The following is a 288,358-nucleotide window of genomic DNA, read 5'->3' as shown; positions in this document are numbered from 1 at the left end:
CCTGCGTCTCCTGAGGGAAACCCACACCCTGAAGAATCAGCCAGAGGTAACAATGCCCTGTTCCACTGGGAGCACCGGAATCATACAGACAGTCGTTCATCACGGGGGGGGGGGGCCACGCCAGTGTTCTCAGCTCCGTCAACAAGAAAGATTCACACCTTCCAGTCCTGGCATGTGTTTGGTTCAGCCAAGTTCTTTTCATTGATGTGAAGCGATTACACACGAGCCAGGATGGGCAGCATCCAGGAGGCAGCAGATGGAGGTTTTCCCAGCCTGGCTTCGGGCACACGGAGGAAGATAAACTGGGAAACAAATTTGGAAGCTATTCAAGTTTAATAATTCAATCTTACCACACTCTTTTTAGAAAATTGAACGCTAAGTGCCACCTGTGCTCATGAATTGCTGGGTGCAAGGATGGAAGTAACTTAGCTCTCAACTTCAAAGGCTTTAGTTTTTGAAGAAAAAAACATCCAGAAAAAGAAACAATCTTTTGATGAGTGACTTACAGTGTTAGGTCACTCTAGTATTGAAGCAGTGCCCTGGGACATTACTGTCTCCCATCTGCTCTGCCTCCACTTGGAAACCGCACCACAAAATCCACTGATGTGAGTTATAAGCTGATCTTGTCCACAGATTTCTAGTGTCCTGTAAATTCTGGCATCCACAAAGCCTATTCCTTCCCCAGAGGCCAACTCCGCCATGCGCCTCTCCCTGGGAGTGTGTCCGCGTGGGAGGGAGGCAGAGGATGAAGGTCCCGTTTCCTCCAGCTGCGAGCCTGGATTCTGAGTGTGGTCTCACATCCCTGCGTCCCCAGCGCTCCGATTCCCCAGGGCCCCATGGCCACAAATCCCATCTTTGATTGGTTAAAGAATGAGGAAGACCCCTTTTCCACAGGTCAGAATCAAAGGGGCAAGCAGACGGCATTATGAGTACGCTCCTGTTCTAGGTCGGACTAGCCACACCAGCCTGTCAACTACGGTACCAAATGTACACAGGAACAGATGTTTAGAGAAATGGGGAGCTACAGTTAACATGAAAAATATATTTAATTTTGGTATTTTATTTATTACCTTTTTGTTCTTAACTACAGTGTTATCAGGAGAGCTGATACTTTTATTGAGAAAAAACTGAGTTAATATGATGAGTTATTTGATAGGTATTACTTGTGATAGGACTGAGTGAACCATAGCAAATACCGTGTTTCCCCGAAAATAAGACCGAGCCAGACCATCAGCTCTAATGCATCTTTTGGGGCAAAAATTAATATAAGACCCAGTCTTATTTTAATATAATACAAGACCAGGTATAATATAATATAATATAATATAATATAACATAATATAATATAATATAATAATACGATACCAGGTCTTATATTAATTTTTGCTCCAAAAGACACATTAGAGCTGATGATCCGGCTAGGTCTTATTTTTGGTGAAACACGGTAGTACATTTAGTTTTCCTGTTACCAGTTTGATGGAAGTGAAAGCTAAAACATATATAGTTTAAAAAGCTGTACAAGACTGAATGGAAGATGGTGTGATATGTTTCTAAGCCATGATACTCCTTTCCAACCTCATCTACCAGTTCAAAATACTTTTTTTTTTGGAAATTAACTCTTAAGTTTCCATCTTTCTTAATATCAGTCAACTTTTATGCAAATAAACATGAGTTTTAAATATTTTAATAAATGAATTCAATATCTGTGGAACAACTTTGCTGGAAAATTTTTAAATGGGTGAGTAGGTTTTGTGTCCAAGATTTCAGAGAGACGGCGGAAAGCCACATACAAACCCGCATGGACTGACCAGCAGAGAAGTGTGGCTCCCTCAACTGCCATCAAAGAAAGTGAAAAAGTAACCGATTCAGAGAGCTGTGGCTGAAGAAGGGACAATGGCAGCAGTAGCTGCAGTGTCTTCCACACTGTCACTCGAGTGTCCAGCTCAGATGGCTGGACACACTGCTACCTGCCAAAATCACAATCAGAAAACATTTTCCTTTTTTTTGCACATTGTCTTTGTCATGAAAATGGCTTGTTTATAAGGCAATTGAGAGTGAAAACAAATTTAGACGAGACTTCAGAAACAATAGCAAAACTTTCCAGAGACTTTTATCAATGAGTTAGGAGTTAATGAGAAAAATTGTATTGCTTTTGGCAGAAATAATAGAAACAGAAATTTGGGCAGATATTTGTATTAAGGTGCAAATAACGTCTATGGGAGTTGAAGCCAAACGTGCGTGATGCTCTGGGAGGGGCTGGCAGCTCTGCCCGTACCCCCTCATGCCACTCAAACACCATTTGATGTCCTTCCACAGATTTTGAAGTCATGCCCTGTGCTGTTTTATTTCAGGACAAACGGGGTTAAACTGAGCGATTAACAGACTTTCGTAATTCTGTTGGCATTCAGTGTTTTTCAGTTCTTTTGCATTCAAAACCCCAATGGCCCCTATACAAATGCAGCTGACAGGATCTTCATTTTACTTGAAGCCTAAAACCATAGTTCTATTCTGAGGAATAGGCTCCAGCAATTCTTGTTGGCTTGTAAAACAACCCTTTGGGTGAAACTACTTATCTTCCTTCACATTCCGTGTTATGACTTTTGCAGTGGGATTCCCCAGGTGGAAATGCTGTCAGGGAAGCGCTCCAGTGTTTAAAGGAACTTGTTGAAAGTGGTGAACAAATAACTGATGGCAGGAGAGTCCTGTAAGCATCAAGAACGCTCTGAAATGTCCACGAGGAGCAGAGACGTGACGTGAAGCCGGTGACGCCAGTGGCTCTGGCACGCCCAGCTGTGGACGGACGTCACCCTTTGATGAATCTGGTTCCCTGGCACGTTAGCAGGCACTCCCCCGTGGGGGCCTCTGGGACCAGCAGGTGTACTGGCTGAGAAGATGAAACAAAATGTGACGACAACGCTTTTGTCCTCAGGGGACACGTCATAAGCTACTGATCACGAATGTGCAGCTCTGGCAGACAGAGAGCGAGTGGTGCGGGGAACCTGGTGCCTCGTGTCCACTCCAGCATGTGGCCTTGGCAAAGCGTGCACAGCGGGCCGGGCAGCAGAAGGGAGAAGTGAGGACTGCGTTAGTCTCAGCAAGAAAGGATCCTGCTGCCAGAACGGTGTCAGCGGAGGCTGGAAGGAGTGGAGGTCGATGTTCGTTCTCTGGAGGCCTCTGAGCAGCTGGTGATGGATTAGGGCTGGACAGCGAGGGCACGGGTGGCCAACAGGGCGGGGTCTGGGCCTCGGTGGCCGATGGCACGCTGCTCACACTGGCCCACCCCTGCAGGGTCCAGGCCCGCGGAGTGTCCCCGGCGGCCTTTGCTCCCAGAGCTGCCATGGTCCGTCTTCCCTCCAATAACTGCCTGGGCCAGAGGTTTCCTAGTTGCCGGAAACCACTGTATTTATCCCCGATGTGGTTCTCACATCCTCTCGCCACAAATCAGCACCAAGTAAATACTTCCTTTAGCATTTGCTTAACCTTCAGCTCCTCAAAGGGTATTGGAGAAACTGAGAAGAATAAATAGCTGAGGGGTCCTAAGTGCTAATTAGAAATCAATACATTGTTTTAAAAACTCCCCCAAATGACATTTTTAGAGAAACCATCTAAGTCGAAAATAATTAAGGTTCTTTTTAATAGGAAAAAATAAATACATAAAATTTAGATTATCTTCAGTTAACTTATCGCATGTCTTGTCTAATTATATCTAAAAGCATTAGCATTGACCAAAAACAGTGTTATTGTGTTTGGGATTGTCTTAAAGTTGTGCTCTTTGGTTTTAAATTTATTAGCTTTCTGTCTTATATCATCCTATGTTAATTTAAAAGCCTACTTAATTTTGATTTCTAACTAAATGAGCTTTCGGTATGTAGTTACTAAAAAAACGAGAAACTATTAGAATGAGTAAGAACCAGGCCCCCACCTGCCCACATCTCACTTCCGCTCAATTTGGAAGTTTCTGTGCTGCCTGCGCCGCCCACGCGCCCCCCCCCCGCCCACGCCCCCCGCCCCCGCCCCCACGCCCCCCCCCACGGTCCCTGGCGCTCCCCCCCACGTCCCCCACACCCACGCTTCCCCACGTCCACCCACGCCCCCCCCCCCGACCCCCCTGCCCACGCCCCCCACCCCCCTGCCCACGCCCCCCGCCCCCGCCCCCATGCCCCCCCACGCGGTCCCTGGCGCTCCCCCCCACGTCCCCCACACCCACGCTCCCCCCACGTCCACCCACGCCCCCCCACACCCGCCCCACGTCCCCACGCTCCCGCGCGGTCCCTGGCGCTCCCCGCCACGTCCCCCACACCCACGCTCCCCACACGTCCACCCACGCCCCCCCACGCCCACGCCCCGCTCACCGCCGCCCCACACGCCTGGCATGTGCGGAAGCCCCTGCTTCCATCGCTGTTTGTCCCTGAGGTCTTTCATGGGAGTTTTCGGAAAAGCACGTACTGAGTCGCCCTCGGCTCCGCCTAATTCTGAGAGAACAGCAGGTGCAGCCGTTCCCACGGGAGCAGTCAGCCTGACTTCCCCCGCGAGGCAGTGACCGTGGCCGTCTGTGTCCTGAGCCAGCGCCTCCTCGTCCACGTGGCAGCGCCCCTGGTGGCCCAGCACTCGGTTCCCCAAATCACTACCTTCCAGCACCTTCTCCCTCCCTCGGGCCGCTCAGGCAACGGCTGCAGCATTGGGTGCCTCCTGGTGTGGGCGGGGGCAGGTACAGACACTGCCGTGGGGTCCCTGAGCGAGCAGGAACCCCTGTGCGGAGCGAGAGTCTGTCTGGGACTCCTCGGCAGCTGCTGGGCTGCAGTGACATCTGCAGGACAGAGTGGCTCCCAGAGGGAGCGGTGACTTCTGTGTCAACCCGGTGGCCTGCCGAGATATTGGGTGCAGGCTTGTGAGTGGGCGGCAGGCAGGCCCACAGGGTGCTGGTGGAGGGGAGCTCTGCTGGGGGGGCGCCAGTGAGCGGAGGGTCAGAGTCAGGCACCAGCCCCCACCCCCAGACACGCCACACACTCTGGACAGGGCCACGCAGGCACACGGGTTTAGAATGAAGACATGGGTCTAGGGGTGACTAAGGTCACCTCAATCCAGGGAGAGGTCCTGGGAGCAGTGCGTGGGCCCCCAGGGAGCAGGGCATTTGTGGAAAAGACCCTGGAGGCTCCTGGGAGGACGGAGCCCAGTGAGCACATGGCTTTATCTCCTTTTCAGGAAACCAAGCAGACAGCTTCACGTGTCTCTCCAAGGTCAAATGTTTGTGATCACTGAACCAGAAATTTTGGGGCAGGGGATTATCAGGGAACATTAAAGTTCTCAATGTTGGTAGAAGCTAGAGACCCAGGACAGAATCTTTCCCATGCACCAGGATTACAGTGACAGCACTGCACCTGCTGGCACCTCCGTCCTCCCTGCCAGCCGCTGCCTGAGGCAACCGCAGGCACTGCCCACCCGCCTCTCCCTCACGATTATCTAGCGACCTTGGGCTGTCTGAACGGGTGCAGCCCTGGTTCCTGTTGCCTGATCCATTCTACAGATTGTCCACGTGTGAGGGTGAATACGACGTTTCATGCAAGAGCTGTAGCAAGCAGAGTGGCCCTCTGGACATTTGTTTCTATTTTTTGGAGATGCTGCAGAGTGTCTAAAGATTGTGTTCTTCTGAGAAAATGTATGCTAAAATCTAAAGCTACTTTAGAAATGATCGATGGAACCCTGACCACAGATACGAAGAATATGTAAGACACTGAAAACAAGGTGTCTTACAGAAGGGTCCAAATAATTGACGTAGGTGCTTGGCCTTGAGTTAGTCAGCTCAGCCCCTCAGCCCTCAGTGGGCTGTGATACGTGACGTCCCTCCAACGAGGACATTGTAGGAAGAGGGAGGGCTGTTGTGTCACCCCAGTGAAGACAACCGGCAAACACACCTCGCCAGGCAGTCCCGTCAGCAGCAGCAGTGACAAGCCAGCTGGCAAGCACAGCCTCTAATGAGGCGATACAGTGTCACTTTGCCTTGGGGGTCTTCCTCCCAACAACCAGTAACCCCAGTCTAATCGTGAGAAAAACACCACACAAATTCTGAGACATTTTATAAGTTCTCACCAGTTCTTCTCAAAACTGTCAAGGTCATCACAAACAAGGAAAGTCTGCGAAACTGCCCCCGCCTAAAGGGTCCCAAGGAGACATGGCAACTAGATAATGTGGCATCCTGGGGCCAAAAGAGAACTTTAGGTAAAAACCGAAGAAATCGGAATAAAATACGTGCTTTCACTCACAGTGATGAGCACTGCTGGTTTCTTGGCTGTGACATGTGCTGCACTAATGTCACACGTTAGTAACAGGAGAAGCTGGGTGCGGGGAATAGAAACTCACTGTACCATCTGCACCTTTCCTGTAAATTGAAAACTGTTCTAAAATTTAAAAAAATTATTTTCGAGATCAAAAAAAATGGCGGCGTGAGGTGAGCCTCTGTAACGCTCCCCTGGAATTTACAACGAATCGGACAACAATAACTCCACAAAGGACTCCTTGCACAGCAGACAGGCAAGACGAAGAGGCCGACTACTGAATTCACCTCCAGGTGGGTGAATCGCGCGAGCGGGAGAGGAGGGAGAGGAGAAGTGCGGAGACGGAGCCGCGCGGGCGCAGGACACAGACCTAGCTCAGTGCTCGGAGCCCGCTGCTCCCGGAACTACCGCCGCCGCTGCGGGAGAGGGAAGGACTCGGACTGCTAGGGCTCCGCTTACGGCCCACAGGGCTGAGGGGGCAGCATACAAAACCGCTGAACCCAACGCTCGCTCACGGCAGACCTCGGAGCAAAGACTGAGGGAAGAGGGCTGAAAATGGTGGTTTAAGCCCTCACTGCCGAGCGGAGAACGGAAGCCTTAGGCACGGAGACTAGCCGCCCCCTCCCTACCCTCCCAGAGCTCGCCCCGCCCCCACCTGCCCGGTGCTAGAAGCGATAAAGTAGCAGTGTCGGATCAAAGGACAGAATATTTGCTGCTCTGAGAACTGTGGACCGCAGACACAGGTTCGCAGCTCAACTAGTTCCCGCAAAGGGGAGGGAGCTGTGGAAGCAGGACTGGCTGTGGTGGTGGTCGCCGCCATTGCTCTGGGCCACCTCTCACAACTCACCCCGCCCCTGGCCCCACCTATCTGGGCGGATCCCTGCAGGAGTAAACAGAACTGCTGAAACATACGGGCTCTGAATCTGGTGCAGAAAGAGCTTTGGAACTCCAAAAGCTCTTCGCATACCTATCAACCTGTTGCAGAAGACACTCCTGTAGATGTCTAGGAAGAGAAATAGTAAATCAGTGATTGCCATGAATAACCAAGGCAACAAGATAGCTCAGAAAGAAAGTGAAAAGTCTCCAGAAGAGGAACTTAGAGATATGGACCTTTGTGATTTAAATGACAGAGAATTCAAGATCGCAATTCTGAAAAAACTGAACGAGATGCAAGAAAACACAGAAAGGCAGTTTAATGAACTCAGAAACACAATCAAAGAACACCATGAGCATTTTACAAAAGAGATTGAAATCTTGAAAAAGAACCAAATAGAATTTCTGGAGATTAAGAACTCAATAGAAGAAATTAACAATAAAATATCCAGCTTAGGTAGTAGAGTTGACCAGATGGAGGAAAGAATCAGTGACATCGAAGATAGGAACCTGGAATTTACACAGAGGGAAGAAGAAAGAGACTTGAGACTTAAAAGAAATGAAAGAACTCTACAAGAACTTTCTGACTCCATCAGAAAGAGCAATATAAGAATAATGGGCATACCAGAAGGAGAAGAAAGAGGGAAGGGAACAGAGAATATATTCAAACAAATCGTCGATGAGAACTTCCCAAACTTGTGGACAGAACTGGATCCTCGAATCCAAGAAGCAAATAGAACACCCAATTACCTCAATCCCAACAGGCCTTCACCAAGGCACATTGTATTGAAGCTGTCTAAAATCAATGACAAAGAAAGAATCCTCAAGGCAGCCAGGGAAAAGAAGACGGTAACTTACAAAGGAAAGCCCATTAGATTATCATCAGATTTTTCAGCAGAAACTCTACAAGCTAGGAGGGAATGGAACCAAATATTCAAACTATTGAAAGAGAGAAATCATGAGCCAAGAATAATATATCCAGCAAAGATCTCCTTTAGATATGAAGGAGGAATAAAGACCTTTCCAGACATCCAGAAGCTGAGGGAATTTTCTAATACACGACCTGCACTACAAGAAATACTAAAGGAGGCTATTAGACCACCATCAACAGGGACAACTTGTGGCAACCGAAACATAAAAAGGGGGAGCGTAAAGGCCTGAACTGGAATATGGGAACAGAGAAAGTAAGCGTACTGAAGAAACTGGAATACTCTAAATATCAAACTTTCTTTTACATAAACTCAAGGGTAACCACTCAAAAAACATCCAAATCTGAAATATATACTGTAATAAAAGAAGAAACAGAGGGAAACATCATAGAATACCACCACACAGAAATAACAGACAACAACAAAAAGGCAAAGAAACAATGGAGACACAGCCTTACCAGAAAACTAAAGACAGAATGACAGGAAATCCTCACATATCAATAATCACCCTAAATGTAAATGGACTGAACTCACCAATAAAGAGACACAGAGTAGCAGATTGGATCAAAAAACTAAACCCAACCATATGCTGCCTACAAGAGACACATCTCAGCTACAAGGACAAGCATAGACTCAAAGTGAAAGGGTGGAAATTGACACTCCAAGCAAATGGTACCCAGAGAAAATCAGGTGTAGCCATAATGATTTCCGATGAAACAGACTTCAGGGTGAAAAAGATAACAAGAGACAAAGATGGACATTTCATAATGGTAAAGGGGACTATACAACAAGAAGACATAACAGTCATCAATATTTATGCCCCCAATCAGGGAGCACCGAAATATACCAAGCAACTACTAACAGAACTAAAGGGAGAAATTGACCAAAACACAATTATATTAGGGGACTTAAATACATCATTGACAGCTATGGATAGATCATCCAAACAGAAGATAAATAACGAAATCGCAGCCCTAAATGACACATTAGATGAATTGGACATAATTGACATATATAGAGCACTTCATCCTAAAACATCAGACAATACATTCTTTTCTAGTGTACATGGAACATTCTCAAGGATAGACCATATATTGGGACACAAAATAAGCCTCAGCAAATTTAAGAAGATTGAAATCATACCAAGCATATTCTCTGATCACAAAGCTTTGAAATTGGGTATCAACTGCAAAAAGAAAGCAGGAAAAAACACAAATACATGGAGATTAAACAACATACTTTTAAAGAACGACTGGGTCAAAGAAGAAATTAGAGGAGAGCTCAAAAGATACATAGAAACAAATGACAATGAAAATACATCCTACCAAAATTTTTGGGATGCCGCGAAAGCAGTTTTAAGAGGGAAATTTGTATCATTACAGGCCTATCTCAAGAAACAAGAAAAATCCCAAATAAATAACCTCATGTTACACCTTAAAAAACTAGAAAAAGAAGAACAAGCGAAACCCAAGGTCAGCAGAAGAAAGGAAATAACAAAAATCAGAGCAGAACTAAATGAAATAGAGAACAAAAAGACAATAGAAAAAATTAATGTGACAAAAAGCTGGTTCTTTGAAAAGATTAACAAAATCGACAAACCCTTGGCTAGACTCACTAAGATAAAAAGAGAGAAGACACTAATTAACAAAATCAGAAATGAAAAAGGGGAAGTTATCACGGACACCACAGAAATACAAAGGATTATCCAAGAATACTATGAAGGACTATATGCCACCAAATTTAATAACTTAGAAGAAATGGACAAGTTCTTAGAAACATATAGCCTTCCAAGCCTGAATCATGAAGAACTGGAAAATCTTAACAGGCCGATCACCAGTAACGAAATTGAATCAGTCATCAAAAACCTTCCCAAAATCAAAAGTCCTGGACCAGATGGCTTCACCAGTGAATTCTACCAAACCTTCAAAGAGGATCTAATACCAATCCTGCTCAAACTCTTCCAAAAAATTGAAGAAGAGTCAGTGCTCCCTAACTCATTTTATGAGGCCAACATTACCCTGATACCAAAACCTGGTAAGGACAACACAAAAAAAGAAAACTACAGACCTATATCTCTGATGAATACAGATGCTAAAATCCTAAACAAAATTCTAGCAAATCGAATACAACAATGCATTAAAAAGATTATTCATCACGACCAAGTGGGGTTCATCCCCGGGGCACAAGGATGGTTCAACATTCGCAAATCCATCAATGTGATACATCACATAAACAAAATAAAGGACAAAAATCATATGATTCTATCAATTGATGCAGAAAAAGCATTTGATAAGATACAACATCCATTTATGATTAAAACACTTACTAAAATTGGTATAGAAGGAAAATACCTCAACATAATAAAGGCCATATATGACAAGCCCTCAGCTAATCTCATAATTAATGGTGAAAAGCTGAAGCCCTTTGCTCTACGTTCAGGAACACGACAAGGTTGTCCCCTATCACCTCTGCTTTTCAACATAGTGTTGGAAGTCCTCGCCAGAGCTATCAGGCAAGAGAAAGAAATAAAAGGCATCCAAATTGGGAATGAAGAAGTTAAATTGTCACTCTTTGCAGATGACATGATGCTATATATAGAAAACCCTAAAGACTCCACCAAAAAGCTATTAGAAACAATCAATGAATATAGTAAAGTTGCTGGCTACAAAATCAACGTACAAAAGTCCATTGCTTTCCTATATACCAACAATGAAATCTCAGAAAAAGAGATAGAAAAAACAATTCCTTTTGCAATTGCAGCAAAAAGAATAAAATACCTAGGAATAAACTTAACCAAGGATGTGAAGGATTTATATGCTGAAAACTATAAGACATTTTTGAAAGAAATTGAAGAAGACACAAAGAAATGGAAAGACATTCCGTGCTCATGGATTGGAAGAATCAACATAGTTAAAATGGCCATATTACCCAAAGCCATATACAGATTTAATGCAATCCCCATTAAAATCCCAATGGCATTTTTTAAAGAAATAGAACAAAAAATCATCAGATTTGTTTGGAACCACAAAAGACCCCGAATAGCCAAAGCAATATTAAAAAAAAAGAACAATACTGGAGGTATCACACTCCCTGATTTTTCCTTGTACTACAGGGCTACAATAATCAAAACAGCTTGGTATTGGCGGAAAAACAGACACATAGACCAATGGAATAGAATTGAGAACCCAGAAATAAAACCACATAAATATGGACAGATAATTTTTGACAAAGAAGCTAAAAACATACAATGGAGGAAAGACAGCCTCTTCAATAAATGGTGCTGGCAGAATTGGATAGCCACGTGCAAAAGAATGAAACTGGACTGCTATCTGTCACCATGTACCAAAATTAATTCAAAATGGATCAAAGACTTAAGCATAAGACCTGACACAATAAACTGCATTGAAGAAAACATAGGTACTAAACTTATGGACCTTGGGTTCAAAGAGCATTTTATGAATTTGACTCCAAAGGCAATGGAAGTAAAAACTAAAATAAACAAATGGGATTATATGAAACTGAAAAGCTTCTGCACAGCAAAAGAAACTATTGACAAAATAATGAGGCAACCAACCGAATGGGAGAAGATTTTCGCAAACAGTTCCTCTGATAAGGGGCTAATATCCAAAATATACAAGGAACTCATGAAACTCAACAACAAAAAAACAAACAACCCAATTGAAAAATGGACAGAGGACCTGAAGAGACATTTCTCCAAAGAGGACGTACAAATGGCAAATAGACATATGAAAAAATGCTCAACATCGCTAATCATCAGAGAAATGCAAATGAAAACCACAATGAGATATCACCTCACCCCAGTCAGAATGGCTTTCATCAACAAAACAAATAGTAACAAGTGTTGGAGAGGCTGTGGAGAAAAAGGAACTCTCATACACTGTTGGTGGGAATGCAGACTGGTGCAGCCGCTATGGAAGGCAGTGTGGAGGTTCCTCAAGAAATTACGAATAGAATTACCATATGACCCAGCAATCGCTCTCCTGGGTATCTACCCCAAAAATATAAAAGCATTTCTCTATAGAGACACGTGTACGCCAATGTTCATTGCAGCTTTGTTTACGGTGGCCAAGACATGGAAACAACCAAAATATCCTTCGATAGATGAATGGATAAAGAAGTTGTGGTATATATACACAATGGAATACTATTCGGTGTTAAGGAAAGATGATATAGGAGCATTTGTGACAACATGGATGGATCTCGAGAGAATAATGCTAAGTGAAATAAGTCAGACAGAAAAAGCAGAGAACCCTATGATTTCACTGATATGTGGTATATAAACCAAAAAGAACAAGACAAACAAATGAGAAACAAAAACTCATAGACACAGACAATAATTTAGTGGTTACCAGAGGGTAAGGGGGTGGGGGGTGGGTGATGAGGGTAAAGGGGATCAAATATATGGTGATGGAAGGAGAACTGACTCTGGGTGGTGAACACACAATGGGATTTATAGACGATGTAATACAGAATTGTACACCTGAAATCTATGTAAATTTACTAACAACTGTCACCCCAATAAAATTAATTAAAAAAAATATTTTCAAAAGTACTTCATGAAAGACTTTACAAATGTAGAGTACTAAACAGCCTATTGGAAATTGATATGGAGCTTGTAATCTTTTATTGTTTGTTTTTGCTATAAAATTGCAAATGGATTGGTGGTGAGCTTTCTTAGCTTATCTTTCTAATGTCCTGGTTGAATCTCACTTAGCTGTTACTTTTTCCGCCTCCAGAGGCTGACAAGGAAAAATGATGGATTAAAACTTTTGTAGAGCTGTAATTTTCCATATATCACCAAATAATAAAAACATCAGCAAAAAATTAAAGACTGTAATTTAGTCTAGCATTATTACTAATGCATGAGAAATGCAGTTAAAAAATTTAAATTAATAGCATGTATTAGAGCAATAAAGCTGGTGCTTTTTTCTAAGTCAAATATGTACATTTTATAATGGAACTGTAGCTGCTAGTCTTGCTAATACATGTCTGTTAAAATCACGATGGAAAAGCACCCACATTACGTAACAGCTCTTCACTCGCTTCCCCCATCTCAACCCTGCCACTCACTTGTCAGACGGCTGAGCTAGTTTTCTGTGGTCTTTGCTGTTACATTCTATGGTTGGGTTTAAAATTCCCTAGATTTCTTGAATTAAAATGATTTGTTTCTTCTGGGCAAGCTAACAGGTTAAAAAAGAGAAGGAATTTTCCAGAAGGTCTGAGTGGAACCTGCATCCACACTGACTCCCACAGATGCTCTTTGCATGTGATCCTGTCGCTTTGGTGCACGCTCAGCTCCCGCGGGGTTCAGAAGGAGCCTCGAGTGTCAGCTCTGCAGCCAGTGAGGCAAAACTCTGATGAGTACACATACTGCTCCCGTTGTGGTTGGAGCAGAGAGGATAAACCGCCCGTGTGGCCCCCTGGTGGGCCTGTGTCCCGGGAAGGACATCGTCCCTGGGTGAGAGCCACCCTCCCGGCCTCGTGCTAACTGGGTCCCTCTTCACATCACCAGTGCAAACACTCACGTGCTGGGGGCTGGGGCTTGACCATGACTTTTCGAGGGGCCACAACTCAGTCCCTACCTGTCTGCCTTTCAAATTAAGGCCAAGAATTCATTTTCTAAAATGTGCCTTTCCAACAGTCCACGTACTAACTTTCACGCTTGTTGTTTCAAATAGAAACATCACTGTGTTTGGCTCCCGGCTCCTCTGGCTTCTAAGTTCTCCTTCTGCAGAGATCGCAGATGAAGTGGGAGGTTGAAGTACTTGTGTGGCTTCACATCTGCCATGTAGGCAGCTTTCTGTCTCACCTGCACAGCTCACCTGAGCATGAGAAAGTCCTCCAGGTCACGACCACAGTTACAGGAGCGTGCTGAGAAGATGCTGGACCTTCCCTATAAGAGTACAGCCACGTGCATGAGGTCCCCGGCGTGTGGGCGAAGGGTACGGGGTCCTGGCTGTTTGCTGCAGGCCTCCTGACAGCCCTTCCTTTGGGACCAGCAAGGGCTTCTCCATGCAGTCCCAGGGTGGCTGTCGGCACAGCACACGTCTGTTTCCTCACCCTCATTTCTGGAAAGGGTCCGTAGGGATCGGAACCTGGCATCATTAACAGGCTGCCGCCTCACCCTACCTGGGAAGGATGCCGTTTGAAATGTCCACACAGAACAGTGATATACTGAGGACAGGGTTTTGTGCTCCTTTGTACACTCCGTAGAATTTGTCACCAAATCACTACTATTCTTCTGGTATGATAAAGCTCTCCATCTGTCTGCACCCTGTTTGTCCCTGATGGTGCAGGTCAGACAGACCCTCTGAGGGCACAGCGCCCAGAGACCAGGGCACACTGGGCATCAGGCAGCTTGTGCACGGAAGCGTGTGAAACACTAGAAGCGGTGTGTGAGGGGCTTTCTGATGCCCACGCCCCCGGCCATGACCATCAGCTCTACAGTCGTGGACTGCAGCTGTGATGAGTGTCTGGTGGGTCCCCAGCTGAAGGAATGGGGTGCCCGCAGCCTGAGGGCATAGGACTGCAGACACGGCCAGCACAAGCTCACACAGAGGGTCCGACAGCCTGTGTGCAGTGGGCAGTGTTATGGCTCCCAAAGATGCTCATGTTCCCAGTCTCGAAAACCATGAGGGGACACTGCCCTGGCTTATCCCGGTGGGTGGGCCCAATGTGATCGCATGTGTCCTTGAAAGCAGAAGTCAGCTGTGGCAAGAGATGTGACCTTGGAAGAAAGGTCAGCGATTGGGACTTTGCCATCTGTGGAGATGGAGGAAGGGCCATGAGGCAAGGATGCGGCACCTCAAGAACCCAGAGAGGCCAGGAGCGGGTTCTCCTGGGGTCCCCTGGGCGGGGGGAACAGCCTGCCCACACCTAGTGAGACCCCCAGAACCAGAAGATGATACATTTCTGTTGTTTAAGCAACTACATTTATGGCTATCGGTTCTGGCAACAAAAAGAACTAACACACTGTGAAAAAGATGAAAAGCATGTCTAAAAGAAGCAGTCGCATTGTCTGATTTTTGCTAATGCAAAAACAGAGGCTAAATTTCATCACAAAATCATGTTTTTAGAGAAGCCATAGATATGAGTTTTATATAAAGTACCTGATATTTAAATGTTGGGAGAAAGCTTCGGGAAAAGTTGACCATGATGAGTGAAACGGGACACATTTGTCACTACGCTGTCCCTGCAGGCCGCCGGTTGCCCACACCAGGAACTTTCTCCCTTGCAGTCTTCTCAGGTCTTCTCAGCCCTTGCTTCACTCCTTGGTTTGCTCTTCTCCAAAGGACGTTTTCATTCCAGTGCACGTGGAAACTCTGGGAAGTACTCCTTTTCGCAGTGAGGCCTCACCATGACAGGAAGTGAAGGCTCTCCTGGCAAAAGTTCTAATGCCTTGAAATTTAAATATTTGACCAAACTTTTAAGAATAGTTGGAAACTATCATTACTCACAGCAGCACACGGAGGTGTGTGCAGTTTATGGAGAGCTGGCAGAGCCTCAGCGGCACTGTAGAAACAAAAGCCGTTAAGGTGGCCCAGACCGGGGCATCAGGACGTGCTGTGCACCCCCCGCCCCAGGACACTGTGTCTCTTGTCTGAAAGAATGTGTCCCTGCAAGGATGCTAATGAATTCTAGCAAAGATTTTTATCAAAGTTGATTTTACAAGTGACCATTTTGAGTAATTGCCATATCTAGTCAATGTTATATTGCTTATACTTGCTGCAACTTATGCAAACACTGCTTCCTGGAAACATCAATTCTGATGTTGGATATATCTTAATGTCACTAAGAATAGGAAGCACATTTCCCGTTTCTGTGGTTCTTCTCTAAGCAGAGAGCAACACGCTATACACGTTACACGCTGAAATGCTTGGTTGCTAAACACATACACACACACGTACACTCTTCTTAAAACGGCCTTTCCTTCAAATCTGTTCAAATATGTGCTTGAGCTTTTAGCATCAGCAGTCAATGAATTCTCTCTACTGGAAATTGGAGCCTAAATTAGTCTGAGGGGCCCAGCATTGACTCTGATCCAGCACTCCTGTCTGACTCACAGATGCTGCATGACGCTGAATCATTTGAAACGTTGCCTGTAGTTCATTTCTAGTGAACACACCGCTGGGCGGTCAATATTTGCATCTTCTGTTTTCCAACCCTCTGCCAGTTTCTTTCTATTTTTAACTCGGTCAGGAACACCAGTGTGTTCCCTGTCACACAGGCTAGACATCTCAGTGGCACCTGCTCCTTTCCCTTCCATCTCCTTCCCAGACAGTGAGAACACTACCTGCCCCCCCCCCCCCCAGTTACTGCTTTGCATGTCCCATGTCACGCACATCACTGCAGCAACTCCAGAAAATGCGCAGGTCACATACGTGTCTTCAAGGAGCTTTTTTCCCTTCATCAATGGTTTCTAAGTTTTTCATAATTTGTTGTTGTTGTTTTTTTCTGGAGAGAGAGAGAGAGAGACAGACAGAGAGAGAGAGACAGACAGACAGAGAGACAGACAGACGATAATTTGTTTTTAGCAAAACTCCATTAATTTTAATGAATTTGTACTCAGTTGCCTAATGAATAAAACCAGTGACATCAGAGAAGGTCTGATGGAAGCTGGGGCTGTGGGAGGAGGGTTAGGGCTAGTCACTTCCCCCACCTCACAGTAGCACAGACACGCAGCTGACTGGCTGAGTTGAGGCCCCTACCCTGCACCACACCCCACTCTGCAGGCTGACACCAGCAGCTCCCCCACTGTGGTCTCCTGCCCCACCTGAGACCATCCCCACCCCCATAGCCACAGAGACATGATACCCTCCCTTGCCTCGTCCTGCTTCTATTCTCTGGAATCCCCACACAAGCTTCTTCAGTTAGCACGCCCCTCCGGAAACCTCTCCTGACTGTTCCCGCTTCCCCAATCCACCTAGAAGGCCGTGCACAGAGCCTCATAACACACCTTAGCTGGGCAGCGTTGTGATTCTCTCACATGGACCGTTTTCCCCCAAAAATAATACCTAACCAGAAAATAAGCCCTAGCGTGATTTTTCGGGATGACATCCTCTGAACATAAGCCCTAATGCGTCTTTTGGAGCAAAATTTAATATAAAACCCGGTCTTATTTTGGGGGAAACATGGTAGACCCAGGTGCTTCAGGGGAAAACCTGAGATTACTCTTGTTTAGACCCAACATGCTTAACAAAATGGTTAGTTAAAGGCTCTTAAACAGGCACTTAAACAGTGTAAGTATACGAAGGGGTGTTTTACTAAGAAAGGAGATTGGTGTACATGCAGGTCATATATTCCAATTTGGCGTAATAGGGTTCCCTGATTCTCTAACAGTGTTTTTCAAACTCCTTCACCAGAGTTACTCTGCTATTTTATTGGCCATGTCTGTTCAGGGAATATTGAAACACGAAATAAAATGTGAAGATGATTGAACAGAGACAGAATACAGAGGGGCTTGTAGTTTTGCCATCTGTCGAGGTCTTGCCGTCCCAAACCTGTTTCCTGGGAACGTCCTGGAGCAGTTCTGTCGTGAACACAGGACACGATGTGTGAGTTCTGCCCAGCTTAGTTTCAGTGTGTGACACACAGGTTCCAGGACATCGGCCAGTCTGCCTGGTGACAGCTCCTGTGCATTTGTGGGGACTGTTTCCCGCTGAACCCCGTCCTGCACTGAGCTAGTTACTTCGTTTATTGCTACTTCTTCCACAGTAGCTTTTCCCGTTTCGATGAGCAAGACATTAGTTGCTGGTAAACGAAGGTCAAAGGCATCTCTCTTAACGTTTTCATTAAAATCACAACGTGTGATGTAATGTCTACGACTTAAAATTATATAAAACCAATTTCCTCAGATGCTGCTTTGCATTTGACAAGAAGAGAGGTCACCTCATTCTATTTGCATGTGGGAAATGGAACTGTAAAATCAGCGCCCCCCATCCCAGCCCCCAAAGCAGCCGTGAGAAACCCAGTGGTCTCCCAGGGGTGGGAATGACTGGATCTCTGTCCACACAGCCACTTCTAACCAAATGCTAATCGGGTTACATAAACTACTTGAGTCAAACTCGGTCTCTAAATAAAGAAGGAATTTCACAGGTGTGGCAAATTTGGGCAGATGTTCTTTCAGGTTAGTATCTAATGACTTATACTTGGTCAAAATGGTGAGTGTCCCCAATGTGTCCACAAGCCCCTGTCAGACGACAGCTGGAGACGGCAGGGCTCCCCCAGTGCCCCGTGGCCCCACCTCCAAGGTGTGGACCTGGTGGCCACAGGAGCCCTTTCCATGAGCCCTTTTCCTCTAGACCCCTGATGCAGAAAGTGGCAGAGTGGGACCTCCCTTGGCAGGTGACTAAGAATATGACGTGAAGCCAACAGTGCTGAGTGCATGGCAGGTGGCCCAGCAACTTAGCTGTTACTGCCTCCGAATCTAATTCCCACACACAGCAGCCGCTGGGCAGCCGTTCTCTCTCTCTCTCTCTCTTTCTCTCTCTCTCTCTCTCTCTCTCTCTCTCTCTCTCTGTCTCCCCTTTTCCTATCCCACCATCATCTCTCCAAGAAGGAGAGATGCTTAGCATCTCCTAAGGCTAAGCTCTGGACGTTTAACAGCTAAGCTCTCTTTTGCGAATCAGAAAACATAAATTTAGCCCATTGAGAAGGGCAGGTGAGGCAGATGGCAGTAAGAGGGGCGGGGCCTGACACCTGACCCCTGTGCCAGACCACAACACTCGGAACCACACTGACCGAGTGACTGGACACAGTGCGGCGTCTGAGTCAGTGCCGGGTGTCAGAAGTGTCAGAAGTGTCCCACCAGCTCCGACCCCACCCCATTCCTGCCCCCGTGCTGTTCACGTTCACGAGCTTCTGTCTTTCCTGAATCCTCATTCCAGTCCATCCAGCGTCACTGCTCCGTGTGTCACTGTCAGTGTTCCTAGTGGTGCCGCAGTAGATGGGGACTTGGCCCTGAGATGACAAGGTGAGGACAGTGGCCCCTCCCCCACCGTACCTGGACTGGCCCTTCTCCCAGGGGAGGGCACTGGGCAGAAACTGCAGCAACTTCCACGGCTTTCCCAATGTGCAGGACATAGACATGCTCCCTGCAGCACCAGGCAGTCCCCTGAGTTTTTCTGCATGTTTGTGTTTTTCTTCACTAAATCAGGTCATTGAGTAATGCCTCTTTTGGCATTTTTATTTCAATTTTTAAATTGGCATTTTCCCAGAATCAGTAGCATCCAAGTCTCGACAAATATTGCTCAAGGTCCTCTCGGCATCCTAGAGAGTGTGCGGGTTGTGCTGAGAGGCTGTAAATCCTGCAGCGCCTCAGACGCGGGCTGAGGGGCTGAGCACCCACAGGGGCTGCCCCTTGCCCAGGAGGAAGGAGCACAGGGCTGGCGTCCGTCCTTCCATCCGAGCAAAGGCCTGGCCGTGGGGCTCTCGTACTGTCCCGCAGCCTGAGGCTGGTGAGAATGACGCTTGGCGGGCAGTGGGGAATGGGCGCAACTGCTCAGAGCCTGAGGTCCTGGTCCTGCCAGCGTGTGGGGACAGCGGAGTGACGGAAAGGTGGCTGTGAGCCACAGTTTCCCAGAGAGGATGGCGCTAACTGGGGTGACGGAAGTGACAGGGAGGCACCCAGACCCACCCCCAGTGTCCGGCTCCCAGTGGCACTGGGGACAGTGGTGACCAAGGACAAAGCGGGGAGCTTGTGGGCCCTCAGCCTCCCTATCCAGCCAGAGCAGCGTCTGCCTCCATGCCCAGGACTGCCTTACAGGGTCCAAAAGATGAGCTCTTTCCACTTCAATTGCTCTAATAGCTGAAAACATGGATAATTAAACATCACAGGAAACCATGGACCCTGAAGGCTCAATGAGGACACCGTGGCACTGAGCAGACCCAGCACTCACCCTCCCGAGTCCCCCTTCTCTCTGGGTCAGTCCACCGTCATCCTCAGAGCTTCCCTCACAGTCTCCCCTGGGACATTCTCTGCTTTCACACGTTTCCATTTGGAACTTTGAGAGCAGCCATTTGCAAACTTAGCGGTGAAGATGTGTGTTGTACACGTGCCGGCATCAGTGAGGTATGTCACAGTTTGAGGCTTCTCATTAAGTAATTTCTGCTCCAGGCTACAGTTCTATTTCAGGAAATAAAGGAAAAAGGGCCTTTATTTCAGTTTTGCCAAAGTTACACCCACACAGAGGGACACAAATTGATTTCCTTCTTTACTTGAGGAGCCTTTCGTCTGTGGCTCAGAAACACACCAGCCATTCACTGGCATTCTCAAAAGACATTAAAGAGAACTGTAATCAAAGAGAAAATGGTTGTAAGTGTGGCTGTAAGCCAGCTTCCAGGGTCCCCCTCCATAACCAGTTCGATGGCTTACAAACTTATTTCTTCATATGTGAACATGAAATTATTTTTTTCCAGCTGCATTCTAAAATGCCGTCTTTATTTTCAAGCAGAAAGTATTTCTGTGGGAAGTGGTTCCAGTTGCTAACACTGCCTCAGGGACTTTGTGCATGTTGAGAATCGCAGAGGAACACACACGCCACCCAACCCAAGCCGAGGGCGCCGCACGGTGACCTCCGAGCCTGAGGAGGCGCGTCAGGGGTGTCTCCCGCTTCTGCACTCGCGGGTGCAGATGTTACCAGCCTTCTGGACAGTGGTTGCTTTCAGCTTCCTAGTTGTGGAAAGACATCTGCTTCTACTTCAGGACTGACCCAAACTAACTAGTACCCAGTGTGAGCGGGAACTCTTCCTTTAGGCTCTGTCAGAGGAGTTTCGCTGGTATCCTGAGCCACAAGCTGTCCGTGGCCCTAACCGGAGGGCCCGCCTTCCCGACCCAACTGCCAGCCCCTCACAGTTCTCAGCAGCCCTGCCAGCCCCACCCAGCACTGGGCCGTGTACATGCACGTGGCCGTAGTCACTGGAAGCACTAATTACCTGGGCAGAAAAGAAACAAAAGACACAGAACATTCAAGTTCCAACAGCGGCAAAGTCTAGAAATCAGATAGTTGTAGAAATGCCCAAAATAGGTTAGTGAACCTGGCCCTTGGTTTCCTGGAGAATGACGTCTGGAGCAGGAAGGGCCTGTCCTGACTGTGACGCGCAGCAGTGAGCTTGGCTCACGTTACCATTCGCAGGCTGTGGCCTCTCCCACGTCCTGCAGGGGCCGCCTCCAAACACCAGAGGTGGTTTACAGCGCATCCAGCACACCTGACGTGTGTCACGGACAGGACCCACGCTAACTGATGCCACCATCTGCTGTGCCCCGGGCGTGTGTCTGGGGGAGCAAACTTTAGCCCCCAGGTCAGCACGTGCCTCTGACACACAGCATCGAGGGCTGGGGACTGGGGACGTGTGCCCCGCGCTTCCTCCTCCAGACACAAGTTAGGCGAACCGTCTAATCCTCGGAAATACAACCCTTTGTGTTTAAACTGATCGGAGTGGTTCCTGCTCCTAGAATTAAATGCATTTCTGTGACCCCGTCTGCTGAGTGACGGAAACAATAAGGTGACCACACAACCCTCATAGTGATCTGATCTCTGTGAAACAGAAATTCATCTCTCACAGAAGTGGGTCAAGAAGGAAAACGTGTAGACATAAGTTGTAAACTACAAACGAGTTAAAAATCCCCTGTGTAAATGCCAACACATTTTTCCTCTTTATGAGAATCCCAAGCCCAGTGCTATTTGTAAGCCAACATTCTGCAGGGATTCTGGCTTGAGTCTATACAGGAAGAGAGAATGAGGAAGACGTGGGAGGAACACATAAGGAGCCACCTGCTGTCACCTAGCAGTGACCTGCAGTCCTCTTCTGTCTGCTTTCAGCCTGGATACCTGATCCCCCCCCAGAGGGACCCATGCAGTGTTTACCCTGCAGGAGGCTCTGGGGGCCCAAGGAGGCCTCGCATAGCAGACCCGCACCCACCCATAAACAGAGCGACTAGAAAGCTGGAGGAAACCGGCCGGAGCTGAGTGCCCTGCATGGGGACACGCCAAGCAGGGCTCTGCAGTGACTTGTGTTCGCTTCTCCAGCTGGTTTGAGTTGGGACTGGTCTGGGGAGCTGCCACAGTTGTACCCATCCCCGGGAATCCCTGGAGTCCCGCGACCTGGGCCAAGTGCAGCAGTGGCCGCGGCCACCACGCACGGCCTGGGAGGGGGGTTGGCACCGTGTGCACGTGTGTTGGGGGCACCAGGTTCTCAGGGGTGGTCCTGTGCTGTCACTGGGAACCACTGTGTTTCAAAAGCTCCCTCCCAACCTAGATGGCAATGGAGCCCCCAAAGGGCCACTTCTGGGTCCCCTGTAAACAGCCGGGGTGCTTGGAGCAGTCAGTCACGTGATGTTTGCTAGAAGGACGAGAACCAGCCAAGGCTCCACGTGCAGCCTGTGGAGGTAGCAGTTGGGGTCAATCCTGAACCTCCGATTTCATGGCTGCCTAACCCCGGGCGCCCTGCTCTCAGAGGCCGGTCCCTCTCTGTCAGCAAGGGCAGATCAGGGCATGAGGATGAGGACACAGAGTCCAGCCCCCAGGTCCTGCAGACCACGCACTGATGCAGCTCCGGGAGGTGACACGGAACGGCCCGGGCCTCTCCAGCCACCACACACGCCTTGCCGGGGCCCTCTGCTCCTGCTCTCATCCCACCCAGAGGCCGACCTGCAGCTGGGCCCTGGAACCCAGGGCCCCTCTGAGCAGCCATCAGGGGCTCCTGCTCACACGCATGGGGCACCCTCGCCCTGCAGACCAGCTTTGGGACGATGCCTTGGGGCCTGACCTGTGACTGCTCGGCTGTCCTACCTGGATGGTAACATCTGAGACAAGAGCCCAAAGCTGATGGTGATGAGAGCCAGCGCGTGCGTGGGAGGGATCTCGTCGTCTCACCTCACCCCCTTTTCCTACAGTCGTCCTGTGGGAGAGCCGCCTCATCACCTCGCTGACGGGACGTCGTGGCCCTGACTGCAGACTCACGTCCGCTGTTAGCTACGGGACTTCTGTCAAAGTTCTGTGCTTTTTGGTTATTTGTAAGCCAAGATACTACCACTTAATTATAATTGCTTCATGGGTTAATTATCACAACGGCTACGTGAATATTTAATACAATTTATGGTGTTTACTGACTATATCTTGAAAATTAGCTCCTATCAACAGGCCAATATTAATCATTTATATTCATAAATGCAGTTTGACTTTAATCAGTAACAACTATTGGAAATGATGTGAGCATATTCCTGAAAACGTAAGCGCCGGGAGCTAGCAAAGTAATTCTTATACAAAAGTGACGAACAGCTCAACTGTCTGAGGTTAAATTCCTCAGATTAAATCTCCTCCCTTGTAATGCTGATATTTTGGCATCTCAGCAGTGTTTCAAAGAACTTGCTTCCGTCTGCCACCTGCTAACATGCTCCGGGCTCTGCACGCGTCACACGAACCTCACCTGGAGCCCCTGAGCTCAGGCTGCTTCACTGACACCTTCACTGCTCCTCAGCATTTGGCTTCTGCTGCCCCTTCGTTTCCCTTGGAAGACACAACGTTCAGGTGCCTGGTTCATCCACGTGACATTTCTCCTGCTTACCTTGGAGCCGTCGGATTCTCTAGTCTACGCTCATGGACTTCTGCTTAGAACTTGTGAGTGTGACACCTAACGAGAACTGTTGTGCCCGTATCCGAACGTCACCTGTGGCTGCCAAGGGATTGTGCTGCAGTGGAGGGGCGCTTAGGGGCCGGCGAGCAGGCCTGCACCCCTGCACCCCAGCTCTGATCGGGGTCCCACAGCCTGTGAGGGTGCAGACGACGCTGCAGGGCAGGCCCTCAGGGTGGTCTACACCCCTTAGTGAGAGCTGTTCAGTGCCCAGTTCTCCCACGACCACTGCACACCGGCTGCCTGGCGCGTGGGGCAGGCACAGCAGGAGCTCCAGCAGAGTTCAGGGGCCTCCTGCACTGAGCACAGCCCGTCCACTCCCACCGTCCTCACTGACCCTTCACGTCCACACACACACCACCTCCTGAGTGTTGCAAGGACCTCACCAGTCAGAGTGGCCAGGGGCCAGCTTTCCAGGGAGATAGAAACGGCCACTTTTGGGCCACCCTTTGGATGTCACGGCTGACACTGGTTGTGACTTTTCCCGAGCAGCTGAGGGGCCTGGGGGCTTGGTCCCACCAGCAGGGCCTGCCCACCCAGGGCCACAACCTCACACGCTTGTCTCCTGAAGTCCCCACCAAACACGCACGACCTGTGGAATCTCCCATCTCCGTTATCAGGACCCATACTAAAGTCTTAGTGTAGGAAGAAGGGACTGGGCAATGGTCACAGTTTTCCCCAAAGGAAAATGAGATGATATTGTGACACACCTTATGTGCTCAGTACATTTTCCTCCTTAAGGGCAATTTAGAGATTCTTTGTGAAGAGAATGACAATGATGTGAAGCCTTCCCACCCCAGCCAGCGGTGGGAGGGGTGGGCAGCCGGCCTGCCCCGTGGAGGCCGACCTGGTGGACAGATTCCTAAAGGAAGGAAGGACCCGTCTGGATTTTCCCTTGACCTGTGCACAGAATGACGATGATGTTGCCATCACCATCTGATCTTGTCACTGCAGCTACTTCCCAACGTTGATGGAACACTCAGTTCAGAGAGAGAGAAACATGTTTTTGCATAACTCCTGTTGTGCATAAATGGCCACATTTCTTTCATTGCTCTGTACTTTCTCATTCTTTGCCATTTCCATTTTATTTTGAGAGATGAAACACACTTCTGTTGTGCGGGGCCCCAGGGAACTCAGAAACCTTTTTATGTGAAGGAGAAAGGCAACAGAAAATAAATAAATAAGGGCTTGGAACACTTTAAAATTCTACGATTCAGAAATCGAGAGCAACCACACAGTGAAGTGTGGCTTTCTGTGTGTAAGTTACGGCTCATGGGGTCCTCCATTTTCATAATGCAAATAATCCAGCATATTAAAGTCTCGAAGGAAGGTCTGCTTATCTTCAGCTGAAAACCGGCACTCAAGCATTTGAAGTGGGGATCCTGGAATTCATAAGCAAGGCCCCTTCTCATGAGCCCCACTCACCAACCGTTAAATCAATTCCACACCAGCTCCTTTCCACGCAGGAGAGACTCAGCGCTTCTTCTGTTTAACGGGAGGTGTCATTTCAGTCGGAACTGTCATCCGACAGAGAGGCCCTGAAAGAGCACAGGGAAGGGTTTCAGGCCATGTCTATGGATGGAAATCTCTGTGTTTCAGGTCATACTCCCTTCTGCAATGACTCGTGGGCTGCTTTCTCACCGACACGAGGGCTGAGACAGGTGGGCTCTGTGTCCTCCTGCAGCCCCTCAGTCAGGAAGGCACCCACGCCTGCTGGTGACAAAGCACAGTCCACACTCCCGGTCCTGCCCATGGGGCTATTTCAGGCTGACGCAGGGCAAGCGCTCAGCTCGTCTCATAGAAAGGCTCATGCGTGGGGCTCAGCCCCGGTCCCCGGAGACAAGACACAGATGTCTCAGCCCATGTCTGCACACCCAAGACTCGCGTGGCTGTCCTGCCACCTGGGGCTTGTACTTTCCTTCCCTGGCCTGTTTCGTCAGCGTGAAGGGATGAATTCACTGGAGTAACTCCACAGACGTAATACTCCGGTTAATTGTATCTGCTTAGGTCAGGAGTTAGGACAAGCACACTGCAGAGCAAACATGACCTCTTTATAATTAAGGTCAGCTTTGTGAACAGACATGGTAGCAGTCTGAGGAAAAGGGACGTTTAAGAGCTACACTTATCAAGGAAGATGGATGGAAAGTCACAAAACCGGGGTATGGTTAGGAAACGTGAGGAAGAAATGACAGCAACACACGAGCTGTCAGGTGCTTTCCACACAGCCTCTTATTGAATTCTCACAACCCCACAGGAAATACATTGCGTTTTGACTTCACAGACAACCATCCAGACCTCCGAGAAGCCATGTCACTCGCAAAGGTCACACGCAGGTGAGCAGTGGTCACAGGTGTGTGGTCCTGCCCCTGAGCTGAGAGAACACCTGAGGCGGGGGTGGCGGGGGAGCCCCAGACCTTTCCTGGAGTTCCCCTGTGGCTTTCCTACAGCCACATTCATTACTGGCTTTCATACTTGTCTGGGTTCACAAAAACCCTAATTTCAGTGAAGACAGGAACAGGACAGCTGGCATTTCCCTGTGACACCTGCACAAAAGCACATTAACCAGAAATTTGGTAGCAACAGAGATAACAGTGATATTATGAATATGCATAATGGTGATAGTTACAGCAATAACACTAAACATGATGCATCTCAGGTGTTTATGACGCGTTTCCAGTACGTTCCGGCCCTTACGTCCCAAAGGAGGAGTCCCGAGGCGTGTTACACTGTCGTCTTTCATAGATAAGGAAACAGACTCAGGGAGGCCACAGAGAGTGAGAGGCAAGCGTCACGCTTGAACGTCTGTCCTGAAGCCAAAGTCCTAGAGTTGTCCCCCCACAGAATGCGCTCAGTAAAGTCAAGTCACGATGACGCAAACATCCTCTGAGATTCCCCTTTTGTTCACGCACTGCCTGAGAAGTATCTAACGTGACAGGGCTGTGCACACACACCGCCTGGACACATCCCCGGGGTCCTGCAGAGGCTCGGACCGGTCAGCAGCGAGGCTGGGGGGCCGGAGCCGAGGAGGACGGAGCAGGGTGCTGACAACACCTGTGAGCCGCCGGTAAAGGCTCCGTTTCTGTTGTTCGGCCCCTCCCCCACCCGTGTTCCTCAAGGCCCTTCTTCTCCCCGGCATCTGGAATGTCCTATTTTCCGTACATCCTGATTCCGTGCTACACCTGGGCCAGGCCTGACCTGAAATCCTGATGCGGACGGAGGGTACAGCGAGTCACCCACAGAGGCCAACGAGCCGCCACGGGCGCAGTGTCCTGAGGCCTGACAGCAAGGTGAGCTGTGACTGTCCCGTCCACCGCGCCTGGCCCCACAGGGGTGACAGTGCCTGAGCCCACGGGCACCTCTCTCTGAAGGGTCAGCTGAGGCCAGTGGGATTTGGCACGCCTCCGTGAAGAACCTGTGACCCCACGCGTGGGGCCAGCAGGATCACTGGCCTCCTTGACCCTGGCCTTGCGTCCTCGGCGAGATGCTGCTGGAGCAAAGCGAAAGGTGTGGCCTGTCCAAAGCGTCACCACATCAGCCTTCCAGGCCTGACCAGCCTGCACGGTCTGCTGCCACTTCGTGACCACAGGACACCAGCCAGCACAGCGGAAGTTCAAACCCACAGCTACAATTCGACTGAAAGTGTCTAAATCGGGAAAGCTAAGACATAAAGCACATCTCTGACTTATGCAGACACAGAACTCCGAGTTTTATTGTGTTTGCTGCTTTTAATATTTCTGCAGCTGGCGAGGGCCTCAGTGCTCAGACTCCGTCCCTTTGACCCAGAGCAGGGACGTATAAAACACTGATTAAAGGCCTTTGCTCAGCACCACAGCCCGTCTCCACACAGCTTCCACACGTGGACAAACTTGAAGTTCACTACATGGTTGCTGGAACATAACTTTTAATGTCCACGTTCCACAAGTCCAGAGAAGGGAGGGGTCATGCCCAAGGTCACAGGCCAGGCAGGGTGGGCCTGAGCCCCTCAGACTCTCCGTCGGGTGTTATGGCTCCTTCCTTGTGATGAAAGGTAAGAGTGAGCATTTTGAAACAGTAAAATGAAACTGGGAACTGAGAAAACATTTAACGAATGATTTTTAGGTAATAAGAGAAGTTCTGCCAATCAACACAGTGAAACAAGACAAGGGTACTTCCCCCGCAGTGTTCCTTGCAATCTTTATTTAAAAACACTCGTGCGTCTGTGAGGCAGGACGGCATGGCAGCTTTCTGTTGTCTGAACAGCCCATGCCTCTATCTCCAGAGCAAAACAGGTCACTGGCAGAGACACCGTGAAACCAAGGTCATTTCCAGGGGACAAAATGCTTCAAGCACCTTTAAATGGAAAACCTGCCATTCATATGCTAATTATTTCAATTCAAAGAACAGCTCTCTGTTTAAAAGATAAGACATATCTGAGAAGATTTATACAAGAAACTTCAGGGGGTGAAACAAAGCCCAGCTTTTGGAAAGTCAGGTTGGCCCCTGAGCGCTGTTTTCTCAGCTCCCGCTGGCTGGGAAGGAAGATCTTTCAGTAGGAGAAACGAAATCGCTTTAGGTTTCCCCAGGAAGCACACCTGACACACTAATTTTTCAGTAGCAAATGGAAATGGTAAACATTCGGGTGGCATAAATAATTCTGAAGTAGCAACTTCTGGTGTCACAGTTCTTTCTTGGAGTTTAAGACATGAAAAAGACTTTGGTCTCCAAATGTATAACCTAGAAGTGGACTCAATGTTTCATATCAGCCCACGACCCTTTTATTAATCGCAGATTTTAATGTTATTTTAATGTTTTGTGGTTCGACTTTTTACAAAACTATCTCTACTTTACGAGAATATTTCTCTCTATGGACAAACTTGGACTTTTTAACGGCTAATTAGAAAATAGAAGTCATGTGAGCCATTGTGCTTCAGCCTGCCTCATCTGGCAGGAAAGCAAAGTGAAAGTTTGCCTTTAATTTTCACAGCTATCTTAACCCTGTCTTTTTCAGAACAGCTGGTTTTCTGTTTTCACAGCGTGGCTGTTAGACTCTACCTAGTTTACGACGCACACACGTACCTTTCTCTGATGGAAGGTGTTATGTCTTCGAGCTAACTTTCTACCATCAGCACCAAGGAGCCCTCCGGCTCAGAGGTCAGCCCGTACTGCCCGGGACAGCCAGTGTGACGCTCAAAAAGGTCCCGAGTGTTGGTAGTCGAAACATTTAAAAGAACAATTTATAATAGGTGCAAACAGAACTCTAAATACTTTGTGTAATATAAAACAATGCTTCTAAAATGTTCTTAAATTAAGTACATAACTATAGTAGTTCTGTTTTTATATTAAATTTTCTGTTGAACTTTGTTCATTTGTCTACAAATTCCTTTTTCTGAAACCTGTGTTATCTTCAAAATCTTCACTAAAAATGTTAAAGTGATAATGATACATGTTTCTTATTAAAATTAAGCCCCAAATATTTTATAGTTTTTGATAAAATCTTATTTAGTTACAGATCTGTTATTCATCATGCAATTCATACTTCTATGATTCATAGTACAGATAATTTTGCAATTCAGAATTTTTTTAAAAATAAAGTTGAAACGGAAGAACATTTCTTTCCATATATATGTGTTCACCAACATAACCTAGACATTTCATTTAGAATTTAAAATGTATTATATGCAGGTTGACAATTGTGATGCTATCGCTTCTTGACATTTAAAGAAAGCATATTTCATGGTCCAGTAAAAGAAGCCTTATAATGGAGCCGAAAGAGGGTGAGTTGGCCCCTGTGCCTGACCTTTGCTGCCACACTTAGTCCAAGGAGGAAGATAAACCATGGTCTTGGTGGGACTCTACCATCTTCATTCAGCCAACCCTGGAGGATCTGAGTTACCCACAGGCTGCGGGGAATTCTGTGTGGCAGCACGAAACACGCATACATGGCAAGGACACAGAACACCAGGGAGCCATCCAGTGATAACCAGGTGCCATTTGAAGAAGTTTCGTTTCTACAAGTAGAGTTATCTAGAATTTAAAGGCTGAAACCGAGCCATGTGTTTTGCCTTAGTCCATTCAGGCTGCTCTGACAAAATCCCACAGACTGGGCTGCTAATAAATAACAGAAATTCATCCTCAGAGTCCTGGAAGCTGGATGTCCAAGATCGGGGAGCCAGCCTGGTCAGGTGAGCGCCCTCTCCCAGGTCACAGACGTCTCCTTGAATCCACACATGGCAGGTGAGCTAAGCAGCTCCCTGAGGTCTCGCTTATAAGAGCGCTAATCTCATTCACGACGCCTCAGCCTCCTGATCTGAGCGCCTCCCAAAGGCCCCCCCTTCTAATAGGATCACATTAGGCCTTAGGATTTCAACATGGGGACCTTGGGGGGCACAAAAATTCAGACTGTCGCACATTTCAATGATAGATTTTGATAGTGGAGGAAAAAACAAAAGCATACTAAAACCACACACCCATGGTGAGGGGCGGGGGTGTGTATTATAGGTCCACTTAAAATTTAGCTAAGGAATTACCTCCGTCACTCCCTGTCCTGAGAGAGAGAGAGGGAGGGAGAGAGACTATCCTAAATTCCTGCCAAAACGTGTCCCAGTGTCTGGAGCACTACCCTGGGGCAGGCCTGTTACTTTATCCCCAAGAGCCCATCTGCACTTTAAGTAACTAAACGACCAGTGAAAGACCTGACTGTTCATTCATATATTCATTGAATTAAACAAGATTTGTCCAAAAATATCTCTTACAAGAACAAACTAAAACGTTTTGTTTGTTCTCTAATTTAAAAAATAATAGATGTTGACCAGGGCTACCAGGTATGATGAAGTAACTGGGCCAAGCTGGATACTGAGGCACAAACAACTAGAAAACTGGGCAGAATAAGGAAACACCTGTTTTCAAATATTGGCAGCCAGGCAGCACAGAGGGAGGGCTATGCTCGCGGGGAGGACAAGAACCCAACGTGGCGACTCCTGTGGCCGCCCGTAGCAGGCTCAGCGGTGACTTCCTCAAGGCTCACTCACAAGTACAGCGTTTCCTGAGTGTTTCCACACTCGGGACTGTTTCCTCCACAGCCCTGATACTCGGCAGCGCGGCCCTCAGCACCCGGGACCCCGGGAACCCTCCTCCTCAGTCGCCGTGCTGACGACGCCAGCTTCACTCTTTGCCCACAGAAATTGCATGTTCTTTTGCCCTTAGGTTATAGGCCTTTTTACTTTGACTTTAAAGTTTGCCTGTTTTATTAGGCTATATCTCAGAGTTAAATATTTGAGACCAATTTCCAGAGGTAATGAGTAGACCCTTCTAATATGTAGTTTCAATTCTTCCTTTACTTACAGAAAAGTTGTTTAATGAGAGTTTCATTACATCGGGTTCATTGGTTTTTTGGGGACTTTAGTTGTATGTACACTGCTGCTTCCCCGTCTCTTCCATTTCACCATTTTCACTCTGATCCTTCTTAGTTTATCTAACTTAAGCTTTTGGTTGTTTTCTTGTCTTTATCCAATGCCTCAATTTTTCACTTATTTCAATTATTCCTGTTTTTGTCCATTTTTATGCATTGCACAAAAGTTGTTCTTTTCTCACAATGAAGGGCTCGGGGAGCGTTTCACTGCGGCACTGAGCTCCATCTTCTGCGTCGGGAGTTTGGCGTTTTCATCAGCTGACATCTTTTGATTCTCATTTTGCATTTTCTTCTAATAATAGCTCTTTCTAACGTTCAGCTGCCGTTGTTTATTCATTTCCTCGGTAGGGATGGCAGCTGTGGTGGTTGACGAGATGCCTTGTTCAGTAGCTCTCTCTTCTGTCCAACCAGTGAAATCCTATTTCTTGTTGCTGTTGTTCTCGTGGGAGAACTAGTTCGCTGCTTTGATTTTAGTGTACTCCTTGGTCTTGCAGCACCTGGGTTGTTCCTCTTTCCTTCTCTGTCCCTTCACCAGCTGCCTCTGGAGGGCACCCCTATTTTCTGACTTACCTCTCCTTTCCCAGAAGCACACCTTTCTGGAGCTGCCACCTTGAGTCCCGACACAGACATACCCAGGTCCCGAGCTGGGTCCCCAGGAACCTTTCCAGCAGGCCTACCCGCTGGGAGTGAGGCTGCCTCAGCTGCGGGCCCACTTCTGTCCACTTTTCTGGACTTTCTGGGTCTCCACCAAGCTTCGCTGTGGGACGCACAGATCCCTTGTGGGCATGTGTTGTTTATTTTTCTACTTATAAGTGATTTAAAATTCACGGTGTTTCTCTCCCACTTATGTGAAGGGAAGAGTCTAATGTAGTTTTAATTGCTCTTTATGTTTATTTGTAGAGTTTTTTGGAGAAGTTGAGGTTGAGGTGGCTGCTAGTAACTTCAGGCTACCCAAAGTCACATTAACATTTTAAATAAATCTGACATAATTATGAAGAAAACGGTTTTACACATTTAAGAATTATAATAACCATGGAGCCAGTTATTTTGTTCTTTATTATTCATCAATCTGTTATTTTTTATTGATACTGAATAGGTAATGGTTTTAGAAAAAGCAAGGTAAGTATGGTCAGCTAATCAGGGAGGATGACATTTCCTCTCAGGTCTGCCATACGAGGGGTGTGAGACTCCATCACTGATATCGTATTGTGAAGCATAATTTTTATATTAGGCATCTTCTCGTTTTTATTTCTGTTCTCTATTTTTTTACACTTTTTACTTTCTACATAGGTTCTGTTTTAAGATATATTCTGTTTTTAAAAAATTGACTGAAAAATGTTGAAGATCTTACTGGCTTTAGTCAATGATTCATGAATCAGACCACATCCCATTGAACAGATATAAGGGGCTCTGAGGAAAAGGGAGGGGGACAAGGGAATGATGCCAGCAAAAGTGGACAGGTTGTAGCAAGGTCCCCTTCCTTTAGGAGCTGGCAGGGGTCTGTCACGCAGACTACCTTACCAGCGCAGCATGAATGCACTAACACTTCCAGGACGGTTATAAACATAACATGGGTGATGTACCCAGGTGTCTATCGCAGAGCAAGCATTCACACATTAGAAGGATCAAGGTGATTTTTATTATGAAAATCTGATCTGCTTAGATTCCTTCTCCATTTACACTTCTGTTCATTGTCAATGACCCAACTGATGCCATGAAAATCCCTACTGGGCGATAGCGTTTCTCTTTTCCTCATTTACAGTGTTGTAAGCATTTTCAAAGTGTTATCTGGATGGAGGAATAACGTTGTTCTCCCCCCACCAAAAACAAAAAAAAACAAAACAAAAAAACACACAGTACTAAATATTTTGTCATCTTAAAACACTGTTTACAATTATCCCATAACAGGATTCTATGGAATCTTTATGAAAGAGAAAATGTACAAAGAAATAAATGGTTACAGGACACCATGAAGCGATTTTTGTTTTTAATATAAGTTGTGATGATTAAAGTTTATTTAATTTTGGAAGAAATATAATGATTTGGTAAAAATGTCTTTTACTACTTGATAATGAAAATATAAGCGAATATTTTAAAGACTATTCTATTAATACTTTCACAAATGATTAGTATTTCTCAGTTACTGGAGTGTATCATCTGATTGTAAAATATAAGCAGGATTTCAGAAGCTCAGGGATTAAGTTCGTGAACTTTCTGATGTCCTAACTTAGAGTTTGCTTTCAGTTTTTCCAACAAGAACTCACACTGTAGCAAAGTACTTAGATTGTGACAACTGTGGGATTAATTTTCCCTGAAACCACCCAGGTTACTTTATTCTATCAATTCTCCATAAAAAACATCAATATGATTAACCTTCCACTTTATTTCTAACTGTGATGGATACATATTTCAAAGCAGATTCTTAAGCTTCTTTTGTCCTATGAAACCAACAGTATTTTATGGAAAAGTGCAACCCAGTCAGTGAATGTCTATTTTTGGCCATGATTTCTACCCACAGAAAAATATCCTGAATTCAATGTGGCTCTTAAAAGCATTTGAAAGGTTCTTCTCCCCGGAAACAAACTCTCATAAATATGAACGATGTGTTTTTCTATTCGAGTGGCATGGCATTTATCTTGTAGGTCAGAGAAGTGAATCAGTTGGCGCCACGTTTCCCAGGCAAGACTGCAGCCTTGTCACCAGGACGCGGTCGCAGGAACCGAGGGACCGAGTCGTCAGGTCCACGCCAGAGCCGCACGTGCCTTCTCCCCGCACAGCACAGGGCAGCCTCACCATAAACGTGGTTACACGTCGCCCTCTCCTCCTGAAACAACCGCTGCGGTGGCTCCAGGTGGGACGACTGCGGCTCCGTGTGCAAAATGAACATGGATGGCAGTGCTGTTTCCCCCGTGAAGGAAGTACCTTCTAATATTCAGCTTGTCTTTATAGGGTGATGTACAGGTTGGGGCTTTGTAGTTAGAGCTACTTTTCCTGCAAATACACTTTAGATGTATTTTAAATGACTTTTTGACCAAAAAGTGTCACATGCAGGCAGTGTGCCTGTCCAAAGCATAAGGAAAGTCTAATTCCTAACTCTAAAGACACACAATCCTTGTGGGGAAACACCAAGTTCACACATAGAAGATTGTAGGACAAGATGTGACAAAGAAGGACGGTTCTGCTCAGATCTACAAACTGAAATCCTGTTTTTCACTGAAATTTTTCACTGGCCATAGAGATCTCAAATCCTACTGAAGTAACCCAAAGTGTCTGATAGATTGTAGAGATGAGAGAGAGAGAGATAGATGATTGATAGATAGATAGATAGATAGATAGATAGATAGATAGATAGGACAGATTATTGATAGATAGTAGATGATAGATATAAATAGATGATTCATAGGTAATAGGTGGATGGGAATAGGGGATAGATGATTGGTAGTTAACAGACAGTGAAAGATGACACATACATAGATGATAGATGATTAATTGATAGATGATTGATGATATTGACAGAGAAATAGAAAAATAGTGATAGATGATAGACAAATACATACCATGTTTCCCCGAAAATAAGACCTACCTGGACCATCCACACTAGTGCATCTTTTGGAGCAAAAATTAATATAAGATCCGGTCTTATATTATATACCTGGTCTTACATTATATTATATAAGACCTGATTTTACATTATAGTAAACTAAGATTGGGTCTTATATTAATTTTTGCTCCAAAAGACACATTAGAGCTGATGGTCCAGGTAGGTCTTATTTTCAGGGAAACACGGTAGATGCAGATGGACAGACGTACGCACAGACAGGCATAGACTTCACGGCACTACAGCCTTCCAGATACTGAGTGGGAAGGTGACCAGTTCTGTTTCTTCTGTATCCCACTACAGCTGTGGTGCAGAGCTCATGGCCTGGGAAATGAGGGGGTCTCCTCCCCATACTCCCTCCCTCTCCTCTGTGCCCTTTCCTCCTTCCTCCTCATCCTGCTCTGTTCCCCTCCTTACCCACCATCATTCTTCAGTGCCCCTCACACCCCATCCTCCCTCCCAGCCCTACCTGTTCAACCTCCTCCTTTCCTAGCTCTTCTCTACGTCCTACCCATCTCCCTCCCTCAGCCTCCTCTTCCTGAAACTCTAATTTTCAAAATTACATCATATAACCAATCATTCATTCTTTTCTGGTACAAGCTAGGAGTCACCCCTGTTTAACAGGAGCCATGTGATTCAAGTGACATGCACGATCTAGAGAAGTTTAGCCCTAGAGAAGTGTGCCCTGGGACAGCAGTCCTGGGCCTGGAGATGGTGATGAAGAGAAGGGACAAAGTGCACAGAGCAAACTGTCTCAAAGCCATGAGCATTAGCAGACAGGACAGTCTGAACATGGGGATGAGCTCGGACACTCCAGAGCATCTGTCACCAGCCCAGAAATTACGTGATGCTGTGTGAGTGTCAAGACTTGGAAAACTCACCAGCTGAAGGAAGTGTGGCCCAGGCCCTACATTCTATGCAGAAGACGGATGGCTCAACCCTGTCCTCACAGCAGAGAAGAGACGAGCTGCAGGAAATTAGAATGACACAAATTCCTTGGAGAGTTTCTAGTTAAAACTGCACGACGTGGCTTCCTCCTCACAGAAGGGCACAACCTCTGCCTCCAGGCCAGCGGGCCCAGCGGTGCTGCCATCGGCTGCACAAAGAGCCTGGTAGCAGGTGTTCAAGGTATGGTGAGCACGATCGGGTGCTCCACAAAGGCATGGAAGCCCCCATTGGCTATTTCCAAATGTTGCCGCAAGAAAATAGGTGTGTTCCACACGCCATTTACTTAAAAGAGAAACTTGCAGCTTTCTTTCCTCAGTGTGTGGAAGCCCCCTCTCAGGTATCTCACTGGGAGGGAAACCCCAGTGTGGGAGCTGTGGGCTCGGAGGGCTGTGCCTGCCAGCGAGCTGGTCTCGGCCACTCTCTCCTGTGCCACCTTTCTACCAGATTTACCCAAATGCCACCACTGACAAAAGCAAGACGGGCCTCAAGTACTTAGATTTCTTTTTCATGTCTCTAAATCCCAAGTGTAATCCTTGCCCCACGATGTCCGTTTATGTCCTTGCTTTTCACTGCAGTTTGAACATCTGGCAAAGCAGGACACTTACGGTTAGATTAACCGAACTGTGGGTGATGAAGGGTGCAGGTGTGCTGACAGATATCACCGCTGACATTTACCATGACAAGGAGCAAACTACACAGGTGATTACTGCAGAATTCCCTCAGGAGCCCTGCAAATCACGGATGGTCATACGAGCTCACTGCAAAGCACGCCCTTCCACTCAGCCGGTTTGATCACAACCAGGACGCCCATCATGAGCAGACGAGACTGTCAACAAAGCACTGAAATTCAACTGATGGACTGGCTTCACGGACAGTGTCAGAGGATGTAAGGCAGGAAAAGGAACAACCAACGGGGCGACGTGCAGCCAATATCCCGGTATGTAAATTACGTCTGTGCAAAGTATGCTGGTCGCTGAAAAGGTTTCACACACCATCTTCCTTCTTCTTAGACTAATACAGTGGCTGCTATTACGGGCCTGCTGATATCTCCACCTTATGCCAGTTTAGACAGGAGGACCTCAGCTGAGGACAGGTGTGTCCTCATGAGTGACACATGCATGAGGTCATGTTAACCAAACGTTGGGACCTTCCTAACTCAGTTCCTTACTTAGAAAATGATGAGTTTTACCCTTCAGATTTGGAGTCCGCTCAGAAAAAAACTGTTCATGTACGTTTTCTATGAGATATTTTAGGAGTATGCTTATAAATTTTCATGTGTTTTAATTCACATTGCATGTCTGCCTTAGAGTTAGCTGTTCTTAGCTCGCTTTACTCACCTTAATAATTTTATGTGAACAGGGTTTACTGCATGTTTTATGTATATTAGTGGGATACTTCATTATACTCATTTATTAGTATCAGATATTTACTGGGCAGTCAGGGGTCTGCGGGTCTGCGGGCTACGACCTGCTGGCCATACCCAGCCATACCCAGGTCACGCCTTTGTTTGACCTTCCAGTTAAGAATGCTTGGTATTAGTTACCTTCTGCTACTCAGCCAGTGACTGAGCAAAGGCTTCAAACGACATGCGTTTACTGTCCCACAGCTTCCGTGTGTGGGGAGGCCAAGCGTGACATGCTGGGGTCTGGCTTCCACCAGCCAGGACAGTGGCTGGGCCCCACTGTCACCTACAGGTGGGCTGGGGGGTCACTTCCACGTGACTCTGGCATTGGCAGGAACCCCCTCCTGCTACAGAAGGAGGGCGTGGCTTCCTTGGCCACATGAGCGGTTCCCTGAGCACCAGGGCCGCCACAGCCCCACAGCAGTGGCCTCTTCGCAGGCCATTCACATCAAGACCGACCGTGCGCGCTTCTCACGGTCAGCGGGACAGCCACACCCCCAGTGAGGCATCTGTAATCAGGCGTCACCACCAGACTGACAGCCCATCACCTCTGCATATTCTTTAGGTTGGAAGCAAGTTCTGAGTCCCACCCACGACTGGGGTCCTGCAAGGGTGTGAACTCAGGAGGCGGGACCGTTACGAGCACCTGAGGGTCTCCCAGCCACAGGTTCTGACATTCACACAGGGCGGCAAAAAATATAATTAAAGAAGTAACACATGACAGAGACCCCACATTAATACCTGGCACTTTACAGAAAACATCTGCTCCCTGCCGGGGAGTCACATCAGAGGTGGAGACACAGGACACCTGTGTGCAGCAAGCAGCGTCCCATGGGAGACGTCAGAAGGCAGAAGGAGTAGGGTTGGAATTCAAAGGCGTGTCTCTCCATGTGCTCGCATTACCAGAGCGGACGGCACAGACCTTTGGGAACACAACGCCCCCCACACACGCCAAACTCAGGAAGAGTCGGAGGACCCCTGTGATGGAACCCACATCCTCCTGTGTCACCGAGGCTAATTCATATTGACACTTGCAACCATTTTGTTCTTCGAACTTGCACTTCCATGACCCGCCTTCCAAACCCTTGGCACTGGTGGGTCTATTAGTGAGAAGTAGGAAGCGTGTACAATGCAGGTGTGAAAAGGAGCCTGGCTGTCCCTCCAGGTGAGTGGGTCAGAGGACAAAGAAATGCAGGAAAACACGTCATTTCCAGTATGCCAGGTAGGACAGAGGCCCCAAACCTGTGGGAAAAGCCTCCTCGGAATTCCCATAATCAGTAATCTATTTTCTCCTTAAAGGTAAGATTTGCATTAATCCCAGGAAGACAGCAACCTGGGAGGCAAAACAGAAGATTCTGTCACTCGGCTCTCCACAGGGGTAACAGCACCTCCAGGACACCAAGAGAAAGATCACTGGTTTCTTGAAACGGTCATTTCCAATGGAAAAGTCACATAGGTTTCTTGTGACACAGTCCTGAGGTAAAATCACTCTTACATGGGAAAGCGTCAGTTGGCAATGCAGGCTCAAGGACCATGTTTGAGGCAGCGAACAAACCCCTTCCCCAGCTCCAGCTCATCCCACCGCTTTTCTGCGCCGCCTCCAGGGACATTTACAAGCTGTGGGGTGACAGGCATGAGCCCATAGTTCTCGTTTCTAAACGCAGGGCTTCTCTCCTGGTTTCAACAAAATGTCACCTTCAGCAATTCCAATAGTCAATCTACTAATTTGTCTTCAAGAGATAGTAGCCCCAGGAAGGAGCCTGGAAGAGGGAGGGGACATTGTCAGTAGCAAGAGCCAGCAGTGCCACGTGGCACAGAGCAGACCTGTCACACACAGTAGGGTGTCCATGTGACAGGACACAGCTTTGGTGGAGGAAAACAGATGGGATGCTGCTTCCTTTCAAGGCCCCTCCCTGCCTCACTCATGGGGAGGACGACACAGAAAAAGGAGCCTCTGACAGCGACTGGCTGGAGCTGCTGAGCTCAACCAGCCTGCCCCTCAGAAGGGACAAGGCTTGAGGCCACAGGGACATGGGGTGACCCAGGGCAGGGCCGCCAGACGACTTCCTGCATCTCCTGACGCGTGTGCCCTCCTCCTGCTGTGCGGGGCCGCCTCCCATCCCTGCAGCCCCACATGGCCAGCCCTCGCTGGACTCGTGCTGAGAGCTGGCTCTCTCCGTAGAGGCACCCACAGCCTGCACTAAGCGCTCGTCCTGAGGGGTGCAAGCGTGTCCCCACCCTGCGCCAGGCGGAAAGACCCTTAGAGGAGCTGTGTCCACTGCTGCTGCGTCTGCATCTGCACCTCAGACCTGCCAGGTACAGAGTGAGCGGGCGCATGTGCCCCTGTGTGTGCACGCGTGCAGGTGTGCACTGAGCCAAACGCATGCAGTCCAACGGGGCAGCGGGCCTCAAGGTGTCACCCTCTGCGCCCTCTGCCCTGTGTCGGGTCCTCGCTTTGGTTGTGCTGAGAGGGAGCCGGCAGAACTGCGTCCTCCGCTGACCACACCTCTTACCTGCTGGGCAGCTCTTGCCTGGAGCCAGTGCCCTTTCCTAATTTTTATTTCCAACGTGCCAGTCACACTCCACCTTTGGAAATTCTGGAAATAAGTTTCCCTGTACTCCCACTTTAAAAGAACCTCCTCTTTCCTCTGCCCACTTGCTAGTGACTAAAGCTCACTCACTGATCCACTACCCAGAACAACAGTGTAGCTTCCAGTCCTGCAGCAGGACTCAAGGTATAAACACCAAAGTCAATAGGCAAAGCAGACAGACAGCAGACGCTTCCTGAAAATAACGTGTTGGGGGTCAAGATGCACGATGGTCGGAATTAGAGGTGATGCCACGCAGGGTAGGATAGGACAAACAAGGAACAGCAAGAAAACGCACACAATCAGTGGATTTTCTCCAAGACTTGGGACTCGTGATCCTTAGGTAAACACCCCTAGAACCATGCGGGAAGGACATTGCCACAGAACTGTCATCTGATGAGGCCAGTGTTGGATTCTGTGGTGTTCATGTGATTCTGGCTGCCATACTGGGTACTTAGAAAATTCATCTGGTGCGACGCTCAGAGACCATAGGCTGAGGAGGTCCCAGAGCCATGCAGCCGGGACTGACAAGGGCTGACAGAGCCACACGAACATGAAGGGCCAGTGCGTCCCAGTGTGAGCAGCTGTTTTCTAGGGGAGAAAAAAACTAACAAGAAACAAATGGAAGAAGTCCTTCCACGATAAATCAAACTTTGCTTTGTTCGCTGTACAGGCATGTACAGGTCACAGCAGAAAAGACGACTGGAAATTCTCCCTGGCACCTACACGTGACATTTTGTATCCAGTCCCCCTGAGAGCTGTATTTTTGCTTCACAGGCTATTTAAAATGCTCTAGCAAATGAGCCACATTTCTGCTAGGATGCCTATATTCAATGTGACTTAAACAAACACATTCTAAAATGTAGTCACACCTCTGGAGACACCTTTCCAAAAATAAGTAACTTTGATTTATCTGCAGCTGTATGCGTAGTCACCTTACTTGAATTTTGGAGTTTGCCTGATTCATCCATCCATTCAACAGATATTCACTGAGCACCTTCTGTAAGCAGGGTGTTTTATTTAGTACCACCCGTGCTAAAGACAGAGGCATTCTCCTTTCAGGTTTTGTGTGCAACACATACACATATATAAATAGTTATCAAATCAGATATAAACACATAAATAATTCACAGAAAGTGCAATTCTCTTTAAAAGAAGGCAGATAAGAAAATCTCTTTCTGGATGAAATGCCCTGAATAAGGAATTCAAAGTATGAGCAGCTCCTGAACACACACGGGCACTGGGGAGAACATTCCAAGAGATTGCACCTAAAACTGCTTACTTTGAACAAGTAAATGCTCAAAGAAGTGCATGTAGGGTTTCTCTCTATAATACTCTTTCACACGACGACACAGGGATGGGAACGGCTAAAGCATCTATATTAGCCAAAATCCTCCAGACAAACAGAACCAATCAGACATCTGAAACGCCTAGATGATATATAAAAAGCTATGTCATAAGGAATTGGCTCGTATGATTATGTCGGTGGATGAGTTCCACCAAGACCTGCAGGAGGAGTCGGCAAGCTGGCGGCCCAGGAACAAGCACATTTGTCTGAGCCAGTGGCAGGGAGAAGCCCATGCCCCAGTGTGAAGGTAGCCAGGCAGGAGGAATCCCCTCTTCCCTGGGAGACGACCGACTGCTTTGTTCTCCTAAGACCTTTGACTGATTGGATGAAGCCCACACACATGGGAAAGGGCCGTCTGCTTTACTCAGCTAATTGATGTAAGTGTTAATCTCACCCAAAAACAGCCACATAAAAACACTCAGGATAACGTTTGTCCAAATTTCTGGGCACCCCATGATCCCATCAAGTTGACACATAAAATTAACCATCACAATATTCAACAACATAAAAAAAGTTAAATATCTTATGCTACAGCCTAAAAAGGGAATTTTATGTAACAATGACATAAACATAATTACACAACAATGATTAAATATATACTAGTTGCAAAAGCATAATGGAGAGCAGACTTCACTATGTAATTTTAACACACCAACAGTGTCATAACACAGCGTGTTTAATGTTCAGTGTTATAATGATACACATGAAGTTTATGCCAGTGGTGACAGGTGTGTAACAGAAATTTGGGTAACATTTCTCTGCATTTGAAATATCTGGATTTGCTAATTTTTTTTGAACTGTTTTGGATTACCATAAAGGAAAAAAAAAGCAGGTGAGTAACTGCAAGCTTTTTGCAAAGACTAAAATGGTATAAATGAATTCAAATTGACTTTCCCAAAACTTTCTAAGAAACTACAGAAAATCAAAACGAGAGGAGATCCAAGATGGCAGAGTAGATAAACACTGTGCCGGCCTCCTTCCGTGGACACATTAAAATTACAACTAAACTATAGAACAATCAACCTGAACAATCATCCCATCTGATGCCGAGCAGAACAGAAGGTTTATAACAAAGGTATAAAGCAGCAGCCACGCCGAGATTGGTAGGAGGGTGGAGAACAGAACAGGCCCCAAGTCCCCACGTGGTGGATGAGAACCAGGTGGGATATCTCGGCCGCAGAGGTTCCCCCCAGAGAGATGAGACCCCTAACCCCACACCAGGACCCCCAGCCCGGAGTCCTGGTGCTGGAAAGAGGAGCCCCCACAACATCTGGCTGCAAAAAACAGCAGGGATTCCGATCCCTGTGGGACGGAGGCTGCAGGAAACCCAGGCGTCCTCTTACAGGGCCGGCGCACAGACACACTCCTTGCAGGCACTCACCTTGGGCTCCAGCGGAGGGGCAGTCACTTGGGGGTGTCGGAGGCATACGAGGGGCAAACTGAGGTGTGTGGCTTCTGGGCCAGGGCTGGAGGACAGTCAGCATTTTCCCTGTGAGGAAGTCCTTTTCCCCAGCAGCTGGCAAGTGGGCGCCATCTTTCCTGTGTTGAGCCCGCCCCTTACGCTTACGTCAAAATCTGAATCTGATTGGTCTGGTGAGTTCTGCGGCTCCTTCCTGCTGACTCACTGGGACCCCACCTGACCTGACTTGAGATCCACCAGATGCACTTTCACCTGAGCAGCCAGCCCCGCCCACATTGCACACTTTCTTGGGAAACTGTTGGAGTCCGTGGCCCCAGGCAGGTGGTGACTGGCCTCCCTGTACTGAGACTTTTGCTGAGAAGCTCCAGACTCAGCACTGACACCAAACCAAAGTCTACATTAGCTCTGGTGACGACAATCCTTCCTACTCGAGTGACTCCCTGAAACTCTGCCTCAGCCAACTCACATAACTCATGAGGCTTTATCAGCAGCTGAATCTTAAGGAAGCTGGCAGGTGGCAGCAGGCCTCAGGGTGTCCTGGCTGTTTGTGGAACTATCCCAGGACCAGTACTGTTGGCAGACGTCCTCAGTTCACAGTGTGGCCTCTCCCACCTGCCTCCAGGTTTAGCAAACACAGTGAACAAACATGGGTCATTTTGTAGCTCCTATCAGATAGTGACCAGCCAGTCACAGGCAGTGGGTGACTTGGGCCTCCACCAGAGCCCTTTGAAAGAGACCCTAGAACCAACATACTTGGAGGTTGGCTTCAGACCACAGCAGAGCACCGCCCAATTAGCCCCACAAGCAGCACAGACAAAGGGTGATCTCAACAGGCACAGAGCTCACTGGGGCGAATCCCACTCAGTGAGGTAAGCCCCTTGCATGGCAGCCAGTAAGCTGTGGACATGGCCTAACCCCATAGCCAGTCAGCCTAAGGGTCAAACCCTCCCACTGACGTGCCAACAACAACCAAGGCTCAACTACAACAGGAGGACACACACAGCCTACACAAGGGACACACCTGGAGCAGGTGACCAGGGAGACTGTGTCACTGGGCCTCCACAGCACTCCTACTACATAAGGCCACCTGGCCAAGATGGGGACACATAGCAGATCTACCTAATACATAGAAACAAACACAGAGAAGCAACCAAAATGAGGAAACAAAGAAATATGCCCAAATGAAAGAACAGGAGAAAAATCCAGAAAAAGAAGTAAATGAAATGGAGGCAACCTGCTAGACACAGATAAACACTGGTTATAAGAATGCTCAAGGAACTTAGTGAGAACTTCAACAGAGAGATAGTAAGCATAAAAAAGGACATAAGAACCATAAAAAAGAACCAATCAGAAGTGAAGAATACAATAACTGAAATGAAGAATGCACTAGAAGGAATCACCAGCAGACTAGATGAAGCAGAGAATTGAATCAGCAGTTTAGACAAGGTAACAGAAAACATCCAGTCAGAGCAGCAAAAAGAAAAGAATCCAAAAAAAAGAGAATATTTAAGGAGCCTTTGGGACATCAAGAGTACCAACATTCACATCATAGTGGTACCAGAAAGAGAAGAGAGAGAGCAAGGGATTGAAAATGTATTTGAAGACATAATGATGGGAAACTTCCCTAACCTGGTGAAGGAAATAGACATGCAAGCCCAGGAAGCACAGAGAGTCCCATACAGGGTGAATTCAAACAGCCCCACACCAAGACACATCATAATTAAAATGGCAAAGTTTAAAGACAAAGAGAGGGTCCTAAAAGCAGCAAGATAAAAGCAGGTAGTTACCTACAGTGGAGCTCCCATAAGACTGTCAGCTGATTTTTTTCAGTGGAAAATTTGCTGGCCAGAGGGAATGACACAAAATATTCAAAATGATGAAAAGCAAGGACCTACAGCCAAGGGTAGTCTATCCAGCAAGGCTATTATTTAAAATCAAAGGACAGATAAAGAGCTTCCCAGGCAAGAAAAAGCTAGATTTCATCACCACCAAACCAGCATTAAAAGGAATGTTAGAGGGACTTCTTCTTTTTTTTTTTTTAAATTTATTGGGGTGACAATTGTTAGTGAAATTACATAATTTCAGGTGTACAATTCTGTATTACATTATCTATAAATCCCATTGTGTGTTCACCACCCAGAGTCAGTTCTCCTTCCATCACCATGTATTTGATCCCTCTTACCCTCATCTCCCTCCCCCCACCCCGCTTACTGTCTGGTAACCACTAAACTGTTGTCTGTGTCTATGAGTTTTTCTTTCTCATTTGTTTGTCTTGTTCTTTTTGGTTTATATACCACATATCAGTGAAATCATAGGGTTCTCTGCTTTTTCTGTCTGACTTATTTTGCTTAGCATTATACTCATTTTGGTTGTTTCCATGTTTTGGCCACCGTAAACAAAGCTGTAATGAACATTGGAGCACATGTGTCTTTATGTATAAATGATTTCAAATTCTTTGGGTAGATACCCAGGAGAGGGATTGCTGGGTCATGTGGTAATTCTATTCGTAATGTTTTGAGGAACCTCCACACTGCCTTCCATAATGGCTGCACCAGTCTGCATTCCCACCAACAGTGTATGAGAGTTCCTTTTTCTCCACAGCCTCTCCAACACGTGTTACTATTTGTCTTGTTGATGATAGCCATTCTGACTGGGGTGAGGTGATATCTCATTGTGGTTTTTATTTGCATTTCTCTGATGATTAGTGATGTTGAGCATTTTTTCATATGTCTATTTGCCATTTGTATATCCTCTTTGGAGAAATGTCTCTTCAGGTCCTCTGCCCATTTTTCAGTTGTGTTGTTTGTTTTTTTGTTGTTGAGTTTCATGAGTTCCTTGTATATTTTGGACATTAGTCCCTTATCGGAGGAACTGTTTGCAAAAATCTTCTCCCATTCAGTCGGTTGCCTCTTTATTTTGTCAATGGTTTCTTTTGCTGTGCAGAAATTTTTAAGTTTCACATAGTCCCATTTGTTTATTTTAGCTTTTACTTCCATTGCCTTTGGAGTCAAATTCATAAAATGCTCTTTGAACCCAAAGTCCATAAGTTTAGTACCTATGTTTTCTTCAATGCAGTTTATTGTGTCAGGTCTTATGCTTAAGACCATTATGCTTTGATCCATTTTGAATTAATTTTGGTACATGGTGACAGATAGCAGTCCAGTTTCATTCTTTTGCACGTGGCTATCCAATTCTCCCAGCACCATTTATTGAAGAGGCTGTCTTTCCTCCATTGTATGTTTTTAGCTTCTTTGTCAAAAGAGGGACTTCTTTAAGATGGAAAAAAATGAAAATTATAAATAATAAAGTGGCAATAGCTGCATATCCATCAACAATTACTTTCGATGTAAATGGATTAAATGCTCCAATGAAAAACACTGGGTGGCTGAATAAATAAGAAAACAAAACCGTCACATATGCTGCCTACAAGAGACTCACTTCAGATTAAAAAACACACACAGACTGAAAGTTAAGGGATGGAGAAAGATATTTCATGAAAAGGGAAACAAACAAACAAACAAAAAGCTTAGGTAGCAATACTTATACCAGACAAAATAGATTTTAAAACAAAGGTATAACAAGAGACAAAGAAGGACCCAGAAATCCCACAGCTAAGTGTTTATCCAAAGAAGCCCAAAACGCTACTTTGAGGAGACATGCACATCCATATGTTCATTGCAGCAGTGTTTACAATGGCCAAGATGTGGAGGCAGCCTGGGTGTCTGTCCATTGATGGAAGAATGGATAAAGAGGAGGTGGTACACATATACAATGGAATATTGCTCGGCCAGAAAAGGGAAAGGGTTCTTGTCATCTGCAACAGCATGGATGGACCTGGAGGGTATTGTGCTGAGAGGAGTAAGTCAGACAGAGAAAAAACAGATGCAATGTGATTTTGTTTATATGTGGAATCTAAAGAACAAATTAAACAAAACAGAAACAGACTCATAGATACAAAGAACATTTTGATGGTTGCCAGATGGGAGGAGGGTTGAGAGTGTGGGTGAAAAGGTGAATGGATTAAGAAGTACAAATTGGTCGTTACACAGTAGTCATGGGGATGTAGGGTGTAGCGTAAGGAATATAGTCAGTAATATTGTAATAACTGTGTATGGTGTCAGATGGGTACTAGATTTATTGGGGTAATAGATGGGAGGGAGTTGGGGCCCGTGTGAGAAAGGTGAAGGGATTAAGAAATACAAATTGGTAGTTACACAGTAGTCATGGAGATGTAAAGTACAGCATAGGGAATGTAGTCAGTAATAGGGTAATAACTGTGTAGAGTGTCAGGTGGGGACCAGACTAGTCACGGGGATCACTTCACAAGTTATAGAAATGTCTAATCACTATTCTGAACTACTGAAATTAATATAATATTGAATGTCAACTGTAATTGAAAAATTAAAAGGGGGGGGGATGTGAAGGCGAACAAGAGGTCCAAATCTCCAGGTATAAAACAAGTAAGTCATGAGGACGTGATGTACATCATGGGGAACATAATCAGCAATACTGTGACAGCGTGGGACAGTGTCAGATGGCTGCTGGACTTTTCATGGTGATCACTTCTTTAGGTGTATAAAGGTTGAACAACTATGGTGTACACCTGAAACTAACATAATACTGTATGTTAGCTATGTTTTAATAAAAATCTTGAAAACAAAGAAAGTATAATATAAAGCCCCTCTCCATCCACGAGCAACTCTGATTAGGTAAGGATAAGCCAACACCTGCATGAACGGTGCTGAGGCACATGGAGCTTTCAGAATAGCCTACTAGGCATCAAGATATGGTGAAAACAGAGCACAGACAATGTTCCAAAGGGGGCTTGAAATACTGAATAAGGGAAGTTGGAAAGAATGCAGAGCCCAGGACATCTCGGTCCCGACAACACGGGATTAACTGTGTCGTGGAGGAAACTTCTTACCAAACCATCTTCATCACCAGTTTTCTGTGGTGAGCTGCATATGCAACCCTTGTAATGACGGGTGTGTTAGGCTTGTTTTGGAGGAAACACATGCCAGACACCTATCTTAATATGTTTTGAAAAGATAGCTCAGTATGAGTCTGAAGGGCACAGACTCTTCTTCAAAGAGCCAAAATGCTGCAAATAACATACTGCTCATATACCTGGTCTCCCTGCCATCAGGTAAAGATAAGTCTCCCTAGCAGAGTTGCACAGAGGCTGCACCGTGAGCTCCCCAAGGAAGGGAGACGTATCCAACGGTCTTACTTCCAGTGGCTCCACACCCACCTGAAACAGTTCCCCGCACACAGAGTCACTTTAAACACGTGTGATGAATTGATACAACTGACTTTAGTATTGCCTGGTAAGTTCTGGGTTTTCCTAAACATTTTATCTACTTTTATTTCCGTTGTCACAGTTCAGATGTAACTAACAACTTGCCTTATACAACTATGGAAGAGAACAAAATCCCATGTGTTTTCTTCCCTAACCCTATCTTCTGATTTTCCCTGCGCTAGGCATGCATCATGCGATGAATTTGTGAGTTCCCAGACCTCGAAGGCTTAGTTTCCTGAGGACATCTGCGGGGACAGAGCCAGGAGTGCAGTTTCCAGGCTCTCGGCCTCACGTGGAAAGGTGCTGGCTCAGGTAGTAAATGGCCATCAACTGTGATTGGATAGCCATCAGCTGTGGCTAGTTGGCCGTCAGCTGTAACCAGTGAGCCATTGGCCACTAATATAACTGCCGTGGATACGCTAGCAGCAAATGGGGGCTAGCGAGAAGATGGTGGCTGAGCCTGCAAGAGCAGATTGCAGTTAGCACGGAGGATCGCAGTTGGCAAATGAGGTTGGTTGGCAGAGAGAAGTGGAGGGCAAGTTGTGGAGAGAGTGGCTCCTGATTCCTGTGTCTCCAACCAGCCGCCAGTGAGACCATAGTGGTGTGACTCCTCTACCCATGGCTCCCTGGGTGTTCCTCTTTGGCCTCACCATGTCCTGCGTTCTTATGCGGGGAGCTGGATAGGGATCCCGCATGCCACCCTGCATGACAACATCAACACATAAATGAACGATGTCAGCACAAGCCCAAGCTGTCACTCAGTTCTCAGGTTCCTCAGGAAAGTGTGCACATGTGTGCAGGGGAATGAGATGGTTATAAGGAGGGCAGTGCCGTCTGAGGAGCGTGTCTTCAGCCATCTTCACCTCCCCACTGCTAAGCGCGTGTCCAGAGCTGACGGGCCCACCTCGCTTCCGGTGACCATGGGTTAATCCCACCAGCACTCCTGACGCTGCATCTTCCCAGTGACCTGCACCTAGAAAAGCATTAGACAAGAAAGAAGGAAACTGATGGTGCTGCTTCAGACAGAACTTTAGAACGTAATAGACGTGTTACGTTTATATCAGTGCTACTGGCGAATCGCCCTGAAGTCATCCCTGAGGGCTTCTGTTCTTAACACATAATGTTCCCTATTTGCCTTTCTACCTCTATCTGACACGGTTGGAAATATATGAGATAATATACCTATATGCAATGGTTTTATGTGTGTTCCACGTGTTTGGTGCTTTATAAGACAGTAGGATGAATTCGACAATTGCATTTTTTCTTTGACATTCACATTATCAAATTGAAAAATCCACATAGATTCTTCTATTTAAATGTTAATGATTTTCTAATAAAGGCATGCAAAACATTGGTAGTAAAGTCATTCTAGCAATGAGATCAAACTGCTGCTTCCGTGAGGTGATGCTGATGGAGAACTGTTGACATTTCAATAAAGCCAGATACATTTTACCCAAGTTGGCTCAAACTTTCAGAACTTTTGTCTTTGAGAATGTTCTGCTAACAGTTTAATGCTATGATAGATAGCAGAAATATAAACAAAGTGATCTCTTTGAAATAGTTTACTTATTTCCATGGGAAGGGAAAATTAGAAAACTGTTTGTAACAAGTGATGCCAGAGGCTCAGGAATATTCTTTTGAAATAAAAAATGTGTTGGAATACTATAATAAAAGCATAAAAATCATTCTTATCAAATGGGAAAGGTCAAAATGTTCATGATGATGTAAATAAAAATACATTTTAGAACACCAGGCAAATAAACAAAGGGTTAGGAAAATTTCCTACTCTGTAGAATTGTTTAGTTTCAGTGAAGTATATTTAAAGTATACTTAAAGTGTAAAATAAAGATATTTCCTTAACTCGTTCCATGGTTAACAGAAGAAGTATAACGTAATCTTCCTGCAAATGACCCAAAGTCCTGTTCCTCAAATATAAAATGCCAACCTGTGGAATAATAATTAAATAAGCACAGGACTTTAGTTTTTCTGTTGCTACTAAAGAAAATAAACTAAATTAGCACTCAGTAACCCTTTCCAAAAAAATAAAATATATCCCCAAATTGGGAAGGTCAACTGTTACCAAAAGGCCTGAAGATTATCGCTAGTTCTGGGTAAATTCTATTCCAAATTCAATCATTTGGAAAATTGTAGCCGCCAAACTTGAAAATCCATCCCAGGGACTCAGAAAGCTGTGCTCAGTCTGTTCTGTCATCAAGGAGATGACCCACGCTGTGTGTGGCCAGTCCTAGAGCCCCACTTAGCCTGCCCAGTCCAGCATTTCTAGGATTAACTTCTACTCTGACAGCTGACAAGCCCAGATTCCATGGGACTGCTGGGTGACAGGTAATTTGGAATGGAACCCTGACACCAGGGCGACGTGAGTACGGGCTGCACGCTGGACTTCCCGGGGCCACAGAGGACACGTGCCCCTTCCCCGGCACTGTGCTGTGTGCCGGTCTACACGACAGGAAAAGAACCCGTGTCGTCGTCAGCAGCAGCAAGAGCAAGCTGTTGGTGGTCCCCACTCCACAGAGACTGAAGAGGCGAGAAGAGCTGAAGTCAGTCGGGACAGTGGCCAGACTCCGTGGTTTGGGCAAAGCTAAAGGGGCTCTGTGTTCTCATCCCTAAACCTGGCCTTTCCCTGTCTAACGCGTCATGTCCCACTTTCAGTATCAGGACACCTTTGAACCATGAAAGGATTGAGGTCACAGCTCTCTCTTCCCACCTTCTGAGATCAGAAATGGGATGACAGAGGCCAGGCCACTGTCCATGGAAAACAGACTAAAGTCTACCAAGAAATAGCTACATTTGTTTTCTTCCCCAAAAATAAAACAGCCAAAAAAAAAAAAATTTAAACTTCCTTCCTATGATGCCTCTTTGGCCAGCAAAACAACATCTGTTTCTGTCAGTCTTATTTGCAAAGAATTTCTGTATAAATAAATCAGTGACTTTATTGTAAAATGTAGGGAGAGAAAACACACAATGCAGCTTTGGGCATAAAAACTAACAAATTCATCAGATTCTTTAGAGCGAGGCTTCCAAATGTAACCCAGGACATTGGCCTTGTCAATATTTTTTCAAGAGGTGTGAGTTTTAGTAAATATGTGTATATCGCATACAGAAATGAGCCAACACAGCTGTGGGGTGAGTTATTGCTGGTGGCACTGAGCACGTGCTGTGTGTCACCCGGATTTATGACTGAGTGCTTTGCGTGGATTAGTTCACCTATTTGAAAATCTCTGTGAAGTGGATTTCCCTCAGGTGATAAAACTGGAGGAGAGAGAAGCTACAAAATTGGTTATGAGCACACAGCTGCAGGCAGTAGGGCGAGGATGACCGTCCGGCCTGCCTGAGGCCACACAACTCACCAGGCTTCTTTGCTGGGTGTCACAGTTAAGAGGCGAGGTAAGAAAAAGTCAGCGGGCTGAAGGGACAAGGTCAGATCCCTGCTTCGTCTGACCAAACCTTTGATCCCCCTGGTTTTGCTTCTCCCTGTGATGGAGATGAGTCTTCTGTCACCTCGTGACTTATTTTATTCATGTGCAGTGATAGATTTGGAGGGGTCTAAGCTGGGATCATTCTGTGCAGTGTCTGTTATTTGGCTTCTCCAACGTGCCCTTTTTGAATGAAGTGGCGTCTTCCTTCAGCATCTTAAAGACCACACACGTGTGAAGTGTGCAGACAAACACCAGCCTCTCGTCTCCCCACATTAAGCTGCAGATCAAGTGAGAAGCAAATCAAACCTCTACGACTTTTTCTATATATGTAAATAATTGTTATTTTAAGTGGTGCACTCTCTAAAAATTATTTCCCCCGCTATGTAGGCTTTCATGAAAATGGCAACTCCCGCTCTACGGGCAGTGCTCCGCCAGGGTTGGAGTGACGATTCTGAGGTCACAGGACTGTTACTTCAGACGATGGAAATCCCTAACAGATGGCGGGGACGTGGGAGTTACAGAGCCACGCGGGACAGGCCCGCTGTGCGCCGCCCACGCAGAAGACCGGCCGGTACAGTGACGCGGGGGGAGGCGGCCTGGCCGCGCGGGGGCCTGCAGGGCTGTCCCTGCGGGCACCTCGCGGCGGCCCCACCCGCCAGCCACGCGTGGGACTTAGGCAGCCCCGGCGCCGGCGTCTAATCAGGGCTCAGTGTCCGCTGCCCGGACTGTCATTGTGACCCGGCCGAGCTCGGCCCCCGCTCTGGACGAGAGGCTTTTTCCTGGAAGCAGGTGTCACCAGAGGAGGCCGGGTGCGCCCGGCTCCGGCCCTGGGAGGCCGTCACGAGGGTGGGGTCCTCCCGCCCGCCCTGGAGACTCCACCTGCCCCGCACGTGCCGCCCACGCAGAAGTCCAGCCTGGCGGTGGCTCCTCAGCGACCCGCAGGACAACTCGGTGGTGACAGGAGAAGGTGCGCCCGCTAACAGTCAGCGGGCGCGCGTGGGGCGTGGGGCGAGGGGCGTGGGGCGACGCCGAGAAGTGACCAGAACGTTGTGGCCCCGCGTCCGGACCCCCGCGCTCCTCCGTCCCGCTCCCCGCCGTCCTTCACCTGCGCGGGATGGGCCGCGCTTCGGCCACCCGCCCGCTCGCCCCCGCGTGGGTTCCGGGAGCCCCGGCCGGGCCCGCAGCGCCCTCCGAGTCGCGCCCCAGCCCAGGCTGTCCCCATCGCACGCCTGGCGCCGCCCTGGCCGTGTCCCTCCCACCCACACCCGGCTCTCCGTCCGGTGCGGGGCAGCCAGGCTCCGCTCCTGAGAACCCACGCAGGTGGCACGTGGCAGCGGGGCCAGCCCTGGACACGCGGGTTCGGGAAGCCGCTTCAGGCGTTGGGCCCGGGCTCCGTCCGTGGGGACAGGGCCCCGGGGACTCCAGGAGCCTTTGGCCGGCGGAGTCACTGCCACGGCCACCACCGCGTCCTTTCCCTGGCACTGGGTTCCGTTGCTTAAAGCCCCCGCCTCGCCACCGCCCTGACCTCGGGGGTTCGACATTTTGCTGCTACCTTCGTGTTTGCAGTCGGGTAGGTTTGCGGTAATGAGTTCATCTGATTTGAGTGGGACCTTCCTGCTCCCGGTTCGCCAACCATTTTTACCAGATGGACATTTACCACGTCCGACCAGAGCTTTGTCTTACCTACCAGGTGATCTTTGATTCTCTCTCCTTTAATCTGTTAAGCTGGCAACTTTAATTCATGAGTTTTTTAACGTTTAACCAACTCTTCATTCCGGAAACAAACCTGATTTGGTCATAATGTTCTCTTTCATCTGTTGCTAGATGTGGTTTGTGGATGTTTTTACCAGTTTTGTGGAAATAATTCACCTACCACGAACTTCACCCACTTAAAGTGTACAGTTTAGTAGGTTTTCTGATATATTCACAGTAGTAACAATGTAACTTTACAAGTTTCATTACCTGGAAGAAAACCTTGCTGCACTAACCACCAGCTCTCCCTCTCCTCCCCCGACGCCCACAGCCTCTTTTCTGTTTCTACAGGTTTCCTATTGGAGTCACTCCACACAAATGAAATCATGGTGTATCTGTCCTCTTGTGACTGGTCTAAAGGTACGTTCACACTGCATGTGTCAGTATGTCACCTCTTTTATGGTAAAATGATACGTGCTGTGTGACAGTTGCTTTCACCTGTTGGTGGACACTCAGGTGGTTCCCATGGTTGGCTTTTGTGCCCCTTGGTACACAGGTTCCTGTGTGGCCACCTGAGCAGGTCTCCCCAGGACGGGCCTCGTGGGACAGGGCTGTGCTCCTCACCAGCTGCTCACAGGATCCTCCCTCAGTAGCGGGCGTGGGGGGGGGGCCTGCTGCTGCCCAGGCCTTCAGCGACCCAGGGCTGAGGGACAGCCACCTCCCAATTTCCTCCTGCTTCTTTGGAAGGAGGCAATGGGAGGCCTTCCCCTGTTTTTACCCAGTGTGCAGGGTGTTAAAGAAAAGCATCTGGATTTGATGCAAGCACCCTGGTTAGTCCCGAGAGCCCTGAACGGCTGCATTCACTGATCCTGCCCAGCTGAGCAGACGCCACTCTGGGGCAGACGCGTCACCGAGCTCTCAAACCAACACACGGAGGTCCCCCTGGAGCTGCCCAGTACCCCTGTCTGGGTTTCAGTGTCTCTGGGGACAGCTGACTTCGGTGTACAGTTCTTTCTCACAATGTCCTCGTCAGCTGTTGGTGTTGTGTTTCCCCATAAAAAAATGAGTTGGGGAGTTTTCTCTCTTTTTCTTCTCTCTGGTTAGATTATTGTAGGATTCAATGGTGAACATCTTTGGGTTTAGAATTCTCTTGTGGGAAATGTTCATTTATAAGATTTAGTTTACTTAGCAGTTCCAGAATATTCATGGTTCCTGTTTCATCTTGCTGCTTGGTAAGTTGTGTATTTTAGGAATATTTCCATATCATCTGGTTTTCCTTTTTGTTTATGCGTTGGCATAAGGTTGCTCGTGATATCTGCTAGTTTATTTTCATGGTTTGTAGTTTAGTGTTAACATTCTAATGATAAAGATAAGGACAATATGGATCTGGCGTGATTCCAGCAGTCGAGGGCACAGATTGGAGCATGAGGACAGGACATGAGGACAGGTTCCTGATGTCACCGCTCGCCCCCTGCACAGGGAACCGTTTCACCTTAAAACCAAAGATCAAGTGTGTGTATTAGCCCTACCTTTTTTCTGGTTCCCAAGTGACCCGTCAGTTTAACTTCTGACACAGGCTTGTTTATATTTGGATAAAAGTCATGTTTTTCACGTGTTGACAATTATGACTTCACTATTTTGGATGTCCCACCAAAGGCTCCCCGTAGAGTCACCTTCCAGAGACAAACTGCGCTGCCCAAGAAGTGGACCTCGGTGTAGGGGCAGCGCCCTGAGCACATGTCAGACGCCAAGAGAAGCTCACCTTTGCTGACTTTCCACCCTGACTCTGTTTTTCCTGTTGGTCAGGGCTCCCCAGAGAAGCAGAAGTAATAGGACATCTGTATACACATGTGTAATATCCTGTAGACTGAGGGCAAGGCCGGGAAAGAGGCAGATACTGGCTGAGGGCTGGCAAGTCTGGGGTCTGCAGGGAAGGCCATTGGCACGTCTTCAAGCAGAATTTCGTCTTCCTTGGGAAACCCCAGGTTTTGCTCTCAGATGAGGCCTACCCACGTTGTGGAAGAAATCCCCTTTCCTCAGTCTGCTGACCATACCCCCTGAGTGTGTGCTTGGCACCTGGGTACTAGCCCGGCCGAGTGGACGCTAAGGCTGACCACCACAGTCTCTGTTTCTGGTTCGTGGACAAGTGTGTTGTGGTTCAAGTGTGGCTGATAAATTAGTCTCGACTGGTGGCAACAAATGAATAAGGATTTGGTTTATGATGATGCCTGGCCTGTAGAGATAACAGGGAATTTGGTTAGTTCCTCTTTTCATTTATGCAAATACAGTATGCTCTCCCCTATGAAGGGGACATTTCTTTGAGATGTGGAGCTGTTTGCCTTTGTGTTTCTGTGTTTTCCCCATGTCTGCACTTGAGAAACGGAAGCTGCCAGGTCTCTGTGAGTCTGTGTACACCTCTCGTTGTGGGGCATTAACCAGAACCCACCTCCAAAGTGTCAGTAAATTGGGTTTTGGGGCCCCTTGAAATAAAGGAGCACTTTTCTGACTGGTTTATAGACTATAAGTGTTCACAAAAATCTAATATTCCTTAAATTCCAAGGAAGTAAAAAACAAACAAAAAAACTGAACTCCTAACACTTGAAGTGTACTACACTTTTATGAAAACAAAACAACCCTTTCAAAGAAACTGATAGCAAAAAAAATGTTTTTCTATAAGAAACCAAATTCAAACAGAGATAAACCTTGGACAAGTCAATCTGGTTTGGTCATTTTGATTCGAAAAAATTAGTGTGCAATATATTATTGTTTTTCATTTTAGTTTATTTCAAGGTCTGTGTATTTATGGCAAGTCTAGCTAAGTTTTCTAAATTTCTTATACTGATTTACTGTTTGGATAAACTAATAATGCATCTGTATCATCTTTAAGATTACAAAAATAATCATCTTTTCAGCTAACTGTAGTTGTGATTCTGACAATCTTTATGGAAACAGTAATTATGTTCTGCAGTGTGTGACCTTAAAACAGCTGTCAGACCGTTAGTTAAACTACAGTCTGGGAATAATCGAATTCCCTTGTTCTTGTTCTGTGTTGGTCACATGGCTATGCCTTCAGGTCATGCTAACGAATGAATTCACTTTCCAGTTTAAGGAGGAATAGAGCATGTGTTTAAGCCGTAAGAAGTCAGATTATGTGACTCAGAGCTTTACTGACCGGCAAAACGCTTTTCTCGGATGGAAGTTCTCAATTGCCTGTCTCCTGCCTCTCGGTGTGAAGTAGAAGTTAATTTCATTAACATTTTTCATAATTTTGAGTGGTTGAGACTATATTAGGAGCAATGCTAGCAGACAAGTGAGATGAAATGTCTACTTATTAAAGGAAAAAAGAATTATTTTCCTTTTAAATTGCTGGCTTATTGTGTATATGAATAAGGAGATCTTGTGAAAGGAAATTTTATTTTCCTTGGTTCTAACATCTACAAATAATAGATCTCTAAAGAAGCATGAAATGTGTTAATATCTTGGCAAATTGGGCTCAGTTTTGATAGATTCGTTCACCAGACTTTTGAAAAGGATCTAGGAAATCCATTCTATCCAGACATTATCTCAGTGCAAAACGGACTTTCTCTCTGCGGAGTGACAATGTGGCCTTAGCATATCGTCTGTTTTCAATACCAGATGATAAGAGGTTATTGTCTACATTGCGTGTAAACCACCCAGAGAGCAGAGTCTGTATCTCACCACAGCGACTTTTGTTCTGTGTATTGGTTTGGTCATCTCTGTCATTATTAAGAAATAAAAACAAGTGTCTCTCGCTTCTGGGGGAGCTGAGGTTCTGTAGAGTGGCACTGCGTTCGTCAGTGTTGTTTACAGTAGGGACTGTCACCTGGGTTAGCAGGCAGCCCAGCCTCAGCCATTCGTCGTGCTCAGGCACCTGTGATCACACCATAATTAAGACACAGATACATCTATTTGTTACCGAAATTACAACCACAATCTAAAACCATGAAATTCTCAGGAAGGCTTTTACACTTAGACTGTCTTTGAAATTTCCACCTGGCCATGGAAATGCACCAAGATGTGTTCCTTCACCTTATAAAGAGGTAAGCACTCACAGGTGTGTTCACCTGACATAATGCCCATGCCACACTATGCCACAGCCCCACTCTGTGCCATGGCGTGGGAGAAGCGTCCTCTCAGGGGAAAGACTCAGCCACGTTAGGTGAACCTTGTTAGGTGGCAGTGACCGCAGGGGGGCCAAGGGATGACGTGTTCCGGGAGACGCCGGCGATTTCCAGGGCGCTCACAGTGTGTGGTGTGTTCCCCACAGGGGAGGACCTGGTCTGTCCTGTGAAATAGCTGTGTGTGTGTTTAATGGGCAAGAGGACCAGACTGCTCTCTCTCCCCAAGTCGTGTCATTGTGACAAACAAGCTCCATCTGCACCCACGCTGACTTTTGTGTTTACTCCACTCTTCACTGAAATAAAGTAGTCTCCACTAAGAAAGGCTGTCTCCTAACTTTCCCATGGAGCAATTTAAAAATAAGACAATTATAAAGGCTAGCAAGTGGGTAAAATAAAAATAATGAAACTGAAAAATTGAGGCTCAAGATAAAAGTTTAGAAACAAATAAAAGTTATAATACCATAATTAGATATTAATGAGAGAGAAAAATTAATTGAGGAGAGTGGATAGAATTGAAGATTAAAAACAAGAACTAAGGTTGAGGAAGATTCAGAAAAACATCTGAAAGAAACTAGAAAAAGAAACATGAAGATGAGAGAGAGTGGAATTGTAACTGAAATCACATAACCGAGAAAGAAAACGTCAGCTGACAACACCATGTATAAAGAGCAGGATGACGTTTCTATCGTTCACTTGAAGAATTTACCATTTTTTTCTTAGCAGGAACACTGTTCCCGACGTGTCAATCGAGGACTGTGGGGAAAGGGCTGAAGTCACTCTGGTGAGCATGTAGTGAGCATGTGGTGCTGGGTGGGCGGGGTTAGGGCGTGTGATGACAGGTGGGTGGGCGGGGTTAGGGCGTGTGATGACAGGTGGGTGGGCGGGGTTAGGGCGTGTGATGACAGATGGGTGGGCGGGGTTAGGGCGTGTGATGACAGGTGGGTGGGCGGGGTTAGGGCGTGTGATGACAGATGGGTGGGCGGGGTTAGGGCGTGTGATGACAGGTGGGTGGGCGGGGTTAGGGCCTGCGTCCTGGGTGGGCGGGGTTAAGGTCTCTGCCTCTGGCTTCCTGGGCAGGGACCTGCCCATGCACGCGCATGGGCATGTAACTGGATCCAGTCTTTTTTGTGCAAGTGATGGAGAGTTGGGGTGGTTATTAATACCATAAGCCTAACCTGACTGACATGACAATACCAAATCGGGATGTCAATTTAGGACAGTCAAGGAACTGGATTCAATATTTTAAAGGGTGGAGGAAAAAGAGGCCGCAGGCAGAATAATGGGTCCCCAAATATGCCCATGTCCTGCTCAGCAAAACCTGCGGTTATGTTAGGTAACACAGCAAAGGGAAATTCAGGTTGCAGATAGAATTAAGGAACTGGTCAGCTGACCTTGAAATGGGACACTGTCCTGGATTTTCTGGGTGGACCCAATGCCATCACATGGATCTGTGTAAGTGGAAGAGAGAGGCAAATATGTAAGCGTCCAAGAGCTGTAGTGTGACAAGTACTCTGCTGGGAGGAAGGGCCACGAGGCAGCCGCAGGGGCAGCCCCCAGAGGCCGCAAGAGCTCCCAGAAGGAATGGTGCCTTACGGACACCTCTGCTTCAGACTGGTAAAACCCACCTTGGACTTCTGATCTACAGAACGTAAGAAAATAAATTTGTGTAAAGCCACCAAGTTTGTGGTCGTTTGTCACAGCAGCCGCGACCTGAAGCGATGAACACTTTTAGTAAGATCATGACTCACAAAGGGAGAACGTGGAAAGGTGCCAACCTGCAGCTTTCACGGTGGTGGGCGCATGGTTACCATGGTATCCAGTGAGTCCTTTCAATTACACAGGATTTCTCCGGAAAAAGGGCTGAGGATGTGGTTCCCTCACCTCTACCTGATGGCAGAAGGTAGTAAGAGGGTGGGGTGGAGGAGAGCAGTCCTCAAAAAGAACAAGCAGTATGGACGTTGGCACAGGACCCCAAACAAGAAGCTTACTACCCTGTTTCCCCGAAAAAAAGACCTTGCCGGACAATCTTATATTAATTTTTGCTTCAAAAGATGCATTAGAGCTGATTGTCCAGCTAGGTCTTATTTTCAGGGAAACAGGATAGGTGTTTGAAACAGTTAAATGCAGAAAAAACCGCCTGGACAGGGTCAGTGAGGTCTGGAGAATGTACAGGACCCCTGGGTCCCACCTTCCCCAGCACCGAACGCTGAGGACACCTCCGCCACGAGAGCAGTGACCAGCTTTTAATATTGCCAAGAAGGAGCCCCATTCCTCCAGAGAGACCAACTCCATTCCTCCATCGGCTCAGAAATCTCAGGTCACCTTGCAAAGGCCTCACGTCATGTGAGTTGGGAGGACTAAGCCAGGGCCGGGGCCCCAAATGGAACTGTGGCCCGGGCTCAGTGCCCGCTGGCTAGCTCAGCACCCCGGCCCAGCAGTAACGTCCCCAAGTACCAGCTCCACCTAGAACAGAGCAGTGGGGTCCTCCAGTTGGGAGTGAGGGCGGGAAGACAAGACATGTGCGTGCGTGGGTGTGTGCGCGCGTGGGTATGCGTGCGCGACTGACGCTGAGGCAACATCGTTTTTACCATCGTTTTGCCGGATGGTGTCTGCAAAGGCTGCTGTCAAAGGAGGGAGCTAGAAATGCAGCATTTGGTGGGAGGGTTTCTTGAACCTAGCCTGAGTTTATCCTGTATTTTCTGTTCTCAATTTATACAACAAATAGATTAGAAATTTTACATTTGTGTATTTTTTCAAATAAAAATCTCTTTTACTTGTAGTTTGGGTAACATTCGCTGATAGGACAGAGGTAGGTGTGATAGTCTACAACCACACATTTTGTGTTCTTTCAGCTGGAGTCAGACCCTTTATTATTAATAAAAAGAAACACACAAACCAACTGCTCCAGCAGTGAAACAGCCAATCCCTGGTGTGGTGTCTGCCTACAAGGTCACCAAACCTTAGAAAGGGCCGGCTGGGGACTGCCATTATAGTGAGGTAGGCTTTACACTTACGGGAGTCAAATTCTTCTCAGTGAAGTAGAAGGGGCGCTCGTTCAGTCTGAGAATTCCCATTACGAAAATTTGCTGTGACTCTCATGCTAGATGGGTGTTCCCATGTGCAGCTGTATGCCAGAGGCTCGTCTTTACTGAAGCAGACGACACCTTTTTTTCTGCTGAGTTTTCATATCATAGTTAACTGAAGTGCAGATTAGCAGAATTATAATATTGCACAGTGAAATAAACAGGCCATTAAAAACAAAGCAAGAATTTGAACCACTCTGTATATTGGTTTAAAAAATACTACAGCACACTTTCTAATGGAGGAAGCATTTGTTTTTATAGTGGGAGAGGAACTGGAAAGTTACCATGTCTCTGAGTCCTGTTGGGACTTTTAATTCCATCTGTGATGACAGCTATTGCTTACAATGTAATTATTATAACTGGCGTAGCAATGAACGAATCCTGAATAATTACAGTGAATGACTACGTTTATTGATGTTTTCTCATATTCTAGAAAACATCAGGCTTTTTACAATGGAGCCATTGTAACAAATTTCCAAAGTAGGCTTTAGGATTTTGGTATTGAAATCTAAAGTCGATGAATAAGGAACCGCTTCCTTTTAGGTGCACAGATGGGGGGCTCCATGCCCAGGACCCCACTCCCCAGCTCCATGGCCTAAACAGGCCCCCACTGCCCCACATGTAAATGCTGGTAAGACTAGCATCAGCTCACAGGGCTGCGGAGAAGATGAAATGAGCCCACCCACACAGGGCGCTTTGCTGCTTGGCTGTTACACAAAAAACTCCCGAAAAGGCCAGCTGCCCCAGGAGCAATTGCTGTCACTATCGGAGGTTTTCCGTGGTGGCCATGCCATTAGGTCCCTGCAGCTCCAGCAGACCGTGCTCACACATCACCCCAACCCGATGTGACTCCACGAGTTCGGGATGAGCTATGCAACATTTGCAGTATATTTTAAAATTCCAATCGCTGACGGCTAAGAAAAGGAGCTAATTATTCAGGGTTCTGAAGCCCTTTCATGAGAAACTGTAAATATCTCTCAAAATCCAATATTAGTTTCCTCCTCCATTAGAAATATATTTGCCAAGAGTTTTCCCTTGTTCTCTACCTGCTGCACCCGTTCATTTTATGATCAAAGTGTCTATTATATGAAACTCTGAAGTGCAGTAATTTGGAAGAATAACAGCAATAAAGAAGGTTTGTTTATGAGACACACTTGAAGACTGCATTTGTCTTCCTTTAAATGTGATAAAAACTGGGGAGAAGGAACCATAATAATGGATTGTACACAGGACTTACTGTATAACTTGTAAGCGTTAAATAATTTACCTGCTTCCAAGACGCTGTGCTTGCACCCACGAGCAGATAGGGAAAAGGACTTTCATCACAATGTTGTGACAGGAGCACAAAGTTAGAGATGAAGCCAAAGGTTTATCCTTTATTTATCTGGAAAAGAAATATGTAACATGATGGAATCTTATGAAGCACTTGAGACAATGCATTAAGTTTAATGTCATGTTAAATCTCAAAAACATAGTAAGGTGGATGGAGAATGGTAGTAACAGTGATTTCTATGCACAGAACCGTCTAGAAAACGCAAACACCCCACGACATTTTCTAAGGACACATGTCTGGAACTGACTGTGCATACAGGGCAGATAATGGGGGTGACAAGGGAAATCTTCCTGAGTGGAGATCTTGCAGCAAACCAGAGGTGATTACGTAACAAGTGGGAAAAGACTAGCTCAGTGCTGCCATCTAGGGTCCCAAGACGCACCTGCTAGAATATGACAGGCTGGTCGCTCATGTTCATTTTCCGTGCCTTTCGAAACCCCACTGAAAAGGAATGATAGTAGAAGAAAGTTGTGATTGTAGAAATAAAATAATAAAAAATATAGTGACAGACATATCAGTAAGACCAGTAAATCTCCCAGGATGTAAAATAGAAGAAGATATGAAAGAAGCAATATTGGATCCAACTAACAAGACTTCCAGAAGAAAACATAAATACAACATGAGCAAAGGGAGAGAAAGGAAAATAAACCCAAACTGTTCCTAACAGTGGAGAACTCGGGTCTCCAAACAGAGACAGGTTGTATGCCTGGCACAACCCTTCCAGGAAACTCAGAACCAGCAGGAGACAGAGGTCAAACAAATGTCCTACAGGCTCCCAGAGAGGGGGAAGGCCCCGCCAAGGAGCAAGGACAATGCTGGGCACAGATTTTCCACAGAGTGTCAGGAACTTAGGGACAACCTTGCGGTACATTTAAACTTTTGAGGGAAAATGATTTTCAACTGCGATTTCCATAACCATCAAAACTACCAATTAAGAATAAGGACAGAATAAAGAAACATTCAAATATTTTAGACTCAAAGTGTGGGAGGAAGAGGGCTCTGTGTGGAGCATGAGAAATGCTGAAGAGGCTGAGAGGAGGGGGTACTTGCAGGAAAAGGCCTGAGGGGCAGGTTCCACAGTGCAGCTGGGGATACTAGTCAGGGAGCAGCAGGGTCCCTCCAGGGCAAGGGAGGAGAGCTTCTGGAGGGAGGCAGGAGGGTGGGAGACTTGATTGTAGGGTGATGGACAAATGAGGCCCTTTCTCTCTGTCTTTTCTAGTTTCTCTTTGAATTAGAGAGCAAGACCTGCAGCAGAGTGAATGGGAGGAGGCGAGGATGGGGGTGGAGAGAGAGAGAGAGGATGGGTTGCAGAGAAAGGGAGGAGGGAGAGGAGAGGATGGGGGAGAGGGAGAGAGGAGGCGGGGAGGGGAAGGGTAAAGAGAGGTGGGGAAGGGAGCCCCAGGGTGGAAGGATGGGATGGGGGAGGGACTGAGGAAGGAGGGAGGCTGTTTAGAGGCTGGGAAATCAGACACAGGAGGAAGGGTGGTGACCCCCAGGACTGCTGAGTGCCTGCTTGGATGTATCATGGATGGAAACAGACCAGTCGCACAGCTTTGTGTGGTTTCGTACAGGGTTCAGGTGTTTGGGTCTAGATATGGAACAGGTGAGTAGTTGGGCTAACCAGGGTTGTGGTTTTACTACTAGGCAGGAATGATGGGGGGGGGGGGTTTACTGGGAGGAAGTTAGAAATGTTTGTAAGGGACGGATTACAGTGGTGGACTTTACAATTTAAGCAGAATAGAAACTGAAGTATTTTTTGAGGAGGGGGTCAGTGTTTGGAAGTGGAGGGCAAGATACACAGGACCACACAGAGTAAAACTGCCGGGGTGAGGATGGTGGGGCAAGGAGGGCTCCTGCAGGGAAGGCATGGGGTGACGCAGTGCCGGGCTCAGGTGGTTGGGAGGGCAGATGGCAGGTGGGACCATGGCTGAAATCCACACGGTCCCGGAGCCAGGGAGCTGAGGGCGCATGGAGGCATTGTATGCAATCGCTGAGCAATGCCCACGTCTAGTCTCCCCCATTTCTGCTTATGCTACATGTGACTGAAGAACAGCTGTGTCTCACCGGCGTCTCTCCCACAGAGCACAGTGCCTGATACACAGTTCTGGTGCATATTTTTAAATAAGTAATGAACAAATAAGATCAGTGGATGATCGATCACCTTATTAAATTATGGAGCAAAGGAACCCCATATGTCTTGGTTGTAGCTGGGTGTTTTATGAAAACATTTTCTTATAAGTAATACTATTTGGATTGCAAGTAATTTCCCATAAGAAAAAGTAAATAAATCAGAAATTCAGACTTCTCAAAATTCATATATATTATACATTTCTAATGTACAACATTAAGAAAAGGAAAAGTATTAAATGAGAGGATAGCCTTATAATTAGTTTTATCACAGCAAAAGTTGAAGAGAATTACAGAACATTGCTCAAATATTTCTATCCATCTCACTTAAGCCTATGAAAACCTAAGTATATTTGTGTTCAGAGACTAATTCTGTCCTCGGAGGCTCTGTACACTTACATAACTGAAAATATGGCCTGAGGATGTGGTTATGAGTCGAGCCCGAGTGTATTCATGGCTTATTTCTATTTGAAGACCATCCTAAAAGCTCAGGTGTGTGTTTGATGACTCCAGTGCCAGGAAGGTATTTTTAGTATCTTCTCCTAATACTCTCATTCGGGTGAGGATGGAGTGACAGTCCTTTCTGAGTTCACTTATTTACTCAGCAATACGCAGCACATGTATGGAAAGCTCCTCATTGTGAAGGACATTTTTGCTGACAAAGTGTCCACAGCTGTCCCCTAAGGTGGGGTTTCACATGGCTGGTCCCCTGGACCCTGCACTCTGTGAAGACCTGGCAGCCCTCAGTTACCACATCCGGTACCTACTGAAGCAGGTGGACACTGGCCAGCAACCAACCAATAGTTGTTGAATGTGTGAAAACACTGGAAATCAGAAGTGGTAAAAGATGCAAATATCACATACGGTTTCCGGCATTCACTGACATCCGCCAGAGCCCACCTATGGTCCATGACGTGGAGCCCCCTGCACTTAGGCCCACGGTCAGATGCTGAGTCCTCTGGGCCACCTACCAATCCCCAAACGTCCCCAACTGCCACTGCTGCTCTGGGAGGGACGTTCTGACACCCAGACACTAATTGCCCCACTGCTGTGGAACCGTTCACATCTTCTTTCTTTTTTTTCCTGTCTGTGAGTGACACGTTAGCTGTAACGTAGCACTCTAGCACTCCGTTCTTTACAGGCGACAATGTCATGTTTCCAAAAAAAACTCAAAAACAGTATTCATTCGAACTCCTTAGCACACAAATATCCACAGATTTGCAAAACAATATTAAGTTAGTACTGTTTGGAATAATTCAAATTCATTATCTGAAGAACAGGAAAAAGTGATACCTGCCCTGTAATGTAGTTCTTATGAGTTACAGATATGACTCATAATAAGATCAGTTTAAAAAACTAGGAATACGGTATATGATCATAAATGACGTTCTTTTTCTTAAATAGTTAGTAGTCTTTTTCCTTTTTAGTGAATTTCCAAAGTTTAGAGACCACTAAGAAATTATGTCAGATGCACACATACTCCTTTTGTAGCAAATATCACTTAGAAACACATGTGAGTCTTCTTGTAGGTGTGATGGAGAGACCTTTATTCGGCCATCCATCTGGCCACAAGCAAACGGAAAAGCTGCATGTAACACACGGGCGCTTGGAGCGTGTGCGAGAAGGACCAATGCCACAGGACGTGTGGAAAAGCCTCTGGAGAGAAGGGACAGTTCTGAGGTGGGCCTCCCTTCTCCTCGGTTCTGACTGAGGAACCTTCCCGTTTGCAGACAGTGAAGACGGTGGCTTGGCCCTTTGCAGTCCGGTAGGTCTGGGGAAATAAAGTTGGAGTTCCCAGCTGTCGAAGCGTCCAGGACCCCAGGGATTGAGGCCACGGAGAAATGACACCACAGCAGAAGTGTGGGTGCAGGCAACCTGGCGGGGCTATGCTCGTCCTTGAAGCCCCCGCGTGGCTGGTGGTGCCAGGGTAACTGGGCTGGCACAGAGTGGGGACGAGCGAACCTGGCTGGTGCAGGCTGTGTGCGAGGAGAGGCGGGCTGACAGCAGCCTGCGTGTGGGGCCAGCTGAGCCGGTGCCAGCCGAAGGGCCACGCTCTGAGAGCTGAGTAGACGCAGGGAGGCTGAGTAAAAATGTGGGTGGAATTGAGAATAATGGAGATACTGACAGAGAAGGGAGATAGGACTGTGGAGGAGCCGCAGCCGGGACCCGATCTGCAGTGTTGCTCTGGCAATGAATTTGCAAAAAACAGACTGTTAAGCATAGACGTGTAAGTGTATGTGTAGTTTGAATAGCTTTGTCTGTTAGGAGGAGCTGGGAGACCTGTGTCCCAGTAGCAATGAGCCCACTGAGCATTTAGATTCCAGTTTCTAAATATCATTCACCACTAAAAAGAATGAGGGCTCCTGGGAGCAGACTGATTCTGAGAACCGGGTAGAAAAAACAAAATGAGCCAGGAATAGAAAGTGGAAGTCCTCAGAGAATAAGGGGGATGTGGAAAGGACACAGGAGTCAGCTCGAGGGGACCTATCTGGTCAAAGGTGGAATGATCAGAGCATCTAAATGGTCACGAGTGAAATGCAGACCCACATGTTTATGCTGGCCTAAATACGTGAACAAACAAACAAACACTTTAGTACAGGATGCCAAGTAATAGATGGAGAAAGGTGAAATTATAAAGTCATCCTTTGGCAACCATCAGAGCAATAACTGATTCACGCAAGAGTCATCAGTGGATTATTTAAATATGCCATTTATTCCTTATTATGGCAGCCAGCCTTACTCTGACCTCCAGAGGTCTGGAGACGCCTGCTGGCATTTGTGCCCTTGTCCCTCCCACATTGACTCAGGGTGGCCCTGTGTGACCCATCGTATTCACTCAGTGGAAGAAATGGCCGTGCCTTCTGAGGCCAGGATGAGCAGGACATGGGAGTTGGGTGACTTAATGCTCGGGGAGCCTGGCGCCCACGCCACGGAGACACACGCACGGCCCTGCCGAGAGGACCAGGTGGAGGAGTGGGGCCTCAGGACCTCCTCGCTGGCCAGGTGGGTTAGCCACCTTGGAAAGGGGCCTGGAGACAGTGCAGCCTCTGAGGATGGCAGTCCTGGGGGACGGCCCCGGCACCTCCTGAGACACTCTGAGTGGAACCCTATAGGTTGGCCAGTCCTGAGTGTCTGATCCCCAGAAACTGAGATAATAAATCATTAGTGTTATTTTAAGCCAGTGCATTTTAGGATAATTTGTCATGTAGAATTAGATAATTGTCATGCAGGGCGTCAGGCGGGGTCTCTGGTCCCGTTCCCCACATAAGAACACAGGATATGGTGAGGCCAAAAAGGAACACCCACGGAGCCATAGATAGGGGAGTCACACCACTATATTCTCGCTGGCGGCTGGGTTGGGGACACAGGAAGCAGGAGCCACATGATCTGCAACCTGCCGTCCACTTTTCTGACAACCAACAAACCCCGCTTGCTAATTGCAATCCGTGCTTGCAGGCTCAGCCACCACCTTCTTGCTAGCCCCCATTTTCTGCTAGCGTAGCCACAACAGTTATATTAGTGGCCAATGGCTCACTGGTTACAGCTGACGGCCAACTACCCACAGCTGATGGCCATCCAATCACAGTTGATGGCCATTTACTACCCGAGCCAGCACCTTTCTATGTGAGGCCGAGAGCCTGGAAACTGCACCACTGGCTCTGTTCCCACAATAATCCAAGCACAAATTTATATTCATCACTTAATAATACATTCATTAATCAGTTGTTTACTAATGAGTACGTTCCCACATTTATTCATTAATGTTACTGTGGCTAAACCTGGCAGACTCTTTTAACCAAGTAATGAAGTTAATGCCCCAGCACTGGGGCACACTGACACCATGTATTTTCCAATAATGTGCATGTGAATAACACAATGTCACTTCTATGATATTCCTGCCAAAGTGGTAGAAATGAGCCCAGTGCTGAGGAAGCTTTGGACAATCCCGACCGAGGGGTTTCCTGCCCTCTTCAGCAAGGTCATGGTTGGGATTGGAGGGAATCAGAAGGTCACGCAACTGAAGGCAGACATGACCTAAATTGGATCTTGAAGCAGAAAAAGAAGCTAATTGTGTGTGTATTACTGCTATGAAAGGGCATTATTAGGAAAATTAATGTGATTTGCAATTTTTAAGTGTTACTGAGAATTTTCTGCTTCTGATGTGCCTGCCCTAAATGTGAAGGGCAGTGTCTCCTGTGTAGGAAGTACGAGCTAAGGGCTCAGAGGTGAGGGCACTTCGTGTCTGCAAATTCGTCTCCACACACTTCCAGAAAGTGATGTGTGTATAAATAGAAACCCATCATGTGGCAAATGCGGTCAGCTGTGGACAGTGTGGAGCTCTGCAGGAAGGATAAATGGAGTTTGTTACTAATTTGCAACTTTTATGTAAATTTGGAATTACTTCAAAATGAAAAGTTAATAAATTAAGAAAGTACTCTGTATTCATCATGAAAATGTTCGAGTTGGGTATCCCGTAGGAAATTCATACCAGTGCATTCCCTCTTAGGAGGATATTCAGTGTTTCACAATTTATCATCATCATTGTTATTGTGGCCGAGCCCCATTACTTAACAACAAGCAAACCAGCAAACCCGTGTGTGCAATCCTACCACAAAATGTGTAAAAAAGAGACGCAATGGTGAAAACGTTAAAACCTGAATCGCTTAGCTTTTCAAAGGCAGCCCCAGAACACCTGAGAGCCTGGATCTGGAATCATAACATTTTAGTGCAGAGAGGATTCCAGATCTCACGGGGTCAAACCATATATTTTATAAATGAGCTAACTTAAGCTTGAAAAACATACGCCCATATTCTTTCAACAATTTAATGCTAAAATTGAACAAAAACTCATGTCTCCTGAATTCGACCATTATGCCTTTTTGTCTCTGAACAGATCCTCCCTCTGGAGGTTAATGAGACAGTGTGTTTGTGGATCTTGCAGACCTTTAATTTCTCAGAAATTAGATCCATGCAGTCTTACACTTTTTTAAATGCAGTTAAAAAAGATCTCGTATACTTTCTTATTCTAGATTTTGCCATAAATAAAAAAAACAGTGCAGTATTTCTTACCAATTCATCCAAGAAACTTGTTTGGGGCATCACGCCAAGATAAAAAGAAGATTTAATGTTTGTGCTTCAAGAGCTTATGCTCTAGTAAACCAACGAGTGTTAGGCTCCAATAGATTTCTGTGCAGAAATGGAGAGAGATGGGGGCGCAGAGGAGAGACAAATCTAGAAAGCCTAATTCTCCTTGTGCATCTAGGTTAGAAGCCCAGTCCTGCGCAGCAGTCCAGATAGGTCGTAAATTGGTGCAGCTACTATGGAAAACGGTACGGAGGTTCCTCAAAAAATTAAAATAGAATTACCACATGATCCAGCAATCCCTCTCCTGAGTATATGATCAAAGGAAATGAAAACAGAATTTCAAAGAGATACCTGCACTCCCAAACTTATCTCAGCATTATTCACAGTAGCTAAGATATGGAAACAACTGAAGGGTCTGGCAATGGAAGAAAGGATGAAGAATATACATACATATGGAACATTATTCAGCCATGAGAAAGAGGGAAATCCTGCCATTTGTGGATGAACTTTGAGGGCATTATGCGAAATAAGTCAGACAGAGAAAGACAAATATTGTTTGATCTCATATATGGAAAATTAAAAAAATCCAAACTCAGAGAGAGCAGAGTGGCAGTTACCAGGGGTTGGGGGTGCAGGAAATAAATGGGAAGATGTTGGTCAGAGGGTAAAAATTTTCAGTCATAAGATGAATAGTTCTGGGGATCGTGTATGCAGCATGGTGGTCGTAGATATCAATACTGTGTTACATACGTGAAAGTTGTTAAGAGAGTGAATCTTAAGTATTCTCACCAATGAAAAGAGATGGTAATTATGTGACTTGATGGAGGTGTTACTAGCCCTCGGGTTGCAATAATGTTGCAGGATAAACGGGAATCAGATCAACACTTTGTACACCTTAAACTGACACAATGTTACATGTCAATTATATCTTAAAGGTGGAAAATAAACAAAAGCAGGTAGGGGTCAGAAAAAGCAGTGTCTTTATATGTTCCGTACATGTGTGTGTCATGTGTCAGGCATTCTACTCCAGAGCTGGTTCACGTCCCAGCTGGGGCATGTCTTGGCCTCGGAGGGGAACGACATCGCTGTGCTGAGCTGGAACCCTGTACAGGTGCACGCCTGCGGGGCCGGGCGCCGCAGGAAAATACGTGCTTGCTGCTTTTTTGTGTTTTCGTGTTTACTTCCTGAGATTTATCCAAAACGAACTCCCGCTTACTTTAAATGAAGATGATTTGCGTCTACACAGCCCTGTCCTGCGAGGCCTATGGGCTCAAATCTGAACCAAGAAGGGGAATCAGCCCATCAGCTGACTCTGCGGGAGGAAGGGTGCGGGGGCTGTTGAGGCAGGGCCCGCGCCGCGACCCCCTTGGCGGCGGGAGCCTGTAGGTTGGGGCTGAATCTGGACGCACGCGGGGAGGGGTGGGCGGCAAAGAGTTGACTGTTCTGCTTTCCTTTGCCGGGCAGTCCCCGGATCCCGCGTCAGCCCTGGTGTGACAGGGAGACCCGTGTGCATGGGGCGGGGGGAGCGCGGGTTCCCGGGGACCCGAGAGCGGCCGGGCTGGGACTGTCCGAGGTCGGGGAGGCCGAGGAGCGCCCGGCTGTAGACCGGGGGAGGTGGGGGCACCCAATCCAATTAACCCGGGAGGGGGGCGGGAAGGGGACACCACGCGGGGCAGCACCGGCCGCCCACCTGCCCCACGGGGCGCGCCCGCCCCCGACCGCCGAGCGCCCGCCCCCGTCCGGCCGTCCTGCGCGCTGGTCCCCCCCGGGTGGAAGCGCGCGCCCCTCCCCTCGGGGGCGGGCCCGCGTGGGCGGCGATCGTGGGCGGTGGGCGGAGCTCGCGGCCGGCGCTCCTCCTGCCGCTGCCGGCAGAGCCCGAGCCGAGAGGGGCGGCGGCGCCCGCGGGGCTGTCGGGGGCTCGCGCGCGGCCCCGGCATTGCGCTCGCCCTGCGCGGGGAGGGGGCGCGCTGCGTGGGCGGCCATGAGCGCCGAGGGCCCCCCGCCCCCGGCCGGTCCCCGCAGGCTCCCTGGGCGCCTACTGCTGCCGATGCGGGTGAGTGAAGCGCTCCGCGCCCCCGCCCGCTCCTGCTTACCGGGGTCCCCGCTCACCCGCGTCCTCTCCTCACCCGGGACCCCTCGTCACGCGGGACCCCTCCTCACGCACGCCCCTTCCCCACCTCCCGGAGCGGCTCGTGCAGACGGGTGGGCGCAGGGACCCTGGGCACCGTGGGCAGCCACCCGGTGACCCGATTGGAAACGGGGGGGGGCGCTGCTCTTTCATGTCTTGAAGGGCTGCGTGTTGAAGGCAGGGGCTTTGGAGGCCGAAGGATCTAGGACTTTCCGGAATCGGGTATTTGGGGTTCGCCCCGCCAGCCTTCGTGTGAGCGGTCCCTGGGGCCCCAGCAGGTGCGGGGCGGGTGTGGGCGGCGCGGACCCGGGGGCCTCTGCGGGCTGGGGGCTCCAGCCAGCGCCCGGGACTTGGGGGAAGTCATACTCCTATTTTCTGAGGTCTGTGCTGGTCCCTACCCCAAAACAGCCCCTGTCCCCCCTTTATTTTTAAATAACTGAACTGCTGATTGACGGAAGGCGGAAACGTTGGCTCAAACCTGCAGGAAAACTTCTAAGTGCCTCCCACAGCAGAGCCAAGAACTGAGTCTCTCTCGGCCCAGGGCACGGACACGGCGGTTCCCGCGAACGCGTTAGGCCCCTGTGCGTGTGCTGCCCGCAGACCCTCGGTGCCAGGATGACGGTGCGGACCCACCGGCCGCGCGTTGAGCCGCGTCCTTAGGGGAGCCGAGCGGCCGGCAGGCGTCACGCGGTGGCAGGCTTTTGTAAATCTCGTTGCTCGTGATGTTTCTCAACCGGGGTAGTAGCAGCAACCACGGCTTCCTTTTTTTTCTTTCTTGTTTTTAAATCTGCAGAGTTAGGTGCCTCTTCCATCAAGTTTTACTACTCTGGGAAATTCCCAGAAAACCGTAAAATTAAAGTTTGTGTCAAGTTCGTGGTGATTTCTGCGGTACTTTGTAGCGCGCCCAGCTGTGGCAGGTGGCCGGCAGCCGGCGGTATCTGGCCAGCTGACGCTCATGCTCCAGGCAGCAGGGAGCCCCAGGGACATGCCTTCTTACTGTGTGTGGCTTTGAGACGACACCTTCCCATGGGTGGGACTGTGTGCCAGCTCAAGGCGCTCTGGCAACAAGGTCTGTGACTGGAGTGCAAGACTGGAAGTGGACTTGTCATCCTGCATAACTGACCCAGCTGACGAGTTATGGGCAGTGACTTGGGTTTTTGAAGCAACATAGCAACGGCGATGCCTGGGGTCCGCCTCCCTGTGTGGCCAGTGCTGACGCTTCTAGGTACGACTCAGGGCCTCAGCCCAGGTGGCTCTAGTCACCAGTTTGCTACAAGATGTGATTAGTGCTTCTTCATAATAAGCGCTGGGATTATATGACACAACCCGTGAATTGTACTTGCAAGGAAGTTTTGAAGCCCTGAAGGCCAAATATTAGAATAACAGAGCGTGCTAAGCGCAAACATAAGTGTGGTTTCCTAAATGATAAGGTGTGTTCTGTGGGCCTCTGAACTCCACTGGGTGGGAGGTTCACATTCTTACTGAAAATGGATGGGTGAAGTACCCTGCCCACACATCCGTCCTTAAAGCCGAGGACATTCACAGCACACAGTGAATTTGAGTATCTGATGGGAAAGGTCTCTGCGTGTTGCTGCATTATGAACTCTCGTGGCCACTCATTTTTACTGGAATGACTAGGGTCCAGGCAACCATGTGGAATTACTGATTTTCTTATTAGTAAGTATCCATAACCTCATTGAATTTGCAGTCATTTAGTCATTTCAGCTGAGAAAGAGAACTTTGTGATTCTAATTAGAAAAACAATGGCAAAAAGTTGTTTTAAGCCCATTATATTTCTAGTCACATTTTTTTTCCCCTGTAGTCAAAAATACAACACATTCTTTATGACTGCTTGTTTGAACCATGGGAATTTGGCCAAATCTGAATGTGTCTTGTTCGGTATTGGAGCTTCTTTCTTCTCTCTCCTTGTGGGGAGTTGTCCCCTATCGTATTCTTTTCCTGAGTCGAGCCAGTTCTTACACCTGTGTCCCTAACTGTATCTGTGTCCTGTGGGATACCCTGGAGGGAGCCGTCAGCACAGTGTGACAGAGGGTGCAGCTTTCACAGTCCAAACTGCTGTCGGCTTGCACAGGGAGCCTGGTGGCTCAGTACCAGTAGTGCTTCAGTGTTGGGCTGGTGCATGGAGGCAGCCATGTCCTGTGTCATGTGACGAGCTGCCAACTTCACGGCGAGACTGTGTTGTGTGTTAGTAATGGAGCCACTTAATGGCCCACTAGAGATGTGAGTGGCTGCATTAGAGAATTAAAGCGTGGAACCTCCCAGGAAGGCTCTGCATGAGTGTTACTCTTCTGGCCCACGGTTCTCATCCTTGCTGACTCATCTTTGATTTCCGTTGTGCAATTTCTGGTGATGTCTATGACATCATAAGCTAGATTCACTCATTTTTACATGGGGAATGATCTGATTTGATCAGGAGATATGTTTGCTAGTGAACATTTTACCAAGGTCCAGATTAGAAAAGTATGCTGACGCATTGAAAATTTCAGATGTTTAGATTGTCTTATTTCCCGAGCCATAGGTGTGCAGCAACCTTTTCCTTCTCCATGTCTGTGTACATGCATGAATACAGGGGCAGCCTTTTCAATTCAACTCGAGTTTAGTTCTACTTCCCAGGATGTCCCACAAAACACACTTTGAGAGAGGCTGACTTGAGGCAACCTTGAAGTCTATTCCATCAAGGTAACTAACGAGTTACGAATTCAGACACTGGGCTGCTTTCTAATGGGGCTGAAGGGAGGAGATCTGTGGGGATGAGGACACAGCAGTGCACTCCTTTGCCTGTTAAGGGGGGTGTTGGCCGCAGGATTATTAGAGCAGTTTGGTGTTTGGCCCGCCTGTCACCACAGGTGGCAGATGGTCGCCTCAGGCCCAGGAAGGGAGCTCTGGAAGCTTCTCCAGGGCTTCTGTCTGCAGCCCAGCCTTACGCCCAGCGCCCTGCAGGCTTGCTCCGAGTCATGTGGAGGTGGGATGTGGCCGGCGGGCTGCCATCCAGGAGAACCCGGACCCCTCAGCTAGACTGGGGAGCTCAGCGTCCCCAGCCTTCTTTGTCACCGGAAGAACGTGCTGAGCGTGTGCTGAAGGTTGCTTTGAATCTTTGATCCCAAACCCTGAATTACTCACTATTTAATTATATTCTACAGGTGTTTTTTTTCCTTTGAAATAGGAAAATTTTAAAAATACCAAGGGAGGGAAAAATACATGAGGGTTTCATGGCAAAATATATCTGCATTTTAAACTGGATGTGCTTTTCATTATGACCCAACTGGTGACTGCATATTGTCATTCAGTCCCTAGTTTTGGACAGAAGATTTTGGGTTGTTGTCAGTGAACACTCGGTGTCGCCTTTCCCCGTCCATGCTAATGTTCCTGAAAGGCGCAGGGAGTCTTACCCCTTCCGTATCTGACTAGATGCGAAGCCCTACCCCCTCTGTGACCCGGGCCATCTCCAGGCCCGACTGCCACCCCTGAAGCCACCCCCAGGACCGAAGCCACCTCGTCACCCGTCAGCCCTAACCTTCGCTTTTTCTCTCACACATCCTCTTCAGTGCTGTTGAAAAGTGCTGGGAATATGACGTGAGTTTTCAATTAAAATTATTGAGTAATATAGTTTCTGTTTTCTAAGGAGTCTAGAGTTTTAGATCCTGTAAATATTATTAATAATTAGCTATGGCTTAATTTAGCAAAGATTAGGATTTTAAAAGAGAACATTCTTCTTAACTTAGGTTTTCATCATTTACTTAGAAATACAAGCTTAGTCCTCATACCTTAAACTGGGGACATTCAAAAGCAGGGGGCTTAGGGACGACCCTTTTGGGACACCTGCCAGCATTGACGAGTGAGCACAGGTTCGTGTTGTCTTGATAAAAGAAACCCGTCTGGTTTTAGTGCACTTGTCATGGTTCTTGGAACAAGGGAGAGAAGACCAGCTCTGCCTTCGTGTACTAGGAATGTAGAGATGTCACTGCCTCGGGGACCTGGCGGAGGGAATGGCGGGGACACCCATGGGGTTTTCTCAGCCTCGAGGTTGACCCTGGAGAGTGGGGACTGTGATGGTGCAATATGGCTTCACTGGGAGAAGTGCTTTGTACATATAAATGTGCGCGCACACACACACACACACACACACACACCCCTTACACGGCAGCATTGAAGCACCTGCCGGATGCCGTGCCCTGTGCTGGGAACTAGAGGTGACACAAACAGCAGGTGGCGCCCAGAAGTCCCGTCCTGGAAAAGCAGGTGCGAAGCAGTGACAGCGGCAGTCACTCCTGTGGCCACCATGGAATTACTGCTGGGCGTCATGGGGACACCGTGTGGATGTGGCCACAGACCCTTAGGCGAGGTCAGGGTTTGCAAAGAGTAACACGTGAAACAGTTGCGTGTTTTTATGGTGTGAGGGAAGGAGAAGGGTGCTGTGGTAGAGAAGGACATGTTAACCGGGCCACTGTCATCCGTACTTACAGAGGAGCCTCCGAACGTGGGCACCTGTGTGGAAGGCCCCCGAGGAGCCTCCTGAGACAGCGACGCTGAGAACTGATGGGCACGCGGCGGAGCAGCGCTGAGCGTCCGTGGGGTGGGACCGGCGCACGCAGTCACTCCTGTGGGGCTGCTGATGGGAGCGGGGCGTGCGTAGTGCGTGCAAACACACCAGCACACAGCCAGCATGCACGGTGTATGTATGTGCACACACACTACACGCGCATATAGCACATACGCACTGTGTGCGCACACCAGCACATACACACCTGCACACACACTGCGTGCATACACACTACACACATATACTACGTGCACACACACCTGCACACACACTGCTTGCACACATACCACACACACATGCACATTTATCACGTGCACACACACACACCAGGCTCAGGGCGCTGAGAGCTGGTGCTCTGTTTTGCTTGTACAGCCAGGATGGAGGGGAAGGGAGACCCAGGCCCAGCGCTGGGACCTGCTCCTACTCAGGAGCCGCCGCGACTTGGTGAGCAATGGTTCTGATGAGCCCAGTTCACCTTCAGACACAGCAGGTTCTCTTTCCAGGGCCAGTGTGTTTATGGGTGAAATGAGCCACATCTCACAGGTGGATGTGGAATGTTGGGGATCATGCAGGAGCCCTGATTCGACATTCAGGGAAAGGGAAGGGCTCGGTGAGACCTGGTGGACACCTGCAAGCGTCGCGTTTCTTTCTAGTGAATGTAACAAGTGATAAAACCTACCTGGTTTCAAATTTAAACGGCTGGAAATGTCATCCTCCTCACTGCCTGTGGGGCTGCGACCAGCAGCTCGGAACCCCCCCCCACCGGCAGCTGCGTTCGCGTCAGCACAGCCCTGTGGCCAGAACCATAGCGAGGCCGCTTCCTTCTGGGACGCCGGGACCTGCAGCTCTCTGTCACCTCCGCGGTCTGGCCAAGGTTACTTCAGTTTGCTGACTTCTCTTTCCATCCTTCTCGGGCACCGCGCCCATGTGTGTTCTGGGTAACTGTGTTTGTGGCCAGCGTGGCACAGGGAACCTGGATGCTGGTGTGTGAGTCCTGGTGACAGGACAGGTGAACATGCCTCTGTGGCTCCCGTGTGGGGGAGAGCTGGAGAGCCTGCACTGTGGGGTCTAGTGATGGCCTGGTGCAGAAATGGCTGTTCATGAGAGTATTTCCACTGCCGCTATTAAACACTTCAAGGGGGCATTATCATCATGGTACAACCTGCAGAGCGATTCCTAAGTTCCCAGGAAGAACAACCCCGACAGCTCAGGTCCCAGAGTTTGATCTTGGGCAGTTTGATGGGTTTTGTGTTAATGGGAGCATTTCAGTATGGGATACATTGTGACATGGGGAGGTCTGTGACATCAGTTACCGTTAATGGCATGGCACATACTTCTTTATTAGCTAGAAAAGAACAACCCAGTGCCATGTGACTCTATACAATACACATAAGTCACTGTTTCTACCGGATTCTTGCCCCAGGGTTTAGCAGTGTTGTGACTAGTTGCAGTGAGTTTTCTCACTAGGAGATTTTCTTTAGGAAGGTACTCACCACAGTTAGGGAGGGTTTTGCCCGTCATCTTCCATTGTCAAATGTCTTCCGTAGTCAGTGGAATGGTGGTCCCCATGAAGCTATGCTAATAACCCCTGGAAATTCGAATGGTAAAGAGATGAATTCAGCTTAGGGTTGTGACAGGAGGCTCTCCAGTTGTCTGAGTGACCTGTGAACACAGCATTCTCATGAGACGGAGCAGAGCGGGCCTGCACACAGACAAGAGAAGAGGGCGTCACCAGGACACAGAGGCTGGAGTGACACGGCCACACTCCAGGGGACGCCTGCACCAGTAGCACCTGCAGGGACCCTCCCGAGAGCCTCTGGAAGGATTTGACCTTGGGCTTCTGGCCCCCAGAACTGGGAGAGAACAAATGTCTGCTGTCAGAAGGCACCAAGTTCGTACACATGTGGTTACTCCACCCTGGGAAACTACTGCATCTTCTCAGGTGGAGAAAACAGTTTTCGCAGGAGTGCGTCCCTCGGAATCAGGGGTATTCAGCACAGACCCCAGTTAGAAATGTTTGCACGATCGCTAACCTTACTGTGTGCTGTGAGCTCTGACCTATCCCAACAGCTTCATTCTCCTAATAGTCAGGTGTGGACTCTGTTCACACCTGCTGGCAGTGAGGCAGGCAGAGCCGAGGGCGGCTGGGCCCTACCCATGTGGCCCCAAGGTCGGCTGTGCACCTCACACCTCCGTGCCCATGGCACCATCTCCCATCCTACAGGCACCAGGGAGAATGCAAAGAACAGAAGAAAAGGCAGGGTGGGTAATGACACTCACCACACGTGAACTGCCCCTCCTCTGTAAACAAATGCATTTATTCTTTCTAACGACCAAATGGAGTAAAAAAAAGTCTGTAATAATATATAATTATAATGAGAAGTGCAATGTTTAGATAAGATTTCATTATATTTTTAAAAATTAAATTCTAAATTGGATGACGCAGTTTAAATTTGATATGAAAAATTATAACACGGTGTATTAAACTAAGTAACAAAATACTTAATAGAATGAAGAGGAAAAGGCTGGTGGCTAAAAAAGGAAAGGAGGTGAAAGTGAAAAGCTTTCCTATCAGGGAAGGACATGAAACCCAGGACAGTGGTGGACTCCAGCTCAGGGGTGTGTGGGTCACTGGGGGGCCAATGGGTCGCACCCAGGACCGCTCAGCTCATTCCAGTGAAGACCAGCTGGTCTGGGAAAGTCTGGGAGCTCTGGCTTTAAAGCGACAGCCTTCCCGCGCTCCCTCAAATTACACTGTGACCTGTGCCTTCCTTTTCTTTCTGTGAGGGTGGGATGAAAATGCATCCAGAGTGGAAGTTTCCATTTCCGGGGGCGGGGGGAGGGGAAGGAGGGAGCAGAGTGACCCCCGTCTGGTCTGAAACCCTCCAGGGGCCCGTGCTGTACCTGCCGCCCAGGTGGGGAAGACCCCCAAGCAGGCCGAGCGGCCCCTGCTCACATGGTTCCCTGTGGACTCATGGCCACGGCCGCACTGGCCTTGGGGTGAGTGGGGGAGGGAGAGGAGTGGGGTGCAGGCAGATCCTGCTCTTCTGTCACCTCCTGTGGTTGACGCACTGTCCTCCCCTCGTGCTCTGACAGCTGTGCGAACAGTAACAGAGCTCATGTCTCCGGGTAGGAAGTGTGGAGGACGTTGGACAGTGGCCTGTGCGGCCGCTCCTCCTCCGCGGTTCAGATTCTATGCGTTTACACTCACTCCTTAGATACAGTTTTATCCTGCTTTTTAGCGTTTCTCATTATAACATGAAGAATTTTATACTTTATTAAGATAGTCAGTTACCGTCCAGTGCCTGCTTAATATTCTCTTGTATCAAACGGGTCTGCACTGTTGTCCCCTGTGAATGGGTTTCCATGACACAACCGTCGGCTTTTGGTGTGCGGCCAGCACCAGTCCTCCTGGGTGCTTCCTCTCCCTCCCTCTGACGGGTGTGACCCAGAGGCGGAAACGCTGTTCCCGAAGCGCCAGTCTTTGGAGTCTTCCCTCTGGTCACCCCGTTGCCAGGAGCGCTCAGTCGTGGTTTCTCAGGTGGGTTCAGTGTGGCCGCGGCCGTCCCCTGAGGTTTCTGTGGCAGCTTGCAGGGCTGGCATCCACCAGGCCCTCGCTGGGCACCCATGAGATGCCGTCCTCCCGTGGGTCTGTCTGCAATCTGTAGCATCTGTCACTCTCACTGACCCCAGGAGACTTGGTATGACGCTGCAGCCAGCATGTCCCCTGTGCCCCTGGACCCGGGAACGGCCAACACGGCCAGCTCTGTGTTTCTCAAACTGGGGTGTAGAGGGAGTTATTCAAAGACAGAATGAATACAGCTAAGTGTACTTGGAGATTAGATGGATAGACGGGAAGTCATTTAGACATTTTATTATATCATAAATATAATATGCAAATATACTTACATATTTTAGAATAGAATGGAAAACTCACCCTAACTTTAAAAATAAACACACAAACCCAGGGAGTCTGAGTGAATGTTGTGTGTCCAGCCGACCCGAGTCTTCACACGCCCCAGCCTCGGTGCTCACTGCCTGAGACGCAGCCTGTGAGGTACCCTTTGGGGAGGAAACACTGGGGCCCTAGAGGCCGGTGCAGCCCGTATTGGACTCAGGTTCAGAAGCAGGTGAAGTACTGCCCACTCTGGAATGGCCCTGGGGCATAGGAGGTGGGCAGGCGGAAAGCTGGAGGCTGCATTTCCTGAAAATGCCTTCAGGGTGGGTCGTTGCACCCCAGGGCGGTTTCCGGTTCATCAGGGATCTCCCCTGTGGAGCGGATTGTGTTTGTGATTTTTTTCTAAAATGTGGGCTCAGCATTAATACCTCTGGTGAAAGGAGACATGCTTCATATCCCCAGGAAATTCACTTCAATTTTTTTTTAAAGATTTCATTGGGGAAGGGGAACAGGACTTTATTGGGGAACAGTGTGCACTTCCAGGACTTTTTCCAAGTCAAGTTGTTGTCCTTTCAATCTTAGTTGTGGAGGGTGCCGTTCAGCTTCAAGTTGTTGTCTTTTCAGTCTTAGTTGTGGAGGGTGCAGCTCAGCTCCAGGTCCAGTTGCCATTTCTATTTGCAGGGGGCGCAGCCCACCATCCCTTGCGGGAGTTGAGGAATCAAACTGGCAACCTTGTGGTTGAGAGGACGAGCTCCAACCAAGTGAGCCATCCGGGAGGCAGCTCAGCTCAAGGTGCCGTGTTCAATCTTAGTTGCAGGGGGTGCAGCCCACCATCCCTTGCGGGACTGAGGAATTGAACTGGCAACCTTGTGGTTGAGAGCCCACTGGCCCATGTGGGAATCGAACTGGCAGCCTTCGGAGTTAGGAGCACAGAGCTCCAACCACCTGAGCCACCAGGCCGGCCCTCACTTCATTTTTGTTTTCTCTATTATTTTCTTTTTATCATTTTTTCTTTTACATTATCTTTTGTATTGTTATTTTTATGTTACATTATTTTCTCTTGTGTTATTTCTTTTAGATTATCAGATTATGTTCTGTATTATTAAAATGTAGTTTCTTATAGTATAAAATACGTTTTCTTTTTATAGAAAGTCTTTGTTGTGATGTCCATGTGGAATGAGCCATGTGGAATAGGAGTCTCCTTTGAAATGGGTAATTTTCTAAATGTTTTATCTTTAAGTGTATCATCATGAATTTTGTTATATCAGTTCATCTGTTTACATACATTTTGATTCAAAGCTCAGTCTACACGATAAAAACCTGTTTTATTCCTGTTGAAGGTAGTTTCTAGGATCACATGGCAGAGAAGCAGAATTTCACAGGATGGTAGGATCAGCCTGTGGAATTATGAATTGCCGGGTTCCGGCATTATCTCCTGAAATAGCATTTCCCTCTTTTCCCCAACGTTAGGCTTATATTACACTCGCTTTGTTTCCTGAGCACTGTCATGTTTTTCGGGATTCAGTTTCACCTGCAGTTCTGAAGTATGTGTACACTGCTATGCCTGGTCCACGACGATGGCAGCGTGTGTCTCAGGGTTGACCCCATGGTCTGTTGCTCACAGCAGAGAAAGGAGGTGACTGTAAACAAATGTTCCATTAGGAAGGCGAACCTGTACCTGCCTTCAGTGACTCCTCAGTGAAATGTGGGGTGCTAGTAACTAAGGATGTTTTACCGCTAAATGCAGATATGGGTTTTGGGGTGAAGGCCTTGGGTCCCTGTCTGACCTGAGCACTTTGGTAAAGTGCTCATCACCTGTTGTTTCCTCCCATCGCCTGTTGTTTCCTCCCATCGCCTGTTGTTTCCTCTTATCACCTGTTGTTGCCTCATCTGTAAAAAGGCTTGGGTGACTGAATTACTAGGAACCAGCTGAACCTCTGCTCACAGCAGTCTGGCAGGAGAGATGGAAATGTAATGCAAATATTGCCATACACTCCACGTGGATGGGTCCCCTGGCTCCCTGGGGCGGGTGAAGGGAGGGAGATAAGCCTGGTTCCAGCACAAGCTGCTGCCTGTGGCGTAAATGCCCTAATAGGACAGACGTCAGGTCACAGTGGTTTCACTACCAGTTGGCAATGTCTGGCATAGGCAACAAGATGAGCCATTGAAGGAGAGGGCTGGTAGCCCCCTTGCAGAGGCCTTGACAGCTCTCGGGGCAGGGGGCTGAAGGACGCAGAGAGCGGCTCTCCTGTCCTGTGCCACTGACCACCCCGAGTCCACTGGCCTCTTTGGGACCATTCTGTCTTTGTGATTGTGTATTAAACGTCACGTCACGTCTGCCATCTGTCAGGTTGCTTTTGGGGAAGCTGGAAGGTGTCTGTGGTTTTGTTGCTAAGAGATATTGTCTTCAAAAATCGTTTTAGGAAAACCACCCCATAGTCTGTGGTCTTTTTCTGGTCTCCTTTTTAGAGTCATTTCCCTTTTTCAAAACTGCAAGAATAGGAACAAATCAATCCCACTTGTTATGCAAATGTGTGGGTTTCTTTCAAACAGCTGCTAGAGTGGTTTTCCACTTAAAGATCTTCTAACTCTTAATGTCATATTTGCAAGTAACCCATTGAATGCCCAGAGAACACTGCCACCTTTTAACAGTTGTTGCTGAAATTTACACAAGAGGTAATAATCTGATTTAAATTAGATTAAATAACTTTATGATAAAGCACCGTGCCACTTTTTTTTGTTAAGAACTTCGTAGATTTATCATTATTCAAAATTTCTATTGGAAGGACTTCTTTAGCATTAGATCATTTTATAATCATTTACTCCTTTGGAGCATCTGTGACTTGCATGGAACTTGTATGCTTAGATTAAAACTGAAGAGTCAGGTCAGCCTTGTTTTTATTCCGTTACTTCTTGATCATGCCCCCAGTCTAACCAGTGTTAAGTATTGTTGACAAAAAAACATCCAGCCTAAGAGAAAGCTTGTAAGAGTTTATTTGAGCCAAACTGACGACAATTGTTGGGAAGCAAAGTCTCAACAGATTGAGAAAATGCTCTGGAAAATGGCCGTTCTGCAACTTATTTTGTACATTAGCATCAGAGGAGGAAGGTTACATGAAATCCATTGGTTGTAGATGAAGGGGGCGGGAGGAAGCAAAGTGCGGAAGTCTGTGGGATTGGATGAAAGTGAATTGGAGAGACAGGTACCTGTTTTACATCAGTGGGTACAGGACAGTCAATAGCATTTTACAGCACGTGGAGATGGTGTTTGGGGAACAAGGTAGCAGTGAGGGGTTTTGTAGTTTCCTGCTCTGGTGTGGCGGGGTGTGCCCCCTGGGGGGTCTGGAAAGGGATGACTGACATTCCAGGGTCTGTCGTCTTAGATGCAGAAAGACAGCGACAGGCTCACTTCAGGTAAAGACTGACTTTGTCAAGGGAGCTACAGGCCGAGGATGTGACTTCCCGCCATGGCCCAGCTGAGTTAGGGGTTTTATGTTCACGCCACCCTGTGTGGTTATTTTCAGTCTCCTGAGCTCGTCAGCTTTAACCCGTGGCCCCTTTCCGTCCAGTGTGTTGGGTGGAGTTTTCAGTTACTACTCAGGCTGAAGGCTCTTCTTTGCAGGGGAGCAGAGGAGATTATTTTCATAGTAATGTCGTCTGCTAAAATAATTCTCCAGATAATCCACCAAAAGAAAATAATTTCGGGAACGTAATGAATAATGTTGTAAAGATTTTGTAGGGTGTCTGATGGACACGTGTCCCATCTGGGAGACCACCTCAGGGGCGACGTAGCTGCTCGATCACTGCGCTGCACACCTGAAGCTGAACACTAATGAATGCCAACTATAATTATATATCTATAATGTGATGGCTCGGTGCGAGGTCGGAGGGATAGTGGACGGGGGGCGGGGGTCCACAGTGTGAGGGATATACATGATGAACGTCTAAGTATCACCTTGTCTTGTGCACCTGAAACTAATAATGAAAAACAAAAAAAAAGAAAAGAAAACAGCCGGTCAAGAGAAGGCACGCGGGCCTGCCCACAGGGGGGCGGTCTCGGCCGGGCTGCCCCCACCTGGCCCCTCCCACCTGGCCCCTCCCACCTGGCCCCTCCCACCTGGCCCCTCCCACCTGGCCCCTCCCACCTGGCCCCCCCACCTGGCCCCTCCCAGCTGGCCCCTCCCCGCCCGCACCCCACCCACCGGAAGTTGCCATAGAGTTCCGCAGGAAGTCACGACTAGAGAGGCAGCGAGGGGCCGGCTCCACCCGCGGTCCTCCCGTCTCCATGGTGAAGCGTCCTGTGGTGTCAGTTTGTGCAGTAACCGCTGACGGGAAGACGCAGCCGCGGTGAGTAAACTGAAAACCACCTGATGGTGAATAACTCCTGGCAGTGTTCTGCCTGGTGCCCTTGTGAAAGGTGCGCTCACGAGGACACGAGTGTCCCTGAGTCCTCGGGGCGCCGCCAACAAGAGAGAAAACACTTCGGACGGTCGAAGCCGCGTGTGTTTCCTAATCGAATTGAAGAGGAAGAGCCGCTGGGCTCGTCACCTGTGTTCCCGAGAGGAGGCTGGTTCTGAAGCTCGTTTCCCGCCACGTGTGTCTGAAGGCGGCGGGCCGAGGGGCTGCGCGCGGAGCCGCGTTGCGAGGCCCCACGTCACGAGGGAAAACGCGCCGTGGTCCTGGAGGGGCGTGGCCGCGAGAGGCTGCGGGGCCGGCCGAGCTCGCTGACCACGTGGCACGCGGACCTCGCGAGCGCGACCGCCTCCGCGGCGTGGGCCCCCCGCCAGGACCGCGCCGGTTCTGATTTCCACGGCCCGCGCCCGGACACAGCGGGGCTTCCTCCTGCAGCCGGCTTCTCAGGACCGTGACCCGGGCGTGTGACCCACACGGGCACACCGACACCCACGCGAGCCACGGAGCGGTGTTCTCCACGGGACGCGTCCTCTCGTCCCCTGAGTGGCGACGCACGACGCACGGCGTTGGTCACAGCAGGGAGGACCTCCCACTGGCGGTGGCCCGTCCTCTGGGCCAGTGTCTCTTCTCCTCTCACCGCCTTCTTCTCCCCACCAGGCCACGCGTACACTTGTGCGCGTACAGGCACATGCATGACACGCACTTTGCACACACGTGCACACGCACGTGCACACACATCCCCAGGCTCGTCCTGGCCTGCTCCACGGCCTGCTCCACGTGAGCACAATCGGTGTTTCCACGTGTGGCCACTGACCTGCATGTGTCATGATCACCTGGCTACGGAGACGGCAGAGGCTGACCTGTGCTCATGCAGCCACACTGTGTGCGCGTCCCTAACACATAGGACGTGCCTGTGGACCTACTGTCTGCTTTTCTGGGTTGTCCGTGGCCGCTGTGGATTAAGGTCTGGAGGTGGCAATGCCTTAACATAAAATCTGAGCCACCACTCCGGGCGACATTTAAAAATCGCAAGGCTTATCCCCTAAACAGAACTTATGTTAAGCCTGTTCACGCGGTTCTGTTTTATTCACAGCTTCCAGGTCAGCACAGGAGGGCTGCTTCCTTCACGCAGGCCCCCAGGGGGCTCTGACCGCTGTTGCTGGCTTTCTGGCTGGGACGGTAGCTCAGTAAGTGTGGCCTTGGTCACACAGTCCCGGCTCCTGCCTGGAGTGGGGGTGGGAGCTGTGCTTTCAGACTGGCGGCTGTCGTCCCCGAGCCTGGTGCCCACACGTTGCTAATCTGCTCCTCAGAGTGACTGAGGGCGCGAGGGCACAGAGGCCAGGGGAGCGAATGTCTTGGGCCAGAATCCTGCCAGGTGCACGCAGGCAGCACTGGGAAGCAGCCAGGGTCACGGAGGAGCTGGAGGTCGTGGGGCTGTGCCCACCAGGGGGGGGCAAAAGAGCCGCAGTGGAGAACTCTGCCCACCCCGCCGGGCCTCTGTGAGCACCAGGGCCAACCAGCTGAGGCTCCAGGAGGAGGAGCCATCATAGGTCATTTGCTTGGATTTCATCTGCGGAGTCCAGTCCTTCCTGAGGGACTTTATCCCAGTCACAGCAGCCAACGCCGCCCCCTCCCATCCCACCCTCCACAGCCGTTTCTGCAGGAGGCCGGCTGAGCTGTCCCGCCCCTGCCCCTGCAGGAAACCCGAGCTCCTGCCAGGCGTCCCAGGTGTCCCACGTTATCAGGCGCTCAGTCCTGCTTCTCCTTGGTTGCACTGAGACGATGGCGTGTGTCAGTTTTCCTTAGAAATTAGTCCAGACTGCATTGAGAATGGGGAGAGGCGACATGAAAATGTTGTCCCTGCCAGGACACCTCCTCCCTGGGGCCTGGAAAGTGGGGAGGGTGATGGTGTGGAGCCGTGCGTGGCAGGACGGCAGGTGACACAGGCCCAGTCTTGGTGTGACTAGGAGGGGACGCAATGGGCTGCCCCAGCCTGGTGGGTGACACCTGTCCTTGCCTGTGGCCGGTGGCAGATGTTTTCTGTGAGCTGCGTTGTCACTGAGTGTTTGGCATTTTAAAGGTGAAACTTTATCAAATTCGTGCTTTTAACAGAACAAAGGTTTTCCCCTTGTTTTTGGCTAATAGCATACACTCATGCTAATGGGAAAAAGGACAAGAACGTCCTGATAAGTGATGGAAATGGGACGTGCAGGCCCTGCCCTGAGCTGAGGGGCCTCTCTGTCCTCACGTCCTGCTCGGGTCAGGCAGGAACTCTGCTCTCTCTGTGGAGACCACTCTGCTGAGCATAACCCACCTCCCGCAGCCGAGCTCCTGTCCCAGGCGCTCCTCCCACCCCTGGCCACCTCCGACCTGTGTCCTGGCCACTCGTCCTGCCACGCGAGCCGTCTCATCCGAGTTGCCCCTGCTGCAGCCCTGGGGCCGGCCTCACCTCCGGCAGGTAGTGTTCCGGGCGAGGCAGTGATGGGTCCTTTGGTAAACGCTGAGGTTATGGCAGCAGAACAGCAGTTGTCAGTGTTGGACCCCGGTCTCCAGCCTGCACGTCCAAAGCTTCCCTCACGATGGGTGAGTGTCCGGCCACCTGGAACCTCGGCCTTCGGCTCGGACACACGTCATCCTGGCCTCCTGCGTCATAAGCAGAGTGGCTCTGCACGCTGTCTAACCTGTACACCATGGACACCCTGTCCTTTGCTGCAAGCACTGCTGCCAGGATATGCGTGTTCTCGCTGGAATCAGAGGGAGAGGGCGGCGCTGGGGCCGGTCCAGTAGAATTGGTGTACCGTAACTCACTGGGCTTGGTTTGAAAACGTCCTCCTAAGTCAGAGGAAAAAGTGGGTGCACTTTTCCTGGAAAGTGAGCTTAATGAAGTTTGTGTTCCTTTTAGAGAAATCCTATAGGCTGAAATTACTCTCCAGCTAGTAACTTACTAATGAGCAAGTCTGCTTTTAAGGTGAAGCCGTCAGCTCGTTCATTCTTACAGGCTGAGAGGAGGTGTCTGCCATGTCCTACGAGAGACTTGGGTGCCCTGCACCCTGTCACAGTTTGCTGGCCTCTTCCCCTCTCCTGTTCACTCGAGACTCACATCAGCCAAACACTGACATCGACAGACATGGCATGCTTGGAATTTGCATGTCCTTGTCGGTGACCCGACAGGTCAGGTCTGGAGACGGAGCCCATTGACAGCTTGAGGAACTCGAGCTCACGTCCCTGTGAGTCTGATCTAAGTGTTACCGTCTGGGTTTCAGGGGGAAGCCAGTACCTCATACAGGATTCAGTCCTGAAGTCATGTGTGGCTGTGAAATAGTCACATGTTAATGGAAGCTCCGGGGAAGAGGGGAGGGAGGATGGAGATTTCAGTTCTGTAACATTTGAAAAAAATAACCTATGGCTTTATTCCAAATCGATGAGCCTCTAATGATTTCTGTGCCCCAGTGGATCTGTTGTATTAGGATATTTGCATTCAGGAACTCACTCGAGTCCTGGTTTATTTTCTTTGCCGTAATCCTCTTACAGCTTTTGACTTAATAATCATGTGTTGGGATGTGAGGCAGTTTCCCCCTGCCCCCAAAAGCCCAGCAATCTGAGCCAGCCCTAGAAGGTACCCTGGAGCCTGGAAAATGTGTCTGCCCCACGAACGTCCGAACAGCACCATGCAGGGGTGGTGTCCCGGCTGCCTGCAGAACGGTGTCTTCCTGGGGAAGGGGTGGGGGGCAGGCTGCTTCAGCTTTCCCAGGAATCCTGAGACCAGGCAGCAGCTGTAAGAACAAGCCCTTAGGTCCTTCTAACCATCGGCGAGTGAGAGACACTGCACACCTCACGCTGCCCTTCGCTGCAGGCTGGGAGGGAACTGACTGCTGTACTGAGGCCGTCGGGGAGGGGACGAGGGCTGTCGTGTGGCTCCCGGCTGTTCCTGGCTCAGCCAGGGTGAGTGTGTGGGGTGAGCCGGGCAGGGGAAGGAAAGCACGTCCGAGGCTGTCCTGCAGAGCACAGCACAATTTATTGTGTGCTGGACTGAAAAGCAAACAAATGACTTTTTATGAAACGAAAAACTTCTGCACTCGCAGAAATAAGTCAGAAGCAGAAAACATGTAGAAATCAAATTAGTGATGTTGACAAAACTATGATTTCTAAGAATACAGAGGAAAAGAACATATAAAATTATGAGAAAAAAGAGATATGGAAGATAGAACAAATGATAGAAAAAAGTGATAGAGATTCTTATTGAAGAAATTAAAGAAATGGAACAGAAGCCATAATCAAATTGCAATTACAAAACTTTCTCGATACAATGTTTATTTCTGACACCTTCAAAGATACACTCCTGACATTGGGAATTTTAATACATGTTAATGTAATGTATGTTGCATTATTTAGGGGACTTTGGATAAGGACCTAATGCATCACTGTAACACACACAGGAGTCTCACTGCCCTAAACGTCCTCTGAGCCCAGCCGGCTCGTCCCTCCCCACCCCAGCCCCGGGAACCACCCATCCTCGTACTGCCTGCATGGTTTCGCCTTTTCCAGAATGTCGTAGGATGGGGTCATACAGTATGTTGCCCTTTCAGACTGGCTTCCTTCATTTATTCTTGTGCATTTAAGGTTCCTCCACATTCTTTCATGACTTGAGAGCTCATTTCTTTTTACCTGAATAGTATTCCGTTGTATGAATGTGCCACAGTTTATCCATCACCTACTGGAGGGCATCTGCTTGCTTCCCAGTTTGGGGAATTATGACTAAAGTTACGTTAACATCTGTGTGCAGAGTTTTGTGGACATAAGTCCTTAACTCCTTTCAGTAAATACCAAGGAGCACGGGTGCTGGGTCATACGGTAAGACCATGTTTAGTTTTGTAGGACACCAGCAAACTGGCCTCCAGAGGGCTGCTGCGTTCCGCGTCCCCAGCAGCAGTGCCTGAGGGTTCCTGTGGCTCTGCGTCCTGCCAGCACTTGGTGACGTCAGGGTTCTGGGCTGTGGCCGTTCTGCTGGGTGTGTGGTGGGGTCTGCTCGTTTTGATTGGTGTCTCCCTGCGGACACAGGATGTGAGCTTGTGTGTCACCTGCATGTCTTCTTTGGTGAGGGGTCTGTTAAGGTCTTTGCCTCGTTTTTTTAATTGGGTGGTTGGTTTTCTTGTCTCTGAGTTTTAAGAGCTCTTTGTCCATTTTGGATAACAGCGCTTCTTCATACGTGTCTCGCACACATGTTTTCTCCCGGCCTGTGGCTTGCCTTCCCCTTCTGACGGTTCTTCCACACAGCGGACGTCTTTAATTCTCACGAAGTTCAGCTTCTCGGCTGCCCCTTTCACGGTCGTGCAGGTTTCCTCCTGTGTAGCCTTCCAGGACTTCATAGTTTCGCATCTCACATTTAGTTCTCTGACTCATTTTCAGTTGATTTTTGTGAAGGGCATGAGGTCTGTGTGTGGATTCATTGTATTTCACGTGGCGTCCAGTTGTTCCAGCGCCATTTGTTGAAGAGACAGTCTCAGCTCCTTTGTCAGAGGTCAGTCGACTGCACTTAGTGGGTGTAGCCCAAGGCTCCAGAGGCCTCGAGTGCCGCTCTGGGGGGTGACGTCCTCACCAGCCAGTGAGGTTCTGTGTGGAGGGCGCGGACGCACCTCCCTTCTCCCGCCTGCTCTCTGCCCTCCCCTCATTCTGCCCCGATGCCCGTCTGTGTCCTCCTGCAGCCCCTGGGCATCTGCCTGCCTCTTGCTCCGCCCAGAATTGTCTTTCCCCCCCTCCTTCTCAGGCTGCAGCCCAGGCCGCTTCCTTGGAGGAGCCTCTCCTGAACGCTCCGGCCAGGCCTCCCCAGGCCTCCGTTCAGAGGCCCTTTATAAACAGCATGTGTCTGCGGCTCTGCTAGTCACTGGACACCAGCCTGGATGGGACAGCACTGTGGCCTCTCTGTGACTCACGCTGACCATGCCTGCTTGTCACTTGGTGGACGCTCAGTACAGCTGGCTGAATACATGATAGGACGCGGACTAGTAACAAGGCTTTTTAGGACATTGACACAGGACCATGACTGAGCGCCAGGGGAGAGGAGTTCCAGAAGGTTTGTGGAGCAGACGTTGCTGTGGTCGCTGAGAACCGGGTGACGGAAACCAGGGCGCCCTGCGTGTGGGGGGCTGGGTGCTGGACCCCGACTGTGCGTCCAGCCACAGGTGGCCTGGTGGGGTACAGGAAAGCACAGCAGCCGAGTCCTTAGCACCTGTGTTTTACTAGAGGTGACACTGTCATTGTTTCAGGTTTAGCGACGCATGAAGAGATGCCGGGATTTCTGTGCATACTGTTCAGCCCCCTCTCATATTTTAATCTGCGTGGTTTGGCCTGAGGGGAACATGAGGGCGCAGGACACTGCCTCTCAGAGAATTTCCAAGTTGGCCTGAGTCACGCAGGCCTCCGAGGGCGGCTGCTGGAGTGGCGGCTGAGCTCTCACCGTGCGTGGACCGTGATTTTTGTCCTGGAAACTTCCCGAGTCAAGCTCTGTGCTTAGTGTGAATCTGGGGAAACATGACTTTTTCTTTGTACCTAGCTTCTTAGTTATTTCTCAAACGAGTGACTATAAATCGTTCTGCTTCTCGCTTTCATTTAGTCCTAGTGCAGACTGCACTGCAGAGCCCTGAATTCCCAGGGCAGACTCTGCACTTAATCAGTGCCTGTCTTGGCCCAAATTACTTTATCGAGGATGCGAGCTACTGCGGAGCAGACGTTGTTGGAAACGAAACTTTGCCGAATAGCAGTGCCCAAGCAAAGTTCCCTAAACAATGCAACAACATTAAATTTTAATGTTTTAGAAAATTACTCCTTGTTTCTTTTTAGCAGCGCTTGACGTTACTGTCGTGTGACGGAAATCCGGTCTTTAGTCTGTGCGGTCACAGGGAGTGATGTTCGTAGGGTTTCAGTTTCAGTTTTCACCACTGACGTCTTTAGCCTTTTGTTACTAACTCAAAATAATCGTCGTCCTCACCGTAAAGCGGAGAAAATTTTCTCAGTAAACAGAATGCGATGTGATCATCAGCTCGCTTTGTACTCAACTGATTTCTGACCAGATTTTCTCTGTGCAGACAAGCTGTATGTGTTTCTGTCAGTTCGTTTTTATTCTGTCGCTCACTTTGTGGTTAAAGCGAAGGCTGATGTGCTATGATTACTGGAGAATTGTCCAGGGTGAGGTAACTCAATACTAAACTCGGGTCTTCTTCTTTTAAAAATAAAGCTGGGTTGTTTCAGAGCATGCTTGACATCACTGGTAAAAGGTAACTCCTCTTCTAAACACCTGACTTACAGGCAGTCACACAGACACGTCACGTCACTTGCTGACAAGATTTTCCTTCTTCTCACTGCCTCAGTGGTACTGACGTGACATCACCCTCCTGGCCAGCTTCTGGTTACTTCTACGTTCTCCTCGTGATGGCAGTTTAGCCCGAGTGTCTCACACATGAGTGGCGGGAGGTGGCGAAACTAGGGATGGCTGGCTTCTAATTTTCAGTTATGCTGCGTTTTAAAATATAGGCAGTGTCAAGCCAGTCAATCCCCGTGCCTCAGTTTCTCCAATTGTAAAAAGAGGAAGTGGTGTTAAAATCTTGCAAAAGTTCTTCAAGCTCCAGAATTCACACGTCGGCTTGGAGATGACATTACAGATATTACTCAACCAGAAATGGAAATGTCGGCTATTATCACGCGAGTTCCATGAACACATCTTACATTGTTAATTCCTGGAATCATGAAGTTACATCAGGCTGAAACAGTGCTGCGTAATCCTTGGGAACCTGCAGGTCTGAAGGGTGTGTGTGTGGTGTCTGGACCGCGGCTCAGCAGTAGCAGGTCAGTGCACTTAGTGGGTCTGCGTCTGTTTGGGGACACGCTTACTTTCTCAGGGCTCTTGTCACGACTGCAGGCAGCATTTGAGGTGACGTGGACACATGAATGACCTATTTCTGTCTTACCTGTTTCCTCTCCACAGGAAGACCCCTGTACTTTATCCCATCCACCCCCCCGCCGCCCCCCAAAAAACCAATGAGAGAAAAGGGGCAGCAAACGCGCCTCTTCCCCATGTTGTCATATGAAATGGGGACAAGGAACAGGACCGCTTTCTGAGCAGGGAGCCAGATGTGTGTGTGGGCCCCGCTCACGCCTGGGTGCCCAGCGGGGCGGGCAGGTGCCGCGTGCCCAGGTAGGGGTGGCTCGATCGCACAGGTGTGTGAGCGTGACCTGATGGTGGAGGTGTTATCTGTGTCTGTGCTGTGACGTCATAGATGTAGTTTAAGGCTCACGGCGGTGTCTCCAGGAGGGCGCGTTTACTAGGGTGTGAGGAGCCGCGTCTACCATGGCCTCGGAGGCGACGACAGGATGTTGGGCCGCGGCGATGTGAGCACTTCACTGTCCGTGGTGTGGGGCCACGCATGGGTCCCTGGCGGCGGCCACGCTCAGATCAGACCTGGTGTTCACACAGCCCGTGCCGACGTGGCACTTTCTAGGACTTGGTCCCAGCAACAAGGAGAGAAACTTGAGTACATTTTAAGCTGTTGAATTCCCTCTTATTTGGAACTGAGCGTTTCGTAACGTTAAGGAAACATTGACAGTCATAGTGTTTAATATGAAAGATCTGTAGAAGGAAAGATGTCCTAGGCTCAGCCAAAACACCTAAAACATTTCAAAAAATGTAAGCGTGAACCAAGTTTAACCTATGAGAAGATTCCTAAACATCTTCCACATTATCGGTTGTGCCACGACTTTATTGTCAGTGGGTGCCAGGACCGTGGACGTGACCAGAGGTGATTTGAGACGTTTTATTCGTTTCACTGCCGCTACTCCTCCAGCTGCGGCTGCGACAATGTCATGGGCCATTGTTCCCTCAACAGATTTCGGTTTATTGAGACATTTTACTTCTTTAACCTGTGTTGCCGGGAACATTTCTGTGTCTGAAACCTACGGCCCCTTGGGGACCCGTCCTTACGTCCTTGTGTCCTGGGGCTGGTCACCCACTCTGCTCCTGGGCAGTCATTTTCACATGATCGAAACGTAGTCAAAAGAAGAGTAGCGTTCCATGATGACGGGAAGTTAGATGAAGCTCAGATTCCAGTGCTGTAAATGAAGTCTGATTTGGACCGGCTGTGCTCACTGGTCTGGGTGTTGTATGTGGCTATGTTCCCATGGCAAGGACAGAGCTGGTGTCATTGTGACAGAGGCCACATGGCATGGAGCCTGGGGGGCTCACTCTGTCCCTTCGCCCTGAGAATTTGTTGTACGTGAGGAATTAAGGCCCTGGCACCTCGAGTGACACACTGCCTGCATCCCATTCCTGGAAGAACAGAAAACAGACTCTCATGTAACTTTGGACAACAGCGCCGTATGTTCAAGTTCTATTTTATACAAAAGGAAAGGAAAGGAAAGGAACGGAAAAAGAAAATAGTCACTTTCTGTGTGGTTTGAATCGTTGGAGGAGCTCTGGTTTCACTTCCTGAATCATTTACCACATGCATTTAACTGTACATGGTGAGGCCCATCAACCGTTTTCCCAGGTGGTGTCACACCTGCTGGCGGTGCGTCACCACACGCATTGCCTGCCGTGCAGCCGGACACACACTCGCTGTCACCAGGCTTTATTTTGCGAAGCCTCCTTGGTACAAAACTGTATTTCCTGGTGGGTTTCATTTCCACATTTTTTTTCCACATTAAATTCTTTCTTTCAGTTTATGACACGTCTGTCCAGATATTTTCTCACTTTTCTGTCGGGTGTTTGGTTTGTATTTGTAGGTAGGATTCTTTCACACATTCGGATGAACAATCCTTTGTCAGTTACGCGTGTGGGACGTGTCTTCCCACTGTGTGCAGAACCGTTTCACGAGCACACGTTTGCCCCAGGCTGACGCACATTGGTGCTGACTTGTACACATTGGTACACAGTGCACTGTTTGTGTAACCTTTCCAACTTACTTGTATATTGCTAGTTGGTAGTCCATACTGGACAGGAGATAACACCACCAATGCCCGTGCGCTAGTTTGGTCAGTGAGAGCCCACTGACACGTTCCTCCAGTCTTAATGCTGCACTTCCTAAAACTTTCTTTCGCCAAGCGTGTGTCTCACTTAATTTTATTTGGGATGATTTCTTGCACTGTTTTTTGGTCCATTGCATATTGTGCTGCGGCTCAGTAGTTTCGCCAGTGAGCAGAGCAGAGCGGAGCCGGAGCCGCTGTGGTCTTGGTTACTTTGTTAACTGTTAATAAGTCCTGGCTGAAAGGTCGGTTCTCAGTCTGCTGATGTTCGCAGGTACCTGTGTACGTATGAATCGCTTACAACTTCGTGGCTAATTAATGAAACTTACCAAATTGAAAACAACGGTTGACGTATCTCGCAAACATTTACAATGGATTCCAAAAGACAAGTGTCACTTAATTCACTAACAACTTTCCAGACTATGGAATGTTTCAAATATTTCTTTAAATTTCCACAGAATGATGCCATCCTCACTTAGGATTTATAGTTTATGTTACATGGGTTGTCTGATTAGATGATTTCATATAATTTATCACAATGACTTAAAGCATTGTAAGTCTCTCTCTCTGAGATGCTTAAAGGACCAGGACATTCATGATACAGAAAATCGTCTTTCATGCATTTAAACAACTCTGTATTTAAGTTTTATCTAAAAACGCCTGTCTGTGCTCTGCTGGCTCCCCTAGAAATGCCCCCACCCACGTCCTCCCCCACCCCGAGCCTTTTGTGACACCTCCACCAGCATCAGCTCTGAGGGCCTCACTGACGTGCTCTGGGCTTAGGGCACCTGCTGTGGTCGCCGGCACAGGTGGCTGAGCTCTCAGCTCTGAGAGACTGACTGATGCCCGGTGTCCACAGGATCGGACAGTTGTACTTCATTCTATTTGTCCGCTGGTACGTGGGACGCATCCTTATTCGGTGTTTTAGTGACAGTTTTGATTGTGGGAAAAATAAAATACGGTAATGAAAAAGGACATCTGGTTTTAAGAAAATTTGGGTAGTAACTACTGGTTTTTCCTTTTACATACCAATAAAATATAAGCTAATAAATGGAATACATTTAAAATTGTTATTAAATTTGATTTTTAAGGTTTCCTATTCAAGATAAATTTGAGTTCAATTTTGTTTTTTCAATTACAGTTGACTTCCAATTATTATTTTGTATTAATTTCACGTGTACAGCACAGTGGTTAGACATTTATGTGATTTACGAAGTGATTCCCTGAATTAGTCTAGTACCCACCTGGCACTATACACAGTTATTACAATATTATTGACTGTATTCCCTGTGCTGTACTTTACATCCATGTAACTATTTTGGACTACCAATTTGACTTAATCCTTTCATCTTTTTCACCCTGCCCCATCAACCCCCTCCCATCTGGCAACCCTCAGTTTGTTCTCTGTATCTGTGAGGTTGTTTCTATTTTGTTTGTTTGTTTATCTTATTCTTTAGTCCCACATATAAGTGAGAGCATAGGGTATTTGCCTCTCTGTCTGACTTAATTCATTCAGCATAATACCTTCTAGGCCCATCCATGTTGTTGCAAATGGTAAGATTTCATTCTTTTTATGGCTGAGTAATAGTCCACTGTATGTATGCACCTCCTCCTCTTTATCCAGTCGTCTGTTGATGGGCACTGGGCTTGCTTCCATATCTTGTAAATAATGCTGCAGTGAACAGAGGGGTGCAGATATCTTTTTGAATTAGTGTTTTTTCGGTTCTAATAGTTTTTGGGTGGAATCTATGGGATTCTCTGTATATAGTATCATATCATCTATATAATGACAGTTTGTGTTCTTCGTTTTCTATTTGGATGCCTTTTATTTCTTTTTCTTGTGTGATTGTTGTGGCTAGAACTTCCAGAACTATGTTGAGTAGAAGTGGTGAAAGTGGACATCCTTGTCTATTTCCTGATTTTAAGGAGAATGCTTTTAGCTTTTCCCATTGAGTATAATGTTAACTGTGGGTTTGCCATATTTGGACTTTATTATGTTGAGGTGTGTTCCCTCTATTCCCACTTCACTGAGAGGTTTTAATCATAAATGGATGCTGGATTTTGTCAAATGCTTTTTCTGCATCTATTGATACGAAAATATTATTTTTATCCTTCATTTTGTTTATATGGTTTATCCCGTTAATTGATTTTTGGATATTGGACCAACCTTGCATCCCAGGAATAAATCCCACTTGATCGTGGTACATGATGTTTTAGTGTATTGCTGAATTCAGTTTGCTAACATTTTGTTGAGGATTTTTGCATCTATGTTCATCAGGGATATTGGTCTATAATTTTCATTTTTTATAATGTCTTTGGTTTTGGAATCAGGGTAATGGTGGCCTCATAAAATGGTCTTGGGAGCCTTTCCTCCTCTTGAACTTTTTTGAATAGTTTGACAAGAATAGGTATTAATTCTTCTTTGAATGTTTGGTAAAATTCACCTGTGAAGCCATCTGGTCCAGGACTTCTGTTTGTTGGGGATTTTTTGACTACTGATTTGATTTCATTAGTAGTAATTGGTCAGTACAGATTTTCTGTTTCTTCTTGATTCAGTCTTGGAAGATTGTATGTTTCTAGGAATTTATCCATTTCTTACAGGTTGTCCAATTTGTTGGCATACAGTCGTTCATAGTATTTTCTTATAATCCTTTGTTTTCTGTGATGTCAGTTTTCACTTATCCTCTTTCATTTCTGATTTTACTTATTTGGGTACTCTCTCTTTTTCTTGATGAATCTGGTTAAAGTCTTATCAATTTTGTTTATCTTTTCAAAGAACCAGCTGTTGGTTTCATTGATCTTTTGTAATTTTTTAAGATTATTTCATTTATTTCTGTTCCGATCTTGATTATTTACCTCCTTCTACTCACTTTGGGCTTTGTTTGCTGTTCTTTTTCTCATTCCTTTAGGTGTAAGGTTAGGTTGTTTATTTGAGATTGTTCTTGATTCTTCAGGTAGGCCTGTATTGCTATGAATTTCTCTCTTAGGACTGCTTTTGCTGTGTCCCATAGATTTTGGGTTGTGTTTTCATTATCATTTGTCTCAAGGTATCTTTTGATTTTTTCCTTGATCTCATTGTTAACTCATTTATTGTTTAGTAGCGTGTTATTTAGCTTTCATATATTTGTGTATTTTTCAGATGTTTTCTTGTAATTGATTTCTAGTTTCATACCATTGTGCATGGACAAGAAACTTGATGTGATTTCAATCTTCTTAAATTTACTGAGACTTGTTTTGTGGCTTAACATGCGGTATATCTGGAATGAATGTATATTCTTGAAAAGAATGTATATTCTGTTCCTTGGAGGTGAAATGCTCTAAAAGTGCCAAATAAATCCATTTGATCTAATGTGTCATTTAAGGCCATTGTTTCCTTGTTGATTTTCTGTCTGAAAGGTCTACCCACTGATGTCGGTGGGGTATTAAGGGCCCCTACTATGATTATTACTATCAATATGTCTGTGAATATTTGCTTTATCTCTTTTTTGTCTCCTATTATAGCCTTTGTTTTAAGGTCTGTTATGTCTGGTATAAGTATTTCTACTCCATCTGTTTTTTCATTTCCATCTGCATGACATGTCTTTTTCCATCCTTTTACTTTCAATCTGTGTGTGTCTTTCCATCTGACGTGAGTCTCTGGTAGGCAGCACATGTCTGGGTCTTGTTTATCCATCCAGCCCTCCTGTCTTTTGATTGGAGCCTTTAATCCATTTACATTTAAAGTGATTGTTGATAGGTAAGTAGTCATTGCCATTTTATTATTCATATTTATTTATTTTCCCCTCCTTCTTCTTGAAGAAGTCCCTTTAACATTTCTTATAATACTGGTTTGGTGTTGATAAACTCCTTTAGCTTTCTCTTGTCTGCGAAGCTGTTTATCTGCCCTTTGATACTAAATTATAACTTGGCTGAGTAGCATGGTCTTGGTTGTAGATCTTTGCTTTTCATCACTTTAAATGTTTCCTGCCAATCCCTTTTGGGCTGCAAAGTTTCTGCTGAGACATCAGCTGCCAATCTTATGGGAGCTCCCTTTTAGGTAACTGCTTTTCTTTTCCTGCTTATAGATTTTCTCTTTGTGTTTAATCTTTGACATTTTAATTATGATGTTTGGGTTCATTTGTTTGGGACTCTCTGTGCTTCCTGGGCTTGTATGTTTATTTCTTTCACCAGGTTAGGGAAGCTTCCCATGATTATTTATTCAACTAGGTTTTCAATTCCTTGCTTTCCCTTCTCCTTCTGGTACCCCTATGGTGTAGGTGAATGTTTTTACATTTGATGTTGTCCCCGAGGTCTCTTAAAGTACTTTTATTATCTTTTTTTTTTAACTCTTTTTTTCTTTTTGCTGTTATGTGGGGTGTTTTCTGCTACCTTGTCTTCCAAATAGTCAATTTGATCCTTTGCTTCATCTAGTCTGCTGGTTATTCCTTCTAGTGTATTCTTCATTTCAGTTATTGTATTCTTCATTTCTGACTGGTTCTTTTTTATGGTTTTTATGTCCTTTTTTATGCTTGCTATCGCTTTGTTGAAGTTCTCACTAAGTTCCTTGGGCATCCTTATAACCAGCATTTTAAACTCTGTATCTGATAATTTGCTTGCCTCCATTTCATTTAGTTCTTTTTCTGGAGTTTTCTCCTGTACTTTCATTTGGAGTGTGTTTCTTTGTTTCTTCATTTTGGCTGTCTCCTTGTGTTTGTTTCTATGTATTAGGTAGATCTGCTGCATCTCCCACTCTTGCTGGGTGGCCTTATGTCATAGGTGCCCTGTGGGACTCTGGCACAGTCTCCGTAGTCACCTGTGCTGGGTGCTCTAGGAGTGTCCCTTGTGTGGGTTGTGTGTGCCCTCCTGTTATAGTTGAGCCTTGATTGCTATTATCATGTCAGTGCTTGGGAATGACCCTCAGGCTGATTTCCTATGGGGTTTGGCCACATCCACAACTTACAGGCTGCTGTGTGGGTACTTACCCCACTGAATGGGATTCACTCCAGTGGGTTCTGGTGCCTGTTGAGACCATTCTTTGGGTGCGCCACTTGTGGGGCTAATTAGGTGCTTCTCTGTTGTGGGCTGAAGCCAGCCTCCAGGTGTGTCAGTTCTGGGGCCTGTTGGAAAGGGTTCCAGTGCAGGCCTAAAGCAGCTGCTGCCTGTGACTGGCCAGGGCCTACCTGTTAGGAGTTACAAAGTGATCCATGGCTGGTCAGCCACCCCACGGCCAGCTGCCCCCTGCTGGTTGTCCATAAGGCTCAGCTGCTGACAGAGCCTCCTGCAATATGCAAATTGGGTGAGACGGAATCTCAGAGAGTCACCAGGGTCAGGTGAGTTATGTTCACCAGGTGAATGCAGGTTCAGATTGGTGCCAGTGCTGAGTCTGGTGCCACTTAGCAAAAGACACAGAAAACACTGAGGCCAGCCATCACCTGCTTGGGGTCCCTGAGAGTTGTCCAAGAAAGACTGCAGCATGAGCCAGTGCTGGCTGCCCATGCTGAAAGTGCCTCCTGCTGAGGGCGAGTCTAGGCTAGCTGCTTGCTGCTGAAAATGCCTCCTGCAGTGCATGGGGTGGGCCTGGCTGCCCACCACCAAATGTGCCTCTGGTGTTTTGCAAGTTGGGCTGGATGGGGCCTCAGGAGTCACCAGGGTGGAGTGTGGAGCTCACCAGGCCAATGCTGAGTCAGATTTGGCCATTGGCATGAGGGGAAAGCTCAACACAGGAAAAATGCTGCCTGTTTGGCTGCTGCAGGGGAGGAGGACTCAACATAGGAACAATGGCAGCTGCCCTACCAGCCCTCACCCTGAGGCTACACAACTGTTTCTCCCTGTATGTCTCTTGTGCCCTCTGAGCCACTGTCCCTCTGCTGGAGCTCAAGGTGACTGCCTGTGAGTGAGTCTGTGCACAGGCCCTTTAAGAGGACGCCTGGGTTTCCAGCCACCGTCTGTCCCACCTGGATGGTCAAAATCCCCACTAGTTTTCACAGCCAGATGTTATGGGGGCTTCTCTTCCTGGCACCAGTACTTGGGGCTGGGGAGGCAGGTGTGGGGCTGGGAGACCCTCCCTTACTCCTCTGGGGGGAACCTCCTCTGCCGAGCTGTCCCTCCTAATTCTCATTCACCTCTGTTCTGTGTCTCTGCCCTTCCTACCAGTCTCGACATGGCTTCTTCTTTATATCCCTAGTTATAAACCTTCTGTTCAGCTGGACTTCAGATGGTTCTCCAGGATGACTGTTCTATAATTTAGTTGTAATTTTAATGTGTTCACGGAAGGAGACAAGCACAGCATTTACCTGCTCTGCTATCTTGCCTGGAACCTCATTTCAATCGTTTTTGAGAAATCTTAGGTGATGTTATATTGTACTTGACGGAGAATACTGTTTCAGATTATTAAATGTCAGTAGGGCAGGAAGAACTTCATTTATGAAGAACATGAAATTGCACACACATAATTGTCTTTCAAAGTGCCATCCTTAAGAAGGAAAAGACACTCTGTTTAGGGGATAAAAAGCACCTAGGAAAATCTATTTTTACAGAGAAACAACTGGTATCAAAATCACTGCTATTGTGTGTTGACAACTGGTTCTGTGACAATCACATCTGGTCTTGGGGACATGCATCTGTGAGCCACATCTGTGACCACTAGGCAGACTTTGCTGGCTCTGATGCTATTAAGTCATTCAGCCACATGCACATTTTTTCTTCATTTAAATTTGCCTAATCTCATATTTATGGTAGAGAATAAGGCCTCCCCCCCATCCTCGCATCATCTTTTCAGTTTTAAAGCAAACCAGACGCTCTGCCTAGTGGAAAAGTATCCTATTCGACTGTGTCTATTCGCTTCCAACATGACTGATGCTGAGGTGAACTGTGTGGTTGAAAGGGCCAGGCTTTTGCTGGTATCCTCCAAGTTTGCAGTGGAAGATGACGCATGTTACAATAAGCTGTTTGCCTCTGACAGTGAGACAGAGCGTGATGGTGTGTGATTCAGAAAGGCACGTGCAGGAAGTCGACATGTGATGTGCACGGCGACATTGGGAAATTCAGGGTGCCAAAGTAAGGACAGAGATCGGAAACTTTAAAAAAAAAAAGTCAGCCTACTTGCATGAACTGAGGGATGGAGCGACATAAATAAACCATCTGTATTCAGGACTGAACCTGGTCTTCATGCTGCGCTTGAGCCAAAAAGGTGGACACATGTTGTACAGAAAGGGGGGGTGGAGGCATGATTTGTGCAGAGCCTGACAGCGGCACTTACAGACGTGGTGTGTAGGGTTTCGTGTGGATGTGCAGTTCTGCTCACATCCTGATCGTGCGTGTTGGGGCTGAGTTGGGATGGACAACTGGAGTCCATTCCAGGGAATGAAAGGATAATTAAATGCCTGCAAAGCATCCATTGCATGACACACACTCTACTTGTGCTGGGAAAGGAACAGCCCCACTTCCTTGCCACATGGAATGTGGGTAGGGTTCGTGGCAGTCTGATTGAAAGCCAGTCCAGTTCCCCAGCATTTGTCACCCATGTACCTTTTCATTGTTGTCCCCTGCACCTACTGACCGGGAGTGCAGGAAGGGCTGACCCACTGTCAGCTGGAAAGTGGAATAAGAGTGTCTCATGTCCAGCATGCCCACGTGTTCTGACTGGACAGAGAACGGAGAAGTGGAACAGAGCTGACCTTACAGCGAGCGAGGTCGAACCACATTAGTGAAAGAGCTATTCCTCAGGACCGAGCCTCCTGCGGCCTTTTTGGGCTGTGACAGGTTTTCTTTCCATTTGTTGTACAGCAGGGAGGCCCATTGTGTCTGAAGACTCATGACAATGTCTTTGTGATACGGTTTCTAACACGGTGAGGGGACCCTGAAGGACACACAGACGAGAGGACTGTGGTCAGCTTGAGGGGGACACATGAAGCTTAAAGCAGACTTGTCTTGACAGACACCAGCCTCAGAACTGTCTTTTGTTAGAGCTAATTTTGGGTTATATAGATAGGCTTTGGTGAAATAGTAAACACAATTAAAGACATGCCTTTTAATAGATAAATGCAACGTACCATTCTTTAACTTGTTTGAAAAACACACTAAATTTAAATTTAAAACCTGATTATGCCACTAAGATACATGTAATTTATTAGATACCTGCATGGAGGCGAGTGTCATAATTATCTTTGATGACTGAGCTGTGACTCAGATTTTTAATCATACTAAATCATTGCATTTTAGTTATAATTTCTTTTCAGTTTTTGGTAGCCATGTCATGCTGAAGTAAATGAAAAAAGCTGTTGTAATGTTATTTCAGAGTTTGAGGAAAGTTTCAAATATGTATAATTTTGTGTATGTTAATAAAACTTCAAGTTGTTTTTTCTTAATCTAGAGGTAACTTCAAATTTCACATGTAGCCCTAAAATCTGGTGGTAGGCACTATTACTTTCATTTTTAACTTTCACTAATTACTGAAGAGAGAATGCTTCTTACGGACTGAAAAAACGTCTACCGAAAGAAATGCCTAATTAATGCCTAATGCCACATTTAGGCACTAATTGTCGGGATGGCTGTTATGTAAACTCCAAATAACAGTCACTAAAAATGGTTTTGAAGGATGTTATGCATGTGGGCATGCGTTTCTTCATGCATGTTTCATATTGCATGAGAAACTGAATATAAACAGAGACGGTATGTCACAGGCCCTGACTTCAGAAGGTTTTCTCCCCAGGGAACACCAAACACTTAGATTTCTGGGTCTCCCCTGAACCGAGAGGAAATGTCACTGCTATCAGGACAAACACGGCCACCTTCCGCTTCTCCTTGAAAAGCGGTAAAGATAACCGTCATCATAGCATAAGTGGCAGAGGCAGCAACAGCAGCCGTAGCATGAGCCAGAGCGGCGCTGCGTTCCTGACACTACCGGGTGTCCTTCCAGTGCACCGCGCGGCTGAACTTTGAAATGCCCTGTGCGTCTCTGCACTTCCGTGGGGCGGCATTCCCTGTGCAGAAAGAGTGCCCCGTGCCCCGTGTGCCCCGTACCGCGTGTGCCCCGTGCCGAGTGTGCCCATGCCACGTGCCACGTGTGCCCCATGCTGAGTGTGCCCATGCCACGTGTGCCCCGTGCCCCGTGTGCCCCGTACCGCGTGTGCCCCGTGCTGAGTGTGCCCGTGCGGCAGGTGCTGAGCTGAGCAGAACCTGGCACGTCCTGTGACTGTGGAGTCTGGTTGGGTGTGGGGTCCGGGGGGCCCTGGAAAAAACAGGCTGACCAGTAAACTCCTTCCAAAACGCTTAACTGAACACTGAGGAAGGTGCCTAGGTGGCCAGGAAAGTGATTTTCAAAAGTTTAGGAACGTGAATTCACCTCCAAGGGCATCTGGGAAAAGCTCCTTGAGGGACTGAGGTGGTGACGGAGGTGGTGACACGGGGGCAGGAGGAATAGAGTGGGTGACGAGCAGGGGGCGGGCAGGAGGCCAGGCCATGGGCGCACAGGGCGGTGGGGCCGCCTGTGGCCACAGGGTCTGGAGCCTGAGAAGTCGGGAGGCGCTGTGGTTACAGTCAGGCGGGGAAGCAGAGAACCGGCACCTCCTGGGTGGGGAGGCGGCAGCCGTATGTCTCAGTGAGGGTGCAGGCCCCCCCAGTAGTCAGGCAGGAGCCTTTGTATCTCGGCCTCTAACCTTCCGAGTGTCCTTTCCTCCATCTGCGCGCTCTCACTTCACTCAGTGGTCACCACCAGTAAGAGTCACTGTTACCGCTGATGAGGGGATTTCCCCGCGTGTCAGAGCGGGAGGCTCTGTGTCTCGCTGCGGAGCCGCGGTCCTGAGGCGGTAGCTCCTCTCGGACGGTGGCAGGTGCCGCTGGCCCACCCTGTCGCCTGTCGTGGAATCCAGCTGTGTGACTCCCGTTTCCCGAGGAGCTGGAGCGCCCTTTCCAGTTTTGTTTGCATCTTTAGAAACCAGAAGCTTCGAAGGCCATTTGCTGGACAGACCAAGAAAAGCTATTTTTTAAGTGTCATGACTTTATATTATAGTGTTTCCTCAAATTACACAAGTTTTTTGCCAAGACTTTGTTTTTCTGTATCTTTTTTCTTTGTTTTTCTTCTTTTTTTCAGAAAATATTTACTCTTAATAAACCTATCATCCTTACTTACAAATCCTATGTACACATTAAATATTTTCTAAATTATAATATCAAGGTATTATCAGCACCAAAATTATTGATTGAAAATTTATTTATTGCTTATCTGTGATTGTTACGATATAATCAATTATAAACATACACATCTGTAACATGTTCCAAATTTTTGGAAGTAGTAATTTTTTCTTTGTAGTTTTATCCACTTAATATACAATTGGCTTGAATATTTAAGTGAGTTTCTAATATTTGGGTTTTAATAGTTTTCTGACTAATTTCCCTTTTGAATATGTAGAAATTTACAATGAACAGAATTAAAACTGTATAAAAAGAACACTCAGAATTCTCACTTCAGTCCTAGGCTCTCCTGCCTGACATTTCCTGCTACCTATTGGTAATCATTTCAGTTATTTGCTAATTTAAATTTATGATGTTTATTTTTGGAAAACAAAGTCAAAGTGTGTTTTCTCCCTCTTCTTACTATTCCCTCCGTGTAACTCCCTCCTCTTCCGACTGAAGGTTGTCGCCCTGTGCCTCGCGTGGTTCCGGGTGCGTGTGGAGAGCTTGCTGTGTGCTGGCCGCCCCTCCGGCTGCCTGGTGCCCACTGTGTGAGTGAGCTGCAGGTCGCCCTGGCCCATCAGTGTCCACAGGCTGTGCGAGCTGGAAGGACGCAGCATCTACGTCTCTATGCGTGTCCTTTTCTCCATGAACCTTAGGCGAGCTGTTGTAGGCTGAGCTAATACATCCAGGATTGGTTAGATGTGCACGTATCTCTCCCGGCGTGGCTGCTCTGCACTAGGTGACACTTTATGACATAAACAGCTGCTTCCTTCAGAGGCTCACCAGTGCAGGGTGTGTCACGCATTTGCATATTTCTGAGTAAGATCAGGCGAGAGCACAGGGCCTGTGCGTCTGGTTAGAAAACGTGTATTTCCACATTTTCATGCAAATGTACTTGACAGCATCACCTGTCCCTTTGTTAGGCCTCAGGGACAGGCTGCGGGTAACTTACCTGCTCTCCTGTTGCCCTGTAAGGTTTCTTGAAGGACATCTCAGAATTTACACTTAAAAACTAATTTTCCAATGGGGACCTGAACTTAATTCTCTAACTTCATTCTGTGGAGAGTTTTTCCTTTATCTGTGGTAGCACTGGTGTGATACTATCCCTTAATTAAATGTTGTCCAAACATGGCTTTGATTGTAAGTGTCTTCACATGAACTACTGACTAAGGAGCGTGGTCCCTTAGCCATCAGGGACCCTGCACTGTGAGGGGCCTGTGGGGACATTCGCCCGCTGGAGAATCTCTGGGCATCTCTGAGACAACTTGTCCACATGTCATCTTGCTGTCAGCCTGTGTTTTCTGCTAAATACACTCTCACGGATGAAAAGTCGGCTATGTACCAACAAATCAAGTACACATTTCTGAATTGGTTATTACATGTAGTATGCAATTAAGAAATTAAGATATTTCATTATAGTATTATCGTCAGACGATTAAATGAGAAACTGTTTAATTGATCATGACATCATAACCACTAAAGACAAGTACAGGGAAATGATTACAAAACTTTCCATTAAAACTTCAATTTGCATTAGGTGGCAATTTGTCTCTAATTAAAAAGATGTCCTGTGGTTGCTATCTTTTGAATTCTGCTAAATGACTGTGTTAATACCAAATGGCAATGAGTAAGTCTAAGACCATTTTTTTGTAATTTAAATTAGGATGATTTAAATTACAGAGTCATATGTAATCCTTCGAATTTTGGCCATATGATTTTTTCACTGTACACAGTCTGCATGGCAGATTTACAATATCACACGAAACAACCTTTCAGCTGTTGGTAATGGTCCTTTCTGGAACATGGGAGTTTGGGGATATCCAAACCCCTGAGAATATTCGTAGTGTGAGAAATTGGCTAACACAGTTAAATAATGTTGGCGTTAATTCTGTATTTGTACTTTGTACTTCAATTACCTTTTATTTGGGGAATAAAAGCTATGTTCATTTCATATCTTACATCCACTGTATGTCCATATTTTTGTTAAGAAAGAGTTCTCTAGTGAGAAACATGCTGTGACATGAAGGAAGCGTCTGAGGCTGTTGCATTCAGTACAGTGGAGTATTGCATTTTATTTCATTTTTAAACGTAAACGAATGAGATGAAGTCCTGTGGTCAGCACCATGGCTGGTGCACTGAACTATTGGGATGGTTTACTGAGAGGGTCAGGTATGCAGCTGTCAGAGCCCTGAGGGCTATTAACTTAGGCGTGAATAGCAGCTGGCTTTTTCATGTCAGATTTCCCAGAGACATTAAAGACACTGTATACAAATTCAGTGTCAGGCACTTGCTTCTAAATATGGGACAGGCTCTTAACTAGTACATTACTCTGAAAAAATGAAGGCTGTTTTCCATGGTATTCTATTAGCTCATCTTCAGCTCTGCGTCAGGGATGATAATGACTTCATCTACGGAGTTGGTACTCCTTGCCTTAAAGTAAGGACACGCACACTTGGTTTTCTTCCTCGGTTCGGGCTATATAGTGGAGGCTGCGTTTTTATTGGCTAAAGCACCAGCAGCTCAGCGGAAAAATGTCAGTTAAACACTGTTGAGTCAAAGCGAGTAGGAAGTTGACAGAAAGTGTTTGTCACGCAGTCACTCTGGTGTTCTGTCGCTGTGTCTGAGGCACCCACAGGCTCGAGAGACCTGCACGTGAGTGTCACAAAACCCTCAGTCGGGGACAAAAGGGACTCACCCAAACAGTGGCCTGAGTTCATCACTGTGGCTCATTCTTCCAGGACTGAGGATTCAAACTGAGCTCACTGAGTAGAGGGGTGGGAAGAAGGGTGTGTCCTGGGAGCAGTGGCTCAGAGGACTTTGGGCACCTGTATCCCCTCATGGGCCTGGTACCTGGGACGTGCTTAAGCATATTTTTAATTAACACGTCATGCGCGTGTGTGCGACAGGCGATATTCCCCATCTGTGAGGACTGCATGAAACTTCTCTGACCCTCGATCCAAGGAAGAGCCCAGGCCTTGCCCCACCCCAGCGTGGTTTGCCAGGGTTTTGTTGAAGATTTTTATGTCTGTGTAAAAAAGAGATTATTCTATGGTCTTTTCTTGTGATGTCTCTCTAGTTTTGATTGAATGGGTTGGGAAATGTTTCCTCTTCTTCTGTTTTCTGGAAGATTATGTGAGGTAGTCATGTTAATTATCCTTTCAATGTTTGATAGAATTCACTAATGAAACCCTCTGGTTCTGGGCTTTTCTTTGTGGACAATTTTTGGTTAATCTCTGCACTCGTTATAAATCTATAAACACAATGTGTGTCTTGCTGAGTCAGTTTTAGTAGCTCATGTCCATTTATCTAGGTTGTGGCATATTTTGGCATACATTTGTCCATCACATTAACTTGTAATTCTCCTAAGATGGCTCTCTCTCTTTTCTTTTTTTTCTTTTTTCTGGTGGGTGCAGCTACAGGTTTGTTAATTTTTTGGACTTCTGGTTTTTATAAATTTCAATGAGAAATTGATCGCAATTCTTTTCGAGGATTCTTTGTGCCTTATGGGTCATGTTTTTCTTGCTGCTTTCAAGATCACCTCTTTGTGTCTTTGATCAGTTGGATAATGAGGTGCTTAGACGTGGATCTTTGTGAGTTTTACCTATTCGGAGTTCATTGAGCTTCTTGGGTATGGAGATTAATATCTTTTATGTCAAATTTGAGAAGTTTTTTGCCATTATTTCTTAACATATTCTCTCTGCTGCTTACCCTCTTAACTCTCATCAGGTGTATGTTGGTAGATTTGGTGGTGCCCCAGTTTTTTTGAAGTGTCTTTTATTTTTCTTGTTTCATTTTTCTTTCTGTTCTTCACGCTGGATGGTGTCAGTTGATCTGTCTTTAAGTTTGGTGACTTTTTTTCTGCCAGTTCAAATTGGCTATTTTGCTCCTCTGACGAAGTTTTCATTTCATTTACCATAATTGTCAACTTGAGAACTTGTTTTTGGTTCTTTTTATTGTAATTTCAGTCTCTTCATTAATAGTGTCCATTTGGTGAGACATCATTCCCATGGTTTTCTTTAATGCTTTAGACACATTTCCTTTAGCTCTTTGAACCTACTTATCAGGGTTGGTTTGAGTCAGTGTCCGTCAAGCCTAACACCTGGGCTTCCTCAGAGGCGCAGTTTTTGATTGCTTGTTTTCCTGTGCATGGGCCATATTTTCTTGTGTCCTTGCATGTCTCATATATTTTTGTTATTGAAAACTAGACGTTTAAATTAACATAGCATAGCGAATCTGGAAATCATATTTCTCCCCCTCCACAGGGAATGTGTTTGTTGCTGTTAATTGTTGATGTTGTTTGTGTTTTTTGTTTGTTTATTGGATTTTCTGAAATCACTTTGTAATCTCTGTATTTTTGTTGTGCATGGCACTGAAGTCCCTACTCAGTTTGGCAGTCAGGTAGTTGGACAGAGATTTCCCGAAATGCCTTGATGAGTGGCCTGGGCTTTCTGAGGGCTTGGTGTGTGTTGGGACACCTCCCATGCTGGGGAGGAGTTGGCAGTTCTTCCTTAATTAGCCTTCACTTCCTGCCTGAGCAAGGCTTCAAGGTCAGATAGAGGTGAGAGCATAGGGCCTTATCATGTCTGTTGGGGCATGTGCCCAGCTCTGGTGTGCACATTGCCTTCTAGATTCTCAGGAATGTATTGGGGTTTTTCACAGCTCCCTATGGACATTACTTTCACCAGTATTTCCTTTTATGTTTTCTTATCAGTCTCTTTTTAGTCCCAGTTGGTATTGTCACCTCAGACAACTGTGATGGTACACAGTACCCTGATTGTGTGGGGCTGGGGGTGGCACACAGAGGGAGCTCTGAGTCAGGTCAAATGAAGACAAGCTTTTCTAGGAGTTCTGGATAGATCACTATAGTAAAGATGGGTCAAACAGTGACAGTTCTCTGGAGGTGGGGCTTATGTTTTTCTTGTCGTTGCTGATAAATCTATTTTTCCTTAATGGCTTGTCATAACTGGATTTAAGTTGGTATCCCCTTTTGGGAGCTCATATTTACCTAGTTTATATATTGCCATCCTTTCATTTTCATGTTTTCTTTTTGTATATTTTCGTGTGTCTTTAGTTTTTTGTTGACTTTATTTTGTTGTCTGCATAGTGAACATGAAGGGCTTTGAGCTTGAAAATGGTTATTTGCCTTCTCTCTATGGAAAATCTATTGTTTTCCAAGATAAACAATTATACTGTCTGCCAATTATGATCATTGTTCCTTTTCTTTCCCATCATGAAACATGATATTTGTATTTCCTGCCTTATTAATTTATCTAGGATTTTTCAAAACAACAAGGTAGTAGTCAAAGTTGAAATGTTTTATAATAACTTTTTGACATCAGTTACTAGGATCATAAGATTTTTTTCTTTTTATTTATTTAGGTGATTTATTACTTATTGATTATTACTATTTCCCCGAAAATCAGACCTAGCTGGACCATCAGCTCTAATGCGTCTTTTGGAGCAAAATTAATATAAGACCCGGTATATATTATATTATATTATATTATATTATATTATATTATATTTATTATATTATATTTATTATTATTATATCATATTATATATTACATTATACCCAGTCTTATATTAGTCTTATATTAATTTTGCTCCAAAAGACACATTAGAGCTGATTGTCTGGCTAGGTCTTATTTTCAGGGAAACACAGTAGGACATTCTTCTGCTGACACATAATTGTATGCATATATTTTGTATGTTATTCTTTTTCTTCTACTCCTGAATTCTGTTATTGGAGGGCTAAGATTGTCCATTTACATTCAAAAGTGAGATTTGCTTTTTATTTATTTATTATCATTTTCTATGTTTGTCTACTTTTAAAAATTTCTCTGTCACATGTAGTGGGAATAATTCCCTTTTTCCTATACTTTGAAATCCTTTACACAGCATAGGACTTTTTCCTTCATAGTTTAAAAGTATCAACCCATAATAGTCTTAGCCTTGAGTCCTTTATAAAGAAGACACTCGCAAAATTTTAAGATTGTTCATTATTTTGAAATTTACTTGAGTTTTGATAATTTAATTTTACAGAAAATTGTCACTCTAAGTAAAATTGTAAACTGCTAGTCACTCTCCCCATTGTGGGTTTAATTTAGCATTGTTTTCTATATCAGGTAAATTGTCTCGTTTCATAAAATAATTTTACTTGGTATAACTTTTCTCTGATTCTTGCAGTTGGTCCCCATATAGTTAGCAGCTGTGATGGATGTCTTAGAAGACACTTCATCCAGTTTCTGGTGTATGAATGTCTCTACTCTCTTGATATCAAGATTATTAGGGTTATCTCCCCAATATCTTTTATTAATTCAGTGGGTTGTGAACTAGTAGAGGCAGGTCAAACTTGCCACTTTACTCAGGAAACCTAGAATATAGTTTATATTCTGTATAAAGCTATATTGAGAGTAAGTCACGTACCATATAAATCACACATGTAAAGTATGTAATTCAGTGGCTTTAGTTATATTTATGGCACTGTGCAACCGCCCACAATCAACTTGAGAACATTTTTACCACCCCAGAAAGAACCCCCGTGCCTGTTAACAGCCCTTCCATACTCCCTCTCCCCGGCTCTGACAAGTTGTAATCTGAGCTCTCTCCCCATGGATTGGCCTGTTCTGGACATCAGCTCTCTATGGAACCGGGAATCTCTGGTTTCGTGTGACTGACCATTTTGACTTGCAGAAGCGTTTGAGGTTCCTCCACATTGTAGCCTGTTTCTGCACCTCATTTTTTAATTAAATACTATTCCATTTTATGGATGGACCTCTTTTTGTGAATCCATTCATCACTCGATGGACGTTTCGGTTATTTTTGCTTTTTGACTATGTATTACGAATGGCACTTCCATGGACATCCATGCACAGGTTTTTCTGTGGACATACGTCCCGTGTCTCTTGGTTACATACCTAGGAGTGGACTTGGGTCACATGGGAACTCTGCGTCTGGTTGTTTTGAGGAAATGGCAGACTTTGCAAAGGGGCTGCTCCATTTACATCCCAACCCAGAGTAGGAGTGTTCTCTCTTCCTCACATCGTCACCAACATTGTTCTTTCTTTCCTTTTGATGACAGTCGTCCTAGTGGGTGTGAAGTCGTGAGAAACCTTAATATCTCAAAAATACCTTTTTGTGGTTGAAAATGACATAAAATTTGAATGAGTGAAAAGCCTAACAGAGAGAATGACCCTTACCCGTGACTAACACAAAAGACTACTGTAACTTTCCGGGTGTAACTCTCCAGTCTTTTTCTACTTTCTGGTGTGTATGTTTGTGATTTTTTTTTCCAACAGACGGCTCACGTTGTATTATAGTTGTTCTCTGTCCTGCCACTCAGCAGGTAGTGAGCGCTTAGTACGTCACTTTGTGTTCTTCTAAAACATGACTTCATAGGCTGCTGGTTATTCTATCCCGATGCTCATATCATTGTTTATTTAATCAATATTGAGTACATGGGTGGTTTTATATTTCTCACCATTCTAAACAATTCTGCGACACATTTATTTGATAAATGTTTTTAAATATAATGATTACTAGTCCATTAAAATAAATCTAGGCATTAAATTATAGAGTCAACATTTGTGAGCATTTCAGGTTTTCTTATATTGTGTCAGATAAGTCTGTGACGTGTGTACCAATGGACACATGTGCTTAATTTTAGACAAATATGTGTCCTTCCTTGAGTCTGAGGAATTAACATCAGTCATCAAAATCGTTTCTCATTTTTGGTCAGATTTTCTACCTTATCTTTGTTAGCATTTTATCGTCTTTATCCTGGTGCCTCAGATTTGATCATATATGTGCAGAGGGTGCCAAAAAATGTATATATATTTAAATGTGAACTGGTGTCATTTTTTATTGTAAGGATTTCTGTGCGTTATTTATTTCCATCTAAAATTTTAGGCAAGATTGCTCTTTCTATAGGTACATTCTCAGAGAGTGCATTTATAAGTTTCTATGACCAAATTGAAGAAAATAAAACAGATTATTATGGAAAAAATTGCAATTATAGCACATACAGAATATAATTCTGCATATGAAATAAAGGGATTTCTCAAAGTACCATCTTGCAAAAGCTTCCGGTGGCGGGAGGTAGCGTGCTGCCTACCCACTGGCCTCACGAGTGTGTCATTCCCGATGCCAAGGCTTTCCACCCGCCACTCTCCTGCTCGTGGGGAATAACATCCAAATTAGCCATTCCTGCCGTCTTCTTTTTAATATTACAGGTAAAGTGTAAAGAGATTCAGTATAGGAAAGGTGTATCTTAGCTATTGCATAAGAGGCTCTGTCTGCTAAAGAACTTGGTTGTAAAATGTCGTCAGCTGTATGATGGTTTTGACACATGAAGCTCAAGTTCGAGTGCAACTTCACAACAAGGTTGCAGGATATTGAAGCTTGTGCTGAGGAAGCTGCTAAATTCAGTAAAGGTTTTTTTTATTTTAAAAGTTAGAAGCTTATATTTAATTCCACAGTAAAATGTGACATATCTGCACTGAAACATGTGGTACATTTGAAAAATTTAGATACATTAAGTTTATTTTTCATTTATTTTTTGCGTGCAGTGTGTTCTTCCCAAATGAGCCCATAGTTTTGTGTTCCCGCCTTTTTGCCGAACGACATTTTTACTTAAAAATACACACCTTGGCAAGCTATTCCTCTTTGCAAATTCCTAAGTTCGTGTAGAGTTTATATAAAGCTCACGCAGACTCTGCTTTTTCAAAGTGATGGTATCTCTTCTGTGGTGATGAGCCTTTGTCTAATTTGGTGTTTTGAAAGCAGTGATCAGATCCCACTTCAAATATACAAAGAGTAGTTGTGACACCGTCAGCAGCAGTCTGAGTGCCTGACGGTTGAATTCTAGTGATGATAAATGAGAATTCATTTATTTTGTTTTGATTGTTTTAATGTCTTTTATGACTTTTAGATGTGTGTACAGTAAGTCTTTTTTCCCCACCATTTTCCCCACAATTAGATTGCATTTTGGTTTTTTTTTGTTGTTTTTTTTGTTTTATTTTATTTTATTTTATTTTATTTTATTTTATTTTATTATTTTATTTTATTTTATTTATTTTATTTTATTTTATTTTATTTATTTTATTTTATTTTATTTATTTTATTTTATTTTATTATTTTATTTTATTTTATTTTTTAATTTTATTTATTTTATTTTATTTATTTTATTTTATTTTATTTTATTTTTACATCCCTCACACCGTGAACCCCCTCCCCCCATCCACCACCACCCCGACCTCACACCGAGCCATCACATTATACACATAAAAATTATAGTTGGCATTCATTAATGTCCAGTCTCTGGTGTACAATGCCATGACCAGGCATCCACAGCATCCCTGAGGTGGTCTCCCAAACAGGACACATGTCCATCGGACACCCAACAAAATTCCCAAACACTATTGAATAAGTTCCCCAAAGTAATTCTCAAAAAACCCTGAGGCCATCCTATGGTCACCAGCTGCCCCCCAATCCCTTCACCCTTCCCCCCATCCCCAACCCCCTCCCCCCCGCCCATCTAACAACTCTTGGTTTTTTGTGTCCCCAAAACTGTTTCTGATTAGTTCATACACATATTCTTTTCTTTAGATTCCGCATATAAGTGAGATCATATGGTACTTGTCTTTCTCTTTCTGACTTATTTCACTAGATTGCATTTTGAAACGCAGTTTAAGCAGGTAGCTATCTATTTTAAATGTCATTGACATGCTTTTTGTATGTCAAATCCAAGTTACTCAGATGTCACGCCGTTTTGTGTGGAGTCTTTTGATCTTTGTGGCTCTTTCTAGCGGTCGATTCCCACAGAAATAGACATCATTCGGCAGCATGGAGTCCTACCCTCTTTCCCTTGAGGAAAACCTCGCGTTGGGTCATTGTGGAGAGATCCTGCTTGTCCTCTTTGATGTCTGTACATTTATTGGGAGGGCAGAATTAATTGCTTTGTATCAGACAGCTGAATGGCAGATTCGTGGTCAGTGCTACTGATTCAAGTTTGACTCTAAATAAAGTTTAAAACAGAAGTTTAAAATACCTAATATGGCATTTTCCCCGTAACAAACCCTGCTATTTAGCACCCCGGGGCAGCTGCGTCTCTGAGAACCAGGCTGATGTGGGCTGTCCCCTATAGAAGGTGGCACATGGGGACACCTCCGCGTCTCTCCAAAGACAGTGCTAGTGTCTTGGCACAGGCTGTTCACTTCTGAGTCCTTCTAGTGATAAAGGATGAGGCTGCTGTTATTGGGCCATCTGATGGGCATGAGGACGTGTGACTGACAGCTCTGATTCTCACCCCCAGTTGCCCCACGGGGCTGGTCCAGGTGCAGCTCACCGGCCCCTCCGGGCCTTCCTTCTTCCCAACTCCTTTACAGCTCATTCGGCTTCTGCTTCTGCTTCTGTGTTCGCCCATCTCCAGTTCTCCCCGATTGTTCTCAAACCTTTCTGCCTGATAGAGTCATGAGGCAGTTTGTAAAACATCACACCCCACCTGTGAAGCCAGCATCTCTTGTGAAGGGAAAGGGGTTCTGAAGCCAGAGAGGTGTCCAGTGGGCAGTCCGGTTTGAGAACCCTTGTGCTCTCCTGAGAGAATGTCCTCCACTTCCCTTCACCTCCCGCCATCACCCCCCTTCCCCCCACCCTGTCCTGGGCGCCCTGCATTGACTGGCCTTGCTGTGGGGACCCGTGTATGTGTGGGGCTCTGCCTGCCATTGCCAAAATCCGCAGAGACCTGTCGATCACGCTGACTTACTGATGATAAGTCATTTCCCGAAATAGGAATTTCATTTCTTTGTTCCAGATTAAAATGATTTAGCTACTTTTCTTTAAGATTAATTTCACATCTCATGGCATGAAACATGTCAAAAGATAAGATAAAAAAACATCATTTCTGAGGAGGCTAGGAAGCAAAATGATGGCGCAAGTAGCAGAGTGCATCCTCCCTCCCGCCCCCTTGACTTTTGATGTTAATTACGCCTCATAAGTGCACCTGGTGTCGGTGGGGCGTGCGTCGGATGAGCTGCTCGGATTGGGAGTTGGCTTCGTGTTCAATGCTGCTTGTCAATTCTCAGTCAAGTGAAGTCGATGGGTTTTCTGTAGAAGCTCATGTTAAATTAAGAGGCTGCAGAAAGAGAACATCTTGTCAGGCAGATCCTGAAATGCAGGTGCTTTCACCCACCTGGAGAGGAGGCAAGCCTCCTGTGTGTCCCGCAGCCGCGCTCACCTGGCCACGCGGTCTGCACGCGTGTTCCCGCTGCCTCTTCTCCCAGGCCTGTTTGTGTCGCCCTTAGCGGGGTCCCTGGAGGAAAGACCATTTGACTGTAGTGTATGTGTCAGATTTTACCAGTAAGGTGTGGCTCTTTGTGCCTTGTGAGGAAGGGCTTTCTAAGTACCAACAGTGAGGACGGTATTTATGTTACAAGTTTTCAACTTAATCTCTAAGTCCTCTCAAGTTAGGGAAGGATCCAATTTACTCTTTGCCCATGCCGAGAACCTATTGTCCTGGTACCAGTTGCTCCCTTTGTAGCCGTAGGCAGTACCTGCTGGCATGAGGTCCCCACATTCATTGCGGACTCTTTCTGCACTCTCTGTTTGGTTCTTTTAGTGTTTGTTCCTCATCCTGTACCATTTATCCCAGGTTTAATTATTATAACTTGATAATGCCCATCTCTTCTAAGATGCCATTCATAGTAACACACACCTTACTTTATGCACCATGGCAAAAGGCTGCCAGTGAAATTTTGGAAGAACAGCTGTTGTAGTACACATCTCGCTTTCACAGTGCTAAACCGGATTGCACTAATGGTGAACGTCAGATACGGGCAGTCGCTGGCGGGCGCACTGTTTCCTGCCTTAGTGGTGCCCTCACTACCTTCACCCCCAGGGGTTCCCAGGGATTTAGGATCTCATTGTCGGGGTGATTGCATGTATTGATTTGGGGAAAACAGACACACTTCTCTTACATTTTCCCATCTACAGGTATTCCTCTATTTAATGAGTTCTTTAACGTTCTTCAATAAGGGACTAAAGTTTCTCCTTTGAAATCTTCAAGGGGTTTTGGTGAATACATTCCCCGGTACCTAACGGATTTTGAGGAGAAAGATATATGCTTAGGAGGTTTTTTCCTCTTGGCTCTATCGCATCTATATATATGCAAATGGTATTGATAAATTGCTGTTCTGTCAAGCCATATTGCACGACTTTCATGATTTCTAATATGCCTGTGTGTCCCTTGGTTTTATTTGTGGACATTAATATCATCTGTGAATCTTGTAAATGCTGATGCGTCTGAATTCTTTTCTTGTCTCTACGGTAGATGAAGGCGTCCAGAAAAGCGTGAACAGCAGCCGTGAGGTCGTTCTCAGGTCTCATCGTTCAGAACGTGGCTTACCGGACGGGTTGTCACCAGCAGCTCTTCCACAGATTCACGAAATTAGTGTTATTCCTACGGATCTTAGGAGCTCTTTATGTGTTCTGACTATGAATCTTTATCAAACACGTGTGATCCAGGCTCTCTCACCCTGTGGGCAACTTTGTGCTCTCTTAACACCGTCTTTTTATTGAACAGAATTTCTCAATTTTAATGTAGAATGATTCATCCATAAATTAGAACTTTTTTGCAAGCTGTTCAAGTGAACTTGATGTACTTCATGAACTTGAGTTCATGAAGATATTTCCATGTTGTCTTTGAAATGTTTTATTGATGTACCTTTCATCTTTAGATCTAAAGTGTTTGATATTTTTGTATGCTGTGAAATAGGGTTGAGGTTTTTTTTTTTGCTACAGATGACAAAGATGATTCTTTCCAAGTTCGCTGGGATAGTGCATTTACCAGGGGGTGACCATCTGTGTGTGGGCCTCGTTTTTGGACTCTGTGTTCTCTCTGCCCCATTGAGCTACTTTCCATGAGCAAATAGCCCAGTTTTTAACTGCGGTGACTTTCTAACTGTCCTTGACATCAGGCCGCAAAAGTCTTGAGCTTTGTTCTTTGAGACTAGCTCAGTGTCCTTGACTCTTTTCACTTCCATTTAAATTTAGAATCACTTTCTCAATTTCTAGAACCTTGATGGGTTGTGGCTTTCTGTTGTTTCGAATCTGTAGATTCAAAACAGGGATCTGGCAATGTGACAATACTAATTCCTCTATAACTTACAAAGGTCTTCTTACATTCCTCTCAATGGCATTTAAAATTTTCAGTGGCGAGACCTTGCACATTTTTCATTAGATTGACTTCTAGATATTGGTGGTTTTTAATGCTACTGTAAATTGTATCTTTTTATTGCAGCTGTTGTTATTTGCTGATGGCAAATTGAAGTATACTTTCAAAATAATGACACAGTATACTATAGTGGATGGTTTTATCGATGCCCTAGGCTAGTTGTTTATTTTCATACTCCATACACAGGCACCTTTGGATTCTCTCCGTGCTCAGTAATACTGTCTGTGAAAAATGCTGGCTGTCTTTTTCCTTCCAGCCTTTTGCATATGTCTTTCCTTAACGCCTCACTACACTGGCTGTGCAGTGCTGGGCAGAGGTGTTGGAGTGAACGTGTTTTCCTCATCCTGTCTCAGGAGGAAAGCTGTCAGTCATTCAAGACTGAGACTGACAAAAGCTCTACATCACCTTTTGTTGTTCTCCAGAAGCTTACGGATGGCGCCTTTCCTTAACAGGTTTCATTGTGAATGAGGATTGCATTTGATGAAGTGCTTTTTTGAGATTTATCAATGATTGTGCAAGTTTCTTTGTCCTCTGTTCACATGGCCTGGTTGCCAGCCCCTGAGAGGGCACCTGGCGCTCACGCCCCTGCGGTCTCATCCACATGAACCGGGGCAGACGATGGAAAATGCAGAAGGAGCGTTAAATGGTGACCTTAGAATTCTATATTCATGAGCATATGCCTCACCAATGAAGATGTATCAAAGATACATCGAAATAGAAGGAAACCGAAGGACATCGGCGTTTAAACGTGGGGCAAACAGAGGTGCACCTCAATGTGTTGACATACAACATACAGTTCACATGTGTGTCATGTTTAATTTTAACAGACATTTGTACCCATACTGACATATAAGCATGAATTAAAATGTACATTGTATGTAAATATGAAGTGATACATCGTGGGGTTTGTAGCATTTAGTAGAGAAGGAAACCACGAGATGACAACAAAGGAGGATGGGAATAATGGACTCTCTTCTCCGGAGACTCTTACATTCTTTGTGAAGTGGAGCCATTGATGGCAGATGCTGGCAGGTGAAGGTGTGTATGCGCATCTAGAGAAAACACTTACACATATAAAAAAGCTACATGGTGGAAAACACACAGAAAGTGACCAAACAGAATACAAGTTCACACAGTGAAGGCAGGAATGAGGGAGGAAGCAGGATGGAGGGGGGCCGAACCAAAGACACACACAGGCCGTGCTGTGATTAATCAGACCATGTGGACAGGATGATGACCTTGGTCAAAAAGCTGGATACGTGGCAGGACCCAGCTTTATTGTTCACGAGAAATGCACTTAACAGACAGACTGAGAGGGAAAGGCTTTCAGCAGACGCCCCATGCCAACTCTGAACACATGAGACTCCTCATACATCGATTTTGTGTCCGATGCGTCCAGGCTCCTCTGGCAGCCTGGTCACAAACTCCTGGAGTGGGGCTGGACAGGGTGGTGATGGCCAGACAGGTGCTGCCTGACCCAGACATGAGCGGGCGGCCACGGCCGCAGGGTCCCTGTTCTTCTGAGCAAGTCTGTCTCTAGGAGGTCGAGGCAGCTTTCTGCCCCAGCCCACCCGCTCTGCGTGCAGCCCCTGAGGCCACAGTGAGGAAGGAAAGCAGGGAGTCGGCTTTCCCATGGTGTCCCGCAGCAGTGCAGCCTGATTCTTAAAAATAGGCCTGCTAGCTGAGTTTCCACGTGAGTACAGAAAGAAGAAAATAGTTGCCACTCCAGATCCCACACACTCAATAGGCCATAGCAACACGGCACATACCACGGCTCCGACGTCTCAGACGGCACCACCCATGCAGGCGACAAGGGGCCAAACAGCAGGTGTGTCGCTGTTGTCGGTGGCCTGGGTCGGTCCCCTCAGGTTTTCCCCACATGCTTCAACTAAGCAACATTAGTGGTGAAATCCTGTCGAAATCGGAAACACGTTAAAAACAACTGCAGTTAGACAGGGGTTGTAATTTTCATAGCCATTTTACATTTTGTCGTCTTTTTATACGCATGCACCTCCTACCAGATATCAGCTCCCACGTTCACAACAAAAGTGTGCTAACACTTATTTTAAAACCCACACATTCATGTTATGTTCTTACCTTGAACATTCTGGTGAAACAGGCACGGAACTTAGCGCTTTGATCTTACACACTCGGAGCTGTAGACGGGCAATGATTACCAGTCACATCCCTCTAGCTTGCTACACACTGGTTAGTGATTAGACCAGACACCAGCTCACTCCCGAGTCATCAGGTCACGTAGTTAGGAGCCAGCGTGTGTCGCCGTGCTGGCACCACGGCCAGGCCACAGGGTCCCTGGGATGCATCATGTGTCCCTGTCGGGCTGTTGAGAACAAAGCTTCTAGTTAGAAGCCTGAACCAGAATGCACATTTGAAGGTAGCACTTAACATTAATAATAATATCTGTAAATCATTTGTCGGTGTCACTGCCTCTTTTGTAATCGCAGTGAGGAGTGCGCAGTACACGCTGTGAAAGCTTTCAGGTGGGAGAGTGCTTCTAACAGAGAACAACTGTGTATGAACTTACACTGGAGTTTGTGTAAAATACCAAACACCTTAACAAAAACGTAAGCGTCCACTCCCACAGCGAGACTGGGTTACCTCTTCAACGGTGAGCTCAGACACATGCATCAAACATATGAGATGGGCATGGAAATAGCCTGAGCACCTTTTTATATCAGTGCAAAGCCACTGTCTGTTTCTCTCATTTACATCCTAAGAACCATCTCGCCTGTCTGTGATGCTGGCCTATGTGCTCACTGAGACCCTGGTCACGAGCCACGGGCACTGACGGTGAGAAAGAGGATGTGAGGCCCATCATGGAGGCGAAGAAACAGGGTTTGTTATCACCCAGCTCCCCAGTATTTCAATGGGAAGTTAGGCTCTTCACAGCTGATTTCCCACTGACCACTCACTTCTTGGTCCCTCCCACAATTGTTTCACATGCACCCACGCGTATTCAGGCACACACGTGCACAAACACATGCACACACATACACATGTGCGTCTGCCCTGCCCTTATCTCGGTGCTGGGAGGGGCTGGGCTGCCTTTGGATGAAAGCCAGCTGCATGCCTGAGGCTTTCCTGCGTGGACTCAGCACAGTCACGTGATGCTGGCCGTGAGCGCAGGACTCGGGGACAGGAGGGCAACATGACAACCAGGACGTGTGGGAACTGCCGAGACAGACATGAGAGCCTCACCAGACATGTGCGACGGCCACCGCCTGCCACGGCTGTGTTCACAGCCAGGGCAGGTAATGTTAAGTGGGCTCTTCTGATGGGAGCTCAGGTCCCAGTTCCCTTCTGAAGCTTGTGTGACTCCTGAAGCCTTCATTCCCTCTTCTGCAAAATGGGATTTTTAAGTAAAACCTACTCATTGGCTGTGGTGAGCCTTAGAGGGAGTAATGTTTGCAGACCAGTTAGCAGGGCTTCTGACATATGCTATTATTTTATTTTTGTTTCAGTATTAGCCTCACTTTCCAAGAGGGAATTGAGGTTCACAAAGCTAAATATCTCACCTGCTTTCCGCACGGTAGAAGGTGACGTAGCAGGTGGCTTGTGCCTAGGTCTCCTTGACGCCAAAAGTAGTTCATAAAATCAGTGCCACGTCACCTGTCAACATTTGCCCTGAAGGGCTGCTCCTGTGATTACAAATGCCTGTCACTGCTCTGTGGAGTCTGTGTCACTTACCACATTTTACGGGGCTTTTTAATATAAAAGGCACATTCAGAGTGCCTTAGGGAAAAAGGATATCTCTGGTTATCGGCTCTTGTTCTGACATTACGTGTGTGTAGATCGTGCCATTTCCACGGTTCAGAGGTGACTTCACTGACTTATATCCGTGTGTTGGGCGCGTCCTTAGGACCAGGAGTTTGTGTGTGGTCCCAGGCAGACCGCCGGATGGCAGCCAATAGCATAGAAATAGATAACTCGCATAATGTCACATGCTAAAAAGGGCCCCGGGTTACGAACACGGAGCACCTGTGTAGGCTGGAGCTGGTGCTGCAGCGTGTGAGGCGGTTTGTGGGGAGAATCCGGCCTCCGCCGCAGCGAGGCCCGTAGTGGGGGGACCTCTAACCCCGTGTTCTTCTCCTGAGTGATGGGAATGTGTGTCACGCCGTGGAGCAGACCTGACAGTCACCCAGGAGGGGACTGACAACCCCTCAGCGCCTGTTAATCGATCAATCGTCTGAGCAGGGGAGCCCTGAGAAACCTCCGGACCCCAAGGCGGGTGGTCCCCCCGGTTGGTGGTCCTCCTGTCACACAAACATGCCAGAGGGCGGGGGCAGAGGCCCTGAGGCGCAGAAGCGTCTCGTCGGGACGTGCCCGGACTCTGCCCCGTGCATCTGTTCTTTGGCTGGTTTGACTTGAAGCCTTCGTCTGTAGAAATCCCAGCTGTAACAGTGGCAGCTCTCAGAGGGTCCTGTGCGTTCCTCCAGCAAATCGCCAAAGCTGACGGTCGCTTTGGGAAACCCTGGACATCGGTTGGTATCAGAAGTGAGAGTGGTCTTATGCGGACTGTCCTCTAACGTTTAGCTGGGCCCTGACCCCCAGCAGGTGGGCTTGGAGCCCGGGGCACACAGGGCAGCCGGCAGGACACGCCCCACCTCGGTAGGACACGCCCCACCTCGGCGGGACACGCCCCCTCGGCGGGACACGCCCCCACCTCGCCAGGACACGCCCCCTCGGCGGGACACGCCCCACCTCGGCGGGACACGCCCCACCTCGGCAGGACACGCCCCACCTCGGCAGGAGACGCCCTCCTCGCCAGGACACGCCCCTCGGCGGGACACGCCCCCTGGCGGGACACGCCCCCACCCGGCGGGACACACCCCCTCGACGGGACACGCCCCACCTCGGCAGGACACGCCCCCACCCGGCGGGACACACCCCCTCGACGGGACACGCCCCACCTCGGCAGGACACGCCCCCACCCGGCGGGACACCCCCCCTCGACGGGACACGCCCCCACCTCGGCAGGACACGCCCCCACCCGGCGGGACACACCCCCTCGGCAGGACACGCCCCCACCTCGGCAGGACACGCCCCCACCTCGGCGGGACACGCCCCCACCTCGGCGGGACACGCCCCCCGGCAGGACACGCCCCCACCCCGGCGGGACACGCCCCACCTCGGCAGGACACGCCCCCACCTCGGCAGGACACGCCCCCCCGCAGGACACGCCCCCACCTCGCCTCAGGCCAGCTCCAGTGGAGGCCCCCAGGGGACGAGTCTGAGGCGGGATCCGCGGTGAGGGACGTCGCTCTGTGCGACCCGGGGGACAGATGGGCAGGTTGTCAAGCAAAGCGGACAGCAATGAGCTGCAGGGTGCAGAGGGGACGGGGCTGAGTGCACGGGTGGGGCCATTCACGAAAGTTAACTTTTATTCTGGGCGGATTTGTGAGCTAGTGGGAGGTTGTGCGCAGAGAAGTTGTGCGCAGAGAAGTGGCGGGTCTGGCATCTTTGTGGGGAATAGAAGGAGGGAGGGGGAAGCGGGGCGTCCCGGGCTCCTTGCCCACTGCTGAGACGACCACGGCCAGGCCAGCGTGGGCGCCAGGGACGAAGTGTGCACACACCTTGTGGGGACACGGGGGTCTTCCCGGGCTGGAGGGGCACCGAGGGGGGAGAGGAAGAACCAGGGCGGCTCTCGGCGGTGACCTGGGCCACTGGGGGTGCTGGGTGCCCTCGGCGGAGACAGGAAGCCGAAGGGGTGGCAGGTTTGGGGAAGAAGAGACAGGAGTTCAGTGCGGACCACGGGGAGCTGCTGACGTCTGCGGGGTGTCCACTGGAGACGCTGAGGCGGCGCTGGGTGAAACAGAGAGACCTTAGCTGGAGGTGCAAACTGGGGAGTCTGAGCACATTCGTCCCTTGTGAAGCCATGAGATTGGGTGACCTGAGGCGGTGACAGGGAGAGGAGGCCGGAGGGCCCGGTCCTGGACCCCACTGAACCCTTTCAGTGAGAGGCAGGAAGCAGGCGGCTGAGACGTGGGGTGCTGGGAGCTCAGGGAGGGAAGTGGGGGTGACAAGCAAGCCCAGGCCATGTGGTCACCAGGACGGAACGGCTGTCGGCTTGTATGCAACCACCTGGGGCTCGGTGCGCTCAGAAGAGCAGCTCTGAGCAGCCATCGGGCCGAAGCTGTGGACACGCAAGACAGACCTGCTCAGGGGCCTCCTGCTCAGCAAGCAAAGCGGGATGGTCACTGGTGGGCGAGTGCCACCAGGGGACTGTTCAGGTTGGATTCTAGGCACCCTGTTGGGGTGAGGGGGTGATCACGTGGTGTGAGTGTGGGGGACGGCGCTGTGGTCCAGGGCATGGGGACACTGGCCACTCAGGCTGGGACAGCCAGGGCACAGCAGATGAGCTGTGGCAGATGTGGGAGCCTTCACTGCCCCACTTTTCGGGGTGACAGGTGAAGATGTCATCAGTGGCGTGACACCTGCTGCTTGGTTGCGACAGGCAGAGGGCGTGCGGACTGGACGTGCCGTACTTCTGTACGCGTGGTGTGAGGAGGAAGTCACCTCAGTGGTGTCATCTGCAAAAGGGACGCCCACCCCTCCCCTGTTTGGATGGGGTATGCCGGGGGACCTAGCACATGTCACATGGTGCTTGGTCACCTGTGAAGCACGGTAACCACGTGACCTGTGACGATGGATTTCCCGGACATTGATTTTTGGCGGAAATATATGAAGTCTGTTTACTTAGTCACAGCCCGCGAGTCCCCTCCTTGACCTTACTCCTGGAAAGCGCATGTTCTCTTTCTAAAGCTCAGCTCAGCGGTTTTCTTGTATAAGTCCCCAACTCCCAGTGGTCACGTCCTGATGGCCTCTCCGGCTGCTGTCCAGGGTCCTGACCCTCGTGTGGGAGCCCGGCTGTTGGTCCCTAGACCCCAGGACCTCCCTGAGGGTCCCCACCCCCTCTGTGCCTCACCTGTCACCCGCATGCATCATCGCTGCATAAGTGTGCCTGCAAGCGTGTCATGACGTGCCATGTGCTCGGCGGGACTCAGGAGGCAGCCAGGGCTCACATCTCCCCACGTCGTGCTGAGTAGAGACTTTTATAAACAGGATGTATAGTGGCCTCGGTGCTGCACTCCAGATCAACACGGCCGTGCAGACACCGCCTCTGCATTTGTTGTTTGTCGGCCTTTGGCTTTTTCTATGAGTTGCGGTTCCAGCTTTACAACGGCAGGCTCGGTCTGTATGAGCTCAAAACTGCATGCCTGCCCCCACGGCATATGACACGCTGTGTGGTGTGCGTGTGTGTACGTGTGTGTGCAGTGTATGTGTGCACGTGTGCATGTGTGTGCATGCAGGTGTGCATGCGTGTGAGTGTGTGCGAGCACATGTGTGTGTGCACATGTATGTGTGCGCGTGTGTGCTCATGCACACGTGTGCGTGGAGTGGTTTCTGGGACACTGGGGGGATGCTGGGAACGAGAAGCACACTGCTGCTGCTGTGGATGGCACCCGGGTCTGGGAAAGGCAGCAGCACAGGCTTGTGCTGGGCCTGCTAATGGTGACAGGTGTGGCAAGTGTCCGTGGGTGGCCTCTTTTGCAGGGAAGGCAGACGTGGGCACCGCCCTGGCCTGGCAGTGCCTGGGCTGGTCTGTGTCTGCAACAGGCAGGTGGAGTGTGAGAAGTTCAGGGAGGGAGCAGGGTGCGAGGGGCTGCTGACAGCGTCTTCTGCAGGGGCTGGGCTGCTGTGCGTCTGTCGGACGAGAGGGAACCCGGGTGCCATGTAGACTCAGCCCTCAGGTGCTGTGTCCTTGAGCTGAGACACGACTACATTTGCAGGTCAAGTGCGAGCCATTTGAAAGCATGCTCTGTCAAGTTCTCCGTGTCTGAGAGCACACTCGTGGGCTGGTGGCAGTCCCCTGGGGCTGTGTGCTGCTGCGTCAGGAGCAGAGATGGATGAGACCCCCTGCTCTCGGCAGTTGGGAACCTGGGGGTGCAGGCCCGTGAGCAGGCGGGGCTGTTAGGACAAGTGTGCAGGTGTGTTTTAGGAAGCTGCCGGAAGGGAGCCATGCAGAGTGTGTCAGCGCTCATGTCCTCTGTGCTCACAGCCTGTTGTTCTGTCCCCACTTGGTCTGCAGACTAAAACTGGCGTCGTACTGCTGCACGACGAAGCGTCTGGAAATGCCTACGCCGTCCGCCTGAAGCTGACAAAAGAGGTACTGACAATTCAAACACAGGATGTCATCTGTGTTAGTGGCAGCAATCACAGTGCAAATGTAAGTGCCTCTGCGTCTCCAGGCGCCAGCGGTTGGTCACCGTGTCTCACGCTGATGAGTCACCTGAAAGCCCTCTAATGTCGCCCGTGATTCCGGGCTGTTTGCTCAGGACGAGTCCCTGCCTTTGTTTAGCTGTCCCCAGTGCTGGCTTGGATTGTCACAAAGCAAAACACCAATTTTACAGTTGTATCACGTACTCTCTCCCTAGTCTTACTTTCTTTGCTGATATATTTCATCTGAATAGCTTCATGTAAAAAAAATGACCCCAAATGCCACAATGTGAAACATGACTCGGTCTCATTGGAAACTCAAAAGACATGATACGACAGGCCATCCACTTACGGGAAGAATAATAACGTCTAGAGTGACGTCCAGTGAAAGACAAACAGGTGTTTCTAGTGTTAACCGTCAGCTTTGTCCCTTTGCATCTCAGACATAAAGAGGAAGTTTTACCCAAAGCATGGTCCTTGCTGCTGTTAGTGCCACTCCTGACTTAACCAGTGAGGTTTTCTGAAGCGTTAGAAAAATACCCATTAGGTGTAGGAGAATACTGACTAAAGACCAGGGAAAGGCTTTTAGAGCTTTTATCTCAAAGTTTACCTGGAGGAGGACTGCTGCACATGCTCAGTATACAATGAACTGTATTTCAAACCACAGTCAGCTCCCTCATGCCCTCTCGCAGGCTTGAGTAACTGGACATACATACATGTATGTACTATAGTCAACATTACTCGGCGGCCTTTCATTCCTGTCTCCTCCCAATAATACCCACCCATCAGCTACACAGACTGACATTGAAGAAGTCACGTAGCTCAAAGTAAATTCTTTCCGGTGTGTTTTTGAAAATACCGCAAGAAGCACTTGCGTTCCAGTCTAACTGGCTCTGAGAGCCCTTGCTGGTTTGGTTTTGAGTCCCCATGACCTTTACCTGGGAAAAGAGGTCAACTGGGCATTTCCCCCAGTTGGTTTGCACCCTCCAGTCCGTCTTCCCTCCGGAGGCACCGATGCCAGCAGGTTTTTAAGTTCTCCTGATTCAGCATCAGCGTGTAGAATCTGCAAGTTCGTGTCTTATTTAGATTCCTATCCCTTCAGATCAACACAGCATTTTGAATGCGTAGAATTTCTGGATTTTCTAATTATCTCCTGAAGAGAGCGTGTGCTTTGCAGTATGAAAGAGCTTTTTCTCATCTGTCAGGGTTTTTGTTTAGATTGCTTTACATTTATAATTGTCACTTATATTTGGTATATTTTTCTAAATTGTAGTAAACTTACATTTGTGGTTTGAATGATGGGGTGGGAGAGTTCCATATGAAGAGAAAATATTAATAGGTCCCCGTGTTGTATTTGGGACTTTAAGTTATGGCAGATACGTAGTAGGGATGATTTGGAGACTCCCATATCCCCATGTTACTGTTTAGGGAATTCAGATTCATAGGGAGGAAGTCACTGATCCGAGCTGCCCCCGGCTGACGTGTATCGGGGTGCTCTCTCAGAAGCGTGTGAGGAGGGCGCAGGACCCAGCAGAGCGGCCAGAGAAGAGTAAGTCATGTCAACACTAAACACGCTGGATGGTTAATCAATAGTAAGTTCAGCGAGGGGCCCAACCACAGGACCCGGAGTTTGCCCCCAGTGTGTCCTGGATGGGGCATTTCAACGTGGATGTGAGGGAAGACAGTCCAGGGGCTGAGCCAGCCAGGACACACGGCTCTGCTGCTGCAGGAAGAACACCAAGTCACATCTTTCCTGAGTGACCTTGAAAACAAGATCTTCCCCCTAGAAGGGACACAGCAAGAATGCTTGCCTGTCGGGTGCTGGCTCCAGGGGGAAGAGGGACAAAAACAAGTAGATGCCCTAAGGACCCCTCCCCCACATCAGCCCGCGGGTTTGCGGCTGCTTTTACTCCGCTGTGTGGCACAAGAGACCTCACGCTGCGGTTTCAGGTGGTGTCCGGTTTGAGGGCTCCCCAGGTCCCTGCAGCAGCTGAACACACTTCCCTCTGGAGGACAGCTTATTCCCACCTGGAACCCCGTTCTCAGTGGACGCCCCTATGCACGAGAAATTCAGGTCTCAGATAGTTCCCCAGTAAAAGGGGGGCAGGAGCCTGCAGGATCCCAGCCAACAGGAAGGAACCCTGTAAGCAAGAGACAGCAGAACGGAGACAACGGCAGAAGCTGACCCCTCGGGGCTTCAGGTTGTGGGGGCGGGAGGGGGACAGACGCTGTCCATCACGTGACTGATGGATGCCGTCCTGCCTGTGGGGAGCTGGCAGGTTCTGGGGGAGGCATGCGGAGAAGCACTTGTTTCTGTCCAGTGCGGGGCCTGAGCAGGCCTGGCTCATCTCTCCTCTGCCTGGTGGGAAGGTTTCCTCCGGCTGCCGTCACCCGTCTGTGTGCTGACCTCAGAACTAGGTCCAGAGTCCGTGAGCTCTGCGTGGACAGCACATCTCAGGCAGCCCTGACCCAACCTGCCTTTGTGCCCCAGCCTCGGTCACGGCCCGTGTGCATGTCGGCCCACGCACCCTCGCACCAGCTCCACGCTTCCTTTCACCACCACTTCCACATGCGTCTTCTCAGCCGTGCAAAGGAGTGATTTTTGAATGACGGTGTGAGTGAATGAATGAGTGCAGAAGCGGAGGCATTGCAGAACTTGGGACTTAAGCTCCCTGAGTGACACCGAGTGGCAGCTGCGTGGCCCAAGCCACCAGGAGGCACTTACACTTTGCTCCAGGCACATCCCAGGGGTCTGTGGAACTTGGTGAAATCATTTTCAAAAATTAGGTTCACTGCTTACATAGCAAGTACCGTGAAGAGTATCAACAAACGTTCTTTAATTGGATGAAAGCATTAAACTTGGACTGAACTCTCCCAGACAGACGCGTTTGTCACACCTGCCGGGGTGGTGGCACTTCTGGGAGGTCTGTCTACCTGCGGCTCGGTGCACGCACCTGGGCCTGCTGTTTTGCGATCCCGGCGCCTTCCAGCTGCCTCACCCGCCTCCTGCTCCTGTTGTCAGGGGCCATGGAGCAGGAGTAGCTGCCACACTTCCTGGATGTAGCTTTTTACGTTGTTTGATTTTTTTTTTATTCTTACCCTTAATGTTGATTATTGTATTTCCTGACACATAGAGTAATGATCGATTTCCCGTAAGATATTTTATCGTTCAGCCAAACCGCAAGTAACTTAGTAACGAAACAACTCTTTGTATTTTGAATTTGGCCACTGTATTTATTTCAGTTAACCTTACTTTGCAATGATGTGTAAATTCTCTCAAATATCATTTTCAACCTGCGTGAAGTAAAAATGATGGTCAAATCACACAAACCAAGCAGGAATAACGTGCAGAACAGTATTTCAGAGAACCAGAATAAGAAATCTGACGTTAGTATCACAAAGTCCCTTTGTTTTTGGTTTGACAAAAAGCATAGAATGGGTAAGAATTATCCTTGTGTTTGAAAACAGCTCTATCTCCAAACATTTGCAGTCAGAAAATAATGTGGAGACAGCGGAGTCCTGTTGTCTGGCGCTGGCTACCAAGACATGAACGTGAATGAAACGTCAAAACATAGTTTTGGACTAAATAATAAAAAGGAGAATATTTTCTGAAGGACCTTATTTCTGATGTTTGTGAAAAAAGAGCTGGATTGAATTTGCAAAGAATTTATTGACTAGTAACCGTAGATTTTGACCCTCATTCTCCAGAAGTCCCGTTTGATCTGATTGTTTTCTGGACTCGCTCCTTGGGGGCGGGGGGAGTTGAGCCCTGAACCTGGGGAGAGAAGCCTTCGAGCTGTGGGGAAAGCTCCCCCAAGGGGGAGGCCTCGGGGGCCACGCTTTGCTGCGGTTCAGCCTCTTGTCTGTCGTGGGAGCCTTGCCTGTAGGAGTTGGTGCCCCAGGTGTGTACTGAGGGAGGCACCTGAAGACCGACTGCTGAGGTTCCAGCAGAAAAGGCCCCTCGATAACGCTCGCCTGTTATGGGAGCACTCTGGACACCCCGCCCGGCGCTTCAGGTTATAGCGTCAGCTGCGGCTGGGCCGTGGGGCCACGACCACACAGGACGGGGAAGGACAGGCGACCAGCCAGATGCGTGTGGAAGGTGTCGGTTAAAAGCTGCACGAGTCTTGTTTCCTGTTGATTTGTTTCACCATCCACTCATTTTTCAAAAAAAATCTTATTTTGAAAAATGAAGTTGTTAGGTGTGAAAATGCTATCACTTTAGAACCTTAATAATTATTTAAAAATCTTCATTTATGAAAGCCTAGATTAGCAGAACTTTTCTCCCAGCTTCGAAATACTAGAATGGCTTGATACTTGAATGAGAGAGTTTTAAAAAATAGGAAAGAACAACTTTCCGTAAAAGACTAAACCTCCTGACATTCTTATGAAACTCGATACTTTCAACACACTTTCCCATGATTACCTTACATGACCTCCTTCTCTGGTGAGCTCCGGCCGCCATATCATGCCACGGACGGGACGGCTGAAAGAAGAAATTCATTGTCTCACCGTCCTGGAGGCTGGAAGTCCGAGATCAGGCTGCTGCAGGGTCCTGTCTGCCCTCTGGACGTGCCCTCCAGGCGGCCGCCTGCCCTCCCCTCCGCCCCACAGCCTTTTCCTCTGTGCACAGCGAGCTCTGGGTCTCGCCCTCTCCCTGTGAGGACATGTGTGTCCCGCAGGGTCAGCGCCCACCCTTCTGACCTTAATTACCTCTTCACGGCCCTAAGGCCAGGTCCAGCCGCGAGGGGGTTATGGCTCCATCGGGGATGTGGGGACACAGCTCAGTCCTGGCAACTTCCTGCATAGAGCACCGTTTATAATCCTCATTTTTCTGGATGCAGAAATTCAGTTTTGCAAAGATTTTAATGACTGGGCCAAATTTACGGAGGAAATTTTAGCAAATTATATAAAGTGAATATTCTAATGAATAGCTTTCTGGCTTAGAATAAAAGATGGTAGGCTTTTCCAGGTCTAGTAACAAATATTAGAGATGTTTATGATGAACCTGTCTTTTCTCACCTGTCAGGAGTGTTAGTCCAGGTTTTGGGATGCAAGAACCCATTTTGCCACACGCGATCGTTTTCAGTATTTCCTTTGAATTATCTCCCTGAGACCTGTGCATGAATTAAATGACAGATTTAAATGACATTGTTTGGCAAAGTCTGTAGAGGTAGAAACAAACTTGTTTCTTCTAAAAACATGTTTTCTCTAATGTACAGTTGTTCGTAGTGAACTTTAAACGCTTGTACTCATGGCTGAGATTGAGAAACGCTATTGGGTTGTTTTGCGAAATCCTATGACATAGTAGTTGAGTTCCTGGGTATTGTGATAATTCAGTTTTCCGTCTTATGCTTCTCAGAGTTTCTCTAGAAGCGTAAGATGTGACAGTGTCACACGAGGGTCCCCATCCACATTTCCTGGAGTCCCGCGGCGGGAGAGGGGGATCCTCAGAGACGAGCGGGTTAAGCTGCCAAGCGTGGCAGGACTGTCATGTGGATTTTAACTGACGCACGTGGGAGGGTCTGTTTCTATCTCTGTCTCCATTTTCAGTGCCACAGATCGAGGACTTGAAATTGAGTCATTACTGCAGAATTTAAGCAATGTCGCTTCGGAGATGCTTTAAACAGTTACTTACGTTTAAGAAGTGCATGTGCGTTTTGCATTGACTTTCTGGTAGTGTGTTTTAACCTAAACTTGGTTTGTTTTCTGAAATGTTTTAAAGCACAGAACTGTCACCCTTCGCAGACAGCCTGTTGGTGGCTTGGGCCTGAGCATAAAGGTATGAAACGCTCTTTCCGCCCCACGTCCCTTTCAAGGAGTGCCCCAGCGTTCACCACCCCACTCCTGTCTTCCAGGGAGGCGCCGAGTACAGAGTTCCTGCCGTCATATCAAAAGTATTCAAAGGCCACGCAGGTAAAAGCCGCCGATGTGTGTGGGTGTGCACTGGGACAGCGTGGGAGGTGGCCTAGGAGTGCGCAGCCATGTTGTTTTTGTAGTTGTGTCGCCTTTTATCCACTCTCGCTTCTCCGGATCCTGCGAGCCCCTAGAGGGGAGACTGTTTCAGTGGGTGTTGTCATCGTCCTGGGGGCAGCGGCCATTGGGCCTCTGAGCCGGGTTTTCTAAGGTCCCACAGGACAGGGAGGAGAAGTAAAGGGGCAGGAAGAAACCGGCGGTGTTCTGGGTCCAGTGGACGGGTTGCCGTGGGGCCTGGCGGCTGCTGGCCTTGGCTCATTCGCTGTGGACCAGATGAAACAGCAGTTTGGGGACGCCAAACCCGCCTGCTGTGTCTGCAGTGCGCTCGCTGTGGGGGAGGGACGTGAAGACGGGGTTTCTGGCCCCACTCCAGTGCTGGGCCAGTTGCTTTCTATGAGAAAGGGAGACTTTCTGCTGTAAAGATCAGTGAGTCAGATGGCGCGTGCGGCCAGCCTCTCGATGGCGTCCTCACCTCCGTGGGGCCTCTTCTGTCAGCTCCTCTCAGCCCAGGAGCCAGGGGAGGCGGGGGTGGAAACACTGGCCTGTGTGGGGCCCGACTGGAGAGGGGCCCCGAGGGCAGCCGCTTGGCTCCGGAACTCCTGACCCTGAGACTGAAGAGCAGGGCAGGGTGTTGTGACTGCCGAGGGGGCGTTCTGGAGCAATGATGCCCGCTCTGTGATGGACATACGCGGTTTGGGGTACAGAGCGAGGAGCCAGCTCATGCTGTCCCCATGTCCCCTGATTCCCCAGCCCCCAGCCGCCGTGAGAGCACAGTCCCAGGGTGCCGGGAGCAAGGGCAGCCTGGGTCCCAGCTCCACACTCTGTAGCTCCGCACCCCTCGGTCATCTGTGCTATGGATTCTCATGTGTCCGTGGACACTGTTGTCATGTGAGTTTCCCCACAGCAAGTTTGACTTCATTTGTGGGGAAAAGAGCGATGTTAGCGGAATGTTGCCACCGAGGTTGTGACCTTTGGGAGTTGGCGCGATGGCTCACATCCCCCCTTTTGAGCAAAGGTGCAGGAGTTGTCTTCAGAGTTTGCAGCAGCCGGGACGGCACTTAACTGGGGTTGCGGGCAAAGGGACCGTCAGCACCCGCTGTTTTCCTGCCACAGGGGGAGGTCCCTGGACTCTGCACCATTCCCGGGTCAGGAAGAAAACAGGGCACGTACTCCCAGACAATGCTCTTCTTGGAACACAAAAGCATGTCACTTTCTAAGAAAATACAGCTTTAGTTAAACTACAGATAGCAGGAAATTGCTGCACGGCCTCGGAATCGGATGATCGTTTTTTGAGGTTGTTAAAATGTTCCGAGCCAGCCTTGTGGCTCCACTGACAGAGGAACCTGCTGAATGCCAGGTGTAATAACGGGCGCTGGAAAGCCTGCAGGAGCTCCGCTCCGGTGCCTTTCACTAGGGTCTGCAAAGGGAAGTGAGCCCTCGGGGTTGGGCATCTCTGGCCGCCACCTGCCTGCTGGGGAAGGCAAGGGAAGCGTCATTCACATCGGTTCTGCTTCCACCATCTTGCTGACCGTCCTCAGTTCTTTTTCATTAGCATATCTTTTATTTATGGATATAAACATAAGTTTCAGAAAAGAACGAGGACAAGGGAATAAGATTAACCAGGTGATAAAAATCAGAAAAGGGTTTTCTGCTCCGTTCAGAGACCAGATGGAGTTTCTCTGGGGTGGGGTGAAGGGTGGGGTGGCCTGTGTGCTGCAGCACAAGTGACAGATGACAGGGAGGCTGGCTCCACGATGGCGATGGCACCTGACCCGTCTGGGGAGCAGACCAGACCTCCAGGTGGGGCCGCCCGCTGGATGCTCAGCAGTAACTGGCCCGCAGGTTCCCAGGCTTCTGAGCTCTGGAGTCAGAGCCGCTCACACGCTCTGCTGCAACGCCCACCCTTTTCTCCTCTGCCGGAGTCACTGGAGCTCAAACCCAGCCAGTCTCAAAGCGGACGCACCCTTTCCTGCGGGCCTCCCCCCTTCCTGTCGTTGGCACCTGTGATCCTGAATGCCAGGGCCCGTGTCCGTGCCCTGTGGGTCACCTGTTCCTTGGCCATCACCACGGTCCTGCCTGGGCTCGGGCTCCCGCGCGTCTTGCACATGAGGCTAGCGTCCTCCTGGCCCCGGGCCCTCCCACTGCTGCCCGTGTTACAGAGTCTCAGGTGTCTGTGTGCGTCACTGCTGTGCTGGGGTGCGAGGTCCCTGAGCACTGGGATCGGTGGCCCAGGACGGTGAGTGCGTGGCCTGGACAACTGCTTCCCAGTCCACACCCTGGAACAGGAGCTGGGACGCCTGCCGATCCCCCCACGGCTGGGTAGCTGGCGTGGGTGTGCAGGTGTCTCATTGTCCCCCAGGAAAGGCCACGAGGGTGCGGGATTCTCTGCACCTCTCAGTCTCTTCTGTGGGGACCAGGGACATGGGCAGCCAGGTGTCCACCTGGCACTGCGCTTAGGGGTCGGGGGCTGGAAACTGGGAGGTGAAAGCAGAGAGTGAAATCATGTATTCATCATTCATCCACAAACGCATCCGGTCACATTTGACAGAAAAGAGCCTCGGCAGTGAGCGCTGCTGTTACAGAGCATGCATTGCGTGTGGAGAGGGACGCGATCGTTAGTAAGAGCCCGGTGCCGCTTCGGGGTTACCCGTTTGGAGGTACACGCAGGAGGGGTTAGGCAACGCAGCCCGGAGTCGGGCTCACGGGGCCACCCCCAGCTCTGCCATCACTGCAGGTGACAGGAGACTCAGCCAGCTCTGGGTGAGGGGCACGCCAGACACGTGCGCTTGTCGTGAGGTGGAAACGAGCCGGTGCTTCCAAGGCTGTGAAGAGAGTCTGACACATAAGGAATGGTCAGTAGTTTTTAATCAGTAATCCAAATTGAAAAATTCAGTTGAGTCAGTGAGTGTTCAGACTTGTTAAGAAGTATTATTATCATTTTATAACATTACACAGATGTTCATGTGAATCAGTATTTAACCAAAGTCTGGATTTTACAAGGACTAATTAATATGCAAGAAGAAACAAATTATTTCTATTATAACACAATTGTGTTACAAGCAGTTACATTTACACAACCTCAGATGATGCAATTAATTTGACTTGAAAAGGCAAATGTAACAGAAACAGGAAACATCTCGTTATAGCTTTTTTGCATGTTGGAATATTTATGTGAATTAAAATGCATTCTGCTATGTTTCAATCTTATATTGTGACGTAAAGGCAGGGCTACCACAGAAATAAACTAAAATTACTTTTCGGCTAAAATCCACAAACGCAGCTGAATCTGACCAAAGAGTTAATTTTATTTAGGAGCATTAATTTAAATTTTAAATGAAAATTAAACTTTTTAATTTGCTTTTTTTAAGACTAAACGTGTCCCCCAAGTGGAAAGCATTTCCAAGGTGTAGCTGGGAAATGTCCTCAGTCACCTTTGTCACATGTGGCCTGAGTCACCTTCCCACCCCTGACGTGGCCTGAGGCCCACAATTTGCAGGTTGCTGTGTCTGTCGCTGAGCTTACACTCAGCTGCTGATAATTGCTGTAATGCCCACGTGTTTCTCTGGTCCAGTAGTTCTTAAACTCTGATTGTATCTAAACCACAAGAGAATCATTTAAAGTTCTGTGACATTTTTGACTCGGCCTCACATGGAAAAGTGCTGGCTCGGGTAGTAGATGGTCATCAGCTGTGACCGGTTACCATTAGCCACTGATATAACTGCCGCGGCTGAGCTAGCAAGGGTGGATTGCAGCTAGTAAGTGAGGTTGGTTGGCAGAGAAGCGGACGGTAGGCTGCGGATCGTGTGGCTCCTGCTTCCTGTGTCTCCAACCCAGCCGCCAGCGAGACTACAGTGGTGTGACTCCCCATCTATGGCTCCGTGGGTGTTCCTTTTTGGCCTCACCATGTCCTGCGTTCTTGTGTGGGGAGCGGGACTAGAGACCCCGCATGACTCCACACTTGAGCTAAATTGTCCCAAGACCATTTCAAATGTCATGTTTGAGAACCTTGATTATTCTAGAAATGATGAGCTGATGATTCACTGTAAATCGAAACATCAGTAGTTCTAGAAGCCAGGCTGTTGCCACAGAGGGGACAGTAAACGGGTGACCAAAGAGGACGGTCCCCACGTGCCCTTCCTGAGGCTCGGGCTGGGCGTCTTTGCCCGTCTGTCTGTCTGTCCTTTAGGTGGGTCACAGCTCAGGACCTCGGAATGTCTGTTTCTCACAGCAAAAGGGGAGTGGAGGGGAAGAAGTGAAGAAGAAAGCAGCAAGCATTTCTCACCACATTAAGTTAAAAATACTTTCTGCTGCTCAGACTCCTGGCCTGCAGTCAACTGAGGATTTGCACCTTTGCTTTAAGCTTTAATTCGGTCTTTTAATTTTCTCAAAACCTTCAGAAGCTGTGTGTGGGCTTTCTGCTGTTGACCTGGACTGCCACTGGCGCTTCCATTCCGTTCCCTGAGAATCTGCAAGGGGACGCCTTGAGCACACTGCCATGTGAGGTGGTTCCTCGGGTCCCGTCCTGTCCCACCTGTCCCGTCCACGCACAGCCTTTGGCCACAGCACCCCGTCAGGAAGCCCAGGACGGGCACCCGGCCTGGGACCTGGCCTGTCCCAGACCCACCTCCCAGCCATTCGAGACCCCTTCGTGGCCTGCGCTAAGTTTTAATAAAACAAACTTTCTCTAATCAGACATTGCTCCGTGCAGACCTGACTCAGACTCGTTGTCATGGTATCAGCCCCGTGTCTGCAGCAGGACTGGCGTCCAGCCTCGGGGTGCCTGGGACTCTGCACTCACCTGCTCTTTCCTGCTGGGCCCTCCTGCCAGACCCGCCTGCCTCCTGGGGCTTCTGACCCTCAGAGGATCAGGATCCCTCCGGCTGCATGAGCTCCAACAGAAGACACGGCTCCTCTGAAGCAGCTCATTGGCCCACATAATTCTCGTTAGGATGAGGGAATTCGGCTCCGGGCAGCCTGTTCCTGCCATGGTGCAGGGTCTCGGACACACTCGTCACTTCTGAGCAGCACAGAGTGCTTTCCATTTTATGTTTGGAACCTGGTTAGAAATAACTTCCTTCCTAACAAGTTATCAGTGCACTTTCACTGGAGGATGAAAAGTACATGTCGTTTTAAACTATTGTTAAGACAGATTCAGCGACTTTTCCATAATTATCCACAATTTGTTTTTGCAAAAGCTGGTGCATCTGAAAGCACAGAGACCTTGATTTGGGGCAGGTCTGTGTGGGCTGCAAGGTGAAACCCTGTGATGATAAGAAAACCTTGTCTCTGCATTGTCATTAGAAAGGCAGAGCTTATCCACGGACACATCACGTGGCTGGTCACCCATGGTGGTGCTTCCTCGTCTAAATAAGGGTGATGTCAGGCTGCTTCTCTGTCGCCACGAACAGCCTGGTTTTAGACCTCGGCTTACGACTGTGGCTAAAATGCAGAAATATGGAGCTGGAAAGAATATTTTGACAAATAATGGTACAATATTTCTGCTCTACATAAACATTCCAGCTGGGTGACAAGCTAATTTTTCTCTATGCTTGAAAGATAGGAGTGATCAAAGGATTGCACATCTGCACCTCGAATTCCTTTTTACTCACTTGTACCTACAGAGGTTCCACTGAGCTTAATCTGGGTGCTCTGAAGTCACACGTTGGCTAACAAGTGCCCATTGGCCCCTCTGGGGCCCCAGTGTCGATTACAAAACAGAACAAACACGTGGGGTCACCAGGCCCACAGGGGGTCCCACAGAGGAAGGGTGTTGGCTGCGGGGACCCTTGGCTGTGGACAACCCCAGGGCCTGGCCGCCTGCAGCGCTGTGAACAGGTAGAGGTGGGCTGGACCCCATCGTGGGGCTGGGGCCGTGCGCAGAGGTTTAGGTGGGCGGGAGCCACAGGCGGGCTAGGTGTGCGAGTGGGGGAGGGTGTGCAGGAAGGAGGAGTCAGGTTGACTTCCCATGGAGACCAGACCCCAGGTGAAGACTCAAGTGGACGGCTCAGCGGGGCGGCCCCAAGTGCAGGGAGCTGGTGTCCGTGCCTGGGGGTGTGGCTGGAGCAGGAGCAGGGAGGAGGGACCCAGGCAGGGCCAGGGCCAGGGCAGAGACCTGCAGACCTGTGCTTGGAAGGTAGCTCTCCAGTGTGAAGTGACCCTGTGCTCAGCTTTGTGGGGCTGCCGGGGGCTGTGCTGTCGGCGTTCCTCACACCCACGCACACACTGACACGCACACGTGCTCACACACACTCTCACACTCATCCAGTTGCTGTGAACACTGAGCTAGGTGAGTGGCGTGAGGACGCCTGGGTCCCTGACTTGCTGGTAACAGCCTCCGTTTGCACCTTGCAGCCGACCAGACAGGAATGCTGTTCATAGGAGACGCCGTTCTACAGGTGAGTGTCTCGAGCCTCAGTCCTGCACTTGGCTGCATGTTTACTTTAAACTTACAGGAATCAATTATTATCCTCAAAATCCTTAATTTGTCGTCTCTTCAGGTTAATGGCATTAATGTAGAAAACGCGACCCACGAAGAAGTGGTAAGTGTTCATTGTATATCTATGTTCTGTTTATCAGATGTTCTTTTATTCTGTCTTTCCCTCTGGAGTTACATTTCCCTGAGTGTATTCATAGACAGCTTTACAGCTGGAATAAGAGCGTAAAAGACGCTGTTGAGTCGTGTTTCAGGAGGAGCCTTGCACAGTGCTCGCCGAGTCTCATGCTGGGTGCACTGCGTGGGGTCCCCTGAGGCGGCTCGGGCAGGGGCCACGTGGACACTGTGAAAGGTCCATTTCCATATGTCTGTCTGTCCCAAAGCTGGGAGGATGGAGGGCCAGGGAGTGTGGACTCCAGGGGGTGGCCTGGTGGCCACCTGCTGTGCTCAGAGCATCTGTCAGGGTTTCCACACGCTTGCGCCCTCCTGCACGCTTGTGTGCAGCACTCTGGGAGAATGGCTCACAGGTGACGCACACACCTGTGGGGACAGCCCGGGACGATGGGCACCCACATGCAGGGCAGCATTCCTTCCATGGAAATGACTTTGCCAGTCGGGTCAAGCCTCCACGGTACAAGGACGGATGAAACAGAGCCCCAGCCTGAGACATTATTTCTGCAGTGGGGCCCCAAGCGGTCCTGCAGCCTGTCCCTGTGCTGTGGCCGTGTGTGGGGAAGGGTGGGGGGCGCAGAGGAAGGCGCTGAGGGGGAGAGGCAGCAGCGAAGTTGCAGGTCGTGATTAAGCTGAACCTCGAGAAATGAGAGGACGGGAGGGAGACGCTGACTGAGCAGTCCATGGGCAGGGCCTGCGTGCAGGGGTGGCCACAGGAAGGGGACAGGAAGGGAGGGGCCGAGGCCGGAGGGGACCAGCAGGTGCCACCAGAGCTCCTCGCAGGGGTCCTGCTGTGGCTGTCACGTGAAATCCCGCAGTTTCAGTCTGTTAACTCTAAGGGGATTGGGTGTGCCTTCATTCCCCAGCGTTTATCTCCCCAATAAGCCAACTTTTAGTTCCGCAGTAGGACAAACAGTCCACCCGGCCCAAGTCCTCTGACCGGCATAGCACTGACTCCCCGAGACCAGTCCCAGGGCAGGGCGTGTTCCCGAGTGAGGGGTAAGTCAGTGCGGGGGCTCCTTCCTCCATTTCTTCACTCAAAGCGTGTTTATTAGCCTGTGATGTGTCCGAGGCAGAGAAAGGACTCACACATGGGGTAAACTTGATCTGGGTCTCAAGGGACTTACAGTTTTAGGTTCATGTTCAAACAGCTGAAGTGTTCTTATCTGCTGAGCTTCTGAACTTGGGATTTGTGTTAGTTTCCCAATTTCTGCAAAAGTTTGCTTTCTTAAGGTGACAAAACACATAATAATCCAAGGAGACAGTGCACACCTCAATAAGTTTCATCCCAGCCCAGGAAAAGCAACACACATTCATCCAAGAAACAAATTTTTGACTAAATGATGTGTAAACCTTATAAATGGAGCTATTCCAATATTTGACTGCTATAAAAATGGTTTTGAACCAAATTATCAAATTATCTGTCTACATTCATATGTGACACAAAGGGCACGATTGAAGCAGTGTTAATGAGACATCTAATTGCAATTTTTCAGATTCATAAAGTTTGTAAAAATATTAAATTTGTCGAAGAGTTCATAAATCAGATGGTTCAGCACTCAGTTTTCAGAGTGACGTGTAGCTTCAGTGAATTCTGAAAGAAAACTGTAGGTGCTGCCAGATACAAAGGCTGCACAAAACGGACATTAATTACTGTGCACACTGCCTCCTGCTTTGGAAAACTTTTATTACTTGAAAGTGACAAAATTATGTTTATGCCCATATAATATGTATGTGGAAACAAACATAATTTCCTCTTTTTAGTAGACCTGTGTATTTTCATCCACATGGATATATCACAGCAGCCCCGGCACAAACTGAAATCTACGTAAGATTTTTGGGCAAATTCTGAGACATGTCACCATTCAGAGAAAAATGAAAATTGATGATTGAAAAAATCACTCAGTCTGAGATCTGCATGCAGAGGGTGGAGGTGACACAGGAGCAGCTGTCCCCTTGGGGGACCCCCAGCCCCTGTGTGGAGTGACGGCCACAGCCGATCTGGTCCCTCCAGCTCTCGATAGGCAGGACTCCATCCTCATCACCTGACAGGAGAGACAGCAGCCTTTCCCTCTTGTTACAAGGAGCATAAGTGCTAGATAGAGAAACAGGCTAAAATAAATGGATCAGACAGATGGAAGATAGATAGATGATAGGTAGAAGATAGTGAGACAAATAAGATATAGATGATGAATGGGTAGATGACGGACAGATCGTAGCTGTGAAAGACAGATAGATGATAGGTAGAAGATGGTTGGATATATCGATAGACAACGATGAAAGAAGATAGATAAATAGACAGAAAGAAAAGGAAGAAAGGAAGGAGGGAGGCAGGCAGGAGATGGATGGGTAGATCGATAGATGACAGTGATAGGTGGATGATAGATATAGATATAGATAGCTAACCACTCATGAGTTATTCATGAGTTTGAAAATTGTTTATAGAGAGGTGAGTCTCAAGCCCGAAGCAGATTAGAATCACCTGACACCCCCCAGAGGTCTCAGTAGCTATTTTCGTTGCAGCACCGCTTCTCCCTAACCCCCAGACCTCTAAACGAGTGGGGCTCCACGTCGTGGGAATGGGAAACAAACGCCTCAGGAAGCCATGGTGTGGTTTGTGGGCGAGGTGTTTGTGGCAGTGGGAGGCGCCATGCGAGTCTGGCCGCTTTTCATGCGCCGCCTTCCGTTGGGATCTGATCTGTCCCCACTCCGCTTGGCGGTACAGGAGCACGTGCCCAGCTTCTGTGGTTTTGTGGGACAGGTGACCCTCGCGTCTTGGACAGTTGTTTTGTGTTGTGACTTCTTGACCATGGTCAGGCATTCCGACCCTGCCAGAGCCCAGGAACTAGTTAGGAGCTTTTTCAAGAAGAGCGCACTTACTGGCAGGGGTTGACGTGGCTTTATAAGAAAACCCAAAGGGGCTGCACGTGGTTTTCCCATTAGCCTCCTCCGGAAGCTTCCCAGAGGTCGCGGTTGGTTGTAGACACTCCCAGCACCCTCGCGTCTCTGCACCCTGCGCCCCGCGGCTGAGCCCTCGGTGACGCCAGCACGACTGTGCTGCGAAGCCTCCTCAGTCTTGGGACGGGCCATCCAGGGATGGGTTCTGTGGTGCATGGGACGAGCAGGCGCCCAAGGGTGGTTTTATGTTCCAAGGAGACCCTGGGGCTCGGTGGCCCTCTTAGCTGTTGTGTGGGTGAGGTGAAGCAGCTTGTCCTGCAGCCAGGGGACACACTGGACGAGCCCCGGCCGCTAGGCAGCACGAGCTCACCAGGCTGCAGGCTTGTGTGTTCTGTGGGGCCATTTCTCACTCGCGGGCCTGGCTGTGTCTTACCAAATCATCCGGCGCACCACCGCCTTTCCCCCCACAGTTGGAGCCACATGATGCCGCCAACGTGCTGAACCAGCAGGGCCCTCTGGGATGGCGAGCGGCTGCGCTCCCCGGAGACGAGACCCTGGCAGAAGGACAGATGTGGCTGCATGGCCGTGACGCGGGACAGTAAGGGTGTCCGTTGCCATCTGAGAACACATGCTTCTGGTGGCGTCTGCTAGCGGCTGGAAACTGCCGAGGGAGGAAGCGTTGGCCATGTCAGTAGTTGTGTCCCAGGGACAAGAGCACTTCTGCTCTGGGAAGGAGAACACGGCTGGACAGCAGCTGTGATTGGCGTCCCATCCACTCGTACTCGCAGCAGAGCTCTGCCGTTGCTAATCATTCACGTGCTTGCACCTGGGCGACTGGACCAGCTGGTCAGGGATGTGCTGAAAACTGCCTCCTTCACTTCTTTCAAGGCTTTTGTGCGTGGGTGTTTCAGGTTTCTGGTTTGCAGTGTTAGGGGTTTCCACTGGACCCTTCTCGCCAGGACAGGCCTGACTGCAAAGGTCAGGGAACCAGTGTGGAGAGTCTACCAGTCAGGGAATGGTCTGGTCAGCCCTCCATTCAGAAAAGGGGACGACAGCCACACGGCGTGTTTGGGCCGTGGGACTAGTGTGTGAGGGTGTGAGATGAAGGGCGCTCACCGCCTGGCCTGCTCCGCCTGTGGACCCGAGCGGGCGCAGGGGTTCTGCTCTGAGCCAGCGTCTGGGAGCTTTCCTTCCATCCTGCGTGGTCACGGGGCCCCTGGGGCCCGCTGTGGAGGCTGCAGCTCCACAGTGCGGTGATGCCCAGTGATTTCTTGAGAACTAAAGTGTCATTTTAACATTGAAGCTAATATTCGTGGCTTTCTGTGTCGTGGTTAATCCAGCTGGTATGTGTTCTGCCAGTGTCAGAAAATTGGTATTTACACTAATACACTGAATTCTCAGATGATTTTACTCGGTGGCACGTTACGGTCAGAGTACGAGACAGCTGGGTCTTGAGGTTAAATGATGTGTGTGACATGCGGCTAAAATACCGGGGTTCTGCACTTGGGGACACACAAGCATTCTCGTTATACCAGCTTAAGCCTGAAATTTCAGTGTTTCAAATTCAGTGTTGGCGATTAACTCAATTCTTGAGAAGCAGGTGAGGCGTGTTGGGCTTTCGTTTTATTTCTGTACCTGGTCCTTTTGTGACAGTAAAGTAGGTTGTTCTTTTTATTTATTTTTTTTGTGTCATCGGCAGGTGCATCTTTTGAGAAATGCTGGCGATGAAGTGACCATCACGGTGGAGTACCTCAGGGAAGCGCCGTCGTTTCTGAAGCTCCCACTAGGTAAGGGGGGGCCCGTGGGACGCAGAGCGCTCGCTGGCCGCGTGGTGTGTCCATGTGCTTCGTGCCGACAGCTGTACAAGTTTCTCCCAGAGCACATGTTCAGCAGGGGACACAGAGGCCCGGGCAGTGTCCCTAGTCCCTAAGACAGGCTGCGCTTCGTAACATCCACAGACATCTTAGAACAACACACCATCCGACGGCCGGTTTTGACTAACTTTCCATTTTCAAGTCAGCTCACTGTGGTTGCACCTACCTGGTCACATGCAGTTATTTAGAAACTGAGTTTGTATTTCAAACGTCCACGCTAACTTGAGCACATAAGGTAAGGAAGACACACCAGGTCATCTGTGCTTTGACGACCCGTGGGTGCCTGCGTGCAGAGCTTGTGTCTGGTGCACGTGGAGATGAGGAACCACGACCCATAATAGTTAGTAGGACTGTTACTGATTCTCCTCAGCCCATGTTTTTGTACAATGTATGTATATAGTTACCACCATGGCTGTGATTCGGTGGCGTGGGTCCAGAGCCCATGTGTCGGGCACTGTCCCTGCCAGTCGCGACAGGGCTTTGGGCACAAGTCAGGCTCCCTGGGAGCCCACGTTCTGCTGGTGACTCCGCAGGGTCACGTCGCACTGAGCCACAGAAGCAGGCCCTCCCCCTGGTGGGTGGAGACGTGGGGCCTCCCTCCCACCCCATGGCACGAGCAGCAGCCCCGGCTCATCGCGGCCTTTCCCTTTCTTCTTCTTCTTGTCCTCTGTGTCGTGTGAAGGAATGGCTCCCTCTCTCGTCCTGGGCTCACCTTTGTCCCTGTGTTTTCTCTCTTCTTCTATTGTCCTCAGTTGTCCCTGGCCCAGGTAGAGCCCTCGTAGGGTCTACACTCGACAGGAAAGGTCTCTGAACGCATAGTTCTCTTTCTGCTTTCTTCTTCCTGAGTAACTCGGAGCGAATCCCTTTCAGTCACCCCTTTTCCCCTGTGAGACAACAGTGGGGTAGCTGTGTTGTCCACTGTCCTTAGAGAAATTGCTGTAGCTCCCATTGCTGTAAAATTGCATCAGTGGGACGCCCCACGTGTCCTGCCTTCTTAAAAGACCAATGTGTCTACAGTGGGAGCCCCTAGATGGAAGGAAACAGGGACACGACGAGGTTGTATGTGCAGGAAGGCAAGTTCTCCCAAAGTGGTAGGAGTGGAAAATATTCCAAACCAGGACAAATTGCAGAGGAAGACGCAGCACGCATGCACGCGTTCCATCTCGGGATTTTGAGAATGAACTTCCCTGAATGGAGCCAGCAGGAGGACGCCCCGTACGGGGGCCGGACACGCATCCGGAGGCCCACACCCAGCCAGTGCGCGGGCTCGGCTGTGGGCACCGGGCGGCCTGCAGGGCGGCCGCAGCCTGTGAGAGCTCCCAGAGCTTTGCAGAAGAACATACTGGGCTGAGAAAGAGGAGAGTGCATGTGTTTAACAAATGAGCGGGCAGTAGCTTAATTATCCTGGAGGTCGTTTCAGGTCCACTCAGCTCCTGGTGGCCAGGGGCCCCAGTGCTTACCGGGCACTGAGTGAGGCCAGTGCCGGGTCTGAGTGCAGAGCAGAGGAGGCGGCTGCTCGACGAGAAAACCGCAGACGGGCTCCTGTCAGTTCTGCAGGCTGGGAGTTCCAGATCGAGGTGCCGACAGACCCGCGTGGGCTTGGCCAGTGCGTGGCGCTGAGACTGTGCACGCTGCCGCCTCGACTTCTCCTCTGCAGTGAGCTTGACTTGTCCATCAATTCAATGGACACCTGTTTTCCTTTTGTTTGGTTCTTGCAAAGCTTCAAGTGTTAAAAGCTTCATGTCCATAAAAATGTAAGCACAGTGGCTGTAATCCCTGCATAACTGAGGCAGAGCTTCCTCGGGTGGATTCAAACCGTGAAGGCAAAATGGCCTTTGCCGCGTGGACGTCACGCAGAGAATCCGTGTCTGTGTGAGGAAGCCATCCGCCCCAGACATCGTTTTTGGTAAACACGACAGCACACGTGAGGCTTCCGGGTCAGCTCTCCGCCAACTGGTGATGGTGTGACCGCCACACGCGTGTGCTGCCCGCCTCCACTCACCTCACAGCCCTCAAGCATGCCTGATGGCACCAGTGCCCCGGGCCCGCACGTGGCAGCCGACCCGTAGGGCACAGGACAGGGGAGCTAGGGCCCCTGCCGAAGGGGGCACTCGTTCAGCTTCAGTCCAGCCACGCTCATTGGGAAACCTTGCCCCAGAAGCATCAGATTTTTCTAATTTATCGAGAAACTCAGAAATCTGGATTTTCACATGGAGTCTTGTTTTTGTCAAGTCAGAACTGGAGGTCAGGTCTGGCTTTGCCCTCCCATTGGCGCCTCCCGCTCCCCAACGTGACAACTGCCCGTAATTGGCACCTGAGGGTCTCTCTGGGTCCCGGAGGTGAGGAGGCTGGTGCATTGCGGATTCTACTCCATGTCAGATCAGGGTGCGGTGGCCACGTGACCACGCAGGGGGTTGGTGGTACAGGCGAGCTGGGCACCGCTTCTCCCAGAGGGACGGGCGTCCTGTCCTCGGCGACTCCTTGGGGGCACTGAGGGCGTCGTGATCTCAGGGGGCTTGTCTTCAGCTCCGTGTGGAACCACCGTCTCTGTTTTGTCCCCAGGGTCCCCGAGGCCACCCAGTGCCCACAGCAGCCGGGCCTCGTCACCCCTCTTTGACAGCGGGCTGCACCTGAATGGGAGCTCCAGCCACACAGTAAGCCGGCTTCTGCTTGCATTTCACTTAGGGGACAGCAGTTCACCACAGACTGGGCAGGGATCAGTGGCCGTTTCGGAGGGGAGGGGGGTTTCACAGGTGGGTAGGAAGCTGGTTGGGCCATTGCTGTGCTGGCGCCTGTCTGCGGGGGGCTGTGTCCGCTCCCAGTGTGTGCAGCTCAGCGAGCAGGCAGGGCGTCCTTCTGAGGAGCAAGGAGCCCTGCCTCTGACTCCCGGACACTGGCCGCAGGCACCACTGGCAGTTCCAGGACGCTCCTGTAAGACCCCCAGGAAAGGGGCACGGTGAGGGGTGGCGTCTGAGTTAATAGAAAGCATGTGGGAGGGTGATGCCTGCTGTCTGCAATGCACTTTCATCCTGCCCAAATCTCCACCCTCCCAAGAAGCCTGACTTGATCCAAAGGAAGGAGCGGCTGTGATCAGGGGGCTCCAGACCCCAGGCTTTGTCCGGCAGGGAGCCCCCACCCTGTGCAGCCTTCCTCCAGGGGGCGGGCCTCCCGTAAGCTGGGTGGAGAAACGTGTCACTGGAAATCGGCCCGACTGCACCATCCAAATGGTCAGCTGTGTACCGTGCAGGCGAAGCCCAGAGAAAAGGGCGTGTTTGTACAAGACCTCTTTAAGGTGTCATCCTTCGTCATTTTAACCTTTTCATAGAGTTCTTCATACTTGAAAACTGCATTTAGTATCTCTGTGAGTTAGGAAGCAAAATAATAAGACAACTGCCTAGGAATGCGCAGCTCAAGTCAATAATTAGAATGTTGCCCCTGGCTTACACACCTAGTCACGTGTCACTTGTGTATCCCAGTTTCCAGCTTTCCCAGAAATGGACAGTGTCCTGAATCTTGTATTTGTCATCCCCTTGACAAAGAAAATGGCTGTATACATCCCTAAACTACACCATTTCCTTTAATTTTGAGCTTTATAAGATACTCTGTCATAGCCTTCTGGGCTTTACATTGTTATGTGCTATTTATAATGTTTTTAAGACCCACAGGTGGTGGTGTGTGTGGGCCTGACACGACGTTTCGCTGCATGGTGTTTGTGTGCCTACAGTTGATTGACTGTTAGTTACCAGAGGACATTTGACTTCTGTTCTCTAGCTGGTTTTGTTTTCCCCAGTTTGTTGTCATTAACACTGGGGCTGCCGTGAACGTGCTTGTCCCCGTCTCTGGGCCGTCGGCACAGGTGGACTGTCTGGGTACAAGTGACGCCACCCTTGTTCGCACCATGGACGACACTGGCCACCGGCCTCTGTCCCAGTTCTCCTGCCCAGCAGCCCCGGGAAGGCCAGCTGCCCCACGGCTTCCGCACCGCGGGATATTTGCGGGTGTGAGACGGTGGTGCGCGGGGGTCCGCCCCCAGCTCCTCGGGTCCTGAGGCTGTCTCTTTGCTTTTCCTCCTTGTACGGACCTAGGGTTTCTCCTCTTCTGTGAATTGTTTTCATTCCTTAGTTCACTTTTCCTCACTGCTCCATGGGAATTCTTCCCATGTGCTTGGAGTTAATATTTTGTTGGTTATGAGCAGAAAATGTTTCCTCACAGTTTAGAGCCTGTGCTTTTGTTTTATTTACAGTATATTTTGATAAATAGAATTTCAGTGTAGCCAAATGTATCCATTTCTTCCCATCAGAGTTTGTGGTTTTAGGATCTTGTTCAACAAATCCTTTCTCATCCTAAACTCATGAAGATACCTGCTCATATTTTCTCCTAAATGTGTTTAAGGTTTGTTTTTCACTTTATAAAGCATATGAGATGTCTTTTTGTAGAACATGTGAAAAACTGGGATCCAGACTCACGTTAAGGGTAAGCCGTCGTCCCAACCTGCTCCTCAGTGACCTGCAGAGCCACGGGGCAGCGTAACGTGCAGCCTGGCTGCTGCTGACACTGTGACTGTGTTCCCTTTGTCACTATCGTACCAGCACCACACTGTTTATTAATTACTAGCTATTTATTGTGAGTCTCTGTCCTCTGGAGGTTCAGCCTCTCACCACCTCTTAATTTACTGGATTTTCCATCCTCTCTCTTCCTATATTTTTTCTTGTGAATATTAAAAAGCTTTGATTAGATCCCACAAAACAACTTTGGGATTTTCATTACAATTGCATGAAATTTACATCTACTGGGGAGATCATCTTTCCTATTTGTGAAAAAGATGTGTGCTCCTTTATTTGGGTCTTCTTCAATTTTTTTTTTCTTTTTTGATGACTTTCAGCACATTTTAGTCCTCTCTTCAAAGAGCCCACTTTTGGCTCCACAGACCCATGTACCACCACTGTGTTTGCTTTTGTCGTCTTTCCTTTCGCTTTCTTTGTGTGTTTGTCCTTTTTCTTATTTTTCACAATCCAGTCTGACAAGCTCTATACTTTCATTTGAGTTAATTGTGATTGCTCATATATTTCAGCTTCTAATCAGGAACTTTAAAGTTTTGTTTGTCACCCTTTTTCATGTTCCTTTTCCCCTTCTTGATATAATTATTTTGTTAGTATTTTTCATGTGTCTTTTACATTCCCTTCTACTAGTTTAAAATTTATATACTTCATCTCCATTTATTAGAGGTTACCCTTGACATTTTACCAAATACACTTTGGTCATAAGATATAAACATACAATATCTTAACTTCCTCCCACAATAACACACAGACCTTATAACATCCCATCCTGACTTGCTGCTGTGTTTGGAAGCCATTCTTTATTATTATTATTATTATTATTAAATTTATTGGGTGGAGTGACATTGGTTAGTAAAATCATATAGGTTTCAAGTGTACAATTCCGTAATATGTCATCTTTATATCCCATTGTGTGTTCACCACCCAGAGTCGGTTCTCCTTCCATCACCATATATTTGATCCCCTTTACCCTCATCTACTGCCCCCCATCCTCTCTCAGTCCCTGGCAACCACTAAACTGTTGTCTGTGTCTATTGAGTTACTGTTTCTTTGTCTTGTTCCTTTCTTGCTTTCAGTTTTATATCCCACATATCAGTGAGATCATATGGTTCTCAACTTTTCTGTTTGACTTATTTCCCTTAGCGTAATAATCTCAAGATCTATCCATGTTGTTGCAAATGGCACTATTTCATCTTTTCTCATGCAGAGTAGTATTCCATTGTGTATATATACCACAATTTCTTTATCCATTCATCTATCGAAGGATATTTTGGTTGTTTCCATGTCTTGGCCACCGTGAATAAAGCCGCAATGAACATTAAAGCACATATATCTTTACAGATAAATGTTTTCAGATTTTGGGGGTAGATACCTAGGAGAGGAAATGCTGGGTCATATGGTGATTTTAGTGTTAATTTTTTGAGGAAACTCCGTACTGTTTTCCATCGTGGCTATACCAATCTGCATTCCCACCAGCAGTGTGTGAGGTAAGCCACTCCTTAACCCACATTTCTAGGATTACAGCCTCTGTTTCCCATCACAATGGTTGCATTTAATGCTCCTTATGACATCTGCTTTCTTTTTACTCAAGGCTTCTCACTAGAGGTCACGGCCTATTGGCAACTCTGCTTCAGCTTGTATTAAAATAGGTTGTTTTCTGTAAAACCGGGGACCTGGTTTCCACTGTCTGTGGTTTCTACTGCTGATGCCAAGAAGCTGTCAGTGAAGCAGGCTCTCCGGGCGTCTGTTCTGGGGCTTCTTGTGGGGTCCCTGCTGCTAGTGAGTGCGGCTTCCTGCATGGAGACTGCATACAAACCGCCTCCTTATTTTTCCTGCTTTTGCTGCCGTGTGTTTTCTCAACCTGAGTCAGTCCCCGACAGTTCTCCACCCTTGTCCTGGCAGGTCTGATCTCTCCTGCAGCCTCTCCAGTGTCTCCTCTGGAACTTGGCCCGCACATGTGTTCTGTCAGCTAGAACCCTTACTTTATTTCCTCGTTTTCTTCTCCTTGTCATTGTGCTCTATTCTGGGATTTTTATTTCATTTTTTCCAACTTTGTACAGTATCCTGGCTAAGCCATCCACTGAGTGGTTTGTTTTTTTAATTTTTTTTTTCAAAAAGGAGAGGATATATACAGAGCATAGGTCGCATACCCAGTCATAGTTCAGGAAGGTGAATAGTCTGTGTGGGACGGCACACAACTGAGAAAGTGACAAGACAGTGGTCGTGGAGAGGAGCCACCTGAGCCCCCCCCCAATACGTTACTTTACTGGCCTCAGGCCATTAGTGTGTGTTCTCAGGCTTCAGTGGATATAATACTCATGGGTAGAGTGAATAGCATAATACTTTTGTTGTGTTCACCCATATTCATCATCGTTATCAAAAAAGAAAGATGGAGAAAGAGAAATGCAGAATTTAACAATATGCTGTGCTTATTTAAATGGCTATTTCATCTCCAAAATAAAATGTCATCACATTGTTTAAACTCATTGCAGAGAATCTGAATTTCAGACAGTTAGAGAATGACATTAATATGTTATTTTTTAAAAAGATACCAAGACTCAAAATCCGTAATACTTACAAAGACAGCCTCCTTGGTTTGGCAGCGGAGCAGCCCGTGTGTCCACACCCTCCCCACCAAGCGTTCTTGTCCAGAGACTGTGCCCGGCGCTCAGGGGGCGTCACATAGGCAGCAAAGTGAGAGTCGCTGGGAAGAAGGTGACTGGAGCTGTGCCGTCTGCTTCACTGAAACAACGGACATGGGGACATCCTGAGACTCACAGGGTCAGACTGGTTTCTAACTCTGCGTTTGCAGACTTGCTTGTATCACTTCCATTCTCCCAGGACCAGACCCGACAAAGCAAGAAACAGTGTTGTGGTCTGAGCAGCTTTATAATCACGAGAAGCCCAGCGGGGCTGGTTTCATCTCACGATTGTACACCGCTGACCCCAAGGCACGTCTCCCTGTGGAGGAGCTGAGCCTGCGGGACCTGTTTCCTCTCTGTCCCTGACTGCTGGAGCAGTTCCCTGCGCTACCTTGTCCTTTGTGTTTTCATTTGAGACTGAATTATTCACGACTCCCTTTCCCAGATGCTGCTTTCCCTCAGTTTTTCTCCCGCACCCCCAAGAGGAACTCTGCTCACAGCTTTTACAACCAACTGCCATGTGTTTTCTTCCAGCACTTGAGTATGGCTCACAATGTAAAATTCTAAGTTCATCATTTATACTGCACCCTTTTTGTGTTAAAATTCTTACTGAAATTTATAACGATAAAATCTCAAAGTCACATTAACATCACCTGTTTAGATCTGAAAATGTACATTGCAAAAAGCATTGATCCTACTAGCCTTGCCTTCCACTCTGGCAAATTCTGTCTGGCTCGCCTGTTAGCTACTGTTTGTGCTTTCCCTCCAGAGGGCATGGACAGGGCTGCTCCTCGATTGCTTGCGTGTCCACAGTGCTTTCCTTTCTCCTGAGGGGTGCTCTGCCTCTACTAGGTGTCCTTGGATTGTTGGGTGCCGACTCGCTTCTCAGAGACAGTAGATGCTCATCTGATTAATTTCCCTTCATAAGAAAACCTTACATAAAATGAATGAGGAGCTTCAATTAAAGAACAAAAAATTTCTGATAGTACATACCTGATTTTGTAACCTAAAAATATTAAACGTTTAATTCAAGAAGACTATGGTCATTACAAAGAACCGAATGACTCAAGAGGTGACTAGGAAAAAATATATCAAAACACAAAACAAATAAAATTTTCCAGAAACTATAAGGGAATGTATAAAAACCTTGCAAATAGTAGTTGTAAAAAGGAAATAATAAATGTAATAAGAAAATTAATTAAACAAACAAAAGTGTAACAAAATACTAAACAAATAAACATGTAAGTTAGAGTTGAGATTTCTGAATGAAAGAGAAAGATAGACTCTCAGACTGAGATAATGAATCAGTGAATGATATTTAACTGTTTAATTAAAACATAAGGCACATACAGGGAAGTATACAACTGTGAAGTAACAGGTCAGTAAATTTTTTAGCATGTTGGTCAAATTATAGTACATCCCAGAAATCTCAAAGAATCCACACACACACCAAAAGTAACCACTGTTTTGACCTCAGTCACCACAGATTAATTCTGCCTGGTTTTGAGTTCTCCTGGCTGGTGTCCTACCCTTCTGATAACACTCAGATACATTTAGAAATGGAAGAGGAGACATTACAACTGATACCACACAAATACAAAGCATCATAAAAGACTACTGTGAACAACTACACACCAACAAATTACACAACCTAGAAGAAATGGATAAATTCCCAGAGATATACAAATTACCATACCTGAATCATGAAGAAACAGGAAATCTGAACAGACTAATTACAAGTAAGGAGATGCAAGCAGAAATCAAAAACCTCCCAACAAAGAAAACTCCAGGAACAGATGGCTTCATGAGTGAATTCTACCAAAGATTCAAAGGATGATTAACACCAATCCTTCTCAAACTCTTCCAATAAAGAGAAGAGGAAGGAACACTTCCAAACACATTTTATGAGGCCAGCATTATCCTGATATCAGGTCCAGACAAGGACACTACAAAAATAAAATTACACACTGATACCTTTGGTGAACACAGATGCAGAAATCCTCAACAAAATACTAACAATCTTAAGTCAGCAATACATTAAAAGGCTCACACACCATAATCAAGTAGGATATTCTCCCAGGATGCCAAGAAGGTTCAAAATCTGCAAATCAATCAACATGATATAACACAGAACAAAAGGAAGGATAGATGTAGATGTAGAAAAAACATTCGACAAAATTCAACATCCATTTATGATGAAAACTCTCAACAAACTGTTTGTAGAGAGGCCGTACCTCGACGTAACATATGAGATTCTCATCTGTGAGAAGCCCATGGCTGACGTTACATGTAGTGGTGAGAAGCTGGCAGCTCTTCCTCTAAGATCAGGAACAAGACAAGGACTCCCACTCTCCCCACTTTAGTCAACATAGTACAGGAAGCCCTCGCCGGGGCAATTAGGCCAGGAAAGGAACTAAAAGTCATCCAAATTGGAAAGCAAGAAGTAAAATGTTCTCTATTTGGATACATCAGCGTGCAAAATCAGTAGGCAAAAAGTCAGTTGTGTTTTCTATACAGTAATAACAAACTATCAGAGAGAAAAATTAGGAAAACAATCTCACAATTTCATCAAAAAGAATAAAATACCTAGGAATAAATTTAACTAAGAAGGAAATTATCTGCACACTGAAAACTATAAGCTGCTAATGAAGGAAATGTACAGACTTGTTTTAGAGATACGGCAAGTAAGAGAGCGTGGTACAGTTTCAAGGTTGCATGAAATGATAGCCGCACACAGTAGGGGAATTACAGGTAAACGCTGACATTCATAGCAAACTTGGTACCACAGAGGTGCCTTAGACATCACTGGGCACAAGATGGGCCATTCCAACAGGAGTGCTGTAAAAACACACTGCCCAGGCCCAAGCTACAAATACACACCAACTTCAGATGGGTTAAAGACTTATATGTGAGGCCAAATCTATACAACTGTTAGAAAGGAAATCAAACTTTTCTCAGGATAGAGAAAAAAATGTTCATCTTTAAAAATGTTAATTTGACTCCGTTAAGAAGGTGTCTGTTCCTCAAACACTAGTAATGTGAGAAGCCACGCCCAAAACTTGGTTTAACTGTTGTTATTACTTAGAATATGAGAACATTCACACATTGAAATAAAAAATAACAAAGAAATATATACAAAATATATCATTAGATATTTTCATAAAAAGAAACAAGAATAATAAATAATCACATGGAGAGATTCTCAAGCTCACTAATTAGAAAGGAGATGTAAATATCCAAATGAAATATCTGTTCTCTATCTAGGAGATTGCGCATCCAAATGCTGCTAATATGTGGATTACGGGAATACTTTGTATAAATAAAGGGGTATTCGGAAGTGTAACCACTTTGGAAAACAGGTACAATGTTTGAAAAGAGCACCTTTGAAAACCCAGGGGTGCAGAAATCGCCCTTCTGGACAGCACAGCAGACCTCCATTTGCATGTGTGACGAGACGCCTGCAAGAGCCTCCACTGAAAACAATCTAAAACGCTCGTCAGATTCAAGTGCAAGAGAAGGGTGAGTGACCTGGAGGGCTTCCCACCCGTGGCTGCGGCAGCCCTGGGGGAGCCTCCACATGGCCTCAGGTGCTTGTAAGGTCTGTGGTTCCTTCTTCATAGCTGCTGTCACGGCCGTGTGCAGCTGCCCTGGGCGTGTCCTGCGCCAGGAAGAGCGGGGTGTGGAGCACACAGCCTCAGTTTCCAGTGAATTGGGACTGCTCTTGTGTAGGCCTCAGTTTTGTATTTTTTGTTAAAGAGGGCCCCCATATTTTATCATCTTTGTGCTTCATGAAAACTGCATCCATTCCAGAAGTCAGGCCACTGGTTGTGGGGGAGAGAGGACCCAGCGGTGCCGTCGATGACAGACCAGCCCCGAGGGCTGCAGTGCGTCCGTCATCTTCTAACTTGTGAGTCCCGTGAGGGCCTCATGGGTGTCTGTTGTACTTTTGTGCTTCCTAATTCTCAGGTGATACATGGACATAAGAATATGCATGTAATTTGTGTATGTCCGTATGGCTTCCTAGTCTCAATGCAGAGAGGAGAAAGCTAGGACGACCATTACGTAAATACCTTAGGCTCACCATCAAACCTGAAAAGGGTTCTTTGGCCTGAACAACTGCCTTCCCTGTCCTTAAGGACTTTGGATTTGGCGGAGTGATGACACATTCATGTGATGAGATTTTTCGGGGTTTTTAAACAAATTTTACCAAGAATATTTAACATCTGGAAAGTACTTACCTGATGTTAATTCTCCCATGTGAATGCTGTAGGAGCACACTCCCTTCCAAAGCCCTGGAGAAGGGAAGGGTGTGTGCTGGATGCAGTGAGTGCCTGTACCGAGGAGGTATGGGTGGTTTTAACGTCCTCCTCTGTGTGAATGTCTGTGACAGTAGGAATAGCAATGACAACAGCCACAGCTTACAGGACACTTACACAGCAAGCATCCGAAATGCCCTGCACTGATTATTTCCTTCTCCGAACCCAGGGAGAAGAAGAAGTTAGTCCACATGTAAGGCAGCACAGCTCTTAAATGCTGGCCCGCGCCTAGGAGACAGTTAGTACACGTCCGAGCGGGATTTCAGCTGCACGTCCTGGGCCTGGGACCTGCTTCTCGCCATTCACTGCTTGCTGGGTGCTCTAAGCACTTCACACATGTTGAGTCTTACAACCTTCACGCTGTCCCCTTTATTTCTGCCATTGGCCGGGTGAGGAAGGAGGTCTGGAATCGAGTATCTCAGCAAGGTGTTGAAACCCCTAAGTCACGAGCTGGGATGTGGAGCCCGGCTGGCTAGCTGCACAGGCTTCGGGGCAAAGATGGAGGGTTAGCATTATGAAAATGCTGTCAGTCTTTCATTCATTCCATAATCGTGACTGGATATTTGCTGTGTGTGGTGGTTTGTCCTGTTGCTGGAGATTGTGGTAGGGAGGGGAATGACCCCAGAGGGGCCCATGGCCTGGTCCCCAGGACCTGTGCACGTGTCACCTAATGTGCAAAAGGGAGTCTGCAGATGTGCTTAAGGTCTTGTGATGTGGAGCTGACCCCAGCTTGGCCACGTGGTCAGTGTAGTGACAGGGTTCTCTAGGAGAAGGGAGAGGGCGCCAGGTGGCAGTGATGACCAGAAGCTCAGATTGCTTTCCTCGCGTTGATGCGTGAGAAGCATTGATTATAAGATGATATTAGGGTATTGTTTCGCCACAGGAGTGCCTCAGTCCTGTTTAATGTCAATATTTTCCCCAGATAATACTTGCACATCTCTTTCTTTTTTTTCATGACATGCTCCAATGTTTTATTAATCTATATCTTAGATTGTGGTAACTGCAAAGGCTTGTAACAGCCCTGATTTACAGCCACCCAAGGGAAAGTTTAAGAGGAAGCAGATCCTATTTATTTTCATCATTTATATTTCATAAGATATTTTAAATCTCATCATCATCATAATGATTTCAATTTGAAGAATATTAAATAATCTTGTCAGATAAGTTCATGTGCTCTTAATAATTGTATTGCTGTAATATTAAAAAATTGATACAAGTTAAATAATTTAGGTAGGTAGCTGTCTTCACAAAATTAATGAATTAATATTTATGCTTTAAAATAACAGACTAAGTATTTTCCACTCAAAATATGTCAAATTCAAATAGAAAAATTATTTACATATTTTAATGAAACGCTGAGATCATGCTGCTTTGCTCCTGAGATGTGTCTTATTTAGCTGCAGAAAAGCATTTCAGAATGAACCTTTTCCCTCAGTAATAATTAATATTTGATGGCTAATTGAGCCTTTAGGAGCTGCTTTTTGGGAGAGAAAACAAAAATAAATATTTTAGTGAGAAACACACTTGATTAAAAATTGACAGATATGACGCCTTGGTGGCTTTGTCCAATGGTCATGTCACAAAACAGCCGCTAAAGTCTCCTTGCTGTGTGCAGGGTTTCACTGGGGGTGCGTGCCCAGACCGCTGACAGCTCTGCTAAAGGGTCCTGTCAGCCACGGCCGGACTGGACCTCCAAGGGCCATCCCTCCCTCTGGTCCTTAGATTTACATAGTAGGTCCTTAGACCTACTTAATGTCAGTCGTCTGGACACGGAACATTTTCAAAGAAAATTAGAACTGAAATTGCAGTAAAAGCTGGAGCTTCATTAACAAAATATGTTAATTCTGGATCTACTTAAAAAAAATTAGGAAAAAGCCGCTGCCTCAGAGCTCGCTGCCCCAGTGCCTAAGGCACTTCTCCGTCTCTGAGGGCCCAGTGCCGCTGCCCGCTGAGCAGGAAGAAGCAGAGGCAGAGTCCATGGTGACGCTCAGGCAGAACCTGCTGCGGCCACACAGCTGGTCTGTCGGGTCACAGGGAGCTGTCATCCACATCAAGGTCGTCTGTGTGACACAAGTGTGTGGTCTCCCCTGGGGAGCTCGTCCCACTGTCCCGTGGTCCCTGATGTGAGGGCTGCTTCCTGGGGGCCCTGGAGGGCTGGGGCTCCAGGCAGCCTGTCCCGGACACGTGTGGTCTGAGCAGGTAACCCACCATGTGTTCTGAACGCCCGAGGACACGGAGCCCCAGGCATTTTCCTAAGGGCCCCACTGGAGCCACCTGGCTATGGGAGCGCCCGCCTGCCTCCCCGGGAGGAGGAAGAAAGGAGCAGCGCTGCCCCTGCCCCCGAGACCCTCACTCCCCAAATGCCCCTCACTCTGGACGTGGGTGATGAGCTAGGGTGACATCTTGCATCATGGATGTCACTTGGTTCTCGCCAGTACTTCCCCCAGAACTAAGAACCGTGCGTTTCAGGGAAGCCCACTCGGTCCGCCGGCACTGACCATGGCCACACCTGTGGGACAGCCTGTTGTCACATGTCTCCCCGAAGAGGCGCGGTGAGACCCCAGCAAGCTTGTCATCACTTCAGCTGCCTCCTCGTGTTCAAGACACTGTTTTCCCAGTAACAGGACTGCCTCGCAAAGGCGCATTGCCACGGGGCCATTTAGGAGGCGCACGTTCCACGGGAGCTGGTGCGACCCGGGTCAGGTGCGGGTCCTGTGTCCCTGCGTCCCTGTGTGTCCGAGGTGCTCAGCCCTCAGCAGCGAGGCCGAGGAACAGTAGGAGGCAGACCGCGCTTTCCTACTGGTTGGAAAGCTTGTGGACAAGTGAAGAGAAAGAAGGGAGAGAGTGGGGAGGAGCAGAGGGGAACGTCCGTGTGCCGTCTCACCGTGGCCCTGCAGCCCCTGTGCCCAGGGTGCCCATGGTTGCCTTTCCGTGAAGCAGGAAGCAGGTGAGGCCCGGGGGCTGCTGGAGGGTTCCGCTCACACTCCCCAGACAGCTTCTCACGCTGCTTCTGGACACACGTTTTCTGCTGATTGAACGACTGAAAGCCAGGAACGCGCAGGAAGAGTTTTGGGTCATCCACCGGGTGTATCATCGTGGGGCAGTGCTTTCTTTCCTGGACAGCATCTTAACACAACGTCACTTCCAGTGCTGGGGTTTTGCCATCCTGAGGGTGAACGTCAGTAGAACTGTGCCTGCACGCGCTGTGTGCTTCCCATGGATTCCTGCGCGGATGACTGTCTGCAGTTTACGCCGTTTCCTCTGTCTGCGTCAGAGTCCACGCCTTGGCTTCTTGTCATGCTTCTATGACGCAGAAGTTGAAAAGTGACACTGACACAGATGAATCCCTCAAGTTGGTGTTTGCAGTGTTACAGACACAGAGTCAGCCTAGACCTGAGCTCGGCGGCCGTGGGAAATGAGTTGCTGAGAACAATGAGAGGCCGGAGTGACTGTCACCCCTAATTACAGAGCAACGAGTTCTCATATTTTCATTGCCTTCAACACTGCCTAGCTCCTCTGTTCTGGGTTACAGAGTCACTGTCACGCCATCACAGAGAACCCTTTCCACAGTCCCATAAAGTAGATGTCATAACTTTATTTATAGATAAGTAAATTGGGCTTCAGGGGGGTTACGTCCAAGCCCCCACATAGAAGTAGCAAAAATAAGTGGCAGGTTTGGAGCCCAGGTCTGGGTTTCACTGAAACGGCGTTTTTCATGCAAGGACATGTATCCCATCCACAGGGTTTCCACACTTACATAATTACATATGCTCGCACTAGCATGTTGCTTCTGTTTTATTTATGATAGTGTGCATATAGTAAGTATAGACATCTAATGGAGAGGCTGAGCCAGTCCCCAGACCAGAGCAGGTGACAGCGAGTCACAGCGGGGACCTTGCACCCAGCAGAGGGCTGGCCCTCAGGACAGCGTGGAGACCACCCCCAGGCGTGTGGGAGGGCTGGCCTCGCCGTCCTCGGTCATCTCTGGGGGTCTCTGCGCCAGGCAGCGTGCTGGCGTCACAGGCAGCTGTACTCAGACCGAACTCAACTCTGTCTCACCTGAGGATACACAGACCTGTCTTCTGGGGCAAAATACCCCATATGTGTCTCACCCAGACTTTTTTTGAGCATGTAGGCATGACAGGTTCATTGGTAAGCTTGCCAATTCAAATCCAGAAAACTCAAAGCACCTGGCAGTAAAATTCTAAGTAAATCATCCCTCTAAAGCTGGGGCTCGGGCAAGTGTCGGGTGGATACCAGGGTACTGGCCCATGGGGGCTGCAGTCTGATGGCGCTGGAACCCCGGCCTTGCCGTGGGCTGGACCACAGCCTCGGAGCCTCAGCCACGTCTGTCCTGGAGGCCTGAGTGACCGTGTTTGGGGTCCAAGGAGGCAGTGACACGTGGGCCACACTGCAGTCGGAGCCCCAGAAACAGAGCGAGAGGAGGGGTGATGTGAGGGCCTGGCCAGTCACACACGGGCGGCCTAAACCCACAGGGACAGTGACTTGTGAAGTGAAAATTACCTCCTCGAAGTCTCTGAGAAAGCTGAAGGGAAAAGCACAGCACAGACCCACTGTGATCACAGCTCAGACCCGACGTGAGCATGACGCCTGCCCTGGGCCAAGGCTTTACAGCAAAGACAGAAGCCTGACTGTGAGCGGGGCTGTGAAGGGGCTGGGATGTCACTGTCAGAATAGTTTGTCTTCCCAGACAATCTGTGCTTACACTGGGCTGACAGCAGAATTAATTACATAATCATAAAAACTCTTCTTTCCTTAAAGAACAACTTTTAAGAACAGTGCAGAAAACTCCGAGTTGACTCTCTGATCTCGCTTGTCTGCTTCCATCCCCGGAACGCTGAATCCTGAAACCGTAGCTTCCTGTGTTGTGATTCTTAACCGATGAGGTTTAAAGTCTGATCCAGTGTCTGGGCCGTGACCCAGAAGCACGGTGGCTGTTGGCTTTGTGATTTTAAGTCTTTCTTGTGGAGAAAAAATGTGTTTTCTAACACTGTGTTAGATTTTTTCCTCTTGGAAGCATAGGTGAAGAACATCTCATTTTTTTCAAAAACAAAACTATTTGTAAAAATCTTTTATAAATAACTTTATTTTAATCAACCCCACTTTGGAACGCACCAGTTTCCTGATCTAAGATCAGTGTCCACGGGGCAGGGAACAGTCTCAAAGCTTGCCTCTGTGGGGTGGGGTCGCGGACAGCCCCGTGCCAGAGCGGACGCAGCGTCCTGGACAGTTGGACCTGTGACCACATGGAGAGCCCCTGCTGGGACTCCAGCCGCTGGCGGTGGGGCAGGTGGGGAGGGGCGAGGAAGCCCGCCGGCACAGGCCCACGTCCAGATGCAGCGTGGACCCCCCCCTCCCCCCGACGCTGCTGACGAACACACGGTCCTGTCATTTTGGAGCACTTTCTGGTTCTTTCTGTTGTTACAGTGGCTTGTCGATATCTCAGCTTGCCTTCTCTTTTCGTTTGCCTAGATCGTTTCCTCCCAGACACTAAGTGATATGGGGGGTGGGGGACAAAGTCGAGCGGTGTCTTTGAGGCTGGGTCTTGGCCACAGGGATGCAGGCAGGTTCCTTGGGTGGCACTGAGGCCAACGTTCTGCAAGCCATTAGCTGTGTGCAGTTTGCGCTGAAAGTGGAACCATCTGCCTTCCACAGGGATGCGTCTCCCGCAGACAGGCACTTGCTGGGACGCGCAAGAAACCCACATGGGCACTGCGCTGGCCGAGCGGTGGCCGAGGGCCTGGGAGATCCACCGGCAGGCACTTCGCATGGTGAGCTCCTAGGAGGAAGCCGAGGTGTTCCTGCCGGGCGTGGCTCTGTCCCCACGGGTCCTCAGGGCTGGCCCCGCGAGGGCAGGTAGCTGTGTGTCCCTGAGCAGTCGGCAGGGAGCAGGCAGGTGCGCTCCCGCGGGGCCCCCGGCCTTGCTCCTGTCTGGGACGGGCATGGGGACGCCCCCGAGGAATCCTTAACCTCCAAAGCAGCTCCAAAGCCACGGTGTGTGGCTCTAGGAAACATTTTCTGAGATTGTGCCAGATGTTCCGCCAGAGGAAACGCATGTCGGGTCTGATGTGAAGCTGCAGGCCTGTCAGTGGCCCCCGAGCAGAAGCATTCCAAGGCACAGGGAAGGACAAACTTCCTTGAAAAGGTCACAGTCTGAGGCTGAAAGGTGCCTGATGGGTTGTGAAATGTAACCCAACTTTATAAAGGAAACATGGTTTTTCTTAGTAGGAATTGCTTTTTGTCCTGCATTTTTAAAAGTAAATTTTAAGTGATTCTATCAAACAACCCATATTATTTTGTTCGCTAAAACATGGTGTATTGTACTGGAATGCACTATGACATTTTAAGTGGTGGTTTTGCAAATTGTTCCGATGACTTTGAACCACGATGCCTGTTACGCTCACGTGTGCGTGGGTGGGACGTGGCACAACGCAAAACGGGCACAAGTGTTGCTGCCACGGACTCCCCACTCGCAAGTGTAGCGCCATGAAGACAGACACTGGTGATGGAATTAATGGCGACTCACAGTGAAGGACCTGCCGCCGCGGATAATCGGCAGGAACGGACCCTACGCAGGCAGCGCAGGGCAGCAGACAGACGGCATTTCAGAGAAGCCAGAGGAAAACAGAAGGAGAAGAATAAATCTGGGGGCTGCCAGCGCTCTGCTTGTGTGGGCAGCTGCAGCAGGTGACCTGTGGGGTGTTAGAAGACGATCACGAGGAGGACGGCACTGGACACCGGTACAGCGGCGCTGAAACCCCAGTGCTGCAGGATCACCACACTCGCGTTTGAGGTGTTGGCCGTGGAATTAATGAGTTGAAATGGAGACTATTAGGAGGTAACGCAAAGCCACGGCTGGTTGTTTGAGGTCAGGGTGGCGGCTGACCCCTCCCCAGGCTCGGGAGGAGCCTTTCCTGCCTCCGCCAGTGTCCTGGTCATGGACGTCCTTGTCACAGGGCCTCAGTGTCTGCTCTCGGGACCTGTCTTCCTCCTCTCAGGGCAGATGGGATGGCATTGGGCCCACCCAGATAAGCTGGGGCGAACATTCCATCACAAAATTCTTACTGTAATCACAACTGCAAAGACACTTTCTCCCACTGAGGAAGCACATCCAGATTCCAGGGTCCGGGCTGGATGGCTTTTATCCCGGGATGGCTGTAAGCCGCACACGTTCTGGGAATGTAGCCCAGGGGCCACCACAGGCCACGCAGGTCACAGTTCTGTTGCATCCTAGCAGGGGAGGTGACCCTGACGTATTTTAATATCCACACACCTGAATAGCTGTAATTTGTCTGAGAAGAGCACATTTCCAGCATTCATCACACTACTCAGCCTGTTGTCATCGACAAAACCATTTCCTACGTTCCGGGTGATAATCACGCAAATACAGTGTGGGTTGGAAACACAGAACAGAGCCTGTGGTGGCGTCAGCGTGGACCCTTCCTGATGGCAGCCGTGACCAGGTCCTGCTGTGCGGCTTGGTTAGCGTGTGCTGCCCGCAACAACGCCAGGACACAGAGGTGGCCGGGCTGTGCAGCCTGGAGCCCCGTCTCTGGCTCATTGTTCCTTGGTCACCTGTAGGACATTGTGTCTGGTGACATCATTGCTCACCTGGGCTCATTCACGATGTCCTGTGTCTCCCGTTCCCCTGACCCGCTCTCTGTCTCCGCGGGCGTCACGCTCAGCCCACAGCCATCAGACAGACGGGGGTCTTGACCACTTGCTGACAAGCATTGTGTCGAGACCTGGACCCTGTGAGAAAGTCCCATCCTCAGTGCCTTTGACCTGAGCTCACCCCAGGGCACCTGTCACATTGGTGGGTCTCACCCACACCCTCCTGGTTTCAGCGCTTTGTCATGTCAAAAACTTCCCTCCAATTTCAGTCTCTCTCCCCACGTCCTTCCCTTCGACTTTTCTCTCTCATGCAGTATTTTGTTTAAAAAAACACGGGGAGAAAATAGTTTCAGTTGAAATAGAAGAGCCCCTGTTTCTTTCTAGATCTTTGAGCGAGTCATGCTGTGAGCTTTCTCAACGACAAAACGTGTTTTCTTTGAACTTCATGGGACATGATGTGCCTGGCCCGCGTGCAGTGCTCGTGGCTGCTTCTGTGACTGTCGATTCTCGTTTATTTTGCACAGGCTCCATCGTCGCCTCCGTCGCCCGTAGCTAATGAACCAAAGTACGAGAAGCGCTGGCTAGACGCCTGGTCAGTCCCTCTGTCTATGGCTCGAATCTCGAGGTACAGAGCTGGAGCGGAAACGCTAAGGTGTGTGACCTTTGTCCGAAGTGGGAAAGCTGAAAACCCCGTGCCTGTGCCCAGTTCCTAACAGGCCACTGACCGCCCAGCATTTGGCTGGGTCACGACGTAGTGCGTGTCTGTCTTCTGATAGGTGTGCGTTTGCGAGAAATGGTCGCCAGGCGAGCTGGTGTGTAGGAATAACTGTGTCGTGTGGAAAGGTGACTGTTGTCACTTCTTTTGTCATGAGAAGAAACCACATTTCCGATTTTAAATGTTAACAGAATTAGATTGGAAATAAGACTTCATTCTTGTCCGAGTAACAAATGATGACGGAAAAGTCCCTTAAACTCCTTGCACCTCATTTTCTTCTTTGATAAAAGGAGAGGTTAGACCAGACCAGTGAGAAGTGCTCGCCAGTGTTGGAGCTTGCTTAATTAGAGAATTTCAAAGACTTACCTGTAAAGGTTGTGTTCCCATAATGTGTGGTGGGACGGCAGCATGTTGCCATGTGTGGTCTGTGACTACTGTGCTGTCAGGTCGTCTGAAAGGACGAGAAGGAAGTGGCTGGTGAATTTTCTCAGTCTTACGACAGGTGTAGAGAAACCCTGTGAGCCATGTGTCTGCTTAACTGTCAGCAAAGGAAGTGTGTTTGTTCATTTGAAATTGAGCATTGTCCTAGATAAAACACGCGTGTGTGCGTACCTGTGTGTGTACCTGTGTGAGCATGTGTGGTGGGGGGCGAGTGAAGTCTGAGGCTCTTCACTTCTCCTTCAGTGAAAGGGAGAGTCTAGCTAATAATGTTTTGAATGAACGGTTATAATTTGATTTTCAGCATTAACTGATATTAGTTGCACAACTTCTTACAATGAAAACCTGTTTCTGATACCATAGAACTAACAGGAATTCTGAGTTTGATTGTTGAACATGTGTCTGTCTTTGGGGAAGGTAGATAGACCTGGTAAGATATGTGTGTACAGCAGTGGAAAGATTGATGATACATTGATGATAGATAGATAGAATGATAGATGATACAGAGATACGTAGATAGGCAGATGGATTGATAGGTAAGTTAATTGATAGACAGATATGACAGATGGATAATAGATGTAGATGATAGATAGACAGGTGATTGACAGACATAACGATAGATTGGCAGATAGCTTGCCATTCATAAATTTAACACTATAGCAAACGTACAAGCAGTCACTCTCACTGCCACAGACCCTTCTAGAATGTTCTGCATGTGCATTCGTGAGTGAGGCTTTCCCACACCCTGCTTCTTGTTTGGGGTTGGTTTGTTTAGAAACCGAGCAGGGATTTGGGCCCCTGTCTGTCTGGACGGAGAAGGAAGCACGGTGCTGTGTGCTGTCTGCCCATCAGTGTGTTTGGACTGAGTGGCCCTTGGGAAGTGGAGCGTCTGGGCCTCACAGAGCCTTTGGCAGCCATGTGCCTCTACGGTGACAAAGAGGGGCCATGGCGTCCAGTGCTGGGGAAGTTCAGTGTGCACGTGGTCCTGGGCTGTGGCTGCCCTCCCACCGACACCTGCAGGATACAGGCTCTGGCCACTGTGGACTGGGTCTCACCAGCTTCCTGGCTGCACTGAGACCTGCTTTATTTTTGCAGCATGAGTGTTTGACCCGTGGAGCCCCCGCCCAGCTCTCAGCAGGACAGATGTCAGGTGTCTGCAGATGACATGGAGCTGACATGGCCTCCTGCCACCTGAGCCGTCACCGTACCCTGTCCTTCCCGATCAGGTCCTATCAGACCCAGCAGCAAACCAACAGGCCCCTCGTTCTGAAGGCAAATACGTTACTAGTTTTGCTGACTTTTTCATGACTTTAAGCAAGGTTTCAAGATGGTCAGGAAGGTGCAACAAGGACTCAAACCTGGCACTTGATGGGGTGTTTGACTCACGGGGTCTTCAAATCCGTGCTGTGGCCTCACAGTTGGCTGTTAGCTGTGTCTGCCCCAGAAGCCCCCATGGTCCCATTTTGAAGGAGGGAAAGGAGGCGTGAGTATTTCGACAGCTCCTGTGCATGTTCCCCCATGGGAGCTGTGGTCTGGGGGCCTCGAGGAGCAGGTTTAGAAAGTGCCAATTCTAAGTCAGTTTTGAGAATCTCAGAACAAAGGCTGTGCACTATAGCCTGGGAAGAAATCTTAGGAGATGCGTCAGAGTGGATCAAAAGTAAATAGGATGAATGGATCAAAAGTCCTCTGCTGCTGGACCTCAGATTTGTCACCATTTCCTCTGGGTCTTCTTTTTTTAAAAGTAATTGGACCAGTGGTGGTTGGCATGCCTTAGCTTTCTGAATATTTTGAAAGATTTCTAGAGTAGATGCATATTTAAACCTACCTCCTTTGAAATATGTATTGAAATGTCACACAGTAGTGAGTACGACCATTTTCATGTCCCTTTGCCCCAGATGCTACAGTTGTCCCCTGCCAGAAGCCCTGTCCCCTGTCCCCTGTGAGATGGAACATAGTCCCAAGTGGTTCTTGAGTAAAGTGGGAACTAAGCTTTTAATCAATATTTCACTGTGTTAATCAAAATGTCACTATTAATGAAGACTAAATGATTGGCCACATACTAAGGAAAAGGATGGCTCAGTAAGCACCGGGGGAAAACATCTTGAGATGAAACCAACACAGACATGAAAACCACATGTTTATTCAGTGGGTGGGGCAGACGCTGCAAAACCAGTGTTGTCCCCAACGTGCCTCCTTGGGAAAGCGAGCGCATCTTGGGAAACACCACAGGTCACCGGTGTGATCGTGCGATCGTGCTTCTGGGTTAGTTGTCAACACACTTCTCTGACATGGAGAGAAGCCTGGCTGTGGGCGGGTCAGGGTCACAAAGCTAGCACTTGCTGTCACGCGTCACTTTCTGTGGCTGTGTGAACAGTTAGCGCACACTCAGCATCTTCAGCAACACAGGTGTGGTATCTCACCATCCCTGTAGGCTGGCGTCCGGCAGGCGTGGCTGTGCCGTGCTCGCGGTCTCCCGGGCAGGAATCGAGGGGTCGGCTGGGCTGCTAATGTCTGAGTCTGGGGTCCGTGAGAGCTGTCGTACTGGACACGGCCACGTTGGGGATGGACACCATTGGAAAAGGGGTCATCGTCCTGATGAGACCCGGACGGGTCTTGCACAGGCCAGTTCCTTTTAAATGTTCACACAGCAAAAGGTGTCTGTGTAGTGAGTTTTCTGCGGCTGGGAAATCCAGAAAGCGCAGCCCTCCTGACACCTGTCAGGCAGGTCTGGGGAAACAGTGCCCTGGGGGCACCTCAGGACTGAGCAGGGCCTGTGGGGTCAGGTGGTAACAGGAGGGTCGGGGACTCAGGGCCGCGTGGTTGGCAGAATGTGGAAGGTGGGGGAGGGGCACCACGGTCCGTGGGAGAGCTGGGGGGGTGGCGGGGGGGGTCTCTGTGCTAGGCTGGGCAGGACGATGGACAGCCCTCATTCTGTCTGTCCCCTGGAGTTCTCGGACAGTCCTCCCCGATCTGTGGAACTGCTGTGTCCATCCAAAGAGCCCCACGGTGTGGCCGGTGGCCGTCACACGTCAGGCTGCTCTAGTTGGTCTCAACGCTCTGTCTTCACATTGTCTGCAAGTGTCATGGTGGGACAGCAGGACGGGGTGTCCGTGTCTACTGATCGAGGACAGTGACATTCTGCAGTGTTCCTACCAGCCATGCACTTTGTCCTCTGCACATGAGCTGCTCTTAGAAGAAGAGCAAGTGCATCCAGGAATAGGACAAGTGTGAGCCCACGCAGCCCAAACGCAAGCGGCCAGACCTCCCGCCTGCTTCCAGATGCCGCTGAGTGTAGCTGTGGGTGACAAAGCCTGTCTCCAGCTCAAGTCCCCACTCAGCACACACGTGAGAGCACGGACCCCCAGCATTGCACAGAGGGTTGAATTTTTAAACCTCCATGGCATGTTTCCAACTTGTGTTACTGGCTTTAGTGCTTGAAATAAGTCTGTCGTGCTTCCTCTGTTTACTTCCCAAACCGTGGACTGTGTAACTCACACCTGCGTGGACACACTGTCCCCTCTGAGGTGGCCCTGGGACAGGGACTGAGCTTTGCTTCATGGTGGGATGTGCATGGGGTCCTGACTGTCCCTGGGGGAGCAATGAACGGCAGTGTCACTGGTCAGCTCTGTCACTCTGGCTCCTCCAGGTGGCTGAGCACAGGCCTTTTCACTCCAAAGCCCAGTCCCAGGCTAACGTCTTTCTGGGGCCCACCTTGGTGTGGCAGCCAGGGACCTTCGCCTCGCGGGTCTCGGTGCCCCACTGGTAACCTGGGCAAAAGCTCCTGCTGTGTGACTTCCCGGGTAGTGTTACCGTAGGACAGATGCTGATGATACAGGAGCGTCATTACCCCCCACCCAGCTCATCAACGTGCACAGCTGTCCTTGCTGGAATGCAGGCCAGCCGTGTCCTGGGGGTTCAGAGCAGCTCCAGGCAGCACTGATGCCAACAGCGGCGCTGGCGGCGTCCCTCTCATTCTCCTGGCTCCTTCTCTACAACCGGTGTGCTTATTCTGGGGGAATGCTCCTCCCTCTCCCTCCCAACCCCCCCTCACTGCCCCTCCTTTTCCCCTCCCCGTCGCTTCCCCCTCCCTTTGTGAAAATGTAATCAGTTGTCAAGCTTTGATGAAATAAGCATGACCGGGTTTAAAGTGAGGAGAGTGGAATCGCGGAGGAAAGAGCCACGCTCTTGTCACACCCTGTTCTCCTAAGAAAGTCCCGGGCTGGTCATGTCCCCAATCAATCCTCCTGCCACCTGCCTCTGCCCGCAGCCAGCACCTCCCTGCCCACTGGGCACACTAGCTTTCTCTGGCACCCCATCCTTTTACCAGCACCCTCATCATTGCAACAGAACAAACGGCCGAAGTGGCGGGATTTTCATGCTGCTAAAAGAGAGCCTGTGGTAACGGCGTTTTTGTCCCACCCAAGTAAGTGCTATGCAAAAAAGCGTATGTGTTAGCAAACAAGCAGTTAAATTAAAAGTATAATATTCAAGTATCCAAAATTATAGTGTCCCAGTGTCCAAGGGAGAGAGGACCGTAAGTCCTTAGAGAGTGGGGTGCTGTTAGGGGGCTCCCGGGACAAGTGAAGCAGCTTGAAGAGTCAGGAGTACCTGATGGTCTGAATGGTTGGGGCACGCACACACATGCACATGCACGCGTGCACATGCACACGCACACACATGCGCACACATGCACACGCACGCACACACATGCACACACATGCACATACACATGCACATACATGCACACATGCACACACACGCACACACGCACACGCGCGCCTGCACACGCACACACATGCACATGCATGCACACGCACGCACATGCACATGCACATGCACACACACGCACATGCACGCACACACACGCGGATATGTGTGTGCATATGTGTCTAGACCAGGGGTGTCCAAACTTTTTTCAACGTTTTTCACCAAGGGCCATATGCGGTAAAATACACAAAGAGCCGGGGCCGCTCACTCGAGGTGAAGTACGTATTGCCTCACCTGGTTTATTTAAGTAAATTAAATGTGTTTTTGGAATTTGCTGTGGGCCAATTAACAATGGATTGCGGGCCGCAGTTTGCCCGCGGGCCGCAGTTTAGACACCCCTGGTCTAGATGGTGTGTGAATACACACACACATATCTATAGATATACACAGCTATCTTTATATCTATAGATATAAAATGTTCTCAGAAATTCAGAAAGTATAAATGTGGGGGAGTGAACACTCTGTGATTTCACTGTGAGATGTAACTCCGTTCTCACCCTGACACAGATCTGTCTAGACATTTTCTATAGAGATGGCGGTAGTATCACAGATGAAAATACGGCTCTGGCATTTTCATGAGAAGAGAACTTGGTAGCTCCCAGCTCGCGGTACCACATGTGCTTTCCCTGCACTCCTTTATAATGGGACCAGTAGGTTATTCTTTGTCTTAAAGATGTTTTGGGAATGCTGTAATGTTCTTATGTATAATTTTTGTGCACATTACTGATCACTCGTTAGAGTAAACAATGTCATTGGATTATGGAATGAAAGGGTTAAAGCATTTTAAGGGCTTTCACGTGTTTTGTCAAATATCCCATTCACACCAGAAAGCTGACCTCTCTGCAGTGTGCAGGTGTCTGTTTCTCTTGAATAACTTCTGAAATTAGCTTCCTATGGAATAGATGGGAAAACAGGTTTAAAACTAACTTATTATGCAAGTAAACTGAAAGTTGAAAAGTGAGAAAATCTATTTACCAATAAATCCATCCCCTCAGTACCCAACTTTGCTGTCTACTTGCTTCAGTCGGCTTCGGAGACTCTGAGGGGTTATTCGTTTAGATGAGATCACATGGATTCAGGAGTTAGTTGTGTGGATCTGAATTTGGAAATAAAAGTGAATCAGCATTAGAGACACTGACGGTCGTGTTTTCTTTTCAAGGAAAGAATCGATACTCAGAGCATCCCTCAGTGCTGGTGGTGGCATCAGGAATTGGGACATTCACCGGTCATTGGCTTTCCTTGCAGTTAGTCAGAGATCAGAAGGAGGACTGGATGTCCTGCTCCCTTCCTTGGGCACCTGCTGAAACTGTGTGTGGGGTCGTCAGCCATGCTGTTGGCAGTGACCCACTGCTAACGTTGAAAGAGATCCCTGGGCTTCAGCAGGTTTGCCCAAGGGAAGCAAAGCCTGTGAGGACAGCTCGGTGACCTCTGGGCTCAGAAGTGCAAAACACACCACACAGACTTACACCTGTGAGAAACCGCTGATGACATAGGCAACGGACAGGTGGTGTTTGTTCTGTGGGCCCTCCCCAGCGATAGGCCACGGTGCCATTCAGACGGTTGGGAAAACGGCACTTTGAGACATAATCCCAGTGACTTTGGCCGTCTGTCATGTTTGAGGATGAGTTTTGTTGCCTCTTTACAGACAATAAACACATTCTTCTGCTCTCGATTTACAGTAGTTTGAATTGTTGGCAGTAACTTCAGTCATTATGTAAAGTGAGTTTTTAAATTGGCCGATTCTTGGTTCCAATGTGAGAATTTGAAACTCCAATCAAGCGAGTGCAGACCCTGATTCCGGCCTGCTTGTCACCTAGGACACAAGCAGGGCTTGGAGCCCCTTGTCCCATCCTCGTGTGTCTAACACTGTCATTCACTGTGCGTTTGTAATAAATGTGAGGTTTTTTTACAAAGAGCTTGTTCATCATCAGTAGAGGAGGTCTTGTGTGTTTTGTTTTCAAGTTCCTGAGCTTAACTCTATATTTGCCCTTAAAAACAGAACCCACAAGATCTCTTTAGCAGTGACGAAGCAGCTCTCTGCAGCGGCAGCTTCTCTCACATGCAGACACCGGGCTTCCAGGTGTGCCGGCCACACGCACAGGGCAGCCGCAGGGAAGGGGCAGCCTGCGTGGCCGGGGCAGGGGCACTGCCCCTCCCTGCTGCATGAGGCCCCCCCCCTCCTGCAGAGGCGAGCTGTCACCTCCGGGGACTGGGAGCTGCGTCGCTGGCCAGGCAGCACTCAGCTCACGTGTCCATCCCATCTGTGTTTGCACGTCAGCTCCCGCGGCTCCGTGCAAAAGTGAACCCGGGCGGGTGTGTTGGGGAAATGGGGCTTACATTCCCATTGGGTCAGAGCTGGCAGTTTACTAACACAGCTCGTTATCTTCGATGTCTATTTGGTGAGCCCATCATTTTCTTTGAGACATAAATATATCTTATGACATAGTATTGCTTATTACAATATATTATTTATGGAGAACAGAACAAATAAGTACATAAATTCCGCGATATTCCACCACTCAGTTGTCGCCACTATTTACTCAGCTCTGCTGCAGGCGCCAAGTACACACTCCCCACTTTTGACCCCCGGACGCCCCTTCTGCTGGGAGCACCCTCCCCATCTGAGAAATCAGAAAAGAGCATACTGTGTGCTGTTGCTTTCTAGTCACAGTGCTAACACACTCTGATGGTCAACAGAAGAGCAGAGGCAAGGCAGAGGACCCAGGCTGGAGAGTTCAGGCGGCATGTCCCTGACGCTGAGGAGATTCTGGTGACAGTGTGACGTGTTTGTGTGGATGGAATTGTGTGGGCGTAAGGCTCTGTCATAGGGATGGCTGGTCACATTTGCTGCCTGGGGACTGGCAGTGCCTACTTTTGGTGTTGGAGGCCATGGGGGCACCTTAGGGACGGGTCACCAAGAAGCAGGACAGGAAACCTGAGGCAGCTGCTTGTGCTCTGGGGACTAAGGGCGACAACGGTTTCATGTCTGTGGGTAGCGTGGTCCACGGGAGGAGCTCGCCCGGGCTGCGGGCCAGTGTGTGCCCCTGCCAGCTGCCCACCTGGGTGGGGACACCATCCCTCAGCTCCGTTGCTTCCTGGAAAACCGAATGACAGCACCTTATTCGTGAGGGCTGTGAGGGCAAGTGAACCGAAGGTGACTCAGGCCAGAGCCTGGCACATAGCCAGCCTCCAAACCCTTTAGGCCTTGTCACTGCACCCTCGTCACAGCAGTTACTACAGCCACGAGCAGGTCGTGTGTCGCGAACACCTTCCTTCCAATAAGACCAGGTCAGTCGCAGGCCACAGATGTGTTAAAAGAGACCCAAGCCACTCAGTACAGTGCCGGAGCCGTAACCAGGAGACGGTCCCCTGAAGAGAGGTTAGTGTGATCGGCATGTGCCTAACACGCCACATGCAGCTGCCACCTTACGCACCTGATCCAGTTCACCTCACCGCCCCGTCATGTGGCGGTTCAGTTACCTGTCACGGGAGGAGAGCGCACAGCTCAGCAGGGGTGGGCGGTGTTCCCACATGGGGGGGCCTGGGCAGTGGGGGCGATTGATGCGTGTTACGTCATGCTGCACGTTTTCCTACTGTATTTGTGCAGCAGACGCTCTGCGCCTACTGTGTGCAGCGACCTACTGTGTGCAAGGGCCTACTACATGCAGGCACCTACTGTGTACAGGGGCCTACTCTGTGCAGGGGCCTACTACATGCAGGCGCCTACTGTGTGCAGGCACCTACTGTGTGCAGGGAGCTACTGTGTGCAAGGGTCTACTACGTGCAGGCACCTACTGTGTGCAGGGGCCTACTCTGTGCAGGGGCCTACTACGTGCAGGCGCCTACTGTGTGCAGGGCCTACTCTGTGCAGCGGCTGTTGTGGATGCTGCAGGTATGAAGTGGACAAACTCTGGAGCTTACTGTCCTCTAGCGCGTTGTAGGCAGATGTAAGAGTCAAACAAGTAGAGTCCTAAGTATCCGTGACCCTTGAGCCTCTTTCTGTCCATCTTCCTTCCACCATCTGGCTGTGGCGTGGGCCTCAGGGCCCTCTGCCCAACACATCTCTGAGTCCTGTTCCATGAAGAGCACAGGGCAGGAGGACACTGGCCTCACAAGGGACACAGGATGTGACAGGAAGACGATGACACGCCACAGAGACTGTGTGGAATGCCACATACAGAAGAAAACATGAAGGTTTTTCAAATTCTGAGAGAGATACATGTTTTCCTCTCATTTTGTGTAGTGAATGCTCAGACCCCTGCATCGTGCGCTAAAATAAACACACTTGCTCCTCAGTTTCCAAAGCACGGAGGCTGCAGGTCAAACGCAGACGAGACCCTTGTGTGTGCCATCCCTCCTGCCCTCCCACATCACTGCCCGGGAGAGAGACAGGTGGTAGCAGGGGTCTCAGTGCAATGGCAGAGTGTGTTCCTCACCGATGGCCGTGACCTGTAATTCATGCTTAAGGGTCTCTGGCTAATTCTGGAGGGTCAAATGTATTTGGTCTTTCATAACCACATACCTGGTTTAAAGGTGATTTATAAATGCTGAGTTTGCTTTCTCGACATTGAAGCTCTGAAGGCAGGTAAATGTTTGCATTTCTTAGAGTCGGACTCCGGGGTGGGTATTGGGATCCACGGCACAACTGAAGTAGGAGCTCGGGAGGTTGGTCCTTGCCTGAGGTCCTTGCCAAACCACTGGCAGGTTTGGGGTCTTGAAAACAGTTGAGACGAGTCATGCGATCAGATTCTGCCTGAAGCAGCCGACTTGGTAAAGCGTAAGGACGGAAGAGCGTCTGGTGAATTCCGGGACAAATCTCCTGGTTATGGTGTTCAATTCTTCATCTGTGTCACTGGATTCAGTTCCCTAGTGTTTTGTGCAGGACCTTTACAATATTCCAAACAGATATTGGTCTGTAGTTTTCTGTTCTCGTGACGTCTTGTGGTTTTGGTATCAGAATAGCATCTGCCTCATGGAAGCAGTAGGGAGAGGCCCTCTTCTGGTTTTGGCAGAGTTTGTGTGTCATTGAATCTTTGGTAGAATTTAGCGGTGAAGACTTCTGGGCCTTGGCTTTGCTTTGTGGTTAGTTTTTTGGTTAATCGAACTCTTTCCTTGTAATATTGTCCATTCAGAGTTCTTGAGTCAGTTTTGGTAGATTGTGTCTTTCTAGGACTTTTTCCATTTCATATAAGTTATGTCATCAGCATACCATAGCTCACAGAATTCCTTTATAATTCTTTTATTTCTGTAATATCGATAGTAATATCTCCTCTTTCATTTTTTATTCTAGTCTTGTGAGTCTTATTTCTTTTTTCTTTGATAAATCCACCTAAAGCTTATAAACTTTGCTGATCTTTTTAAAGAATCAGATTTTGTCTACATTGATTTTTCTCTTCTCTGTTTCATTAAGTCCAGCTCTAATCTTTATTGTTTCCTCCTTTATGTTTACTTTATGTTTAGTTGTGCTCTTCATTTTCTAGTGTCTTAAGATAGAAGGTGAGATGGCTAATTGGAGGTCCATTTTCCTTTGTTAATCAGGCATTATACCTATAAATATACAAGATGGTTCTAGCTATATTCCATAGGTTTTGGAATGTCACGTCTTCATTTTCATTCATCTCAAATTATATGCTCATTTCTTCTTTAATTCGATCCTCTGCCTCATTTAACCTGCTGGCAATTTCTTCAAGTGTGTTCTGTGTTCTTTATTTCAGTTATTGTGTTCTTTAATTCTAACTGGTTGTTCTTTATGATTTCTCTATCCTTCCTTATGTCGTCACTAAGCTCCTTAAACATTCTTATCATCAGTGTTCTGAACTCTGTCTCTGATAGGCTGGTTACCTCTACTTCATTTGATACCAATTCTGGAGGTTTCTTCTGTTCTTTTATTTGGGACATGCTTCTTTATTTCCATTCTAGCTGACTCTCTGTGTTTGCTTTGCTGTATTAAGTAGATCCTCTAGGGTTCTCCGGGTAGTCTTATGTAGTATGTGTCCTTTATATTTGACTTGTACCACTTCCCTATTCTCCTGTGCTTGTGCTCCAAAGGTGACCTTTGTGTTGTGTTTGTTCTCCTGTTAAAGTTGAGCTTTAATTGCTTTTGGCTTGTCAGTAGGTGGGATTGACTTCTAGGCTGTCCAGTTGTGAGAACTGGCTCTGTCCACAGTGGATGAGCTGCTGCGTGAGGGTTGACCACCCAGATGAGACTTGGCCCCTATGGGCTCTTGTGCCTGTAGAGAATTCCCTCTGGGTGTGTGACTTGTAGGTCAAACCCAGTAATATACTCTGGTTTGATCTGGGTTGGCCTCTGGGTGTAGTAGGGCCCTGGTGTAGGGCAATTTCAGAACAAAACAAATCAACAAGCACAACAACAACAACAACAAAAAAACCAAATGCACTCACATGTAAAAAGAATTGACAACCCACACTCAACACAGGCAAAAATAGCAAAAATACACACACACACACACACACACACACAAATCAACACAGAAAAATGGAAAGAGGGAGGAAAATTAGGACAGGGAAGAGAAAAAAGAAAAGAAGAGAGGGAGAAAGTGGAAAATGTATTTGTGTGTGTGTGTATAATATATTCTAAAAATGATAGTAATACAACAACAAAAAAAGCAGCACCACTCTTGCCTTAAGCCCACCAAACAATCTCCAGGATGTCCTCTGTTGTACAGAGTCCTCTACGTCTTGTGCAGGCAGAGCCAGCCATCTGGCGCCCACAGTGACCCTGGCACTGCAGTTCTAGATGAGTGAGGCTATGAGGTGTGGTTGGTAGTTTCTACAAAGTCAGTGCACTTTCTGCTCTGGCCTGCACATACGCACTGAGAGCACCACAGCCAGCCACTGAGAGGTGGGCTTCTCTGAGCACAGGTCTCCTGAGTCTTAGGGCACTTTTTCGTCTAGGGTGTGGAGGGCTTGAGATTTCTGAGCTGCAGAAAGCCCAGAGCTGCCTCTGCCTCCTGCTGTTAACCCCTGCATGTGTCTCTGCAGCTGTAATTGTCCTGCTGCAGCAGCAGCCCAGGAAAGATGGGGGCTGGGAAGGGAGGTGTCTGCCATCTCCCAGCCCAGCAGTGTCACATTCTTCCCAGCCTCTTTCCTAGGTCACAGTTGAAAGCAGCTTTTTCCAGGTCCTGAGAACTACAGCTCCTCTGTCATCTGACATACTCTTCAGTTCAGGGACCAGCTTGAGACTCTGGAAGGGCGGGGGTAGGACTGCTGTTGGAGAGTGGGGGAAGGGGCCCAGATATGGCTTTTGCTTTTTTGTTTGACCTAGGGCCCAGCTGGAGATTTCCGCTGAGGTTACTGCCTCAAACACAGGATACCTGCTCTCTCAGCAGGAGAAATCAGCTGTAGGACATGGAGAAAGAGCCCACCTCCTGGCTCTCATGATCTCTGTCCTGTGTCCTGGGGTCCCCGTGTCTCTGCAGCTGCTGATGCAGGCTGCATCATAGGTATATTCTCCGTTTTTAGCAACTCTGGGTACTGGTCCCAAACCCCCATCCCTTCTGGGGCTTGTTGTTCCCATTTGTTTGTTCACTGGTTGGCTGGATTATTTTTGTGATGTCTATCCAGCACCTTCCCCAATAGTGTCCCGCCTGTGTGCTGGTGCTCGGAGGTGCAGTTTGGGTGTGTACACAGTCACCGTGGGCTGACAGTGGGGTTTGACAGGGTCCCTTTGTCTCTTTCCCCGACCACACCCATCTATTAAACTTCACTAATTTCTAGCTGATTTGTCTATTGTTTGGAACAAATCTTTGTGGCATAAATGGTGCTGCAGAATAATCCAGTCACATCTAGTTTCTCAGAAGGAATGGGGTCAGAGTTTGAGATTCGTTCTGACCCAGGAGAGCTCCTGTCAGGTGTCTTACCCAGGTTTTCTCCTGCAACCCACCAGCTGCCAGGTGAGCCTGATTCATACAGTCTGTGATGGTTCTTTCAGCTGCCTTTCTCCACAGCAGACAGCGCTTTGCTTTGAGCCCAGGCTGGACTTCTCCGGCCCTGTTGCAAGGAAAGGAGGCTCCTTTGCAAATCTTTCGTGAGGAACTCGAGGCTTATGGCCCCTGGGTAACATCTCTGAGCCAAGGCGGGCAGGGACAAGGTCACTTGTCTGTAAACAAATTTTCTGTAGAATCAAGTCCTGCCGATTAAGGTGGGAATGGCACTTCGTCAGGGATGTCAGCTTATGGAAAAGAAAGGATTGTTTCTTCAAGGAACCATAGTCTGATAGATTTGGCCCATGAATGCACAGGACTGTTTGAAAATGTCTCTGGTTCCTACTCCTTCTCTTGTGGTCTTTCCCTGTTTAGTGAAACCATGATTAAAGTCATATCTGAAAGATTAAAACATAATTTAGTGTGGGCCTTATTTTTTTTAAATGTTTCTTTTATTGGTTTTTACCTTTCAATTATTTATGTAGGGACATGAAGCCACAGGCTACCTGGGTTAGTATACACCGCGTTCTTAAGGAAAAAATGAACAGAGGTGTAAAGACGTTCCTTTTCTGTACTAACTGTTAGCTCGGGCAGCCACCACAGGACACCACAGGCCAGGGCTTATGCAGCAGACATTTATTTTCTCTCAGTTCTGGAGAACAGAGGTCCCAGGTCAGGGTGCCAGCACCCTCGGAGTCTGTGAGAACCTCCTTCCTGGTGTCGGTGAGAACCCCCTTCCTGCTGTCGGTGAGAACCCCCTTCCTGGTGTCGGTGAGAACCCCCTTCCTGCTGTTGGTGAGAACCCCCTTCCTGCTGTCGGTGAAAAACCCTTCCTGGTATCAGTGAGAACCCCCTTCCTGGTGTTGGTGAGAACCCCCTTCCTGCTGTTGGTGAGAAACCCTTCCTGGTATCAGTGAGAACCCCCTTCCTGCTGTTGGTGAGAACCCCCTTCCTGGTGTCGGTGAGAACCCCCTTCCTGCTGTTGGTGAGAACCCCCTTCCTGCTGTCGGTGAAAAACCCTTCCTGGTATCAGTGAGAACCCCCTTCCTGCTGTCAGTGAGAACCCCCTTCCTGCTGTCAGTGAGAACCCCCTTCCTGCTGTCGGTGAGAACCCCCTTCCTGCTGTCGGTGAGAACCCCCTTCCTGGTGTCGGTGAGAACCCCCTTCCTGGTGTCGGTGAGAACCCCCTTCCTGGTGTCGGTGAGAACCCCCTTCCTGCTGTCGGTGAGAACCCCCTTCCTGCTGTTGGTGAGAACCCCCTTCCTGGTGTCGGTGAGAACCCCCTTCCTGGTGTCGGTGAGAACCCCCTTCCTGGTGTCGGTGAGAACCCCCTTCCTGCTGTCGGTGAGAACCCCCTTCCTGCTGTCGGTGAGAACCCCCTTCCTGCTGTCGGTGAGAACCCCCTTCCTGCTGTCGGTGAGAACCCCCTTCCTGCTGTCGGTGAGAACCCCCTTCCTGCTGTCGGTGAGAACCCCCTTCCTGGTGTCGGTGAGAACCCCCTTCCTGGTGTCGGTGAGAACCCCCTTCCTGGTGTCGGTGAGAACCCCCTTCCTGGTGTCGGTGAGAACCCCCTTCCTGGTGTCGGTGAGAACCCCCTTCCTGCTGTCGGTGAGAACCCCCTTCCTGCTGTTGGTGAGAACCCCCTTCCTGGTGTCGGTGAGAACCCCCTTCCTGGTGTCGGTGAGAACCCCCTTCCTGCTGTTGGTGAGAACCCCCTTCCTGGTGTCGGTGAGAACCCCCTTCCTGCTGTCGGTGAGAACCCCCTTCCTGCTGTCGGTGAGAACCCCCTTCCTGCTGTCGGTGAGAACCCCCTTCCTGCTGTCGGTGAGAACCCCCTTCCTGCTGTCGGTGAGAACCCCCTTCCTGCTGTCGGTGAGAACCCCCTTCCTGCTGTCGGTGAGAACCCCCTTCCTGGTGTCGGTGAGAACCCCCTTCCTGGTGTCGGTGAGAACCCCCTTCCTGCTGTCGGTGAGAACCCCCTTCCTGCTGTCGGTGAGAACCCCCTTCCTGCTGTCGGTGAGAACCCCCTTCCTGCTGTCGGTGAGAACCCCCTTCCTGCTGTCGGTGAGAACCCCCTTCCTGCCGTCGGTGAGAACCCCCTTCCTGCCGTCGGTGAGAACCCCCTTCCTGCCGTCGGTGAGAACCCCCTTCCTGCTGTCGGTGAGAACCCCCTTCCTGGTATCAGTGAGAACCCCCTTCCTGCTGTTGGTGAGAACCCCCTTCCTGCCGTCAGTGAGAACCCCCTTCCTGCCGTCAGTGAGAACCCCCTTCCTGCTGTTGGTGAGAACCCCCTTCCTGCTGTCGGTGAGAACCCCCTTCCTGGTATCAGTGAGAACCCCCTTCCTGCCGTCGGTGAGAACCCCCTTCCTGGTGTCGGTGAGAACCCCCTTCCTGCCGTCAGTGAGAACCCCCTTCCTGCTGTTGGTGAGAACCCCCTTACTGGCCGGCCCATGCTGCCGCCCTCTCTGTGTCCTCACCTGGCAGAGTTCCAGGCCTCCTCTTACAAGGACACTAGTGCTGTCACATCGGGGACCCACTCGACCTTACTTCTTTCCTCGGAGGCCCCAGCAACACATATGTCCACAATGGGGATTAGGGCAGCAACGATGATGTTTGGAAAGTGTACAACTCAGTCTGTAACAGTAGTTTTGTATAAATTATATTTGGAAAACAGGCTTTGCATTATAGGGAAGAAGTACTAAGCTGCAGACAGTCGTTTTGCTGTTAGGAATCATTTGTCATGGTAGGCTTGTGGCACGCCAATTTTCATGGAGAAAAGGAAGGAGAACCAACTTCTTCAAAAGCTCTGTCATAAATCAGAAATGTATGTGTGGCCATAAAACGAGGTCAGTGCTGTGAGGACGCCCTTCCCTTGCCCTGTGATCAGAGGTTTCAAAAGCACAGCAAACTGCCTTCGAGGGAAAAGCTACCGAGGACCCCACAGGCAGTAAGCCAGAATTTCCACGGGAGCAAGAACTGTTTCCCATGGGAATCGCCTTCCGTGTTTTTATTGAATTAGGAATAGTTGTTGGTGGGGGACCTCAAGGTACTGACCTGCACTCCAGTAAAGCTCCTCACCACGTGGGAGAGTCCGTGGACGGGCACACTGTCTCTCTACCATGTTTCCTGCGTGCGCAGCTCCATACTGAGTGGGGCTGGAGGGCGGGCGTGCGGCCAGCTGGGCTGAGGGCCCTCGGTGCTCCTGTCAGGATGGGTCTGCAGGCTCCTCGCCCAGCACCGTCCTCTCCTTCCTGCAGGCCCGACGCCTTCCAGGTGGTGGCACTGGATGGAGCGAGCTCGGGTCTGCTTCAGTTTCCCAGCACCCAGGAGCACGCCGGCTGGCTTCGAGCCGTGTCTGCAAACATCAGTGACCTGACGCTGCAAACCGTGAGTACAGCGTCCCACTCCCTTCTAATGCACGGAGATAATTAGGGGCTTTGTCACTCATGATTAACCCGAAAACAACCAGCTAGAGCATGAAACAGAAGAACAGGTACTTCCCCCCAACATTTCAGATCTATGACTAAAAAAGTTAAAAGTTAAGCCATGTGAGTGTTTCCTCAGTAAGAGTATAAGCTGAGTCAGACATCTGGGTACTTGAATGGTCGGTCTCTCCCTCCCTTCCTCTCTGTCTCTTGCTTTCCACGTTCATACACAGAAATATTTGTGTGAATAGAAATAGAAATAAAGATAGATAGATATTATAGATAGATTCCAAATGCATGGATATAAAGTGGCATTTTTATTTGGGGAACCTAGTTGGGTTAAAGGTATAATTCGTCGAAACATGGTGAAAACTTGTAAAGAGGCATTTCCAACCCAAAACGTGACTTCTCCAATTTTCACTGCAGTTATCAAAAAAGAAACAGTGCTTTGTCTCCTGGAGTGATCTTTTTGATTTTTAAGGTCAATGTAAACTACCAAATAAAGAGTAAAACGAGATCGGGTGGGAGTGAAAAATCAGTCGAGTATGAGGTTCTTTGAAGCCACCAGTGTGGCGGCCACAGCTGGGAGGCGCCTGGAAGGTGGCCTTTGACCAGCTTTCTTGTTCTCAGTCCCTCCCAGCTGACTGGCCCTGTTGACTGCGGGGACATCCCAACCGAGGCTTCTGTCCCAGGGCGGGCTTTGGTCTCGTGCTCTCGGCGAGACCAGGCCCCTGCGTACCGCCCACACCCACCCCACCCACCACCCTCTTCCTCTGTACACACTGCCTTGCTCCTGGACGCTGCAAGCAAGGCCGACAGAGCACATTAAAATATTGGGGGAATGTGTTGGATTTCTCTTCTCCAGACCTCAGGGCTTCCTTCAGTTATGTAAGGAGGCCAGAACTTTTCTAGACCTTAGTTTTCGAAGTTGACATTCTGAATTCTGAACGTACCTGGATGTAAAAGGAAAAGAAAGAAAAAACACAGGTGGTGGTTGGTTGATATTTGCTGAACTGCCTGTGACGAGAGCTCTTCAGCTTTAGGTGATTTCCACACATTCTAGCAATTCAGCCGAGCAGAGCAAAGGAAGCGCCAATACTTCAGAGCCAGAAACGTAGGCTCAGAGCCCTTTCCAGTGTGGCGCCTTGGCGTGTTATTCTTTTGGACTTCCTGGCCTCACTGATAAACGTCTGGGAAATAATACCACCTTGCAGGAGTGCACTAAGTGAAGGATCAAATGAGGAATGTGAAAGCCGTAATGACCATAAGTCCATGTATAGCAGAATCATTTCCCTATTTTTCCAGATGTTGAAATTTAAGCATCAGCTGTCCCATAGCTTCACTTGCATAAAACGCTGATATTTGAAAAACAGTAATTTAAGTATACCAACACTGGTTTTTTTCTGTTATGGGAATTGCTGCTAGCTGTTGGTATTTACTCTGCTAAGAAATGAATTGTAAGAGAAACTCATTCCCAAGGACACTCCCTGCAGCTAGTTAATTCCGTTGCCAGTGAAACAGGCTGCAAATCTGTGGCATGAATGTGCTTGTCATAGCGACTGACTCCTCTCCTCACTTCCCTCTCTCTGCAGATGGAAATGACAAATAAGTGCTGTTCTCCGTGTGACCAGGTAGGGGCAGTGAGTTTTGTGCTGGTCGTATAATAAGTCTCCAAAAGTACTCTCTTCCTGTTGATGGCATTTGATTTGGAAATTTTGATAGAAAAACATGAGCACATGCCAGACGGAGGTCATGCCCTCACTGTTCACATCACCGAACTACTCGTGCGCCGTGGAAATAGTGTCGGAGGAATCGTCCCATCTCCTGTGTGGGCTGTGTGATCGGGGTCTGTCTGTCGGCAGCCGTGTTTCATGAGGAAGCGTGATGAAAGAATCGCAGGCCCAGGCGGTGGTTTAAGCTGACAGGGTGTATGACGGGGCACCTGTGTAACTTGGACGCTCAGGCACCGAGTGATTTGCTTAGACAGCATCCTCACTTGGAGAGTTCCCTCTTGCGTGGCCTTTGACCCAGCAGGTGTTATTGGGGGCGGTGGGCACCCTTCCCAGACAGGCAATTTGCTCACTGTGAGGCCCAGTCACAGGTGTGGCCGCCACGTCAGGACCCTCAGCTCTGCTCCTCGGAGCGCAGGCCTGACCTCCAAGTCAAGGGCTGCTCTTGGGCTGGGCCGAGGGGGACGTAGGACAATCTCTCACATCAAGCTGAGGGACAAGTAGGTGAACTCCAGGCCACTGTTGTCCTGCGTCCTTTCTGATAAAGCCATAGTGTAGGCTGCACTGGAAGGGCACACAGTTTTTGTTCATAGCTCATTAGTTTTCTGATTGCATCTTTCATGCGTTTGAGGAAGTGTCCACTGTAGCTCCAAGTGAAGACAGCTGAGAAGAATGCATTCGGTGTACTTTAAGTACTGCTTGTCAACATTTTAAGTGACGCTTAGTGATAAAATTTGAATTCAAGATGGCAGACATTCAGGAGAATAAGCCTCTGCCAATCAAAAATTTACTGAAAAAAGATTGGAAATTAGGGCCAAGTTTTGAATTAAACGGGTCTGGTCGACATTTTTAAATTAGAAAAGAAATTCTAAGAAAAGTTACTCTTGTAATATTTTTCTAAATTTATGATCAACTATGTTTTTTCATATATTTAAATGATATGGTTAGCTATTTAATGAGTAATATTTCCATAAGTGTCTTCAAGCTAATACAGGATTCATTTCATATTCTTATACATGAAATATTATATTCCAGCTATGCTTTGTGTTCCTGACACAGAAGTTGTCAGACTTTTCCACTGAGGATGTACCTGTCCATACTTCACACATGAAGCACGTCTTCTCTGGATTTATTTACTAAGGCTGCTGGGAGAATGGACCACATCGGTCCTGTTGTCTCCAGGAATAATTTGCCATTAGAAATTGGGTTTCTATTGGCATAATCAAAATTAGCAAAATGCCCGTGAGGTCCTTTTTACAATGAATGAGAGGCTCCCCAGAGTCCATGGGAGGGAGTGCTCCAGTGGTGCTCCTTCGTCTCGTTCACGGTGGGGCAGTGGTCCTCTCCTGTGACTGTCCTGACACATCAGCCAGGGTCAGTGGTTCGCACACAGTTAAGTACAGAGCAAATGTGAGCAGCCCTTATGCTGAGTACATGCTGCTGTGATGTGCCGTTTCCATGGGCCTTGAACTTGCTGTGTTGGAAGAACACCGAGGGTTCTCATAGGTGCACTTGAACGACTTGGCACCACAAGAAGCACTCGTCTGGAAATCAAAACATGTTTTTTTTTGCTTTGAATTTAAGTCCTCTTTCTCATTGCCTCACAAGAGAGAATCATGAATTAAGGTTCAGAGAAACTTTGTCTGAGAAGCAAACTCCCACTAGAGACAGAGAACATTCAATGAATCGTGGTTCAAACACCTTGGAGGCAATGGGATAATCTTGCTTTTGTTTTAGTGACATTTTATCACATATTGAACCTCATATGTGTGATGTCTCTCTTGGCAGCCTTATTTGACTAAAACCTGGATTCTGATCCCAGCTAACCCTTCTCCAGTGGTGTAACGTAAATAAATTAACATCTGAGTCCTAGTTCTTCATCTATAAACCAAGAAAGTCATACTGAGTAATCTAAAGTCTTTTTTTAACCTTAAAAAGTTTTATATAACTTTGAATTTACTTGGGTGTTTGAATTAGTTTATTTGGAAGTAAATATTAGAGTGTCACTATGTAGAATTATTAACGAATTACCCCTACCATATGTTTTTGTGCTTTCGGTAGAGGATTCTTTCACATTTTCTCCCCAAATTAAATATTTTGTATGTATTATAGTTTATATTTATGATGTTGGACCCTTCAAAAACAGAATTTTAAAAATCATTCTGGACAATTATTGATTTTGGTGTGTAGCAAATAAATAATATTTGAATAAGTATTAAAAAAATAAAGATATTTGACAACCACTGAAATTGGCCAACAAAAACCAAACAGCATTAGAAGGATAATACAAAAGGCATAGGATATACATTTTTAGACTCTTACATCTAGTACGTAAAATACCGTACAATTTGTTATCCACACTGGGCACTTCTTTCTGGGACAAAGACCAACCTAAAAGTGACGCTAAAACAACAGGCACAAATTTTGAATTGTCCCAAACAAACCAGAACATATGTCCACCCCAGTATGATAGCAGATAGCTCTGTGTATTTCCAAAATAAATTTCTTCTCAAAAGCCTGCATTAAAGAGAGCTATGGATGCCTTAACTACCCAACACATACACACACACACACACACACACACACACACACACACACACACACACACGGGAAAAAAAGAAAAAAACCACCCTGAACAACTCTGGTAATTCTGGCTACTTCTGTGTAAAGGAAAAGACCAGCTGTTCTGTCATCATCTGATGGATGCTGAACTAATTATCTTGACTCATTCAAGTGAGGAAGAAAGAAAAATAGTTTCCTATAGAAATGTCATCAGAAAAGATAAATGAAAATATGCTTCTTTACTATGATGGTTATGTCCTCTTAATTTAATTATGGTGATACAATCAGATAGGTGTTCATAAAATTATAATATACATTTCTTGGGATATGTAAAGCCATTAGGAAATTCATAATGTAAAAGATAAAATTAGGTCTCCTTCAAGTTATTTATGAACTGCATATACCTCAAAATACTTCATAAATCAGCCACTGTTTCCAATAATAGCTAAGCTGTAACTTGTTTATCTGCTAATTAATGTAGGTGGAATTCAGCTGCATAGGGAATTTCATTACATTCACATCCAAGTTACAGACGTTTCAGATTGTTAACCTGTGTGTCGCCCTCTTGGCCAGAAAAGGAGCTCATCCTTCACTCCTCCAAATAACATTCCTGTTGGGTGATGTGCCGAGCACCCTTCACCAGATACAGGAAGGAACAGACTGTCCAGTGCTGGATGGGGCTGGGGAGAAACAGGCACTCGGCCCACTGCGCCCCCCAGAGAACGAGAGCAAGTGCCATGCTGTGTCGCGGTCGGGCGGCAACTCTGTGTCTGGACAAGGGCAGCCCTGAGAGGGTGCATGCTGCCCTGTGCAGCCTTCTCACCGAGCTCTGTCCGTGGTATAAACCCACCTGTCTGTAATGTCTCAGTCTCCTGGCATCTGTCTGCCTAAAGTCTGTCTGTCTGGCATTGCATTTGCTTCTGTGTGGCTATTACTGCTGCGTCTTAACTGCCGTGTTCCCCCAGGTCAGGTTCCCATGCGTCATTCTTGTGAAATCTAAACTGCAGCACTGCAGTGGTTAAGTATTTCATGAAGAGAAAGAGGAGGATGGGAGGCTTGGCAGTGTTTGAATATGTGATTAAAAAATTAAGGAAAAGGAAAGACTGCAGGTTTTGTCCTCCCCTACAGGCAAAAGAATTCTTGAATCTCTTCTTCCCCTTTATGAGTCTAATTAGAAGCAAATTCAAAGGCTCTGACTAGTAGGAAGTCTCACCAGAGGAAATACGCATTGGACAGATTTTCAGGAGCCTCGCAGCACACTGTGACAGACAGAGAGGGGGGTGTTTTGTTCCCATTGCTACTGTTTTTCTTTTGGATTGTGATTATTTTCCGTTCCCCACCAGCCTGCTAAAATAGCTAGTAAAAATGAAACGTTTCTTATCCACCATGTACAAAGAACTCATAAAACTCATGGTAAGGAAACAACCCAACTGAAATGAAATATTTTTAACAATGGAAATTGAGCACCATATTATGATTAAAAGAAGTATTGTTAGTGTTATAAACTCCCCCCAAATATTTATCTACGTGACCCAATGAGACAAAAAGGGAAATAAATAAATCAATTCTATGTTTTTAAATAATCTATGTACTTGGTTTTAAACCCACAAGACGTTTAAGGAATCAGTGATACTTGAGTGTCCGTCACGCAATACTGAAGGACACGTGTCATCTGAACAGCGTGTTATTAGTTGGCTGCTGCCGGCCAGCACTCTCGGTGGGGAGCCTGTGTCTCGGCACTCAATCCCAGCACGTACCACGCGAGGGCATGCTAGTCCCCTTCTCTGGTGGTCAGCAGAGTTCTGTGTGTGCGAGGACACATAGAACTACAGCTGTCGTCTGCTAATAACAAAACTACACAGCATCCAGCTCTTGTCACACAGATGTGAGGGCCTAGAAGTTCACAGCCGTACATGTGAGTGGCCTCAACGCCAGGCCCCTGATAATGCTGACTGTTCAGCCATGGCGAGCATTGTCCCTAGCATGACACACCTCAGTTTTCTCTCCCTCGGCGGGAACAATGTAGAATATCATCTAGCATCTTGACATACGAGGTCTTTCACCAGCCACAGGAGGGAAAGCTGTCAGTGATTTATCAAGCAAAGAATGGTATCGGAAATGGCATACCTGGCGCCCAGGAGTCGTCATTGCACTCGCCCGGACAGCGGCCATCACGGGCACTCACGTGGGCACCAGTGTCTGTGGGACGCCCCCACCCTGAAACAGCTCCCAGGACAGTGCATGTCTGGAAGTGGTTGCCATGACCATGATAACGTCCTAACAATTTTGTGCAAGTTGCTTTAAATATTTACTACCTAAGAATATGTTAGGGTTGTTTTCTTGTTAACATGACAAAATGAGGAAGTGGAAAAATTAAAATGAAATGACTCTTAACACTTACAACAAAATATGTGTCACATTAAAATTTTAGGCAAGACGCACGGGGCTTTAGCTTAATATATTGAGTATGAACTCATGCGCTGAATTCTTAAGTTGTTTGACTGTTTCCATTAACTTTGAATCGTATTCTGATTTGTCATTGTTTGCATTTTGTGTCACAGATGAAAAATAGTCAGTGCCAGCTGTAGTAATCTAATATGGTCATACTAGGTTTGCTGTTGTCAGGAAGTTGAACTGAAGAAACAATTGTTTGTCCCACATTTGTCAAGCTTATGCTTACCACAGAAATGGAAAATGCAGTGAGTTGTTTTTGCCACTCACAGACGAGTGTGTAACACTAACTAACACTAATGGAATGAGATGAAATACTGTGTTGTACGAGATACGTAAGGTACAACTTGAATGCCGCTGAGTGGTCAGCACTGGCCACACCAGAGGTGGTCAGCAGCTCACATGTGCAGCCTGTCCCGATAACAAACTCTGGATGTTTCAGCGGGATGTCAGACTCATGTCTGCTGCTTCATCTGGAGACGGACCTGGGCCCCCAGCCCCTCCGTCTCAGGCTGCGGCTTTGGTGTGCTGAGGTCGTGGGAAGATGATGTGTTTGGTGGCTGTCTGGCTGCCCCTGTGACAGTGCACACTTGTCAGGGCTTCTAACTTTCGAGCTTTCCCTCTGCAGGTTGTGCACATGGGTTGGGTCAGTGAGAGGCTCGAAGAGGCCGACCGCTCTCAAACCTTCAGGCCCACGTTCCTGGCCCTAAAAGGCCCCTCCCTGTACGTGTTCTGCACCCCTCCGGTAAGGACACTCTGACATTCCCAGGAAGGGTGCGGGTGAGGAGAAGCAGCCAGCCAACCTGGGTTTGGAAGAGACCATGCTTTTGTCCCCTGTCCCCCCCACGTTTGGAAGGGTTCTGCTCAGGATTCACTGGCTTTTCTGCCTCTAAATCCATAGATGAATCCATTTCTGTCTTTCACTGGGAGATGGCAGCCTCGCTCTGCTTCAAACCTGCGCTGTTGGAGTTGGGGTTTCAGGAGGCCATGTCTTGGAGCATCAGTCATGTGGTGGGAGAAACCCCAAAACAAAACAGACAGACCCTTCTCTTGAGGCATTTCTGAAACACAAAAGCTATTCTTTTCCCTAATATCTTCCAAGGTTTATTAAAATAAACTGCCCGATTTAGTCCGGTCCATCATGTAAATTTTATGCAGAATGCTACAGTTTGCCTTTTATTTTCCAGTTCCCACAAACACAGCTCACCTCGAACTGACTAAATGCGTCGTAATTGTTTTTAGCAATATGTCATTTACTAACTTAAAGCAACTGGTGGGTGCCTGCCTAGAAGTAGTCTGAACATCAGAACTGCAAACAACAAAACCTGTGCCTTCATGTTCTACAAATTTGAATGCAAGTTCCCTACAGCATTGATGGAGCTTCGTGCCATTAAAAATAAGTGAAAGGATTTCCTTCTTCTTCGGCTCGATAGCACTGCACGCTGTGCACAGGCACGTTTTCTGTGCTCATTCATGTGTCGGGGGATGTTTTCGTTACATCCACGTCCTGACAGTGGAGAATACAACTGTCGTGAACATGGGAGTGTGGGTAACATGAGACCCAGATTTCATTTCCTTTAGATAAACACCGGAAGTGGAGGTGCTGAGCCATATGATGGTTCTAGCTTCCATTATTCTAATCTTTATTCAATGTATTGTGGCGACAGTGGTTAGTATAATAAAATTAGAGAGATTTCAAGTGTACAATTCTGTATGACATCATCTGTATATTGCCCTGTGTGTTCACCACCCAGAGTCAGTTCTCCTTCCATCACCATATGTTTGAACCCTTTTTACTCTTCTACCACCCCTTTCCCCCCGTCCCTCTGGTAACCACTGAGCATAGACGACTGTCTGTGTCTATGAGTTTTTGTTCCTTTATTTGTTTCTCTTGTTTCTTTGTTGCTTTCAGTTTTATATCCCACATATCAGTGAAATCATGTGGTTCTCAAACTGTTTTCTGTCTAACTTAGTTCACTTAGCATGATAATCTCAAGATCCATCCATGTGTCACAAATGGCAGTATTTCCTCTTTTCTTATGGCCGAGTAGTATTTCATTACAGTGGAAAATGATACTCCAGGCAAATATTTTTAAGTTTTTGAAGCACTTCATGCTGTTTTCCAGAACGGCTGTTCACTTTCCATTCCCACCAACAGCACCCGAGGCCCCTTTCCCACCGCCCCCACCTCACAGCACACGTCCCTCTTCCTTTGGCAGCTGATGGACAGGCGATGGCGTAGGTCACAGTGGGGCTTTCATGGTTCTCTATCTTCAAACTCATTACATTGTATACATTAAATGTGCACCATTGTTGGTGTCAATCATACGTCAACAAAGTTGTTTCAAATGTAACAAAGGAACAAATCAAGTTCCACATTCAAACATAAAGATAACATGTTTGTTTTAATTGATAAGGATAGTTTTTTGTAAAATTAGCTTTGCATTTTGGAGTAATTTTAGATTTACAGGGAAGTTGCACATGTGGAAGGAGAGTTCCTGTGTTCCCAAATGTTAGCTCCTCCATAGCTGGTATGTTTGTTAAAACTAAACTGCTGACAACGGTATAGCACCATTAATAAACCCAGCCTGGAGAACCTGCCCAGTCCCCCACTGAGTGTTTCTTTGTCCCCAGCTGCCGTCCAGGCTCCATGTCACAGTCACACACCAATGCTGTGGTTTCCTTACGTGAGGCGTTCCCTAAATATTTGTATAAATGGTCACTGAATGCTCCTCAGGACAAGTGTAATAATATTCATTAACATTTGTTGCTAAATGTAAGATTATATGGTTTCATCTCACAGGGGAACTTTAGAAAAGAACTAGGAATTTAAAGACATGAAAATAGCGGCGAATAACCCTGCTGGCCTCCATTGAGGCCCCAGGGAGGATGGTTGGTGACCCGGGAGAGTGGCTGTCAGTGATCAGTTCTCCTTGGGCTCCAGCGGGGGTGCATGGCCTGCCCCTGGGAGCACAGAGCAGGCTCTCAGCTGCCCCGCCCCCGCTCCCGCTGCCCCGCCAGCTCGGCCACCTCCTCACGGCCACCTCCAGATCACGCCCCTGAAGGCTCGCACTTCCCTTGTCGCAGTTCAGGTCTCTGTATGTGATTTCTCCTCGTGTACAAAATTCTAAATTATGAGAAAGGCTTTCCATATTTCATCAAATTCCATACCTGTGTGAGCAAAATACAGTGTGATCCACTTCCCTTGGGAGTTTCGACGTCATGAACAGAAGTTCTTATTTGTGGGGGCAGAGGGCACCTCCGCAGTCATGCGATGGGTAATGTAATTTTTATTAATGCCGGGTTTTGCTTGTTCATTTTAAAATCCCTCGGCCGACTTTGTTGGCAGCACCGCCCCCCCAAACACCACATCGTGCAGATAAATCACCGCCCTCAGCTGTTCAGATTTGGCTGCAGTCAACTCCCCTTGCACTTCTGTCAATATTGTGCTGAGAAATTCGAAATCTGTTCAGATCTCTGCTCTGAGGGAAAGGACAGACCAGTGGACAGAAATCGACAGGACGCTGTGTCCCCTCCATGCCCACCCTCAGCGGTGGCGGGTCGTGGACATAAGCAGCAACCCCCACCCCCGCTCCGGGGCCCTGGTGAGTCAGCTCTCATACCCTCCTCTGCTTGTGGTTTAGCTCGGACATCTTCCAAATGGCAGTGCCTTAGGCATGTGTGGAATACACCACCTGTCAGCAAATGGCATTGGTCCCTGTCCCCCAGGCCTTTGTCACCACTCAGGCCCTTGCTCTCAAGGGGCAGTGGTTGTTGCTCCTAAAATCTGGACCACGTTCTTAGCCTTTTCTTAATACTCGTGTCAGAATGTTTAAATGAATTTTTAAAAGGCACAAAGATTCTATGGCAAACGTTTAGGAAAAACTGAAAGATAAAGTCCCGTACTGAGGGGTAGTTTCTGAGGTCCATCAAGAGGAGGGAAAGGGATGGAGTTGAAGGACAAGAGGAGAAAGGAAGGGAAATGGATGGGAGAAAGAAGGGGAGCAATGGGGGTGTTCATGCTGCGAAGAGGAATCAGCCCTGGGGGGCTGGCTTTCCAGGGCTTCCAGGGCACAGACCAGGCTGGAAACACGCCACGCCCCGGCCACGCCCCGGCCACGCCCCGGCCACGCCCCGGCCACGCCCAGGCCACACCCAGGCCACGCCCCCACCTGTGAACTCCATCCCTCCTGCCTTAGTCACAATAGTACTGATTAGCAGGTTGGGATCTGAGAAGGAATGGAGCAGCTCTTATGTTTTCAAACATCCTTAAAAGGTGTTAACAGTTACAAAATTAACTTTACAGCATTTTATAGCATTAACATAAATTATATGTAGCTGTTGCCTACGAATATGCAAGAAATAGTAAAAGCAATTTTAAGACTGTCAATTAGGCAAGTGTGCTATCATTTTAAAATTTTACCTGGAAATAAGTAATTTAACTGAAGATTTGTAGACTAAAGAAATATTAGACGATTATGTATCTAACACAGAATTAAATTACCCTGTATCACCGTGGGGCTACGTATTAAGTTTTCCACAGTAACATTGAAAGATGTCAAGATTACATTTTATAGTTTACAGTTTCTGCTACGTTTTTAAGTCAAATGCAGTTAAATAACATAGAAAATTGTCAACTGTCATTATTTGGGAAAAGCAGACGTTTTCACACCTTTCTGCAAAAGAAGTGCATCCTGAAAAACAGTGACCCTGTCATTTAAGGGAATTGTGTCATGAGCCATCAAGTTTACAGAATGAGGAATTCTTGTGTAACATGAATAGTGATAAAATGCGCATCTGCTTTGTAAGTACAGTTTCTTAATCCACAAGCCACCCTTCCTGCAGCTGTGCTCCTTCCTCTCCCTTGAAAAGGTGTCAGGCTTTTGGCCTTGAGTTGTTTGCTTAGGAGATGGCCACCGAGAAGAGGCCACCAAGAGCACACTGCACAGACAAGTTGCTGGGAACATTCCTCAAACATGGGCTCTGATCCGGTCGGGCTGGGAACCTGAGGAGATGCCAGCAGAAGGGTGCTGCTGAGCTGCTGGTCCCCACGGCCTCACACCCTGGGAGCCCTGTTAATGCACCAGTAGTAAATTACTTCAAATAGAGACCACTTACTAAACCTGAACCCCCCAGACTGGCCAGGGACCTGTGTCGGGTGAGCTACAAGGTGACACCTGGCTGCATTCAGTTGAGTACTAAACTCTGGGAATGTCCTGTTTCAGAACTTTCAGTTTTGTCACTGTGCTACTATCGAGCCTTCAGTTGGAACTTTATTTCCTAACTATTAAATATATACATTTTATATTATTCACAATGTATATATTCTAATATACATTATAGTATACATTCTCTTAATCTAACCTAAATTTGATCCTTAATTTAGTCTGAAAGGGATGCAAAATGAGTTCCCCACAGGGTGCCCACTGCGTGTAGTTACAAGTACATGTGTCAGCGATGTGTGTGGTGTGGACACGCACAGGGTCAGCCGCGAGCACGCAGCCCCCGTCACCACCCACAGCCGCCCCGAGGCTCAGCGCCCACTCTCCACTGCAGACGCAGACCTCAGTAAGATGCAGACACACGAGCCCACTCCCTGCTGTAAATGTTCCCATTCTCCAGCGACACGTGGATGTGTCCTCATGGTGCATTTCAAGAGTTGTCCAGCTTTCCTGAGGTGTAACCTGCTAACAAAATTGTAATATATTTAGAGTACACAGTGTGATGATTTGATACATGAAACGATCCCACAGTAAGTTAATTACCACATCCATCACGTCACATGGTGACCTTTGGGGGGAAGGTGTGTGTGTGTGTGAAGACTTAAGATTTATGCTCATGTTCTGTGTTCTTGCAGGTGAGCATATTGGACTGGGTCCGAGCAGAAAAAACCTATAACCTCTGTGAGGTGCTGTTTAAAGTTGACAAGGTAAGTGTCCTTTGCACAGGAGATGCTTCTGTGTGATAAGATGTCCCTTTGGATTTAAAGTGTGAGAGAGACATTTGCTCAGCACTGTCCATTGAGGCAGTAAACTAACGTGAAAATCTGCAGTCGTTTGCCTGTCATGTCCTGAAAGTTGTCGCCCTGTTGCTGACCAAGGTGGATGGACAGACCGACTGTGTGTGTGCACACGCGTGTGTGTGTAACGGGGACGGTGGTTTAGTCACTTCCAATCACAGTGAACTATTCCAGAAACTTCAGTTTGTTGTTGTTTTTACCAAATCAGATCCAAAATGTGTGTAAAAGCTTTTCTTCCTTTAGCCTGGCCTGAGCCGACCAGTGTCGGCCCAGACCTGGTCCTGTTGGAGGAGACGTGTTCCTGGGTACAGAAGGCGGAGGTTCATTCCTAACACGCATGTCCAGCTTTCAGAACAGTCCTTTAGTGGGACTGTTCTGAAGCACTTAGTCTCCCACGAGGTTGGTTTCCCTGTTGTCCCCCTCGCCGTGTATTGAGAGCGGCATCCCCTAAGGGACGGGCCTTGAGGAAGCAGGAGCAGGACGGCCTGCTCTGCCCTGTGAACACGTTAGATGTAAAGATAACAGGACGTGTAGGTGCACACGCCACCGAGTGGAGCACGCCTAGGAACGCGTTACCTCGTTGCTAAGACTCCTGACATTGCTCGGTTTGCACAGAACTCCTGGTAACGCTGAGTTGCACAGACAGGTTGGTGTGTTGAACCTGAATGAAAAAATGTGGGAAAGAAGTGAAAACAAGGCATTGTCACCAAGTGGACTCTGCCGAGCAATGGATTGTCACTTGCCAGATATCGGAGGACCTCTGCCTCCCCAGGGGGTCATGCTGCCCGTGGGATTTCTCTGGCCCGCAGGTGACTGGGGCCCAGACCTGTCGTCCCGTGTGGTGTTGTGTCTCCTGCTGCACCGTGAAACAGATGAGAAATGCACCCATCAGCCAGGTCACAACCGTGACTTACATTACAGACAGGCCCAGGGCATGTAATTCAACCGTCAGGAATACCCCTGCACAAAAGTAGATGGCTGTTTCCTCTCCACATCAGGACATTCCATTTGAAACCTTCAGGAAAATTAAATTTGCTCCTGAGTTTGGCAGAGGACCGTGGTGACAATGTCTGTGTTCTCCGAGTCCCTCCAGCGTCTTGCTAAGCCATCCCCGCACGTCCCTGAGCTAGTCGTCTCCCCACCTGAGGACTGGCCCTCGGCGTGTCCGCGAAGCACAAAGTGGACAGTGATTGCCAGGACCCCCCTGGAGGTTTACTTGGCTGCAAGGTCGGCCAGGTCTCGTTCTGGTTCACTCACCAGACACTGGCACCCAGGAGCCCCCACAGTGTCCACCAGGAGTTTTGTGACTTGCTGTCCAGCCCCATTTGGTGCTGTGTGAATAAGCAGGAAACGAGGGAGAGTCCTAAAGGGTCGTGTGATCCTGCCACAGCCACAAGGGCACCCATCAGACTGCGACAGACACGGAATCCTTCCAGGCCTCTGCACAGGGGTGAGGGGTGCGGGGACGGGGGGCTTGACTCCGCGGAGCCAGAAGCAGGGTCCCTAAGAGCTGGAGTGCCCTGAGGTCCTGGCCCCCCCTGTGTGCTAGCCGGCCCAACATGAAGGAAACTAAATTTTCTTGACTCTTCGTGGTAGGATACAGTTTTGTGACTTGGAGTCACCCCATGAAGATAGGGTCCTGCCCTGGCATGGGGTGGGGGCCATTTCTTGACTTTTATGTTCCAAAGGGATGGTCCCTGGGTCCTGGGGATAGACAGCTCTGGGAGCAGAACTGGCATGTGTCTTTTAAAAGATTTGCATCTCAAAGGGGCAGAGAAAGGCTTCACAATAATGGGTTGTGCTGTACAGGCTCAAAGGCGAGGTCTCAGGGGTGGGTCTGTGTGGACAGCAGTCAGGCTGAAGGAACGGAAGGCAGGTCGGTCACAGGCCACTCACAGTGTCCTTTCTGCGTGTCGTCCCCTTTACTTAACTCTGTGATCAGTCACTCCAACCTTTAGGTTGTGTTAACACATTACAATCCGCAGAGACTGCGTTACTGTTTTAAAACGGAGCCGCAGGGTAAGTGGGGAAGGAGCCACGTGTGAGTCACTTATGTGGCATTTGTCACCCATGGTTCTCTGTGAGGCTGGACAGTTTGCATTCTGGAAAAGAACATGGTCTATGAAATCCTTCAGCGTTTTCGTGGAATGTCTCAGGTTGTTCAAAAGCTACTTTGAATCCCTCCCTTTTGTTCCTGAATTTAGAGCTCAGCTCACTGACTTGCCAGTTCAGGAAGTCAAGAAAATGTCACTGCTGTCACTGCTCATGCAAGAGCTCACTGCCCAGAGCTGACTCTTTGCAATCACAAGTGTCAGATGTTAACGGTTTTACATAAGCCAGTGGACATTTCAAGGATCATCAAAAGACCACTGAGAAATGTTTAGAAATCTAATATGATCATGTTTAAGTACTCCATTAATTATATTACAAATTTGTTAAATTATGTGTGCAGAGACATTGCATGGAAAGGATATAAAAAAACCCAATCAGATGACAAAAAGGTAGTCATCGTATTAATAGAATTCTCTCTTTTGTATTTCCTGCATTGTTACTATAATTGTTCCAAAATAAATAAATAAATAAATAAATAAATAAATAAATAGAAGCAGGAAAAAATCGAGGTAATTTAAAAGACAGTCCTTCTGTTTTCAGAGAGGAGCCCCTGAGCTGGTTTGTGTATTCTGGGTGTGGTGAGGGCTATGGGGCAGCTGGAAATGTAGCTGCAGGGAATGACCACTGACCGTCTGGGAAGCGCTTAGCTGAAGATCAGGTACCAGGTCTCAGTCTGCACCAGGGATCATGCCTCAGAGACCGTGTGTTTTACGTAAATAGAGTCGGAGCTGACGACTGGTAGACACAGATTTCACCTGTGCTGTCACTTGAAGCCGGGGCAGTCTCTTTCTTATGACCCCAGTTTATAGCTGCAAACCTAAGTGGTTCGGGGTCAGCGGCTAGTAACTGGCCAAGAGGGTCTGCAGTCTGTCCACCTCGCTCCAAACCGGTTGGTCTCCTGTGAGGGCGCACAGCTCCCTAACCAGAAAGGAAGGGAGTCTCCGCGACTTAACGTGAGTGCTGCCTAGAGGCCCTCTCTGGCACTTGGCCTTGACACTGAGGCCCAGTGGATCAGGCTGGTCACCAACGCCTGCTGGTCCTGGTTTGTGATGCTCAGTCGTGTGCAAGGGGTGGTTTTGGAGTCTCCCAGTCTGTGGTGAAGACCCTGGGGCTCCCTCCAAACTCGAGGTGCAGCCTCTGTCCCAGGTTCAGTGGGGACCAGGAACATAGGCACCACACATGCACACACACATGCCTGTGTGCACACACAGCACCTGTATATACACATACATGCACCACCTGCACACACGTGCACACACAGCACACGTGCACACACATGCACACACAGACACACATGCCACATGCACACATGTGCACACACAGCACATGTGCGCACAGCACACGTGCACACACATGCACACAGACACACATGCCACATGCACACATGTGCACACACAGCACATGTGCACACACAGCACACGTGCACACACATGCACACACAGACACACATGCCACATGCACACATGTGCACACATACACAAAACACAAGGCAGCAGGTGTCTAAATGAGGGACAGAGTACACAGGCAGCTGGCTGAGTGACCTGAGTGGGGACACACGTGAAGTGGGATCCTGAAAACTGTCCCCAGCCCCCCGCGGAGCCCTGGGGCCCACCTTCTGTGCACCCTCCATCTCGTTACCTAAAGTCCGTGCCCAGAAAGCATAAGAAGCCATGTGTCTGCTGCAGAGCTCCTGCGGCCCTGGGGAGCTGACTGGGCACAGGTGTGGATGGGTGTCCGGCGGGAATGGAAGTGTCTGAGTTAGGATGTGAAGTCCCCGCCTGCAGACAGCCGCCCCGCTGCGGCCACACACTGGCCATGGTACAGGCACACTTCCTCGGGCCACTGGCAGCCTGGGCAGCTCATTACCCTCCTGGCCCTTCGTCCACGGCAGTGCCACCTGCTGTGGGCTGGTCAGTGTGTCTGTAGAGGGAGGGGTGACGGATTCGAGCATGAAGTCCTGCTATTGGGGACAGTGACCATAGGAGAGGAGCCTAGCAGCTTCCCAGGGCCAGGCAGCAGTGACACACTTGCTGCGGTGCCCTGGCCGCTTTTGGGGTTTACTGGGTTTATGTTAAATTGTCATGACTTCCAACTCCAAAGTTAACAGAGAAAATGAACTTGTGGTCAGCAGTATTTGAAGTGAAAGTGCCCACAGATACATCAGAGGTGGACAAAATGTACTTGCCAATACTTACCTTGGCCTCACCACACAGCGCCGTGTCCCGTCCCCTCCCACGGGAGCCCTGGGCACAGTGTGGGGAGAGCTCCAGCCCAGCTCACCTCAGCCCTGCCCTGTCTTCCAGCCCCAGCTCCCGGACGCCTGCTGCTCACGCGCAAACCTGGGGTTCTGGGACCCGGACTTTGGGGACCAGGGACCACACTGCTTCAGTGTCCAGGTCGGTCGTGGTGGGAGTCACTCCTTCAGCGTGGAGCTCGGCAGTGAGTTGGCTGAGTGGGAGGCGCACTTCCAAAGAGCGACCTTCATGGAGGTTCAGCGAACGGGGGTAAGTGGCTCAGTGTCCTCAGAGGAAAGGTACCGGGTGACATGTGGCATCGGAGTGCGTGTGACACCATCTCAGAAGACGCAACTCTAAAAGTTGAGTGTTTCTGTGGGAGGCACCATGTGAGATGCTCTCTCCTCCGTGAGTCACCCCCAGGGAGGGTGGGGGGCACTGTGCGTCTCCCTTCAGGTGGAGGGACTTCAGGTGGGGAGCGGGCGGCGGGCGACTGCGCTCTCCGTGGACGGACTCACTGATGCAGTGACTGGCTTCTCGCAGACTGATAATTGGGGGTGGGAGGAGAAAGCAAGAAATAGTCCTGTGCCTTTAAAACCTGATTTCAGACAGCGGAGTAAACGGGGTGCAGGGGACGGAAGCCTGGCGTGTCACGTGCGCCCAGTCTGCCGTGTCATCTAATTGTGACTGGGAGTGAGGGTCCGTGTGAAATGTCCTCAGAGGGATCGCCGCTGAGCATGTGCTTATTGGCTCCTTTGTTTGAATTGACCTGGAAGTGGGCGTGTCCTTGGTGTTGCGTCTGACAGCTCACCACTCCCCTCTGGTTCTGGAACGTCCTGTCCTGCATTGTTTTCTAAAAGCTTCGACGTGACATTATGCGTGTGGCCTGTGCGTGTGGCCCAGGTGCCGGGCAGGTGGGGCCCCAGCCTACGAGCCACATGCTCTCTGGGCTGGGGGGAGGGACTGGAGCCTTTGCATGCGATGCAGGAAAGGAAGGGGCAAGGACGTGGCTCAGAGTGAGTGTTTCGTGCTGTCCAGGCTGCGATGGGGGGACAGGAGGCAGGAGCCGCCCGGGCCAAGCTCGGGCCTGGCTGGACAGTCCCCTTTTGAGGGCAGTCTGAATGGAAAAGGGGTGAAAACGAAGCCTCTGGTTTTCCGATTAGTAACGTTCTCTGTGACACTCAGTGACATGGATTTACTTCACAGATGACATTCTTCGTGCTCTGATGATTTCACTTATCAAATGTCATCCGTCTGTCAGCAAATCTTGGAGCTACGTCTGTCCGTTGCAGCCCAGTCTGGGGCGTTTGGTGGGCGGGTTTCAGAACGCCAGGCGCACCTCGCTTCTTACTCCGAGTGCCCCTGTCACCTCATGGTTTTTTGTAGCTTAGGACAGTGACCAGTCGTTTCCTTCCTGTCACACTTGGGCACCATGACGTGCAGTGAGGTCCCAGAAATGTCCCCAAAACACCTGCCTGAACTTCTGTCTTAGGTTTCCTAGTCTTTCCCTCCCTCAATCCTTCCTCTGTGCACCACCTCCTTTTCCAGGTCAGATGGCGATTTCTACAACACCAACCGTGACCAACAAAACAAATACAGCCCTTGTTAGGGCTTTGTCGAAAACAAGAGCAAACAAAACCCACGTGGAAAGGGCGCGTAAGAGTTAGTTCCTGGGGGGCGATAGGGGGGTCCTGAGGCGTCAGCCTCTCCTCGTCCCCCAGGCCATCGGCGTTCTCGCAGGCGGTCCACCTGGGGGCCATCATCCTCCTGCCACGGACTTCTTCAGCCATTTTCAGGTGATCCAGGAAGGTGCTTCCTCTGAGAGCAACTGTCGGGCCTGTGAGCGAGTCCAGAACGTTCCTTCTCACTGTGCTGGCAGCAGGGCCGCGGGTTTCCAGAGGTGCTTTGTTCTGAGCATCACAGATAACGTAAAATCACAGAGGCGGGAATTATAACTGAACCATAGCCAGATAAAGTGTGTGTGTGTGAGAGGGAGAGATTTGCCGCCTTGAGCTTGTGTAAGGCGGAGAAGATAACCTTGAGTAAGTCACTTAACCTTTATAATTATTAGTTTATTTATTTCAAACATGATCACTATTTTATCTCTTTGAATGGTGTTATGAAATTTTATTAATTGAAGTGTATAAAGCATTTGACATTGAAATATGCAAAACATAAAAACATAATTTCCATAAATGTTTAAGTTAATTTTCCAGATTAATTTTTTAAAAATCTGACGCTCGAGATATTTTAAAAACAAAAGAAAGAAAACACTAACATTATTGGTAGCGCCATGTGGAATACTATAAATATGTTTTCTTGTTTTCTCCTAAAAAAAAAGTCAACCAAGGCTGCCTAACAGATAGTCAAGTGAAATATTAGAGAGCACTTACATTTATGAGGTCATAAAAAGATAGTTATTGGCTGTTACCAGAAGCACCCGTTCAATTACACAATTACGTTTTATATAGTTTTCATCATGTTCAGGAAGCTGTACAATTCTAATTTACCTGGTCGTTTCAAGATGTGGTTTTCCAGCCAGCTTTATTTTAGGTTAAAACCGTCAATATAGTCGTGTGGCTTAGGTCAATTACTCTTTAAATGTCTGTTTCCTCAAATGCACGGCATTTCCACAAATGGCCTAGGAGGCGAGAGCCTCTGCTGGGACCGTCTCCTTCCTCTTGGTGCATCTTTGGGCCCCTCCTTAGAAGAAGCGCTCAGAGCTGTCACGTGGGACACACCCCCCTCTCAGAGCCTCACTTGAATTCATGTTAAAATTGAGCTTTTCCTTTAAATTGTTATTCCTGTACTTGAATACTCTCCGTAGTCTACTCTTAGCCATTGAAAGAAATTATGAATTCGATAAATTCACAAATGACCTCACGATTCAAGTTTTTTGATACATTGTTACAAACTTTCTAAAAGAAAGATCTAACTGGTACTTACTTTTCTGACATTAGCGTTTTGTTTCTACTGGGTTTGTGCCATGTTATATGAGCCCCGCCACGTCCGATGGTTATCACTGTGTGTATTTAGACTCAGACGTTCACAAGTAACTTTACAGCCCTGATGTTTGCAGCTGCAAACCCAGGCTGGCGGGGACGTGTGTGGGCCTGTACCTCTCCCATCTGTGGGGAGTTTCTTGCTGGGTCGTGCTCGTCTCCAAGCCCAGTGTCACTGCTGAGCCGATGAGTGCCTGCGGGCCCTGGGACACTGAGTGCATGAGCTAAGCCGCCAGGGCTTCCCGTCTCGGGCGGAGTGACGTGGGCTTGTGAACGTCAAGGACGCCTGCCCAGCGCTCACACAGGGGTCACTCGAGCTGCAGCCACAGCCACCCAGCGCCATGAGCTCCTGTGAAGTAGGAAATGAAAATGAGAACAGTGGTTGTTCAGGCACTGACCTGAGAAGACAGTTGACTTTCAGCTAACCAGTGAATTTGCTGGAAGTCACAGCAAATGTCGTGCCGGAAGCATGAGATCAGGAGACCCACACCTGGGGGCCCTGCCTCGCTCCCCGCATTCTAGCCGGGACAGCACCGCAGACGGCTACTGTCTCACAGTCCTGCAGGTCAGCGTCTGAGCTAAACTAGGGCTGGCAAAGCCACCGCTTCCTGGGGGTGCTGGGTGAACCCAAGTCCCGCTCTGGGGACCACCACATGCCTCGCCCGGCAGCCTCCTCAGCCAGCACCACCACCCCCCCCGGCACCCTCTGTCCATAACCATTGTCTCTGACAAAGCAGGGGACGTCCAGGTCTGCAGGACTCACGTAATTTGATTAGGGCAGTCCTGGGTCATCTGCCCAGGGTCCCCCTGACCCTGGGTCAAGGTCCTGAACTTCATCACATGGGCAGCGTCCCCTTTGCCATGTGAGGAAACATAGTCCCAGGTTCTGGGGTCGGGACGAGGATGTGTTGGGGGCCTGTGCCTTCTCATTGTATTTTCTGTGGGATGAGACGGTGCCATCGTCGTCTGGGGTGCATGTCTCGGTGCAGTCCGTCTGTGTGTGCACAGGCTACAGGTGTGTCCAGGCGTAAACGAGATGAGTGGGTGCTCAGGCTACTTCTCAGGAACAGGAAGCTGCCATACAGTTGCTGGGACAGCTCTGGAGGGGCAAAAGGGAGCAGTTTCAGGAAGAGCAGGGAGCTGGAGGAAAATCATTGTGTTAAAATACTGATTGCGCTTGGGCCCTAATCAGGAATGTAAACCTGACCAAAATATGTAACAAGAGCATTCCAGTTTTAAGTGTTCTAAACATTGTCCTGATTTGCACATTCAGGTGTCATTATTCACAGACATGGATTTGCAATACACACTAAAGTTTAGGCCTTTATTTGTCCTCTGCAGGCACCCACACATACCTATACACAGGCACGCACACACACGTGTGCACACACACACACACCATGCAGGATAGTCACACACAGCACAGTGACAGGAGCTACAGATGACTGAGCGCCCTCTGTGGTACCCACCTCTCATTCAGGTTTCCCTGTGGGACTCCTGAACAGGCGAGACAAGCAGGTACAGAAAGAAGCCAGGGGACCTTCCCAGGCCGCAGTCAGGATGTCACAGCCAGGCTTTCGGCCACTTTTAGACATCTGTTCGCCTGTCGGCTGCCAGGATCGCTGGCTCAGCACAGAATGACATTTTATAGGATGAATTAGTGCATAAAATGGGGAGAGGGGAGGAGATAAAAAGAGAAAACCGATGCAGTGCTCGTCTCAGGAATCCCACAAGGAGCTGAGCGAACAACCAAGTGCTGGGTCTCGCAGTTGGTTAGAATATGTTGTAAAGGGCCATGCAGCCACTCGCAGGGAAGGCCAGAGGCCACTGAAGGAAAGTCCACAGGCAGCTCATCCAGAGGGAGGAGAACCAGGGACGACTGACGGAGCCACCTGGATAAAAGCAAAAGAAGCTCACGGAGGTGGTGAAGAGATTTTAGCATTTCTTTCTGAGGAATACGCAGTTCCTGGTGATTCCTCTTGGCCCATGGGGACCACATTCGCTCTCCACTCCTAAGGGCTTCTCAGGTAAACACAAGGCCACCCTGGCTGCCTGGACGTGCGGTCCAGCCTCCCGGAGCCGAAGAGTCAGCTCCAAGTCAGACGTGTGCACGTCGGGCTCCTACTGTCCTGCTCTAGGCAGCCTTCCACCAGGCACCATAGATTGTTCTAGAAAGGGGATCGTATTGCTCTTGGCCTCAAATACCTCAGAGGAGACTTGACCCGACACATCTGGAAAACCACACAAGTGTGTCAGTGACCAGGCAGTAAGCGTAATGAGGGTGCGGGAGCCCAGAGCAAGGAGGAGGCGCCATGTGGGGCGCCCCACAAAAGCCTTACCGGGAGGGGGACCTGGGTCTGGTGTCCTCCCCACCTCTGTGCGTTTGAAAGTAAGTTCTTTTTTTAATTGCCTTTCAACCCTTTTCCTGAATTTTACAAATTTTCCCAAATTTGTGAAAGGTTATGAAAATGTATCTTACAATGAAACACATTTTCCTTTGGAGCAGAATGCTTGTTTTTGAATAATAATAATAATAATAATAATAATAATAAATAATAATAATAATAGCAGTCATAAAGCGTGATCTCAGGTCCCGGAGTCTGCATTCTCTAGTGGGAAGAACATGAATTTCGGGTTAAAGTCAGAAACCCCAGACCAGCCATGACCTTGGGGCATGTGTATACGACCTGAGCCCCAGCGTTCTCATCTGAATATAAAGATAAAGGCACCGAAGCACAGCCTCTCATCCAGTGACGTCGCTGTGGTCATGTTACGTGTCGGCCCCCCTGCTGATCATTGCGTGTGTGCGCACACGGGTGCCCGTGTAAGGCTGATTCCACATGCCATCAATATTCTATCCCAAGCCCTTATGTCTCAGCCGTTTCTAACATTATTTCTGTAGGAGAACATTTTCCAAACTCTAAACATCTGACTGACATATGAACTGCTGGCCTACGGCCTGTTTACCACTGCTTGTTCCTAGATTATCAAAAATACAATAAATATTTATATAATAAGATATATTTTAAAATATATACCCTATCTGTTTATTGGATTTGATATGACTGCAATAGATGTTGACTTTCCCATAGTCCTTTGTCCAGACACCAGAAATGAGCATGTAATTCTCTTTTTCAGTGACATGAATATTTACCTGTAAAGAAACAATTTCAAGGCACCTCTGAGGTGTGTGCAAATGTAACAAGCACACTGTTATTTGTTGCTAGTGTGACGATGCCATCACTGTGTGTGTCAGTTTTTATAACCCTTTCAGATGAAGGGAGCATCTTCCTATGGAATTTATCTTTCATTTATGATTCATCAACTCACCTAAGTCGCATTTGGGAACTGTTGAGCTAAGAAAATGCCAGTGCACGCTTTTGAAGTCAAAACACACCCCGTATATTCAGGCTGCCAGGCTGCGAGCTGGGCCAAACCTCGTCAAACACAGCTCATCCCAATTCTTCCCTTCACAGCACGTCACTCTCTAGAATACCTTCCATCCCTGTATCTTTAATCTTTGCCTCATTAGCGGCTTTTTTTTCCATCAGTGACAGAGTTACCAAAATCAGAATAGAACAGCAGCATTTCCTGGTGTGATCAGTATGTTTGTTTACTAATGTAGATCAAAATCCCTTTACTCACATGGGTGCTCTTTACTACAAAGAACTTGCACATACTTTCCAAATTAAGTTTAAAATAGAACCAAGAGGCACAACACACAGATGAGAAGACGGAGGTGGCCCCAGGAGATCAGTCGCTAAGCTGAAAGCAGCGTCCGAAGCTGCTGCACAGAAGCAGGCCTATGCCCCAGGCTTTGCAAGGTGCCCGGCGCCTTCCAGGACGAGGGCGGATGTGGTGCCCCTCCCCCGCTGTGCCCGGAATCCAGGGTCTTCCAGCAGGTTCCTGTGTCAGGCTGGGGGGTCGGCCTGAGCCACCGAGACCCTCAGACCTGGGACTGCGTCCTTGCCACGTCTGGGTGGGGACAATGTGGAGAGCCACTGCCCTTGGCTCTCTGTCCACACCCGGACTGTACACTAGCCTGTGAGTGGCACAGGCAGTGCGTCCTGTGCTCCTGCGGCCCATCAGAGCGGCCGTGCAGAGCGACCCCAGTGCAGCCCTGCCGCCCCGCCCCGGAGCTGCCTGCGGACCCGACGGGCTGTCCACTCCGATGGTCCGGCCTGTGTGTGCTGCAAGAGCAGATAACTGCTGGGAAACGGCCAGTGAGTCAGGTTGCCCTCGGGCCATCACTGTTCGTGCGGACTCGTTGGTGAAGAGTTAGTGTGTCTTCTTCAGCTGCTTGAATGCAGGAGGAGGGCTGCCGATGAGAGAACCTGGCTGGACCAGGCTACCAGCTCCTGGTGGAAATTCTGCTTTCAAACTATATTGACCAACCTCCACACTCATGATTTGGAAGTCTCCTGAGTGACCCTCTGACACACGTGTCATCGTGAGGAGTGCTGCCCACTGTTTTCTTGTTACAAATGAGCTCTTCTGAACATTTCTGGGAAAGAGACAAGTACGGATGGCACTCCATTCCTCTAGAAACCATTATAGCTTAATTTAATTAAAAGGGAACTGAGCACAGCTTGTAATGTTTCCATTTCTGCTCCTGAATTTATTTCGGGGTTGAATCCAGTTCTTCAATTAACATTCCCATCATGGCAGAGCTCAGACAAATTAGCTTTTATTAATTGTCTACATTTTAGTTTCCTCATTCCAAGCCTGATTCTAATGGATGACGGTAGGAAGGGAACAGCTGATTTGGCCTGAAACCGTGTCTGAGAATCAGAAGCTCAAATAGCCTTCTGCAGCACAGGCTCGGGGGTGGCCGCAGCCCTGTCCTACATACACAGGCCAGGCACCTCAGAAACGCTTACAAAATGACCTATTTCCTTTTGGCATAAAACTCAAAACCAGTTTCTTTCAGTTTATGGACAGACCCCCAGTGAAGAATGTCATATATTCTCGAGCCAAGCAAGACTAAATTGGCTTATTTTTTAAAATTCCACTTAAAATGTATTTTTACAGAACGAGTGGAAAATGAGAGGCACTGTCAAGGAAATCCCCCGTTTCCAAGAATGGTGCTTGTGCTTTGCCTCGGAGACAGACATCTGTGTTTGTGATCAAAACACTATTTTGTTTGTAAGTCTCACAAGTCAAACTTACTAACATTTGATGTAGTTTTGTTAGATTCTAGGAAACCCTCTGTTTACGCAGGAGAACATTTCACAACAAATTCCCTAATCTACTTTTGTCATCACTCGCTCCCTGGAAGAATCATATGCATGAGGGTTTTCCCAGCGGTCTCTTCTCTCTTTCAGAACGAGGGGCTTTTGAAAATAGCGAGCCCTGAGGAGCCCAGGAGGCCACCCCTCCAAATGGACACAGCGCTGTCTCCTAGCCAGGCCGGGACTGCCAGGGGCTGACGATGGCCCCCACTGTCCCCAGTAAGCACAGGTAGTCACAGGATTGGCCTGGTGGGGCCGGGAAGATGTGCCGGGCCCTGGGCCGCTGTCTTCTCCCAGGTCGCGAGTTGAATTCTCTGCCGTCTCCGTCGAGCAATCCTTTGACAATGGGCCTGGGACTGCTACTTGACATTTCACTTGCATCAGACACCTCTTCACTGTTCAGAAATACACTGAAGAGCGGAGTGGCTTCCAGAGAATTCATCACTTCCCAGCAAATATCCGTGGCTGTGCCGGGGGTTCTTCCCAGAGACTCCTGGAGAGTGAGTCCGCGGAGCAGAGGGTGCGGGGGCCACAGGAGCCCCCGGGTGAGAGGGAGCACATCCAGGAGGGGAGAGCATCTGAGCTGCACCACACCTGCTGCCCACGCGCGAGCTGGCCCGTCGGCCTGTCCCTTGTGCCCTTCAGTCTAAGTGGGGAGTTACTGTTCTGCCCACTTGTGGAAATTGTAGACTTTTGTGTTGTGAAAAGTGTCTTAAACAATTTGATTTCTTCAGAGCAAAAAGAAGGGGTCCATCCGGCATGTGGGACACTGCAATGGGGGCGGTGCTCTGACTCAGCCCCTCAGTCCTCACGTCTCTGTGCTGCTCTGAGTGGACAGTGTCGCGGCCCCACTGCCCCATCTCTCGTTCCTGGGGAAGCTGAGAACCGTGAGTGCTGGCCTGTACCCATGGAAGGCAGTGTCTGCTGGGCCCAGATTCAAGCTGAGAAGTTCTCTCGATTGGGAAGGTCAGTGAGAAACTGCACCGAGCCTCCTACAGAGAGTGCCAGAAGGTCTTATCTGAAGGTCAAGGTCGTAGAGAACAAAGGAACACAGCCTGGCAGGTGGGGAAGCTAGGACCCAACGCCGTGGCCCATGTGACACACGGAACAAGTGAGGGGGGCTGTGGCCGCTGGGCTCAGCTCCAGCTGCGAAGCCGTGGATGGAACACTGCACCTCGGCTCTCAGGTGGCAGGTCAGGGGCAGTCGGTGCGTCATCTCTGGTGACATCTCTGGTGACTAACCTTAGTCACCAGAGAAAGGTAAGCTCGGCACAGGGAGTGCCACTCACTCTGCTACATACCCAATGTGAACAAGTTTGAAGAGAAGACGAGGAATGGAGCAGCAGGAACGCATCACAGTGCTCGGAGGGGTCAGACCGGTGTCCATGCCATCTGTGTGGACTTCAGAGACGTGAGCAACGAAGGCAGAACCAGTGGCGAGGTGACCAGGCAGCGAGGTGACTACCAGGCGGCGAGGTGACGGCCAGGCGGCCAGTGATGGCCAGGCAGCGAGGTGACGGCCAGGCGGTGAGGTGACGGCCAGGTAGTCTGACCTCAGACTGTGTAGACCCCGGGGCTGGGGGGGGAAGATGCAATCAGAAGGAGAATAGACGTCCATTTCAGCATTTAAGTGTGTGTGAGATACTTTATAACAAACGTTTAATTTAAAATAATAAAAATGTAAATAGGAGACAGGCTGAAGCAGCACCCATTCCCAAGCCCAGATGTAGAATCAAAAGTTACCACTAAAAGCTTTTAACAAAAATTCCAGAAGATCCTTTGGAGAAATTACAAGAGGGTTTTCCGGGTCCGATTTGCAAATCAGGGGGTGCAGCCTTCAGCATAAACCCCGAGGTGGGGGGCAGCGCTGGGCTTTTAAAGGACAAAGTTGCAAGGAGCTGACCAGTGAAGGGAATGGGCCCAGTGGGCAGTCAGGCTTGTGGGCCTCATGGGGGCCGGGCTCCCGCCATGCCCAGCGGTAATGGGGACACATGTACCAACAGAGGCCGGAGGCAGCTTGGACCCTACCTCAGCTGGCAGCCCCCTGGCCCCTGCAGAAGATGAGTCAGAGAGAGGCAGACAGAGGATATGAGTAAGATGGGGGGTCTCCTAATGTAAAAATATCCAGGTTCCAGTCGAAAATCACCCCTCCTACCAAGAACCAGGAAGCTGTGGACTGAATGAAAAAGGCAGTGGACACCGGCATGAAGGGGGCAGCGATGTTAGAAGGAGCTGACATCTACAGCGTTTTAGCCGCAGGCAGGGCGCTCGGGACCTCCTGTCCCAGGTCCCTGTGTGTGAGCAAACGTACAAGCTGTGCTTTGGCCTGACTTGGCTGGACGTGTGCCCCCTTGTGCCAAGGGAGGTGTGTGTGTGACGGGGCAGCGAGGCAGGGAGTCCCTGTGTCTTCACGCTCGGGGCCTGACATCAGTGGTGCCCCAGAGACAGGTGTTTCTCCCAGTTTGGTTCCAGGTCACATGTCAGCAGGGTCCAGCCCTGCCCAACAGTCCCTAGAGGGTGGGACGTGGTACCCACTGCAGCCACCTGTCACCTGGGAGGGGTCCTCGGTCCTAGCTTTGCATTTTGGTGCTGCTGGTGTTTCTCTGCCATCGGTTGTTGTCCGTCAAACCGCTCGTCAGAGTTTTCCCTAGAGGGCAGGTGTGGATTCTCCTGGAAAGGGCCTGCAACCTGGCCTCTAGCCTGAGGCAGCCTGTGACAGCAGAAAAATGTGCGGATGACAGCAGGTGCTTCGGAGTGAGGGAGCGAGCAGGAAGTTAGTGACCCAGCGTCTTCTGCATGTTGACTGGAGATTCATTGGGCTGTTCCTTCGTTTGTTTTTAGGGTGACGTCTGCAGAGACTAGCTTTTGCAGTTGGAAGGTTTACCAGGGACAAAAAACAAGGAAGTGCTGCTCGAGGCAAAACATCCCCACAGGTTTCATGTGGCCGTGGACCCTCCAATTTTACTCGTGTCATTTGTGTGTCAAGCCTGTAAAAAGTAGTTTCTGAGCAGGGAGCAGGGCACTGGAGTTCTCCGATGTATGTTGAACAGGGTTTTTAAAGAACGTTTAACCAGAATTCATTTGTTCTTCCTTCTAGTCCAGAACGTACGTGTGCAGCTGGCGAGGACGAATGCTCTGTCTCACGGTGGACTTTGCGCTGGGATTCACCTGCTTTGACAGCAGGACAAAGGTGAGATGCCGACAGCAGAAGCCAGGTGCCCGCCCGCGGTTCTCACGCCACCTGGCAGAGCTGGGCCTCCCGAGCGTCTGGCAGGAGTCACCACCTCTGAGGTGTGTTGTGTGTAAGTCACACCTGCCCAGTTGATTGCACTGACCCGTCGCTCAGGGACCCACGATTTCCACAAGCCCAGTGCCGGGCAGTATTGGCAGCGAACTGCCCGGTGGTGCCGGGAACACCGTCCCCACGGCGGGTGTGGGGGCAGCAAGAAGGGTGCCGGTCCTGCTCAAGGGCAGGGGCCACAGCACTGAAGAGACCCCTGGACCAAAAGCGAGCTGCTGCCTGAGGGGAGCCCGAGCACGTGGTGAGGGGACGGCACCCATGCCTGGCAGACTCTGTGCAGTGCTGATTCCAGGGACGCAAAGCTGTGATTGCTTTCCGTTTTACCCAACGTTAACTGCCCAATGTGAGCAGCAGGGTATCAGACTCGCTCCCAGCAGCATCTCGCAAAGACCTGGGCATCCACCTGCCTACACAGGGGTTGAGAAAATGTTTTGGGAGCACAAAGCCAGTATTTCTTCACATCATATTATTAGAAACATGCTCTCTGCTCCTCAGGATGGTGGGGCAGGGGGCATTGCCGTGGGGTGCCGTCCTCTGCAGGGGGCGTGGGGTGCCGTCCTCTGACGTCCACTGCGGGGGGCATTGCCGTGGGGTGCCGTCCTCTGCAGGGGGCGTGGGGTGCCGTCCTCTGACGTCCACTGCGGGGGGCATTGCCGTGGGGTGCCGTCCTCTGACGTCCACTGCGGGGGGCATTGCCGTGGGGTGCCGTCCTCTGACGTCCACTGCGGGGGGCATTGCCGTGGGGTGCCGTCCTCTGACGTCCACTGCGGGGGGCATTGCCGTGGGGTGCCGTCCTCTGACGTCCACTGCGGGGGGCATTGCCGTGGGGTGCCGTCCTCTGACGTCCACTGCGGGGGGCATTGCCGTGGGGTGCCGTCCTCTGACGTCCACTGCGGGGGGCATTGCCGTGGGGTGCCGTCCTCTGACGTCCACTGCGGGGGGCATTGCCGTGGGGTGCCGTCCTCTGACGTCCACTGCGGGGGGCATTGCCGTGGGGTGCCGTCCTCTGACGTCCACTGCGGGGGGCATTGCCGTGGGGTGCCGTCCTCTGACGTCCACTGCGGGGGGCATTGCCGTGGGGTGCCGTCCTCTGACGTCCACTGCGGGGGGCATTGCCGTGGGGTGCCGTCCTCTGACGTCCACTGCGGGGGCATTGCCGTGGGGTGCCGTCCTCTGACGTCCACTGCGGGGGCATTGCCGTGGGGTGCCGTCCTCTGACGTCCACTGCGGGGGCATTGCCGTGGGGTGCCGTCCTCTGACGTCCACTGCGGGGCCATTGCCGTGGGGTGCCGTCCTCTGACGTCCACTGCGGGGGGCATTGCCGTGGGGTGCCGTCCTCTGACGTCCACTGCGGGGGCATTGCCGTGGGGTGCCGTCCTCTGACGTCCACTGCGGGGGGCATTGCCGTGGGGTGCCGTCCTCTGACGTCCACTGCGGGGGCATTGCCGTGGGGTGCCGTCCCCTGACGTCCACTGCGGGGGGCATTGCCGTGGGGTGCCGTCCCCTGACGTCCACTGCGGGGGCATTGCCGTGGGGTGCCGTCCCCTGACGTCCACTGCGGGGGGCATTGCCGTGGGGTGCCGTCCTCTGACGTCCACTGCGGGGGGCATTGCCGTGGGGTGCCGTCCTCTGACGTCCACTGCGGGGGCATTGCCGTGGGGTGCCGTCCTCTGACGTCCACTGCGGGGGGCATTGCCGTGGGGTGCCGTCCTCTGACGTCCACTGCGGGGGGCATTGCCGTGGGGTGCCGTCCTCTGACGTCCACTGCGGGGGGCATTGCCGTGGGGTGCCGTCCTCTGACGTCCACTGCGGGGCCATTGCCGTGGGGTGCCGTCCTCTGACGTCCACTGCAGGGGGCATTGCCGTGGGGTGCCGTCCTCTGACGTCCACTGCGGGGGCATTGCCGTGGGGTGCCGTCCCCTGACGTCCACTGCGGGGGGCATTGCCGTGGGGTGCCGTCCCCTGACGTCCACTGCGGGGGCATTGCCGTGGGGTGCCGTCCCCTGACGTCCACTGCGGGGGGCATTGCCGTGGGGTGCCGTCCCCTGACGTCCACTGCGGGGGGCATTGCCGTGGGGTGCCGTCCTCTGACGTCCACTGCGGGGGGCATTGCCGTGGGGTGCCGTCCTCTGACGTCCACTGCGGGGGGCATTGCCGTGGGGTGCCGTCCTCTGACGTCCACTGCGGGGGGCATTGCCGTGGGGTGCCGTCCTCTGACGTCCACTGCGGGGGCATTGCCGTGGGGTGCCGTCCTCTGACGTCCACTGCGGGGGGCATTGCCGTGGGGTGCCGTCCTCTGACGTCCACTGCGGGGGGCATTGCCGTGGGGTGCCGTCCTCTGACGTCCACTGCGGGGGCATTGCCGTGGGGTGCCGTCCTCTGACGTCCACTGCGGGGGCATTGCCGTGGGGTGCCGTCCTCTGACGTCCACTGCGGGGGGCATTGCCGTGGGGTGCCGTCCTCTGACGTCCACTGCGGGGGCATTGCCGTGGGGTGCCGTCCCCTGACGTCCACTGCGGGGGGCATTGCCGTGGGGTGCCGTCCTCTGACGTCCACTGCGGGGGGCATTGCCGTGGGGTGCCGTCCTCTGACGTCCACTGCGGGGGCATTGCCGTGGGGTGCCGTCCTCTGACGTCCACTGCGGGGGGCATTGCCGTGGGGTGCCGTCCTCTGACGTCCACTGCGGGGGGCATTGCCGTGGGGTGCCGTCCTCTGACGTCCACTGCGGGGGGCATTGCCGTGGGGTGCCGTCCTCTGACGTCCACTGCGGGGCCATTGCCGTGGGGTGCCGTCCTCTGACGTCCACTGCGGGGGGCATTGCCGTGGGGTGCCGTCCTCTGACGTCCACTGCGGGGGCATTGCCGTGGGGTGCCGTCCCCTGACGTCCACTGCGGGGGGCATTGCCGTGGGGTGCCGTCCCCTGACGTCCACTGCGGGGGCATTGCCGTGGGGTGCCGTCCCCTGACGTCCACTGCGGGGGGCATTGCCGTGGGGTGCCGTCCTCTGACGTCCACTGCGGGGGGCATTGCCGTGGGGTGCCGTCCTCTGACGTCCACTGCGGGGGGCATTGCCGTGGGGTGCCGTCCTCTGACGTCCACTGCGGGGGGCATTGCCGTGGGGTGCCGTCCTCTGACGTCCACTGCGGGGGCATTGCCGTGGGGTGCCGTCCTCTGACGTCCACTGCGGGGGGCATTGCCGTGGGGTGCCGTCCTCTGACGTCCACTGCGGGGGGCATTGCCGTGGGGTGCCGTCCTCTGACGTCCACTGCGGGGGGCATTGCCGTGGGGTGCCGTCCTCTGACGTCCACTGCGGGGGGCATTGCCGTGGGGTGCCGTCCTCTGACGTCCACTGCGGGGGCATTGCCGTGGGGTGCCGTCCTCTGACGTCCACTGCGGGGCCATTGCCGTGGGGTGCCGTCCTCTGACGTCCACTGCGGGGGGCATTGCCGTGGGGTGCCGTCCTCTGACGTCCACTGCGGGGGGCATTGCCGTGGGGTGCCGTCCCCTGACGTCCACTGCGGGGGGCATTGCCGTGGGGTGCCGTCCCCTGACGTCCACTGCGGGGGCATTGCCGTGGGGTGCCGTCCCCTGACGTCCACTGCGGGGGGCATTGCCGTGGGGTGCCGTCCTCTGACGTCCACTGCGGGGGGCATTGCCGTGGGGTGCCGTCCTCTGACGTCCACTGCGGGGGGCATTGCCGTGGGGTGCCGTCCTCTGACGTCCACTGCGGGGGGCATTGCCGTGGGGTGCCGTCCCCTGACGTCCACTGCGGGGGGCATTGCCGTGGGGTGCCGTCCCCTGACGGCCACTGCGGGGGGCATTGCCGTGGGGTGCCGTCCCCTGACGTCCACTGCGGGGGGCATTGCCGTGGGGTGCCGTCCCCTGACGTCCACTGCGGGGGGCATTGCCGTGGGGTGCCGTCCCCTGACGTCCACTGCGGGGGGCATTGCCGTGGGGTGCCGTCCCCTGACGTCCACTGCGGGGGGCATTGCCGTGGGGTGCCGTCCCCTGACGTCCACTGCGGGGGGCATTGCCGTGGGGTGCCGTCCCCTGACGTCCACTGCGGGGGGCATTGCCGTGGGGTGCCGTCCTCTGACGTCCACTGCGGGGGGCATTGCCGTGGGGTGCCGTCCTCTGACGTCCACTGCGGGGGGCATTGCCGTGGGGTGCCGTCCTCTGACGTCCACTGCGGGGGGCATTGCCGTGGGGTGCCGTCCTCTGACGTCCACTGCGGGGGGCATTGCCGTGGGGTGCCGTCCTCTGACGTCCACTGCAGGGGGTGTGGGGTGCCCGAACGCCAGTCCTCCTCGTCCCACAGGCTTGGTTGCTGCACTGCCCCACTCCGTGCAGCAGGCGGACACGGGACAGCCTCTCCCACATCCCCGCCCGCCACAGATCCCTGCTCACATGGTGGCATGCACACTGAGGGCATCACGGGCCCACAGGGCCCCGGGAGCAGACGGGAGTGGACGGGAGTGGACGGCCGAGTGCTCACTCAGCAGTGCTCTTACGCCTGTCACCCAGCCACCCCTTTCTCCTGCTGCTGCTGTGACCTGTCTCTTGGGGGTGTTGCCATCCCTGCTTCTCCTGTATGTCGTGGGCGAGCACGTCTGCCCAGGGCCCTGGGGAACCATCGCCTACCCAGACGTGCAGCACCGTTCCCTGCCAGCCTGGAATTAATCAGACACTATTTGAAATAGCTGTAGTATGGTTCCTGCTGCTGTGCAGACTGGGCCGGGAATCCTTAGGGTGGAGCTGGGATGTGTTAACCGTCCTGGTTTCCGGCCTATGCCACTAAGCTTGCGTAATTAACATGTTTTTATCCGTGGTGGCCTGAACACCTGGCTCTGCCAACCAGTGGACCGAGACCTGGGCTGTGGGAGTGAGCCTGTCAGCCTCTCAGTGGGACGGGGGCCTGTGGTGGCGAGGGGACCACGGCAGGACGTGGCGGGGCAGGGCCAGGCCAGGAGCGAGCTGCCGACGTGCTCAGCCCCCCAGGGCCCTGCCATCTGCGGGAGACCATCTGACCTCGCCTGAGTCTGTTACCTGCTCAACGTCGCGTCTGCACGTTTAAGTCGAGGTTTTCTGATTCCCAGTTAAGTGTCTCTTTGTTCATCTGAGTCACGTTCACATCAAGACCTTCTCCTGATCTGTTTTCCTCTGAAGGTGAACTTTGCATTTTTCACGTGGATACTTTATTTCAAGAGGTTCTAGCCTAACACTCACACACTTATTTTGCTCTCAGTAACTGAAAGTGAAAACAAAATATGACAGTACAAAAAGAAAATTGTTTCACAGGCTTGTTTCTTGTCATCCTTAAAAAGATTTTATTGAGTTTAAAATATTTGAATTAATTTTCAAAAGGAAAGCTTTCCCAGCTTAACTGTGAAGCGTATAGCAATGAGGTGTAACTATAAAATATTTATAACTTTGCTTCACGTGACAAACCTTCATTTTTAAGTTCAGTGTAAATAGGTTTTCAGTTACTTCTAGAGTGATGTGAAATAATTATGAAAATAACAAAATAATTACTGAATACGAAATAACAGAATAATTATGAAAACGGTGTTTTCTCTGTGTGCCCTTGTGGTCATTATGGAAAAAACAAATGTATTTCTTGGCCTAGAAATATTTAAATTGGGAGTTACCTCATTTATATTCACAAGGCAATTAGCAGGCACCTGTCAGACCACTTCTGTAGGATTTTTGGGTCAAAACTAGACCCACGATGTTTCAGCAAGGCTTGCAAGGAAACTAACCAAATGCTTGCAAGGAAAAGGACTAGATTTGGACTCCGGCCCAGATGCCCCCCAGACGTCTGTGTGGATGTCACCTCTGCAGTCAGATGTCCCAGTTCCCCACTCCGGGCCCTGCCAGGGCAGAGCTGAGCAGTTGCTTTCAAACCTGAATCTGTTCACCATCAAAATACCCGTTTCAGCATTGACACAGAGGTTTTGAGCTGAGAAGATCTGAAATGACATGGGGAAAGAAATATGTTTGCCCAGGGAAATTTTTCTGTGCTTACAAAGTAAATGGGAAGAGCATTATCTAGTATTTTTAAATTTTCTAGACAGTTTGAGAAATGTATTTAGAATAAACAACTGCCTGTGAGCTGCCTCAGCCCAGCTTCACACTAGAAATGGCTCCACCCCAGACAGAAGCAGCCCCAAGCTCTGGCTGAGAGCTGGGCGGGAAGAGGCGGTTTGCCTCCTGCTTCCTGACCCTCCGGCTTAGCAGTAACCGATGTCCTGTCTGTGCTGTGATGAACAGAAGTGGGTGTTGACATCACCAGACTGGATGTGGAGTGGGTGGTGGGAAAGCCTGGGGACGTGTCTCCACGAGTCCTGGGTCAGCACGCCTGGAGGCAGTGTCATTTGAGACTTAGAATGAGAGGGAGCTCCTTCACGTGGCACTTGTCACCAGGCTGCCTACAAAGCCTTGTCCCCATGTCCGCGCCTGCCCCAGATTTTCTGACCATATGGGTGCTCTGTGCCCAAAGCTCAAATAATCATTCTGTGTTTAGGGCACCGAGTGGGGACCCTCGTGACCATGTGCAGGCTTGACCCCTCATAAAATGTGAGGTTGAGAAAGACTGAGGTGGAAGAACAGACTCATTTTTCAAAAAGATGAGAAAAACTGCAAAGGAGCTGACTTTCTTGTTGGGGAGCAGGTGGTGATTTGGGTCTGGCCTGACGGGAGCCAGGAAAGTCTCGGCACACCAAATCGGGAGAACGCCGAATGGCTCCATTCTCACACCAGGGCACCTCGTCTTTTTATAGTCTCAGGGGTGCCAGATGAGCTATCACAATGAGGGATTCAGCGATTCCTTCCTTTGCCAAGATGTGAAGAATTCTGAGTTGCTACAAAGAAGGTGAGCAATGATTACAATCATCAACAATCTGTAATCATAAAACCGAAACAGAAACGTCAGTATGTTTCCTGGAACGCACCTAAGTATAGAGCTGTTTTAATCACTCATACCGTGGGAAACTCTTTGCTGTCCACGACTGAGACCTCGGAGTCGGGATTCCCTCCAGTTTGCGTAGCCGACGGAGGGTCCAGAGCAGAGCTGGTGCTGGGAGTAGCTGTGCGGCCGCGTCCCTGGACTGTGGTGGACACAGCCCACTGCAGCAGGTCACAGTCTGACCGAGAAAGTCAGGCAAACCACATTTCACAGAAGAGCTCAGAGTCCTGAACTAAACTGTTACCCAGAGTCACCTTTACGTAAAATGTGCAGAGTTGTCATCCCGAATGGAAAGAGCAAATTTTGTTGTTTTTTTTTTACAAAAATCACCAGTTTTAGGTACCTGAAAGAAAATTCAAACAGAGTTCACCGAGCCCAGCATTGGTGATTTGAAAAGGACTTACAGGAAGTGTGGTTCCCCAGAAGTCTCTGCGTTGCCGCCTTCCCTCACGGAGCTCAGAGCGAGATCTGGTGCCGAAGCCCAGCCGCACGTACGAATGGGTCACAGCGTGTCCCTGCCACCTCAGGGCACGTACTCTGGAGAAGCGGCTAAGAGCACTGACTCATGTTCCCAAACGCTGGTTACGAGTGCACGGGTCCCAGCGAGTGACCCGTGGGTGTGCATGTCTCACGAGGCAGCGTCTCCTGAAATCAGCCCACATTCAGGGCCATTTTTGCAAAAATAATGAACCAAAAAGTAGCAGCGACACCCCTGAAGGACTTAGCTGTGAAGCCATTGAAATTCTTCAACAGTCAGCGGGGCTTTTGCATAAATACGGTGGCCCTTTTGTTTAATGTTTTCACAGCCATTTATGATCGTGTGTACAATGCCAGCTGCTTAGTTATCCAGGATTTTATCCTGATGAGGGAGACCACTAATGAGACGGCTGTCTTGGGAGGACCCTGGCAGGACCCTGTGCCCTCTGGCTTCTCGCGATGGCACCACCATGTGTGTGCAGGTTCCTCGTGTGGAACCAGAGGGGTAACTCTGAGGACAGATGTGATTTGGGCTGTTGTGGCTGAGGTGACGCCCTGTGAAGTGGGAGTGGCCAGGGAGGGAGGCAGCTCTAGGACTGTGGCCTCGTGGCCCCAGTGGGAGGCCGCTTGCCTGGCATCCGTCCATCCAACCAGCGTTGGTCCTGTGATGTTGGAATGCCCTCTGGGCTGTGGGGCTGCTGGCTTTCTGGGCTGTTTGCAGTGGGCGGAGGCTCGTCTGCCGGGGACATACAGCTGAAGAGTGATTCCAAAGGGTCTCGCTGTGCGGAGGCCACAGCTCCAATCTGAAGGCGCCTCAGTGCCTGGTCGGGGGCACGGTCGTGCCAAGTTGGGCACAGACTTGGCTTCTGCACCCCCAAAGTGAAGGAGCCGGGGTAGCTGTTCCCCAAGACCTACAGACGTCCAGGTTTCTCTGAATCTAGGAGGAGTGTGTGTTTGACACGTTGCCCTGAAATGCAGACTCTGTTCAGCTGTGAGGTTCACAGTCACAGATTGAGGGTGGTGAGGGTGGTGAGGGAACAGACATGCCCTTGAAACGCTCCTCAGTGTCCTTGCCTTTGGGGACACTTAGAGAATAACAGGTTCATTATTTCAAAATAAATGCTTTAATAGAAACCCAACCTCTAGCTTGTGAAAACAAATAATTCCTGTTCTTTACTGGGAATTTTCTGGGAAGGTAAGGATTTATTACCATGAGGTGTGTGCAATTAGAGACTATCTTTTATGAAACACAGCCAGTAAGTCGTTGTCCGGTGCAGCCCTTTTATGTTAAAGAGCATAAATTTATGGTGCATTTCATCTCTAAGTTACCTTAGCAAACATTAAGTAACCTTTGCACTTAATAGGGAATATTATCTACATTGTTCAACTTGGAGAAACTAATGCTGAGTGATCGGAACACGGCGGGGGTGTATCCAGCAGGATTAGAGGTTTTCATTTTACCTGCTCTCCAGACCGTGTCCCACATGCCGTAGCAAGAACTGGACCTGGAAGTGGATTTTTAAAAGTTTACCTGCAGAAAAAGAGCGAGGATCTTACGATGGTTTTAGACTAAGCACGGAAGAATTGAAGAGAAAACCAGAGAGGGTGGATGTGGATGGTGGGGTTGGGGAGGAGACAGGGAAGGGCTGTGACCCAGGCTCCAGGCACAGCGACAGGGGCGTGGATGGAGGGGCAGAAAAAACCCTTGGGGGTGTGAGCACGTCAGGCCCAGCACTGAGCCGAGAAGAGAAGGTGGCGATTCTGATAAGTTCTCTCACACTCCATGTAGATAAGATGATTAAACAAATGTCTGTGTTTATTTAAATAGATTCTTTAAGGTATGAATAAATGTAATTAAGTAAATGAGCTCTTGTTTCTAAATCACTAATGAATTCCATTCCTTTTCAGACCGTCCTATGGAGATATAAATTCTCTCAGCTTAAAGGGTCTTCAGATGATGGGAAAGGCCGAGTCAGGCTATTATTTCAGAACCTGGACACCAAACAAATCGAGACAAAGGTACGTGGTTCGCTCTGCCAGCCAGCCCACCCCACGTGAAGTGAAACGTAACTGGGCAGCAGGTCAACGTTTCCACCGCACATGGAAAAAGGTTCGTCCCGAAGTGCAGACCCTCCATACAGCCAGGGAGCGGGGACGCCCAAAGGGCCCACGCTCTGACCCCATGGGGACTCTGCACCTAAAATCATGAGACTTAAAACATTTGATTCCGTGAGAAAACATGTATTTCTTAGTAAATATTAGCAGGAAATCGATATTTTAAAATACATGCAAAGTCGAAATTTAAAGGGAGAGCTTGACCGACCGCATTAAGTACATGATAAAGTGTCTGTAATGTTAAGAACAAACTGCTGATTGAAAGGTGGTTAGACGTAACGTACACATTCATTGCACGAGCTGTCACTTTGCTCTCAACAAGTACTGTTTTATTCCATGTTCTATGTATAAATGTGTTGTCAACAACCCAGTTTTAATACAAACTAAAAACAAAATAATGATAGGTTCACTACACTAAAGAAAAAGGGAAAAAAAACACAAATGTGAGACCCATGACACATATCGTCTGGAAACAGACTCAACACTTTGCATGCATTTTTTTTCTGATGAAATTAATCAGAGGGACACATGACATTTTTATTTCTGAATGTTTAGTGTCAACTTTTAACAACACTTTACTGAGTTTACTTAAATGTTCCATCTCTACTTTTCAGTACAATTGAAATTATACAGAATTTCTTGACATTCTTATATTCAGGGAATGGATACGATAAGACTCTGAATGTAAACACTGTCACAGCTATTGGGTCATGGGTGTATAAGGGGGCAGCCGATGGCGGTGCTGGTGTGGACGCAGGACACTGGGCTGTGACAGAGAGCTGGCCACTCCCAGTCGTGCTGCCTTGAACAGTCCAGGGGACGTTTGCCACCGCAAAGTGCGAATCCTAAATGGAGGTGGGGAGACTTGAAATAATGTCACTACTTTAGTGTTTTCTTTGCACTGATATGGCTCCGGGGGTAACCCCGACACTTGGTCCCTCCTCTGGGTTGTGGACTTATTTGCCGACTGCCCTGGAGGGCCGAGGCAAGGGGCCGTGAGTCCTCATGCTCACATCCGCAAACCTCTTAACCCAGTGTGTTGTGTGAGTGTGAGACGCCGTGTGAGCTGGTTCAGCAGGCGTCCTGGGGCTTATGCTGCGGTTCCTGTTGCTTCTGCCTGAGCAGCTGCTGTCCCAGGGCACATGCTTTGGGAACACCCAACTGCTTACGTGGCTCTCCTTTGGACAGAGGACACGTGTTTCCTTAGATTTAAAGGTATTTATTTTTTTAACGTTCCGTCACCTTCTGGTTTTGAGTTATTAACAGGAGCAGAGGTAGTGTCTTGTGTAAACCCAAGAGTTGGAGATACACGGGATTTACTCAGGATGTATGTTTGTTTCAGACAGGCTCAGTGGCTTCATGGCACTCTGTTTACACGGCATCAGTTTCCATTTTCAGTTTAAGAAAGAGATAGAACCCTAGAAAGTAGTAGAAGTGACAAGGATGGACATGGGACCCAGAGCAGTGAAGCTCAAACAGTCTTCAGGGGTATTTAATAGGCCCCCCCCCCAAAAGGCAAGTACAATAACTACACACAGGAATGAATGTGAGACACAAAAGTATCTCCCAGCAAACCCAGCGCCCTTCGCCTGGTCCCAGTGTCCCTGCCTCCCCATGAGGCCATGGGCTGGGGAGGCAGAGGGCAGAGAGAGGCAGAGGTCGTAGGTAACTGCAGATAGAGTAGGACAGGTAGGCATGTCGCTTGGCCCTGCCAAGGCCCGGCACAGGGTCTGTGCAGCTGAGGACACAAATGAGGTGAAAATAATTTTCCACATCGCCCACAGAGCAGGAAACAACCCTGAAAGAGCCTCAAATAGGCCACACCCGGCTGGCAGTGGTCACTCAAACAAACTCCCTTTAAGCTGATGTCTGCATTTGTTACAGCTTATGAGACAGAAGAAAGTTGGGGATGCCAGCTGGGGGGTGCAGACCCCATGACAGCTCTTTGTGTGGACGTTCGACTTAAACAAGACCCTTGGGTGTGAATTCTGAGCAAGAACCAGAGCTTTGCACATACTTAGTGTATGCAGCATGGGGATTTTGGCGGTAACCGGAGCCTTGTGTTGCCACAATGCATCAGTTAACCGGGAGCTGCAGAGAAAGCTGTATTCCTGTTGCTTGATTTTCCGGGTAATGAGTCATCACCATGGAACAGTTTTTAATAGTTATTGCCCATCTTTCTGGGCTGATACCCACAGTACAGCATTAGTAATTAGTCGTAATGAGAAAGCTGGCGTCTCTCCTGGAACCCTGGGAGGACGCTGGCGCCTGGCGCACCAGAGTGGAACGTTTCTTCTTAGGACCCATCACGTACACTTCAGGGATTTGGGATGATTCCTCAATGGCTCCCATGGCTGGAGATTTGGGGTTGCAGAATTTTTTAAATGAACCATCTGTTTTTCTTTTTTTCCCGTTTCTCCTTTAAAAAAGGGTAGTGAAGACAAGCTTTACAAAATGAATGACTCACTCCCTTGCTGTCCTGCTTAGTTGGCTGTATGTTGTTTCTGTAAATTAGGCGGATGATACAGACTCAACGTGGATGTGCCACGGGGGCCCAGTTCCCCGGAGCCTGAAGCGCTGTGGACGTGACGGTCTGTTTAAGGGGCCTCTGCGGGGGGGGGGGGCTCCTAAGTGTGGCCGCTGGTTCTCTGCGCATCGGCACAGATGGCCAGGGGCTGCCTGAGGCGTCTGGGGTGTCTGGACCGTGGCTCTCAGGGCAGCCTGGGGTGTGGGACCCACGTGGCCAGAGGACAGGGCCTGCGCTATCCTCCCATCTGACCACTGGGCCTGGGCGTTCACAGGAGGGAAAGGTGTCGGTGCTTTCAAACAACGGCCGGTCTGCGAGGCCAGTGTAAGTTGAGGAGAAGCTCTAGTTGCTTTATGTTCAGCTACTCAGGCTTTAAGACAAACTGTAACTAGCCTGGAGCCTGGTCGGCAGGCTCCGTGTCCTAGGGTGGCGGTAAGATATCCGGGCACACATGAGAGATGCGCTTTGGTGCTCACAGAGCACTGAGAAACCGCGTCGCACGCTCCATTCCTGCCAGGGCGCCCCGGCAGCTTGGGGCTCTCCTACCGCCATGGCAGTCGGCTTACTTCAGACATTAGTTTGCAAAGTGCTCTGAGGGGCAGGTTCCCGTGTGCGTGTGTGAATGCCCCCTGGACAGCTGCTCCTCCCTTAACTTCCACCTCGTAAGAGAGACAAGGCCGTGAGCTCATGGCTGGGGGGCCAAGAAAGGCATGTCTGTTTCATGGCTTTCACTTACATTATTGTCACCCATCAGCCAAGTCGCATTCTCATAACTTTGTTTTACTGGCTTTTATTTTTATTTTGAAGGGACCATCTCTGTTAGACCTTATATTTTGGACATCAAAATAATGTTGGATTTATAATTAAAATACAGTATTTCAACTCAAAGATGTTGCCAAGGAAATAGACACAAATATGCCTCTTTTGACATAAAAAACCACCAGTCATAATAATACCTATCAGAGCTTTTTAATGAAAGAGTTGATCTATACGTATTTCAGCGGAAAGCACCTTAAATTGTGTGTCGGGCTGTGTCACCAGCTGTGTTACTGGTGAAGCCATTGCTGACATGCGTGATGTGCCTGTTGTGGGGCAGGAGCTGTGCAGGGCCTCCCGTGCACAGGGCATCACGTGGCATCACGTGACAGCAGCCCTGGGAGAGGCTGTCATCACCTGCAGGGACTGGCCTAAGTGACTGACTTCCGGTCCCAGAATTAAGTGTGGAGTGAAATCGAGCCCAGAGTCCATACCGACGGCGGTCTCCTGTGCTCCCCGTTCTGCGAAAGGCACAGGCCAGTGGATAGCACAAGCCAGGCCCCCACGCTCTGGCTGGCGGAGTCTGAAGAACCCGGCCTCATGTGAGGAGGGGACGAGTCCTCGTGTGAGGCCGTGGCCCTGCGGAGCACAGGGAAGCCCAGAAGCCGGAGATGTTTTCTCAGTGAGGAGGGCGCGTGCGTGTCCTCCGTGCTCCTCGGCGGGCCTGGTGACAGACCATGCGGCCTGGTGTTGTCCACACGCAGGTGAACTGCCCTGGAGGGGAGGGAGGGTGGCGGAGGGCGGAGGCACTGCCAGGCTGAGGGGCGGGCAGACCAGGTGACCGGCCAGGCCACAGAGGCTACGTGGTCCCAGGGACTCACACCACCAACTCAAAGTCAGTCACCATCCTGCCCAGAACCCGGCGTGGGGACGGGAATAATAAGGGAAATGTCACCAACCTAAGCCACGTGGTCCATCTGGACACGGTGTTGGTGAGTGACAGAGGGTGCGCCGCACTCAGCCACGTGCCCACTCAGCCGCTGGCCACGTCTCAGTCACAGCTGCCCAGTTCCAGGCCTCACCGGCGCTGGGAAAGGATGTGTTTCTAAAATAATGAGTCTAAGCCTTGTTTTGGGTAATAAATCACGGTGTCCATTTAAAATTTATTTTTTTATTAAAATTTTATAAAGAAGAAAAAGGTGTCCCATTTAAATGACCAGATGGCATCAGACATCTCTGTGCCTGAGGGTGTGGGAGGGGCATCTTCCTTCATCCTCGGTGTGAAGTGTGGTTTTCTAGCTGGCAATTCCCCGAAACTGGGCACAAGAGGAGACTTCACAGGAAGAGGGCCGAAGGAGCTTCTGTCAGGAAGGAGATGAGAATTTACATGTAGAGGCATCAGTTATTGACGTTTTGGCAAAGTGTTCATTTCAAAAACTTTTGAAACAATGAGTGAGAGCGTCAGTGCGTGAGTAAGGCTGGATGTCGGTTACTGTGGAGCACGGTGGCCTGGCTGTGCATACCAGCAGCATTTCGGAGACAGTCACTCTGCATCCTGAACAAAGCATGCAGACAGCCCACTGCCTTTGTTGTCAGCCGTGTCAGCGTCTCCGTGTCCTTCCTGCCCATTTGGCGGGCTGTGCCAACGGCACACACACCGTGAAAGGTCACGTGGCAGCTGCTGGTCGGGGACAAGCCCCGACATGTGTATGTCTGAAGCACCAGCCTGTGACATTCCAGCTCTCAGGACTCACGGGAAGATGGAAGCAAGGTGAACTGTGACAAAGGGGGCCGTGGAACTGACCGCTGCCGGGTCCTAAGTGAGAAACTAGGAGGACAACCGCCCACAGGTCCCTGAAAAGACAGTGAAGCGACCTGTTCAGCTGTCATCGCCAGGAAGAGCCGGGGCCCTGCAGACAGATGTGGCATTTAGGTGGCCGATAGACGACTGACAAGAACCAACGCCTGGTATGGGCTTTTGTTAGTTACTAGCTCGTCACAGTAACCTGAAAACGTCTTTCCCAGGATCCTGACATATTTATTCTACTTTCTAAAATCATTTCAGCATGAGTAAAATTCTGTGCTGTTTCTTTGAGAATTGATTTTGTTTATGAAATAAGTGTAGGAGTGATTTATCTTTGTCAGAACTTGGAGACTTTGAGTAAAAGGTTTACGTGAGCAGAGAAAAGCAGGCCGGTGACACTCGTGGCACCTGTGTGCATCGGGGTTACTTGGGGGGGGGGCGACACTTCATGGAAACAAGTCTCAGGCAGTGGACATTCATCTCCCAAAAACAGGTCTCAGGGGAAGGAAGCTGGTGAAAGTGACACACTCAGCCCTTGGGAAAAGTCAGATGTTTTGAGAGTCCTGGTGAGATGGTAACGCTGAGCTTTCCTGTAAATAAAACCTATGAAGTTATTGTGCTGTTATTTGCCGAGGAGGAAAAGGCAGTTTAAAATGGGAGCCAGAGAACAACCGAGCAGCCCTCAGGGTGCAGAGCAGTGGGCATCCAGGAGGTGTTTACAGAGGCAGCGCAATGGTGCCATGCCAACCACACTTCTGTGCAGGCAGGTGGCCCTTTGAACCAGACAGAAGGAAGGGAGCAGGTGACCCAGGTCAATTCCAAGGGGACGGGAGGGTCAGCTGCTCGTCTCTTCCCTGCTGTGCTCCTGCCACCCCCGGGACGGCATGTGCCTCACAGAAACTCCAGCTTCCAGCCACAAATTGCCCCTCTCGGTGCTTCGTGCTCTGCCCAGTGACCCACCAGGATCTCTGGAACGCACCCGTCGCTTGGTCCCTGGCTCAGGCTCCGTTCTCGGTGGTTCCCTGTGAGGAGTTTCCTGCCCCCAGTCCTCCCCTTCCGCGTAATGGCAGAGGTCATCTTCTTCACGCAGATGTGACTGCCCGGTCCCTGCTCACCTCCCACCTGGCGACGGGGTCGAGGGCAGCATTGGACCACACAGCCCCTCACCACACCCCAGGACACAGCCGGCCCTCAGAGCTCAGCGCCCGCCGGCCAGCCCTACCCCCGCCAACGGTAACAGGCCAGTTACTGCCGAGGCTGGTGCATTCAGAACCACGCTCCACTCAGTTCTGTCCCCGTAACCTTTCTGTGCGTCGGGCAGGCCCTGCCTTGAGCCCATGACAAGGGCAGAGTACACATCTGCGCCCCCAGATGGCCTCTGTCATTACGCGCACACAGCTCACCAGGTGAGGACCCACTTCCGCTCAGTAGGGGAGGCAGAGCCTGAGAATCTGCGTTTGCAAGAAGCTTCCAGGAGCTGCTCATGCTCTGGGACAGCCCCACGTGAAACCTGGTGCAACCGCGTTTCTTCTGGGACGTCTTTGTGACATGGTGACGCTGTGGGCGAGTCCTGTAGTCTTCAGTAAGTGAAACAGCGCCCACCCACTGGACCAAGGGCTCAGTCCTGGACTTCAGGTGCCAGTTTGTGACTAATCGGCCTGGTCACCTTGCAGAAGTGACTTAAAACTCTGACACCTCCACTCCCTCACCCGGAGAACGGGATTTGTCGCTTCATGGTGAGTGTTTTATTTTACTTTTTATCTTTGAGGCTGGGACACGTTGTCACGGTGACACAGATAACTTGGTGAAGAGGCCTGTCGCTGGCTGGGCACCGATGGAAGCAGCTCTCAATCACGCTTGACAGTGGTGCCAGCTAAGGTGGGAGAGAAGCCACCACAACCCTCAGTCCTGAGCTGCGTGGGGCCACGCCTCCTGCGAGCCACAAGCAAATCACAGGAATTTTGCCAGCAGATGTTAAACTGTTGGAAACCATTGCTTGAAACTGACTGTGGTGTGAATATTAAATGGGAGACCAAGGTCTGAACCGCAATAGCCAGAGGTATTAACCATTAAATTATAAAGTTCAGAAGGCGGTCAGGCCGATCGGAGTCCCTGCAGAGCCATACGTGGTAAGTTGATTTCTGGGGCCTAGTTTTTTCTTGAGGTAGCATATTCTGTCATACATGGTCTCAACCTTCTTTAAGGGCAATTACAAAGCATCATTTCTAGACGGTCATTCATTTATTCAGCAGCCGTCTAGTTCAAGTACATCCTCTGTGAGGAATTCACTGGGGTGAGGAATTCACTGGGATAGGACGCGGTGAGGCTCGCTTTGAAATACAGTCTGCATTTGAATTGTATGGCTGAGTGGAAACTCTTCTGCCTAATGGCCATAGACTTTAAATTTCCCCCTCAATAAGGTCGTCAGGTGACAATTGGGGAAAACTGGAAACCCGGGATGGCTACTGTTCATCAAAAGGGTGTCAGTCAATGTGTGGGCATTGTACAGGCATTTTTTGACAAGTCTGGCAATTTGCGCACTGAGATGGAAATATGGACAGTTCAGTAAAGAAATGTGATTTCTACTGGAGGAGATTTACTGAGGACAGGCAGGTGATATTAACTCTTGTGTTGATTGAAAGTGTCGCCCTTGTGATAGATAGTGCAGTAAAGATTGTGAAGGAAGAAATGTTTTCTCACATTTCAGTGCCCTCATTATCTCTGTTCTGGCAAGCCCATTGTAGGTCCTATGGCTTCCTAAAAGTTTTACCTCATTAAGGAAAAGTCAGAAATATTAAAACACTCAAAGTGGATGGATAATTGTGCCAAGCTGTAGACTATATTTAAAATCATTATTTCAGCCAACATGAAATATTAAAAGGCGTTATGAAAATCTAGGTCATTAGGACAAATGTGCTCAGAGGAAAGTAACTGGGTGACAGTTCAGTGGTAAACAGAGGGACATGGGCCTGGCAGTCAGTGGATACGCTGCAGCCACTGCGCTCCTGACCCTCAGCTTCCTGGTCTTTCCACAAGAACAGTGTTGCCTGTTGGAAATGTGATTGACTGGGACAGTGCATGCAAGAACACTTTGGAACGTTCAGGCAGTTTCTAACCATATATTGTGAGGGTCGGCAAACATGGCTGAGCAGAAAGGTCGTGGGCGTCAGGGTCAGACAGACCCTGATAGTCTTCCTTCACCCACAGTGGCAGTGTGACTCGGGCTTCAGCAGGCCTGTTTGTCATCATGAATCAGGGACCGTCCTGCCTCGTGAGTGGTCATGAGGGGAAGAAGGCGCGTGCGGGCAGCCGCCTGCCCAGTGACCACACAGACTCACACCAAATAGTTTTCATTTTCTTTGCACGATGTTAGTGTCGTACATACCACCACTGTGGCCTGGGAGCTCATTTCATCTTTCCATGACTCAGAAATCTTTTTTTTTTCACTGTGATAAATCATATGAGGTCTATTCTTTTAACCGATTTTTAAGTGTACAGTTCAATAGAGTTAAGTGCATTTGCACTGTTATGCAACTAGTCTCCAGAACTTTCCATCTTCCCAAACTGAAACTGCACCCACTAAACACTCACTCTCCATCCCCTCCCCACCCCCGGTACCCACCATCTATTTACTTCCTTTCTCTGTGAATTAGATGACTCGGGGGACCTCACAGGGTCACACAGGGTTTGTGTGTGTGACTGGCTTATTTCTCTTAGTACAATGTCCCAAGGTTCACGCCTATTGTCGCCTGTGTCAGAATCTCCTTTTTTGAAGGCTGAATACTCCATTGTGTGGCTGGACCACATCTTCTTACCCAATCGTTAGTCGGTGGACACCGGGTGGTTTCTGCCTGTTGGCCACTGTAACTGTGCTGCTCTGAACATCGAGTACAGGTGTCTCTTTAAGTCCCAGCTGTCAACTCTTTGGACAAATACCCAGGAATGGAATTGCTGGCTCATGTGGTGGTTGTATTTTTAACATTTCGAGGAACCTCTTTCCTGTGTCCATAGTGGCTGCACATTTTTCCCTCCCACCAACTGTGCAGGAGGGTTCCAGCTTCTCCACATCCTCACTAACACTTGTTGTTTTATATGGTTTTGCTGTTTTGTTTTGTTTTTAACTTTGAACAAGGCCATCCTAGCAGGTGTGAGGTGGCACCTCATTTCCCAGATGGTTAGTGATGCTGAGCAATTTTTAGCACACCTGTTGGACATGTATGTGTCATCTTTTGAAAAGTGCCCACTTTTCAATTGGCCCATCCACACACTGTGTTGCAAAACATTGTCCCTCTCAAATTCCCTGGCTCTTGTATGGAGCCTGGACCATGGGCTAGCAGCCCATCCTGTTCTGGAGAAGTTCCTGGTGTGTCCACATCACCAGACCATGCTCATGCACCCCCGTGCTCGCGCACCCCCATGCTCGTGTACCCCATGTTTGTGCACCCCATGTTTGTGTACCCCATGCTCATGCACCCCCATGCTCGTGTACCACCATGCTCATAGTACCACAGGGGTGGGGGTCAGGCTACAGTCTTTATTCCCAGAGGGCTCTGGGTACCTGCTGCACAGGAAGGAGAAGCCCATTGCTTTCTCTATATTTAAATGCATTATATTGGCATAACTGTTATAATAACAGAGGCAAATGTAGTGAGTTTTTTCCTTTACTTGATAATAGAATTCTGTCCCTATGTGATTTTGTTTCCGTCACTTCACACACAAAGCAGTAAGCACACATTGATCACTTGTATGTCACCAGACACAGGGCGATATGAGGATGAGGGACCTTCTCTTGGGGATGGAGTGGGTGATTTTGGTTTAATATCTGCAAAGAAGAGCCTCTGAAATAAAGAGCATGGGGGTCCACGTAGCATATGAGACATGGTTTTGCAGAAAAATCCTGTCACCCTCTGTGGTGTTTAGAGAATTGGTCCCGTTGGAGCTTACAGTCACCAGGTGGCTGGCCTTGGGGACAAATCCAAGGTCAGGTCCCCCCACACTGTCCCACCACAAGGATCATATCTATCACCTCAGTCTGCTCTGCCCTCGTCATTCCTCAAAGTTGCCCTGCGTGGGTAAACTGAGTCCTTCGGTCAAGGGCTCGGCTCTTTTCTGTGTTTTCCACCAAGCCTCAGACATTGGACCCCCGATTCCATCATCCCCTCTTGGAGACCAGCATAAAACTTTGTAACGGTGCTGCATGATTTCTTTTCAGTGGTGGCAGACTGAGATTCTATGGTGGCATTATAATGTGCCCCACTCTCCACCTGTAATGAGGAGTTTCTCTGTAACAATTCACCCCATGAATGTGTAAGTCATGTTCTTTAGTCGGTTGCAGAATTTCCTAAGTGGTCCTCAGAGATGTCCTGTCTTTAGACAGTCAATCAGCCTGAGAAACAAAGCATTACTGTTGCAGAGACAGGACGGTCACCCAGTATCCGAAACAACTAAAGCTATTTAGGTCTCCCAAACTGACTTTCTCTCCAAACCCATTTGGACCAAAGCTCCTTTCCTAATATCACACTTAATACGGTCCGATTGTTTGGGGAAGTACTGCTCTATGATAGCATCACATTTAATATAATTTTCCAGTCCCTTTACTATTGGAGGGATGTGCAGTCTTAGAATTCAACATGAGCCCTCCCTGAGCTCCAACAGAATGTCAACATCTGTTCTTGGCTGGCTCAAGTGGCGAAGTCGTAACTCAGCATAGCTTTGCTGGTAAATTGAGGTTAGGAAATCGGCAGAGCGGTGTCCTGGGAAACGTTCACAGGGTGCCTGCTTACCCAGGTCCTAGGGAAAGGTGGGGTGGAAGCTTTATCTTGGACTCGCCTCACTGCCGACTAGGACCCTTTGTGGGATTTAAAGATGTGCTTTCCCGCGGTTCTGTCAGTGTCTTCAGAGGTTTGGCTGTGTGACTTCAATGTGTACGATCAGAGGTAACTGACACTGAGTTTAGACTCGTGGTCCATGCTGCACACTCTCCTTACCTCAGGGCACGTTGTGCTGCTATTGGATGCGTCTTTGGGGAACTTGAAAAGCAGTTTCCAATTTGCATATGTAAATGATGTGGACATTATGCTCTTTTTTGCAAGCTCAGTAATTATTGCTTGCAGGCATATCCATAAATTGAATTAAGTACATGGCACTTTGCAAGAACCTCATGTTTTTTCTAAAATGTTACATGGTTTTCCAGGGACAAATCACAGTGCACAAAAGATTCGGAATGTGGTCTCAGTTGGTGGAAGCAGTGGGTCCATTTGAATGACAGCTCAGCACAGGCGCTGGGTGGCCCCCAGGTGCGAGGCAGCGAGGGATTTGAGTACCAAGGGCTGTCGTGACTCTTTGGGAAACTACTTACAAAATATTAAGCTCCCACAGGACAACACACCTAAACATTTTGAGCTTTCTGCTCATCAGCACTTAGAAAAAGTCAAAATAAATAACAGTCCATCAAATCAGTCAACTGAAGGTGCCGCTTGCTGTCAAGGCTCAGGAAGGGCTTAGCTTACGGGGCATGGAGAACGGGGCTCCTTTCCTTTGCTTCTGCTGACTGGGCTTCGGGGCGGCTCCACACAAGTCTCTGCCTCTGTCCCTCCAGGCGGATGTCCCTCTGAAATGAATTCATTCTCTCGAGGGCTCTCTCTGCTGGCAGCAGAGGTAACAGCTTTAGGGTGAACGTCCCACAAGCGGCATGCCACTGCCTAGCATGCGACTGCCTGGCCACCCACAGAACTCTGGTTGTCCCCACGTCCCATAGCCATCCCCGAAAAGGGGCAGCTCCAGAGGGAGACAGGTACTCGCGGTTCCAACAGAGGGATTGAGTGGACTTCACATTTAAAGGGAGTCTGAAGTCATTGTTGAGGTGTCAAATCTTGGGTTACGAGAAGTGGCTCGAAAGGCAGGGACAGGTGGCGGGCAGGGTATCCTCACCAGCGTGCTGCCGTCCCTCCCGCCTGGGGTTGTGTCCCTTTCTCCACCCTTTGTCCTGCCCCACAGTGAAAAGGTCAGAGAGCCTTTCCTCAGAGGTGCTGGAAGAAGCACGGCTGTGGAACAAATCAGATCGTGTTGTTTTCCTTTAAAATGATACATAAAAGCTTACTTTCTGATGTCACCTCAGCAGCTTATAAAAACTATGCTGGGATTTTGAAAAAAATTTAGTTACTAGGATGCCAATCAAATAGCAGTCACCTTGAAAAGAATTTTGTTGTACTTTGTTATTTTGGAGTTTTGTTATATCAAAGTTGAAGAAAACATCAGAATAATGCATTTAAAGCTCCCTTCTCCTGGGCGGGACGGTGAATCCCAAGTCGCCACAGAACACGTGGACGTTCAGGTCATACCCCCCTCGTAGCACAGCCTTACAACAGTTTGTCTGACTTCTGCCTCAGCTGTGGGGCCATCGCTGACCTGCTTGTTGGTGCGACGCGAGGACGTATGTGGGGAATTTTCAGGAAGAAGAATGATATCAGTTTGTGGCTTGTGTTTGCTTTTCAGTAGCATTTGGGGTCTTTCAATGGGAATTAGGGATCCAGGAGTTTGTTTGAGTATTTTTTGTTTCTTCCTTGGTGGGGGCACTGCAATCTCTGAGGAAACTTACCCTTGAGCATCGTTTCTTATTTTCCCTGTTGGCAGGGTGATGAGGCTGAACCCGAGTCACTCCTCTGTCCCCTGCCCTGTGTGAGCTGTTCACAGCACCACAGCTGTTGGCTGTTCAGATAATGACGGTCTTTGTTATGAAGCATTCACACATGCATGCACGACACTTATGCACACGCAGTAGGAATCCTCACACACAGGTGTACACACAGGCACACAGGCACACACGGAGAGGCACACTCAGGCACGCATGTGCACACGTGCACAGACATGTGCTAAAGGGCTAGAGCATGTGGTTAGTGCCACTAAATTGCAAATGCCATGAGGTCTGCTGTCCCATCGTCACCCAGTCACCCACCTGGCCATGCTTTAGTGAAGTCTCCAATTGGGACCGTGCTGGTCAGGTGACTTGCGACCCAGCGTGGCTGCCCTAGGCTGCCAAAGAAAGGAAAGGAGTGTCAGCCTGAGGTAGTTACAAGAAAATAAGGCACAGGAACTAAATTGTCAGGAGAGCAGCACAAAACCCAGTACGTTCAGCTTATTGCTACCTGAGTCCGGGTGACTGACCCCTACTCTGCCTTTCTGATTTCCGTGTATGTGCACCTGAGTGACGGTCTCGGGGGTGACAAGTTCAGGCTCTGGCACGTTCCGGTGTGCGTACTACACACGGTGTTCTGTCTTTCCTGCAGGAACTGGAGTTTCAGGACCTGACAGCCGTCCTGCACTGCGTCCACTCCTTCATGGCAGCTAAGGTGGCCTCGATGGACGCCGCTTTCATGGACAGTCAGAGCGTCACCAGGAAGTTCATGCACAGCAGCTGAGCTTGTGCTGGTGACAATGCACGTTAAGTTATTTTCGTAAGGAGGGACTCTTCTGCACAGCACTGCACTTGTCTGGTTTTCTAGCCCGTCTACAGTTGTGACACCAATAAAATCCACCCGTAGTTTCCAGCGATGGGAGGTGCTTGTTAAATCGACGGCTCTGTGTCACCGCGTTGCCCCCGGTCGTGCAGGTGGCCTCAGCACCACGCCCTGGTGCCACTTTGATTTCCTTGTCACGGAGATCCCGGCGCCTCGCCACTTGTATTTTCCTGGGGGTGCGATTGGTCAGTGCCCCTTTTCCTCAGGGAGGAGGCTGAGCCCAGGGCTTGTGGGCGAGATGAGCAGAGGACTGTGGGAAAGGAAATGGGCTTGAATGATTTAATTTACTATTAAACATTTATAAGTTAATTCTTATGTAATGAAATAATGATCACGTAAAGGTTAATTTTCCTAGTTCGTGAAGTGTAGCCTGCATTTTGATGTCCTTGTTTCTCACATGTTTTATTACCTCCAAGAAGATCCACTGTTTTCATTACCAAAAGCAACTTAATGGACTCATGAATTTTCTTCCAGGGGTGCAGACTGTAGTCAGAAAAAGTCAAGGTCGTGTACTCATTTTCAAGGCTGCAAGAACAGGAAGCGTAAAACCAACCAGACGGTAAAGTGCGGAGGGTGGTTCTGAGAGGTCCGTGTTTCCTGCAGCTTCTGCAGACCGAGCTCACATGTGACCACACAGCAGTGTTGGGGTGCAGTGCCCTGCAGCCCCCACCCTTGCGGAATTGGTGTTCAGGAAGAAGGAACTGTCTTATTTATAACGTACCAAATATTTACAAGCGATGGTTTTTATGTTTGAAAATATATCCTCCCTTTTAGAGGACATCTCTATATATTTTATGTATAAAATCCCATTTACATTTTAATGACTTCCACGAAGAGTCTAACGCGAACCCCGTATTTAAAGTGAATTTTAAATAATATTTCACGAGCGTGGTGTTCACAGAGCTTCAGGCAGCCTTTTTCTCTGCAGATGTTTATTCTCTGGTTTTAATGTAAGCTTTAACTCAAATATTAATATTAATAGCAGTAGGAGTTTACAATTTTATAAAATATTCATTAGCTGAGAAAGATAAAGTTAGCAATGTCCCTTTCTCTCGTTTCCTTTGGCTTTGATCATTTGATCTGAGAATTTAATGGGTTCTCATCTTCCTCCCTCATGCCAAAGAGCCTAAACTCATTCAAAAATGGATATGCTCTGTGTTAACGCGGGAAGAAGCTGTGAGGCATCTGTGTTTGGTTTTCATGAAGAAAACAGCTTAGAACACGACTTGCTTGGAGCACAGCTTTCTTGGAGTGTGAGCACAACCACATACTCAGATGGGAGCTGGGCTCGCCAGTGTTTGGCTCTTTTAAATGGTCAACAAGGAGCTTCTCACAAGTCTGTTCGGTCAGATTCGGAGGTAAGGAGCTGCTGGGCAGCGTCCCTGAGAGTCCAGGGGTTTAGCAGTGGACCCAGGACGGCCTCTTCACTCATCGGATGCGGAGACGCTTCCTCTGTGGACGTGGCCTTCGTTCACTCAGGGCAGCTGGGGGGACCGATGGTGACCAGGTCAGGTGCTGCTGTGCCTGCCCTGAGCCTCTTCGTGTCCAGTGCAGGTCGGGGATGGCCCGCTGACCTGCCTGCCCAGGTGGGGGCTCATGGCATCGGTGTCCCCACCCCCATGGCTGAGTCTTTCCTCACACGGCCCCTTTCTCCCATGAAATGAGAGTAAAGGCGTTTAACAACAGCAAAAATGACATTCCCATGGCAACTTAATGGTGTTATTTTTAAGCTGCACAAGCTTTAATGCTTCTCGCAGTGAAAGGAAAACCAAATTCACATTTCTGAAATGATTCCCAAGGGCTGGGGGCAGGACAGCTCTTAGTGTGCACTGTCCTAAAAATTTACTTCCTGTTTCGGCAATGACAAAAGAGGTAACACAGAATTTGGTTGGAAAAAATGATATGTGAAGGACTGATAATTAAGTTCGCGAAAGTATGCGTTTACATGGTGGAAAGTTCGCAAACTTAACCGTCCGACATACATTTTATTTGTACCTAACCATAAATTTATACCACAGTGAGAGATAAGAATATTAAATAATATGTATTTTTCCTAAGATAAAATTTTCTCCCATAATAAACTGTTCCTTTAAAACTGGGTTTCAAAGCAAATGCAAAACGAATGTCCACAGTTTCCTCCAGGGAAAGCAAAATTCCTGTTTCCTTTAGGTTATTCTTTACCTTTGTTTGTATAGAGGAAAAGCAGCCCACACTGCCACCAGAGGTTTGGGGGGCTTCCTGACGCCTCCAGGAATGACAAGTGAGCACTTGCATTCCGATGTCTTCCGGCTCAGGAAATAATGGTTGCTGACCTGATCCACATTTGTGCTTCTTAGCATTTCCCTCCTCCAGGAGGGAAATCGTACTCTGAGGTTATCGTACTCTGCTCGCCATTTTCAGACCATTCTGAGATCTTCTTCTCTTTGCAGAAAGCCGTAAGATTCTTGCCCTGGGAGTCCTCCACGATTCCTTTGTTGTAATCAACGGAATAGCTCTTTCTCTTTGCACTTGTTTGGGGGTCAAAATATTATTTCCTTTAAATCTACCATTAAACCAAGTGTTAATTGAAGACTTCCGAGACAGGAGTGGCAACAAAAATGATGATAGTTAAGAACGATGGTCCACACAAAAATGAGGAAAAATTGCAGGCACCAAAATTCAGAAAAGGTTTCTTTATTTCACACGAGTGCATTAAGTACGTCTGTTACAACACACGATGTATTGAATTATGAAGATTCATGTTAGACACAGCCATTTCCGTTCATTATCAAGTGCGCACATTATGTGCTGGCCTCCTGGGTGTGTCCCGTGTCCTGCAGCAGCAGCCATTTAGCCTCCCGCTGTCGCGGCCACATTTTCCAGAGGGTTGTAGAACTGGGGTCTCCAGGCTGCACCATCGGAAGCTTGGGGGACTGGATCCCCTTCCAAGGGGCCTCGTCCCCAGTTGTCTCTTGATTGATGGGCCCCGAGCGAACAACTCAAAGGGGCAGAGTGGCAGCACCTGTCACAACTCTGTCCTGGAAGTGCCGCATCCCTCTGGCCCCAGCCAGCCCACCTGGTCCACTGGGGGTGGAGAGGACCAGGGCAGGAAGGCAAGGCCACAGCGAAGGCCCCTGGGAGCTGTCCTGTAGGCTGGCTCCCAGGTATCTGCCACTTAAGTCCATTTTTACAAATACATATGTGCTTCAATGCAACTTTGCAATTTTACTGGAATTAATGTTTCTACTGCTTCCAGTCTTGTTTGGTTTTCAAGAGCGTGGCTGCCACCATGGTGTGGGTGACATTCAGTCCTCAGGGCAGCCCTGTCACGTGGACATTTACTCCTTTGTCCATGTTTTATGGAGGGAAGACCAGTGAGCAAAGGTTGTGTTGTGTGGACAGTGCCATAAACCGCGAGTGGAACCAGGCCTGAGGTTCTAGACATGCTGCCGTCTTGCCTTCCTGTGTAGCTTTCACATTCCAATAGTTAAACATTTCCTGGGGTTTTGCTGTGTGCTGACACTACGTCAGCAGGGGGCTCAGAGGTGCCTAAGCCTCGGCTGCCCCCCCCAACAGTGTGGGGGTACAGACACCAGATCATTAGGAAACCTCAGCAGACGGCATCACCTGGCCCAAAGAGCTTGGTGGACATGCATCTGCCCTGTGCTTTGAGGGCCGGGCAGGCAAGGAGGAACGGCCAGCAGACCAGGACGATAGCAGTCTGGAGACGGGAAAGGGCTTCCAACAGGTGAGTGTCCCTGGGCTACAGACCCCAACAGGAGCCTGGCCACATTTTCCAGAGTGTTGGCCCAGGCGTCGGGAGCGAGGGTTTGGGTGTCAGGCCGTAAGCTCCCCTCACACACCCAGCCGTTCACTCAACACATATTTGACCGTTCTCCAGTTACAGGATCCTGAGGTGGCAAGAGTCAGCCTGACAAAACCCTTGCCGTCGGGGGCAAGGCCACTGTTGGTGAGACAGGGCGCTCAGCCAGAGGGCCAGGAGCCTGGCCCGGGGGGGGTGCAGAGCACAGAGCAGGCCCTGCTGACCATTGTACAGTGTCCCCTGCAGCTCCACAAGTCACACTGACTGTCACAGTCACTCGTCTTGCAAAATGTGAATCGCACGTGGGTGATAAGTTGGTGACACGTAGGTGCACATGTTGGTGCAGCAGGGGCCACCGTGCAATGGGGCCCAGGGTGGTTGGCGAGCCTGGTTTACTGGTGGCGTGGGGGCCCGTGTGCAAAGCCTGAGTGTCTGGAAGGCCAGAGGGGCCGCACATGCAGGGACAGCTGGAGACACACGAGGTGCTGCCTGTACCTGCCCCAGGAGCCTGGGGGGGAACTGTCCTCCTCTTACTGAGGCTGGCACACGAAATTCAACAGACTGAATACCCACGAGGTGAATCGACTCAGCCGTGCAGCGTTGACTTGGAATCCGGGATGTCTGGGATAAGTTGGTTGCACCTGGGCTTACTTCATTCAAGGTGAAGGTGAGACAATTCATCCGTGAGGTCTATCTTGGTAAGTGCGAGCCCCACCCCTGTGACATCAGCAGAGGGCCTGGCCAGTGCCAGGCACGTTCCTATTTAGGCAATCTATCTGCCAGACTGATGGTGACACTGAACCAGAGAAGAGCAGCTTGGGGCATTGCCACCGACCACTGACGCCTGGAACACCCCAGACACCTTTCTCAGCTGCTGCGGGTGACATCTGATTGTGCTGAGGTGTCCCCCAGCCATAGATGTCACTGTGGAGTGAGGGACAGTGAGTACCCCCCCCCCCCCGTCCATCTTCCCTTTGGCGCACTCTCTGTCTCACGTCTGAAGCCCAGTTATTTCCGGGCCTCCTTATCCTGAAAGAACATGCCCCCCACACCTACGCCTCTGGCCTCATTTCTATATGAAGTCCTGCTCATGCCTTAATATTATAACTTTCCTGTCAAGAAACGTCCATTTGATAAAGAGCCTTCAGACGACAGTATCTTAAATCAACGTGACAAATGCTAAAAATGTGGGCAGAATATCTCATTACAGCATTGATCTGAAGAGAGGGCAAACGTGACTTGACAGAAGGCCAAGTGGAAAGCCTGCATGTTTTCATTTTGTCTGAGAACACGGAAAGTAATTTTTCTAAGGACAGCCTGATTTACTCCATGGCTGCCGCTATTAGACTAAAATGGTCAGGTTCACCGTTGTACTCTAACATGGCGCTGTACCTCATCATTCGAGGAAACTAAAGGTCGTTCCCATTGTAAACTGTCCAATTTTCAGCAGTTTACCTAAGAACTCAAGTGACACAGCCACCAGCCCCATCTGAATCAGACTACATTGTCCACATGTAATCAATAGATTAGATGGTTCTACAAGAATAGGTCTCATCTGGAAAAAAAATAAGCATATCTAGAAAAGATAACTCATTTAATGAGTATTCTGTGTCCAAATCTGAAGTCGGAGTTTTGTGTACACTAATAACATTTTACAGTATAGTAGTTTCTTCATTCAAGAGAAATCAAGTTTCAACCTGTTGACGTCAACATGATGATACACCGTGGGGTAAATTCGAGAGTCTGGTCTGGAAAAGCACATCTTTTTTCCTCGCTACTTTGGGTTGTTCTCCCAAACACAGTCATTCACACAGTCATTTTTTAAATATTTTGTCCAGGATTTATAACTTTTTTTCTGTAGGCCTTGTTTATTTATTTGTATTTTTCACCTATCCGTCACCGCCTCCCCTTTGGCAACCATCAGTTTGTTCTCTATATTGCTCTGTTTCTGTTTTGTTTACTCTTCATTTTGTTCTTTTAGATTCCACGTATAACTGAGATCATGTGGTATTTATCTCTCTGGATGACTTATTTCATCAACATAATACGTTCTAGATCCATCCGTGTTGTGGCGAATGGTAAGGTTTCTTTCTATGGCTGAGTAATACTCCACTGTATATATGCACCACCTCCTCTTTATCCAGTCGTCTGTTGATGGGCACTGGGCTTGCTTCCATATCTTGTAATAATGCTGCAGTGAACATAGGGGTGTAGATATCTTTTCTAATTAGTGTTTTGGATTTCTTCAGATAAATACTCGGAAGTGGAATTGATGGGTCCTAAGGTAATTCTATTTTTAATTTTTTGAGGAAGCTCCACACAGTTTTCAGTGGTGGCTGCACCAGTCTGCATTCCCACCAGCAGTGCAGGAGGGTTCCCTTCTCTCCACAGCCTCTCCAACTTGTGTGTTGATTTACTGATGACGCCATTCTGACAGGTGTGGGGGTATCTCATTGTGGTTTTGATTTGCATTTCCCTGATGATTAGTGACGTTGAGCATCTTTTGATGTGTCTGCTGACCATGTGCATGTCCTTTTTGGAGAAATGTCTGTTCAGGTCCTCTGCCCATTTTTCTTTATGAAATTCAAATAAAGGATGACAAGTAATTTTTCTAAATGCTTGACAGAACCTTGAAGAAAAGTATCAAATAAATTCATATAAGAATTTACTGAGCATGAATCAGGCAAGCCTGGGGCGTAGGTGTAGGGCAGTGAGTGTCCTCAGGGAGACCACAAGGTTGGGATAAATTAGCACTGATTTAGGACACAATTGGAAAACTGATTGATTCATAGAAAGTGACCCACAGAACTCTACCAAACAGGGCTGGCTGACAAAGTGCAGAATGCAGACAGTTCTCTGGGAAGCAGCCTAAATTCGGACAACCTGTGCTCACTCACCCTGGTCTTCTGTTTTCTTAAAAGAAACAGTGTTCTGGAACACAGTGGTGGTATGAAAAAAAAAAGGGTTTTGTTGTTATTGTCCTGGGTATTTTTGTATTTTTGCAAGTAGATCAAACCATCACAAGGAGGTCATGGGGCACTTGGCTTCAGTGAGCTATGAGTGGCTCTCACTGCTAGAAGCTTCCAGAAGCTTCAGGAAGCTCCCAGCACATTTGATAAATAGTGGGGAGTTGGGAGGTCTTGATGCCTGTGGCTCTTAGCATGGCTACCGCAAGTCACATCTTCATGGCATGGTGTCGCCTTGCCCAACAGACTGACCCAGCCCCCGCACCAAGGCTTTGAAACCCCCAGCTTCCATTGGGTGGCTCTTCTAGAGGGACATACTTTAAACCAACACACGCAAGTGATGCTTTAAAGAAGTTTCCCGTGTGCTTTACTTCAACCACAAAGCTTTTGGATTGCAAAGTCCACTGGCAGAAAATAGAATAACCACATATTCCAGGTGGGAAACTTGCATTTGACTCATGGGGGGCCAGGACCTCCAGCAAACAAGACTGTCAAGTTGGGCCGGTTTAATCGTTTCAAATTAAGTCACTACTGTAATCTTTACCAGCTCTGTTGCCTCAACGGCATTCACAGACGTGAGAGAAAAAGGCAAACTTCTGTGTCTACTTTCCTTTCACTTTGAAAATGGGGTTTATTTTACGTACACATTTTTTTAGCACAGACGGTGCCTAGTCCATCCTCATTAAACCGAATGCACACTTTGACTCCTTTCCTTCCTATTCGTTACTAAGTAACTCATGGGTGCTATAACGGGTTAGGTAGCGCTGTACCCCCACCCTTAATGAGAGGAACTTTGGGGCCGTTTTAATCCTCTATGAGGGACAATCAGAAGAGAAGGAAACCTTTCATGTGGCAGATGATGACAATCGCTATGTTGAAGAACAGCAACATAATTTTTATCTGTGGCGAGGTAGTGGTTGTCCCTCTAGACCATGTGGGTGGTGTCACGGGGCCACCTCCCAGCCGGGACACACATTTATTTTTAAATGACATTTATTTCCACCCTTCTTATAGCCTGGGATCCTCTCTCTGTGTCTACAAGCCTCTTACATTCAGAAAACTTATTTTTGAAATGTTATTAAAAATTGACAGGGGGGCGGACCCTGGGTTATAGAAAACACGTGAACTTAAAGCCAGCTATTCCCTAAAACCCCAAAATATATGCAACTTTACTGGATGTGTCTTAGAAAGAGACACTACCTATTGTGATGTGTGAAACCATCTAGCAGACTAATGAAAATGTAAATTTCCTCCAGGCTCCCCAGAGACTGAGACATACTTTGATTGTAGGTGTGACTTTATTCGAGAATCTTATCAGCAGGAATTGAGTATTAACCCCCTACAGTCTTCTTCATGTCTTGGCAAGCCAATCATTAATGACTAAGCCTTGAGAAGATATTTTATTTTATTTTTTATTTAAAAATGTAAATAGATTGCTTTCCAATCGTGCATTCTTGTGGCAAACATTCCAAGCAGTAGAAGTAAAAAGATCCCTTTTTAACAGGCCTCCTTCCCACCGCTGGGTGTCCCTGGCGTCCCTGTGGTCCGTCTCCTGTGCCGTGTTCCTCCCGGTGGTGCACGGTGGGTCTGCAGAGATCGTCCTCAGCCTTCTTTGGAGGGCAGACAGCACGACATCCGGTGCCCTCGCAGGAACCAGGCCTCCTCTGTCCGCACCTCGGGCCACCTCCCCACAGGCAGCGGCCACCTGAGGCATACCTGTGGTCAGCCCAGCAGGCCACCTCACAGTGTGGGTGGCACCACTGCCCCAGGAGAGCAGAACTGGCACAGTGGTCCCCACTCCTGCGGCCAGTCCTTCCTTCTCTCCCTGCTGGCACCCACAGCCTCCTTGGGCTCAGCTGCCAGGGAGCACGGCCGGACACGTGCCCTCCACCCAGGGCCCCGACATCCACTCACATGATTACAATTTCTGCTGCCACAAGGCCGCTTCGCAGCAGATGTGAACACACAGCAGAGCACTTGTCTGACTGTTCAGATAAATTCCAGGTTTGCGACAGTGAGTGGGTCCCCAGGTTTGAGTTAGGGGTTGGAGGGAGTGAGGAGCCGAAAGCCAAGTGTTTATCCAGAGACCCTGCTGAGTGGGCAAGGCCACGAGACAGCAGACATAAATCGGGTTGTGTTGATAGCAAGGGCCTGAAAGACAGGTGTCCTGAGATCCCAGCCCTGGTCAGGCCTGGGGACCCCTGCATCGCCTAAGGGTGCTGAGAGCTTCACTTCACCAGGCCCCTGGCTGTGGATGACCAGACTCACCCAGGACAAAGGGATCTCCGGGAAGGCTGGCGCTGCCCGGGTATGCATAGGGGCTGGAGCCTGGGGGATACACGGGGACCCTGGGCAGGGACAGGGAGACCGAAACCCCACACAATGTCACAGGAGCCATGCCACTGGCAGCAGGTGGCCCCATGGTTTTCTCAGCACCAGAATGGACAGTCAGAAGAGAGGTCAGTGTCCATTGTGGATGGGCTGTGCGAGCCGGCCAGCCAGCAGAAGCAGAAAGGGAGGGCTCTGGAGGAACTCCCTCTTTGGGCTGCTTGTTCACATCCATCTGGAAACGCTCAGCCAGCTTGCTTCTCCGGAAGGTGTGCGTGTCCATATGCCCGCCCGCGTGTGTGGTGGGCGGAGTCCCCACGCCTTCACTCACCGCTGTGGTTTGAACCATTCTCAGCACGAACAACGACACACATCACTGCTAGATTCGCTTGCTCTCCTTGTATTAGTAGGTTGATGTTTTTCAGAAAGACTTTTTTGCCACTTTTACCATTTGTCTTATGAGTTGCCTGCTCACACCTTTGCCCTTTTAAGGTTTGGTGTTTTATTTTTCTAAGCATCTGCCCTTACTCTCTGCCTCTCCCTAACCCACAGGGGGCCACGTGGCTTTATTCTCCCTCCAGGTTCCTGGGAGGGCCCTGGGGACAGTGCCCAGAGCATGGCAAAGCAAAACCGCAGGAGGTGGAGGGGCTCTGGTGGGATGCGGTCTCACCAGGCAGCCAGGAGACTCTGGGCAAGGGGGCCCATCCTCTCCATGCTGTTGTCACCACAGGAGGTGAGCACGGCTTATCTGCGCTTATCTGCACGGCAGCCCCGGCTTGTATCCCTTCCCCTCGCTGAATGTCAGTGTGAGGACTGACCGGGGCCCCGCCCAGGTTTGTCAGGTGACCCTGTATCTTGACTACAGCTGGATTCTGCATTTGGGTTGTGCCCTTGGAGATGCCAAACCCTCAGGGAAAGAGTGGGCACAGCCAAACCAGGATGGCCTAGGTTCACAGTGACGCACATAAGGCTCCCAGGGGCCTGCAGCTCTCAGGCACAGCTCCCCTTCTCTGATTGAGGCCGCCGAAGGGGCAGAGTCCAGGACAGTCCTGTGAACTCTCACATGTCCTGGGTTCTCTGTCTTCCACCCAATCAGAGTGGGACAGGAGTGTCCACATGCTGTGCTCTGAGTGGCCGTGGATGTGTCACTTGTCAGAGCCCGAGTGTGCCTGACTCAAACGTGGCTGTCCCATTGGACTGTGGCAAGCAGAGCCCTTGACAAACCTCACTGGGCATATTGTTCAAAGTCATTGAAACGTGGGGCTGTTTGTTACGTAAACTCGCTGATCCCGGTTTGCGTTCTCTCCACCTGTAATGTTTCTGGAACTCCTCCGTGGACAGCAGAATGGAATCTCTGCACACATCCAGGGAGCTACAGGATTCCTAAGCACAAACGTCCAATGGTAAAAGGTGTGTGGTGTGTGATTCTGGAGCTGGAAGTGGGGGCAGGAGATGCTGGGCTTTCAGTTTCTTCACTGTGGAATCCCCATGTACAGACCCTTAAACCCCATCTGTCCTGCACACTCAAATAGGGGGTGCATTTTCTTGCCTGATTATGAATAATGAAATGGCCAGTCCCACCTCTTCTGGTGCCAGGAGAGAAGTGGCCTTCCGCAGTTGGGACCCAGTGGGAGTGACAACCTTGCTGTCACTTACTGCAACCTCTTATAGGCTGAGTTATGTTCCCTCAAATTTCAAAGTTAAAGCCCTAACCCCCAGCACCTTAGATTGTATTTGGTTATAAGGTTTTCTACAAAGTAACTGAGTTAAAGTGGGTCTTCAGGGTGGACTCTATGCCACTGTCTTTTTAAGAAGAGGACACAGGCACACACAGAGGGACACCACGTGAGGACATGGGGAGAAGATGGTGTCCACACGCCCAGGACAGAGGCTGCAGGAGGAACCAGCCCTGCCAGCACCTTGGTCTCGGACTTCCATCCTCCAGGACGTAAGAAATGAATTTCTGTTGTTTAAGCTCCATCTGTGGTGCTTTGTTACGGCTCCCAAAGGAACAAGTACAACACCCTTTCCTTCCTTGTAGGAGGGTTCTCATGGTTTTGTGTTGAATCCTTCTATTGAACTTGTAATGAACAGATGTAAGGTCCTTGTTTACATTATAAGACTAATTTAACACCACGAGTCTCCTGCTCATTCTTTACAATTCACCCTCACAATGATCTAATCAGCTCTTTAAATGTGTCATCCTATCATTCATTTGTTCATCCATTCATTCATTCCATTCTTTCATCTATTCATCCATCCATCCATCATCCACCCATCCATCTCCATCCATCCATCATCCATCCATCCGTCTTCCATCCATCATCCATCCATCCATCTCCATCCATCTATCCATCATCCATCCATCATCCATCCATCCATCCATCCATCTGTTCACGTACCCACAAATATTTTTGATTGCTGACATATGCCATACTTTTCTCAGCACTATGGAAAAAACAAGAAACAAAATCAACATATCATGGCACCTTCCTGCTGTCCTCTTAAACCAGAAGTCTCTCCTCTCTCCCAGATCACCTCTTATCCTTTATCTCCCCATGAAAGATTTCCTTACCATGTCAGGCAGTCAGGCACCCTGTTCTGTGTTCCCAAGGCTCACACCCAGGATTCTAATAGGGGATGTGTCACACACCACAGAAGTGTTTAGTTGTCATCCTAATGACACTGTCCCTCTCGTAAGCTGTGGGTACCTCTACCTATGTTCCTGTCTGTCCAGCACAGAGCTTAGCCCCAAAGAGGCACCCGACAACTATCTGTTAAATTCAACAGTGAATACGTCATTTATCATACTGAGTCAAAATAACAAACAACTTAAACTTGATTGTACTTTAAATTAGGCCTTTGGGGGTTTTTAGTTCTGTGTATTTTTCTTTACTGTCATTACAAAACAACCCCCAAGCTATCTAGGAAGAGAACATATATACTCTCACACTGAAATGTGGTCAAAACGACATTGAATATACAATTTTGGTTTGGTTTTGTTGTTTCCCTAAATTGAGTGACTTGACTATTTTGCCCTCACATAAGCGATGCCTTGAGTTCACAGGAAGAAACACCTCATCACTTTTCCTGAGAAAACTCTGTGTTTGTAAATCAGCAATTATTGTGTGTGATAGTCACATTTTCCTCTAGAAATTGTTCAAGTGCATTTGCTGACTTCCCCAGGCATAGGAGAGAAATGCCCTTGGGGTGAGAAGCTCTGCTTTCTAACACTATGGGATCCAGAGCCTTTTACATAAACTAGGAATTCTGAACCTCTATGAAATGCTTAGCTTAGCAACATAACATTTCTTCAGAACACCCCACCCCCCCGCCACGTCTTTTTCTTTTCTTTTTCCCCGGAAGGTGAATTATATTTTCTGTCTTTCTGTGACTTTTTTAAGGCAGTGAAGAGAGTGAGCCACACCTGACATCTACTCATCTACTCTCTGCTTTCAGACAGAATTTGGCTCGAATTGCACCGTTCTTGCACCCTGTGTCAGTCCCCGAGAGTGACAGTGACGTGACCTCTGACCTGCTCCTGCTTATCACAGCACTGCCATGCAGAACGCCCTCCTATTATCTCATGTAAGGTAAGAGCGCCACCCTGAAGCAAAGGGCCACATGTCGCCCACCACCTCCTAGCGAGCTCAGGTCAGGACCCCAGTCATTTCCTCTCAGGGACAGAAACAGGAGGTGCCTTCCTGTGATTGGCAAGGGGGAGGGGAAGCTGCCAGGGGCCCAAGGGCCCGAGAGCCCTGGATGAGGTGAGGCTGTGTCAATCCTGCCCACTGTTCTGGGCAGGACAGTTTCAAAGGAAGTGATCACTTTGAGCCTGTCATCTGCTGGGAGGTCCTGGACCGGAAGGAACACTGGGCTGTGTTCAGTTGTCACCACTCCCCGCCCCTCACATACACGTGAACTGTGTGACCTTAGAAATGTAACTTGGCTGCAGGTGTAGACATCGGGGGATGTAGTAGGCCATGGAGGAAAGCTGAGGTCGTGGAGAGTTGGGAGTTGACGTAGTTGTTAGTAGGAGATGTGTATGCACAGCTTCCCAAACCCCAGGACACATCTTACTGGACACGTCACTTGCTCGAATCTCTGCTCATGTCAATATCAGCAAGCCACGCTTTGTCACTAGCGGAATGTGTGCCCTCACTTTCAGAATTCTCTCAGGAGGACGTGTGTGTGAATAAAGTGCCTTTCCAAATTCTAACAGCCCTCCCGGAGTCCCCAGACCCTCTGGGTTCTGCCTTGCGGGAAAGGGGCTGGCGGTCTCTCTCTGTAAGTTAGAGAATGTTTTGAGCATGGAGAAGAGGCTCCCATTCCAGGGTTTTCAGAGACGAGTGGAAGGGAGCCAAGTGCTATTCAAAGCACAGCTCTTGACGTGTCTTTACAGACTGGCCAAGCCACTAGATTCCTGTATGTACTTGGGACCTTAACAGCAGCCCAAATGTTTTCTTTATTTCTTTTTTAAAGTGGGACATTTATTTTTTAAAAGTCTTCCAAACAATTCTCTTTCCCAGATTGTCTTTGAGCAGTTAGCTGTGTAATGTGGGCATTTCAGGAAAGTCACATGGTTTTCTGTTCCTACGTCATCCAATGTCAGCATCCTCAACACACAATATACAACCTGGTCACCAGGACATTCAGTGACCAGCAGAGCGCAGTGCCCTCCTCCCAGCCATCACGTTTCCGCCATCCCTCCCACGAGCTGAGCTCGCTGAGGAGGTCGTGTTTGTCTGAGACCCCGACCTTCAGGGTCGGGCTGAAAGGCACAGTTCAGATGAGAAAGTCGAGGCCTGGGAGCCTGTGTTGTTGGGAGGTTTTTGGCTCCACCTGACAACATCCTGGACCCTCTTAAGAGAGTGTGACGTGATGGCTCATTAACTGGAAAGCACTAGAAGACTCAGTGGAACGAGGACCGTCACGCGCCATGGCGCCTCCACACAAGCTCCTGCAGTCAGCTGAGGCCAAGGTCACATACATCCTTCTGCCGAGTGGTGGAGGCCACTTAACCACAAGGGCCTGTGTCCCTGTGTACAGAGCAGACTGACGTGAGCTGAGTCACTAAGCCCTGGCAGCCAACTTAGTGGGTCGGCGGGTGAGCAGTCAGTGGCTCAGAGCTGTGGCCTGTGGAGACCGTGGCTCTTTGGCGGGCGTGGCCCCTGCTGAGGCTGAGTCCCCAGGACAAGCCCTGCTTCCCATCCTGTCTCCTGGGGGCATCCCCCCCTCAGCCTGGACGTCAGCCAGCCGAGTGAATGCACAGCCTCAGTTCGGGGCCCCTGGGGACAGACACCTGGGCCCTGCTGGCTCAGCACAGCCGGCCTTCCGGGTACGTCGGACACATGTGTGTTTCAGCTGGACGCCAGCTGCTGTCAGACTGTGCTTGGGGCACAGGGTGCAGGAAGGTTGTGTAGCCCGGAATACTAGCCCCACTTCTGATGCAGTGCGCTGCTCGCAGCAGGAGACACACAGAAGCTTGCAGACCAAGGCAGCCGCGACCCCGGCCTCCCGCTGCATGCGCAGGACCGGCTGCACTCAGACCGTCGCAGCGGCCTTGGAGGTGCTGAGAAGAGAGACGCCCACCGAGGACAAGCGTTCGTCCCTCTGGGCTCAGGACCACATTGTCTCCACTCAGACTCTCGAACCTCAGTGAGAAGTGGTGGCTGGAGGGGCAGAGGCAGCCCGGCCATCGGAGCCTCTGCCGAGGTGATGAGGTGACAAGGGACTACTGGTCCCCGGGCAGCAGCACAAGTGAAAATGGCATTAATTAACGCAGCAGGGGCGGAAAGGATGAGGAAAAACCACCACCATTCACAGTTCGGAGGTTTCCTCTCCCAGTTGGTCTGATTGTCCCCCAGCCCCACTCGGGTCACCTCCTGTCCGTTCTCAGGTCTGCCGTTCCAGCCCCAGGGTCCACCTCAGCCCTCCTGCATGGTCCTCTTGTGAGTTTATGTCCCTCCTTCCTGTCCCACTGTGCTGTCACCTGATGTCCCACAGCACAGTGTCACTTTCGTCCCCAAAGCTCTCTCTCCTTTATTTTTTCCAAGGCCAGAGCCCATCTGAGCACGACAGCACCTGGCTCTGCTGGGGCCAGGCTGTTCTTGCTGGGGGCTGAGAGCAGAAGGCCCGGGGCCCGTGGGCTTCACGCACCACCCACACCCCCTGAGCCCCTCCAGCCGTCTCTGCAAACTGGCCGTGACACTGTGCTCACCTAAACAGCTCTCAGAGTCCTGCGGCAGAGTCCTGCCCTCTGTCTCGAGCCAGGTCGGGGCGATGTCCTTATCGACAGGGTGCCTGTGACGTCCGGCCTCGTGCGGTGACTCTTCGTCCGACCCCACCTGGCTGTCAGGACTCGGCGCCGCCATCGGCTCAGAGGTCCACGGCGCCTCACAGCTGCGCGTTGTTGTTGTCTCTTTCCTGTGGCATTTATCACTCGCCACCCTGTACTGGGATGATTTATGGAGACATCTTATCTCCACTTCCAGCTGCTTCATCATGGAGTTGCAGCTTCAGAGATAGAGACCCTTCAATTTATTTTGGATAAGAAAATCTTTGGGTAACGTTTCCAGCATTCTAACCTAACTTGGAAAGAAACTCCTGGTTCCCAGGTCCCCTCCTCAAACTCGAAGCCTTGTACCTAGACCTCCAGGACCCTCCCTGTCCTGGCTGGGGACCTGGGGAACACTGTCCCTCGCTGGGTGGCACACCTGAGGGGCAGGGACACAACCCCAAAGCCCCGAACTCAGCCCCCTCCCACCTCCCAAATCTGCAGCTACAACTCCTGCCCTGTGGGCCACGTAGCCCACTCCTCTTTCCAAATGTCAGTATTGTCATTTTCTAACGAAAATACTCCCGCTCCTTGAAAGCCATCCAGGAGTGGCCTGTCACCATGTCCTCCCCCGGTCCTACGAAGGGGCCTCAGGGAGGTGGCAGGCGTGGAAGGACCCTCTGCCTGATGGCCCTCTAAGCATAGAGCCTCAGATGATTCCAGAACGGTTACTTTTGGGCCCACTCCGTGTCATCCCTTTGGACTACGTAGAGTGATAACCAGAACTGATCCACTAAAATGTCCCACTGCAAGGAAAAACCTAAGCAGCTTTTGATTCTGGCTGACCTTTCACTTTTTATTGAGTGGAATCCCACTGTGCTGGCCAGGGGCCGTTCTCTCCGTGTCCTCCTGGCCAAGTTTACTGCCACCTGCAGAGATGGCTCTGAGGTAAATGAGGACATCCTTGTGCTTCCGGTTATCTGCTCGATGGCAGGCTGACATCCAGACGCCCTGGTGCAGTGCCGTAGAACGTAATGTCATCTTCCCTAGAGGAAGCACCGGTCGTGTGGAAGTGAGTCCTAAGGAAGAGAGGAAACAAGGAGAAAGAAATGGTGTTCATGAACAAGAAACCTGAGATTGAGGTGGGAACCAGAGTCGGACACTCTCGGGGTTCCCAGCAAAGCGGGGAATGCTCCATTCACCTTCCAGCACTTGACACTGAGGGTGTGGGGACGCTGGGACAGACCCGAAGCTACCAGCATCAGCCTCACACCTGCAGCCGCCGTTTAACTGGCTAAGCTCTGAAGGGGAACGTCTGCACTGTCCCCAGGAAGGTTTTAACTCAGGAAAGTCAGAGACAGGAGATGCAGGTGGCAGAGGGGCCGATTTCAGTCAGCGTCTTCTTTCTCAACACGTACATTTTCCTGTCCTGTCTTTCTAATGCATGGCCAGCAACCTCTCGGGGGCCTAAATGACACAACCCCTCAATTGCCTGGAACAAACACCACACAGGGTCTGGTGGCCACGGGAAGGGAGCCAGCGGCTGGGCCACTCCTGCAGGTGTCAGAGCGCGCAGCCCTTTATAGGGAGGCAGCCAGGCCGTCCTCCTCCCAGAAGAGACTGGCCCCCGGGAAGCTCGCAGCCCTGCTCATTCAGCTCGGGACCAGAAGACACAACGGGGCAGGTTGTAAAGCTCGATTTCTCCATTTCCTTGTGAAATTCATTCCAGATTGGGGCCATGTGGCTGTGTCTCTGGGCACAGCTGATTGACTGACACCTGTTAGGTTTTCCATGACCTGCTTGGAGGTCTGGTCACTTAACTGTCATCAGTGATCACGACACACTCAGTGAGGGAAGCCCGAGGTTAGGGAAACAGAGATTTGGGAGGTAGAAATGATTGATTTTCAATCTTCTGCTCTGTCTAAACAGCTGGAATTCAGAGATCATTTTACGAGCAGGGAATAGAATGCTGTCAGAAGGTCAGGTGCACTTAGGGAGTTTATTTGCCACTTTGGTGACCACTAAAGCCCTAATATTATTCATTTTTCTACATGGATGTGTGATGGGAAGTAGACGTATTTTATTCCCAGTATTTATACCCCATAATCTTACATGACTGGATGTGAAATAAAACAGGTTGTGACTAAGCCATTCTGGTGACTGTAGCTACCACACTTGTCAGATTTGTTTTCGAGTAACTGGGACATGGGAGGTGCCCAGCGATACGGACAGAGTGAGCCATCTCCTTGGTCGGGAAGCAACTCAGAATTTTCCGGAGCCCAAAACAAGAGCTTCTGACCCTCGGTTGTGGTGGTAGAGATGAGCAACAGGCAGCTGGTAGGATTTTAACTATAAGCAGCCAAAACGCCATCCACTGACGTCACCTGATTGTGTCTCTCTTCGTCCCAACTTTAGGATGAGAGCGCTGGCCGTCCTGGGCATCACACTGGTGGTTGCCTGCAGCCAGGTTTTCCTCCCTTTCTTCTTGAGAGGCATAAAGCTGCTTTGGGGTAAGTAACAAGTAAAATGTGGTCTTTCCACCTTCTCAAATTCTTGTTCATGGTTCTCAAAACAGAAACATGCTGGCAGTTCTCAGGGTCGGTGACGACCGGGCTGGTTCCGCTGGACTTTCCACAGGAAGGGTTGTCCTCCTCAAGTTTAAGAGGATTCAAACACGCCTCTTCTAAAAAAAAAAATGTGATTTTCCTATGATAGCACAGTAAAAAATTTTCATTCTCAACTGCTCGTATATTTGAAAAAATGTTGCTGTGGGAGTCATTGTTTTGCTACAAAATCCTTTTTCATTAAATGACTTGTGATGTGTTTTCTGGATCGAGGGAGTCACAATGCCACATTTGATTTTCAAAGCTATGGAGATGCAGTGGTTAGAACAATCACATCTAAACTCTACTTTTATTTTGTTGAAAAATAAAAAAAAAAAGAAAGAATTCCCAACCCCCAAGAGGGGACAATACTGGGCAATGTTGGGGTGGCTGGTAGCACAGCTGCTGCCAACCTCTGGGACGTATGCGCCTCTCCGGGCAGCTCCTGTCATTCATGGCCACGCCCACACTGCCTGCTGGCCCATCCCCAGGAGTCACAGGCCTCCCCGCCCATCCTCCAACATTGACTGGTGCTCTGAGTCCTTGCCACCCATGTCCACGCCATGCTGTGCACACTGCTGGGAGCCAGTTTTCCCAATTTTGCTGAATACTGGAGCCACGTGATCTTATTATAAGGTGCGCCAATGTCCGGAGACCTTCACAGACTCGAATGTGCCTTAAGAAAGCAGCACACCGTCCCAGACAGTCAGAAAGTAGGAGGCCTGCTGAGGCGAGTGAGGCCGTTGGCTGTGGTGCTGCCAGTTACTGATGGGCAGGCGATCCCTCCCTTCCTCCTCAGGACTCTGGAAAGCTGTCCGTCACAGCGGTTATTGCTCACTCGGTGCCCTTCGTGAGACCCTCAGAGCTCTGAGCGCAGCGTTTCACACTGGCCAGGACCAGGAAATGAAAACTGATACATGTTTCAAAAAATCTCAGGAAAGCATTTTTTCCATCTCGCCCACAATGACTCCTGGGCATGATAGCTGCTCAGCAAATGCTTTGTGAATTGGTTAACTAACTTGTCCTTACATTGTTATTTATTAAGCTCCCAGTTTTCTAACCCACAGTAACAAAAGTCAGAAGTCACCGAGCTCATAAGGACACAATGGTCCTGCATGACAGCTATTCAACAGAGATCAAAGTAGCTGTGGATTGTTTAGTTTTAGAAATTAGTTTTTAAAAAAATCTGGAAATGTGGTACTTACAGCTTTGCTAAAGCAATTTTTTATTATTTCCCCATCTTGGAGACGTATGCTTTTTTTTTTTCTTTTTTTGCCTAAACTTTCAGTAAATATATAAATAATGCACAATACAGTCTCCAGTAAAAACAGTGCATTTCGGAGACCATTTTATTGTTGATTAGGGCATTTTGAAGCTGGCTTATTACTTGTTTACTTTGTAAATTACTTATTTAGAAATATTATTTACCTTTCAACTTTGGAATCTTTAATATAAGAGATTTTTTGTCTCCACTTGTCAACAAGCCAACAATAGCTTTGAAACAAAATAATTACTCAGGGTTGAAATTGCTTTAAAACAACTTTTATCAGTCACGTTTCACCACAGCCAGTTGAGAGGATGGCACACCTGACTTTGTGAGTGGGTTGGTATGGCTTGCGCCCTCAGACTGTCACGAAACAGAGCCTTGCGCCCTCAGTGTGCTGAGAGCCTGCTCCCAGAACAGCCGAGGCACTGGCAGGAGGACAGGGTCGCTGCTAGACCAGAGATGGCCATCTGCAGGTGACAGCACTCCTTGGTACTGTTTGTCCCCTATGGTCAGTCACCCATGTCACAGCTCCGAAGACACAGGCCCCGGGGTCTCAGCTGTGGTCAGACTTTTTCTCATGTCCCAGGTCTTCACACAGCTCAGCATACACCCTGTTTGAATCTGGCTAATGAACGCTAGAGGACAGGGTGAGTCCTGCACACACGTGTTAGGCCCTGTGAGTAGTTTGTGGGTTACAGGAACGTTTGTGACAGGTAAGCCCCGCACAGCAGCGCTTGTGTGCAGCAGGAGGTCGGGGTCAGTACAGGCCCAGAGTAGGGAGGGGCCTAGCTCCAAGAGAAATAAACTTCGCACCTGGCAGTTCTGCACCAAAAGTAATTTGACAGTGGAAAAAGATTCCATTTCTGCTCAAAAATGTATGCAGGACCATTGTGGGCCTAAAAAAATATTGATGTTAAGTCCCTTCTCCAAACCCTGAACATATTGTCATGGAAACCACATGTGTTCGTCACCACACAGATAAGGGTGCATCTCTAGTGTTTGTGCAAAGTCAAGATTTATGTGCAATTATCTGTATAGCAAATGTTCCCACAAGTTGTAGCTGCTGAGAGAAAATAGATGCAGATGAAGTGGGAAGGGGACGTGTACCTCAGATTGGAAGTGTGGGCGCCGGCCTTCCTGTAAGCAGGCAAGTCGGCAACTTCACTCCAGTTTACTGGACTTCCACAAACAGGAATTGTTAGAGGGACCAAACATGGTCCTCGGGGCGAGCGGGGGCGGGGAGCCCGCGTGGCGCCTGCTTTTGGAGAAGGAAGAGCTCAGTGTCCTGCAGGAAGGGCTCCCACACTGCGGGTACTTTCTATAGACACTGAGACACTGATGTCCCAGGGTAGAGGGGGTGGGGCAGAAGTAAGTAGGAACAGATGAAGGAATCATGGGGGGTGCTTCTGGCCTGGCTGAGGGAGGAGGGGGCGGCAACCGAGGCTGGTGGCTGGACACCCTTTGAGGGGCCTTCAATCGGGTCTACATCCTGGGCTGGGGGCCCAGGGATATCGGGGGTCTGATACAGTCACTTCGTCCGGGAACTTGCGGTCTGAAGTCCCTCACACTTTCCTAGCAGTTTTAAGTCACGTAATTTCGTCTCAAAAGAAGATAATCAGTTAAGTTTTAGGGCAGAGGCTAATATAGTAGTCACTGAACCCTGCTGAATTCCTCAGCAACATAAAGTACTTTCTGGAATCGCTTATGCCCACTTAATTCTAAAGATATTGAAACCTACGTTTTAAAAACAGTGTTAGCAGATGTGTAATGTTTGAGGACATTCTGATATTCTATTTCCTTTTAGGAATAAGTGTGCTTCTTTTGATAAGATAGTGATCATGCAGAAGATAGCTGAGTGATGGGAGTAACCTGTGGGGACAGAAGCCTTGCCTACTTGTGTTATTCGTGTGGACCTTGCCCTTTCACCTGAGAAGGGATCTCGCGTGCCGAGCCCATCCAGGCCACTCTCACAGAACAGCACGAACAGGGCTCGTAAGCAGCAGATGTTTGTTCCTCACAGTCTAAGGCTGAACGTCTAAGGTCAGGAGCCTGCAGGGTCGGAGTCCAGGGAAACCCCTTACCGGTGCACAGATGTCAGAGAGGGTGAGAGTCCCAGGGTCTCTCTGTCAAGGGCACCAGTCCCATCACAAGGCCACCCTCATGGCCTATCACCTGCCAATGTCCCCATCTCCTGACACCATCAAATAGAGCAATAAAGTTCTAACACATGGATTTGGGAAGATAAACATGACAGCATGTGTCAGAAAAAAGCTATTTGGAGTCACTAGAAGTGGTGTGGGCAGCGAGAGGGAAAGAAGCCAAACTTAACTTGTGTGAGGTGAGAACAGGCGGATCCTCTTCCCGTCCCACACGCAGCTCTGCCTGGGGGGTTAGCACTGCTTTGCGATGGGGCATCCGGCTCACGGAAACTGCCCAGCAGCCGTCTGGTTGTTGTACACTGAGCTGGAGCCCTGGAGAGAGCTAAGGTGTCAGAATTGCTGTACGTCTGTTTTGTGCTTATGTGTGTAATGCTTCCTCCACAGGAAAGTCTGACGACTCTCATGTGCTCAGCATTTTAGAGAAGAGCAAGCTGCTGGTGGATGACGCCATCTACAGCACAATGAAAAGGTGCCGTGTCCCAGAGGGCACAGAGGGAGGGGACTGAAGTGATGTCACCCAGTGTGTGCCAAGTCCTGCGTGAGTCTTCCTGTACTCACCTATTCTACCTTTTACAATTACCTCTGAAATTGGTTTCAGCATCTCCATTTTACAAATTAGGAGCTGAAGCTCACATGGGTTAATTGACCTTTTCAAGGTCATGTGCATGCCACTGGAAAAACCAGTATCAGTCTCAGTTTTTCGCTAGCAAAACACAGAGCAGAGCACAGTGACCCGCCCAGGTTTGGTTTTACCAGGAAAAAGATGAGAGAGACTGAAGTCCAGACTGGTAAGTAGGCTGCTTCCTGCAGAACTGGTACAGACTAAGGAGTAGAGGGCAGTGCAGGTCGCTGAGGTGCAGTTGTGATATCACCCAGGGAGTGTGGTGGAGCCGTGACATCGCCCAGGGTGTGTGTACAACTGTGACATAGTCCTGGTCGCTGAGGTACAGCTGCGACATCGCCCAGGTCTCTGAGGAACAGCTGAGGGGTCGCCCAGGTCTCTGAGGTACAGCTGAGACATCGCCCACTTCTCTGAGGTACGGCTGCGACATCGCCCACGTCTCTGAGGTACAGCTGCGACATCGCCCAGGTCTCTGAGGTACAGCTGCGACATCGCCCAGGTCTCTGAGGTACAGCTGCGACATCGCCCACATCTCTGAGGTACAGCTGCGACATCGCCCACTTCTCTGAGGTACAGCTGCGACATCGCCCAGGTCGCTGAAGTACAGCTGCGACATCGCCCACTTCTCTGAGGTACAGCTGCGACATTGCCCAGGTCTCTGAGGTACAGCTGCGACATCGCCCACATCTCTGAGGTACAGCTGCGACATCGCCCACTTCTCTGAGGTACAGCTGCGACATCGCCCAGGTCGCTGAAGTACAGCTGCGACATCGCCCACTTCTCTGAGGTACAGGTGCGACATCGCCCAGGTCTCTGAGGTACAGCTGCGACATCGCCCACTTCTCTGAGGTACAGCTGCGACATCGCCCAGGTCGCTGAAGTACAGCTGCGACATCGCCCACTTCTCTGAGGTACAGGTGCGACATCGCCCAGGTCGCTGAAGTACAGCTGCGACATCGCCCACTTCTCTGAGGTACAGGTGCGACATCGCCCAGGTCTCTGAGGTACAGCTGCGACATCGCCCACTTCTCTGAGGTACAGCTGCGACATCGCCCACTTCTCTGAGGTACAGCTGCGACATCGCCCAGGTCGCTGAAGTACAGCTGCGACATCGCCCACTTCTCTGAGGTACAGGTGCGACATCGCCCAGGTCTCTGAGGTACAGCTGCGACATCGCCCACTTCTCTGAGGTACAGCTGCGACATCGCCCAGGTCGCTGAGGTACGGCCGCGACATCGCCCACTTCTCTGAGGTACAGCTGCGACATCGCCCAGGTCGCTGAGGTACAGGTGCGACGTCGCCCAGGTCTCTGAGGTACGGCTGCGACATCGCCCACGTCTCTGAGGTACGGCTGCGACATCGCCCACGTCTCTGAGGTACAGCTGCGACATCGCCCACTTCTCTGAGGTACAGCTGCGACATCGCCCACATCTCTGAGGTACAGCTGCGACATCGCCCACTTCTCTGAGGTACAGCTGCGACATCACCCAGGTCGCTGAGGTACAGCTGCGACATCGCCCACGTCTCTGAGGTACAGCTGCGACATCGCCCAGGTCTCTGAGGTACAGCTGCGACATCGCCCACTTCTCTGAGGTACAGCTGCGACATCGCCCAGGTCGCTGAGGTACGGCCGCGACATCACCCACTTCTCTGAGGTACAGCTGCGACGTCGCCCAGGTCGCTGAGGTACAGCTGCGGCATCGCCCACTTCTCTGAGGTACAGCTGCGACATCGCCCACTTCTCTGAGGTACAGCTGCGGCATCGCCCACTTCTCTGAGGTACAGCTGCGACATCGCCCACTTCTCTGAGGTACAGCTGCGGCATCACCCAGGTCTCTGAGGTACAGCTGCGATGTCGCCCAGGTCGCTGAGGTACAGCTGCGACGTCGCCCACGTCTCTGAGGTACAGCTGCGACATCGCCCAGGTCGCTGAGGTATAGCTGCGACATCGCCCACTTCTCTGAGGTACAGCTGCGACATCGCCCACTTCTCTGAGGTACAGCTGCGACATCGCCCACATCTCTGAGGTACAGCTGCGACGTCGCCCAGGTCTCTGAGGTACAGCTGCGACGTCGCCCACGTCTCTGAGGTACAGCTGCGACATCGCCCAGGTCTCTGAGGTACAGCTGCAACATTGCCCTCACCTCTGAAATACAGCTGTGACATCGCCCACGTCTCTGAGGTACAGCTGCAACATCGCCCAGGTCTCTAAGGTACAGATGCGACATCACCCAGGTCGCTGTGGAGCAGCCATGGTATCGCCCAGGGCATGTGGTGAAGCATTAAATCTGCTCATTATTCTCTATTCAATAATTGAGAAATGCCTTAATATAAAATATGTAATTGACATGAATATTATGGTGTCATGTTTGATTTTTATAAAACAAAACAAACATGATACTGAGAAGCAGGTTTTATCCTCACAAGCTCATTATTTAATTGGACTTTCAGTAATAATTACAGACGCTCTCCAGGTACCAAGCATCACAGGGCAGCAGTTTTTTTTTTTTTCCAAAGTCCTATTACTCCAGTCAGAAAAAATCCTCATTGTTCTTACTGCCTGCTAGTTCATTTTTACTTATTTTCTAAAAAACTTGTATAGAAGGGAGAAAGAGGACGAACTTTCTCATGAACTCATACTTCCTCGTGTGTGTGAAAGCCTGAGGAGACGTGGGGGGACGTCCAGTCCAGCACCTCACCAGCTACGTTACCCACTCAAGAGTGGCCACGCATACGCAGGCGTCTCTGCACATGTCTGCTCTGAGGCTGTGACAGGGCTGCACCTCTCGGAGCCCCCAGGTCACTGGCCCAAACCCAATTCTTACTGGATTTTTAAGAGAAGGTTCATCTTACACAGTTGTTATGAGAATTGAACGACCAGATATGGACATTTGTAAAGGGCCAACATCAGCCATTCTGTTCATCATTCAATTGATGGGTCACCTGTACTATGTTTTATCCCTTCTCTATGTCCCACGACCCTTGTGGACAAGGCCGGTACAAGTGTCATCCTCTTACTTGTCTGGGATGCAGCAGATACTCAGGAAAGTTTTGCTTAATTGATTAGTAATTAGCTACCAAAACAGTCATAGAAGAATAATTGATTTTATATCTCCTCCTTGTGCTGTAGAAACCTCGAGAAAAGAGAACTCATTTCTCCATCTCAGCTTCTGTCTTTTTCCAAACTTCCTGAGCCAACCAGCCGAGCTATTGCCCGAGCGGCAGAGATAATGGAAGCTTCAGTACAGGCAATGCAGAGAAGAGTCCACCTGCCCCTGACACAGCCACAGCCTCTCACCGGTAAGCAACCTGGTGCTCTGTCCCACTAGGGGGCAGCCCCCACGGGTAGACCAGCTGACTTGTCCGGGGGCCTGGCAGCCATTTGTGGACAGTTGTTTTTTATTTATAACCACGAAGGTATGATTTTCCCTCTCACTCAAAGGGCAAAAGCAACAGTTCTTAAAATGCTGGTAAAACACTGACACCCTTTGTTTTTGTTAGTCTGAGAATTACCTGTTTCTCTGCTATTCAGATTGAATCTGGAGAACTACTAGCTCGATAATCAGTTTGTAGAATAAAGAGCGATAGAATTGGCAAAAAATGAGAGAGACTGTTTTCTGGGGACTAATCTAGAAATATTCACAAGAAGAAAACCAAAAATCAGTATGAAAGAAAAAGAAGGGTTTTGTAGGTAGACACATGAACACTGTTAACCAACCTGACGGAGGCAGGTTTTGTTGGCAGGGGCGGGAAAGTACTGGGTATCCACTGTCCTCTGAAGCATCAGGCCATGGCTGGACACACTGCCTCAGCGGTGCCATGTGACAAGTGACACGAGATGGACGATCACCCTGAGCACTGACCCATTGGGACACAGAGCTCTTAGAAGTGCTTTTCTGAAAGATCACAACACAAAATAAATTGACAAACCCGCATTCCTAGCACTGAGGAAAGCCAGGGATGGAAGGGAGCTTGACTTAAGAGAGAAGGAAGAACCTCCCACACAGAGGGGCGTGGGTCACGTAAGGACCCAGACTCAGAGGCCGCAGCAGAACGTGGACCTGACCAGGTAGGCGAGTCACCAGTCTGTCCTTGGCATTCTCCTGCAGACGCCTTATCAGAAGACCTCCTGACCACCATCGCGGAGGTGTCTGGGTGCCTGCCTCACATGCTGCCCCCCAAATGCCCATATACCTGCCTAGAAAACAAGTACCGGCTCATCACGGGCGCTTGCAACAACAGGTATCCTCTCTAGTGTGCTGAGCCTCGCGTGGGGGGGGGGTTCTGGACACGGCCAGGTGCCGCTGGGAGGGCGCTCTGTCGACCACTGGTGACTTCCCCACCTCTGAGCTCCCGATCCCTCCATCTGTGACATCTCTCCTTGCCACTCACACATCCTGGTCCTGTTGCCGGCCTGCCGGGTGGCTCTGTGAGCAATTGGTGGCACATTCTGTGGTGACAGAAGGGCAAAGGTGACAAAGTAAGCAATTAGCATGGTGACAAGTGATGTGGAGAAAATGGGAAAGTGACATGACACAGTGACCGGCTGCACCTCTGAGATCCGGTGTCCTGGGAAGGCCCCACGAGCTGCGCCTGGTGCTGAGACCAAGGAGGACAGCCAGGGAGAGCGAGGTCCCTGCAGGTGCAGACGGCATGGCTGGTTCCCAGGTAGAGACAGCTGGCTGGGGGAGGCCATGACTCAAATTCGAGTGGGGACCAGCCCGCCCAGGTGCTGAAAGGGACATAGAAGACATCCAGGGGGAGGTTGAGTCAGAAGTGGGGGGCTCAGGAAAAAAGCAGCCATTCATTCATTCATGTACATATTTATTCAAACTACTCTGCGCACCCGTATGTGCCAGGCACTCTACTTAAGCCGGGAATACGACAGCCTCTGTTCTCACGGAGCTGACAAACGGGGGCTGTGGGCCCCAGTTCACCTGGGAGAGCCCAGGCTCACCCCCTTGGGTCTAGCATATCAATACTTCCCTCTTTGTTATTACAAAATATTTCCCAATTTGGAGAACAAATTCTGTGAGTTCTCCTCATGGACTAATGAAAAAATGCAGAACAAATATCAAATGAAAACGGTGATGACCATGTGGTGTGGCAGAATGATGGGAGGACACACACACACAGGGGTTCCTGTAAAACAGGCACATTGTGTGAGTCGGGGTTCAGGAAAGCTTTGCTGGGGTGCTGACGTGGGAGTGAACCAGAGCCCAGGATGAGCAGGGATCTCCCAAGTGGCCGGTGGAGGACGAGCTGAGTCCTCAGAGGAGGAAGTGTTTCGAGCAGAGACCCGAGTGCAGTGCCTTCTGGCTGAAACACAGGAAGCTGTGGTGGGGCTGAAATGCAGGGTCAGCTCAGAGGGGCATGGGCTGCATGGCTTGGGGGACAGTCCCTGAGTGAGATGTGGCCAGCAGGACCCCGGGGGTGTGATTTTCAATGACATGGCATGACAGTCCCGTGTCACATCCCTGAAGGAGAGGTAGGCACACCTGAGGGCAGTTTCTTACGTGACCTGTCACAGAACAAAATGGGCACAAATAGCACCAGAATCAATGGGATTTTCAGAGTTTTTGGAAGCCCCTGAGCGCATGCCAACTAGAGAACAGTACCTTCTTGTCTGAGTGGGTCCCAGCGCCCACCTCCTGACCACCCAGTCAGCGCCAGTCTTGTCCCCAAACCGTCTGGATTCACTCCAACCATGTAGCTCTGGCCGGAGGCGCGATGCATGACCAGCCATACCTTCCCACACATCAGGGCCATCACAGTGCCCCAGGCATCTTCTGGAAGCCCAGCCTCCCTCAGGGGTCAGGGCCACCTTGGGCCCACATGCCCTGTGCAAGGCAGAGGGTCCTCACTCGTGTCCTTCACCAGTGAGAAAGTGGGAGGAAATAGGACAAGGACGTGTGATGGCAGAGGTGCCAAGCCAGCTTTTGGTTTATCCTGAAATTAACTTGAACCATTTTGTCCTCGAACCGAACACTGTGTGCTGCTCTTCGAGCGAGGGCATGTGTGTGTGGCTCTGTGTGTCCTGTGTCAGTAACTGGAAGCCTCAGCCTGAGCTCTGCGCCCCAGCTCTCTTCAAGCTGCAAGTTGAGAATTCAGAATATCAGGAAGTCTGTAGTGACAGGCGCCTGGGAGAGAGGGCGTAGTGTTGGATAAATCACGACGTCTCAGAGCCACTGAGCACACAGGCACCCATCTCCTCTCCTCCAGGACTGGTTTCATCCGTTCACTGTGGTCATTCTGTGACGGCTTGTGCAGTGCTGACATTAACCCAAATCTAATGAAGGAACAGTGTGATGCTGCAGGTCTGTCCCCTCTGGGGCAGACATTCTTCTGTCACAGCGAGCCGCGTCTCAGAGCCTCAGGAGCGCCATGCATTGGGCCACAAGTCCCCAGATAGCCCTGGGCGCAACCACGGGCATTCACCCTACGCTCGCCTGGGTCCTGCTGGATTGGCAGAGGCCCTGGTTAGAAAGGTCAAGTGCCACCCCCACTGAATGTCCACAAAAGTGTGTGGGCACTTCGGGACTGCTGTGACACCCCAGCGAGCTGCTGAACACTTAATTACAGGGCACTGCAGTCTTCCCAGGCTGACATGCGCAGCTATTTAAGGCAGCAGTAGCCCGTGTCACTGCCTCGAGCCCCTCTGGGTGCTGGAGATGAGTGAGGCATCAATGACAGACTCAGTCCCTACGTACTGTCCCCACAGACATGCCCTAGGAACCACCACTGCCTGCAGCTATGAGGCATCTGAACGGCTCCTGGATACGGGGGCAGTGATGGGAGTGACAATAGCAGCAACCTCCCTTCCCCAGTATCGGGAGCCACGTGTGTCACTAGGAGGCCTGCAGATGAGGAGAAGCTCAGCGCAAGGCCCAGCCCAAGGCCGAGGCCAGGCAGAGCTACACTTGACCTTGAACTTCCTGACCCTGGTTGCCCAGGTGAGAAACAGTCCTCAGAGCACGCAGACCCTTCCATTCTCATGTAGACCTGGGTCTGAGGTGAGAGTGGCTGACACACGTCATGTCCACAGAGGTGGTAACGCTTCCATCAGTAGCACTGCGACCCCTGTGGACGCAGTCAGCTGGGCACCTGACTAATGGGGTCACTCGCAAGGTCTGCCAATGTCTGACCGCTGTGTGGTACAGCATATTTCAACTGTAATGGAAAAATTTTTAAGTTATTCAAAAAATAATAATTTGGTGCCAAAACAAACCATCCCTTAATAATTTTTAAATACTTAACATTTCTGAACACTCCAGGAGTTTTGAAAAATCGCTCAACCTGTCACAGGTCTTGTAGACGTCACTCCCTTGGTGTTCTCAGTGTCTACCCATGAGACGCTTGAAGGAATATTAAAAGCCTAGGTCCTGATCGGTTCCAATTCACATTATTTTGCCACATGGCCTCAAAAAGCCCGACACCACTTGTCTACTGCCAACTTCCAACCTGCAGCCCTGAAGCTTCTTTTTGCCAAGACTCTGCACCACCCAGCAGAAAGGCCCATCTGCTGGGTCTTCCCACGTGGGTTCGGAGACAAATGCCAAGGGAACATGGCTGCCATAGCAGTTTTGTACCCAAATAACCCATTTTCAAAAACCAGAGCACATTTTTCTCTAACATAAAATTCCCTTTCTTGTTGTTCTTTGAACTGCTATTTCCATTCTAACTTATCTATAATTTTTTTCCAAACGTGGGATATTTTATGATTGAAAATCTTTTATTTTCTTCTTTACATATTCTGTTACATTATGTATGCTCTGCAAATTTATAAAACCTGATATTTTATTCTTACATAAATGTTACATACTCATTTATTTTTTGTTCACTTATATATTTTATCATGCATTTATATGTTTACATGATCAGATATTTATTTTACATATTTATATTACATTTTATAAGTTGAAATTTTATATCCAATTTCCAGAGCACTATAGGGTTAAACAGTCATTATTTTCTTCGAGATTGAGACTTTTTTTTACAACAGTTTTGAAGACACAATTGATCAAATCAGCACAGATAACGTTGCAAATGTTGATATGTAATCATTCAACACAGAACTAATTTTTGTTGGAATTAACTTGCTGAAAGGTGGACAGACCCTTCAGTTAGCTCATGGGTCAGCTGGATGGGCATTACCTGTTGTCGACGTGACCGCGAGCCTGGTTACCTAGAACATGTGACCCCTTCGACACATGTGACTCCTAGAGTTACTCATTATGTGCAGTGCTCCCTTTCACTCAGACGTCCAGCAATGGGCTCACGGGTCAGACGGTCACCTCCTCCCTGGAAATGAGGCAGAGGCAATGGCCGCGCCACACCTGTTTGTACCTCCACAGGTGTGCATGGTCAGGTGCCTGCAGACGGGTTGGGCACAGAAGTTCTATTACAGTCGCGGGGTCTGGTCCTCGAAAGTTTTCTGAGATTTATCAGAAAATGAACAATAAGGAGCTATCACTAAACTTAACGTTTAATGATCTGTCGCAGACAATTCAACCAGGTTGTCTTTCAATTCGTTGTTTAGCAGAAACTGGAAAGCACCTGATTCGCATGAGGATTCCTCACTGAGTTACTCTTTTATTTTCTCAGCTTCTGAGGAACTGAGCATCACACCACTCTTAGTCACACCTGGGCTTTTACTATGAGGTCCCATCCTTAGCACAATGTGCTCGGAAACAGCTTGTTAGATCACAGTATTATACTAAGCACAACTTGCGTCGTCATCCTTTTTATATTTTTGTCAAAATATACTTTGACCAATGGAATGAAGCCACAGACCCGTCTGTGTGTGGCAAACTCTGCCATTCAAGCCACCGCTGAGCCCATTCTCATGGTGACGTCCACCTGTACAACTCACTGTTCCCAGAAAAAGCCTGACTTATTTTTAATTCAAATAACTGTAGTAATATAGTCTCCCTTGGTAACCATCTCACTTCTGAATTTAGAACCTTCCAGCAAGTTCCAGAGAACCCTGCTGCCACCGAAACATAATGGAAGCCCCGTCCCCCAGATGGGAGGGGCCCAGTGCCCCAGAGGGTTGTGCCCCTTGGTGAGAGGATGTCACACACAGCAGTGTGCCCACTGCCTCTCTGCTGGGAGCCTCGCACTGCTGTGGTCCAGGGAGAGCCCCACTGCATGCCTGAGAGGGCGTGAGAGGAGGAGAAAGGCTGTGGGAAAGGCAGGTGCCAATGGCACGTCCACAGGAAGGACCCCTCAAACCCGGGGGCACTTTCGGGCCAAGAGAAAGGCACATCCGGACGTGGGGCTCCAGGGCTTAACTCCTTGGAGACGTCCATGTCCACACACCCCAGGAAGCCTGTCAGCACCGCGTGTGGGCTGCACTCCAGTCTTCACGCCAAGGGCCTTGGGAAGCCAGCTCTGCCTGTTGTCCTTGAGAATGGATTCTGTCCATGGATTCTGCTGCCTTCCCGCTTCCTCCTCCTCTCACATGTGTGCACGCTTGTTCCCACAGAGACCACCCCAGGTGGGGTGCCTCCAATACGGCCCTGGCCAGATGGCTACCTCCCGCCTACGAAGATGGTGTCAGTGAGCCCAGAGGCTGGAACCCCCACTTCTTGTACAACGGGTTTCCCCTGCCCCCGGTGGGTACCTCAGCATGCTGCGTGGACTGTCCTAGGTTTGGGCCCCGCCGTCCTGCAGGACGCAGAGCTTTGCTGGGCTCTAGGTAGACGTTCCAGGCTCTGGGCGGGTCCTCGTGTCTTCCTTGGACCGTCACACCCCTGTGAGGTGCAGAATCACAGCTCCCTTTGTGTCTTAGGAACTGAGACGCGCAAGGTCAACATCACTAGTGAGTGATGCAGATTTAAATGAGGGTCCAGCTAAGTCTCTCTCCTCTTTAGAATCACTCCAGTGTTTTCCAGGAAGTCCCTTACTCCTAGGAAGGAGACGAGGCATGTCCAGAGACACTGATTAATCAATCGAATTCACTCACATTGTGCAAAGATGAGGGTTGCCACTCTACTCCCAGGGGCAAACTATTCCCTAAACTCAAACCCAGTCTGCTGATCACTTTTTCTCTCCCAGGTCCGGGAGGTGACCAGACAGGTTATTGAAGTTCCCAACGAGGCTGTCACAGATGACGAGCACTATTCTGACCTGCTGACGGTGTGGGGACAATACATTAGTCACGACATAGCCTTCACACCACAGAGTACCAGTAAAGCTCCTTTCGGGGGAGGAGCCGATTGCCAGCTCACCTGTGAGAACCAGAACCCATGTTTTCCCGTACAGGTAGGATTTTCACACTTTTTATCAGGACACTAGTCGTGCCATTTGAAAAAATCAAGCTGCGAAGTCCCTTTGTCCTGTCCCTGGGGGGTAAGAGCATCCTCTGCAATCCGCCAGAAGTGATCTGTGCACGGATTGGACGCACCAGGCACACGACTGCATGCACATGCTCCGTGAGCCTTACGTGCATTGTTCTGAACCTGGGCCACTCAGCAACAAGTCTTACATTTCTCTCCATCTCGTGAAATGGGCTGGAACTGGATCGTTTCATGACTTCTTATCCCACTGTGTGTATGTGTTGTAACTTCTTTCACCAGTTCACTTATTAATGAGCATTGAGTTTTTTGGCATTGTGTTTGTGGTGGTGGTGGTGTCACAAATAACGAGGCTAAGAGCACTCTGGAACCTAAATCTTAGAGTGCATGTGGGTACCTAACAGACAGTCCCTGGGGAGACGGACCTGCTGGAACTAGAGCCAGTGCCAGCGGAATTCTGACAAACATTACAAAACCCTTCTCACCAATATTGGTGTAATTGTCCCCGTTCCCAGCAAGGAAAGAAACAGAGCGGGCAGGGTTTTTCGTGCCTTCTCTTCAGAAAACGTCTTTGAAACTGACAAGGGACATTTTCTACCCAAGAGCAAAGACAGTTTGGGGCTCGTGTCCTCACTGACATTCATCCCATAAACCTTGTGGAGCTGTTCTGGCCATGCTGAGCAGTGACTTGGGGCAGGCCCTGCAAGGAAGCGCTTTGTGGTGGGCCGGCAAGGAAGAGAACCAGCAGTTCGGACACGGGGCTCAGCAGAGGAGGCCTCAATAGGCGAGGCCCTGAAAATATATACCAGAAGGAAAATTGGGGTGACGCAGGAAACGAGCAGCGTCACAGCGCTACCAGTCATAACAAAGGACTCCATCCACATCTCATCACCCTGACCCTGGGTGGAGGGGAGGGCTGGCTTGAGCAGACGGCAGAGACGCAGTGTTGCAGGGTGGTGGCCGGCCTGGGGCTCCGAGCGCCTCTACTGGGCTGCGAGAACCGGCGCTGACCAGAGCTTCCTATGCCAGCAGCTCCCCGCCAACGCCTCGCTGACCGGGGGCACCGCCTGTCTGCCCTTCTACCGCTCGGCGGCGGCCTGCGGCACCGGGGCGCAAGGAGCCTTCTTTGGCAACCTGTCCACGGCAAATCCGCGACAACAGATGAATGGCTTGACCTCTTTCCTTGACGCGTCCACCGTGTACGGCAGCTCCCCGGCCGTAGAGAAGCAGCTGCGGAACTGGACCAGCGCCGAGGGGCTGCTCCGGGTCAACGCGCGACACCAGGATGCCGGCCGCGCCTACCTGCCCTTCGTGCCTCCGCACACACCCTTGGCCTGTGCCCCTGAGCCCGGCGCCCAGGGTCGCGCCCCCTGCTTCCTGGCCGGGGACAGCCGCGCCAGCGAGGTCCCCTCCCTGACCGCCCTGCACACGCTGTGGCTGCGCGAGCACAACCGCCTGGCCTCCTCGCTGAAGGCGCTCAACCCGCACTGGAGCGCGGACACCACGTACCAGGAGGCGCGCAAGGTCGTGGGCGCCCTGCACCAGGTGAGCGGGGCCCTCCTGTGCGTGGAATCTGGCGGGCAGTCTGGGGGCACGTGTGCGGCCCCTGGTGGACATTCTGAGCAGGTGCATGCAGAGCCGGCCTCGTGCGCGGTGCTCAGAGAGCTGCGAGTGCAGGGTCCTCCTTGCCCCAGCCGGTCCCCGTGGTGTCATCTGAACAAGAGACCAGTGGCAGCCACAGCTGCTCAGCGGTAGTAAGAGGTTCTGTTCACCCAGGGCCTTTCTGGTGCTGAGCCCGTCTAAGTGCCTAACGGGATTTAACTTTAGTCCTCAGGCAACCCTTTGAGATGCGTGTCCACCAGTGATTTTGATTTTTTTATATTTGGAGACAATGGAGAAAATGAAAAGGGAAACAATCTGTGTGAAATTTGCTGATTAGCAAGTTACATAAGAGTCTATTTTAACTCTTTCTTCATTTATGATGATTTTTTTTTAATGTGGCATCAGAGGATCATGCATGAAGTGTCAAGTTGGCCAGTTATAAATTGTGTTGATTAACTCGTCTCTTCTCCCCACGTCCTGCTGTCATTTAATTTAACTTAGGACATCTCAGACGTTTTCTGTGTTCAGTGGTGTGTGTGTGTGGTGTGTGTGTGTGCGTGTGTGTGTAATGTGTGTGATGTGTGTGGTCTGTGGTGTGTGTGGTCTGTGGTGTGTGTGTGTGTGTGATGTGTGTGCGTGTGTGGTGAGTGTGTGGTGTGTGTGTGTGATCTGTGGTGTGTGTGGTCTGTGGTGTGTGTGGTCTGTGGTGTGTGTGTGTGTGTGATGTGTGTGATGTGTGTGGGGGAGGTTCAGGAGTTGGAGTAGAACATGGCAACTTGACACACACACTGACTGAATTTGCTTTAAAGTTGAGCCCGCGCCCTCATTGAATTATATCCTCCCTTGAGAGATGGGAACAAAGAAAATGAGTCAAATAAATATGAGGAGGGTGACCATATCAGAATCTGTGAGGGGAATTTAAGCAAATGTGGACGACAGATTAAGTCACGACCTGGCACCTTCTCACGGTTGTGAGGAAAAGGCAAGGAGCTCGTCAGAAATCACCTGACCTCCTGAGCGAGTGGAATGCAGTACATCCAGACGAGCACAGAGGACAGAGCTCGCATGGCTGCGTTAGTGCTTCCCAAACTGGTTCCTTATATCTGGTTCCCCGGGCAGTGCTCGGGCTGCAAGGGACACAGGAATCCAGACACCGAAGCCCAGCAGTGTCTGCAGGAACCAGAGGAACCAAGAGGTCGGGTGAGATGGGCCCGATGGAGCAGCACCCTTGGGAGATGGAGCCCCAGTGGGGCACTGGGAGAAGAAAGAAGGAGACGGCCACCCGCCCTCAGGCGACAGGGAGGCAGAGGCAGGGGCCTGGTGCCCCCGGAACCACGTGGCTGAATGACGACGCACCAGAGGGCTTTCGTGGGAGTTCCACAGAGGGCTGGTGTGATTTAGATTGTAAGGCTGTGGGCCAGGACGGTGGTGCGGGCCCGCCATGATGACAGTCACAGGCATTTTGCCATTGTCACAGTGGCGCCTCCGATCAGCTCCTGAGAGACCGGGCGGTGGACAAGTGGGGGGTTGGGCGAGGCAAACGAGAAGGTGGGTGGGGACCACAGGCACGCGAACCACGCTCGTTAAGGGGGCTCTGTACCCTGGGCGTGGGAGGACTGTGGTGGCCCGTCCAGCTGTGCTCAGGACCCCGGTGCCCGTGTGCTGCCTTGAGCTCACCAGCCAAACTCTGGGTGAGGAGAAAGGAGAGTCGTCGTGGAAGCAGTTTACACCTGGATTTACAGTGTCTCCTGTCCCTGGTAGAGAAGAGGGAGGCCGGTTCCCTTCCACTGTGGGGAGAAGACACCGAAAAAGAATGCTACCGGCAGGAAGTTGCCGCCTGAGTGCTGCGGGAAGGGCCACTGTCCCCTGACTGTGCTGGAGAAGCCCCCGGACAGGCAATGCCAGTTTCCATGGGTGACGCCATAAGTATCCAAATTATGATCAAGAACATGGTGCTTCCGACTCCTGAGTTCAGAAACCCTGGACGGGGCCTGTCACCCGTGTCTGTCTGGGACTCGCTGCTGTCTCCACTCCTGCGAAGCACCAGGTCACACGTTGAGGAAACACATTTTATCATTTGGGGGGGGGGGGCGCACGGTGCACATTTGCGGTGTCGTTTGTTACTTTTACACGATCTGAGAACGATAACAGCTCACCCTCCTAGGCTGACTGGCTGAGTGTAGCGTAGACCATCCCTACTGGTTTGCACCTCGTTATATGCAGTTTATTGACCAAATATTCTCTTTAAATTCCAAAACAATTTGATACTGAAAGAAACACTGTTACACCTGAAAGAAGACCCCGGAAAACAGTTCTCCAGGGACCAGGCCATGAGTAGAAGTGACGAGGCTGATGGCTGCACAAAGGCTCACCATCGACAGGTCGCTCAGCTCCGTTAGTGTTTGACTCAGTCCCCAGAGAGCTCGAGGAATCAGGTGTTAGTTCTTCACGGGAGAGGAAGCTGTCCCCACCCTATGATGCCCACAGGTAGTAGGTCTGTGCTTGGGGCCTGGTGCCACGTGTGTGCCCACCGAGCTGCCTTCCCTGCCATGAGCCACCTGGCCACCACCAGCCCCACCGTCTGGGGATGGCGCTCTGTGGTCAGCCTTGTGAGCGAAGCTCCTGGACACATACACAGATAAGTTCAGCGAGGCTTTGACTGCAGAGCAAGCACTGTGCTAACAAGACCTGGTCAAATGAGTGAGCAGTTCCCTTCCTCATCCCGTCGTCCGAGCGTGAAAGGAGCTGTCGGGCCTCTCGTTTTTGATGGCCATGCGTCCCCACAGGACAGCACGGAAAGTGGGAATTCAGGCTCCTCTGTTAACCCACGGCACAAATTCAGTCCCCAGTGACACCCCCAGTGGCCCCTTTATCACCGTGTTTTTGCGGCTCTTCAAGGGAACTAACACGTGGTTACGGAGACAGTTCAGAAGGAGTAGCCCAGGGTCTTAGTCCCTGCCTACGTGTTAATTTATGAGCGTCTCCCAATCCGTGTGTCAGCTTTAGTTGGTGTTTCATTTCCTCTAACCTGGGGCTGGAGTTGTCCGACCTGCACCGTCTCCTGCGTGAAATCACATGCATATGTGATGCTGCTCTCACCTCCACTTCAAACACCAGGCTTGTTCAAACACTTGTTGTTCTCATGACAGTCTCTGGAAGAGGCTTTTCCAGAGAAGGACACACCAGCAGGGCTGCTCAGCCCTCAGAGTCACAGCGCTGGGCGGCAGGGACTTGAGCTCGCGGTCTGAGCCGGGAGCCTTGTGCCGAGTCCTTGCAGCCTCAGGTTTCTGTCAGTCCCGGGGCCGATGCCCTGGCCACCGACGAAGGGTGTGCTGGAGCAGGAGGTTTGAATGGAAACTTTGTCATGTCTGTTTTGTTTGTTAAATGTCCTGGGGTGACATTTTAGTAAAACCATCCACGTCTCAGGTGGGTGGCGTATCACATACCCGTGTATTGCATTGCGTGCTGGTCATTCGCGCTGCTCCGAGGTGTGCTGTCTGCCCCACCCTGGCCTGCCTTGGAGGGTGTCTGAGGACGTCCCTGCATGCCCCGCCCCCGCCCCCGCCCCGGCCCACCCTGCCCCGCCCTGCCCCGCCCCGCCCCACCCCCGCCCCCGCCCCCGCCCCGCCCCGGCCCCGCCCCGCCCCGGCCTGCCCCCGCCCCGGCCTGCCCCCGCCCCGCCCTGCCCCACCCCCGCCCCCGCCCCGCCCCACCCCCGCCCCCGCCCCCGCCCCGCCCCGGCCCCGCCCCGCCCCGCCCCGCCCCGCCCCGGCCCACCCTGCCCCGCCCTGCCCCGCCCCGCCCCACCCCCGCCCCCGCCCCCGCCCCGCCCCGGCCCCGCCCCGCCCCGGCCTGCCCCCGCCCCGCCCCGCCCCGCCCTGCCCCGCCCCCCTGCCCCGCCCATTAATGCAGAGCTGTCAGCCAGCCAGTCCGAAGTGTTGGTGCTGCTGTCGCTGTTCACCTGCTCACCCCCCCTTACCTGGAGGCGTGCCCCCCAGGCTGGGGAAACTTGGGGCACCAGGGAAATGGGGGGGCCCTCCCCGAGCCTGGGCCGGGCACAGCGAAGGCTCCCTGCTCAGGGGCTCGTGTGCTCTCCTTTCTCGTAGGTCATCACGCTGCGGGATTACGTCCCCAGAGTCCTGGGCCCCGAGGCCGTCAGGCAGCACATGGGTCCCTACCAGGGCTATGATGCCACCGTGGACCCCACTGTGTCCAACGTGTTCTCCACGGCCGCCTTCCGCTTCGGCCATGCCACGGTCCACCCGCTGGTGAGGCGGCTGGACGCCCGCTTCCAGGAGCACCCCGACCTGCCCCAGCTGCCATTGCAGGACACGTTCTTCAGTCCCTGGAGACTTCTCAAGGAAGGTGCGCCCGAGTCCACACAGTGTGCCTGGGGCTCCGCAGGGCAGCCCAGGGACGAGCTGGGTGGGCCTTTGTCTTTCACGTCGGTACTTGGCCGGGTACCAGCCCGTTACCAGTGTTTATGGAGAAAATAAATGTATGCAGAGCTTTTAAAAGGCTAAGCTGCTCGTCAGGTCTCGGAAGCTCTTCAGAAGAACAGGACTCTGTGACTCCTCTCCCATGGTCCTACTGCTTCAGGCCCCTGCCAACCAGCAGCCCGATGTCCTGCCCCTGCTCAGGCCAGGCCCTGTGCTGACCCAGTCCACTCCTTACCCCTCCCCCATCCCCGTCCACACACTTCTGCCCAGCTACAGCTCACCTCCCACCCGTTATTTCACCTGTTATTTCCACCACTGAGTGGAATCTCCATTTACACTGCACATCGCAAATAAGGCCACTGATTGTGCCTTCTTCATTTTGTCTGCTCCACGGCCGAGCTTGGCACAGGCTGTTGGAGAACAACTGGGTTACATTTGGAGGTGAATTGTTTGGAAAACCCATTACAACTCTCTCCTGCCTTCTTCTCCTTTCCCAGTGTCGTCTCTGTGCCGGCCGGAAGCTTCTAACTTATCCCAAAGGGCTCCCAGTGGGGGTGGGGGGCAGGGAGAGGGGCACGAAGTCACCACACGTGCTTTGCCCTGTGTAAGCTTTCACGCAGACCTCGTGGGAGAAAGGCCAGGGGTCAGCAGGAGCCCCAGCATTTGATGGCCACCAAAGCACACCGTGCTTGCTGGGTTCCATGTGATGGGTGGGAGAGAGCTCAGGGGTGATCTGAACCCTTTCCCACAGAGGCCCGGGGGTGACTGGTGCTTTGGAGGTGAAAGGCATGGGGTCCCTGGGCACCTTCCCCGCTCCTTAGTCAAGTCCTCCTCTCATGATTCCAGACGTAAGATTCAGCAGGTGCTGCCTCTGAGCGTAACATTTCTGCTGCAGAAAGAAACAAACCCATGAGCACGAGAAGGCTCCATCTCTGAGTCCCCTCAGACCCAAAAGTCCAATCCCCACACACGTGGCTGGTCCCCTTGGGGTCCTGACAGGAACCTGTCCCCCCACAAACAGCAGCCCAAGAATATCAGAATCTTTGGAGTCATATGAGGTGAACTTACGAAAAGTGACTTGTTTAGAACAAACCTGGTTTAAGTCTGGGTGACACTGTGTCCCCAGACCTGAGAGGAAACCGCTCACCTTCTCGGGGTACCTTCCAGGTGGATTGGACCCGCTCATCAGGGGCCTGCTTGCGAGGCCGGCCAAGCTGCAGGTGCAGGACCAGCTGATGAATGACGAGCTGACCGAGAGGCTCTTCGTGCTATCCAGCTCAGGGACCTTTGACCTGGCTTCACTGAACCTGCAGAGGGGCCGGGACCATGGCCTGCCAGGTCAGCCTCCTGTCCACTGTGGGCATGCCAATTAGTCTGATTTGAAGTGGAACGTTTCTGTAGAGCTGTTGTAAACTTATGAGAAACAGGGTTTTAAAGCTCTCTAGTCTGTTCCCCTGAGCGGGCCCACTCAGCTTTTCCCAGACAATGGAAGCGTCCAGAAGGCCTGAGGCTCCCCATGAGCAAGGAGCCGGGTGGTTAGGAAGAGTGCCTGGAAGAGGCAGTGTCCCAGGCAGACCGCGCGTCTGCTGACACTGCACCCCCTCTCACACGGTCCTGCTGCCTCAGGCCCCTCCAGCCAGGGGGCCCAATGGCCTGGCCTTGTGTGAGTGCTGAGCCTCTTCTCAATCCAGGCCCCGTGCTGACCCAGTCCACCCCTTACTGCAGCCCCCTCTCCCTTCCTGGTGCACACCATTCCTCCCTGAGGCCGAGCTTGACCCCTGCCCACCATGTCCATCCCTCCCTGGCCTCCTACAGTTCAGCTAACTGGTCGACCCCTGGGACCTGTCCAAGGCCTCAGTTCCCTGACACCCAACTTCTGTGTGCAACCTGCTGTCCTTGCATCCCTGCAAACCCCTCCAGGACAGGCCCACCCCATATGTCTTCCTCTGACGCAGGGGTGCTACTGACGTGTGTAACCGCGCTGCCCAGGGCCTCCCAACCCTGCCAGAAGGTGTTAGCGCTTTATAACCCCCCAAACCTAAGGACGCTCGATTATGGTCACTTGCAAGTTACTGAGCATGCAACGCACCAGTTCTTAGTTCCAGCATATGGCCGTGTGGCTGCGACACCAAGGCCGCACGAGGGAGGGACACCCACAAGCCCGGGTTCGTCAGATGTGTCGCTAAGCGATAAGATGGATCACGTGCTTGCTGAGAAACTCGCTCTAGGGATGCGATGACCCCGACCTCCACCAGGCGACGAAACCTTCCGTCTCTTCAGGGACCATAGAATGTCCAACCTACATCCCCCAAAGCTGTTTCTGCAGGTCTTCCCCTGGGCTGTCCCGTGTCTCGGAGCCCCATGAGCTCTGGGCCTTCTGCCCTTTGTTTCCCTCTGCTTCCCGGACACTCATGTTCCTTCCCCTACTCCCCCAGGCTTGGAGAAGGGCATGAAGTGTTTCTCCCAGAGAACCAAGAAAGGAAAGTCTAATTCCTTTTCTCTGTGTAGAAGGAAAGGGCCCATCTTGCACAGGCACTGAGAGATTTGAATTACTTTCACCATTTAAAATCGTTCAAGGATGGTCTATATTACTACAGAAACATCCCCATGCCCCAATTTTAGGGCTCTGGTTCCCTTAATATTTTCGGTTGGATGATACTGAGAATAAATGCATTCTTTCAGCAAATGTTCAGTGAAGTAGCTGCTATGTCCCCAATGCCAGGCACTGGGGAGATGTCACCATGTAATCAGGTGTGGTGTCTCTCTGCTGTCTGACCCCATCGTGAGAATATGGAGTGTGTGTTTGTGATGGCTTGGCCTGAAGTGGACCGTGTCACAGACTAAGGTGGGGGGACAGGTGGACTGACAAAGGGAGGCCACCATCTGCCCAGGCGTTTCGTAGGAAGCAGGGGATGGCCCATCAGGACAGGGAGCATGCGTCCTAAGGGCCCAGCAACACAGCAGGCATTGAGGGACCAGTGGCTTCTCAGCAGCAGACACAGCAGCACCTGGGCTGGGGACGCTGTGACACTCACACAAAAGGCTCACACACTTGTCCTCATGAGTTTGAGTCATGGGTCCTGCCATCCTACGGGGTGGGCGTGGCAGCACCTGGACAACAGTGTCCTGCCAGGCCAGGTTTCCATTCTCAGGGAATGTCCGCTTTCCTGTAACCCACCTTCTTCCACGTTGTCCTCTGTGCCTCATAGAGGACACGCTGTGTCACGCTGGCCTCGGCAAGTCTCTTTATCGTTATGTCCCGTCTCCCAGTCTAATTGGAAATTCGATGCTCATTTCTTCTAATTCTGTTCCATCTACCATGACGCCCATTCTGTCCCAGGAATGCCCCAATGTCCCAGTCACAAATGCGTTTCTTTCAGCTGACACATGTTTCCGACACTTTCGATGAGTGTGTACTGCGCGTGAGGCACTAAGAACAAAGCACAACAGTGTCGGCAGAGGGACCACAGATGGGGGGATAACCAGAGAGGATGGGGGCCTGAGTGTTCTGATTAGGTGTGTGGGGCGCCGAGGCAGGAAGTCCCATTGCCTTGCCTCGGGAGGGAGCTTTCTGGAGGAGGCGACACCTGGATGGGATCAGGGGTGTAAGGAGGGACGAGCATGGAGAAAGGCCCAGGGCGAGGAGGGGACGTGTCAGGCAAGAGAGGCAGCGACACAGCAAACCGTACACGGGAGCACCTTCCAGGTCCCAGGGGAAGGCGGGGCAAAGGTTACGAGAAGCAGGAGTTCAGCGGGGACCAGGGGCTGAGGACTCAGGGGACAATGGAGGGCTGGCCAGACAGGTGACCATGATGTCCCGTGTGTGTGCGGGCACATCTGTGTTATGTGTGCATATGTGTGTATCTGTGTTGTGTGTATTTGTGTTACGTGTGTATGTATTGTGTGTGTGTCTGTATATGTGTCTGCATGGTGTATGTGTATCTGTGTTGTGTGTGTATGCATGTGTGTGCATGTGTGTGTACGTATCTCTGTTGCATTGTGTACACATGGTGCGTGTGTGTACACATGTGTATTTGTTGTGTGTGTGTGTGTATCTGTGTTGTGTGGCTATGCATGTGTGTGTGCATGTGCGTGTCACCCGCATGGGACTGAGGAGCATGGTAAACTCAGCGGGGCAGGTAAGGCCTGTGGCACCTGCTCGGGGGGACAACCGAGGGCAAGCCGGGTGACATGAGCCTGGCAGGGTATCAGGGGCCACCCTCTGCTCTCTCCCAGGCTCTTGGTGAGAAGTTGAAGTCTGGAATATTCCAGCACATTTGTCTCTACAGGGCAGGGGTAGTGACATGGCTTTCTCTATTGCGGGAAATTATGGGCAGGACCCACTGCTGCAACCACACCACCCAGTGCCACGGCACAGGCAGGGCAGATGGGTGAGCATGCCCTGTGCCCTGTGCCCTGTGTCCCATGCAGGCTACAACGAGTGGAGAGAGTTCTGCGGCCTGGCCAGACTGCACACCCGGGCCGACCTGAGCAGCGCCGTGGCCAGTGGAAGCATCGCTGACAGGCTCCTGGACTTGTATAAACACCCCGACAACATCGACGTCTGGCTGGGTGGCTTAGCAGAGGCCCTCCTCCCGGGGGCTCGCACGGGACCCCTGTTCGCCTGCCTCATTGGGAGACAGATGAAGGCTCTGAGGAACGGGGACCGGTAAGGGTTTGGCCAGCCCCACCTGCGTCTGCACAGCAGGCGGCGTCCACACGGCTCATTTGAAGTTATGTGGCCCAAGGCATGTTTATTCTCCCCATTGTGCAACTGGGTGTCGTAGGAACGAAATACATATGAGTACACACAGAGCTTGCTCACGTTCTCTGCATTCTAACGTGTAAACCCTTGTTGGATTCTCCTTATCACACAGTCACACGACTAAGCAGGCAGCGTGTGCATAAGAAACTGTCCCCAGATGACCCTGACATTCCCGTGTTCCTCACGTGTCCTCAAGTGTCCTCATATTGGCACATGTCCTCACATGTCCTCATACATCCTCACATGTCCTCGTTTGTCCCCACACGTTCTCACACATCCCCACATGTCCTCACATGTTCTCATGTATCCTCACATGTCCTCACATGTTCTCATACATCTTCACATGTTCCCTGGCCACGTCTGCAGAAGCGGGGAGGGTCAGGCTGGCCGAGTGTGGGGACACAGAGGGTCCCACCTGGATGCATGCTATCGTCCGTCTTGTCAGCCCTCAGCCTCCAGCCCAAGCTCAGGGCTCCAGGAGGCCATCAGAGAAGTGAGGTCCTTGTCCCGACGTCCAGTTCCAGTGTCCACATTCTGCAGCTCGCGACAAAGCAAGGATGTGGGAACGACATGACACTGGGAAGTGTCATTCCTTTTTGATAATCCCCACACATCCAGCTCTTTGTTGTACTCACTGTGACTAAGTCAGACTCCTTTTCAGGAACATTCACAGTCTTTCTAATCAGAGGACTCGTCTGCCATTCCCTGAGCACCCCCCACCCATACAATTTGTCATTAATCTCCAAGGTGCAGCATTTCAAATAGGAATGCCTGGGGACGACTCACTACAAGTTGTCTCACTCAGAACTAGGTCTTTACCAACTCATGTGGCTTGAGGTTTTCTGGGACAAAGGAAGGCACTGTCTCAGAATGGGACATTTTCATCACCGCCCACTGCTCTCTCCTTCTACGCAGGTTCTGGTGGGAAAACAGCCGTGTGTTCACTGAGGCACAAAGGCGCGAGCTGCAGAGGCACTCCCTGTCCCGGGTCATCTGTGACAACACCGGCCTCCCCCGCGTGCCCCCCGACGCCTTCCGACTTGGCACATTCCCGCAGGACTTCAAGCCGTGTGAGGCCATCCCAGGCCTGAACCTGGAGGTGTGGAGGGAGGCCGCTTCCCAAGGTAACTGTCACCTCACCTCAGCTCCGCCGTTCCCACCACAGAAGCGTCACTCCTCAAAGAAGCGGCTTCCAATTAGCACATTTGGAGAAAATAGCGGGAGAGCGAGCCTGGTGCCCTCAGGTTGCATCCTCCTTGGTGAGGAAGGAATTGTCCCCCAGCCTGGACCTTTCCTATAAGAGGACATTGTCCTGTGTGCCTGTGTATGAGCTGAGTGAACGCTGACATCAGTTTCCCAACCTCACAACAGTGACATCTCGGGGCTCATTCAGTGTTTCGGGGTCCGTCCTGCTCTGTAGGATGTGGTGGCACCCGGCTAGGTCCCAGTGGTGCCACCAAGTTGTGACAAGCAAACACAAATACAAGACTGCACTGTCCTCAGTGGGAGAGCAGAGGTGCCCTGGCTGAGAAGCAGTAGTTCAGAAAACACCCTTCTAAGATCAGATCGGGCAGCCCACAGGTGGTCAGAGAACAGAAGGTTCTGGGAGGAGACGAGACTTGCCAAGGACCTGAAGGTTCTTTAGGGCTCAGTTTAGGAAAGCAGAGATTTCTATTTTAGTGTTACGCCCACCAAAATTATCTTCTAATAAAGGACAGAGCCAAGACTTACAGTGGGTTTTCAGCTTCCGTTTTTCTGCTGCACGTGCTGTCAGACACATCAATCTCCATCTCCCGAATGTCGGGAGCATTGTCCTGTTGTTATGGATGGTACCAGCTCTGTGTGGCATGATCTGGCTCCAGGCAGGAGCTGGGGGCTGCTTTATTGCTACCTCCTACGTGACAGGCACTTTTCCAGGTGCTGGAACACATCTGTAAGAATGAACACATACTCACAGGCACGCGTGCGCACACACACACACATACACACGCCTGCCTTCACAGCACTGACACTCTGGGTAGGGAAGACAGACAACATATTAGTAATGCTGTGAATAGAGCCTCCTGTCCCCATGTCCTTGGGCACCGCCATGGTGGGAAGGGTTGGGGGGACTCGTGAGCGAAGCCTCCACGAGAGGCCATGACTCTCCCTCCAGAGGGAAGAGCACCTGCCACCTCGTGAGTGTGCCTTGTGTCCTGGGGTCCCTGGAGGCCAGTCTGAGGGGTGAGCGAGGAGGTGAGAGGTGAGGAGACAAGGCTTGAGGAGTAACACAGGCCTCGGCACTTATAAGACTCGTCTGTTATTCTGAGCGACACTAATTATGGCAGGTTTTCCGTGGGGGATACGTGATCTTGATGGGGACCCCTGGCTACTTGTTGGGAATGTATGTGGATGGGGACAGTGCAGACACAGGAAGAAGTAGCAGAAGCTGCTGTGACAGTCCGTGGAAGAGAGGAAGGTGGCCTGGCCCCCAGGCGGTGACTGTAGGAGCTGCCAGAGGTCTGAGAACAGAGCCCACAGGGTTTCCTGGTAGGTTAACTGTGTGCCCGACTGAAGGAAGAACCTTGTGGGAGCTGGCAGGGAAAGGTGAGTTCGTGTGGTGTGGCCTGAACGCAGGTAATAGCTGTGGACTCGTCGGATGGGCTGCGTGTCGGGAGTGTGAGCAGAGGTGAGTAGCAGGCAGCAGGGTAGGAAGAGTGACATCCAGGAGGAGGATACAGAGGTGGGATTTCTCTGAAAGCCCATCTGCAGAGGTTGTATTTAATGCTGACAACCAATGACACAACCCTGGTGAGACCTTCTGAAAGGGACGAGTCCTGAGTCAGATGGAAGGCAGGGCTGCCAATGGCCTGGTGACGGGCGGCTGGAAACTCATTGTGACCTTTGGCATCAAGGGACTATTGGCCTTGATACAAGCGATGTTGTTAGAGTGGAGAGTAGAGCCTGATCAGAGATAGTTCAAGGGCAAACAGGAGACAGTGAGAGAGAAGGAACTTCTGTAGGCCTAGATAGTGGCCGGACAGTCACCACGGGGAGCAGAACTGGGTTGTCTGTGTGAGACGTATGGACGTGACATCCTGGTGAGGCCCAGAGGGGTGGATGACAGAGTCAGTGTTTACTGCATTACCTTTGAACCCTGCACAGATAACGCGTGTAGCTTCCCAGGGCGAGTGGACAACGGGGACTTCGTGCTCTGCAATGAGTCTGGCAGACGCGTGCTGGTGTACGCCTGCCGTCACGGATTCCAGCTTCACGGACCAGAGCAAATCACGTGCACCCACCAAGGATGGGATTCCCAGCCCCCGGTCTGTAAAGGTCAGTCATTTAACTCTGTCTTTGAATGACTTTACCGCCAAAGCTGCAGTTTCCGGATGTGAATCAGGAATAACTGTCTCTCACTCACCAGAAGGTACCTTTGAGCACGGTTATCTTCCCAGGGCTGTTCTGGCATGGACTTCAAGTGTCCCCTTAGCTGGCCATGTCCCCAAGCTGACACCTTTCTGGATGGCAAAGCATCGAAACAGTCACATCAGACATGCTCAATAGGATGATGTAGGCCAGGAAAGAGAAAGGGAAAAGCAGCAGCTGATTGGGACAGTTGCAGTGAAGCCGTTGAGCCAGTTCCTCAGATGAATGAGATGGAGATGCTTCCACTGGAAGAATGGTAGGGGCCGAGCAGCCCACCGGGGTCAGCTCATCTCCAGGCCGGAGTCCCTGCATCCTCAGTGCCGTATTCCTGACGCCCCGGTGTGGACTTGTAGCTGGGGACATGAGGGCAGAATGGGGCACCCTCCCCTACCCCTGTGCCCCAAGCCCATGCCCTCCTGCTTTTCCTTTTCGACTGCGTGGAACGGGCGCTGGCTGCCAGGCTGGAAGAAGCCATGCAGAGCAGCAGGCCAGGGCTCGAGTCCCTGGTCACTCCCACCAAGGCCAGTTCCAGCAGCTCATGGTACCTGACTCGCTCACAAACACCCTGCAGGGGAACCTGAGTGCAGGCCCTGGGATCGCTGAGCACAGCTGCAGCAGGAAAGCCATGTTTGAAGCTGGAAACATGAATGCCCACCTATCCGGTGGTGACACGTCCGCTTGAACTCACCAGCAGTCATTGGAAAGGCAGACCAACTGCAACCAAGACCGTGTTTATACAGAGGAAATTGTCACCCGGCAGCCTGCCTCATCCGGGCTGCTGGCCACCAGCTGCGTCCAGCAAGACCGCGGGGAGAAAGAGGTGAAGCCATGCAAGATTCGGGTTGCTTGGCCAGTGGACATGAAAACAAAGTGCACGTTTTTCAGTTTTATGGAGTTCCAATTAGGGAAGATGAAGAATTGTGGGGACGGATGGTGGTGATGGTGGTACAACAGTGCGAGGGCACTAAGGCCACTGAAACGTCCACTTAAAAATGGTTAAGACGGCGAATTTTATGTTGCTTGTATTTTACCACAGTAACAAGTTTCCGGTTCAGTTTTGGAAATCCACTGTGCTTTGTCCCAGAAGGTGACAACGGCAGACTGCTTCATGTCCCCAGGTCGTAGCAGAGACGCCTGCGGGGCTGAGCACAGAGGACCCACTGCGACCGCAGTGTCGGCTGTCACATCCAGGGCCAGCTGTCTCGGCAGGCCAGGCCAGGCCGGGCTGCTGTCTCTCAGCTGAGAGAGAAAGGATGGCGAAGCGTGAGGTCCAGCCGGCTCTAGGAGGAGGTCTAGGGGAAGATTGACGAGTTGGTGGCTGGGAGCAAACGGCCCAGGAGCCTGAGGAGTGGGGGCATTACTGCCCGAATCTCTGGGCTGGCCTCGGAGACCCTGCCTGAGGCTGCGGGGACCCAGGGCGGCATGTGTCCACACACCCCACGTCACTTCAAGGTTTGGTCACGGACGATGGTGGACAAGAGAAGCGATCAGAGGATGGACACAGAGCCGTCAGAAGGCGTCCCTCTCAGAGAGTGGGTCAGCACTTTCTAGAAAGTTCACATACAGGACCCCAGCTGTTCTGTGATGAGGTGACGCCTGTCACCACCAACAGCCTTTTATTACCTGGAAAACTGCATTCGTAGCTAAGCCTTCAGAGCAAGAGCCAACAAACCCAGAGATTTCTTGCTGCTCTGGCTCAGAGCCAGTGCTAAACCGAGATGCCCGCCATGCTGCCTTCCTGGCTGCACACTGGCCATTAGCCCAGGGGACACCACGTGGCTTCAGCATGGCCAGGTGCCTGCCAGGCATCAGGTGTCTTCACACGGTGCTTATATCCTGTGTGTGCCTTAAAGTCCTTTTGGCCTAAATGCCTGGACACTCTAAGTCCTGATCGTGACTGTTCTGGGCACCTATGACCCAAAGCTGTATTCACAGGGATCCGTAAGTTACCCATAAAGGAGGGGCAGAGCCCACAACAGGTGGTGGGGAGATCCGGGCGCCCAACCTCATGCTGCCCCACTGCGTGCTGAGCCCCCCTCACTTCCCACCACGTCATCTCCTAGATGGGCTCTTGCCCTGCTCCTCTGGACATCTGATGACATCAGCATAATTATTCTTTCTATTCCCGAGGTCCTTTCTCACCCCCACCCCTTATCTTTTTTCTGCCTTAATTTTTCACACCAATAGTTAACGGGACCCTAGAGTGGGTCACGTACTAACTAGTACCAGTGAGTATCAGCCTGGTCCTGAAGCGGTCTGGATGCTTCAGGGCCCAAGACCATCTCACCAAGTGGTCCAGCGTGGGCACCATTCCTGGCTCAGAAGGAGGCGGCAGCGCCCCGGGCTCCTGGACACAGCACGTGTGGCCTCCCCAGCTCCAGTCAGAACCTGCGACTCCAGCAAGACCCCCATTACACTGTAAGCTGAGAAGATGGCTGGCGGCGCGCCGTGCCCCCTGCCTGGGCTGTTTCAGCAGCTCCCTGCCTGTCTCCCAGCCCCTGGCTTCTGTGTGCTGCCTTGTTTTCCAACGTAAGATGAGGGTGCTGATCAGTCCAATCGGTGCTTGTCCACATCAGTCCATTTCGGGCACAGGGCAGAGAATAGGCACGTCTCATCCCCGAGGTTATCACTGTGTGTCCCCAGCAGCTGGCCCAGGCGTCCACGCTGTGAGTGTCAGGCCAAGTGAGTCAGCAGTCGCCCGACTGAAATGCTCCCACATGCACGGCTGCATGGAAACGCGAGCTGCAGCACAACGTGCAAGAAGAGACTGCTTTCGACAGCAGGGTACCTGTGTGTCTGTAGCAAGTTTATGAATGTCTTCACGACAACACACGCTTGTTAACGTGGGTCGCAGTGGCAGCTCAGTGAGATGGGACGAGGAAGTAACTTTTTATTTATAGAACTGTTGTGTCTCCCTACATTTATAATTAAGATATAATACCTTAAAAATAAACCAATTACAGCTGCTTGGTGAGGAACAACCACGAAACACAGGCACTAAGCTCTGGATAGATATTTTCACCCGATGAGGCCCCACGCTGGACATTCCTGAATCAAGAATTACAGGGCACAAGGGACTCAGCTATGGCCATGAGGGGACGTACTGCCCCACAGTGAATGGGTATCAACGTAACCACTGTAGCCGGTTCTCAGCGAAGTCAGCTTATCAGCCTGTCTAGCGAAGACCCTACAGGCCCAACTGAATCCTTAACACACAAAATCCTACTTATCCCCTAAGAGCCACCCGCATGAAAACCTGGTGGAAAGGAAAAACGGGCAAATGAATTATAGTGTTTGAGAGCCTGCAGGACTTGAATCCAAAATCAGTGAAAAGCTATGTTTGTGTGGCTTGGTGCTCCAGTTACTGCCAAGCAGCTATGTCGTGAACAAACAAGACAAGTGTTTCTGTGTCTGGGGCAGAGAAAACTGCAGTCGACACACAGTGCTCAGGGGACGAGGACTCTGCTCGTGTCAGGGGGCTGGGGACGCAGGTGAGCGGAACCTCGGCCTCTGCAGACTGACCTGTGACACTGGGGACAAGCAGGTCTCAGATGGCTTCTCCCCGTGTGGGTCTGTCACAGCTTCCTCGGTGTCACCCCTGGGCAAGGAGACCAGCTTATACGGTCCCTGACTTGGGGCTCTGATCAGAAGAAACTGACCACAGCTAGAGTGAAATGGAGCGAATTGTGTCCCCAAAAAGCGATGCTGAAGTCCTGCGCCCCAGACCTGAAGATGTGACCTTACAGGGAAGTAGGGTCATTGCAGGTGCAATCAAGTTAAAGGGAGGCCATCAGGCAAGCGCTAAGCCGGTGTCATCCTAAGAAAAGACAGGATGGAAGAGGAGGAGATGCAGACGGGCCACGGGTCCCTGATCGCCAGCTGCCACCAGAAACTGGCTGACACCGGGAGGGACGTCCCACGAGTCAGGCCTCCAGCGCCGAGACAGCAGAAACCTGTTCTAACGGCACCCGGTCTGCGGTCTGCGGCACCGCTTGTGACGGCAGCTGCCACAGGGACCAGCGACGGGAGGAGACAGGGCGGTGCGGCCCGGGAGCCTGTGTCTGCCCACCCGACCCCTGGTGGCCGCAGCCTCCGCGCCGCGGTGACGACGCCCAGCCCAGCTGGCAGGAGCCTGCGTGGTGAGGCCGCAGGGGCCGCGCCACCCGCACCAGCCCTTCCTGTTCAAACGCGACGCTTCTCAGCTTCTCAGCTTCGCACAAGCGCAGCTCCACCGCCGTCGCTCCGCGCTGGGCCCGGCTCCCGCCCGCGAAGCCCCGCCCTCTTGTCGGCACGGTTTCTGGGTTGCTGTCCTTCTCACTGATGTCGTTACTTGGGACCACAGATCGCGAGTGGCCCCTGGGTACCAGCCGCTCCGTGAGGGCCTTCCTCTGCGCAGCCCGCGGGACGCTCCCGCAGCCGGCGCCACGCAGCGGATGCGCCCATTTATAGGTCAGGCGGGGGCGGCGGGCAAGCACCCGCCCCGCGCTGCGTCAGGGCCCGGCCCCGCCCCGCGCTGCGTCAGGATCAGGCCCCGCCCCCGCGCTGCGTCAGGGCCCGGCCCCGCCCCCTGCATCAAGACCAGGCCCGCCCCCGCGCTGCGTCAGGGCCCGGCCCCGCCCCGCGCTGCGTCAGGGCCCGGCCCCGCCCCCTGCATCAAGACCAGGCCCGCCCCCGCGCTGCGTCAGGGCCCGGCCCCGCCCCGCGCTGCGTCAGGACCAGGCCCCGCCCCCGCTGCGTCAGGGCCCGGCCCCGCCCCCTCACGTGCTCCTCTCGTGGCCAGCCCGCTGAGGCGCGTGGCCGTCACTCACGTGTGGTCCCGCGAGCACAGCGCCGGCTCCGCGGGCCTGTCTGTCCCTGGGCGCTGAGCGGAACCCGTGGCCGAAGGCGGCGGTTCCAGCCGGTGCCCACAGGTCCCGCTTTTCCACCTGCGGTCCCTCCTCCTGGCCCTGCTTCCGCCCTCTGTCGGGGCGCGTGGTGCCACCAGGTCGCAGACCAGAGTGCGCGGCCGAGGCTGGCCGGCCGGAAGGCCGCAGTGAGCTCCGTCTCGGCCCTCTGGACAGAGGACCCCCAAGAGCACGCGCGTGACGTTCACGCTGTGCACACGCTGTGCACTCAGCAGTGAGCGTGCTTCCCTCCGGCGCTGTCGCCCCCGGTCCCTGGCACTGGCCCCAAAGGCCGCTGTCCCAGGGAAGGTTCCGGGGCCGGGCGCTGGGCACACGGGTGTGGTGACGGGTCGCGGGTTTCAGGCAGGCGGCCGTGGGGGCGGCACGGGGCCCTGACCGGCTCTGCACGCGGGGGGCGCATCCCGCGTGCCGGCTGATGGGCCCGGCCCCCCCCCCCCCCGGCGGTCCGCGCGTGACGAGCTGATGCCGCCCTCCCCCCACCCCGCGGCCTCCCCCCCACCCCGCGCCCCCCCCCCCCGGCGGTCCGCGCGTGACGAGCTGATGCCGCCCTCCCCCCACCCCGCGGCCTCCCCCCCACCCCGCGGCCTCCCCCCCACCCCGCGGCCTCCCCCCACCCGCGGCGCGCACGCCGTGCAGTCCGGCAGGTGGGCAAAGCGCCAGCTCCCCAGGGAGGCCGGGCCCAGGCCGCTGCCTGTCATGCCCACTCGTGAGCTTGAGCTAGATTCAGGCGCTCGGGTGGGTCGGCGTCAGTGCCCGGGACGCTTTTGGGGAGGGGCCCGCAGGCGCCACCCTGACTGTGGAGCATGGAGGGTCACGTCCCCTCCTCCTGGAAGGGGCGCAGCCTTGGCACACTCCTGGCCCTTGTGGGGAGGGTCACCAAGGCAGGGGCGCGCCAAGGTGGGGGGCGGGGATGCTGCCGGCCGCCCAGCGGGGCCTCACCTCTGCATTGTCTGTGTCCTCTCCGCTAGACATCGATGAGTGTGAAGACGTGACAGACCCTCCCTGCCACTCATCGGCGCGGTGCAGGAACACCAAGGGCGGCTTCCAGTGCCAGTGCTGGGACCCCTACGTGTTAGGGGAAGATGGGAGGACGTGCGTAGGTGAGACGGCACGCCTCCCGTGCCCGGCGTGGGGAGCAGGGTCACAGTGCACCCTTGGGGATGGCTGCGGGCCCTCCTGCTGTAGCTGGTGACCAGTATGTCCATCTGCTGTGTTCTCGGTGTGGGGTGGGGGCAGAGCCTTTGGCCTGTATTTACACCCAGAGGCTGTGAAAACTGGAGCACCAGGTGCTGTGCCAAACTGTCAGCACTGTCACCCCTGGTGAATTACCTCCGTGAACTAAGCACGATGTCCCCGCAGGGACAGAACAGAGAGGTTAAGTGACTTGATAGGGGTCCCACCGCCACTCAGTTGCAGATCTAGGATTCATAACTTGGCTTCTAGCTCCTGTGAAAAAAACACCACGCACAGATACTTGTCAAAAGGGGAGGACAGACTTCATCACACCCCACAAGAGCTTCACTGCAGCCAAGGTCGCCAGGGGTCACAGCCAGTGGGCAGAGCGAAGGCACCTGTGGGGGGAAAAGACCAGAGGAACGGGGCTGGATGGGGGGTGGGGTCCAGACCTGGCTGAGCAGGGGGCTCAGAGCAGCCTGACCAAAGTGAGGTCAGGGCAGGGGTCTTCCCCCTGCAGGACCCTCACTACCTGCTGTGCTAAACATCCCACGCAGCATCCATTTGATGTAAAAGTGCTCGTCAGGCGTCTGTCATGAGCGTGCAAGGGGCCTGGGCCGCAGGGTGAGTGGCACCTGCTTCTGCCCCTTGTCCGGAATGGTGTAGTGAGGAGCGTGACTTGGCCAGCCAGGACACGGCAAGCCTGGAGAGAGCCCCACTTATAGGCACAGGGGCCCAGCGCCTGCACAGAAAGCCGCTGAGGAGCTGTGACCAGAGGGGCCGTGCTCCTGAAGCCCACTGGCCCCCGACGGCCTCGCTCATGTGGACAGCGGAGACCTAGGACCTGGTGGAGCTGGAGGCCCACTGACTGAGTCCCATGTGTTGGGGAAGGCCCCGGCCCGGTGTGGGAGAAGCATTTCCCAAGGTCCAGTCACCGGAAACTGCGGTCCCGGGACCCAGCAGCCCCGGGGCAGCCCTGCCTCACGCCCTCCAGGAGAGGCCTGTGTGCTCCATTCCTGCTCAGTTTCAAGAAGGAACATTCACACCCACAGCGGGAGATCTGCTGCCTCTTGTCCCCATGGCTGCCCACGGCTCAAACTACCTGGGCGGGAAGGCACCTTCCTGACCGCTGTGTGACCTCTGCCTAGGGGCGCAGAGGCACCAGGATGTGAATTCATCCACTACACTGTGCCCCTTGTCCTGTCTGCCCGCCGTCACAGCCCCTCTGCACCCACTTTCTGCCCCCACCCCAGGTCTCTGTAGTGGGGCTTACAGTCCCCTCCTGAGTTGGGAGGATGAGTGTTTGCATGGAGAGCCATGATGTCACCTGGAAAAGGGAACAGGTGTCGTCTGCTCTGCAAGCTTTCCTGTACCCTCGCATTTGGGGGTGCTTGTCTGTGTGAACGCGGCTTCCAGGCGGCCCTGGGCCCCGCAGTGCGTCGTGCGGTCACGTGGGGCAGCCTGGCCCAGGGTTGGGGTCGGGCTGGCACGCTGACGCTTCCCCTGTCATGGCCGGCTCCCTAACTGCCTCGTTCTCACGCCAGACTCCGGGAGGCTCCCAAAGGCGTCCTTGCTGTCCATTGTATTGGGCGCCCTGCTGGTCAGTGGCCTGGCGGGTCTCACCTGGACCGTGATTTGCAGGTGGTAAGTCCCCCCTTCAGCTGGCACGAGCCCGTTTACTCTGCAGTGGTCGGGCTGGTGGTGGTGCTGCTGGTTTTCTGAGGTCGGGGTACATTCTCGGCCCCCGCACTTATCTGCCGGCCACTTTGTACAAAGTCTAGGCTTCCGGGTTCTTACATTGCGCTTTAAACAGTGACATGGGATGGTCACTCCGTCACCATAGGCGTCAGCCATCTGTGGGTGGCCGGTCAGCGATACTGGATTCATGACCGTGTGACACAGCTGCATTGAGACACCTCATTAGAGCCACGTGCCCCTGGGACTGAGTGGGGCATGGCCGTGGCTGAGCATTTTCATGGGCTGAGATGGGGTTGTAACTGTTAACCCCCCTCCCACGGGCACCACCGGACAGTGTTGTCATCTGACAGTGATGACGGTTTGGAGGACACATAGTGACAGCATTAACTAGGTGTGCACTTGTCTGCAGGACACACTGTGACTCTAAATCCTCACTGCCGATCACGGAGACAGATGGGAAGGCCACCTCCCCATTGGGGTGCCCAGACGTGGGCGTGTCACAGAGTGCTGGTCCAGCTCCGGGCTCCGAGCAGGTGGGTGACACCTCATCCTGCTAGGTTTCCAATGTCAGATATTTCTGTGAGGACCCAGGAAGTCGTCACAAGTGTCCTCGTAGTTGGTGCGAACACACGGGTCCTTCTCTGTTTCAGCTCAGGGCACAGCCTCCATGCCCTCTGGTGCCTTCCTGCTGTGTGTTTTCTTCTCATAAACTGTATTTATAAAAGAAAGATATTATGAAAACATTAAGCCACTTTTAAGAGTGTAGACAGAGGATCAGTGAGCCAGAGTGAGCGGAACGGACCTGCCTTCTGTCTGCACGACGTTCTCCCAGCTGAAGCACTGGCTTCCACACCTTCTCCAGTGCTGGCTGAAGGCCGGCAGGAAATGAACCGGAAGCAGACAGAAAATGGTGGCTTTTAAAATGTGCTTCTTTCAAAATGACATCATCATGATCAGTGTGGGGAAAAGCTAGTGTAAACTTACTTCATACCATCTCTACCTTCCATGCGAGACCCCAGGTGATGGGGACCCCAGGTTATAGTAGGAAGTCCCTCTGTGCCCCGGGGCCACCGACGCAGAGGGTTGTTCAGAATTGACACAGTCCTGTCCTGGGAAGCGTCATTGCACTGCTGCCACCAGACCCCCAGCCTAGAACCGAGAACCCCCAGTGGGAGCGAGGCATGGTGTCTCTTCCACGCACAGCCCGTGCCTGTTCCTGCCAGGCTGGGGACTCTGGCCCCACCAGGCACCTCATCAGCCTGATTGGGACCCCAGGACCAAGCCGTGTGCTCAAGTCACTTCTCCCCTGTAGGACCCGGCCTGTGGATCCCAAATCCTTCTCTGCAAGTAGGACATGGCCACTGTCCACACGGAGCCTGGTGTCACCAAGTGCGGCCCGCAGCTGACTCAGGAATTCCCTTCCCCAAACAATGAGGGAAGATGTTTGATCTCGGAATGGCCCTTTGTTTATTAAAACCACGGGCGTCCCGTCATGTAGGAAGTGTGTGGTGCTACTGGAGACGTCCTTCGCGTTTGTTCTGAGTTCCATGGGAAGGTGACCACACAGAGTGACAGGACGCTTGCACATGGTCACGTGCTTGATCAGGACAAACGGACATGGACATGGAATGCTTCAGAACTATTCTGCCAAAGGTTCCACAGGTCACCAATAAGACTGTTTTCCAAATAAAGGCAAACCTAGTGCCACGTTCCGGCCATGACGGATACGGATGAGCAGACGCCCCCTCATTGTGGCCCCTATTTGTTGCAAACGCTGCCACCTGTTCCTCCTGGGGGCCTCCATAAAAGGCATTTACATGTAATCCACATTTGTAAATGTTTTCTTCCAGCCAAATAAACAGGGAAACGTTATTTTCACCATACTCGTATCTCCAATTTTAATTTTGTCCCTTCTCCTGCAGTTCCTTCTTTCCCGTTAAGTATCCTGCCTGCCTATTCATTTCTCTGCTGACTCTTGACGGACAGCGCCAGCCTCATGCATCCCGGGGCCGCCTTGTCACAATCAGGGGCCTGGAGCCCCCACCCCTGTTCCCTCCTGTCCTGGGATGTAACTCGAGGTCTCCTGCGAAGGCAGCAGGACGACTGTGGTTCTTAGGACCAAAAGGGCTGGTGGTAGTTTATGCCGCCCTGGAGGGACCTGCTGACAGAATTCGGGTAAAACCAAGGCCTCCACTTCCCAGCGCCCACCCACCACATGGGGACATGCCCCCTCATGTCCCCTTTGCCCGGGTAACAGCCTGATTATCTTTTGAGGGGCCTGTGAATGTGAGGGCAGTCTGGGGGAGCTTTAGTCACCTCAACCCCAAAGCAGCGAATATCACCAGTTATCACATGAGGGGACTGAGTCACAGAGGTGAGCTGCCTGCAGAGGTGACACAGCCATAGGTGGTCGCACTGGCCGCCCTGAGCCCACAACACATCACCAGGTCCTCTGCATGAACACTAGGCACAGACACGTGTCCAACCTGGGGCCCGTGGGTCACCAACACAGAGAGCTCTTAGTGACAGACAGACAGGACTTCTGTGCCGGCTGCACTGAGTGGCCGCGCCAGTGGGGACAGTGGCGAGGGGTCTGTGATGTTTGCTAGAATTGCCCACAAAGCCGCGTGTCATGGGGACAAACGCGTTTTACCTTTTGTTTTGTAGCCTAACAGCTCCGTGCCATTTCCCATAGGTCCTAGGCCATCCTCGTCAAATGTTCTTCTTGTTAATTTAACGCCCATCAGTGACTTAACTATTGAGCTCCACTGATGACATCCTGGCAAAGCCCACTGACCACCCTTCCATCGCATCCCCGGGATATGTAGCCTGGCTTCTGGAGAGGAGCTAAGCTTCTCCAACACATGGCGAGGGGACCTCATGAAACAAGGACCTTTCAGCTTGCTACCACCAGCTGAAGGACGACGGGCCCTGCGCTTCTGAATAATTCCTGCCAAGAAGCAAAGTGTGGGAGTGACGCTGACTGACACGTGGTCTTCTGCCCCCACTGAGCCTCGTGCTGCCACCCACACCTGGGAGCTGCCAGTTCTGGATCCTTAGCTCTGCGGCTGGTCAGACCTCGTCTTGTTCTTAGTGTCTGTTCCATTCCTGCGCAATTGATTTTTGTCTCAGAAACTGCATCATCACGCGAGCAGTTAGCCAGAGCCGCAGCCCGTCGCGTACGCAGCCCAGGATGACCAGGCCCGGGG

The 288,358-nt window shown here is 49.9% G+C and overlaps 2 protein-coding genes across 7 annotated transcripts; both read left to right on the top strand.

Annotated features, from left to right (window-relative positions):
• Positions 1-70,470: 70,470 nt before the first annotated feature.
• Positions 70,471-230,872, top strand: SNTG2 (syntrophin gamma 2). Of its 6 annotated transcripts, none has more exons than XM_081068248.1 (18): positions 70,471-70,667; positions 125,119-125,196; positions 130,972-131,028; positions 131,105-131,162; positions 137,574-137,617; positions 137,720-137,761; positions 142,424-142,511; positions 145,161-145,252; positions 162,275-162,402; positions 178,871-179,000; positions 180,631-180,669; positions 186,410-186,526; positions 189,255-189,386; positions 191,639-191,710; positions 196,216-196,416; positions 207,477-207,569; positions 217,029-217,139; positions 230,608-230,872. In XM_081068248.1, the coding sequence occupies exons 1-18, from the start codon at positions 70,596-70,598 to the stop codon at positions 230,737-230,739; spliced, it is 1,686 nt and encodes a 561-aa protein (XP_080924374.1). In that variant the 5' UTR covers positions 70,471-70,595; the 3' UTR covers positions 230,740-230,872. The 6 variants fall into 6 exon arrangements, with proteins under 6 accessions (XP_080924374.1, XP_080924373.1, XP_080924375.1 ...); XM_081068247.1 differs by having other exon boundaries at positions 125,119-125,256; XM_081068250.1 differs by having other exon boundaries at positions 70,603-70,667; positions 125,119-125,256; positions 130,977-131,028.
• A 9,731-nt stretch (positions 230,873-240,603) lies between these two features.
• Positions 240,604-287,032, top strand: TPO (thyroid peroxidase). Its single transcript, XM_081068864.1, has 20 exons — positions 240,604-240,667; positions 241,279-241,344; positions 241,718-241,882; positions 243,394-243,527; positions 248,627-248,721; positions 252,625-252,709; positions 255,993-256,162; positions 256,972-257,104; positions 262,350-262,479; positions 262,922-263,128; positions 264,193-264,705; positions 268,869-269,127; positions 270,369-270,539; positions 273,633-273,870; positions 274,882-275,090; positions 277,111-277,281; positions 283,247-283,378; positions 284,996-285,095; positions 285,559-285,682; positions 286,462-287,032. The coding sequence occupies exons 4-20, from the start codon at positions 243,496-243,498 to the stop codon at positions 286,498-286,500; spliced, it is 2,808 nt and encodes a 935-aa protein (XP_080924990.1). The 5' UTR covers positions 240,604-240,667; positions 241,279-241,344; positions 241,718-241,882; positions 243,394-243,495; the 3' UTR covers positions 286,501-287,032.
• Positions 287,033-288,358: the final 1,326 nt, after the last annotated feature.

The sequence above is a fragment of the Rhinolophus hipposideros genome (assembly GCF_964194185.1).
Source record: "Rhinolophus hipposideros genome assembly, chromosome: 12".
Taxonomy (NCBI): Eukaryota; Metazoa; Chordata; class Mammalia; order Chiroptera; family Rhinolophidae; genus Rhinolophus; species Rhinolophus hipposideros.
Note: the sequence above shows the minus strand (reverse complement) of the source record. Positions and strands in the feature narration are given on the sequence as shown.

Bases quoted from the DNA above. Each gene is read 5' to 3' on its own strand.
- SNTG2 (XM_081068247.1), top strand. From the start codon at position 70,596: ATGAGCGCCGAGGGCCCCCCGCCCCCGGCCGGTCCCCGCAGGCTCCCT. The intron at 125,257-130,971 runs GTAAGTGCCTCT...AATGTTTTAAAG, and splicing joins GCAGCAATCACAGTGCAAAT to CACAGAACTGTCACCCTTCG. The intron at 179,001-180,630 runs GTGAGTACAGCG...CTCTCTCTGCAG, and splicing joins GTGACCTGACGCTGCAAACC to ATGGAAATGACAAATAAGTG.
- TPO (XM_081068864.1), top strand. From the start codon at position 243,496: ATGCAGAACGCCCTCCTATTATCTCATGTAAG. The intron at 275,091-277,110 runs GTAACTGTCACC...AACCCTGCACAG, and splicing joins GAGGGAGGCCGCTTCCCAAG to ATAACGCGTGTAGCTTCCCA. The intron at 285,683-286,461 runs GTGGGTGACACC...TCTCCCCTGTAG, and splicing joins CAGCTCCGGGCTCCGAGCAG to GACCCGGCCTGTGGATCCCA.